This window comes from Emys orbicularis, chromosome 7 (genome assembly GCF_028017835.1).
Source record: "Emys orbicularis isolate rEmyOrb1 chromosome 7, rEmyOrb1.hap1, whole genome shotgun sequence".
Taxonomy (NCBI): domain Eukaryota; kingdom Metazoa; phylum Chordata; order Testudines; family Emydidae; genus Emys; species Emys orbicularis.
Window position 1 is genome coordinate 3,825,815 of NC_088689.1, and position 258,949 is coordinate 4,084,763.

The 258,949-nt window shown below is 46.4% G+C and overlaps 3 protein-coding genes across 3 annotated transcripts; 2 read left to right on the forward strand and 1 right to left on the reverse strand.

Moving 5' to 3' along the window:
- The first annotated feature begins 42,597 nt into the window (after nucleotides 1-42,597).
- Nucleotides 42,598-69,787, forward strand: MFSD13A (major facilitator superfamily domain containing 13A). Its single transcript, XM_065408021.1, has 9 exons — nucleotides 42,598-42,659; nucleotides 56,331-56,603; nucleotides 57,337-57,416; nucleotides 58,149-58,598; nucleotides 65,053-65,170; nucleotides 66,128-66,224; nucleotides 67,160-67,331; nucleotides 68,220-68,413; nucleotides 69,057-69,787. The coding sequence occupies exons 2-9, from the start codon at nucleotides 56,439-56,441 to the stop codon at nucleotides 69,308-69,310; spliced, it is 1,530 nt and encodes a 509-aa protein (XP_065264093.1). The 5' UTR covers nucleotides 42,598-42,659; nucleotides 56,331-56,438; the 3' UTR covers nucleotides 69,311-69,787.
- Nucleotides 69,788-79,090: 9,303 nt separating this feature from the next.
- Nucleotides 79,091-98,922, reverse strand: ACTR1A (actin related protein 1A). Its single transcript, XM_065407896.1, has 11 exons — nucleotides 98,818-98,922; nucleotides 92,601-92,665; nucleotides 91,794-91,869; nucleotides 90,010-90,135; nucleotides 88,949-89,073; nucleotides 87,218-87,434; nucleotides 84,526-84,618; nucleotides 83,382-83,556; nucleotides 81,637-81,698; nucleotides 81,187-81,227; nucleotides 79,091-80,398 (listed from the first exon to the last, which is right to left on the reverse strand). The coding sequence occupies exons 1-11, from the start codon at nucleotides 98,920-98,922 to the stop codon at nucleotides 80,296-80,298; spliced, it is 1,188 nt and encodes a 395-aa protein (XP_065263968.1). The 3' UTR covers nucleotides 79,091-80,295.
- A 4,300-nt stretch (nucleotides 98,923-103,222) lies between these two features.
- Nucleotides 103,223-213,629, forward strand: SUFU (SUFU negative regulator of hedgehog signaling). The gene is made up of 12 exons (XM_065408109.1): nucleotides 103,223-103,380; nucleotides 108,128-108,262; nucleotides 138,323-138,459; nucleotides 164,522-164,664; nucleotides 167,898-167,983; nucleotides 171,037-171,109; nucleotides 179,296-179,449; nucleotides 181,044-181,155; nucleotides 195,305-195,439; nucleotides 197,334-197,472; nucleotides 209,655-209,723; nucleotides 213,540-213,629. The coding sequence occupies exons 1-12, from the start codon at nucleotides 103,223-103,225 to the stop codon at nucleotides 213,627-213,629; spliced, it is 1,431 nt and encodes a 476-aa protein (XP_065264181.1).
- The last annotated feature ends 45,320 nt before the right edge of the window (nucleotides 213,630-258,949 follow it).

Sequence of the window (258,949 nt, forward strand, 5' to 3'; positions counted from 1 at the left end):
CTTTTTGGGTAATTAGTGGTGGACATTGGAATCTAGGGTTTTGTGCCCTTTTTAATAAACCAGTTCTAACATGTTCAATGCCCGTTCTGATCTCTAGGTTCCATTAACCGTATGCTGTAGCAAAACACCTTAAATATTAGCCAAACCTGTGGGTTTACATTAGTTTTACAACAGTGTAACTCTGACTTCAATGAAGTCACTCCTGATTTACACCATCATAAGTGACAGGAGGATTGGGCCCCACATCTCTAAATCCTGGCTTAGCCCTGTATGTGGGGAAAAGGCGCAGACAGAAAGATAAAGGTGACAACTTCATTTATTACTTTCAGTTGCGTAAGACTTATATGTTCACAATTTATACTGCACCTATCTCAGCTGTAACTGTATACTTCTACCAGGCGTTTCTCTTCAACCTCATTAAATCCTGACTCATTAAGCCAATACAGATAAGTGATTTGTAGTGAGAAAATAACTTACTAAACTCTCTCTTGCTTTTCACAAAGAACTTGTTTTGTGTGTTGCCTATAATACTATGCTAATTTTTTTTTTAAATGAGGGTTTTTTCAGGACAAGTACTATAACTGCTGATGGACATGGCGAAAATATGACCTTTACCAAATTAATGAAAACCCAAATATTTTACCTTGGGGGACATGCTGGTTTAGAACAGTTCTAAGGGTTTGATCAAACTTTTGTTAAAGTCAGTGGAAAGACTCGTTAATTTCAGTGGGATTTGGGTCAGGCCTGAAGGGCGCGGGTGCATAGGTAGTGCATATGTATTTATCTGGGGGGGGGGGGGGGGAGAGAGCCTTCTACAATGGCCATTGTGTGTGGTTGGTTGTAAGTCATCTCTAACCCAGGTTCAAAGATGATTGAAGTCAATGGTCTTTGGATCAGGCCCTAAGACAGTAGAGGGAAGTCAAAAGAAGAAACTTGAAGCCAAAATGCTTAAAAACAAAACAAACATTTTGTATTTACTGTTTTCTTGTGAGGGTGTCTGGCTTTGAATCCCTAGAGCTAAACCTCCCCGTGGGGTTGTTCTTCACCTTGTAGACACAAAGCTGAAAGGGGGATTGTGCGGGGTGTACATCTCTCAGGCCCGTCCCAGCAAGGGAAGATTTAAAAGCCCGGGTGGGGAGCAGCGATGGCAACTTGGCCATCTGAGTGTTGAGGGTTCTCCAGTGAGGGCTTGTGAGGCTCGGTGTGAGAGGCGGCAGAGCCCGGTTAGTCATTCCAGCGAGACTGATGAAACTGCTCCCCAAGTCGCTCTCTGTAGGAGGCTGATTTGTGTACATAGGGTCCAGGAACACAGTAAAATTCACCCCTGTGCAGGGAGCCAGCACAAGGTTGTGGTTCACTTAGCCTGCCTCATGCTGGCCCTCTGCACAGGGGTGCATAGCCACACTGCGTGGATCCTGCACTAGTAGAACCCGAGAAAGCAACTATTCTGTTCCGTGCAAAGTCTCCGTGTTCCTAGTGTCCTGGTAGCTGAGTGCCTGTTACTGCAGCCCTTGGACTCTGCCTTCTTTCTGACAGCACAAGGGAGTTTATAACCCCCGGGCTGTGCTGTGCATGGGGGTAGTGTCACGTTTTATGCCAGGCACCCAAGGGACTGTAAGGGCTCCATCTGCAGATTAAAGCTCTCTAAATATTCATAGAGCTGCTAAGGCCTCAAATGTTGAGTCTCAACCCTATGGGGTGACATTAAGATATGCGAGAATGATGCTAAGATGCTGGGTTTCAGTGACATAAGAATGAAAGCCCCAAGTCAAAGCATCTTTCATATGATCCTCCATTCCTTACCCCTGTGCCTTGTATCTGGAATCCCACTTACCGTTCTGCTGTTGACACACTTCTGTCCGCTAAGAAAATAGCTAAAAAGAATGGGCTGAGAAAGGAACCTTAACTATACAAGTGGTCTCTCGTTAAATTATAGTCACATGACATGTAGTATCTTGTTTGAGTTTTTATACCCACATTGGGGGCAGCAGCGTGGAAATGCATGTAGAGTCACATACAGAAGGGCAAATTTTGCTCTCTGGTATGTGCCCAGTAACTGTGAGAGTCACATGTATCCTAGGCAGGATAATATACACATTGTTCAGTAATGAATCTCAGCTTGGCAATGGGAAATGCAGCCTTCTAGATCCAGGGTCGGCAACCTTTCAGAAGTGGTGTGCCGAATCTTCATTTAGTCACTCTGATTTAAGGTTTCACGTGCCAGTAATACATTTTAACGTTTTTAGAAGGTCTCTTTCTAGAAGTCTATAATATATAACTAAACTATTGTTGTATGTAAAGTAAATAAGGTTTTTAAAATGTTTAAGAAGCTTCATTTAAAATTAAATTAAAATACAGAGCCCCCCAGACTGGTGGCCAGGACCCGGGCAGTGTGAGTGCCACTGAAAATCAGCTCACGTGCCGCCTTTGGCACGCGTGCCATAGGTTGCCTACCCCTGGGCTAGATTGTCAGCTCTTTGGAGTAGGGTCTGCCACTTACTACTGACTTTTATTTAGCACTTTGAGAAGTACTGATGGAAAAACACAAGGTGAGAGCTAGGAACGGTGTGTGCAGCAGTCAGTGCCTGACCTCTAGACACTACAGTGATATAAACGTTTAATAATAAAACTGTCACTGGCCTGGGGCTAAGAATGCAAGTTCTGCTCCAAAGATCAGTGAGGTTTTGGAGTGTCCCGATGCTCCTACGCATGGGAAGAAAGGGAAACACTCCTGAGGCAGCTTTGCTTGGCTCTTTGCTTGAGTCGTCAAGGCTCTTCAGAGGCTGTCTGGAATCCCAGCTGAGGCTAGGGAGCAGAGTGCAGATGAAGGGCCAAACGAATGCAGTTTGTGTGGTGTGGGGAACTACAACATGGCTCCTGCCACCCCATGCTTCTGTTTTCCTTCTGTGAAAAAGGGCGGAGGAGGCAGAGTTCATGTTTTAATATGGGGCAGGTTTAGGGTAAGCTTTGAAATTGAATCAAGCCTCAGGTTTGATTATTACATATGTTAGGAGAGACCTCAGGGGACTTGTTCAACATGTGCCAATCATTTTGCTTGTCTGTTGTATCGCTTTCCTCTGTTTGCCTCTGTCTTTTGCAGCTTCAGATGGTAAGCTCTTTGGGTTCAGGAACTGTCTTTCTCAGTCTAATATCTCACCTATTTTTTGGCCTCTTCTGTAGCATAAACAGTTTGTTGGAAATCTCTCTCTGAAGGCCTTGGGCCAGATCTGAACAGGAATCTTTCCAGTTTCGAATCCGAAGCCGTCGGCTGAATCCTTCTCTTTCCCTTCTTGTGAATCTCAGACCACCTCTCTAGCTCCTCCTCTTGTTGGCTTCTTGCTCAGTAGGGAATCTGTGTGTCTTGTCACTTACAGCACAGGATCTTCACAGCTGGATCGGGTAGACTGATTCTTCTTCTGCCTGCCTGCCCCTACCCCCATGAGCAAATGGATCATCTAGAAAGTGAATCTGGGAAACGCGTATGGCACACATGGGCTGAACTGAAAGGAGTGAAGCAAAGAGTATAACTGAGTTCAAAATGTTAACATCCCTGGCCACGCTGGGAGAAAAACTGTATGGGCAACACTATGTATAAAGGTTTCGGAGTGGCAGCCGTGTTAGTCTGTATCAGCAAAAAGGACGCGGAGTACTTGTGGCACCTTAGAGACTAACACATTTATTTAAGCATAAGCTTTTGTGGGCTAAAACCCACTTAATCGGCTGCATGCAGTGGAAAATACAGTAGGAAGATATATATGTACAGAGGACATGAAAAAATGGGTGTTTCCTGCTGATTATAGCCCACCTTAACTGATTACTCTCGTTATAGTCAGTATGGCAATACCCATTTTTTCATGTCCTCTGTGCATATATAACTTCCTACTGTATTTTCCACGGCATGCAGCCAATGAAGTGGGTTTTAGCCCACGAAAGCTAATGCGCAAATAAATTTGTTAGTCTCTAAGGTGCCACAAGTACTCCTCATCCTTTTTACTATGTATAAACAGAGTTTTGGCTTGTGAAGGGAACTAATGCTATAATCTTGCAAAAGTGTGTGTGTGTGTGTGGCTTGATTCTCAGAAGAGGTGGGACTTGTCCCCTTTGATCAGACTGAGATATCTGATATTTGAATTTGGTATCTGAATACCAAATACGGCAAATGTATGTTTGATCACACTGTGCACAAAACCCCAAACTGATGTCTGGGGACGAAATCTGGGATTGAGGGCTCGGTTGGGGAATTCAGGGAAACTGAACTAAATAAAGGGGATGACCTACTGAGCTAGCTGACCTCTTCCCTGATCCTACCATTTCTGTCCCAATCCAGGCTGTGTGGACGGTCTAGTAAAACCTGCCCAGGAACTGAATCAAATCTAAACCGTGTGACTTCTAGTCTGATGAGCTCGAACCTATATTGTGGTGCAGTCTGAATGCCTAGCCCCCACTTATGGGAGGAAGGGAAGGGATGGAGTCTGTATGCAGCCAGCTGTCTTTCTCCCTCACCTTGGGGTTCTGGGGGGCAAGCACCCCAGTGCGATGGCATCTGCATTGCAAATCTGCAGAAGAAATTGTCTCATTTGAAAAGCAGTGTTTGATGTCACTAAAGACTATAATAAAAAGTAAAACCACAAAAGGGCAGAGTTAAGGTTACATCGTCAACAGTAACTGTCCCTTCCTGACTTATCAGCGCTGGGCAGCATTTACATCTTTGTGTGTGTGCATACGGTCTGTATGCTCATCAAAAATACTCCCTGTGACCGTATTCTGCACATACTAAGCTTCACCGCGCCCCCAGGGGGCAGATCTCTGTTATCCCAATGGCACAGAGGAGGAAGAGAGGCCTGGGGTGTCCCTATGACACCAAAAAGCATGGAGATGACCCTGGGGAAGAACCTGGCCTCTTCATCCCTTCTCCAAAGCCTTGGAAGGCTGCGCTGCAGGTCCAGCGCCCACGCTGGGGGGGCAGAGACTGAACTGGGGAGGGTGAAAGGGACACATGATCTTCCCTCCATTCTCATGGAGATTCCCTGAGGAAGACAGGGCAGTTGCCACCAGGGATTCGCTTCTGGCTGTATGGTTCCGTTGCCAAGAATGGGGGTGGGGACCAGACACTCAACACAGATGACCCTGGCTTCCTGTGGATGGATTCCTCATGTGGTAGCAGCCCTGTGGCCTTTTTCCTAGGGGGAGAGGAGGCAAACAAACCTCCTAAGGGGATAATGTGGTTGGAAATCTTTGCAAGGATTCCTTTGCAGAGATCCCGTCTCAGAGCCCCTTCCTGGGACTTCTACCTTGGACAGAGATGATCAGCCCGAAAGGAAACTTGTCTAGAATTACAACCTGGATTTCCTGATTCCCAGGCCTGGGTGATAGGCAAGGATGGCCTGGTGGCTCAGTCATGGCCTATCCAGCAGCCTGCTCCGCTCTCCTGCCTGGAGTAGCGTGACCAAAACCAGACACCAGGCCTTTGGAAAGCCATAGCAGGCATGGGTAATGGGCCAGGGAAGAACAGAGCTGTGACTTTCCATAGCTAGAAATGACTAAAATCCAGATTGTTGTTTTAGGAAGGAGGCGCTAGCAGCATGATGGACAGAAAGAAAACTGAGCCGTCTGTCGATTCTTATGCTGCCCCTAGCATAAGAACAAGGGGACAGAAGGTGAAAATGGGGGGCTGTAACTTAGAACAAATAGAAGGACAGACGCTGCTCTGCCCAGCCGTGGCTTTCAAGGCCTGTTCTAGGGTCTGAAGTGGCAGCTGAATAATGTCATGTATGCTCGGTGGCAGTGCGTGTAGCTACTTTGGAAAGACAGGCGCCTTGTGAATATATTTGTCACCCTACAGGCGTCAGCCAAAAGAGAATGGACTTAAAATAAAGGCGGGTGTAACATCCTTGCCTCCTTCTCTCTGTTTAGAGCAGAAGCTGTGTAGGGCAAGGGTCTCTGCATGATTTCAAAGCATGGGGCACACCTCCCTGCTTCAGGGCACCAGCTGACTGCCTGCAGACATGAGGAAGAACCTTTTTCCTTCCATGTGCAGAGTTGCACAACTGGCCAGTACCACCACCTGTTCTTTTTACTGTCCTCTACAGCATTAGCTACTGGCACGTGGGGGGGATAACTAAGATACTAGCTGGACTAAATAGTCTGATTTTTGCATGGCAAATCCTGTATTCCCCTGCCTGGCTTTTACTGGACTAAGCCAGCATCCAGGACACCTAGAAGAGAGAGAGAGAGAGAGAGAGAGAGAGAGAGAGTGTGTGTGTGTACACGTGTACAACATGTATGAAGTAGGGGTAGCTGACTGCACTGATTTTGTGGCAATTGTCTCTTCCTAGACAGAGCTGGGTCAGCAACGCCTATTCTGCTAACAAAGCTGTTATGGTTCCTCATTTCACTTACTAGAAACGAATAACTTGTAGCCAGCACAGGAACCAACCTCTCTTCGACTGATGGCGGGCGTTCCCCGCTAAGTTCATGTGCCCGTCACCCAGGTCCCCTTCAATGCTGCTGGGTCGGAAAGCATGGCGGTAGAATCTAGGCACCAGGATCCATGAGCAAATAGTCCACGCCTCCAGCACAGGCTTCTACACCAAGATGTAAAAGAGCCCTAAGCTAAAAGCTTCATAATGGTCCCTGTGAAATAGTTGAGTAATGTTATTCCCACTTTAAAGACAGTGAAATTGACACAGGCTGTGACGTCTCAGTTCGTGTTGTGGTGCCGGTGCTTGAGTCAAGACTAGAATGCAGGAGTGCTGCCTCCATGACCCATTCAAATGTGCTCCCCCACCCAATATGACTCTTTGCGCATCATCCCTGTCCACCTGCCCCTCCTCCCTCAACTCTGTGATACTCGAACATTAAACTTTGACGGGGATGAGTTTTTAATAGGCAGAGCATCATGAGCCTTGCAAACAGCTAAGCTGAAGAGCAGGGCCAAAGCACAAAACCAGCCACACTCTGTGCTTCTTGATTTGCTGTTCAAAGGTATTCTGTTTAAATGCCCTCTGGACTGGGAGTTGTCCTGTTTGGTTTCATGGGTGCGAATGACATCTACATCGGCACTAGACTTACAGTAAGGGGAAGTATTTATAGAAAGTGGAGCTGGGGGCGGTGGTGATTCAGGCTGGTGGTGGTGGTGATTCAAGCGAACTGTAACTCTAGCCTTAAGTCAATGAATAGTTTGAATTGTTAACATCAGTTCTGCATGTCGGCATCGCCAAGCCTCCGTTATTACTGTGAAAGTTAATTTGTGCATTAGGCCGACTGCGGCTTCTTGACCTTTTTCAGCTGGGTGTGTTGATGCAGAGCATGTGCTAACAGGACGTGTGTTCGAAAATTTTAGCAAAAAAAAAATATAGTTAACCTAGATTTGGACAAAACTGCCTCTAAAGGAAAAGGCAGCAGCCTGGGTGCAAAGATGGCTGAGTTCTACATTATGCCTGATTCTGCCACTGACTTTCTGGGTGGCCTTTAGCAAGTCACGTCACCTCTGTGAATCAGTTTCCCCATCTGTATTTTTTTTTTTTTTTTTTTAACGGAGAGAGAAAGAAGAATTGAAGGGGAAGCCAACTTGAAATTTCTCACTTTCAAAAAATGAGTTGAAAGTAGTTTCAGATCTTATCTTTTCCCCCAAGTCGCCCTGTTAATTTTTGTGGTTTTACAACCACATTTTCCTATTTTTAAAATGTTTCTCTTCCTCGTTGTTTGTGTAGGTCTCTCCTACAACAGCAAAGGGGAATGGACTCTATGCAAAGCATAGTCAAATGCACAAAGTTTAAACTGCTGCCTTCCCCCCCACCCCTTCTAATCGCTTTCAATTCTCGTAACCATAATTGTTACATGGAACGACGGAGGGTAAAGGCAGAGACCGGGGGGGGGTTAAACTGACAGTGACCCTATTGCCTTTTTTGTAAAGTGCTTTGAGATCCTTGTATGAAAAGTGCTTCTTCCTCACTCGGGTCACTGCTTTAGGCTGGGGGGAGTCTCCTCAGAGCATTCAAACCAAGCCCATTTTCTGCCCTGCAGCCCAAACCTTTGCTGGAAGGAGAGTTTCATCTCCAGGGCCCAGAGGAGGCAGCGCTTCTCCGGGGGTGCCTCAAGGAAGGAGAGCCCGCCTCAAGAACAGCCCGCGCATTCTACTTGCTCTTAGCCTGCCCCCTTCATTTACATCCACGGGGGCTGCGCGTACACGCACACGCGCGCGCGCACACACACACACACACTTTCAAAAGTGCTTCATCCCCTTTGCAAAACTGACTTGGCCCTGTGGGCTCTCACACCCATGGACTGAGACACCGAAGTCGCTCTTGAAAACAGGACTTCACTGCTTTCAAAACGTCTACCCACCCCTCCCTCTGTCCTCCAAGGCAGGACCTAACGCGGCTCCCATTGTCGCGGAGGGTGTAGACTGAACCCTGTACTATAAACTCCTTTTCCCAAGGTATCCAGCTAAAGGTCACAGGGCACATCTTTGCTAGCCGCTGGATCGGCGGGTAGCAATCGATCTATTGGGGATCGACTTATCGCATCTAGTGAAGACACGATAAAAATCGATCCCTGATCGCTCTGCCGTCGACTCTGGAAATCCACCGCACAAGAGGCGGAAGCGGAGTCGATGGCGGCGCGGCAGCTGTCGACTCGCCGCCGTCCTCACAGCCAGGTAAGTCGACCTAAAATACGCAACTTCAGCTATGCTATTCACGTAGCTGAAGGTGCGTATCTTAGGTCGATCCCCCCCGTAGTGTAGACCTAGCCTCAGTAATCAGCAGAAAGGCAAAATGCCAAGTGCAGCGACACCCTACCAGCAGGAATAAACAGTAGCGCTGGACAAGTTAGTGCTCCCAGAGCGATCTTAATCAGGCACCAAGAGACGTGATCTCCACCGGCCTAGTGAGTAACAACAAAACAGACTTTTCTTTTACAAACACCTACTTTATACTTTCCCACCTATTTTACTGAAAATCAGAGCACCAAGTATAAATCTCATTGGGCTGAAAGACAGTAAGAAAGAGAGAAGATGGATTCGCTTTAGTCAGCATGTGCCCCCTGCATCTTTTATTACTAGGAGCTTGGATCCCTCTATCACTATAGTATCTGATCAGTTCCTTGCCATTGTTCCAGAGTGGAAAGGCGGCAGGGGGTTTCCCACCCTGCACAACTGGCTTACGAATGTCATCTCAGAAATGACCAGTTGTAGGGGCTGCCCCCATGAGAGATGGCTGTATCACTTCCCCCATGTAGTACGATGTTTGCACAGAGCAAACATGGCTGCCAGTTGGACTCCACATGGTCTCACGGCATCTCTCCCCCAGGCCCTGCTACTGCATAACAATAGCAGAGAAAATGCAACACAAATGCCAAGTAGCAGCAACGTACATTTCTCTTCGGGGCACAGACTATCTGTGTTTGTGCAGTGACTAGGGCCATGAGGCTAAGGCCGAAAGATGCTACCACAATTCTACTAATAATCCCCCCCCCCCCCCCCCCGCTTGTTCTACTAGGGGAAAAAAAAAAAAAAAAACTCGCTGTCTCTCTCTCTCTCTCTCCTGCTAGTACTTAGCCTCCAGTCTGGCATACATAAACAAACTCAATTATATTAAAGCAGACATCTTCACTCAGAGAAGTGGTAGGTAAGGTCCCATGGAAAGAAAATCTAAGGGGAAAAGGAGTTCAGGAAAGCAGGCAGTTCCTCAAGGAGACCATATTAAAGGCACCATTGCAAACTCTTCCAATGCAAAGGAAAGACAGGAAGACTCATAGAGCCATATTGGCCTCCTATCAGCAACTCTTTAATGACCTGAAAATCCAAAAGGAATTCCACACACGTGGAAACGTGGTGAGACTTGACAAGGAGACGTACAAAAGATGTAGGGACAAAATCAGAAAGGCTAAGGTACAAAAGGAGGTACAGCTGGCAAGGGCCATAAAAAGCAATAAGAAGAGGTCCTTTAATTACAGTAGGAGCAAGAGAAAGATCTAGGGCTTGTCTACACTGGCAATTAACAGCACTGCAACTTTCTTGCTCAGGGGTGTGAAAAAAACACACCCCTGAGCGCAGCAAGTTGCAGCACTGTCAAGTGCCAGTGTAAACAGGCTGGCCAGGGAGGTCATGAAGTCCCCGTCATTGGAAACTTTTAAAAACAAGTTAGACAAACACCCATCAGGGATGGTCTAGGTTTGCTTGGTCCTGCCACAGCACAGGGGGCTGGATGTGATGCCGTCTTGAGGTCCCTTCCTGACATTTCTATGATTCTGCATTAAGCCTGTGATGCTAACCATACCTTGCCAAATGGCCACTTCTCAGATGGCATGCAATAAATCTGATTTTTTTGTTGCTTTAAACAAAAAAGTCTATTTATTGGGCAGCTGCTGTCGCCTCTCTGAAGGGGAGAGAAGAGAATGAAAACTTAGTTCCTCTAAATTCTTGTACTGGGCGGATAGAAGCTTTAGTGAGTAAAACTGTGCCCCTGTGGCGTGCTAGCAGAGTTCTTCCTTGCAACTTCATACACAAGTTAAATCTAGACACTGAAAGGACAGGCTCATGGCTAGAAGCAGCAGTGCCCTGGAGTGTTAGACGGTGCAAACTCCAAGTGTTTGGAAATAAAGATCAAAAAGATTTTTTTAAAGTGGAATTATGGACAGCGGATCTGTTGAAAAGTCTCTTGAACCAACTGGCTGAAGGGTTAATTTTCACTGTGTGTGAAAACGTGCCCATGTGTCCTTGGCAGGGCTCAGAGGTCGTCCTGGAGCTGCCATTTTTGCACTGTGAGAAAGCGGAATGAACAGTATGTTGTAGAAAAGCTTTTGAGATGAATCTTCCTTCCCAGAACTGTACTTGCAATCACTTAAGGAAGGTTTCACGCTGAAATCCTATATTCTTTAGTGAATGGCCTTGAACTGAAGATCAAACCAATTTTACTGGAAACCTTGGGGGGGATACCAAGAAGCTTTAGGGTATAAAGAACACTCATACTGGGACTTCTGTGAGAGCTTGGGCCAGTTATCTTGCGTGAGCAGGGTCAGCATCAGACTCTTCAGAAGAGGGCACAATTATGGAACAGCCTGGCCACAGGGGAATTTTCTTCCCCGTCGTTAGTTGATGATAGGAGGGGAATACATTTTTACCCTCAAGTATCAAATTGTTAATCCTACTAAGCTTGTGGGCTCCCTGATACCTTTAAAGTAGTTAGCCAGTGCTTTGTGTGTGGAACTATGTAAAAATATTTCCCTTCATTCATTTTAAATGTGTTGCCTTTCAGTTTCACTGACATTTTCTATATCATTTCCATCTTCATTTGGCTTCTGGACTAGTGGACCCGATGCAGTATAAGCCGTCATTGTGCCATAAAGGAAAAAGAGTTGCTTCAAGCCATCGTAGAACATGTTGCCTGCATCTAAAGGTGACGGCTCAAGATGTAAATACAGGAATTTGCTTAATTCCAACACTTGGTGCACAATTATTCCTATTTAAAAGTGTTTACAGATCAAAGATGGATGAGTTAGACTGCGGAACTCATTTCCGCAAGCTATCACGGAGGCAAAAATCTCAGCAGGATTTTGAAGAAGAGTTCATGTTGATGGGGATAACAAGCATAGCTGAAGTTATAGAAAAGAAATTCTCAAGCTAGGCTGATCCAGTGTGGCAACTCCTGTATTCCTAATAATGGAACAGAGAACCCAAGAGCACCGAATAGGAAACTCACTGATTAAAGTTACTAAATTAGGAGACATGGCTGCTGCGTCCTACCTCTAGGATAGAAAGATGCCCAAGTACTGTTCTCTATCCATTGCAAAATCAGTGTCAATTCAATATTGTCTGTGCTGCTTACTAATAAAAAGCTTATTCTACTTTTCCTTACAGATGGAAACTAACCTGCCATGGCCCAGGGACCCGGAATTGGAACCTAGCTGCTTGGCTTTGAGAACTGAATTCCATAGGCTTTAAAAATAATGAAAACGGCCTGTGGCTTCAGTTCTGTAGCTGGGTAGCAAATAACCTGCAGATTCTCTAGAGTGGCTGGTTGACAAACAAACGTACTGGAGCCTCTTTATTGGACTACTGCTGCCTGGATCACCCATGTTAAGAACTAATAATTATTTGCCAATTGGCAAAAGGAGGAATGGGGAACTAAAGTTAAAAGTAGGGGAGGTTGCAGCCTATACTAGGAAATCTGTGTTTAACCTAGAAAGTTGCTAGAGAATAGACTTGAACTGCATCTTCCTCTTTTGCATACAGGGCGGGTGACGCAGAGGAGGCGGAGAGAGGAAACTTACAACACAATGTTTCTTGTCTGGAAACTGACAGGCACTTTTAAGAAAACAAACTTGTTTGTGTGCTGATTTATTGTATACAACTGTATCCCTGTGCTAAAAATACAAATAGTTAGAATAGCAACAAGCTGGGTGGGACCCGCCGAGTCTCCCCTGCACAGCCTAGATGGGAAACTCGAACAAAAAGTACAAGTGGAACAGGCCTAGAGAGGTCCCGGTTCTTTCTGTGCTTGAAGTGGACACGTACCACTAGAATAGCCAAGAGAGATTCCCCTGGGAACCACAGCCCAGGAGAAATAGCCAGTGGAAAGAGAGGCCAAGTCTAAGGCTAGAATAGCCCAGCAGTAGATGTTGCGGGAACAGGTCTGTGTGACTATATGAACAATTACTAATTGTTGTTACCAGTTTTTCTGCTGTCTATTTAAACCCCATACCTCCCAGAGCCATCTGCTTGTAGCCCTTGGATTCAACAACATCCTCTCTCAGCACAGGACAATAGGCCAGTAGATTATTATGCACAAATGTGTAATCCGGGTCAAATTCAGTGCTGGCTCTATTACTGTTTGTATTGCATGAATAAACGTGACCAGATGAATCGCACTCTCCTCTCTCACCCCTCTGCAAGGGGAATTCTGCCTTATCGCCATCCCACTTATGCACAAGTAACAGCATCTCAGATTGTGACCTTCCACTTCCCACCCCTTCGTAAGGAAGTAGGACTGAGTGCTGCAACATGTGCCCATTCAGGGGCAACGTGCCTCCACTCACAGCAGTACGGACTAGAAAACACCATCTCTGAACGATCACCCTCTGGTGATAGCAATTCCCCATGCTGGGATAGATCTAGTGTGCAGAACAAACTCCTCCTCGAGCAGAGGTGCTTACTTCTCTACACCCAATTGGATTAAAAAACTCCATTTTATTTTGTGCAGTGTTTAACCACTACTCTGCCAAACAGGCTTGTAGCAGAGTAGAAAGAGGTGGGAGAAGGAAATGTGCACTGGACAGTCTCCTCTGTACGATAAGGGCAGGTAATAGAATTTTTACATGGGTAGCAGGGATAAGAGGCCAAACTAAAAAAGTTTGGCCCTGCAGTGGGCAAATGCTGAATGCGGGTCGCCTCCCTTTGGAGGCATGCTAGCCTGCCACCTTTGTGCCCTGGGAGCAGGAGCATCTGACACTCCCTGGAAGGGGGGGGCAGTGCTCAGACTGTGGCCCCAAGGTCCCACCTGTGCTCCCCTTTGCCACCCAAGGCCCCACCCCTGCTCAGCCTCTTCCCCTGAGGCCCCCTCTCACTCAACCTCTGCCTGCCCCCCTTCTCCTCCCAGGGCCCCTGGCCCCACTCTGCCTCTTCCCCCAAGGCCCCATCACTTTTTTCCTGCCAGAAGCAGGAAGCCTACCAAGCAATCATTAGGACCACTGGGACAATTGAGGTGCTAAACAAGCACTGGGTAGCTAAGGCCCTTGCAGAGAAGCTAAATGAGTTCTTGGCATCCATCTTCACTGTAGGGTGAAGAGAGATTCTCAAACCTGGGCCCTTTTGAGGGGGCAAATCTGAGGAACTGTCTCAAACTGAGGTGTCAATAGAGGTGCTTTTGGAACTAATTGATAAATTAAACAGTAATAAGTAAACAGGACCAGATGATAGTCACTCAAGTTCTGAAGGAACTCAACTATGAAATGGCAGAACAAACTGTGGTTAATAACCTATTGCTTCAATCAGCCTCTGTAGCAGATGACTAGAGAATAGCTCGTGTGACACCAACTTTAAAAAGGTGCAGAGCTGACCCTGGCAATTATAGGCTGGTGAATTTACAATTTGCCTGAAACTGAATTTTTGAGATAGAGTAAAGAACAGACTCATTAGAGACACAGATGAGCACAACATTTTAGGGGAAGATTCAGTACAGCTTTTGTAAAGGGAAATCATGCCTCACCAAACTATTAGAATTCTTTGAGGGGGTTAAACAAACACGGACCTGGATGATCAAGTAAATTATATTGACTGAAACTTTCAGAAAGCCTTTGACAAGGTCCCGCAGTAAAGACTCTTAAGCAAAGTAGGGAGTTGTGGATAAGAGGGAAGGTCCTCTTCTAGATCAGTTAAAAGACTAAACAAAGGGTAGGAATAAATGGTCAGTTTTTACAGTGGAGAAAGGTAAATAGCAGGGCTTCCCCAATAATCTGTACTGGGACTAGTGCAGTTTAACCATTTTTCCAGATCATTTATGAATGTTAAACAGTAAGGTGGCAAAGTTTGCAGATGATACAAAATTATTTAAGTCCAAAGCAGACTGCAAAGAGTTACAAAGGGATCTGACAAAACATGGTGAGTTGGCAAGAAAAATGTTAGATGAAATTCAATGTTGACAAATGCAGAGTAATACATACTGGAAAATGTTATCCCAACTATATATACACACAAAGTGATAGGTGATAAATTAGCTGTTCTCAAGAAAGGTCTTTGAGTCATTGTGGATAGTTCTCTGAAAACAACTGGTCCATATGCAGCAACAGTCAAAAAAGCCTACAGTGTTATCTATCCTTTTCCTAATGGCTAGTAAGACAAATTATAATGCCCCTATAAAAATCCATGTTATGCCCACATCCTGAATACTGCATGCAGATCTGATCACCCCATCTCAAATATATATATTAGAATTGGGGAAAAGTACAGAGAAGGGCAACAAAAATGATCAGGGAGATGTAACAACTTCTATATGGGGAGAGATTAAAAAGACGGACTGTTCAGCTTGCAAAAAAGACAACTGAGGGGGGATATGATTGAGATCTAGAAAATCATGACTGGTGTGGAGAATACAAATATAAGAAAGTGTTATTTACCCCTTCACAGGGCACACAAACCAGGAGTCACCCAACAAAATTAATAGGCAGCAGATTTAAAAAGAAACAAGTACATACATCACACAATGCACAGTCAACCTGTGAAACTTCTTGTCAGGGGATGTTGAGAAGGCCAAATGTAAACTGGCTTCAAAAAATAATTCTGAATGTTCATGAAGGATAGTCCACCAATGGCTATTAACCAAGATGGTCAGGGATCCCATCCTATGCTCTGGTGTCCCTAAGCCTCTGATTGCTTGAAGTTGGGACTGGATGACAGGGGATGGAACACTTGACAAACTGCCTTGTTCTCTTAGCTCCTGGCACCAGCATGCAGCACCAGCCACTGTCAGAAGACAGGATACTCGGCTAGATAACCATTAGTCTCACCCAGGATGGCAGTTCTTAGGACTCCAAGGTTTTCTGGAGTGGTAACAGCTCATTTAGACCCCCCCATCATTTTGTATGGGTAGTTGGGATGGTTTTCCAATGTGCATTACTTTGCACTTATCAACATTGAATTTCACTGGGTTAGGGGAGGGAGTGTCTGGCAGGGGGCAGCTTCCTGCTCCCCTCTTGACCCTTCAGCATAGCCCCATTTGCTTCACCTGCACAGGGAGCGAGACGGGTCCCAGCTGCTGAGGTTGCCCAGCCATTGCAGGGAGTGGAAAGCTTCCCCCGCCCCCCCCCACCAGTGGGTACAGTGTGGGTGGCAGCCCCACCCCCAATAAAATCCTCATTCTGCACCAACAATTTCCCCCTTTTTAAAGCAAAGGGAACGGACCCACAAAAAGCTACACTAGAAACATTAAGGTTGCAAAGTCAAGCCCTCAAAAGTTGACACACCTGAATTAAGGCTGCCCATGCAACCTTAATTCGCCCCCCTCATGCCTATGCATTTGGATGCAGTCTTCAATTACATGATCACATGTTATTTTCCTCCCACAGGACTCCTGCCTCATTCAGTGCACAGGATGGTGGGTGCTCTCTTAATGCACAGCTATACAAGAGCGTGTTTTAGCCTCATTGTTCAGGGGGTGGTCTCGTGCCTCATTTACTGCACACTTGTCTTCACAGCAGAGTTTGGGTAATTTAATAATTTCCTCATGGCATTTAGCAGTATAGTATTTAAGAGCTGGCCTACAGAGCTTCAGTTTTCTGCACCAGAGGGGGGTCTAAGTTTTAGTCTATTCGCATGTTGTGCACTAACCTTCAAGCTCAATCTCTCCATGGGCCAGTATCTATTAATTTTGGGTACCCAATTTGAGACCTAGGACCTGACTGACCCCTCCCCCCCCCCAATCCCAGAGAACTTATTATTCAGCACTTCTTCGCATTCAAAGCCACAGCTCCCATTGACTTCACTTGCAATGTGAGCGCTCCGCACTTCTGCAAATCAGACCCTAGTGTCTGGGAAGATTGCTTTAAGTGACTTGCTCAGAATTGCACAGCGATTCTGGCAGAGCCAGGAATAGGATCAAGTTTTTCAGGGCACAATTCAGCTGCCTTTACCATGAGACCCTCCTTTCTCTTTCATTATGCAGCTTCCAACTTCCACAACAAACCAAGCAAGGGTTCTACAGACAACAGCCTCCTTTGCTGCACAGCCTTGCTCCACCCCCCAATAGCAGATTCATCCTGCACACTGAATGAGGCAGGGGCCGGGGGGTGGGAGTGTATGCCATCATGTACCTGTAATTAAAAAGACTGCCTCATCATGCATACCTCACAAAGAGGGCAAATTAAGGATGCCTCTGCAACCCGAATTCAGCCATTACCTAACTCGAGTGCTTAATTTTGCACGCACACACACACACACACACACACACACACACACACACACACACACACCAATTTTAGTCACTGGCAATGAAGACACAAGCACATATAGGGGTTCACATTTTACTTTTTTATTATTTAAAAGCTACATAACTTTGCAGGCAACTTAGGGACTGCCCTCGGGCCTGCGGTACGTTTCTAGTGCAGCCTGTCCTTCAAGCAGCAGATCCCCTCTTCAGACCTGGCAAAGGGAAAAGGCTAGTGCTGTGGAACATACAACAGCTGTGACATTTGAAGTATGTCAATGGCGCTCGTAAACTGGCATCCACAGTTGTGTCTTTTCTAGGGCCCACCTGGCAACAGCTGCGCTCACTCGGATCTGAGTTAGGTTCTTTGGCGAAGGAAGATACAGTAGGTTCTTGTCCTCAGAATGAGGACATGCAGTCAGAAAGAGGGATCACCAGACCCATCAGTGAGTACAAGGGGGATCTCTTTACATCACCTTCTTCCAGCCCATAGTGAAGAGTCGACACAAAAATTCCATAGTGAATAACCACAACAATCATCTGTATGAAGCAGTAATTACAGGGTGTACAAAAAGACAGTTGCATGGTTATAGTGTTCAAACAAGACACTTTCACCACACAGTCCTCAGAAGTGGGGCAAGTTGGCAGAGATAGAGGGAGTCCAGTCTTCCTGGCTATTCACCCTGCAGAGGACTGCCAACAAGAGGCCAAATTAGTGACTTGTGGGATGGGGCTCTTTCCCCTAGTTTAAAAAAAAGAAAAAGAAAAGACTCACCAACTTCTTCTAAAAGGGCACAAGCTAGCAAGCAGATTGGCTGACCAAATATAGTCACAAATGGAAGCCTATACAATCTCATTCAAAGCCAACATCTGAGAGACCAATGGATATGGAGGTGCACATGGGGGGGGGGGGAGAAATGTGTAGTACGTGTCAGTCAGCTGGAGTATAAGCTATGTCAGCGTGTTTATGGAGCGTGGGGAAAGTAAGCAGAAGAATTAAATAAATTACATTTTTGGCAGTAGTTCAAAACTTGCCAAGGGGAGTGGACAGCGTTGTATGCCCGTGCTAGTTCCCAGTATTCTTCCCAAGCGCCAGAATTCAGCTGCTAACTCTTTGGCCATGACGACAAGGAGCACCAGTCTTGTGGGGAGCTGGCTACATCAACGTCTAGATTTCTTTTTCTTCTTCCGGTTTCGTTCCTCGCTGTCGTCGTCCGCTTCGCTAGCTGTTGGTGTGGGATCCCTTCGGATGACTCTCTTTTCAACTGTGTAGTCCTGTTCTCCCACTCTGGGGTCTCCTTTCACCAGGAATTCCCTGTTCTGGAAGGTTATGGAAACATCAGTCCTTGGGTAGGTGCCATAAACCCTACGGAGATCCTCCTTCACAAACTCCGGAAGTTCCCGTCTAGGTCCAAAGACCCTCTCGAGTTTCCCCCAATGAAGCTCTCCTCTCATGGTGAAGCCCTGAGGCCATATGTCCTGACCCTGGCTTGGCCTCTGGTATGCTGCATACGGATTATAGTTTGCATAGGGGTTGTACAGAGACATGGGGGTCACCTGAGAGAAGTGCCAGAAGGGGTGAGGATGGAAGTATGGATTGCTGCCGTAGAAATGATGATACTCTAGTTGGTTTCCTGCATAGTCGTGGTGGCCGTTCCAGTCCATGATGGTGGTGACAGGCCGGCTATAGAAGTTGTGCATCTGGATAGGAGGGAACATTGTGGTGTTTGGAGACTCAGCCAATCTGCCAGGCCCAAGAGGAAGGTAGGTGTATGGGGAGGGCTGGTTCATGCTTGGATAATGCTCTTGAGGCACAAAACCATAATGGTACATGGTCCAGATCCTTGTGTTAAACAGGGGTCATTGCTTCAAAGCAACTTGTGTCCTGAGCTGTGGAAATAAACAGAAGATACTGAGGACAGGAGAAAGAGGAGTTTATACTATATATATTCGGTCCCAGCATTGTTCAAGCAGCATGCTGGATAACAAATGATTTTCATATAACCAAAGTGCACTGAGCAATTAAGTAGCCTAGAGGAACAAACACCACAGCAGTTCCAATAGGGTTACCATATTTCCACAAAAAAAAAAAAAGAGGACACGGGGGGGGGGGGGGGGAGAGAGAAGAGAAGAAGATGAGCCCCACCCTAGCCCCGCCCCCATCCACTCCCTCCCACTTCCCACCCCCTGACTGCCCCCCTCAGAACCTCCAACCCCCCCTGCTTCTTGTCCCCTGACTGCCCCCTGCTGAGAACCCCCCACCCTAACTGCCCCCCTAGGACCCTACCTGTCCCCTGACTGCCCCGACCCTTATCCACTCACATGGGTGGCAGGGTTGTAGAAATTTTGGTGGTGCCCAGAACCCGTCCCCCCCACCTGCCTAAGGCTCTGGGAGGGGGGTTGGAGGTCTGGGGTGCAGGTCCTGGGCTGGGGATTAGGGTGCAGGAGGGGTGCAGGCTCTGGGATAGAGTTTGGGTGCAGGCTCTGGGCTGGGGCAGGGGGTGGGTGTGCAGGAGGGGGTGAGGGGTGCAGACTCTGGGATGGAGTTTGGGGGTGGTGCAAAGGGAGGTGGTGCAGGCTTTGGGAGGGAGTTTGAGGGCTGTGGGGCTGAGGATGAGGGGTTCATGATGCAGGAGGGGGCTCAGGGCTGGGGCAGAGGATTAGGGTGTGGAGGGATGAGGGCTGGGGATGAGGTGTTTGGGGCGTTGGAGAGGCACAGGGCTAAGGTGGAAGGGCAGGGTAAGGGCAGCCTGTCTTGCCATTAGTGGATGGGGGGCACTAGGTCCCGGGGGCAGTAGACAGCAGTTGCTGCTGGCTCTGGCAGTACAAGGGAGAGACAGGCAGGGGGGACCCATGGGGGGGGGAAATGTGTGGAGGGGGGGTGGCAGGTGGAGGCCAGGGACCCATCCAACCCGGCCCCTGCTCCCTGACTGCCCCTGGGACTCCCCTTACCATGCCCATGTCCATGTGTAGGCAAAACATGCTGCAGGCAGCAGGGGGGAGCAGGGGAAGGCTCTGGCTGCTGGAGGCCAATGGCAACGGCTCAATCAGGCCCAACCGCCCAATCAGCAGCTGCACTCTGCATGGAAGGGAGGGAGAAAATCCCAAACCTTTTAACCTTGTTACCAATTCCTCCCAGACGGCTATTTAGAGACGCAAAAGCCGGACATGTCCGGGGAAATACGGACAGATGGTAACCCTAGTTCCAATGTACGGTCAGATGCCGCCCATTCGCATGCAACATTTACCCAGATCTCTTGGAGCTGCAGGATTAGGAGTAAGTGTTGCAAAATAAATAAATAAACAAACAAACAAACAAACCCACCACAAACCATCAGCCATCTTGTAATTGGTTTTTCACATGACTCACCAATCAGCTATTCTGACACACCTGCTTCTGGAAGAAGCCAAGAATTGAAGAGTTAACCTACCTTAACCTGTAGAAGTTAGGTTTAAAGGGTTTGGGTTTTTCTAAAATCTCATTCACCTTTCTCTAGTTACTGGTTAGGTCTGAACATGCCTGTCTAGGTTAGGACATCACCAGTGAAATGCCGTTCCAATTCCTCAACCAGCCTCATCACCAGTACCAGCAGTGTATTAAGTAACATGATTAACATCTGTTACATGTTATTCATTCTCTCATCCTCTCCCCTGGGGGAAAGGAATGTGCCATGTATACACTGTTGTATGTTTATATTAGTGAAGGCAGGACAGAGAAGGGCCCAGGGGGGCTGGAACAATTTGTATAGTGAGGTGCTGAGAGCCATTGAACCAAACTGTAAACCCTGCATTTGATGGAAACCACTTGAAGCCAGGAGTGTGGTAGCACCCATAGTTCCAGCATATATGGAAGTGCAACTTGCACTTGGAGCAGAAGGTGGTGAGGCGTCTCATGTTTGTGGGGCCTGGTGAGGATCGTTCCCTAGTGTGAGAAAAGCTCCCATCTCCTGCACAGACATGCTTTGCCCAGGTGACAGATGACAATTCTGCTTCTCAAGCAGAATGGGGCTAAGCATGGCCCTCAGCCCAGAGCTTTAGGTATCCTGCGTCAAGGGCATTGTCCTTTTCTTCAAGGCACTCAGACTCTCTTGAGCTGGGCTGTGTTCCTTGGGAAGCTAGCATGGAGAGCAGAGGAAAGGGTTGGTGCGCGTACCACAGCCCAGGTCACTGGGGAGATAATGCAGTATACCAGCACAAATTGCTCCTGTAGTTTACTGGAATAAGTTGCACAACCATTTTACACTGGTGCAGGGTTTCTGCACAAGGGATTTGTGCTGTAAATACACTAGTACTGATATCCCCAGTTTAGACAGGACCTACCCCATTGCCTGCCTTCCAACAATGCAGTTACTGAAGTGATAGGCGGAGTATAAACCTAGGCAGATGATTATAGCAGCTCCCGAGATCAAACATCAAAAAGCATCCCATCCAGACTTAAGGCGACTGACTGGTGGTTTATTTGGTACCATAAGTACACACTAGTAACTGATCTAAGGCCATCAACTCGAAGGACCAAGCAACCTATTTCTAATGCACCCATCAAAGAATGTAAAAAGAACCAGGAGAGGAACGGTAACTTGAAAATTGATTAACCACAACAGGTGTGATGAAGTAGAGGGTCACAGACTCACTTCCTAGAGAGTGATCTGGTTGCATCATTCTGACCCCCTTGGACGCTAACCGGGCTTTGTTCATGCTGCGATATATCGATTCCCATTTAGGAACAGACGTAGTGCATATAGACCCCAACACTATCACATCCCTGGACACTAGCTGCAATGCTGAGCGAGCTGAACAGGTTAGCCACACCACATTCATTCAACAATTGTCACCTCCACCACAAGCTACCCCCCATGCCTATGATCAGCATTTTAGTTCAAGTTCTACACGTTTCCTTGTCTTTAGATGGAGTATGCAGAATTAAAGCTGTATTGGTCAGCCTGGAATGGATCTTTCCAATCCCTTGTTGGTTGGGTCCTACTCTAAGAGTATTGTTTCCTCTAAGAAAAAGAGGTAGTTAGGTAGGTGTGTGTACACACTGTTGGCATAATCTCAACCAGGAGGCTGGTACTCTAAGAGCAGGGAGGGGGGCAGAGAGAAACCAGGCCTGTGCAGTGAGCACAATAAATCAGTGAGAGTTAGACACAATGAAGGGAGATTTTGTATTCCCTCCTCCCAAGTGGATCTGAAGTGACTTGGGAGCTGGTGAAGGTGTCCGACAATAGCTTGTGACATGGTCGTGCCAGAATCTGGAATGGCCAGAGAAGCAAGTTATAGAACTGTCAGACTAGTGAGCTGAAGGGCTAGATAAGCATCTCAACAGGGATGGAGTTGAGGAAATATGCTTGGATCAGGATTGAGTGTTGCATGCTGGGACCTCTACTAGCAGAGACTAGCTTGACTGCACTCTCCTGTTTTATGCAAGGGTTGTGCCCCCCTTGGGTTCCTAGCAAGTGGCCATCACAGCCTTTGTTTAGGTAACCCTGGCTGTGAAGCACTAGATGGAAAGTTGCCAAGATGGCTGGTAAAATTAGACTAAATTGCTTTTCCTTAGATGCAACACCAGAGTGAGGACCTCCTTGTTCTACAGCCAGACAGAATAACTTCAGCTTGTTAGCGTTCAGAACTGGCTCAAGCCTGCTGTTATGCAAGTTGGAGACTCCCAAGGAGTCAAGAGGGATGCACAGCAGCAGATCACGTGCCAGACCACAGAAAGTTCAGGCACCATTTCCCACTGAGACAGATCACTCAGCAATAGGGCGTTACCCACAGTGCTGTAGTGTATTGTGCTGTTTGGAAGCCTGTTAGGGCCAGCCCGTGTTTGCCAGCTGGAATAATAATGTACACTTGTTTTGCTTTCACAAGCCCACATGCTGCCCTGCTCCTTCACCTCCTCAAGTAGGGCTCTTCCCTGAGACAGAAGAAATCTCTTAAGGTAGCCATAGCAGAGACTTGCTTTTTACACACTGATATCTGGAGGTCTTAGTCCCAGTGGGGGTGTCTGTGTCTGTGTCTGGTGTTCTGCCCCAGTTGGCTCTTCGTTCATGTGGTAGAGGCTCATGCACTAAGCTCCAAAGGTCCCCGGTTCGATCCTGCCCGCTGGCGACCGGGCTCTGTCCGTGTTACACGTGCAGTATCTATCTAATAGTGCTATTGCAATACAAGCAACACCTAGAGGATGCCCCCAATGAGAATCAAGACCCTGTGCTAGCTGGTCTACAGACAGTAAGACTGCTCCTGACCCAAAAGAGCTTAAATCATGGACAATCCACACACGCTTTTGGCCCATCTCTGCATTGCTGGGCACAGGATAAATTGATGTAGACCCTCCTGTTTCTTCCACATTCCTTTTTTGGGGGGTTGCAGAAGAGGGGGTCTGAAGTGGTAGCTAGTGCAATGCACTGAGAAACACTGCTTCCACGAGGCTATATTTCTCAGAGGCTTCAACACCCATCCCAGCTGTCTGAGTCTGTATTAATAGCAGTCGCGGCCTTAGGCCTGTTGGCATAATTGGACCTACAAATTTACCTTAATTGTAAGCTCAGCTGTAAGAAGTAGCTGGAAATTCATAAAACGTCATAACAGATCGCAACAAATGATAATGGGAAAGAGATGGACTCAATTAGTCCAAACAAAGGCCTCTTGCTATAACTCAACAACTGTGTTAAGGTCATGCCTGGTACACACAAACAATGCGAGACTGGGGGGCGGGGGAGGGGGGTAGTAAGCCAAAATTCATGTTAGAAATTAGGGCTAATTGGGGAACAAAATGGGCAGAAAAGTCCATCTCCCCCCCCCCCCCCATTGCTCCCTTTTGGGGATCTTTAAAAAGACAACTTTTGGGAAAAAAATTAATAGAAGCAGCAGTCTACAAACCACCACTGCAACCAGCTTTGCCCTCATGGCAGTCATGCCCCGGAGACCAAAGCTAGCAAGGATAGGAAATGCATTTCTCTCTCTCCCCTTTTGTCCGTGTTTGTCTTCTTAGGAAATGGGAACCAACTTACAACAAGGTCCAGCCCATCTCAACTAACATCTCCCCCCCCCCCCCCCCAACCTCCAAAACCAAACAAATAAAAACAGTTTTTACCATCTTAGATACCAGCAAAAAGACGGTCAGACAAGGGTGTTTTCATCCCTTTTAAAACAGCTCTCCAGCTAAAGGGAAAAGCAAGGAGAGATGTTGTTCAAATAAGAGCCTTATTTAATGCTCCGTATTTCAAAGGCTCCATTTTTCTTTTCTGTATCTTTAGTGAAAGGATTTTTAAGGGAGTGTTTGCCATGGTACTAAGCAGGCAGAGGCCTCCGAATACCAAGCCCTGAACCTTGTTTAACAATGTTGAGCAGCGATAGGGTCTTGTTGACACCTCTGAACTCTTTGGGCCCATTTATTCCATCTAAATGATTAGATCAGGCCTTTGCAACCTGTTTGCCCACATAGGACCCTGCTGTACATGCAGGAGAGAGAGCTGTCTACAGTCACATCCAGAATCTCTTTCACTGCACTCAGTGGCTCCCTGCTTGGAAAGTGGGGCTTTGACTCCAACCCATGGTCCATGTCAGTGTGGTCATGTGAAGCAGCAGAGTATGGCAGACCTGCCAGGGATCAGCCCACCACCACCACCTCAGCAGCTTCCTGCCTGCACCCCTAACTCCCAGGGGTGCAGGCAGGAAGTTGCTGAGGTGGTGGTGGGCTACCCTGAGGGAGGAAGGGAGGGGGGGGGGAAAATGACACAATGTAAGTGGGGACAAAGCCTAGAGCTGGCTATGGCCAGCGGCTGCTTTGCTGGATAACAGCAAGCAAGTGGTGCAAACGCACAAGGCACCAGCGTGGATACAGCCGCTTTCGTTCCTAATGCCCAGTAGGTCCAAGTCACTGCTGAAATGCAGCCACCTCTGGGCTGGAAGGTGGCAGTCTAAACAGTGCACAGCATGTTACCAGGCACTCAGCACAGAATCACACCTTGACCTCCTGTATCTTAGGGAGCAGTGGGAAGAAGGAACCCCGGGGCCCTCAGGTCAGAGTCACTATAAACAAGAGTGCAAAACAGACACTTTAGGACATGGCCATTTCTAGACAGCAAGCACACCCAGCCAGAAAAGGGTGGTGGTGAGCTAGCACCTCAAGCAGCTAGGAAAGAGGCCATTACCTGTCTCTGTAGGCAGCAGCATGTGTTTGGTTTCCTTAGCAAAGATTTCAAGCTCTGCTGTGCTTCCCTCTTTGGAAATCAGGCACACCCAGAGTGGAGTCAACCAGGTTGTTCACTTAATGAAGAGAGACACTGGAGCATAATCCTTGAAGTTAGAGACTCATGCCAAGCTCCACTCCTTGCCTCTCTGATTCTTTAATTTTAAAGGCTCTGGTTATCTCCAGAGGAATTCTCAGACTAGCTAACCTGCAATGTTTAGTAACCACTCCAAGCTCCTCCCAAGCCTGGGCACATTCCAGGCAGCTATGGTTACTAGACAACCAGTAACAAGTACTAACCTGGCAAAAAGGGACATGTTGAGAGAGGTTAGTCTGTTTCCCCCTCCTAATTGTTGTTCTTCCCAACTTTGTGAGTGTGCCCTTCCCAATGCCCCCCACCCCAATTAGGAGGGTGTCCACCCCAACCCAGCTAGTGTTGCAGTCAAGGCCACCCACAAAATGGAGAGACTGCCTTAAAAAACAAACAAACAAAAAAAACACACATTACTAGTCGACACATGACCTTCACCATCTCTGCTTGGAAGAGATTAGGACAGTTCACATGCTCCATTATCTTGCCCAAGTCCACCTCATGGATTGTGTCTGCTCCTCTCCCTCTGCATCCATTCATCTTGCATAGGCCTCCTCTAAACCTTTCACAACATCTGGCTACTGCTGATGGAATCAAGTCAGAGTCTCAAATATGGGTCTGGAAGGGCCCTTGAGGGGTCATTAAGTCCAGCCCCCAGCACTGAAACAGGACAAAGTAATCGGTCAGAGATGGTCTAGGCCAGGGGTCAGCAACCTTTCAGAAGTGTTGTGCTGAGTCTTAATTTAGTCACTCTGATTTAAGGTTTCGGGTGCCAGTCATATATTTTAACGTTTCTAGAAGGTCTCTGTCTAGAATGTAACACTAAACTATTGTTGTATGTAAAGTAAATAAGGTTTTTTAAATGTTTAAGACGCTTCATTTAAAATTAAATTAAAATGCAGAGCCCTCCCGGACTGGTGGCCAGGACCCAGGCAGTGTGAGTGCCACTGGAAAAATCAGCTCATGTGCCACCTTCCGCACACATGCCATAGGTTGCCTACCCCTGGTCTAGGCTGTTTGTCCAACTTGTTCTTAACTGCCAGCGATGGGGATTCCCACAGCCTCCCTTGGAAGCTTATTCCAGAGCTTAACTACGCTCATCGTTCGAAAGCTTCCCCCAATAGCTAACTTAAATCTCCCTTGCTGCAGATTAAGCCCGTTACACTCCTTGTACAACCTGCAGTGGACATGGAGAACAATTAATCACGGTCCTCTTTATAAACAGACCTTACCATATTTGAAGACTTATCAGATTTCTCCCCCCACACCTCAGTCTTCTTCTTTCAAGACTAAACACACCCAGTATTTTAAAAATCTTTCCTCATAGGTCAGGTTTTCTAAACTCTATCATTGCTGCTCTTTTCTAGACTCCTCCTGATTTGTCTAGATCTTGCCTAAAGTGGAGCACCCAGAATCAGACAATACCAGGGCAGGCTCTAGGGACCAGCAAAGCAAGCAGGTGCTTGGGGCAGCAAATTTGCAGGGGCGCAAGAATCCAGCATGGGAGCTGAGAACCAACAGGGGGCCCTGAGAGCTGTAGTTCCTTGGTTAGCTCCCTGCCTATAGAGCCAGCCCTGGAGCAGGGAAAGAACTACATTTCCCAGCATTCCCTTGGCTGCAATTAACAGGAAAGGGAGCGGGAAGGAGTGTAGAACTGAAACCTCATGCTGCAGCTTGCTGTGAATGGTAGGGACAGAGCCAGCTCTAGTTTTTTTGCCGCCCCCGCACCCCGAGCCCTGGGCTCTCCCTCCACCCGCACCCCCTGCTGCCCAGCTCTGGCTCCCACCTGCACCTCCTGCCACCCCAGCCCTGGGCTCTCCCCCCAAAGAAAGAATTGGGTGGACTAAATGGACATAGATATAGATATAGATATAGATATATATGCAATCTACCTCCCTCCTAGCAAGGCAGATACGTGGATCCTACTAGAATTTAAAATGAAAAGTAAGGGAGGGGAGGCTCTACTAGACTGGGCAGCTTTAGATACAGTACCAGGCACGTAGGAGGATTTGCACTTCTGAGCCATGGAAGCAGAAATTGACTTTTCTTTTCCAGATTTAGCTAATATTCCGAAAGGGAATCCAGCACCTGCCTTCCAGATTTGAACACCCTCAAAATTCAGGAGTGCTCAAGCTCAATTTGGGCAGCTGTTACTTCATTTCTCCCAAATCAAATATACTGATCCACTGTAACTTGCTGTAGGAAAAAGTAGAATAAATTGAGCAAGAAATGCTTCCCAGTGGTTATTAGGACTGGAATTGCTATTTTCAACAGCCATTGTTTTTTTTATTAATTATTATTATTTTTGAGTTTTAGTTTTATTTGTTTAAAAGGAAGACAGTGATATTGCATTGGCAAATTCCCCATAGAAACACAGAATGGAACAAAAGAAAAATAAAAGCACCTCAACTTGTCCTCATTTATGTAGGACAGTCTTATAATATGCATCCAGATAGCCTTCAATCACACAAGCTGAAAATTGTTCCACTTTACTGCAGTTCTGTAACCATATGGGAACCAATCCTGTCTGTGTTCTGTGCACATCCAAAATTCCTGCTGAATGACCTGCCCTGGGAGCGAGTTACCAGTGACCCAGGGCTGGGGCAGCAGGAGGGTGCAGTGAGGGGGGGGGGGGGGGGGCAGCCAAAATTATTTTTGCTTGGGGCAGCAAAAAACCTAGAGCCAGCCCTGGACAATACCCCCGCTGACGCCTCCCCAGTGCAGGTAGAGCAGGACCATTAGCTCCAGTGCTGTACATATGACACTCCTGTTAATATGCCCTAGACTGATATTATCCTGTTCCATAACTGCACCACATTGTTGAATCATTCAATCTGAGATTGACTAAACCCCCAGATCCTTTTCAGCAGTACTGCCACCTAGCCAGTTATTCCCCATTTTGTAGTTGGGCATTTGATTTTTCCTTGCTTAGTGGAGTACTTTGCACTTATCTTTACTGAATGTCATCTTGTTGATTTCAGGCCAATGCTTCAATTCATCAAGGTCATTTTGAATTCTAATCCTGCCCTCCAAAGTGCTTGCAACCCCTCCCAGCTGGGTGTCACCTGCAAGTTTCATAAGCACATTCTCCATTCCATCAGCAAGTCAGTGAAAACATTGTATAGTACAAGACCCAGAACTGACCCTGTGGGACCCCACCAGATACATCCTGCCAGTTTGAGAGAGAACCACTGGTAGTTATTTGGCGTACAGTCTTTCAACCAGTTGTACACCCACCTTATAGGAATTTAATTCAGACGACACTTCCCTAGGGTGCTTATGATGTGGTCATGTGAGACTATCAAAAGCCACATACACACACACCCCTCACATCTTCTGCTTTCCCCCCCCTCTCTACTAGGCCAGTAACCCTGTCAAAGAAGGAAATCAGGTTGGTTTGGCATTTGTTCCTGACAAATCCAGGTTGGCTATTCCTTTTAACCCTATTATCCCCTAAGTGCTTACAAATTGAAGAGCCTTTTCCACTGCAGCTCTGAGAAAGAACTAGTTATATGCATGTTTCAGAGTAGCAGCCGTGTTAGTCTGTATTCCCAAAAAGAACAAGAGGACTTGTGGTACCTTACAGACTAACAAATTTATTTGAGCATAAGCTTTCGTGGGCTACAGCCCGCTTCATCAGATGCATAGAATGGAACATATAGTAAGGAGATATATATACATACAGAACATGAAAAGGTGGAAATAGCCTCTTAGAGTTGATATGGCTAATTAATTAAGATGAGCTATAATCAGGAGGGGGGGGAATAAAAAAAACAAAACACTTTTGTAGTGATAATCAAGATGGCCCATTTCAGACAGTTGACAAGGTGTGAGGATACTTGTCAACTGTCTGAAATGGGCCATCTTGATTGTCACTACAAAAGTGTTTTTTTCTCCTGCTGATTATCGCTCATATTAATTAGCCTCTTATAAAAGGTGGAAGTAGCCCTATCAACTCTATCTACCTACTTACTATATGTTCCATTCTATGCATCCGAAGAAGTGGGCTGTAGCCCATGAAAGCTTATGCTCAAATAAATTTGTTAGTCTAAGGTGCCACAAGGACTCCTTGTTCTTTTTAGATATATGCAGAGGAGCATGCTTCAGTGCTAACTTGTGCCATATAGAATTACTATGGGTCAGTCAGTCAAGTGAAAACCAAAAACATTTGCAACATACAACCAGAGTGTTCGTTCAAAGGTGCAGAATATTTACTTTAGCTACCCTAATCCAATTCAGGCACTCAAAAGACCCTTCTTCAGGGTGCCTTTTGAAATAGCAGGGACTTCATCCCCAAATGATCACATTGCCAGTTCACTCTCTATTTAACGCCAGCAATTTTCACAAGGGAGAGATTTTGCTGATCAAGTCATCCAGCAGCAAAGCAGCTCTGATGACTAGTCCAGGACCAAACCCCCCCTGATATAATCAGATTTAGTGTGGAGAAGCAGCCAGATATTTTATCACGTCATCAGGTCTGGGCTGGATGGATTCAGAACCCAAAGGTTTCTGCTCTAGAGTTTCACCCAGCAGAGTACTCATGAATGCAAAAAAAAAAAAAAAGGTGTGGGGGCAAGACGGGGAGAGATAACAAGCGTCCAATAATAAAGTGACCCAAGAATGTTCACCATACTGCCTGAGCATCTTCCAGGGTTTAATATCAAGTTATTAAATACTTGCCTCGCCATTCCCCCACCCTACCTTCCTGGAGAGTACGTGCATGACTTATTGGTTCTACAAGACGTAAATAAACGTTTTCCTTCGATAGCCTCATGCTGCTTGTCAAAATCTTGTGGAAAAGGGAAATCTGAGACAGCCAGGACTCACATCTAACTGGAAATTCTACAAAAGAGACTCAAAAGGTCAGAGTTTGGTTCTTAATGGTCTTCCTCTTCCACCCATCCCAGGGCCATAGGTCTTTTGGAGATCCCAAGAAAAGCAGGATCGGAGCGCACTTCAAAAGTTGCATACCCCTCTGTCCCATAGGATGAGGAAATCTTGCACTGTTTCAATTAAGCTACACCATTTCAAGGAGGTTCACCACATGGCAGGACCTTTGTTAGAGTAGAGAAAATAAAGAAAAAAAAATATATTGAGATATACCTATCTCAGAGCTGGAAGGGATCTCAAAAGGTCATTGAGTCCAGCCCCCTGCCTTCACTAGCAGGACCAAGTACTGATTTTTGCCCCAGATCCCTAAGTGGCCCCCTTAAGGATTGAACTCACAACCTGGGTTTAGCAGACCTATGCTCAAAACCACTGAGCTATCCCTCCCCCAAGGGGAAGGCCTTACTTAAGAGAGTTTTCAAATAAATCTTTAATTTTCTGACCAGTGCACTAAGACGGGAGGTTTCCAAAACACTGTTGCTTAGAAGCATAAGTCCCACTGACTTACAGAGTCACTTAAGCACAAGTGGAGAACCAAACAAACAATCATGGTAGAGTGGGAGTTTCCAGATTTGTTCTCCCTCAGCGATGCTTTTGCTCAAGTGCATTGTATTAACAAGTTAAGACAGGATTTTCCCCACCAACTGTTGCTGGTGTCAAGATGTCAAGCAGAGTCCTTTATACCTCATTACCAAGCACAACAAGACATAGCATCAGAGAAATCAGAGATGGAGTGGGGAAGCTTTCTTAGCTTGTCTTTTCTACCCACTCTTTTCACTTCCTCTGACCAATGCAAGATTGAAGGGGGGGGAAAAAAAAGCCCTTGAATGTTCTATAGAACAGTCTAGTTTCAGCAATACTCCGGAATCTTGACCTTCTTAGAGTTTAGCCAACATGTTTGTTGGGGAAGCGGGAAAGAGCAGCATTGTTTTGTTCTTCCACAGCTAGCATCAGTTCGCTAAGCAGAGGTGACTGGCTTTCTCTTTCTATAAAGAGATGCTCTAGCTCAGCCAGGAAGCTATGGGCTCAGGGTAGGAACTGAATGGGCGAAAAATTCCATGTCTTATGATGTTATGCAGGAAGTCAGAGTAGATCATAATGGTTCCTTCCTTCTGGCCTGAAAAAGTCTATGACAAAGAGAGACGAGGTGGGTGAGGTAATCGCTTTTATTGGACCAACTCCTGTTATCAAGCTATTACCTCACCCACCTTGTATCTGCGATATCCTGGGACTGTCGGGGCTACAACGACACAGCATATGGCAAAGAGAGCAGATGCAGGCAGTAACAAGCATCAGTACTTGGTCACGTCAACAGTCACAGTTTCTACCTCCTGTACCCCACCAGGATTTGACAACGTAGGGCTAAATGATTTGCTATATAGCCTTGGTCTACGCTTAAAAGTTTATCAGCATAGCTAATGTCAGTTGGGGCGTGAAGAGAAAAAAGCCACCAACACCACTGACTGATGAGCTGGAATGGATATGCAAACTAGATACAATCAACTCAGGATTGAATAAGGACTGGGAATGGCTGAGTCATTACAAACATTGAATCTATCTCCCCTTGTAAGTATTCTCACACTTACTATCAAACTGTCTGTACTGAGCTATCTTGATTATCACTTCAAAAGTTTTTTTCTCTTACTTAATTGGCCTCTCAAAGTTGGTAAGACAACTCCCACCTGTTCATGCTCTCTGTATGTGTGTATATATCTCCTCAATATATGTTCCACTCTATATGCATCCGAAGAAGTGGGCTGTTGCCCACGAAAGCTTATGCTCTAATAAATTTGTTAGTCTCTAAGGTGCCACAAGTACTCCTGTTCTTTTTGCAGATACAGACTAACACGGCTGCTACTCTGAAACCTGACTGATGTAGCTATAGCAACATAACTCCAGCGTAGATGCAGCTATACGGACGGAAGAGGGCTTCCATTGACGTAGCCAATGTCATTTGGGAAGGTGACATTCCTACACCAACAGAAAAACAATTTTCTGTCAGCGTAGGCTGGGTCTACACAATGGGACTGTGGTGGCATAACTACGCCAGTCTAGTCTCCGTAGTGTAGATGTACTCATTGTCTTTGATCCAACAACAAGCTTGTGCTCTTCGACTAAGCACTTCAATGATCAACTAATCTAGGAGGAAGATATAAATACATTCTCCTGCAAGAAAACTGCTAAGTCACTGTTCGTGTACCATTGGTATCTTAACGTAGAGCCCTCTGGAGAATCACATTTTCAAGTTTCCTCATCAGTTCCAGAAGAGAATGTTCCATAAAGGGAAGAGACCCCAGTCTCTGTTCACCAGCAACCTCCTGGAGAAGCGCCCTGGGCATGGTCTGTCAGGGAATAGCCCCGCACTGACTGAGGTGAAGGCCAATGGCTTAGACTACATGAGTGAGTAGTTCCCTTCCACCCCCATATATGAGGGTGGGTTTACACTTCAAACACTACAACAGAAGTGCAGTGCAGCTACTCATGATGGTGACAGGAGGGGTTCTCATCGCTGTACTTAATCCACCTCTGCAAGAGGCAGTAGCTAGGTCAACTGGAGAAATCTTCTGGGCCAACAGAAGAAATCTTTTGTTCACCTAGCACTGTCTAGACCCAGCATTGGGTCAGCTAGGTCTCAGGGTGTAAAAAAATCCACACCCCGAGATACATAGCCATTTCAGCGCAAGTTTTCAGCATACACCAGTCCAAAGATTTATAAACTCTTTCTGGGGGCTTGTCTTCACGGCAGCATTAACTCATGTTATAAAATATAAATAAATTAATGGAGATATCCTATCTCCTAGAACTGGAAGGGACCTTGAAAGGTCATTGAGTCCAGCCCCCTGCCTTCACTAGCAGGACCAAGTGCTGATTTTGCCCCAGCTCCCAAAGTGGCCCCCTCAAGGATTGAACTCACAACCCTGGGTTCAGCAGGCCCATGCCCCTACCCGCCCTAGAAGTGGTAGGATAAAGGAGAACCAAGAGAAGGGTCTCTAAGGAGCCACAAGGACTCCTCGTTCTTTTTGCTGATACAGACTAACATGGCTACCACTCTAAAATTGCGGCCACACTAACCCTAATTCGAAATGGCAATGTTGATTTCGGCGCTACTCCCCTCGTCGGGGAGGAGTACAGAAATCGATTTTAAGAGCCCTTTATGTCGAAGTAAATAGCTTCGTTGTGTGGACGAGTGCAGGGTTAATTCGATTTAACGCTGCTAAATTTCAACCTAAACTCATAGTGTAGACCAGGCCTAAGAGAAGGGAAGGTTTCTAAACTAGAGTATCCATGGGTATTTTAATTCCCACCCTGAACCAGATCTTGCACACTATCCTTTCCCACTCCCACCATTCCACAAAGTACGCTCCAAAATATTCACAAGACACTGCTGGCAGGACATTCTCATCCTTGGAACTCAAGCCCCAAACTTTTGTCCAACATGGGCAAAAACCATCATCCTTCAGTGCAGTCTCATCAAAGTTCGGGGGGGGCAGAGAGGAAATGTGTATATAAGCACAACCCATTACATTTTTTAAATGGTTTGTTAGTTATTTCTGATTCCTGGGGAGGTTTGGCTGCTGGATTTCTCTTACTGGAGGACTTATATTTTTAAGGTCTTAAGGATTCCAAGAGCCTAGGATATGTTTTTGCTTTTACAAAGCTAAATCTAGCAGGGCCGGCCTTAGCGAGAGCGGGGCCCGATTCCTGGGGGCGGGGCTTGCCGGTGGCAAGCCCCGCCCCCAGGAATTGGGCCCCGCTCCGGCTGGGGTCGCGGGGTTTGGGTCCGGGCCGGAGCCGGGCCGCAGTCGCTCGGCTGGGGACGCGGCCAGCGCCCCGGGGCCTGAGCCACAGCCGCCGGAGGGGCTCGGGCCGGGGCCGCTCGGGCCGGAGCCGTGGGGCCCGAGCCGGGCCGGGGATGCTCGGCCAGGGCCGGAGCCGTGGGGCCCGAGCCGGGCCGGGGATGCTCGGCCAGGGCCGGAGCCGTGGGGCCCGAGCCGGGCCGGGGATGCTCGGCCAGGGCCGGAGCCGTGGGGCCCGAGCCGGGCCGGGGATGCTCGGCCAGGGCCGGAGCCGTGGGGCCCGAGCCGGGCCGGGGATGCTCGGCCGGCTCCGCTCGGCCGGGGCCGGCGCCCCGGGGCCTGAGCCAGAGTCGCCGGGGCCTGAGGTGTTCGGGCCGGGCCGGCGCCCCGGGGCCCGAGCCGGGCTGGAGCCAGAGCCGCTCGGCCGGGGCCGGGCTGGCGCCCCGGGGCCCGAGCCGGGCTGGAGCCAGAGCCGCTCGGCTGGGGGTGCTCGGCCAGGGCTGGACTGGGCCGCGCCGCGCCTCCCCTCCCTGGAGCCCTCCTCGCTCCCCTCCCCCCAGCTTACCTGTTGCTGCCTCCGCCTGCCCCTGCTTCTTTTCAGGCTTCCCACGAACATCTGATTCGCGGGAAGCAGGGGAGGGGGAGGAACAGGGGGCGGAGCGTTCAGGGGAGGGGAGGAGGGGGAAGTGAGCTGGGAGCGGGGTGGACAGCTGCGGGGCCCTCTTAGGCGCGGGGCCCAATTCAGCCGAATCGGCCTAAAGCCGGCCCTGAAATCTAGAGATGGGAGAGGAGAGAAGGCAGTGTCCTTTATAAAGTAGTAGGTGCAGTGTGTTCCACTTATTACTGCAGTAAAATATCTTAACATTTTGATTTGACTGTTAAAAATTTGTCAATTTAACATTGCAGTGATTTCCCCCCCTCTCATTTAGTATAGCATGAAGTTTGATTTTAGGTACATTGCCTTTTATATACAATCTTAACCAAAATGCTTTCAAGTGCATTAGATACTGGGAGTGAGGTGATGGTTTACAAATACAGCAACTGTTTTATGCTCAAAGGCTTGTACACAATGTTTTTCATTAGACAGGTTTCGATTGAAAGTTTGTGTTGGCCTGGAGAATGCTTATTCTTTACTTTTCAGAAAAGTTGCAAGGATATTTGATATACTCCCTTGTAGCCTCAAGGGATTAAGATCTGAAAAAGAAAACGGTCTCTGACAGCATGATAGCAGCATACAAGAGAATATGACTTAGCATACAAATGAGCAAATACTCGAAATACAGGCTATACAGCTGAATAGTTTCCAGTAATGGGTTTTAAACACCAAACAGATTATGTACATTGACATGCTTGTCCAGATATCCTAGGCCCTGTGCTGCTATTTTGACTAGCTTCTGGGTAGTTTGGTTCAGCCCATTTGGGTTAGAAAGGTGCTGTCAATCACAGAGAAATGTACATTTCTCCCGGCAGGCTTTGTCCTTTACCATTTCAGCACAGCCTTGAAGCTCTACTGTGCAGATCTGCTGGAGTTTGGTTGATAGGCCGCAGCTACAAGTCAAAGGAGTCTCATCAACAGACCACCACCTCAGCGCCATTGCACCAGAAAGAGGAGCAGGAACAAGGAACAAAGGGTGGAATCCACAAAGAATCTTAGGTGTTGCAATGCTCAGCATCACAGCACCTGGGGGGAAGAGGGGAGAAATCACAGGAACACCACTGTGATCTAGGCTCCCTATACAGTGAATGGGGAGAGAGGGGTGTCTAAGAATGAGAGTGTCAAAAGCCAGCATGCCAGTCAGGGAGCTCACTAACCTAGCTAAGCGAATGGGAGATGTGGATAACAGTTTATCCTAAGCCCTGTCACACTCATGGAAGGTATCGAAGTCCAGGCTGCAGGAAGGCATCTTCCTTTGCTTTGCAATCCATGACTCAGAATTCCCCCCCCACCCGGAGAGGCTGCTTAGGCCCCCAGGTGTTTCCCACAGGAATTAGGCAGCTGGCTCTCATCACATCCCAATTAGTCAAGCAAAATCCTACCCCTTTGCAAGCCTTTGACCTGGTAGTGGACTAGCCAATGCATCTTCACTGCCTTCTCATCAAAGGAATCGGGTCTGCTCAGCTGTGGTCATGGGCCTTGCACAGCTAACAATTTCTTGAACTCAGGTAATGGCCTGCAGGATGATCTGAGTCCTACTCCCTGTGGACTTCAGGGTGCACTTAAGTGGGTGCAGATGTCATAGAATATCAGGGTTGAAAGGGACCTCAGGAGGTCATCTAGGTCCAACTCCCTCCTCAAAGCAGGACTAATCCCCAGACAGATTTTTGCCCCAGATCCCTAAATGGCCCCCTCAGGGATTGAACTCACAACCCTGGGTTTACTAGGCCAATGCTCAAGTCACTGAGCTATCCCTCCCTGCAGTAGAATTAGTGGTTAAGACTTGTTACAGTAGATCATGCTTTAGACATGTTTGGGTTTTTTAAAACTAAGACAGCAGGTTTATTTCACAGACACAGACTGGGATTTTCAAAGGGGCTTAGTGAAGTTAGTGCCCAATTCCCATTGAAATCCAATGAGAGTTCAGTACTTACTTCCCTTAAGTGTCTTTGAAAATTCCAGCCCCAATGCCTAGCAGAGATTTCCAGGAAAGACCACTTATTAGCAAAAAGAACAGGAGTACTTGTGGCACCTTAGAGGCTAACAAATTTATTTGAGCATCTCTAAGGTGCCACAAGTACTCCTGTTCTTTTTGCGGATAGACTAACACAGCTGCTACTCTGAAACCACTTATTAGCAGCGACTTTCTGCTGTGCCTACTGTAGCCCTGATGATAAATGTAATTCTCTATGTGCCACTTTTCACCTATGAATAGCTGGTGGCAAGTTTCATCTTTACAGAGGATATTTTATAATGAGAAGCAGTTGGCATGTTTACGGTTACTGCAATTGTGTGCGCCAAGTTATAAAATATGCTATATAAAATATGCTATATAAAATAAGATTAATTTAAGATAGGGTCCCTTTAACATTTAAAGAAAAATTGTATTACCTATTGCACTAACATTTTCAATTATTTAAGTCTAAATAATTTTAAAATGCATTCTATACATTTGAATGCTTCTTGCAGAATCTTAGTTAATTAGAACAGTAAAACTGACTAGCCAATTTCAGGTGACTTGTACTGTCTCATGAACTAACATAACCTGTATGTTACAAACACTGCTGAGACATGATTACTTGATTATTTTTAAATAATCCCACTTCTTTCTACTGGAGCATTCTGATCTGAATGGCGATCGGTCTTGGATGGTTTAGCCACAACAAATCTTGCCTCTTGGCAGGGGGTTAGACTAGATGACCCTTGTGATCCTTTCTAATTCTGTGGTCCTGTAAACACGTCTACACGTGAATCACCTGATTGACAAAAACAATCCCATGGATTTTAATGGGACTAATGTAAATGTTCACAGGATTGAGGCCATAGGAGGGTTTCTCTAGGTCAGCGGTTCTCAAATGTCATTGCACCACAACCCCCTTCTGACAACAAAAACTACTACAGAACCCCAGGATAAGGAAGTAAAGTCTGAACCTACCCGAGCTCTGTTGCCGGGGTGGGGGAGGGGGGTCAAAGCCAAAGCCCCAGGGCTTCTGCCCCAGACAAGGGGCCTATAATCTGAGCCCCACTGCCCAGGGCTAACGTCCTCAGGCTTTGGCTCTGGGCAGTGGGGCTTGGGCCCTGTGCTCCAGTAAGTCTAAGCCAGCCCTGACAACCCTATTAAAATGGGGTTGCAACCCACTTTGGGGTCCTGACAGACAGTTTGAAAACTGCTGCTCTAGATCTTACATTTTACAAAATTCTGCATCAGAGGCCAATGCGACAATGACCATGGCATTTTAAATAGAAGATTAGCACATTTTATATTCAGGTGATCGTCAGAATTAGGGACTGTTCACACAGGAAAGTTGTACTGGTACAAGTGAAAGTGTGAATTTTGACTAGTGTCATTATACTGATATAACTCACCATGTGGACACACTTATTTTGGAATAAGAATAGTTAGTGTTGTCTTGGATGGAGTTTAACTAAACTGAAAAAGCCACTCTTATTGTGGGATAAGAGTTACAAGAGCTATTGGTTAGTATTTGCCAATTTTTACTCAAGCTTTGGGTCACTTATGTATATGAAAATACTGATTATGCTAAGCAAATCCAATACATATCTACCTAAAAATGTATAAGTTCACATAAGTGTAAATGGGAGGCTGTCTGTTAAAATAAGGTAATACAATTGAAGCTGCACACATGTATTGTTAATGTACAGTTCATTAAATAAGCCACAGCATTAAACTGCTTTTAACTTTCAACAGTCTTACTTTTTTCTATCTATTGCTTTTTTCTGTCCTCCCTCAAGTGGAAGGAGATATTTATTTAGTACTATAGCTACTTTCAGACTGAAAAAGTGGGTTAAATACTCTATCAAAAGTAGATAACAGCTGGACAGATTCTGGTTTCAGATCAGAATCTCCCCCCCCACACACCCTTAAATTGCTTACTGATTTAAAATACCATTAGATGAACTAAAAATCCTACAATTAATCTATACTTAGACATTCTTTACCTGCAAGTAGAGCTTCAAAACAAAAAAATTAAACATCTAAAAGAGACTTTTTAAAGTTACATACAGCATTTAAGTGATAAAATACAACCAAAGCTAGCTGTCTGTTAGTAGTATAACTTAACTGTTCAAGCAAAAAAAAAAAACAAAAAAAAACAGCACTCTTTGTCCTTTAAGATAGTCACAGTACATGAAAATAAAAGTTAATAATGAAGTCAGGTGGGAGGAAGAGGAGAAAGGAGGCTACTTACCTCTATATACATTCAAACTCTCTTAAAAATAAGAACTTATGAAAGTACATCTTAAAACTTCATACCCCTTCCCAAGGCAGCAAACAGTTAACATCCTTCCTCAGAAGATCATAACTTTGAACAGCATCAAGAGCAAACGTTTAAAAAAATTTACCATTTACTGCTTTGAAGAACAAGCCTACTCCCCAGCTTATCAGTCAGAATCAGTGAACACTGAAGCACAGCTTCTATTTGTAATCACTGTGATAATTCCAGTTGTTACAATTGGAATGACCCATATCAGCTACTATTGTAGGCACCTGTAGTATTATGTTGCAATCCCAGTTGTCCATAAATAAATCTTACAACAAACTGGATATTAGTATTAGTTTAAAATGTATAAATTGAGCTATAAAGTTAAAACCCAAAAGGTGATGGTTCCATTACCAGGTCTGACTGATATTATAGAAACAACTTTCCAATGATAGCTTGTGTCCTGCTATGAGTCAAAATTGCTTTTTTAGTTCTAATTGAATAATTTATGTTATATATGGCAAATTACCAAACATGGTAGTGATAGAGGCTTTTTACATAAAATTACGCTCTATAATATTACAGGTGATCTCAGTGTCTGATGAGGTATGCCTGTGAATCACTCTTCAATTACACAATCTGGAATTATGTTGTTGAGTGCAAATACGTGAACTTCTGTGGTTAGTGACTTTATAAAAAGAACTTATTTGTGAAGATGCTGGTAATCCTATTTCATAGTATGTCAGAAGATAATAAAATGAGAAAATGCTTTGAGAATGACTAGGAAATATAAAACAAACAATTATGATACTTTAAAGCTCGCAAAGCCCTTTACAAACACTAATTAAAGCTTCCTGTATCACCTCCCTAGGTGAATACCATTAACAGTTAAATGAATTGCTGTAGGGAGAAGATAAAGGTGACTTGCATGGGGACAAAATGGGTCCCCATTTTTAGTTGTCTCTTTGTGAGAAGTAAAGGAGGCCTGAAGGGGTTTTTTAAATAGTATTAATACACAAGTACAGTAATATCTTAGTATTTGGGAAAAAGAATGAGGAGTACTTGTGGTATCTTAGAGACTAACAAATCTATTTAGGCATAAGCTTTTGTGGGCTATTTGGGGTAGCTAATGAGAAAAATAGGTCAGACTAGCTATCTCTAGAGCAAAGGGTGAATAGATGATATATATTAGACACTGGTGTATTTTATGGATCTAGTTTAGGAGGAAAGGTAAATTTCCATGTGTGGTGTGACAGCGATGGTTGTTTGAAGCTGGTGATGTTGACGAATACCTTAGCAGTCCATTTCCAGACTTTCTGACATTTGCTTTATAATTTTGAAACTCTGCAGAGTGTTTCTGTGAAGGTTTTAAAAACGTAGTTCATAGAATTAAAGGCCAGAAAAGACCATTATGATCATCTAGTTTGACCTCCTGTATAATACAGGCCCATTAAACTTCATCCAGTTATCCCTGTATTGAGAGTAATAACTTACATTTGACTAATGCATAATTCCTATGTGGTTCAAGCATCTCTTTCAGAAAGGTGTCCAGTCTTGATTCATCTCAAGACTGTAATCCCATGAGTCTCCCCTGATAGTGCATGGGAAAATAAGTGATGTCCGTAAGAATGGTAATGTATTTCGCTGTCTTTAATGCACTACGTATTTTGACCTCTCAGAAAAACTAGTCATGGCATCAGTGTTTGCTCTTCATTTCAACCTGTCTCCTATCTATTCTGTTTTTCTCAGCTAGACACAAGGAGCTGGACTCAGCACAATGTGACCAGCCAGATCTATGCTGACCACTGGCATATGCTCCATAGACCAGCAATGGCCTGCAGTCCACAGCTGGGCTATCTGTCTGCTGATTTTGTTCTGGAGATATAAATCCAAAAAGCATTAGGAAAATCTTTGAAAAGAGAAGGCAGGGGCTGTGGGTCCTGCACAGAGTCTCATGGGTACTTGGGCCATAATTGGGTTCCCTGGGGATGGAAGGGGTGGGGGCTAGGGATCACACAGTCTTAAGGGGACATGGCCCCAGGGGTGGAAGGGATAGGCATTGGGATCGAGGGATCTCACATAGAGTCTCAGGGGAACAAGGTCCCCAGCAGGGCTCCCCACTGTAGAAGATGTGATGCTGGCAGACCAGGTGCCAGCTTATGCCAAGGACCCCAGGCCTTTGTGGAACAGTGACAAATACATAGCTGGAACCACTCTGACCAGTGTGTCGGTATTGTTACAATAAGTATTAGAATTATAAAAATGTGCTTAGTGTTTAGATTTTATTGAATGCTTATAAATTGCTGCACACATTAATCTCACTTATAACATCTGTATCCCACATTGTAAGGTAATGTTTAAGCATTTGTGTAACAAGCCTCTGTGACTGTGTAAACCACCAGACAGGAAAGAGACATTAATTAGTGTAAAGTGCTGATCTCCAACCAAAGGTGTTATGTCCTGCTCCCCGCTCCCTTGACACCAGATGTGGAAGACTTTGCTGATTGCTCTTCCCTCCCCTCCCCAAATGGAGAGGAGTCTGCAAATGGATTCCTTCCATCTGCTGAGTTTGCAGGGGTGGGGGAGAAGGGAATGAAAGGCCCTACCAAGGAGGAACTGTATCTTTATGCTGCTTGAATTGCTGTGGCAAGAATTATTAATCATAAGCAAAAGATCCCCAGGGTTGAGCCTGGGTTAGCTCTAAAGGACATATAGAGTTTGCTTATTAGAGAAACTTCTATTACTGTGTGAAAGTGAAGCTAGAAGCCCCTTGGGAGGTGTGTGTGTGTATAGGTTTACGGTACCTGCTTTAGCCTTGTAAATAACTCCCATTTCTTTTCTCTCTATAATAACTCTTGAGATAAGGAGACTGTGTGGGTGAGGTAATATCTCTTATTGGCCCAGCTTCTGTGAGCGAGAGAGACACGCTTTCACCGAGCTCTTCTCCAGGGCTGGGAAAGTGTCACTGCTAAATACTAGGTTTGGGGTGGGGATCACACACAATCCTGCCGCCCTAGGCAACCGCCTAGGGTCGCCCAGTGGAAGCACCTGCCCTGGGTAGAAGGCTGGGGATCTCACAGTCTCAGGGTCATAGGCCCAGAGGGCCCCACAAGGGCAGGGCCAGGCCTGACAGTTTGAGGGCTATGGGGGGTGGGAGGGGAGATGTCCTGCAGGGGCAGGGCCAGGCCTCACAGGCTGAGGGCTGTGATGGGGGGGGGGCAGGGCCAGGCCTCACAGGCTGAGGGCTATGGGGCAGGGCCAGGCCTCACAGGCTGAGGGCTGTGATGGGGGGGCAGGGCCAGGCCTCACAGGCTGAGGGCTATGGGGGAGGGGCAGGGCCAGACCTCACAGGCTGAGGGCTGTGATGGGGGGGGGGGGGCAGGGCCAGGCCTCACAGGCTGAGGGCTGTGGGGGAAGGGCCGCAGGTCACACGCGAGGGCGGGACGGGACGGGCCAGCTGTCACACTCTCGAGGCCTTGGCCCAGTGGCAGCAGGGCCAGGTCAGGCGCACGGGCCATAGAGAGGGAGAGCGGCCCGGCTAGAAGGGCCCCTGTCGAGACCCCTCCCCATTCCGAATCCGGGTCTCTGCGGTTTGCGGCGTTAGGGGCGTGACTATGTAAATTAGGTATGCTGCTTTCTGACTGGCTCGTCGCTATGTCACTCAGCTGAGAGACCCCCCCCTTCAAAAACAGCGCTCGCCCAAGATGGCCGGAAGGGTGGGGCTGGCTGGCTTCGTCTGCCCGGAGTGAAGATGGCCTCCGCGGGCTCCGCCTCAGGTCCGGTGGGCCTCCCCGCCCCCTTCTGGCAGCGTGGGCGGGGCCGAGCGCCCGGGGTGGCGGCAGTTCAGTGCGCACGCGCGCCTGGTGCTGAGGGGGAAGAACCAGGGATGGGATTCGATGCAGGTAGGAGGCGCCGCGCGCTCTCGGGGGGCGCACGGGGCGGGGCTTGCGCGCTCCCCCCTCCCCCAGGGGAAGTGTGGGGGATGGGTGCCCGGTTCTAACGCTCGCTCCCGGGGAGAGCCCTGTGGGGGGCGGGAGCTGCCCCCCCCGTGCCCCTTCGCTGTGTCTCTGCCGTGCCCAGCCAGGGGGTGCCCCCGCCCAGGGCTCCGTGTCAGGGCCGGGGGATGTCTCCCCCCGTCATTGGGGTCTGTCCTGGGTAAAGTGCTGTGGGGGTGGGGTTCTATCCCCTCCCCCGTCATAGGGGTCTGTCCTGTGGAGGGGGGAGTAGGGGTTTCTATCCCCATTCCTCTCTACAGAGTCTGACCTGGGTGGAGGTGGGGGGGGGTCTCTGCCCCCCATCATAGGGGTCTGTCCTGTGGGGGGGGGAGTGGGGTTTCTATCCCCATTCCTCTATAGGGGTCTGACCTGGGTAGAGGTGGGGAGGTCTCTGCCCCCCATCATAGGGGTCTGTCCTGTGGGTGGGGGGGGGGGTTTCTATCCCCATTCCTCTATAGGGGTCTGACCTGGGTAGAGGTGGGGAGGTCTCTGCCCCCCATCATAGGGGTCTGTCCTGTGGGTGGGGGGGGGGGTTTCTATCCCCATTCCTCTATAGGGGTCTGACCTGGGTAGAGGTGGGGAGGTCTCTGCCCCCCATCATAGGGGTCTGTACTGTGTGTGTGTGGGGGGGAGTGGGGTTTCTATCCCCATTCCTCTATAGGGGTCTGACCTGGGTAGAGGTGGGGAGGTCTCTGCCCCCCATCATAGGGGTCTGTACTGTGTGTGGGGGGGGAGTGGGGTTTCTATCCCCATTCCTCTATAGGGGTCTGACCTGGGTAGAGGTGGGGAGGTCTCTGCCCCCCATCATAGGGGTCCATCCCGGGTAGAGCGCTGTGGGGGGGCCTCTGTCCCCTCCCCCCACATCGGCATCCATCCCATGCAGAGCGCTGTCGGATGTCTCCCCTCACCCCCATTCAGGGCCGGTGCCTGCAGGGTGGGGAGTACCTGTAGCAGGGCTCCCTGACCTCCATAGCTGGTTCTGTGTCTCAGTCCCCATCCCTTGCTGGGACGTTATGTAAACAGATGAGCCCGGAGTCGTGGTGCCCCATCCCTCGTATTCCTATCTGGGTTATTATCTGAGAGATGAGGTGGGGGAGATAATATCTGTTGTTGGACCAACTTCTGCTAGAGTGTTTGAGCTTCACAGAGCTCCTCTTCACGTCTGGAGAAGGAAACCAAAGTGGTCAAGCTAGATTGAAGGTGGGACAGATTGTTAAGCATAAGAGGCTCATTGTAAGAGACCACTTAAAATGAAGTGGGCAACTTTTTGTTTTGTTTTATTATATATTTATTATTCCATGACCACCCAGGAAATCTTAAAAATCTAGCGAACTAGTGAAGGATTCCTCTCTCCCTCCCCTGCATGGAAGCTAGAGTCTGGTAGCAGTTTCCATTGTAATTTGCACTTCTCTAGTGACTTTTATCTGAACACCTCAAAGCATTTCACAAACACAAATTACATCTCCTATCCCTGGGGAGGTGTAGGTGTGTGTTATGCTCATTTCACAGATCAGGAAATGGAGGCATGGAGTAGGGAAGTGACTTGACAAAGATCACACAAGAAGTCAGTGGTGGAGCTTGCGACTAGAACCCAGGAATCCTGCTTCTCCATCCCCTACTCTAGTCACTAATCTCTTCTCAAAATTCAGTTTCAAAGGTGTCTAAATGACCAGGTGAAAACTTGATCTGAACTAGGACTTCAAGTGGAGATAATGCTGTCACCACTTCTTGAACCATCCCCCTTTGCGACAAAGCAAACAATTCCTGTATCCAGATGCTGCACAAATAGTGTGAGTGGGTAAAAGAGAACTTGCATTGTTCAGTATTTTGAAGTTCTTTCTTGCATGGGGAAATGCTCATAACAGTGTAGGTAAATCTGCTTAAACTGGTCCAGTGGTATCTTTCAGGATTTAAACATTACAAAGGTTCCTGACTGCCTCAGTTTTGGGCCCTGTGACAGGCTTCAATAAGCCTTTCAGGAAACACCTTATGATCTGGTGATTGAAACCCCAGGGTGAGAGAGAGGGAATAACTGCAGTTTTCAAAAGATTGTAAGCAAAAACCCCTCACTGACCAGTCCATACTGAAATGAGTTCTGTGGGGAAATCCTGCTCCGATACCATGATGATGAGTGGAGAAGAAATACTTAGACAGAGGTGTTCTCTTTAACAGCATGAAAAGTGGCACCAATGCTTCTCAGCTTGCTGTACGCTTCCTACTAATGCTAATGAGAATAATGGGCAGGTACTGAAGTGCTATACCTCCAGAGTTTCAGCACAGGAGTAGTTGGTGTATTTTTTAAACTTGAACACAAAAAACAAAATTAAAGTAATGTTAAATAGCTGGCTTGTGAGTGAACCTGTCAACTTGATGTTTTATTCAGGTTCTTATACCACCCATATCACTTGTATCTGAGCCAGGAGACTAACATCTGTCAGGTGTGGTTCATTCTCTTTCTCGTCCTCTCTGTAAGGAAGAATTTTGTGTGCAGTTATGTCTCCGTAGGGGATTGTTTTAATATATTTTTAACATGTACACATTGCTGTGTGTTTGCTAGAGAAGGCAGTTGGAAGACAAGCACCTTGCATTTGGAGCAGAAGGTGGTGCTTGTGATGGTCATTAGTTCCTGGGGGGGTTGTCCTGCTGTCTGGGATAGGCCCCCAAGAAATCTCAGACTTTTTCACAGATGAGCTTTACCCTTCTGGTAAAAAGTTCCATTCTGCCTGAGGAGCAAAGCATTATAGAAGGATCTTCATGAGGCAGTTTTTTAGATATGCTGGGCCCAGGCCACTGAGTGATTTGAAGATAGACTGAGATATGTGACTCTGTGCCATAAACTCATCTTTAAAGGCACGCCGTCAATGTCAGTCTTTTGATACCAATTACTCTTTTAAAATGTTTTTTTTCCCCTGTTCTCTCACTGACCAGTTGCAATCAGTTTCTCCTTTGCTAATTGATTACACAGGGAAACAGTGAAACTGACTATGCACCAACTGCTGTTAAATGCACACAGTAAACAAACTGGATCCCAGGAGGCTCTTGCTGCTTTATTTTAGAAAGTCTAGTTGTTGTAATAACAGGAGGTACAAAAGTCAAACAGAAATGGCTTTCAAGATGACTGTGTCCCTTTAACCTTCCCAGTATTACAGTACCTCATGTGTTCCTCAAATAGTGAGTTAATTTTGTATTACATAGGCACACCTGGATGTGTTAAAGACATTCTCAAACCCTTGGTTGTGGCTGTCAAAATAAGCTTCATTGTTTGCAGTGTTGTAGCTGTGTTGGTCTCAGGATACAAGAGAGACAAGGTGGGTGAGGTAACATCTTTTAGTGGACCAACTTCTGCTGGTGAAAGAAACAAGCCTTTGAACTCCACAGAGCTCTTCTTTGGGTCTGAATGTCTGTCAGCTTCTTCAGGCCTAAAGAAGAGCTCTGGGGATCTCAAAATCTTGTCCCTTTCACCACAGAAGTTGGTCCAGTAAAAGATATTACCTCACCTGCTCTGTCTCTGATAGAAGATTCATACATTTACAGAATTCAGAGCCAGAAGGGACGGTTAGATTATCCAGTCTGACCTGTATATCACAGGTCATTAAAGGATAACTGAGTGAAATGTATTGAGGCCAATAATTTGTTTGGCTAAAGCGAATCTTCCAGAAAGACTCCATCTTGATATGAAGATATCAAGAGATGAGAATTCACCACTTCCCTTGGTAGTTTGTTCCAAAGCTTAATCACTTTCACTGTTTAAAAACTTGTGCCTTGTTTCTAATTTGAAAATTTCTGGTGCCAGCTTCCAGCCACTTGTTCTTGTTATGCCTTTCTTTGCCAGATTTCTCTGCATTAGCAGCACCTGTTTTTTTTCTCCCCATGACGCTACCGATATACTATAATCAAGGCAGTGCTCAATCTTACTCAATCTTTTTGATAACCTAAGCAGATCAGGATCTTTAAATTGCTCACTGCAAGACATTTTCTCCAGCCGTTGAATCATTTTTGACTCGTCTGCATCCTGTCCAGTTTTTCAACATCCTTTTAAAAACATGGCCAAGTACTGATTCTCGGGGAACATCACTAGAAACCCACCCGTTCAGTGGGGATTCTATATTGACATCTACTTTTTGAGATCTGTCACTTAGCCAGTTCTTAATCCATTTAACATGTGCTTTTTGTCATGTAGTACTAATTTTAATCAAGCTGTCGTGTGTTGCGAAGTCAAATGCCTTACAAAAATCTAAGTATTTTGTATCTATGCAGTTACCTTTATCAACCAAACTTGTGATCTCTTCAAATAATGAAATGGGTTTGTTTGACAAGCCCTCTTTTCCATAAAACCATGTTAATGCAGAGCATCAACTAATACAAATCGTGTGAATTATATAATCTGTGTAGCACAAAGTTTTATATTTGCGTATATGCACCAATGAACGTCATTAAGGGTGTGAACCAGTTTGACAGAAGCACAATTGCATAGTTATAAAAGGGAGGAGATGTTCAATTTCCTCCAATATCTGGGTGTCATATGGCTGGCTAAATAAACCAGCTGGGTGCCTCCCTGTTGTGCTTAACAATTAAAGTGCATGTGATATGTTTCCTTATTTGTGGTGTTCCTTGTCTGAGCCAGTTGGTATCACATTATTGCACACACATTCCATTGCTTTATAAAAATATAATTACAGTACGAATCCATTTTCTGAGAGTTTTAGTATTGTCAATTGGTATCCCATCAGTACTTTTCTGTAAAATCTACCTGCGTTAGCAATGACTGCCCAATGGACTCTTGAAGAAACATAGAGGAGTTAAGATTTCTCAGATGACTTGCAACTGAATCCACAGTCATAAGAACATAAGAACATAAGAAAGGCCGTACTGGGTCAGACCAAAGGTCCATCTAGCCCAGTATCTGTCTACCGACAGTGGCCAATGCCAGGTGCCCCAGAGGGAGTGAACCTAACAGGCAATGATCAAGTGATCTCTCTCCTGCCATCCATCTCCATCCTCTGACGAACAGAGGCTAGGGACACCATTCTTACCCATCCTGGCTAATAGCCATTTATGGACTTAGCCACCATGAATTTATCCAGTCCCCTTTTAAACATTGTTATAGTCCTAGCCTTCACAACCTCCTCAGGTAAGGAGTTCCACAAGTTGACTGTGCGCTGCGTGAAGAAGAACTTCCTTTTATTTGTTTTAAACCTGCTGCCTATTAATTTATTTTGGTGACCCCTAGTTCTTGTATTATGGGAATAAGTAAATAACTTTTCCTTATCCACTTTCTCAACATCACTCATGATTTTATATACCTCTATCATGTCCCCCCTTAGTCTTCTCTTTTCCAAACTGAAGAGTCCTAGCCTCTTTAATCTTTCCTCATATGGGACCCTCTCTAAACCCTTAATCATTTTAGTTGCTCTTTTCTGAACCTTTTCTAGTGCTAGAATATCTTTTTTGAGGTGAGGAGACCACATCTGTACACAGTATTCGAGATGTGGGCGAACCATGGATTTATATAAGGGCAATAATATATTCTCAGTCTTATTCTCTATCCCCTTTTTAATGATTCCTAACATCCTGTTTGCTTTTTTGACCGCCTCTGCACACTGCGTGGACATCTTTAGAGAACTATCCACGATGACGCCAAGATCTTTTTCCTGACTCGTTGTAGCTAAATTAGCCCCCATCATGTTGTATGTATAGTTGGGGTTATTTTTTCCAATGTGCATTACTTTACATTTATCCACATTAAATTTCATTTGCCATTTTGTTGCCCAATCACTTAGTTTTGTGAGATCTTTTTGAAGTTCTTCACAATCTGCTTTGGTCTTAACTATCTTGAGTAGTTTAGTATCATCTGCAAACTTTGCCACCTCACTGTTTACCCCTTTCTCCAGATCATTTATGAATAAATTGAATAGGATAGGTCCTAGGACTGACCCTTGGGGAACACCACTAGTTACCCCTCTCCATTCTGAGAATTTACCATTAATTCCTACCCTTTGTTCCCTGTCCTTTAACCAGTTCTCAATCCATGAAAGGACCTTCCCTTTTATCCCATGACAGCTTAATTTACGTAAGAGCCTTTGGTGAGGGACCTTGTCAAAGGCTTTCTGGAAATCTAAGTACACTATGTCCACCGGATCCCCCTTGTCCACATGTTTGTTGACCCCTTCAAAGAACTCTAATAGATTAGTAAGACACGATTTCCCTTTACAGAAACCATGTTGACTATTGCTCAAGAGTTTATGTTTTTCTATGTGTCTGACAATTTTGTTCTTTACTATTGTTTCAACTAATTTGCCCGGTACCGACGTTAGACTTACCGGTCTGTAATTGCCGGGATCACCCCTAGAGCCCTTTTTAAATATTGGCGTTACATTAGCTAACTTCCAGTCATTGGGTACCGAAGCCGATTTAAAGGACAGGTTACAAACCTTAGTTAATAGTTCCGCAACTTCACATTTGAGTTCTTTCAGAACTCTTGGGTGAATGCCATCTGGTCCCGGTGACTTGTTAATGTTGAGTTTATCAATTAATTCCAAAACCTCCTCTAGTGATACTTCAATCTGTGACAGTTCCTCAGATTTGTCACCTACAAAAGCCAGCTCAGGTTTGGGAATCTCCCTAACATCCTCAGCCGTGAAGACTGAAGCAAAGAATCCATTTAGTTTCTCCGCAATGACTTTATCATCTTTAAGCGCTCCTTTTGTATTTTCATCGTCAAGGGGCCCCACTGGTTGTTTAGCAGGCTTCCTGCTTCTGATGTACTTAAAAAACATTTTGTTATTACCTTTGGAGTTTTTGGCTAGCCGTTCTTCAAACTCCTCTTTGGCTTTTCTTATTACACTCTTGCACTTAAGTTGGCAGTGTTTGTGCTCCTTTCTATTTGCCTCACTAGGATTTGACTTCCACTTTTTAAAGGAAGTCTTTTTATCTCTCACTGCTTCTTTTACATGGTTGTTAAGCCACGGTGGCTTTTTTAGTTCTTTTACTGTTTTTCTTAATTTGGGGTATACATTGAAGTTGAGCCTCTATTATGGTGTCTTTAAAAAGGGCCCACGCAACTTGCAGGGATTTCACTTTAGTCACTGAACCTTTTAACTTTTGTCTAACTAACCCCCTCATTTTTGTATAGTTCCCCCTTTTGAAATTAAAGGCCACAGTGTTGGGCAGTTGAGGTGTTCTTCCCACCACAGGGATGTTGAATGCTATTGTATTATGGTCACTATTTCCAAGCGGTCCCGCTATAGTTACTAGCACTTGACCCCTAGTGCCCCCTTGAGAACAATTAGAAACTCTGCAACAGCTTTATCCATCCATCCCACGGGCTCTTGAAGATTAAGAATAAGGTATTGGGTTTTGTGGAAGATGGACCAGACTGTCTTGGAGTTTCGTTTTGCTCTGGGGGTGGTGCTTGAGGGAAAGAGCTAAGGTTGTTTGGGTGAAGTTAACTATTAAATGTGGTGGGTTTTTTGTAAAGGAGGAACTTTGCTGTGGACTTCTCGGGGGATTTTAACCTTGTATCTTTCTCACAAGAAGGGAGAACCAATTCAAGGCTTTTTTGACTGATGTGATTGATTCTTTCAACCTTAATGCAGAATTTAAAGGTTTGGGGTTTTTTGCCTAGAAATCTCCATAGATTTTAGAAAAAGTGTAAACTGCTGCTCAGTGACGAACAAGTCATTTAATACCATAAAGGTAAATGTATAGTAAAAGGTGAAAATTGCCCTTTATGGAGAGCTTGTATGAAGCCTTCCATGCTCTGGAGAGTCCCAAGGTAACAATGTGTGGGGTAGGAAGGGGGTGTATGGAATGGTTGTTACCTGTTAGCGCTCCAGCTGTGACCGGCTAGAAAACTAGGCCAGATGTTGCAGGAATCCTAAAATGCAATGTCAGCTACAATCTGCTAACATCCTTTGTAACAAAGGCAGTGCCTTCCAGGTGTCTTATGTATGAACATCGCCTTCTTAGAGAGTAGACTGTAACTGGCAGGAGTGAAGCATATGTACTAAATGCAAACTTTGCAAAAGCTAAAGTTTCTGAAACTGAAACTGCTGTGTATATTGCTTTTTAACTTAAAATTCCAGCTCGGTAGTTGTGCTTATGAGATTCAGAATAACTAACTGACAGATATACCTCTCTTGAAACTCTTGTGGCCCTTATTTCTTGATGCTGAATATTGAAAAGTTCTGAAATATGTCACACGTAACTTTACCCAACTTTAAAAATAGCAGTGTGGCAAATTTAAACAGTGCTCTTACGGCTCTCGGAGCACAATTAAGTTCTTTACATGCAAGTTCTTTATAATTTTATTCCTTTCATCCACACGTTTACAAATGGAAAAAATGAATGACCTCACGACTACCCGAACAAACTTTAATTGCTTACAGATGTCAATGCTTTAACCTTCTGTGAGAGATTATACATCTGTGATGGAGTCACAGGGAAAAAGAGTAAAAGCTTTGCTTACTTAAATCAACAGTATGGTATGTAAATGGCAAAATGGAATGTCTGTGGGAGCTCCAGTAGCTCTGTGGCCTTTACAAATTCAGGGCAATGTACAGTGTTAGATTGACTGTCTGATACAGGCTTTGAGTCAGGGCTTCACTTCTCAAGATAGGCAGTTCTGTTAATGCTTGTGAAAGATGCTGACAGCACTGGAGATTTTAAGTCCCCTGTTTTCTCACTAAATGTTTATGATTTAGTACTGCCTTATATTGAGTCAAAGTAGTAGGGAGATTTTCTAGTCTGAGTACTTGGGAGTAAAACTTAGAATGGTGGACAGCATCTTTTTGGGCTCAGTGGGGATATCCTGCATAGCCGGAGAAAATAGCTCTGATGCTATGCTTGCACTGGTAAATCAGGAATAACTAGGGTGACTTCAGTGGAATTGCCCCAGTATAAAACTGATGTGAATGAGATCAGAAACAAGCACAGTGTGTTTGTTTTGTTTTTTTTACTCTGCACACCGTAGCAGCACGTTTTCCCTCCAGATTCTCTCCTCTTACATTTGACAAACTGTTTCTCTTTCATTACTCCTGAGGGAATTCTGCGCCAAAAATTTAAAAATTCTGCACACAATATTTTAAAATTCTGCAGATTTTGTCAATAAATATATGTGGAGGCTCCAGCATGGCAGTGGGAAGCACAGGCCACTGTCTGCACAGAGGTGGAGATCACCCTGCAGCCCCCACTCCGTGACAGACTCAGCAGTGAGGCTGCACACACCACAAAGGCCAGGCCTGCCTGGTCCATGCCAGGCACACTAGATGTAGACAGGCAGGCTCAGCCCATCAGGATCCAAGTGTGGAGGGGCTTGTTGTGGGGTAATAGGGTTTGTGTGGGGCAATCTGGTTGCAGGCAGCTTTGTGTGGGGGGTGGGGGTGGGGGGTGTCCAGGTGGGATCTGGATGAACAAGGGCTCATTGGTAGGGGGTTCTGGGTGCAGAGGCAATGGGACTCTGCAGGGGGGTCCAAGTGAAGGTGATTGGGGCTCAGCAAGGGGGTCTGGGTGTGGAGAGCTCAGTGGGGTGAGGGCTCGGGTGATGGCTAAATGGGGTGCTGGCTTGGTGGGGTTCAGTGGGGTGGGGGGGTCTGGGTGCAGAGGGCTAGTCAGGGTGGTCCAGGTGCAGATGGGGTAGGGCTTGTTGGGGTGGGAGTTCAAGTGCTGTGGGGTGGTCTGGATGCGGGGGGGGGGGGGTGGGTCCAGATGCAGGGGTGTGTGGGTGCAGAGGGCTCCAGATTCAGACGGTGAGGCTTGTTGTGGTGTGGCTTTGGGTTCAGGGGGCTCAGTGGGAGGGTTCTGAGTGCCTGGAGTGAGGCTTGGCGGGGCAATCTGGGTATGAAGTGGATCCAGATGCACAGGGGTTGGGCAGACGGGGGAGCAGCTCCCTGTACAGTGACCCCTTCCCCCCCCCCATGGCTGAGTAGCAATGGAGACAGGAAGGAGGGTGGTGCGAAGCTTCCTGCAGCTGAAGAGGTTTCGACTGGGGGGGGGGGGGGGGGGGAGGGATCTGATCCAGCCCTGGCCGCTCCTTGCAGGGGAAGAGGAAGTCCCATCTTCCCCAGCCCTGCTGTGACTAGCAGCTGAGCCTGGCACAGTAGGAGCCACTGGCTGGGGTGTCCCCAGGGCCCCCCCCCCCCGTGATTTACCGCTTCGCTTGCTGCTCCGGATGCCCGAAACAACGCACCCACGCTGCTGGGGAGCGGCACATGACCGCTTTTGTGGCTTCCCTTTGTTTCCCTATCACAGAGTCATTTTTCTGTGGGGAAGCAAAGAAATCTGCGGGGGATATGAATTCTGCGCAGAATTCGCCCAGGAGTACTTTCATGAGAGAGTTGTAACTTACATGGCTGTCTTCTGCTTGCTTCTGTTGTGCAGCAGCAGACAGGTTGATATTACAGATCTTTAACTGCTGCAGAGCCAGCAGGGATCCTGGATGACTTCCTCTTTGATTTCTTAGCAAAGCTGCAGTAACTTGATTAATTGTAATCAAGAATATTCAGGATGCTCTCAGTGAAGGACACAGGAATTACCAGACTAATGGTCCAGTAAGTCCAGTACCAGGGGTGAAAACTTGGCCCCATTGACTCTCATGGGCCAGCGTTTCACTCTAAATGTCTCAGCAGAAGGTGCAAAAGAAACCCCTGCAGTAGGGGGAATAATGGAATAACCCATCCACAGAGAGAGTGTCTTCCAAACCGCTGTTAGAAAGAGGGACTGATGGGATAGAAAGATGTCCCGCTTTAGTTCATCTAATGTAACTGCAGAAGTTCTCCCTCTATGTATAACCGTGAAATCCTACTGTGCTTGTGGCCTCTACTTTCTTGAGTTCCGCAGGTTAATAGGTTCCATGTGTGTAGCTTGGGGGGCGGGAGGGAGGGGAAGAAAAGGTTTTTTTGCTTAGTTTGAATGGTCTTGTTTTTTCAATCTCTTTGCATGTTTTTGTGTTGACGATAAAATGAAACATCCAATTTTATCTTCTCTGTTCTGTTCCTTATTTGATATATGTTAACCATGCCCCTGTTAATCATCTCTCCTCTAGACTAAACAGTCCTGATCTCTAGTCCATTCTCAGAAGTCACTCCAGATCTTCAGTCGCTTTTGTCACCATTCACTGGACCCCTTCTGTTTCTGCTAATCTCTTTTGACGTAGGGTGACCAGAAGTGAATCCATATTTCAGATGACAGGCAAACCTTTGACTTTGGCATTATACATATTCAGTGTTTTCTGTGCTATTCTGTAAGCATCCTAAAGTAAAGGTATGCCAATCAAAGGACAGCTAAATTATAGCTTTTAACCCTGTCATTTTAAAAACCACTTCCTTGATTACACAGGTAAAGCACATTGTGCTTTTAGGATATCAACGTATCCTCTTCTTTCAGATTACGTTTTTGGGAAAAACAGTGCTAGATTAAATGAGGCAATGCATGTTTTATCTGGATATAATTTGAGATGTCATACAATCTTCGATCCCTTGTTAACCCCCCCCCCCCAAATTAAAAAAATCCCCACTTGAGGCTTGTCAGCATGTCTGTCTATAAATAAATGCTTATTATCTAGTGGAATTCCCTTCCAATATCTGTTTTCCTCTCTGGAGGTACATTGGCTTTTTTTTTTATATCAATATTGTATATATCAATATATTGGTTTTTGGTATCAATACAGAATTACAGCTGTAACTCCTAACACATGATATGGACTATGTTGAAGTTAGATCTAATTGCAAAACTGAGTCTTTGACTCCAAGTAGGATATTAAACCTCTATGTAACAATGTAACTGGAATCAATGCTGTTTAGGATGAATGCGTTAGAAGGAAGTGACTGAGCATTCCTTGGGCTGGGCAGATAGCTATTCTCACATTTGCAATAAAGTACTTGCACTCCTGACTTCTGTTAAATGTTGAATGGGTCTGGAATTTTGCCATCAAGTTTCATCCTGGCCCTTGACCTTTTTTTTTTTTTTTTTTTTTTTCCCCCTTCCTCCCTTGATCTAGGTAGGCTTGATGCAACTCCTAGTGAAGTCAACAGGAAGATACCAGACTCCAGTGGGAGCTGGCCTGGCCTTTAAATGCAGGGCCGCCCAGAGGATTCAGGGGGCCTGGGGCAAAGCGGGGGAGCTGCGGCGCTTGTACTCACCTGGCGGCAGTCTGGGTCTTCGGCGGCACTGAAGGATCCCCCACCGCCGAAAAATGCCGAAGACCCGGACCGCCGCCGAGCCAGGGCTCGCGGGGCCCCTGCGGGGCCTGGGGCAAATTGCCCCACTTGCCCCCCCCCGGGCGGCCCTGTTTAAATGAGTTACTTTCACTGTTTATTAGGGGACTTCTTATGCTGCTAATATTACAGAATTGACAGTGCCTGTGTTCATCTGCAAGTTAGCTTAATCAAATGTGAGTTCTTTCTATAAGTGCCATCAGGCAATCTTTGGGACTCAGCTTTTTGTGCTGAAGATGCAGTTCTCTTAACTGTCAATATGTTTAACTTCCTTTTGGAAGGGAATGAGGACGTGCCAGTGGGTTTAGTTGTATCGCAGTAGTGACTAGAGGCCCTAATCAAGATTCAAGGCCCCATTGTGTGAGAAACAGAAACCTCTGTTTCCTACTTCTGGGGATCTGGATTCCAAAGTGGTTTGTCATGTAACATCGTGGTGTCTACTAGGTATTACAATGGTCTGGTATTGACTTTCCACATCACAAAACTACAATATAATTCAAAATTAAGTAACTTCTGTCTGAGAGAGACCAGCTGCAGCAAGTCATGACTGAGGTGCTTTGTGAAAGAAGTAAAAAGCAACAGAGGGTCCTGTGGCACCTTTAAGACTAACAGAAGTATTGGAGCATAAGCTTTCGTGGGTGAATACCCACTTCATCAGACGCAAGTCATGAAGTGGGCATTCACCCACGAAAGCTTATGCTCCAATACTTCTGTTAGTCTTAAAGGTGCCACAGGACCCTCTGTTGCTTTTTACAGATTCAGACTAACACGGCTACCCCTCTGATACTGTGAAAGAAGTGTGCATGTGTCAGGCTGTATCACACCTGCTTGAACTAGGGCTTATTCCTGCCGGTTTCCTGACATTTGTTTTTGAGTCCAGAGTTCACCCTGGTAACTCTTCTCCTTCAGTTTGACTATCTAAAAATATCTGCGATTATTTCTGTCTTCTGAAGACTGTTTCTGTATGCAACCATAAATCATGTTTCCTCTTGTGTTCTTGCCTTAGAGTATGGAAATAGCTAATCTACTCTATGCCAGACAACAAAGAGCATTAAAGTACAGTATATAAAACCTGTCAGTATTCCTACTAGTAAACAGCTGAACCGCGGATAGCCCTTGATCTAGTCCAGTAGTTTGGGCCAAATGATAACTCAGCTTAAGGGAATGGCTTTACCACAGCAGATGGCCTTTAGCCTTTTTAAATCCCATTAAATCCACTTTTGAACAACTGAGCAAAGCAATCTAATTCTGACTTGATTTGTATTGGCTGGTAAAACTTACATTCCTGTGGGTGGGTGGGTTTTGTGGTTTGTTTGGTTTTTTAAAGAAATTGATTGACTTAATTCTATAATCTTTTTTTCAACAGGAGGAACAATGGACTGGCTCCCAACAAAGAGTCAACAGCTGCTGGGGGAAGGTGTCCCACCTGAAATGGAGATGATCTGGAAAGCTGAAGCACTCTGAATGAACCAACATGGGTTTGCGACTGTTGGGTTGTCTCTTTAATTTACCCACTGCTGTGATCTATGGGTCCCTGTCGCTCTTTGTTTCCATTTTGCACAATGTATTCCTCCTATATTACGTGGACACCTTTGTTTCTGTTTACAAGATTGATAAACTGTCCTTTTGGATTGGGGAGGTAAGTTTCTGAGACTTCTTTTTTCCTACCGTTCTCAAGGTATGCAGTAGGATCTGAAACCAAAGCATCATGTTAGAATATGGGAGAACATTTTGGTAGCTCAATTTCTTTTTTGGCAGGAAGTGATAAAGGAGCTAGTAGTAGTGCGGCTAAATTGGGTGACCTATCTCTTCTCACTCATGCAAATATACAAAGATAGTGAGTCGGGGGTCTAAACACCAGCAACTTACGTTTTAAAGAGTGCCTTTCCTCTTGGAGAATCCCAACGCATTTCAAACTACACACAGCAGCAATGAAGCACAGCATTGAATGAGTCTGAAAATCAGACTTCTTGAGTGCCTGTGGCTAGATTTAGGCACCCGGGTTTGAAAATGGCCTCTGTGCATTATTCCATCACCTCCCAAAGCATGAGTTCAAATGTGACTTTGAGTCATGTATGAAAATGGGTGGTGTAACCCTATTTGCCAGTAGATATTTTTTTATACAACATAAAGCCATTAAACAGTATGACTCTCAGCCTGGAAAGGCACAGTATGGGCACAGAAAGGGGGTTTGCAGTATAGTGCCAAGGCATATGTGTTAGTGGTACATTATCACTATCCAGTACCAATTGGTTATTATCCCAAGGAATTGTAATGGGTCCCCATCTGGATGTTGGTTACCTCAGTAACAAGACTCGACTGCTGAAGTGATTCATTGTGGCTTGTCTCACTATTGTATCTCTCTTTTCTAGACAGTGTTTCTAATTTGGAACAGCCTCAATGACCCTCTCTTCGGCTGGTTGAGTGACCGGGTATTTCTTAGCACACAACAGTAAGTTTGTGCCATTCGTATCCTCCGTTAAATGCTGAAAAGTTAATATCTTCAAAGTAGGCTGGAAAAGATTGTGAAAATGTCACCTTGAAAAGACTGATTGTTAGAAGAGGACTATTACCTAGGTATGAAAATCTTAAACTCCCCTGCTCATGGTATCCTGAAAAGTTGGATGTTGCTGTTGTGGCTTCAGGGTTGGGTGCTGCTTGTCCATCATTTCAGTCTCTGGAATGTATGGAGGAGGAGGTCATCCACAGGTGTAGTTATACTAATGCCCCCAGGCAAGTCACCTTGCGGGACTGAGTCTGGAACTCTGGATCTAAAAGCACAAGCCTCTGCTGCTTAAGTCCCATTAAACTTGGAGTCAATAGCTGATGTACTAACCTCTCTACATGGTCCGTCCACTAGAGAGAGACAGAGCTACACTGTTATAACCAGTTCAACAATCTGCATTGCCGCAGATTTACCGTGGGATTGTGAAGTAGACAGTGCTGGCCTGCCAAGACGGGCTCTGTTCACTCCTGTGTGTTTGCTCATGTTCCTGGTGTTGGGGCCTGTTATCTCCTCACATTAGCAGAGTGAGACAGGAGCCGAACAAAGACACTTACTACCCTGACAAATGCAGTGTTGAGATCACTTCCATTGCCCTCTTAGCCTTTCCTATAAGGGAATAGAGGGTGTGGCAGGACACTACCCAGGGATTGTGATCAAAGTTTTTCTCTTCTCTTGCAGGTCAGGGGTGGAGATCTCCTCACCAGAAGTCATTCTTAAGAGACTTAAGGCACTGAGCCGCAATGGGCCCCTTTTTGCCATCTCTTTCTTGGCTTTCTGGGTTTCATGGGCCCATCCAGGTCTACAGTTCCTCCTATGCCTCTGCCTCTATGACAGCTTTCTTACCGTGGTGGATCTCAACCACAATGCCTTGCTCGCAGACCTTGCTGTTTCTGCAAAGGACAGGACTAGCCTAAATTTCTACTGCTCGCTTTTTAGTGCCATCGGTTCCCTCTCTGTCTTCATGTCCTATGCAGTGTGGAACAAAGAAGACTTCTTTTCTTTCCGGATATTTTGTGTGGTGCTGGTTCTCTGCTCTGTTGCTGGATTTACTCTGGCAACGTGGCTGCTAAGACAACGATTTGAGACTGAAGTGAAAGTGAAATGGGACCAAGAGTCAACTTTAAAAGAGTAAGTGGCACCAAACTCCATACATCTGATGCTGTGGGTCTGGCTCTCGGATGGGTTCGTACGTAGGGTGGCTAGTCCCTGTTGCGCTGTGGCTACACTCTGTTTTTAGCGTGCTAGCTCAGTCAGCTGGGACTCGTACGTGCCGCTCCAAGTGTAGCTAGTCCCTTAGTCTCCTACATCACTTTTGAAAATGGGAACCTAAGAAGCCCAAGTCACGGAGGCACTTTTGAAAATTTTACCTGACAGCTGTAGCTTCCTCCCTTCAAAATTCAGAGTAGCCAAAAACAAACAAACAACCTAAAGCAACTGAGTCCTGAGGAAAGACTCAGAAAACTGGCCCACACTAACTAGTCCCTTAAAGTCAGACGTGCCATTGCACGTGCCAGAAAGCGCATTTAATCTGAGTGCAGTTATTCTGAGTGCATGTGGTGTTGGGAGTATCCTGCTTACAAGTGCCTGAGAGCCCATCTACACAGAGCTTCAGTAGTTGCATGTGTAGTTCTGCACACAGTTGTGACTGGCTCACTAAAAAATGGGCTCTTTATGTCTAGCTTGGCTAGCTGACAACTAGTAGGTGGTTTTCATGTCTCCTTACACGTATCTATGTGTAAATACCAGTGAGGAAAAGGGGAATTACTTGAAGTGTGTATGGAGCAATAATTGGGAATTATGGGATGAATTTAAGAAAAGGAAGATTTAGGCTGAGGACCAAGAAAGGTATCCTAATGCTGAGATCTCCTGGGCCGTGAATAGGCAACCCCCATCTCATGGGACATCTGAAACTAGACTGGGGCATAGCACTAGAGAATATATTGCTGACAGTAATCCTGTTCTTGGTGGCTGATGGACAAAAAGTTACCTGTAGCGTCCATCCTTTAATTTCTAGAGTATACACTAAGGGTATGTCTACACTACGAGAGTAGTTCGATTTTACTTAAATCGAATATGTGGAATCGATATTACAAAATCGAACGTGTGTGTCCACACTAAAGACAGTAATTCGACTTTGTGAGTCCACACTAACGGGGAAAGCGTCGACATTGGAAGCGGTGCACTGTGGGCAGCTATCCCACAGTTCCCGCAGTCCCCGCTGCCCATTGGAATTCTGGGTCGAGCCGCCAATGCCTTCTGGGTAAAAAAATGTGTCAAGGGTGCTTTTGGGTAACTGTCGTCATCCGTCCGTCACTACCGCCCTCCCTCCCTGAAAGCGCCGGCGGGAAATCAGTTCGCGCACTTTTCTGGTCAGTAACAGCGCGGATGCCACAGCACTGCGAGCATGGAGCCCACTGCGACCATCGCTGCAGTTATGGCCGTTGTCAACACCTCGCAGCTTATCATCCACCTTTCCCAGAGGCGGATGCAGAGAAATCAGGCGAGGAGGCTACGGCAGCGCGGTGAGGGCCTGAAGTCTGAGAGTGCACAGACCTGTCACAAAGCACGGGACCCCGCGCCGAGGACATCACGGTGGCAATGGGTCATGTTGATGTTGTGGAACGGCGATTCTGGGCCCGGGAAACAAGCACGGACTGGTGGGACCGCATAGTGCTGCAGGTCTGGGATGAATCACAGTGGCTGCGAAACTTTCGCATGCGGAAGGGGACTTTCATGGAACTTTGTGAGTTGCTGTCCCCTGCCCTGAAGCGCAATGACACCCGGATGCGAGCAGCCCTGACTGTCCAGAAGCAAGTAGCCATAGCCCTCTGGAAGCTTGCAACGCCAGACAGCTACCGGTCAGTCGCGAACCACTTTGGCCTGGGCAAATCTACCGTGGGGGTTGTTGTGATGCAAGTAGCCAACGCAATCGTTGAGGTACTGCTCTCAAAGGTAGTGACCCTGGGAAACGCGCAGGTCATCATAGATGGCTTCGCCGCGATGGGATTCCCAAACTGCGGTGGGGCTATAGATGGAACTCACATCCCTATCCTGGGACCGGACCACCAGGCCAGCCAGTACATCAACCGAAAGGGCTACTTTTCAATGGTGCTGCAAGCACTGGTGGACCATAGGGGACGTTTTACAAACATCAACATCGGATGGCCAGGCAAGGTTCATTACGCTCGTGTTTTCAGGAACTCAGGTCTGTTTAGACGGCTGCAGGAAGGTATTTACTTCCCGGACCACAAAGTAACTCTTGGGGATGTGGAGATGCTTATAGTCATCCTCGGGGACCCAGCCTACCCGCTAATGCCCTGGCTCATGAAGCCCTATACTGGCGCCCTGGACACTGAAAAAGAACTCTTCAACTACTGGCTGAGCAAGTGCAGAATGGTGGTGGAGTGTGCTTTTGGCCGTCTCAAGGGGAGATGGAGAAGCTTACTGACTCGCTGTGATCTCAGCGAAACCAATATCCCCATTGTTATTGCAGCTTGCTGTGTGCTCCACAATCTCTGTGAGAGCAAGGGGGAGACCTTTATGGCGGGGTGGGAGGTTGAGGCAAATAGCCTGGCTGCTGATTACGCCCAGCCAGACAGCCGGGCGATTAGAAGAGCCCAGCGGGACGCGCTGTGCATCCGGGAGGCTTTGAAAGCTAGGTTCCTGAGTGAGCAGGGTAACCAGTGACTTTTAAGTTTCTGTACAGAGAAGCTGAATCTGCCCCCGTTTCTTTACCCACTAAATGTTCAGTATCCTCTCCAGTTACATACCCCGTTCCCCCCCTTCCAACACACGTTTAAAAATAAAATCACTTGAATTTTGTTAATGAACACCGTTTTCTTTATTACTGTTTTCGCGGGAAAGTGTTGAACCTGGGACGCAGACTGTGGTGGGGAGCGGGTGTAGTGTAGTGATGCAAATGACGCTTCTAAACTCCAGGAATGACAGGCTCCGCAGTGGTGGACTGGTTGTTTCAATGGAGCCTGCCACCCCTCCTGTTCGGGACTCTGTGTGTGTGGGGGCTATGTGACTTTGTGGCAGGGGGAGGACGGTTACAGATCCCCTGCTGCGTGGCTCTGTGATCCAGGATAAGGACCGCTGCATAAGATCTCTAACTGCCCTCCCCCGCCACAAAGTCACAGAGCAACCCCCCCCCTCCCCCCCCCACACACACACAGAACATGAAAACCACCTCCCAGACTGATCAGGGTAACTAGTGACTGCACTGTGTGTGTGCCCTGCTGCTGAACCTGCCCCCGCCTCTGTACCCTGGTAAAGGTGACTGTCCTGTCCAATTACCAACCCCCTTCCCCCCCTTCAGACAGACTCTCCTCTAAAAGAACATGATGGAAACAATAATTAACAGAAACGTATTTTTTATTAGCAACTACACATGAAACTGGGGGGTGAAACTTGGACGGGGGCTTGGGTGAGGCGGGAAGGAAAGGACTTGTCAAATTTTGGGGAATGAGAGCCTTCTAGTACTAGAGCAGTCTGCAGGGGTGGAGTGAGAGTTTTCACGGACTCTGGCGCCCCTCCTTCTTTGGACTTTGGGTGAGGGGGGTATGGGACTTGGTGGCGGGGGAGGGCAGTTACAGATAGACTGCAGCGGGGCTCTGTCCTCCTGCCTCCGGTCCTGCAGAACATCCACAAGGCGCCGGAGCGTGTCCGTTTGCTCCCTCATTAGTCCAAGCAGCGTTTGAGTCGCCTGCTGGTCTTCCTGCCGCCACCTCTCCTCCCGTTCCATGTGTGATTGGTGCATTTGGGACAAGTTATCCCTCCACTGGGTCTGCTGGGCTGCCTGGGCTCGGGAGCAGCCCATAAGTTCCGTGAACATGTCCTCCCGTGTCCTCTTCTTCCTACGCCTAATCTGCGCTAGCCTCTGGGAGTGTGATGCCAGGCTAGGTCGGGAGACAGTCGCAGCTGTGGGAATGGGAAAAAGGGAGTGAATTCCTCAGAAAGATAAATTTAGTTGTGAACAAAGAACATAGTCTTTCTCTGTGAACAAGACCATGCACAGCACCTATCACATGCGCACTCAGGGCAAGGTCGAATTTTTGGCCTTCGCATTCAGTGCCTGGGGTCTTGCAGTGCAGATCAGAGAAGCGGGGCAGGACACCGGAGTTTGTGTAGCAGGCCGACATGGTAAGCCGTAGACTTGTGGCTGCTTAAAACTTTAATAGTAGCAGTGGCCTCCTTTCACATTGAAAGCAATGCCAGTCCCTGCTGCCAGCAATCCGGCAAGCATGAACTCTGCCCCGTCCCACCCCCTCGCGGCTGTCCCAGGGAAAGATCCCTGTATGCTGCCCCTCTCCCGCCTCCACCGCGTGGCTGTAAACCGCCGGTTACAGTTCTGTAAAGGAACAGGCAAGCAGTCCCAATACTAACATTCCCCTACCTAATTCAAAGCAGGTCACCATGAGCGACATCACTCTGATGAGGATTTCAGAGACGGAAAAAGAAAGGATGCTTCGGGAAAGCCTGCAAAGACCAGGGCCGTATGCCGCCATGCTCTGCAGGGCAATGATCCCCGAGTACTTGCTTGTCTCCTGGCGCGGAAATGTTTGCTACTACGGAGGACCCAATAAGGCCGCTCTCCCCAGGAACCTGATGCAAAGGCTTTCCAATTACCTCCAGGAGAGCTTCGTGGAGATGTCCATGGAGGATTTCAGCTCTATCCCCGGACATATAGACCGGATTTTACTGTAGCTGCACTGGCAGGGACTAAACAGTAGAGCGGCTTGGGCAGAACAATCATGCTAAACCGGACATTGTTAGATTTTTTTCAGTAGTTGCACTGCCAGGGACTGAAAAGTTAAGCGCCTAGGGCAAAGTAATCATGCAAAACCCATTGTTAATATTGTTAATATTCCTGTTCTGTTAAAAATAAATGTTTAGATGTTTTAAACACTTACTGAGTGATCCTTCCCCTGATTCTGTGTCCGGGTTAACGGCTGGGGACGGTTGGTAGGGGATCTCTGTAAGGGTGATGAAGAGATCCTGGCTGTCGGGGAAATCAGCGTTGTAAGCGCTGTCGACTGCCTCGTCGTCCTCATCTCCTTCCTCATCTTCCCCGTCCACTAACATGTCCGAGGAAGCGGCCGTCGACAATATCCCATCCTCGGAGTCCACGGTCAGTGGTGGGGTAGTGGTGGCGGCCGCACCTAGGATGGAATGCAGTGCCTCGTAGAAACGGGATGTCTGGGGCTGGGATCCGGAGCGTCCGTTTGCCTCTTTGGTCTTCTGGTAGCCTTGTCTCAGCTCCTTGATTTTCACGCGGCACTGCGTTGCATCCCGGCTGTATCCTCTCTCTGCCATGGCTTTAGAGATCTTCTCATAGATCTTTGCATTCCGTCTTTTGGAGCGCAGCTCGGAAAGCACGGACTCATCGCCCCACACAGTGATCAGATCCAAGACTTCCCGATCAGTCCATGCTGGGGCCCTCTTTCTATTCTGAGATTGCACGGCCATCTCTGCTGGAGAGCTCTGCATCGTTGCCAGTGCTGCTGAGCTCGCCACGATGTCCAAACAGGAAATGAGATTCAAACTGCCCAGACAGGAAAAGGAATTCAAATTTTCCCGGGGCTTTTCCTGTGTGGCTGGTCAGAGCATCCGAGCTCGGACTGCTGTCCAGAGCGTCAACAGAGTGGTGCACTGTGGGATAGCTCCCGGAGCTATTAGCGTCGATTTCCATCCACACCTAGCCTAATTCGACATGGCCATGTCGAATTTAGCGCTACTCCCCTCGTTGGGGAGGAGTACAGAAGTTGAATTTAAGAGACCTCTATGTCGAACTAAATAGCTTCGTGGTGTGGACGGGTGCAGGGTTAATTCGATGTAACGGCGCTAAATTCGACATAAACTCCTAGTGTAGACCAGGCCTAATAGTAAAAGGCCTGTACCTGTTAAAATGTCAACACAGCATTGTCATAGAAATGTACTTGCTCTCCCTTTACCATGAGGATGGAAAAAGTAAATGCATCTTTCTTGTCTGTCTTACTGCCTGACACTGGCTAAGCAGGTGGCGTCTGTGCGCACTGCTCATTCCAGTGTTCATAACTCACTGTGCCCTCGTGCTGCCCCCTCTGTTGTATCCACTTGTCTCGTCTCTCAAACTTAGATTGTAAGTGCTCTTTGGGGCAGGGACTGTCTTTGTTTGTGCAGTGCCTCGCATCCTGTAGGTGTTCCCACAATAAAACTAACAATAAAGATTGGGACTAGAGTAGTAGGAATCGGCATTGGACTGTAACAGCTGCCCGGGGGAGGGATGCTCTTCCTGGTGCAGATTTGAGTTGCTGACTCACTAGGCAAATATTTCAAGTTTTTGAGGACCCTGGTTCTGGTGGTTGCTTCCATCAAGGAACAACTATCATGCCAGCTTCTGACTTGCTCCATGAACAGAGAAGATGAATAATAGGAACTGGTAGGATGAGGAAAGTAGCCAGCATTGCATCAGTGCTTGCACTTCTGAGCAAAGCAGGGAGCACGGAGTTTACAAGCCCCTTGGGAGTGCAGAGGAAGGGGGATAACAGAAATTCTCACATGTGCAGAAACAATTAGAGTGGTTTCATTGTCCCTGTAGATTGTACATTGAGCAACCATCTGCCCCGCTGGAGAAGAGGATTACACTGGGAGAATACCTCAAACAGCTGTCCCGGCACCGCAACTTCCTCTGGTTCGTCTGTATGAACCTAGTACAGGTAGGTCTAGCACGGGCGCTCTAACCCAGTGACTCAGATGGTGAGCTGTTAGCCAAGCCAGTCTGAAACTGGTTCAACAGGATATTGATTCCTTATGAGGAAAGTACGGCATTACTCAGACACCACTAACTCCTCTTGGTGCTTTCTGCACATGCTTGCGTGGCTTTGCATCAGCCAGCTGTTCTGTTACGCAAGGACTCCCTGCGGAGTCTGGGGGTCTCGCTCGTCCATCTACAGCCAGGAGGGGGGATTAAGTGTAGGCTCAGCTCCTGCTTCACTAAGGAGTGCAAACTCTCAGCCCTTCAGAGACCATCATGTGCAGTTTAACAAGGATGCTGCCGTTTAATGCCTTATCATGGCTGTTGGGGAGAATTACTAGTGCAAAAGCAACAGCCAGAGAAATCCTACTTCCTGTCATCGAATGCCTTTGAGAACAGCTGGAAACGTGGTTTTTTTCCAGCCTTCCTGTGAGAGCATTGAATCCTCCCCTTCCCCCCACATTCCCGAGGTTCATGTCGCAGCCACTGGGCTCTACTCAGAGCTAGTGCTTGGTTCCTCAGCTAGGTGCCCACAGAGATGACTGCCAAACAACACCACACTCTCCACAGCATCGCTGCGGCACTTGCAGCCTCAGTTGCCTCTGAGTGTTTGGTTCTCCCACATAGTAACGCACAGACAAGCGGCTGGGCTGGGCTGACTACGGGCCTCTCATGGGGTACAAGGGTGTAACTGATGGCTCTCAGAGGTGAGTGCAGATTGCATCAGAGCATTTGTACAAACAAAGCACACTGTCTGCAGAACCAGCTTCTCTGCTTTACAGATCCTACCTGTAAGAACTGCATGTTACCCTGGCACTGGACTCCTAGTGGAGCGGAGCCGTGCACGCTATTGGCTTAGCCTTCCTCCTCTTGCTCGGAGTATTGCTGGTCAGTTAATCTTCGTGCTGTTTTGTCACAGGTTTTTCACTGCCACTTTAACAGCAACTTCTTCCCTCTCTTCTTGGAACACTTGCTGTCAGATCGGATCTCTCTCTCTACAGGATCCTTCCTACTAGGTGAGCCTGCATGGGGAACTGGAGTAAGCAGCACCCCACAGCTGCTGGTTGGTACTCGGCTCAGGCCTGAGTTCGTTCTTCACAAACACTGAAAGCACTGAGACTCGGGAGAAAGGTGCACTCTTTTCTCAGGCCTCCAGGAGTGGCACTTGGCCCACCTGTCCCCAGATGGGACCATTGCTGCAACCATCTTGGATCTTAGACTTTCCCCTCCCTTCCCAGACACACACGAAATAATCTTTAACACTTTTCAGGGGCCAGAGGGGGAGAGGCAGGCATTGGCTTTCTAACCTGGGTTTCACAGATGTAAGGGAGTGTGTGTGAGAGACAGACCTAGATCTGGTCAGCTCTGCAAACCTGGGTTCAACTCCAGACGTGGGGGATGAGACCATGAGCTCAGTCACTTTCTCTTAGTTGCTGTTGGAACATGCCCAAGCTGCCATCCAGATCTGCCTGATTGGCAGTGCAAGGTTCAGTGGAGACTCAGCTCTGGAATACGAGGGTTGTCTCTGGGTCAGGGCTGAGATGCATTGGCACTGCCATGTCGTCTGACTTCCATCAACTCAAGCAGCTTCTGGGTGGAATCTAGTCGGGTAAGCACAGAATTGGGAGTTCGCAGCTTCAATCCTGGTTCTAATGCTAACTGCCTGTGTGTCACTGGACAAGTCACTTCCCTCCCAACGCTCCCATCTGTGAAATGGGGATACCACTTGCCTCCTTCACGGGAGAGTTGTGAAGATCTTTGTGCAGTGCGTGGACATAGAAAGGGCCGTGTAAGGGCTGAGGATTTCACTCAGTTTAAATGTGTAGAGCTGTTCTGTGGTTTTCTTCCGAATGCCCTGCTGGATGAATTGAGCCTTGTCTTGTCTCTACTCGGTCTCTAGGCACTGTCAGATGCTGAAACTCCCTTGAACTGTCTGTGCCTCTCTCCACAGGTATTTCCTACATCGCCCCTCATCTCAACAACCTCTATTTTCTGTCTCTCTGTCAAAGATGGGGGGTTTACGCGGTGGTGCGAGGGCTCTTTTTCCTGAAGCTGGCTCTCAGCATCATCATGCTTCTAGCTGGACCCGACCAGGTGCATCTTCTCTGCATCTTCATAGCCAGGTACGTTGCTTATCTAGGGTTTCATTGACCTCTGTGCCTGTGGGTGAGCTGGTGGGAGCTGTCCTGGTGGTTAGCCACCCCAGGGAGGCCATGAGGCATCTCCATTTTACAGCTGGTGAATGTCAGGCGTACAGGTGAGGCATGGTCATGCAACAAGTCACTGTCAGAGCTGAGAGTGGAACCCAGAAGACCTGACTCTTGACCAAGTGCTCCAACCACTAGTTCATGTTGTCCCTTCTAGTGAAGAACTCCCTCACCTCCAATGGACTGAGCAAGATGAACTGAACAATCCGTGATTACACCACACTTCATGCAAACCTTGTTTAAGAACAAATGAGGAAATAACATGCTCTTCACAAAAATCAGGCTATGTCTGCAAATGCAGGCTTGGCTCTGGCGTGTGGGACTCTCCTCACATAAGCAGGGATGACATACTGTCATCTGGTGTGTGAACTCAACTGGTAGGCTTTGCCACGTGACCTGTTCCTGGCAGGTGAACCTCCTTAAGGCAGCAAGCTGTACAATGGACTCGTGTTCAAGACGAGGCAGATGATTGTTCTCTGGATCAACTGCATTTTGGTAGTTCTGGGTTGGTGGAAGGAAGGCTGGGCTTGTGGCTAAGGCACTAGCCTGATACTCGGGAACTGAAACCAGTGCTCCCAGCTCTGTGATGATGTGACTTGGGCAAGTCACTTCCCCTTTGGGTGCCTGTTTCCCCATCTGTAAAATGGGGCTCAGAGGGGTGTTTGATGTTAAACTTCATGTAAAGTGGCTGGCAGGTGCTAGGGAGAGGCAAAGCAGCATTGTTCTGTATTAGCCCTCTCTGTATTGAAGGGCTCCCTGTTTCCACGTGCTGCTGTGTAATGCCCTCTCTGCTATGCTCCACAGTAACCGGGTGTTCACGGAAGGAACATGCAAGCTGCTGAACCTGGTTGTCACGGACCTGGTGGATGAGGATTTTGTCTTGAACCGCAGGAAGCAGGCTGCCTCAGCACTGTTGTTTGGGATGGTTGCCTTGGTAACCAAGCCTGGCCAGACCTTTGCCCCCCTGATTGGCACCTGGCTGCTCTGTACTTATACTGGTACGTGACGTGGGGAAAGCAGCAGGGTGGGGCTGAGATGAGTGCCTCTGCTGGCTTTTGTGATGTGAGATACTTGGACAAGGTCCACTGGCAACATAGTTTGCAAGACGTTTTATTACCTAAGTTAACGCTCCATGTACTTTTGCACCCATGCCACCTGGGGCGGTGCCTGTCAGAGCGAATAACCTGAACAGGGGAAGGCCTGGGCAGTATTTGTGTGGGAGACCAGCTGGTGGGAAGTGGTTGTGGTGATGCAGTGGGCATTCGTACTGTCCCATGTCCCAGTGCGGCTCAACGTGCTGCATTTCAGCGAAGGATTAGCTTGACACCACCGCCCACCTCTCATGTTGAGAGACATCTGATTTGAACCCAGGCCTGTGGGATCGAGATCTGATGCTAATCCATCTCCCCACTCCTGTGCTGAACTCCTCCCTAGCGAGATCTGTGCATTGTTATCCCAGGGACACTGTATCAGAATTGCACTGAGCGTTGCTTGGGCTACAGGACCTTGTGTTCGGTGGCTGTGAAGCCTGTGCACAGACCCCTGAGGGAGGTGTGGTGAGCTCCATGTTACAATGGTGGTTGAGGGTGCATGGAATTTTTACAATTTCTAGCTGAGTCTTACACACTGTTTTGGTCTCAGGTTATGACATTTTCCAGCGGGCCCCTCTGAGCAATGTGGTGAGCGCCCAACCGAAGCTGGCGTCCAACGGAGCCTGGGAACCAACTCTGCGCCAGGGCTGCTTTTACCTCCTCGTCTTCATCCCCATCACATGTGCATTACTGCAGCTCCTCAGCTGGTCGCAGTTCAGCCTGCATGGAAGGCGCCTCCAGACGGTCAAGTCCCAGCGCCAGAGCCTGACTCAGAGTCGATCACAAGAGATCAAAATGATCTAGATGTGCCTGAGCCCTTCGGCTCTCACTGACTCTGTGCTGTGGGTGTGGTTCCGCCTCTCCACAGTCCGGGGGATGCAGACTGAGGCGAAGGGGCTTGCTGGCTAAGAACTGAAAGTGTTTACAATTCAACTGTGAAATGCTCACAATGCAGACGTTTCCTCGCTCCAGGGGGCAGTCGGTTTGGAAGGCAGGTACATCAGAGACAGGGGTGACTGGTGTGTGCTCAGAGTGGGGGCGTTTGCTCAGGCAATCAGATGGAGTCTTAGCTCTTGCACTTTTTGCACCCAGGGCCCACTGAGGTGCTGCTGATCTCAAGGGAGGGTGGGTGACAGTGGCCTAGAGCAGTGGTCTCCAAACTTTTTTGATCGCACACCCCTATCAGTAAAAATTTTTTGAGCACGCACCCCCTGCCGTGCCCAAGCGCCAAAAAAAAAAAAAGCGCTCCTCCTGCTGCACACCCCCAAGGATCCTCTTGCGCACCCCACTTTGGAGACCACTGGCCTAGAGTTAAGGAGACAGACATTCTAACACAGTCTCTAGTGCAATATCTCACCTCATGGGGCATCGGTGGGAAAGCAGATGCTGTTGGGCCAGCCCAGTGGTGGTTTTGTGCAGTGTTATCCAGGAAACCTGGGCTCAGGGCAGCTCTGCGCTAGACACTTTACCAGTGTGCTAGTTAAGGGGGTGACTTGTTTTATTTTTTACTGGCAAAAGTCCGTCCCAGTGTAGATGCAGTGATACCAGCAAAATAAAGCTTTTGTGGATAAAGCTTATTCAGTTCAGGGAACTGGCATAAGCCACACAGGCTAAAGCACTCTTGTGTGGCTATAAGCTGCATCTCCACCTAGCCTTACCTGCAGTCCTTTCTAGTGTGGACTAGGCCTTTGTCTCCTGCCCTGCTCTCGCTCCCTAGCTCAGCAGGAGCAGGTAGGGTTGCAGAGGCATTGTGGTCATCTCCTTCAGGGAATGGATGCTGTTCCTCACCAGGCCCTGCAGCCAGTTAGGGGGCAGGCTTGACATTCTCCAGCTGGAAGAAGTGGTGACTCTGAGGCAGGGCTCTGGAGTTAGAAGGGGGTTTACAGGATGAAAAATTGGGATGGGGGAATCTTCTAGGTGTTTGGGATTGGGATTTGAGACTCTTCAGTGTAGCTACTCCCTACTGACATAATGCCTTACACCTAATTCACTGCAGAGAAGTGACACAGTTCTTAGATCGAGCCCATTCTGTCGGGTTAGTCCCAATGCTAATCGCTTTCACGCAACCTGCAGAGGCCTGTGTGAACGTGATGCCGGACTCCCTGCAGTGAACGGGCAGGGTGGGGGAGAGCCCACGTTCCCCGTGTTACTGCCTTTCATCTGGGGGTTGCTTATCTGCTTCTTTCTCTGCAAAATGGCTCATGGTTCTTGAAGCCCGTTTTTAAACTGAGTTTAGGACCGCCTGATGTGGGGAGGGGGCTCTAGAGCCACCCCCACCCCAAAGGGAATTGATACAGCAACACCAGCTTTGTTGGGGACCTGTCCACCGGCGAGACCCATGCCCGGTGAGATTGCTGAGCACTGTAACCCCTCCTCTTTGCAAGACGGCCCAGGGCCTTACCACCCAAGCCCTGTGCGCTCTCTCACACATTCATCCCTGCACCACAAGTAATCCCCCGGAAATCAACCGAACTGCCTCAGCCTGGAGCTGTCGGATTGAGCTCCATGCAACCAACCTGTACCTGGTAAGGGGAATAGTTGTCTACCCCGGTCTGGGGGCAGCGGAGCCTCTCTTTTAAATCATCCTGACAAACCTGATTGAGCCTAAGACTGAGCCCATCCCTCTCCGCTGCTGGGGAGGGGAAGCCCAACCCTGCCCTGCTACCAGGTTCTTCTTCTACTCCTAGTTCTTCTCTTCTACCATTCGTGAAATTCAGGCCCCACTGAAGTTTATGGTAAACCGCCCACTGACTGCAGTGGGGGCAGGATTTCACCCCATCTCTGTGAATAGACGTTAGTTTTGTGTCATCAGAGAGTATACGTGCTGAGAATGTAGAGCAGGGTCTAAACCAGTGAGAATGGCAGCTCTGATGATAAACTGCTTGTCTTGTTTTAAACCATGTCCTAGTGGTTGACTGACTAACTCAGCAGCCAAACAGAAGTTCTGGAGCAAGATAGCAAGAGGGGTTGAAATCTACAGAAGACCTTGACCACGCTGGGGTCAGAACAAGCACACATTTGTAGCTAGCACAGTTCTGATCCAGGTTGCATGCAGGAGATGTTGATCTGTGAAATCCCCTAACTGGTTTGTCTCGGAATTTTTTATGCTGAGTCTATTTCTGCTTGAGTCGGCAAAACTGGATCATGACCAAGATGCATCGTGCCAAAGCACTTTGGGATTTAGTCTCAGTTTTGGCTGGAGGTGGACAAGCACCCACCTACTCTCACAGCTGCAGGAGAACAAGGAAAGCATCAGGAGCATGTGAAGGCCAAACTCCCCCATCATGTATGTGCTGTGTATTCAGTTAGACACCAGCTAGGTGCCCCGTTGGCGCTTCCTCTGTTCTGCTGTTAAAGGTGGAGCCAGCCAAACTACTGCCGTTTCACCTCAGGACACAGCCGCCTTGGGTCTCAGACCAAGATATAACAAAGCTGTAATAGTTACCGCCTGGAGGCATCTGTATCTTTTGACGGTTAACTCATAACTTATTTATGTAATTTTTAACAAACTTTGACAGATTCTTCATTTCCTAATGAGCTGATTAAAAATTACCTTTTCTGTATTGCTGTTCTGCGGTTCAGTTTGGGGTGGGTGTGTTAATAATGTCAGTTTCTGGAGTGCTTTACAAACCAGAGAATCGCTTTTTAAATTGCTAAGCTTGGTCGGAAGAGTTCTGGACTAGATTGCTCCTCTTGGATCTCCAGCTCCCAGCATGAGCCAAGTGGGATCTGTAGTTCCTGAGGTTTTGGCCCTTTGCATTACCAGTAGCTGTTGCACACAAACCAAATACCAGTGTCCTCCCAAATGCTCCCCTCAAGTTCGTTTGACTGCAGCCCGGGCAGGCGCTCCCTATCCGAACTGCAGCCCTTGTGGCAGACCGTGCCAATTTTGGTTTTGCTTGTGACTGGGTTTTTGTATCGTTGGTATCTGACCTGTTCCAGGTTCTGCCGGGCTCAGAGCACCAGTCTCTTTCCAAGCCCATTTCCTTGGCCAACATCACCCCACAGGTGCTGCTGTGAACTGTAAACCGCACACTTTTCAGGCTTGGACATAGGCATGGCAGCCATATGGTCCCCGCTCCAAATGCCTACGGTACTGTTGCTTCAGTTTAGCCCACTTGGTTCTCTGGCCTGAAGAACCTGTTGCTGGACTAGGGGACCTAGGCTTTCCCTCCTTAGGGTTCCGTTACTGGAGTTCAAGCTCTGTTGATGTGGTCTGGAGGAATGAAATCCGGCTGGTTGGGTTTGGGCCTGTGTGTGAACTTGCAGGTGCCAGTGTTAATGATTTGGGGCATTGCTTGAGCTACTTGCTGCCCTGTAGTGAGGGGATCTTCAAAGACGCGATAATGAACTGCCTGTAATTCTCCTGCTTCTCAAGAGACCGTTAGCCACGCTACCCCTGCCAGCGCTCAAAAGGAATAGTTTTGAGGTGAGGCATTATTGGTATTCTAATAACTCAGGATTTGGGCGGCAGTGGGAAGCATGTGCTGAGCAGGGAGGGGGTTGTGCACTGTTGGAGGATCAATATGTTCTCATCAGTGGTGTAGGGGTAGGTCTCACTTTCGGGGCCAGAGGTCCCATGCCCAAATCCTGGGGAAGCCCTGCTGGCAGAAGTGAAAATTATGGGTCCTTAATTTTGTCCCAAACACCATTAGGGCAAACAAACAAGTTCCTTTGTTTTCATGCTGCAGGGTTTGTGCTGATTGCTAGCTATTAGACCAGGAGGAGACCTAATGTGAAGAGCAAATATCCTATACCTGCTAAGTGGGGTTCTTACACCTGCCTCTAACTCTCTGTTTCTGGCCTCTGTTGGAGACAGGATACTGGGCTAGATGGACCTGGAGTCAGTCTGGCAATTCCTCCGTTCCAAGGTACTGCACAGGAACTTCAGCTGCTGGGAGTTGGCCTCCATTTCCAGAGAAACCGGATTGTGTGAATAGCACTCTCTGCAGACATTGGCCCATGGAAAATTCTTGCCTTGGTTTGTATCTGTTTGAGGTTCACAGTCCCCCTTCCCTAATATTTTGCTCTGCATCCCTCTGGTTGTTCTTCCGTTCTTTGCAGTGGCTATCAATTTTATGTGGGAGGAGGGCCACGGGGGAAGGGAGGGAATTCAGTGGTGTTGGATCCGGTGTCTGGCTCCCTCATGTTCCATTTGTCTGTTGGCTCTGAGTGTGAGTGAACTCACAGCCCCATCTGTGCACAAGCCTCCTTCCCGCAAATACAATTAGAGGGAACGTTCCGCTGACTGCTCCTTCCCCATCAATGGTAATATGGCTCTTCCATCTGCTCTGATTCCCCTTAGCTAATAAACACGTAGTGGCTGGAGCCAGTGCGCCCCCTTCCAGCGTGGTTCTGCTACCAGCCAGCTCTCCTGGTTGCCTTTCTGCTCTACTGCACACCTGGAAGTGAGGGAGCAGCCACTCCCCTGGACCAGTTCTCTTCTCCGGTTGGAAAGTAGCTGAATCCATTGAGCATGTGTACTTCTGCCCGCGGAGAGGGAGCACAGTACTGTCAGTGTGACACGGGAGGGGTGTGTGCGCAAGGACTAGGACCTACTCTGATATTTTACCACTTCCCCTTCCTGCTGGACTTCCCTCCCTTGCCCCCTCAGTGGTCTGTTCTTCCAAAAAAAAGCTCAGACATTGGTCTTCAGCTGGCACTGAATGAGTCACAGCCACCTTCAACTCCATTGCTGCAGCACTCTAGTCTCTGGGAACGCTGTAGCGCCTGGACACCATCTTAAAGCTGCAGGCACAAGTGCTTTCAGGGCAGCATTGGCTGACCTATTAGAGCAAAATTGGTGTGAACACTAGTGGGCCCCCTGTGGCAAAGGGTAACCCCTAAGCCTAGCCATTGTACCATCAGCTAGGTAATCTCCCTCGGCTATAGCTTTCCTGTGTAGCACCCTACTGCCTCTGTGCCACACAGACAGGAACTGCCTTCCCTTCCTCTCAAAGCCACCTTGTGACAGGGTAGGAAGGGGGCAGCCCCCTAAGGAACAACTGTAGCTGAGAAGTGACTGTTTCTAAATAAGTCAGTGCATGAGCAGCGGAGATAAAACTAGCCACAGGTGCCTGAGTAACCCTGGATAGTGATTCACACCCAGTTCCAAGGCAGGAAGCTGACTGAATTAAATACAGTTCAGGGCTGGCACTTTCCGTGCATGCTCCACCTGCGACTGCCCCAACCACTGATGCTTCAGACAAAACAGGAAATGAAAATGCAGAGCAAGGGCTGGGATCCTCTGAAGTAACTTCTGGTCTGGCTCGTGTGTTCTGCTCTAGAACCATTGGCCTTCAGGGCTTGTCTTCACTACCCGCCGATTGACTTACCGCGTCTAGTGAAGACGCGATAAAATCGATCCCTGATGGCTCTACCGTCGACTCCGGAAATCCACCGCGGCAAGAGGCGGTAGCGGAGTCAACGGTGGCGCGGCAGCGGTCGACTTGCCGCCGTCCTCACAGCCAGGTAAGTCGACCTAAAATACGCCACTTCAGCTACGCTATTCACGTAGCTGAAGTTGCGTATCTTAGGTCGACCCCCCGCTGTAGTGTAGACCTAGCCACATGTCTCAAGCTAACACCCTGGGGCCTTGTCTTGAGCAGTCTTCTGCTCCACGGAATAGAAGCAAGTTTCCACCTGGCACCAAGTTTGGTTTTGTAAAACACTGTCTTGTACTTGTTCTGGCCTGTCGTCCAGCTGTGATTACTGGGACTTCACCTTTATTACTTTCAAACCATCGGTCACATCTTTCCTGTCAGCAGGGGTCTGCGAGGTTGTTCGATAATCCTTGCTGTCGTGCTGTGAAACGAAGGCTTAAATTTCCAACTGCAGCCCCATTTGTTTGCTGAGAGTCTGCCCCCTTCCTTTCAGCCTATTGCTACCTGTAGAGTAGCCTGTTGTGAACTGTTCCACCAGGCTGTTACCTTCTCTGGAGTTGGATTCCTCCTAAGTGCCCCACTTCTACCATGCTGGCTACAATAACTTACCCCGCTGCCTGGGGCCAGGGCAGAGGGAGATTTTTTTTTTTTTTAAATACGTCTGTCAGTTACCCTCTTCCCCCTCAACTTGTCTGTTTGGTCCCTTTGTCCTACCCACTTTGAATGCTATGGAGTGTAAGTAAGTGTACAGCCCACAACAGTAACTTCTGTAATGACCACCAGCATTCCAGGGGAAGAAAGTGTCTCCCGAGCAATTGCTGTAAGAGCCCATCCAGCCCTCCCCCCCTGCAGACAGAGAGAGGCAGGTTTGTATCTGAACAACTTTATTTAGGTACGTTGGGCGCCAGCAGGCACCATCGTGGGGAGAGGTGTGCGAGGAACAGCGTCAGGCTGATAGAACAAATGCTAGATTGCAGACAGTGCCTTTGGCTGGTCAATGGGGCTCACAAACAGAACACTGCCCAGAGCTGCTGCTCCTGCTAGCTCCAAGTCAGGATGAGGAATATGAGGTCAGGCAAGAGAAGAGGCAGCAGTCTTGTGAGCTGCCCTTAACACAGAATCATTCCCTTTTTCCATGCATCACCCGCTATCAGATACTGTCCAACAATGGGAATACAGTACCGCTTATTTTCCAATGGAACAGGCTCGTCGTGTTAGCAGCTATTCCTCAACAATGGGCGTTTACAGGTTCTCTTACTTAAAACTTGTTCTTAGAACTGGGATTAGTAGGAAGCTAAATAGCAGCCCAGTTTCCCACTGTTTGTTTGCAGGGGAAATGAATTGGGTAGTGGGGAGGGGAGGGAAAACGGTGGAGCCTTTGCAACACCAGCCGTAGTGGCTAAGCCTTTCTAATCCATGTTACTGCTTGAGAAGTGCTCTGAGTACCGAAAGTGCACTGCTAACGGGATAGCTGACCTCCCTGCCTTGTCCAGGTGGGAAGCTGGCACTATGCAGAAGATATGGCACTGAATGGAAGTATGTTCCCAAGCTGCCCTCTCCCAAAGTGGACGGTTGCATCCCATTGCTTTGTACAATCACATCTGGCAGCTTTTGCCAAGGCCAGAGGGCCCCTTCTGGTGCTTTGCAGCTTGAGTAAGTTAGTTCTGGGCCAGGGTGCAGCCCGCATGGCTGAACCTGCTCCCACTGTAGAAAGCGAATGTGCTGCCAGTCATGCAAGCAAATGGATGGGGGCCAAGTAGAATTTGCCTACATGCAAATTAAAGTCTGGTGTCTAAATCCTCTCATTTCCCTTTTCTCCACACCAGCAACTGCCAACCCCTGAAGCTGTAATCGATGTGTAGCATTTGCTAGAGGTGGTGATCAAAACATGAAGCGCTAAGACCTCTGGGAATTATATAAGCCTATTTCTTCCTTGTGTGTCTGGAAAAGAGACAGTAATTTCTTAGGCTCATGTTCGATGATATAGCAAAGATTTTAAACTCAAGTTTAGCTCTCTGGGGAGGCAGTAGATTGGCAAGGGGGGCGGGCTCCATGGGTGGCACTAGCTGCTTTCAGCTGAGGGGGACCCTCCTCCAGCTCCTTGGCCTATTCCAAAGCAACTATTTACATCAGATTTAGGGAGTGCATAGACCTTCAAGAGCCAAGGGCCTCAGCGCAGGAGACTTAGCCCAAGTTGCAAGGGAAGGAGACTGGTACAGCTCAGAGGTGAATTAGGAACAAATTGATTTCCACCTGGTGCAGGCAGGCTTGAGTGTGGAGTGTACAGATGGGATACAGAAAGGGAATCAATAAGCAACTGACTTACAAGGCTGTGAAAAGATAATCATACTAACCCCCGTGCTACAATTATAACCTAGGTCACTTTTACGTTGGTGGAGGCGGGAAACGGGAAGGACTTTATCAGCTGACTAGGAGACTAGGCCCTCATTGCAGAGCTCTCTCTTTTGGGCTGTCTGCTTTAGGCTATGGTGCTTTTATAACAAACCACAGCGTAGCTGCAGCCTACACAGCTGCTGCTAACATTGTATAGACTACTGCCCACTGTCCCCCTGCTACTGCTACTGCTAAATCACCTGACCTCGGCGTGAGACCTTCCATAGAAAATTCTCTGTAGTCCATCTGCTGCTAGCCTATAAATCGTAATGCCACCAAAAGTCTCACTCCAAAATGAAATTGCATCTTGCCCCCGCACTGAGGTGTTTCTAGCAGGAGATTTTTGCTAAGGCCAGGGGCCTGAACATCTCACCCCTGGACAGTAAGTGCTAATTGGTGTTAATGAGGCATAGTGGCAGGCTGTCTATTAAGGCATTATCAGTTTACACCAGTGAGGACCACGTGTTGAGATAGGATGCCCCTGATCTTACTTGATTCAACACCCCAGCTGCATTAAGGTCTGGCTCAGGCTTCTTGGGCCGCTGTGCATTTTGAACAGGTGGTACCTGCCGCTATATACTAATGGCACTAGCTGCACTATGGTTTTGGTGCACTAGATCAAATTAAATCAGTGGAGCAGGAGCTACTGCCAGGGAAAGGTCCTATCTTGCACCTCTCCCTTTCTAGCTTCATTGTTCTTAAATGGGTGTCAAATCTGCTGCTGTTTTGCCCTGTGTGGCACTGCCAGCCTTGCTCTTTTGAGTGGGGGTGGAAGGTGAGACTGACTCCCACTCACATTCTTGCTGGTGTAAACAGCCAAGGCCCTGCCACAAGCAGTAGGATTGAGCTGAGAGCAGCCTCCTCCTGGAATGTATTCCTCGGCAAGCTAAGAAGAAAATTCTCTCTCTCCAACCCCCCAGGATCACTCCATTGCAGAGCTGCGGGGACCGGCTTCTGTTCTGCACAGGCAGTACCAGCCCGAAGTCGCCCTGGAGCTTGTCAGTACCACAGCTGCAGGCATGATGCCGCACCGGGGTATTAACAGGGCAAGGGAAGCTGGTGAAGCAAAGGCTGCAATAGCACATGTGGGAATTACTGGTGTTTACAGCTTCCTTTTCAAGACCCAAAGCAGGGATTTACCACAGGCATGTTACTAAAAAAAAAAAAAAAAAAAAAAACCACTATCCAGACTGTCTTCGAAATGAGCAGGCTTTAACCCTTTTTCCCCTTTAATGATAAGCACAACGTCTGCATTTGCATCACTGCAGGTCTCATGGAGGCAGCTGGCTTTTATAATAGAAATAAAGCGAACTGCATATTCTAAATCCAGGGATTGAATCTCCAACTATCCATGTAGTATCTAAAATAAAAACAGGTGGTTTAAAAAAAAAAAAGGTTTGGAAGGCTCCACACCCCATCCATGCCCCTAGAGGTGCAAATCCATTAGGAGGCAGGAAAAGCTCTGGGTTTCCCTAGGCTGTTTTCCTCCTACTCCAATCTTGTTCTTTTCAAAGACCCAGACTTGGCTCTATATAGAGATAAGGCTACTACCCTGACTCCACAACTCTGTTGAGTTCTCCTCTAATACTTAAGTGGCTAAACCAGGCAAAATATTTGGTTCTCAGCAGCAACCTCATTTAAAAAACAAAACACTGAGACGTAAAAAGCACCAGCTGCTCCCTCGCAACAGAACACACCCACCCAGAGCAGGAACGTGGCCTTACAGCCGCGATAGCAGTGTCATTCCAGAAGGGTTAGCCTAGCATAACACTACAGTGGAATGAAGAACTAGTGCTCAGGACCCTGATGATAATGCCAGCGTACTAAGAGTTTATTGTCCTCTCATTTGGTGCATTCCTAGAGAACGTTGACTCGCTAACAGTAACCAAGGAGCGTTGCGGGGTTGGCTAGCTGGCTACTATGCGAAGCATGTGTGCTGTAAACATTAGTGTTCGCATTAAACAATGGAAAATTCAGTACAAGGGTGTTGGAAGGAGAGGGGCAGCCGCTGCCCCTGGAACCAGCAGCTCTGTTAGTAACTTAGATATTAAACATTTCAATAAATAAAATAATTCAAAAGTTACAATGTGCTTTTTCGCCCAAGGACGGATCAAATGGAAGAGGTTTTGTCCGGCTGAAAATGGATGGTTCCTTGACCCTGCTGTGGGAGAAAGGGGGAAATGCAGCTTCCTCTCTTACAGAGTGAGACACGGCCCTGTAAACCTCTCAAAGCAAACACCCCAGTGCTTTTGTACCCACCCTGGGCACCTGCTTCACAAGGAGAAAGAACGTCAGCGAACAAGAGCCTAAGATCATAACCGTCTAGTACAATCAGAGCGGCGGAGGGGTGGTTGTGACCTACACCATGCAATACAAACTAAGTCCTGTCAGCAGTTGCGCCAGCTGTGCAGTCGTGGTCCATAGCCACGGAGCAGGCTAAGAGTTTACACACACACACACACACACACACACACACACACACACCAAAAACAAAACAAAAAAGGGGGGGGGGGGAGGAGTTGTAACTGCTCCCAATGTGTTTTTTCTGTATAAAAATATGAGAGAAAAAAAAGAAAAAAAAAAAAAAAAGATGAAGTGGCCAGCGAGAGACACTCACTGCTGGGCACCCACGAAGGGCAAAGCAGCCAGTGCTGTGGAGTGCCGGAGGGGAAGGACACGCCAGGGTTTGGAGTCTTAGGCTACGTAACTACAGTGGTCAGATCCCTTCTGTCCAGCTGTTCCATTTCTAAGCCATTCCCTTTCTCTAGAGTGACAGACGTGGCCGCAAGAGGAGTGAAGGTAAAAGGAATGGGTCCAACCGGAGAAATGGGGCCTGGTTATTTTTCCTCCTACAGTTTAAAATTAAAAAAAAAAAAAAAAGAAGTAGTGATCTAATCCTTCTCCTCCTCTTTGCTCCATGACATTCTGGGGCCATGCTCGGCACGCACACACACACACAGCTCCTCACAGACACTCGGACTCAGAAAAGCGAGTGTAGGACGGGTCCCAGGGCTAGAAGGTTTTTCGGTGGATGGCACGGGCTCCATCTTCTTCGTATTCCTTCTTTGAAACCCACATTTTCTTAAAGGTGTCCAACGAGGCCAGAATAGAGCCACTGGGGGGAACAAGTGAGTGTGTTAGCAGAGCGGGACAAGCCAATGGCTCTCAGTGTGGGTCTTGTTCCCTCATGTGTTATCTGGCCTGCGGCAGCACCTCCAGGCTGCTGTCAGGGGCCAAAACCCCAGGGTGCTAACCCCTGTGCAAACACACAGAGAGAGTTCCTGCCCCAAAGACCTTACAAACCAAATCCCCATTAGCTTCAGGCCCATGCTGAGCTTTCAGCCGCCATCGTCCATGCCTTGTCCAGGGGGGAGCTGAAACTGCACCAACAGCCAGCAAGTTGCAAAACACAGGCGTTGCCAGCAAAGTGGATTTTCTTATTTCAACACCTTAAATAGGCACAGTCAGATAGGAGCCTCTGGTCCTGATTCCCCTCTCACTTACTGGTCTAAATCAGCAGTAACTCCATTGAAGTAACGGTATCAATGAGGGGAATCCAGCCCCAAACTCTACCATCCAAGGGCCTGCTCCCACTGACTGGGATGGTGCAGGATGAGATGAGAATGGCAGGACTAGAGGAGACCACTGGGTACAGCACCAGGATAACATGGTGAACAGGGTTTCCTTGGCAGAGGCTGCACTTACAACTGTGCAGAGTCTAGCATGGCTTTATGATGAAACAGACCATGCCGAGGATTAGGGACAAGACCAGAACCCTGCTCACAACAAACATGACCCAATATGGCCGGGGCTACTCTGGCTCTAACTGTAGTGGGGGCAGGGCCCAGGTTTGAGCTACACAGTTAAAGCCAGTGCTTTACGGCGTTGCTGTGCAGTACGTACCCGATCCACGTGGAATATAATCTCTCCTGAGGAGCAGATATCTGAAAGGAGAAGTAGGGAACTCGGATTAATATTGTCCCCAGGATACAAGCTGCTCCCCAGTTACACCCTCCTCCCCCAAGTCACTCCCACCCATCAGACACATGCATTGGGACTGCTTCGGCCTTCAAGCTGCGCTGCCAGGGGACGACCATGGTCATGGTCAGAGATCCTGGAGGCGGGCTGCATTGCCAGCAGGAAGCCTCTCTCCAGAACCCAAATGGGTTTCAGTTCTAAGAGCAGCCACCACAGGGGTGCCTGGGCTGTTCCGATAAAGCTGGAATTGGTTTGAAGGGCAGGGCAGCGGCCACCTCAGCCTGGTGTCGCCAAGGGACTCAAGGCTGCTGAACCTCGCCAGTCCACCGCAGGGGAAAGGCAAGCCAGGAAGCCTCGAGAGGAGAGCGCCCCTACCCTTATTTTGACGTCCTTGGGTGCTAGTTTCTTCACTTCGCTCAAGAGCCTGTCTCCAAAGCCTGCACAGAAAAGGAAACTTGCCTTTAGTTTGGGCCCCTGAGCATGGCCCCCGACCAGTTATTGCAGATGCAGCGACGCTCCACGCAAAATACTGCGGGGTGACGGCCCTGCCTGCCCATTGAGCCAATGCCTGTAAAGTCCCTTCCCAGAGTCCTCGGCAGGCTCGGGGAGCCCACAGAGCATAACCGGAAAGAAGATCCTGATACGGCGGATGTAGGGGCTTCATATAATTTACAGAGCTGTCCCACTCTGTATTTTTACAGCATCTAGCACACTGGGCCCAGATCTTGGTTGGTCCCTACGCACTAACCAAGATTCGTGCTAATAATAACTGGATTCACCCTCCTAGCCAACCTACTCCCTCCAAAGATAACCATTCCTGGCCGGGATCAGCGGAATGGCTTTATCTGGACAAGTGAGAAGACAAGCTGTCCCTGGGGAGAAAGGAGAAGTCTCAGAAGAGCTAGGTAGGCTTGGCCTCCTGTTTCTATCTGGTTGAGTCTCCCAACTCCAAAGCTCAGAGAAGCTTCTCCCCTCAACTCCTGTGCCTCCAGTGCTACCAGATGGGGGTGGAAGACCAGGAAGCGGGTCCAGGAGAGTTTCATCCTCTTACCAGAGGGGTGGACTCACGCCATGGTGCAGAGCAGCCCTGAGTCCCCATGAGCCTGCCTGAGTCCCAGTGAGAGCAGAGAGTGGGGGAAAGGCAAGCCTGGCTGTCACTCATTTCACTGCAAAGCATGCTGGGAAGTGGGAGGAGTCTGTGGCCTTTATAACACAGGCTCTGCTTCTGAGGGACTTGCAGGGAGGCTTGCACTGAGGAAGTGGTTGTGGGTGACCCCTGGGAAGCACAGATCAGGAGGGCCCAGGAGAGACTCATCTACACGAGTAGTGCTTGTACCTTGACTCCTGCTGGAGTGTCAGAGTTCTTGGGATTTCTATTACAACTAGAAGCTGGTTGTTCCATTAGCATTGTCTCAGAGTGTCACACACACCTTGGCTTTAAGAACAACCTCTCCCTCTACATCCTTCTCTTATCGCCCCCATTCTGAGGTGGGCAGGGACATCCAGATGGGGATGTAGCTACAATCCCTGCACATGCTCAGCTCACGCCTGGGGGGATTTCAACAGCCCTGCCACCAAAGCAGAGATCTAAGGGAACTTCAGGACGTGCATCAGCCTTCTACGGATTTAATAAAGAAACTGTCCTAAAACGGTGCAACGGAAGAGCAGAAAGAGCCTGGCTGTCCAGGCTTTCTTAGGCAAAACAATGATGGGAGAAGGGGAAGGACAGGATAGCAAGGGGAGAGCATCAATGACATATGTGGGAGCCGGAGAAGTCTCTACTTCAGTCTACAGAAGCTTGAGGGGCGATTCCAAGCAGGGGAGGGATTATCTAGGGGGACACAGGGGGATGACTAGGAGTAACGGGATGACATTGGATGTCGGTAGAGTTCTGGAGAAAAGAATAAAGTCTCAGGCTGTGGCATCGTCTTCCCAGGGAAGTGGTGGAGTCCCCGTTGCTAAGCTGGACAAAGCCTCACTCCTGCCCTGACCGTTTGAGGGCAGCTGGAGGATCTAACGGGGCTTTCCTAGGATTCCATGACCTCACCCCTCACCCTTCCCCCAGTAGTGTGCAGGGGAATTGGCTCAGGGCATCGTGCCCAGGCGGAAGGCAAAGAGACCTTTGAAGAGCGTGGAGCCCCCGGACAGCACAATGTTGGAGAAGAGCGTTCGCCTCAGGTCCATGTCCGATTTCTGAACCGCGAACACCAACACCTCGTGCAGCCCCTCGCACTCTTCTCCAATCAGGTCAGGCCGGAACAGTAACTCGGGGGCTCGGAAACGGGCAGGGCCGATCTGCGAACAACACGAGGGAACAGGTTAGCTTCCAGTGCGGCACAAGCAGCAGCGTGGCCTATGCCTGTATAGCAGAGACGCTTAACCCTTCAATGACCGAAACATCACTGAGTTATAAAGAGTCTCTCTGGCCTACCAGAGACTTGTATGACATCATTAACATCCTGATGAGGAACAGAAGGCTGATGGGCTGCTCCCTTTAACACACAATAACCCATGTAGCTTCATAGAGCCGAAGATTTCAAAGACCTCATGAACATGAAGCAAGCCTCAACATGCCACTAAAGTACTAAGTCAATTATTACCCCCCCTTTATGGATGGGGGAAGAGGGGGAACTGAGGAAGCAACTTGCTCCTAGCCCCACAGCAAATGAGCAACAGAGCTTGGAGCAGAACCCAGACCTCCTAATTCCAAGTCTGGTGCCCTAGGGCAAAACAACCCCCATACTCTCTCCCCTTCAGCCCTCATCTGGAAGGTTTCACCTTTAGGTTTCTTTCTAAGTCATTCTTCAAAGGGATTGTTTCTGTGCTGCTAGAGAAGATAAACCCCATCTACAGGTTGCTGCTGGATTTGCAGTAAGCTGAGACCCATTCATCCTGTCCCTGATCCCGCATCAGAACCTGCAAGTGCAGACCCCTGGACTTGAGGTCTCCGTGTCACAGGAATAGCACATGTTTCTGGATCACTTGGATTTCAATGAGTTACGGGTCGGGTACGCAGGGATCCTCAGAGGGAAGCTATATTTATCAGAAACCGTTTATCAATTGGTTCAATCACTGTAGGTCTTTAGAAAGAAATAGATAAGGAACTATTCTAACCTTTTACAAGAGAAATCCTGTCCCCACTGCAGCTACATTTTAGCAAGAGATTCTACCAAAACGTCCCAGCCCCCAGCAGTGAGAGGGCCAGGACATTCTACTAACACTGAGCTTCTTATGAAGAATAACGTAATATTTGTCCTTACGCACCTCAATAGTGCTTCCATCTGGCAGGTAGTACTGGGCTTTCTCGGTCTCTAACGTCTCGTCCTTCTGGGGGTTTATTGACAGGTAACAGGCACGCTGCAAAGGGAATGCAGGCAGATGAGCAGGGCTCTGAACAAAACATTTTTCTTTGGGAAGAGAGCAATTTTCAGCAGAACCTTCTGTCGGGACAAACAAATATTTCAGATCAATCTGAACTGAAACGTTTGTTAGTCTACTCTGAGCCACTGAGGTGTCTCATTCTGGTCCCCACTCGCTAGCTGGACTACATCTCCCATGATGCACCTAAGTCTCCTGGCAGCTTAGCCACTATAGGGCTTCATGGGGAAACAAAAACATTCAGACTTTTTCAAATAGAAATTTTGTGAACTTTTTGTTCTGCAAGAAGCTTTGCTATTTTGACTGGGTCCCTGTTTGGGACACACGTATCAGAGATGGAAATGCTTTCCAGGCAGCTCCACAAGCTACTTAAAAAAGAAACAGTGTGAAAGTCACAATGCAAAGAATAAAATATGAAAGGGTTAAGCCCAGAAATCCATTGCTACTGTCCCTGCTGACCTGGCTGAAGCAAGTTAAAAATCTTTTTTAAAATGATTCCCTCTGAAATCCTCAGTACCGCCAAGCCCGGTCCTTCAAAAATCATGTCAGGCACCGAAAAACTCATTATTGGTTTAAATATCACGTGACAAATAATAAATGACTGTTTCTTTTTTATTTTTCTTCCTGGTTTTAAGCCTTTAGGTCACACTCCGGGTGCATTTTCAAGCTTTTCTCCACAACCAGGAGGGGAGCAAACTTTCATTAAAAAAAAAAAAAAAAAAAGTAAGCAGAGATTCTCATATTTATCCCTTGTCTCCACAACCTGGGTCTTTAAGGAACTCAAACAGTAATGCTCGTGATAAAATTGTGAGCTGGCAGCACTGCCTGCTGCCTTGGTGAAAACAAATAGCAGAAATCTCCCTGCAACCCCTGGTATTTGTCAGAGAATGATGAATTCTGGCATCTCTTCAGTGAACCAGGAAATACTGGAGGGGGGGGGGGGAAAGAGGAGGCAGTGTGGGGAGGGAAAGCTCTTGTATGAGCTAACGCTGCACTCCCCCAGCCCCACTAGTGAGGAGGTTCAGCATGCAAGTCTGGGCTCGTCTCCATTTTTGTTCTGAAGCTCAGCTTTTGTAAGGGTACGGTTCGGAAAGTCACCACTTTCCTGGGAGATGGTGAGCCTGACCGCTAGAGCAGAGATTCCAATACAGGCGGTTTCGCGGTTTCATTTTCTAAGCGCACCAAGGACTCTGGCCATTTGTACGAGCGTTTCCAAGGTGCAATATACCACCGATTTGGATGCATGCATGTTTCTCGCTTTTCCCCATCCTACCAAGCCCGGCATCTTGCAAGGCACGGAAACTACAGGATGTTTTCTATCAGCTTTTGAAGAGCTGAAGAGAATCTTCTATATTTCTCTCTAGCCACTGAAATGCCAGCCCTTCCTCCCTTGGAATCAGCACTTACAAACCAACCACACCTCCAGAGCTTTGTGCATTCTGCTGAAGCCACTAAGCTGCTGCAGTGACCAAGTGCGGGTGCCTCTCACTTAGCATGCTAAGCAGCTGCACTTGAATTTGACTCCCAAGCCACTAGCACCTTTTCTATCTCCTCACACTCTCTCTTGCTGGCAGGAGATCACAGACTGTGAAAAAACTCACTGAGACCAGGCACATGCATCTGTCTTAAACCAACTGTGCAGGCAGCAATTATCTGAAGGGATTATGCAGTATGGGAGTTATCCACCAGATGTCACTACACAGCAACCACAGTCAGAAATTCCAGGGCTCTGGGCTCTAATCACTACAGGACTGATCCTACAGTCTGAATGCCTGTATGTATTTATGAGCATTTCTATGCTAGTCACTGCAACAGCTCAGCACCTAGAGAGGCAAAACCTCCATTGAAATCCATCAGTGGGAGTCCTGCATGTGTAAGAAACTGCTGGGCGAGGTCCAAAGAGATAAGCAAAGCTACTGCTAAGAATCAGTCACTCTTGTAGTTAAAATATTTATCTCCCATCCCCCAGGTTTGTCCTCCTCTTTGGCCGAGATGAGCTGCCTTCCTCCACGTTTCTAACAGAACAGTCGCCAAGATGGCTCTGGGTTGCTTACTGCCCTGAGTGTGCATATTTGTGAGAGACTTTGCCGCTAATGATCACAAAATACTGGGCTCCTAAGAAGAGGGTCTCTAATCTGGGCGCTGCATTTTAAATGTTATCATTGTGGATAGTGGAATAATGCCATATGGAATATTTCACACTTCCCATTCTGATCCGGCATGGATGTAACTAGTCTTTTTTCCTCAGCAGATTACTTTAGTGCTAATGGAGGGTGCCACCCTGCCAGCCCTAGGGACTGGAGTTCTGCATCTATCTGCACAACCGGTACAGCACAGGCATTGGCAATGCAAGCGTTCCCCAGGCTGACCGGCCTACGTGCCTCAGCCCTGACATGAAGAGATCCTCTGTGGGAATCAGAGGGGAGTTCTGGCTCAATGGCCTATTCAGTTTTTAGGGGGCCCGCTGCCAAGACTGCCATCAAGGAGCTGGCCACGAAGGCTCTGCACCCCATTTCATAGACTCCTTGGCTCATCACTGCAGAAATCACCCCTACACCAATCACAGACAGCGGGGCACCTCTTTGATGGTTTTGACGATCTCGAACTCTGATGATGTGTGAAAGTCGTAGCCTTCTTTCCGGAGATAGAGGCGAAGGAAGCGGGATACATCGCGGCCAGCGATATCGATCCGCATAATGGAGTGAGGCATAGCAAACCCTTCGTAAATAGGAACCGCATGGGTAACGCCATCCCCGGAGTCCAGCACCACCCCTGTGGTTCTCCCTGTAGCGTAACTGCAACAAAGGAGGGAAAGATCATATCTGAGTGACAGGCAGCACATTTCACAAGTGTTACCTGGACTTTTACCTGGCCCAACTGACGCCATGTTTACACTCCAGACAAATAATAAAGCAATGAGAGAGAAACAAGTAACTGCAGAATAATTCAGCTTACTTCTGAAATGGGCATTTCTACTTTTTTTTTTAAAAGTAAAGTTTTTTCAGTTCTGAGGAACTCTGTTTAATTTTGGCCTTGATGCAGGATTTGGGGTGGTTGTTTTGAAATAAGATTTTACAAAATGCAATATGGATCGAAATAAGTAGTTATAATTAATATATGTCAATGTTGGTAAAATTAGATCAGTCCAATTTCATAAGTGAAATGCAGAAAGTAAATGACCGGAATGAAGAATACGATGTTAGAGTTAAAAAATGCATTTAACAATCTAGTGGGTTACTCATAAAAAAGGGAAGGATTTGAAAAGAAATAGGATTAATCCCAGTGTCACTAGCTGATCCATTTGAAACTGAACCGTGCACAAAATACAACCATTTTATAAAGCCTCCGTTGGTTTAATATGGCTTGGTAAAGACCAGGATGGAAATCCTTGCAGATGAACTCTGCAAATCTTTTTTTAAGCCAGCCAGTCACACACAGTTCCCTGCTCACCCCTTCCCCCAAAATGCCACACTCTAAGGCAGCTGGAGGGGCAGGAATCGTTACGTCGGCCAGCTCTGGGGCCTCCCATTGCCTAGAGAGAACTTCTGGTAGGAAGCATGAGCCCGGAGCTTTCCACAGCGGGCACAAGATGGCTGCAATGCCAAGCCGTGGGGCGAGAGGTACTGCTTTGGATACACTAGCCTTTGCCCCAAGCATTGCCAACAACAACCGTGGGGCCCTAGTTCAGTCAAGGCACCAGCAGCCAGCAGCATTTTAACCACCGCGGCCCCCTCCTGCAGGCAGACCTAGAGGACATGGTGGTAAAATTACAAATGTCGGCGAGATCCTTGCCCTTGTTTACACCAGCACGCCCACAAGTGGAGCTGAACTGACACCTACTCAGTGTGGCGCTCTGCCCCCTCTAGCCATGGCTGGACCAAACAGAGGTTGAGCCTGCTGCAGCCTTGGTTAACAGAGCTGGGTCTTCTAGCTCAGGCAGTAGAGGCTCCCGCTTTAAGATCCCCAGGTTCAAGCCCCGCTGCTGATCTAGGGTGCAAAGTTGCAGACTGTGGCCTGTACAGGGTGGACCTTGTTACACTAGCAATGACTGGAGATTTTTCCAAAAAAAAAGCCTAATAGCCTGTATATTTCTACTTCCTTCCAGGAGGTTAAGGTCAGAATTAGACATGGGACAAAGCTGCAAACATCAGAGCAGGACCCAAACGCCCCCGTGGTTTTGGGATGGGCAGATCCGTCTCCATTTAAATAGTCATTCTCCAAAGGAATGGCTGGTTTTCAGGACAACCTCACTTGAGTTTTATTTCTGCCCTTCTGCTCAGGCTGTGCAGAGAAAGGGGAAGATACTTACAGGCTGAGCACCGCTTGCATGGAGATAAAAAGCGCTGGCACGTTGAAGGTCTCAAAGAAAACCTCAGCGGCTCGCTCTCGGTTCTTCCGTGGGTTCAGGGGAGCCTCCGTCAGGAGCACAGGATGCTGGTTTAATCGAGACAAAACAGAACTCAGCAGAGGGGTTCGTTCTGCGGCTCTGACCCGCTGCAGCTGGGAATGCTCGATCACAGCTAGACGTAGGAGTGGGGCTCTGTCCCCACCACAGGCTGCGAGTGTCCATACGGACTGGGGGTGGGGGGCGTGATTGGGAACGTGTTCCAGAATAACTCTGTTTACTCGTACACTTTAGGAACCGCGGGGATATAAATAGCAACGTGGGATGAAGTTAAGGAATGAGGGAACACTGCCAACCAGAGAGATCTCAGAGGCTGGGGAATAATCTCCCACTGGAAGGGCTCGAGAATCCTCAGGACTTGGGCCATTTCAAGCTAAATTCGACAGAGCGCTGGGGGACAGACTATAGGGGACTATCCTGCTGTGACCGAATGGATCTTTTTCCATCTGTCCACTCAGAAGTCACATCATTAAGTTTCCAGCAGGGCTGCCTTTAAAACACAGGCCCTGACTAGGGGCTGCAGGCTTCAGTTCATCACCATGGTGCAGAAATGCTGCTAAGCCACTTCCAGAGCCATTTCACAGAACATCTCGCAGACGTTGCCCTATTTTATTTCTCTCTCTCTCCAGGTTGAGTGCACAGGGTTTACGCCTCCTTCCTTTCAAACAATCTCATTAGTAAACATTTGGTGAGCGGATAAAGCAGGACAGGAACGATTAGAGGCACCCGGCCCACCTCAGAAATAAGGGGATGTGCACGGGGGCTGAATGCTGGATCAGCAGTAAAGCTACAGTATCAGATTAGCACCAGGTCATTCTGCTTGCGTACTTCTTGGCGGAGGGCTAAAGCGAAGCAATAATTTTTGATTAATGAACAGGTACATTTAGAGCTTCTGCAGGGAAAAGCAAAGGAAAGATGCCAGATCTACCCCAGAGCTTACACACGGGGCCTGCGTGGAATCTCACCTCTTCTGAGAAAGTCTGAAGCTGGTCTTTCGAATACACATAGTGCCAGATGCGCTCCATGTCATTCCAGTCCTTCACTATGCCATGTTCCATGGGGTATCTGATCGAGAGCAGACCTCGGTGCTCCTAGCCACACAGAAAAGACAACGCAGCACGCCTTTCAGCGAGATTTCCAAACATACTCCTCACTGCCCATTACTAGTGACACTGCTCCTCTTACAGAGGCATCTGCTTGCTGTAAGTTCCAAGGAATAACACCGACTGTCTGTATTTAATTATAAAGGCTAGGATATCATAAACTGATATACAAATATCCATAAACGGGTATGTTTGTTTCTCTAGTTTATGCACGATGGGAAGCTCTAATGGGGTGTGCACTGACCTTTTAGGAGAGTCTAATGGCCAAGTTCAGCCCCAGACAAGGTCGTTAAGGGGGCTGTAGTCTGGAGCGATTCATGGGACCGTGTGCTGTGCAAGACAGGACTACATATGGCAATCTTCTTGCTCAGGCTATGGAAACCAGAAGTGAAGGAAGATCTGGTATTTAAGGTTCTCGACCAGGAGAGATGGGGATGCAGCATGAGAAGGAACTGTGAGTTGGCTAGAGAAAAGCCAAAAATAGGAGGACCCAGGGAGGAGTGAAGTGAGTGATGGAGGAGGCTATGGGCTAGCTTCCTGTTTCTGGGCCTGCAACAGGGGTGTCCAGGTAGGGTAGAAAGAAATCCACCTCCACCCTGTGCATAAACAGGGGCAGATGCTGGAGGAAAGGACTACTATTGGTACTGATCAGCCCTGCATCAATAGGGGGTGAAGTTGGATGTGTGAAGGATGGAAGCGTTTAGCCCAAGGAAGACTCTCTTGTTTTGGCCAGAGGGTCAAAAAAACTTTAAAAAAAAAAAATCAACTGGCCTACGACAAGAGATCAGCGCGGGAGGCTGAAACACAGAGCTGGAGTGGAAACTGAGGCACAACAACTATACCCAGTGACAGAGAGCTAGAAACCTGCTACCAAATCCCATCACTCCCCACTGAAATGCAGCCACTTCTGGGGAGGAGGACAGCAGATGTTTAACACCCCACAGCACCACCACACAGCAGTCAATGAACGTTGTATCCAAATCAAAACGGCAGGGGAGATTAGGGAGGGAGGAGGTAATTGTCCTATTGGAATCAAGCCAGGACACTGGGGGGTGGAAATCCCACTCTAGGAAAGGGCTATGGACTCCAGATATGATTGTTATTAGAATCAAAGAATCATAGAATACGAGGGTTGGAAGGGACCTCAAGAGGTCATCTAGTCCAACCCCCTGCTCAAAGCAGGACCAATCCCCAGACAGATTTTTGCCGCAGATCCCTAAATGGCCCCCTCAAGGATTGAACTCACAACCCTGGGTTTAGCAGGCCAATGCTCAAACCACTGAGCTATCCCTCCCCCCAGGGCATTAGTTTTATGTCCCTTTTGACAGGGATATAATCTAAAAGAAACACTATCCTTCTAGAGACCAGGGAGAGCAGAGAAAGGCTCCGTAGTTTCTGAGCGAATATAAAACGTGTTTAGCTGAAACAACTAACGCTACCACCCAGGGGCAGGGCACAAACCTCAGCTTGCTGCAGGCAGCACCCTGGACTGGAAGGTCTAGACTACTCCCCTTCGCAGCTCTTCCACTTCCAGTGGTAACATTGCCCTCCACTACTGCTGCAACTCTTCTCAGCTGGGAACCATGACACCCCCGTGGAGCCTACACCCAGACACATGGGGATCCATGATAAAGAGGCGCTCTTACCTCTGCTTTTGGCCCAATGAAAATGTCCCCTTCTAAAGCACCAGCCATGACACGAACGTGCTTTGGTCTGCCCACACTACAATGGAGGTTACAAGTATTAGAGAGTCTCATGCAAGACAGTATACGTACCTGAGCACTAACTAGTCAGTGCTTCTCTATTCCCTGAGAAGCTATTGCTAGCAATGGTGGGAAGGACTACTTCACCTGGGTGAGCACACATACACCCCTGGGAAAGAGCGAGTCTGGTGAGCTAACAGCTGTCAGTGGTGCCCAGGCATCCGGATCCCGGAGTCCTTTCTCAGCTAGAGCTCCCATTGACTTCCACAGCCATTTTACATGAGTAAAGATGGTAGAACTGGGCTCAGAATAAATATATAAAGGTATTTTTTACCCATCCTGTTTTTGTTTTCTCAGTTTTCCAGAGGACCTCAGTTGTCTAATAGCAGGATGACCAATGTTTGTACTGGGGTTAAATTAATTCCACCTTTGGTCTCTCTATAGTTCTGCAACTACAACCAGTTACTGGGAGCCCACAGGACTTGACTCAAAGCCATACATAATTATCCTTTGCACATTTTTTAGCAACTTCAGGCAATCTCAAAGCATTTAACATCCCTGAACTCAGATCCAGGACCCCTCTGGAAGGAGAGTATTATCTCAGTGGCAGAGCCAGAGATAAAACCTACTTCTTCAGATTCCCAACACCTGCTTAAACCACAAGACCGTTCCTCCCCCTATGTAGACTGCACATGGTCTGGGATACTCAGAGCAACTAAACCCCCCCACCAGAGTTACTAGGGTACTTACTAGTTTGGAAAACAGTACTTCGGTATCTGGTCACCTGCAAAACCTGCCTTGATTACACCAGAGCCCTGTGGGAGGAACAGAGAAGTGTGTGACAAATATTGAATAATTCTGTATGTCAGTCACATGGCACTTGTGCTCAAAACAATTTAAAAAACAAGCAGCATGTTAAATGAAGCACAAACAGCCCTCCCCTGTATCACTTCGACCCAGCATAAAAAAAGCCCCCCGCCCGGACGATCCAAATCCAGACAAGTTCTTCCTCCAGAAGATGTGCTTTGCAGTGTGCTAAGGTGATCCTCAGAGGGAGTAATTTCCACCCTCCACTGACAACACCTTGCTGGGCAGGCCTGGAGCGTGAAAGCTGAGGAACCGCAGCAAAAAGTATCCGCTCCTCTCAGCATCACACTGGTGCACAACACAGAGTCTGCTTCATACAGCAGATTAGTTTAGATCCAAACATGGTCACCTGTTTAGCATCAGAAGTATGCTACGGGCTGAACAGACACAGAAAAAGAGGCCTCAGCCCCAACAGGCAGCCGGTCTAATCTAAACAATAGACAGATGGCAGAGAGGGCAACACAAAGCAAATAATTAAAGGGCAGAGTTTAGCAAAACCCGTGCCAGTTTAATTTCTTAGAAGCAGGGCAGGCTCCAGGGTTTTGGCCGCCCCACGCAGCCAAACAAAAAACAAACAAAAAAAAGCTGCGATCGCGATCTGCGGCAGCAATTCGGCGGGAGGTCCTTCGCGCCGAGCAGGAGTGAGGGACCGTCCGCCGAATTGCCACCGAACAGCTGGACGTGTCGCCGCTCTCCAAAGTGGCTGTCCCAAGCACCTGCTTGGTAAGCTGGTGCCTGGAGCCGGCCCTGCTTAGAAGGGAAGGCGGAGGGTTCACAGGCCTTTCAGAAGAAGCATGCCTTAGGATGGGATTTGGAGGAAAGGATGGAGGCGTGGCTGACTGAGCCAGGGAGGAGTTTTAAGGGGAGAACAACCCCGTGGAAAACAGACTGGAGTTGAGGCTGAGAGAAGAAGCTAAGGGGGTGCGCTCTTTGGGGCAGGGACAGACTTGTAGTTCTGTGTCAATACAGCATTTAGTACGGTGGGGTCCTGGGTCATGACTGGGGCTAATAATAATCGGTGCGCAGCCTCGGCAGAGCTATGGGAACAAGTAGGGAGCAAAAGGAAACAAGAGCAGAGAGGAACGTGGGAGCTAAGTTGCACAGGGCTTTGGATGCAACAAGGAATTTGGATCAGATTCAAGAGGAAGCCAATGAGAAGAGGCTGGGTACAGCAAGGACGGTAGATTTTTTTTTTTTTGCAAAGAGGCACTATTCAAAGCAGCAAAACCCCACAGGAGCATGTAGAGTAGTTAAAAATTCAGCACTTTGATTCTTTGGTAACAGTTGTGCCAGGCGGCTGACCTCCTGGAGCTGCGGAAATCTCTCAGACCAAACAGCAAAGTGCACTTCTCCTCATGGATATTTTCAGGGTACATCCTGGGAACGTGGCTGCCTACCACAATCACTGGAGATCCTCTCCCCTCCTCCGCTTCCTCTTCCCCTTTCTGTAGGAGCGCCAGCTTGAAACAAAGAGTGATCTCAGGGAAACTCCCAGGTTTTTAGTCTAAAGAGCAGACTCACACACACTCTCTCTGTGTCAGATAATCAAGGTTTGCTCACTCAGGACCCTGAAAACGAGCGCCTTCGTGGAAAGGCATGCAATTAAAAGATGAGAGTGGAGTGAGGCATGTGACACATGCTGAAGCCAAGTGATTCTAATAATGGGGTTCGCTATTCACCTTCAGTGACTCCACAGAGTGATTTCTTGGTTTACAGGTCAAGAGGATTGTTCTATCGGCCACACAGGATCCCAGACAACCAATGGTGCTCTTAGGATGACCAGACAGCAAATGTGAAAAATCAGGACAGGGGGTGGGGGAATATTAGGAGCCTATATAAGAAAAAGACCCCAAAATCAGGACTGTCCCTATAAAATTGGGACATCCGGTCACCCTAGGTGCTCTTCACCCACAGATCTCAAAGCACCCCCAAAAGGCAGGTTAGTATCTCCGTCATCACCTTACAGACAGGAAGGCCGACAAATTGATTCGCCCAAAACCACTCAGCGAATCAGTGGCAGAGTAGGATTAATACTCGGGTCCTGCCTCCTAGGCCAGTGCCCTACCCCCTGAATCATGCTGGAGCACTGAGAGTCATCCCCATCCTGCCAACAGAGCCCAGTTAAGACGTCCTGTGTGACCCAGAGTAGACTCCTGCTTGGTGGCCCACAATTTTGTCGGATCGCTGCACCAACCTACTCACACATGGAAATGAGCGGTGAAATAAGAGATGGGGTCAGCATGACGTGGACTCTTTTCTGACCACCATTTTAGAGCAAAGCCATTATTCTAGGCTACAATACACAGTGTTGAGTTTCCTAAGCAATAGCTTTAACACATACTTGGCAATTCACAATTTCACCGTAGCAAATAGCAGGATAAATAAATACAGTAAGGCAACCTCCTCCAAAGCCAGTTCTTATTGAATATTTGAGTCTAGATAATAACTCAAGACACTGCCAGCATGCTTGGCTCCAGAGAAACAGTAGCAGGAGAACAATGATGCTCCTACTGAACACTGAGAGGTTCCCAGCAAGGGATGCATTTTTAACTTACTTATTAAAAGTTCAAAATCAGTTGAGATTATTGATCCCTCAAAAACATACATTGGACTTCAGTGGAACACACAAGCCTGTAGGACTGGACCCAAATGCAGTAGTACCAGGCACTAATCCAATCGCAATTGTTAGCCAGCTCTCTATTATGAGAGTTGACAATGCTTTCCAGTCTATTTAGCTTCCCTGTAAAATGCTTTAATCTTTCTAAACAAAGCTACACTTGTGTGCACTAGGTAGTGGATCATTTAATCTTTGCTCACTGTCCCGGTAGATGCACACAGAAAAGAATTTAAGTGGTTAAAAGGACACTGCCAGGTTAAGCATCATGGTTTTAAAATGAATATTTTGGTGGGTTTTGTTGCCCTGGAGTGAAGTTCATTTCAAGGAATGTGGTGGAAGCAATTTTAAGTACAGCAAAAACATGTGACCTCCTCTCTGGCTACCACAACACTGCACACCAAAAGCATATTACATTTATTAAGACTCATAGATTTTTATATCTATCTTCCTTTATCAGTTATCCAGATTGGTTTTGCATTTTAAATATGAAAAAACCCACTAGAGATTGTTTTGAAGTTAGTGATAATATATTTCGTTTACAATACCTAAACTTTGGGAGCATGCTACCTAAGCACACCCCTTTCACCAGCTTTGTAGTGGACTGCAAAACTGATTCACTAATCTTGAAGGGGTTTATGATCTGAATAAACATGGAATTCACTGACAGATTAAATCTACTCTGGTCTCACTCTTTATGGAAATAACACATTCCATCCTCTTTCACTTCCATTTTGATATTCTTTTGCTAACATCAAGAGCATAAAAAAACCACTCACTCAAAGAAACAATATCCAGTAGTGCTGTATCAGCTGTGGAAAACAACAACATTAAGATCACAAAGACACACCGATTCTCCTCTCTCAGGCCAGGCCTCATGTAAGTAGGGACGACTACAGGGAGGTCAGTGGAGTCAGTGCTGAATCTGGCCCTTCACCTCGATTGGTTTCATTTATGTTCACCAAGGCCACCCATCCATTGATTTCAGCGACGCTCCATGGGGGTGCAGCGATCTGCCCACACTCAAGTCATTTACAATTTACTTATGGGAAAAAGAGGGGGTGTTAAGCCAGTATTGTGCAGCAACCCCGACCTCCAGCTTTGTACAACAAAAGCCTGGTGCTGGAAACATTATAATTGGCAATAAATAACAGTAATAGGTAAGAGTAGGTATTACTAGTGGTAACAGCAGGACTGGAATCGGGACTCTCTGGGTCTGTTCTCGAGTCTCACTGCCTCATTTTACATGCCTAAAACAGGGATAATACCCAACTCTGTAAGGCCTTCGAGACTCTCTGATGAAAGGCACTACAAAGAAGTGCAGAACAGTAGTATATTGTCTGCACTATTTCCACTTTCTCTCTCTCTCTCCTAGCACTTTCCTCTATCACTCATGGACAGCCCCAAAATTGCAATGTCACTGTAAGATCCTGATCTGGGAGCCTTGCCTGTGAAAAATGCTGATCTCACAACATAAATCGCTCAATTATTTCTCTCACATATACCGCGAAAAATCTCAATTTAACTAGTCAGGGACAAAGTGAAACCAGATATGCTAATATGCCTCTTTATACCTTGCTCGACCCCTAGCAGTGTCTGCATATTATTAACACTAAGTTCTAATAATATTTCCTTTGCATTTCTCCCATGTCTTTCATCCTAGGAGCTCAAAAGCCTTTTGCCAAGGTGGGTAAGTACCACTATTCCCATTTTATTGATGGAAAAACAAAAGCACTGAGAGGTTAAGCAGCCTGCCCAAGGTCACACAGAGTTAATGGGAGAATAGGGAATGAGGAGACCAAACTGTCTGGGTCAGGTTTCAAAGTCTGAAGGGTTAAGATATGGTATTCCAGTTCAGGAAAATCTCTCTACAAGGAAAAGAAGCCAGGCCCACCAAGTCAAACCCTTGGTCTAACTTCTAGACAGCATTTCTCCTCGATCCTAAAGGGAAACATCAACTGTGGGGGTAAAAGCCAGCAATACAAACTATGGCAGGAGCCTCAGGAAATTTGAGATGCTTCCCTCAGAGTGAAACAAGAGTCATGCCTTCCATTCTGACACATACAAGTCACAACACTGAAATATATTTGGAATTAGTTACTGGGAAAGACATGTTGGTAAAGAGGTATGAAAGAGTTCAAGAGATGGGTGGATTTCCAGATGGCAATTGGGATGGACAGTAAAAATGCAATAAGAGGGAATTAGGAATCAGCCAATATAAGGGCAGACATGCTAGGATGTCTAGAGTGAGCCTAAAAGGTCTAAAATTGCAAGGTACAAGAAAACAGGGAGTGTGTCAGAGCTGCAAGGCAAGCAAGCCCATTTATTATTCCTGAATCCTTTTGTCAAAGGCGATGGAGAACGATGAGAGCACAGGCAGGATCCCCCCATTTGACACGTGAACAGTAAAATTTGTTTGGCATATTGGCATCAAGGGGCTGAAGGGAGGAGACCGAGAGCGTGTGACCCATTGTAACAAATCAGGTTGTCTCTAAATCATCCCCCTCCTTCTCTCGCCCTTTACTGGATAGTCCTTGTTGTTGGGAGGCCCCGTGGATCAGAGCTAACGAAACTGCTGTCTGCATGGGACTCTGAAGTACATCACTAAGGCATGGAGCCAACCTCCTCTATAATCCTGAGATGTCCCCCATAGAGATTACAGTTCTGGCTTGAATCGATGAGAAGGGCCATGGGCTAGAACCTATCATCTCTGCAGGCCATGCCCCGACTGTTAAATTCAAGGCAGTGCAGTGTATTCTGGGAGCAGTCATCCCCATGAGCCTCACTTCTCACTGGTCTGGAGATGGAGCAGTGCATGCTGGGAGCTGTCCCCACTGGGGTCCACCTCCTACTGGACACAGAGTGCATGCTGGGAGCGGTTATCCCCATGAAGATGGCATACTTCTCTGCTCTCAACATGGAGCAGTGCATGCTGGGTGCCTGGTCAGGGCAGAGCCTCTCCAAGCCCTTCACCCCAAACCTGCCCAGTCTGGTCAGATGTCCTGGCAGGGCAATGGACCATAGAACTTGAGGGGTCCCAGCCTATACCTATGATAGACAGCCATGGTAGCCAATCACTGCATGTACATTACTCAGGAGCGGGACTCGTCAGGTTTCGCCAAGGGACAGGGCATCCCATGCGAGTGACAGCCGAGAGAGCCAATCAGGCCATCAAAACACTCCCGTGGCCGGGCACCTCCGCGGAGGTAAAACCGGTCGAACCAGCAGGTTCGGGTGATCCCTCCTCCGGTGATTGACAGGCGCGGGAGCCAATGAAAAAGCGGGAAGGAGAGTGTTCATTGAGTTCGGTTGACACGTCGCTGTGTCTGGGCGGGCCCGAAATTAGGACGGGGCGGGGCTGAGGGGTCTCGCCCGGGGAAGGGGAGCAGCAGGGCGGGGCCCCGGTGACAAAGGGATCGTGCTGGCCTTGTCTTTCCCGCCTCCCCGTCCCTGGTGCCGGCCTGAGGGGTCCGGGCCCGGACTCACGTTATCTATCACCACGGGCTGGTTCGCGATCACATCGTAGGACTCCATGGCGGGACTCGCCGCAGCCGCCAGCCAGGGAGCGACAGCCCGGGCTGCGGGGCGCATGCGCGGAGAGGGAGCGCAGAGCAGCTTGGGCGCTGTGCGCTTTATGAGCGCTGCATGCTGGGAACTGTAGTCTGTACGTGAGGGGAGGCCCAGGGCATCTTGGGAATTGTAGTCTGTGGGTGGGTTCTGGTGCGTGGGGGCGGGGTCTGTTTTGCCCTGACATAGGCTGTAGTGTAGACATAGCCTTATCTGCACACAGATAAGTGACCAGGGAGACTTAGGCCACGTCTACACTCAGGGCCGGTGCAACCCATTAGGCGACCTAGGCGGTTGCCTAGGGCGCTACAATTTGGGGGGCAGCGACCGCGGTGGTATTTCGGCGGCGGGACCTTCCGCCGCCTCTGTGGGGGGCGGCATTTCGGGGCTGGACCTTCCGCCGCCTAAGGCGGCAGAAAAGCTGGCGGCGCTCCTGTCTACACTACCACTTATGTAGGCAAAACTAAGAGCTTCTCCCACCGACACAGTGCTGTCCACATCGGTGTTTTTGTTGATGAAACTTTTGCCAGTCAGGTGTGGTTTTTTCACACCCTGATGACAAAAGTTTTGCCAACAAAAGTGCTAGTGTAGACATAGCCTTAGTCAGTCCTTCATAGTATCGTCGTCTAATCTCTTAGCAACTGTTTTTATTTGCTAATAATTAGAATTGTCAATTAATCGCAGTTAACTCACATGATTAACTCAAAAAAATTCACTGGAGAGCGGCAGCTGCTGGCAAGGAGCCCAGTTCTGAAAGCAGAGCCACCTCCAGCAGCAGCACAGAAGTGAGGATGGCCTGGTATGGTATTGCCACCCTTACTTCTGCACTGCTGCCTGCAGAGCTGGGCCCTCAGTCAGCAGCTGCCACTCTCCGGCCGCCCAGCTCTGAAGGTAGCAGTGCAGAAGTAAGGGTGACATAGTATGGTATTGCCACCCCTTCTTCTGCATTGCTGCTGGCAGGGTGCTGCCTTCAGAGCTGGGCGGCTGAAGAGCGACAGCTGTTGGCCGGGTGCCCAGTCCTGAAGGCAGCGCAGAAGTAAGGATGGCAATACTGCAACTCCCCCTAAAATAACCTGGTGACCGCCCGCCCCAACTCCCTTTTGGGTCAGGACCCCAGTTTTGGAAACCCTGGTCTCCCCTGTGAAATCTGTATAGTATAGGGTAAAAGCACACAAAAGACCAGATTTCATGGTCTATGACGCGTTTTTCATGGCTGTGAATTTGGTAGGGCCCTACTTATGGGACTATTCACAGTGTATAATCTTAAGCACATGCACAAGACTTTGCAGGATAGGGGCCCTGGCTCCAATTTCTAGTGTAGACTGGTACTTCAGTGTGTGTTGTATGCAGGCAAAAGCCTTGGTTAGTCAGTTGATAAATCATGTTTTTTAAAGTGTCTGATTTAATTTTGCCAAGGAAAAATAGGAGCAATGTAATTAAAGGTGGGAAATTCTAAAACAAAAACAAAAACGTTAAGGTTGCTAAGTGACAATAAGGTTCCTGTGTTCTGTTCCCCAATCTTGAATACCTACAACCTGTTTGTATTTGCTCGGCATAAGAGTGAGACATGAGAGAAGTTGGGTGTGCAGGCAGGGGCTTAAGAAAAAATCCTCTGCTGCCGAGGCTGCTGATGTTCTAATACTATCCACCCTGACTCAGCTGTCTTACAATCATACAATCATAGAATATCAGGGGTGGAAGAGACCTCAGGAGGTATCTAGTCCAACCCCCTGCTCAAAGCAGGGCCAACACCAACTAAAGCATCCCAGTCAAGGCTTTGTCAAGCCGGGTCTTAAAAACCCCTCTAAGGATGGAGATTCCACCACCTCCCTAGGGAACCCATTCCAGTGCTTCACCACCCTCCTAATGAAATAGTGTTTCCTAATATCCAACCTAGACCTCCCCCCTGCAACTTGAGACCATTGCTCCTTGTTCTGTCATCTGCCATCACTGAGAACAGCCTAGCTCCATCCGCTTTGGAACCCCACTTCAAGTAGTTGAAGGCTACTATCAAATCCCCCCTCATTCTTCTCTTCTGCAGTCTAAATAACCTCAGTTCCCTCAGCCTTTCCTCGTAAGTCATGTGCCCCAGCCCCCTAATCATTTGCATTGCCCTCCGCTGGACTCTCTCCAATTTGTCCACATCCCTTCTGTAATGGGGGGGACCAAAACTGGACACAATACTCCAGATGTGGCCTCACCAGTGCCGAATAGAGGGGAATAATCACTTCCCTCAATCTGCTGGCAATCCTACTAATACAGCCCAATTTACCGTTGGCCTTCTTGGCAACAAGGGCACACTGCTGACTCATATCCAGCTTCTTGTCCACTGTAATCCCCAGGTCCTTTTCTGCAGAAATGCTGCTTAGCCAGTCGGTCCCCAGTCTGTAGCAGTGTATGGGATTCTTCCTTCCTAAGCGCAGGACTCTGCACTTGTCCTTGTTGAACCTCATCAGATTTCTTTTGGGCCCAATCCTTCAACTTGTCTAGGTCACTCTGGACCCTATCCCTACCCTCCATTGTATCTACCTCTCCCCCCAGCTTACTGTCATCTGCGAACTTGCTGAGAGTGCAATTCATCCCATCATCCAGATCATTAGTAAAGATGTTGAACAAAACCGGCCTCAGGACCGACCCCTGGGGCACTCCGCTTGATACCGGCTGCCAACTAGACATCAAGTCGTTGAGCCTGACAATCTAGCCAGCTTTCTATCCACTTTCGTCTGGGACCTCCCCCAGTCGCCACGAATTTTCAAAGATAATGGCCAATGGCTCTGCAATCACATCAGCCAACTCCCTCAGCACCCTTGGATGCATTAGATCTGGACCCGTGGACTTGTGCATGTCCAACTTTTCTAAATAGTCTTTAGCCTGTTCTTTCACCACTGAGGGATGCTCACCTCCTCCCCAAACTGTGCTGCACAGTGCAGCAGTCTGGGAGTCTACAACTTCTCTGAGGGGAAATAATCTCTATAGGTGTGTCAATTAGCAAGTGAGTTCTGACAGCAGGGAGGGAGGTTCTCAGAGAGACCCTGCCTCAGGTCATCTATGGCAAGAGTTACCAACTTGTTACACACTGGGCAGTGTTCCAGGTGCAGTTTGTAATTGCCCTCAACTTTAATACAGAGATGCAGCCTCTGATCTCAGCATGCAATGGGGCCCTAAGAGGGGAGGAGGGGAGTTATCTGGGCCCTCTGGGGAAAGAATGGGGTTCTATGAGGGAGAATGGGGAGGAGGATGTGTAGGATGCCATGTAGCTTCACTTAGGACCCCTGGGCTATGGGTAGCAGAGATGAAGTCTTTGCCTATGCTACTCTGTAGCAGACACCCAAATTAACACCTGATCAGGGATCATTGGGTATCTTCCTCCCACTCTGAATGTCCACGTCAAAAGAACAGGGTGTGTATCACAAATTGCCCAGCTGCTGCTAGTGTAGGCCACCATGTGGGATTAGGGGAAAGAATGGGCCACCACAGAAAACTATGAGTTGGTCTCCCATAGCCTTAATACAGTCTTTTAGTTGTGCTCTTGGAGTCTAGTAGGTAGCCACTCCAATTCCTCTTCCCAAATGGTCCCTATAGCTTCCCCACCCACTCCTCTACTCGCACCCTATAGGGCCCCACTCTTCCAGCATGTGGCCCCTATAATTCCCACTCCTGCCCTGTTCTTCCCTATAGGGTGCATTCTTCCCCTCCCTCCTAATCACCCCCCATAGGGCCCCCACACCTCTCCTCCTCCTCTATGGGGGCCCCAGTGTCCCCCCATAGGGTCCCCATAGCTCCCTTCCTGCCCTATTCTGCCCTATAGGGCCCCCAATTCTTCTCCCCCCATAGGACCCTCATAACTTCTCTCCTCCCCTATTTGTCTCCATAGGGCCCCCATCACTCCCCTCCTCTGCCATAGGGCCCCTATAGCTCCCTCCTCCCCACAGGGCCCCATAGCGCCCCATCTCCCCTAGCTTCCCGCATAGCCCCCCGCCCCTAGAGGGCCTCACTCTCCCCCTCCCGCTGCTGCAGCTGCAGCCGCAGGCCACCGCCGCTAGGGGTCGCGCACGCGCCTTCCCCCGCCTCAGCAGGGGGTGGGTCCGGGCTGGGCGAGGAGGCCTGGCCTCCTGCGCTGCGATTGGCGGAGCCGCCCGCCAGTCAAAGTGCGGACAACTAGGCCCGCCCGGCGCCGCCTCCTCGGGAGCCGCCGGTGGACGGAGCCGCCTGGGCCGGGTGTGTGGCGAGCCGGGGCCCGGAGCAGCCGCCTGGGCCGGTTCCCCCCGTATCCCAGAGCTCGGCGCAGGGACCCCCAGCCCGTCCCGCTCGGAGCGGCGGCCCCATGGAGGGCGCGCGGCCTGGCGGGGCCCCCCCCGGGGCCGGGCCCGGCTCCTTCCCCGCGCTCTTCCCCCCGGGGCTGCACGGCATCTACGGCGAGTGCCGCCGCCTCTACCCCGAGCAGCCCAACCCGCTGCAGGTCACCGCCATCCTCAAGTACTGGTGAGAGCCGGGGGGCTCCCTGAGCGTGGGGGGGGGCATCCTGTGTGGGGGGTGCCTCTGGGTGAGTGGGGGGCTCGGCCATGCTAGGGGGCCCTGAGTGGGAGGGGGCGATCCTGCGTGGGGGGCCCTGTTTTGGGAGTTGGGATGGAGGGTGTCCTGAGTGGTGGCCGGGCTCCCTGAGAGGGGGTCCTGGTTGGGGGGGGGGGTCCTCGTTGGGAGGGTTGGGCTCCCTGAGGGGGGATCCTGGTTGGGGGGCTGGGTGAGTGGGGGGCTGGGCCAGGCTAGGGGGCCTTGAATGGGGGGCTCCCTCAGTGGGAAAGGGAAATGTTTGCCTGGGCCTCCAGGCTCCCCGCGCGGGGAGAGTTGGTTGGGTCTGTGAGAGAGGATGGGGGGGGGGGGGGGGTCGTGAGGTGGTGCATTGTTCTCAGGGGAGTTAATTTTGCAATCTACTCTTGCTCTTCATTTTAATCTGCCCTCACTTGGCACCAGAGAGAGCCAGGCCTAGGCACACTGTCCCCTCTCTGTGGACAGCTGGGGGTCCACAGACCCCAGTTTGGAAATCGGTAGTGGGTCTTCCGGGTCGGTGCAGGATTAGGATTTTTCCCTACAGAACTTTTTCTGGTGCTTTGAAAAAGTTTAGTTAAGGCTCTCCGCATTCTGGCATTTTTCCCTTTAATTTCATCAGGTCTGCCTCTGGCTAGGTAGAAATAGAAAAGTGGTTCTTTCTGTACCCATCTCTGACAGAACCAGGCAGTGACTGGTATCCTTGCAAAGATCCACTGCTCTTGTGAGAATCGACCAGTGCTTTTTGGAGAAGAGAGTCTGATTCTTGTAGGTTCATTGGCTGCTAATCCAAATCTGGGATGTAGATCTAAAATTGTTGAATATCTGAGGAAGCTTGGAATAAAAATGTGTTTTTTTGTTGTTGTTTTTTTTTCCCCTCTCTTCGTGTGAGTGCAGGCTAACATTTTCCAAGTTCGGTACCTAACGTAAGTGGGCAGATCAGGTCACTACAGTTACAGCAATATAGATTTAGATGCCTTCCTTTAAGCGTTCAAGTGCGACAAGAATTTCCAGTCACTTCTGTTTAGGAGTCAGCATTTCTCTTGTCATCAGTTTATGCCAATGTCAACTGGAATGGCACAAGATTTGTGTGAGACGAAGGTAGATTTGGATCTGTGATGATGATGAAGCCCTCTTTGGTTTTTAGGAATAAATAAATCCCAAGGTGCTGATTGATTGAGATCTGTGTGCACTAACCTCCTAGATCCTGGGAAAGGAGCTAGTGGCAGGGATGATACTGTTGCTTTTCTGTGCTCAAATCTGAGGCGGGCTCTAATGTTTATCACCATTGTTACCACCCGTGCAGTTTAAATGGTGGTCAGTGGTGCAATGTATACACCACAGCTGCCTCCCAGAGGAGATTTTAGCACAAGGGCTAGTGCAGACATAGTGTAATGAAGGGGAGATGACCTATTTATGGGAGTCTTTAAACATTTGTGAAAACTTTGCTGAATTCACTGCTGTTGTTCACTCGTGCCTATGTTGTTGTCTTCTGCCCTCATCCCTCTGGGCCGTAAGCTAGATCAGTGATAGTCAGATTGAGGCTCGTGAGCTGCAAGTGGCTCTTTACATCACACAGTGTTTTAATATCATGTGCACATTAATTATTAACCAGCCTAAGTTATTAATAAATCAGGATGCTTTTACTATGTTATTAACCACCTGTAGTTTATAAAATATTATTTGGTCAGTTTTGCTGTGAGAATAATTTTAATTTAATATATAAAAATAAAATTTAATAGTAAATGGAACAATGAATTCACAGCACTGTGGTTCTTTTTGGTAATGTTGATCTGTAACTTAGCTCCTGAACCATTGAGGTCTGAGTCTCACTGGTTTAGATTAAAAGAAGAAATAGCTCAGTGCCTCAGGAATAATATTGCAAACCTAATCAGTTTTTAATTATACATAATCAGTCTCTTTTTAAATAAAAAAAATCACAACTTTTTTTTTAAGAGTATTGCAGTGTTTATGGGTTTTCTGGCTTGCAAAGCAAGGCAAGTATCTATGTAAACATGCAGCAAAACCAAGTGACATGCATACCTCTGGGGGGGGGGGAACTTATGGATGAAAAATACTTCATGCAACAGGTGTGTCCTTTTAACATGTTTCATTTAATTATTTTTGGAAAATAATTCAGATAGCTATCAGAGTTTTTGGAAGCACTCCTGTACCTATGTGAGTGGACATTTCTTCTTTGTAATCTTCAGATGATTGCTCTTAAGAGAAGTGGTTAAATATTTCTGAAGGAACATTCCTTTAGCACATAAAATTGCAAGCAATAGAGCAGCATTGTTAGTTGTATTCCTTGCTTTAGTAGAAAAGTGTTCAAAGTTTGTAGAATTGAGGGTGACTGTTTCAGCTTCACTCTTTTTCACCAGTCTGTTTCCTGACATTTTATAGTTTCAAGGCATTTTTCTAGTAGTGCTATATTAGTTCCTTTTCTAATGAATGTATCATGTTACCTCCTTTCACTAATCATCCCTTAGGAGGCTCTAGCTCCCTGGTTCTCAACTTGCAGCACAGAGCTGCGGCCTATGTGACATCCTCAGGGCCATACAGGTAGTATTGGATGCAGCCCACATAACATGTTGGGGCCTATAGTGGTAAATAGGTTGAGAACCACTGCTCTAGCTGAATACTTCGTCAGGTCTTTCTCCATGACAGAAGCTCAGGAAGTTTAACATTGGTCAACAGGGAATTCTTCATGCAAGTACAGTTTCTCCCTGAGGCTAACCTTATTGCTCACATCCCCTATCCAACTGAATGTGGTGTAACACGTTTGTTTCCTGTGCTAACGCTGTAACTTTATGCAATTCTAATTTTCCAAAAAAGTTCTAAACACTTCCATTTATCATAACTTTGTGTCGGAACCTTTATACAGAGAAATGAAGATTACAGTACAATTGCAAAGTGTGCATTATAGCAAACTCCTGCCGAGGACATTATTTGAAGAGGTATTTGGAAGGCTGAAAGTAATGACGATTCAGATATTTATGCAAGATCTGGATTGTTCTGGTGAATTATTTGTATAGTATGAAGAGTGTACTTACAGACAAGCCTCTGCCCTGATGAAATTACAATCTAGGGCCCTGATACGCCTCTGAGCAACACATTACAGGATTGGGGCCTGACCAGACAACATACAAAGGGTTGGGGGCTAGGGTATAATAAAGAGGTATGATTGTATGCGGCCATTTTAGTTCCTTGTCTTTTTTTTGTTTGGATCTTTTTACATTTGTTTTGGATAACAGAGAATTTTTGTTTTGACCAGAAAGCAGGTCAGCAGGGCCGGCTTTATGACCCGCAGGGCCCGATTCCAATACCCAGCGGCACTTCGCGGCGGGGGGGTCCGCTCCAGGTCTTCCGCAGCACCGAAGGACCCCCCCGCCGCCAAAATGCCACCAAAGACCCCCGAAGCGGACCCACCACCGCCGAAGACCCCCAGAGCGGGGCCCTCTTAGGCGCAGGCGCGGGGCCCGATTCCATGGAATCGGGTGAATCGGCTTAAAGCCGGCCCTGCAGGTCAGACAGGAAACAGTTAAACAGCTACTTCCTCCGTTCCATAAACGTGGCTGATATCTTGTCTCTTCTTGTCTTCATCTGTCCTTTCTGTTTTATGATAGTACAAATACCAAGGAAAACCGTTCGGCACGTCTTCTTATATTGACGGGGGAGTTACCTTTTCTCTCTGCACAGCCAGATGTGACTACAAATTGCTAATGAGGCCACTAACCTTGTTAGTGTCAACCAAATTTCGTTCTTGTCTTACAGCAGTAAAATATTCTGCAAATTCCATTTTTATATAAAATGGATTATTCCATTAAGTAGTCTGCTAGTTCCTATATTCTGACTGTAAGTAGTGTTCCACTATGCAACCAATTCTAATATTTAACTTGATGCTGTGGGATATGTTTTTAAGTCATTCTAAATTGACGTTCTTAGTGTACCAAGAAGGCATTAATAACATAACTTTGCAGAGAGAATGACTCTTGTCTCCAGTATTCATATTTTGTTTGCTTTCAAACATAGGCAATATTCTCTTAAAACTCAATCTTTTCTAATTCTACTTTAAGAAATAGAATGACTTAGTAAAAGTGGGAGTATACATTTCTGAATTGAGATACAGGTTTGCAGTGTGAGTATTGCTATCACCATTTTTCTATTCTTTTTCAATCATCTTTGGGTGTTTTGTGGAAACTTTTAGTAATGGTCCTCCAGACAGTTTCATGCTTTAACTTTAAAAACACTCAACATATGAGACACATGCACCCTGTCTTCCTATGCTTAAAACTCTAGATTTAACTTGGCCTTATTCTTTACTTTCTCTAGACGGAATTCAGATATGCTAATTTCATTTTTGTCACTTGCAGTGATTTGAAGCAGGCCTTTGTCTAAAAGGCCCATACCAGCATCTGTGCAGACTTCATATTCATTTAGCATAAGACAGTCTTTCAAGACTCCCATGAAAATAAAAAGCACAGCTGAAAGCGTCATAACAAGACAGTTGTGATAATACATGGAAAAATTCACCTTTGTCTGCATAGCTTTCTTTAATAATAAATAAAAAAAAACACGGGACTAATGATACTGAGATTATTCCCTTTATCTCAGCATGTAAAACAGTTAAAATTCTTTCTCCAATATTATACTGGAACTTCCTTTTGTTTTGTTTTTTTTACAGGTTGGGGGGACCAGATCCTCTGGACTACGTTAGCATGTACAGGAACTTGGGAAACCCAGCATTGAATGTTCCTGAGCACTGGCATTATGTCAGCTTTGGGTTAAGTGACTTGTATGGAGACAACAGAGTTCACGAGTGAGTGCCTTATGGATTCTATTGCTGCATGTTGTGCTTTGTCTATGTTGTGGATGAGGTGGCATAAGGGACAGTAAAACAGCATCTTGTTTGTGGGTCAAACATACATATTTTTTGCACTGTAGAGTAAGACCAAAGGGAGCTGCAACTCATGGGTGCAGGAATCTACCATGCAGTTCTCCTTGCAAGACCAGGGCCTACTTTAGAATGTGATTGGTGAACTTATTTGTTTAATTATTTTAACTTCTGATAAAATTCTTATTTTTTCTTCTGCTTGATACTTTATTGATATTTAAACTGTTCCACTGTGGTCCTCTTAAACCCTCACCAATCACCTGTTAAGAACCTCCTTCTTAAAATGCTGTTGGAGCACCTTTCCTTGAGCTGGGAAGGCAATGTTAATATCTGTGTGTGAGCATAGGAGGCATTTGTAGATGCTGGGACCCCATCCCACTCAATATAAAGGTGCCAAGATACAGAAATAGAAGCATAAGAAAATAATCATTTGGTCTCTGTTCTCACTCCCCTAATGTTGGGCTGCTCACACATGGAGATGGTTCCTCTCTTCCTGCTACTTTCTTCCTTCTCCCTCCTCTTTTTTAGCTTCTGATATGGTGGATAGGCTTCTGTCAGGTATGTTGCATCAGGCTAAGAAAAGTCAGGCTAGTTCTCATTCTGGTCTTTCCCTACTGGTCTTGACCATTAATTATAGGTAGAGCAAGCAACAGTAGCTGATAAACATGTGGGCTGTGGTTGCTAAGTCTTCTCAGAGTAGTGTATCTAGTCTTCTAACTAGCCCCAGGGGTGGAGAAACCTTCCTGTTGTTACCTGGCTTTTATGGAGCAGGGACAGTTGATCTAGTGAATCTTTGAATTGTAGTGTTTTGCAGTTGAAGGGCAAATACCTTTGATTGTTGGTATAGTTGTGGGGGGTCTAAACTAGCTCATCTAAACTTACCTCCTCTTTCTTGCCTGGGTTAAGCTTCAGCCAGATGTTTTTCCACTCAGGTGCTTTGTCTCGCAAAAGCAGGCACACAGCCAGCTCCTTTAACTTCCCCCCCCATCCACAAGGCAGCAGGCAAAGTGAGGCGGTATCCACAGCCAGACACTTTAAGGTCTTGCTGAGGAATGCAAAGTTGCTTGTCAGCTAAGCTAGTATCTTTCACAAGCTGAATTTAGACAAAACATCTGCATCTCTGAGAGCTGGCAGGAAACCTTGACTAGCCTGGTACTGACCCAATTGACCCTACTCTACTAGCTACTCCATAACAATGTAGGCCAAGAAGAAAGCAAGGGCAAATCGGGAGAAAGGGAGGGTGAGATAGAGACTCATTTCTCTCAGGGGCAGAAGAGACCCTATCCTAGACACACAAACCTTAACATGTTATATACAGAGAGGTGTCTTGCTGCTGCTTGTTGTCTTGTCAGAGCCCAGGTCTGACCTTCAGAGGTCAGTGTGATGCTTATCAGTTTGCTCAAACTCCTGCCTGAAAGGAATGCTAGTGAGTAGGGTATGGAGTTGGCGTCCCTCCTAAAGATATCTAATGTATTGGATAAATGCATTTATCCATCAAAAAGTACATTACGTAAAGACACTACTCTCTTCAGCCTTAAACCTGACTTTAACACATACCCTATCTTCACCTAAACCAAGTTGATGTACCTGAAACATCAAATGTCATTCTTAGGACAAGCTATCTACTGTGGGCTAAACTTTCCAGAAGCAACCTAGTAAATAGTGTTCCGAATCTGAAGTAGAAGTTTCCAAAAGTGAAACCTTCTAACTTTTTATCTGGTCAAATGACTTGGCCTAGAAATTCCAAATTGGCTGATCTCAGTGGAGAGATGTATTTTGCTGATTGCAGTTCAGGGGGATTATTGAGAGATTCAGCTCTTGTGGCTCAAATGAAGGGTGATAGAGAACCATGTTTGGTGAGGTCTGTGGTGTGCAGTGGGGGAGCAGTCTTTCTCTCCTTATGGAGCGTGCACACTCCACTAAGGCTTCCGAGCAATTTCCTGCCCCCCCCCCACTCCTCTCAAATTGATTTGAGAGCTAGCTTTTCTTTTTTGGTGAAAAATCCTTAATATTATGTGCCCTTTGGGGACCAACCCCCTCAATCTCTAACTTCAGATTTTTAAGGTTCAATTTAAACCCAACCTTCCAAACACTACAAAGCGAGGAAATGCACAGTCAAGGACCCTCAAGCAACCCTACCTGGCAAGTCACTTCACCTTTGTACCTTAGTTTACCTGTCTGTAAAATGGGGATAATGATACTTGTTGTCCTCTGTAAAGCCCTTCAAAATCCATAGGTGAAAGACTTAATGATCCTAATATTAGCAATTCAGCGTCTATCACTAAGAACAGCCAGAAACTGACAATCTTCTCCCCAAAGAACATGGGGTAATCACCAACTCCAAAAATCAACAGTTTACTAGTCTCCCTTACACTTAATCAGACACTACAATACCATTTAAACCAAACTCCACCTTTGTGTTAATTCCCATGGATGCACAGAGGCCATGACTGGTACACCTCTCCAAACATACATTTTGTTAGAAATACAGTAACTGTATCAAAGATACAAATCTCCTAAACACAGAATTTTAAATTGAGATTGACATGGTAAGAGCACAGTGGAGTTAAGTGCAAAAGACCACATATGTAGCCAGATTTTAAAAAGAGATCAGCACCAAGTAGCTTTCAGTGGCTGCTGCTGGGTGTTGAAACACTCTTTTAGTGTCTCGACAAACATATAAACCTGGTGTGCTGTAGTTCACTCTGTGTGCAATCTGAACAAATATAGTGGCTTCCCTGCCTTAAAGAGCCTCTCATTCTTTGGGAGTGAACTTATTAAAGTCCTTATGAAAATATCTTCAACAGAATTCTGTTCAGAGTCCTTCAAGAGGGTAAAATGGTCACATGGAAGAGGTGGTCAGTGGTATAAAGTAGAACTAAAGTTTGGATGACTTTCACTGTTGCTACACAACCGTAGACTTTTTTTAAGGTGGAGCCTGCGGTAGTACACTATAGATCAAATCCAAAGCCCACTGAAATCAAATGGAATTTTTCCATAGGCTGCAGAGAGTACTGGACCTGACCAGATCACAGCAGTCTGTAAGGTTTTTAAGAAGTGTGCATTTTCATAACTTCTCCCTGCTTAACCTGTTATAAAATACACTGTCTTCTTCCTAAACAAAATCTGCCCCAATCCAAAAGCTGTGCAAGCCTTTAAATCTCTCTGCTTGTGACCTAGTGTAGCGCACTCAGACTTTTTTTGGTAATACGTCTGTTATTCTGTACAATTTAGACCAATTATAATGCAATATAGCTGAAAGGTTTTTTAGGAGTGAACCCAGCCTGAATTGGGGGGCCCCCTGTATGTGTATTAATAATGAAATAGCAAGCAGATGTTGCAAATGAAGTGAACATGTTGACTTTAATTTATATTTTTTAATAAGAACCTGAAAAGTCTGAAGCGTAGCTCTCCCTGTGACTCCTTGCTGACAGATTTATTTTCAGTTAAAATAGCACTATTTCCTGCACTGTTTAAATACTGGTTATGCTCTGCTTAGAAAACAGGTCTGTTTTTAGGAGCCACAAAATAACATGGAAGAAATTTAAGAATTTCAAGTGGGAGAACATTTTTTTCATTTAAAAAGCAATCAGTGTTTCATAGTATAATGGCAACCATGACACCAGCTGTGGTGGCTTGATTGCCCTCACCATCCGAAATCATTACATCATGACAGTGTTCTGGAGCCAGAGATCTTTGATTGGGACTTCACACACACCTATATTTATGGAAATAGGGATTTCTAAATAGCTGTGTGGCACTACCTGAGTGGCAGCAGAGATCCCCCTTCCTAAGCTTTTGAAAAGGTTTCTCCCCTTTCTTTAACTTCTCAGCCTTTAAAATTCAGACTGGTTTGTAGCGTGTTTCAGGGGAGGACACCACTGCTGTAGAAAGCAGCGAATCCATCGAGTGTTGGAGAGTCCAATCCTTTTGGATGTGTAACTTTGTGAAGTCTATATATGGCACAGTGAACTGTATTTATGAATGCATAAGATTCAACCTGTCAAAGGTATCTGAAACCCTCTTAAAGTTAGCCTGGTAGGATTAGCCTTGTATTGGTAAATGCTGGTAAATGTTTTTTCATTGGTTTGTGTGTGTATGGTGCAGTGGACATTTCCTCATCAATAATAATTGAAATTTACAAAGGCAAAGTAAGAAAAATGCTGCTGGAGGACTTATGAGATTTTGGTTTAAGGATATTTTGTATATTGATATAATGCTGAAACTTGTGTTTTAACAGTTATAAAGCTTTAACTTTTTGAATCTCAGTATCTGCTGTCACCTAAATTGCCTCACTGTAACCTAAATTGCCTCACTGTCACCCGTTGTCTGATTCCCTCCATAATTTCCTGCAGCTGTGAAAATGTAAAATAAAAATTAAATGCATAAATAGACCTTGGTATTATCTGTTTATTTATTATTTAAATCGCATTCTAAGTCTACTGCAAGGTCACACAAATCTACATCCTGCTCAAAGAGGAATGACCTCTATTCCAATAATTCATCTTTCCACATGGATTATTTTTGTTTTTTTAATAGTAGCATCTAAAGACCTAGCTGAGTTTAGGGCCCTGTATAGACACAGTAAGAGAGAGGTCCTGCCCCCAAAGAGTTCATAATCGAAATGGACAAAACAAAGGGTGGAAAAAAGAGAAGATGATCACCATTTCCCAAAGGGGGAGGTGACTTGCCCAAGGTCACACGGAGTCTGTTGCGGAGCCATATCTCCCATTTCCCAGGCCTGCAGTTCAGCACAAGATTCCCCTTACCCTCTTTTCAAGTGCTTGTTAAACTACTGGGGATATGTTGCTATCCCCTCCAGAGACCTGCGTTCTGTAAAAACCCTGAAGGGGTTGAATAACTTCAGTGGTATGAAATCTGCAAAGAAATAGTATCGAGTCACAGCAGAAAACAAAACTTATATCAGGACTGGGTGGGTGTGTGGGTTTTTTTTTTTTTTTTTAATTTAACGTTTGCTGTCTCCAGAGGAGAAAACTCCAATACTGCTCTCATATTCAGGTGTTTTTAATACAAGTTCCTAAACTATGAAGTTTGTGTCCTGATCTACACACAGATGGGGGACTGTTCTGGCAGCTTGGCAGAAGCCTAATTGCTGCAGAAAATTTGCATAGACCGGAGATGAAGGCAGCTGCAATCAGCTCTAATACAGATGCACAGCACCACCTGCTGAGACCACAGGTACCAGTTTGCAATGCTCCTTTTGATTTGAGCTGTTCTCCACTCTTATCAAGAAGGAGCATTGCATGCTGGGACAACATGTTGTCTCTGTGCATGGCACCTCCCTACTTAAAGGTAACGGTATGTGCAAGCTTCTAAGAACTCCATGGCATGCACTAGGTGCTCATACAGACCAGGTGAATTGATAGGGTAGTTACACTCTCCTGTCAGAGAGAACTGCCTTCCCCTTGTGAGTTTGCCTGAATGTACATTATGATAGTGCTGACAGGTGTCTCTTTAGTGGGCCTCTTAGTTCTGGAACCCCTCATATAACTCCTCTGACCTCAATTTGGCAGCCCAGAGTCTGAAATTTAGGCCCTAAAGAGTCCCCAAGTGCTTTACAAACTACATAAAGCACCACTGAAATATAACAAACGATGAGGTGAGACTGTGCAGTGGTGTAGTCTTAAACTGCAGTGTCAGACCACCAGCCTGGCACTCCACCCTCACCCCCATACTTCAGGGGGTGGGGCATAGTGGTGTAGTGGAACCAGAATACTGTTCCATTGTGTTCTGGCTAAACGGTGCCATTCAGAATCTGACAGCTAGGACACCTAAAGGTAGTGAGATAGGCTTAACCCATGAAAAGTGGTGTTGGGAAAATGTCCATTTAGAGCAGATGAGACACTAGAATTTTTTTGTTTGACATTTGAAAGATCTGCCCACAAACTTCATGAAATTCATTGTACAGTATTTGCCTTGAAATCATGAAAAATGAAGTTAGTCTGGTTTGGATTCAAGCCTGTGATTCCAGGAAAATGTATATAAACAGTGAATTTCTAGCTTCCATGGCTGTGAAGATGTGCAAATGTGTGAACTGAGCTTAACCAATGCAGACACATCTGCCTCAGTTTGCCTTAAAACAATAGTCCAGAGAGGCAACCTTCCTTCTGCCTTCAACTCATTTCACTAGGGTGTTAGCTCTCAAGTCAAATGACACTTTAGCATTAACTCTTTGGTAACCATTTTAGTGGATTGAATAGGGACGGTGATTTGAGTGAAGAGCCAGGTGTTGCTAGGGGAGGAAATAAAGGTTGTCAGACAGAGGAGTGACTTGGGGAAGGGGGGGGGGGGGCGAGAGAGGAGGATTGGGAGGGGGGAGCAGGGGGAGAGAGAGAATAGAAATGTTGCTGGTTCTAAAGTTGGGCACACTTCCCTTGCCGAATGCAACAATAAAGTGTGACAGATATGGCAATTACCAGCAATATCTTTGGGACCTTAATTAAGTATCTTTAGAGTCCATTGTATTAAGTGAATGGTTTATGTATTTTTGTGGGCTGGTCTTGTATGTAAGCTTTTGAGGGGGAAGATATGACACATGTGAGACCTCAAGGTTCCAAGGACTATATTGAACAATGTGCCAGCTAAGAATGGACTTTGAGTGTTTAGTGGTTTTCCTAGAGAATATCTACGGGCAGGTGAAGGCAAATGTGCCATCTCTGGTTATGTAAAACCCCAGCCTTTTGAAGCCATCCCCTGAGGCATGGACCATTGTCTGCTGATCACCTGCTGCATGAGGCCAAGATCAAAGGCCCAAGACTGAATTATTCTCAGTTGTTCCGGTTCTGAATCAGAGACCGTTATGAACTTGAAACCAGGGGGAAAACCCAGTGGCGGGTTTTATAGATGTCAAGGTCCGAAGGGACCATCATGATCCTCTAGTCTGACCTGCACATTGTAGGCCACAGAACCTCACCCACCCGCTCCTGTGATAGATCCCCGTAACCTCTGGCTGAGTTACTGATGTCCTCTAATCATGATTTAAAGACTTCAAGTTAGAGAATCCATCATTTACAATAGTGTAAACTAGGGCTGTCGATTAATCACAGTTAACTCACGTGATTAACTCAAATTAATTGCAATTAATTTGAGTTAATCATGATTAATGGCAGTTTTAATTGCACTGTTAAACAATAGAATACCAATTGAAATGTATTAAATATTTTTGGATGTTTTTCTACATTTTTCAAATATATTTATTTCAGTTACAACACAGAATACAAAGTGTACAGTACTCACTTTATATTTATGATTACAAATATTTGCACTGTAAAAATGATAAAAATAAATAGTATTTTTCAGTTCACCTCATACAAGTACTGTAGTGCAATTTTTATCATAAAAGTGCAACTTACAAATGTAGATTTTTTTTTTGTTACATAACTGCACTCAAAAACAAAGCAATGCAAAACTTTAGAGCCTAGAAGTCCACTCAGTCTTTTTGTTCAGCCAGTTGCGAAGAGAAACAAGTTTGTTTACATTTATGAGAGAGATTGCTGTCTGCCTCTTATTTACAATGTCACCTGAAAGTGAGAACAGGCGTTCGCATGGCACTTTTGTAGCCGGCATTTTGCATGCCAGATATGCTAAACGTTCATATGCCTCTTCATGCTTTGGCCACATTCCATAGGACATGCAAGCTGACGATGCTCGTTTTAAAAAAAAAAAAAAAAAAAAAAAAAAAAAAAAGCATTAATTAAATTTGACTGAACTCCTTGGGGGAGAATTGTATGTTTCCTGCAGTTTTACCTGCATTCTGCCATATATTTCATGTTATAGCAGTCTCAGATGATGACCCAGCACATGTTGTTGATTTTAAGAACACTTTCACTGCAGATTAGAAATTTCACATTAATTATCCTGTTTATAACTTCTGGAGAGAAAGCAAAGCACAGATACTGGCTGGTCTTTTAGGCAGTCTGGCTTGCTGGGGATATCACAGTGTAGGTGGGGAGCTGTGCAGTAGGTCTCTACCCAAGGGAGGTGATGGCTGAGGAGCTGGGAGCCTAGAATGGATGCCCTGGAGGGACTATGGTGGGGAATATAAGTGCAGTTGCCCAGAACTGTAACGTATAAAGTACTGGCCAAATAAATTGTAGTTACTAAACGAAGTCCATGCCATATTCTATCCTTGGTCTTTGTGCAAACGTGCTGTTGACATCAGTGGGAAATCTGTTGGGGATTTAAGGTGGCATGGAGTCCTGAACTTATGTTCCACCTCACCCATTAATTGGAGAGTGCAGAATTTAAGGTTTTCGTTATGGGATTTGACACTCCTGATCTATGGCTTCATAATGTGCTCACTGCTGGAATTTCTGAGCACTCATTAAAAGAATAGCACCTTTCGTATCCATTGTGGAACCAAATTCTCTGATCCTTCCCATTGATAGCAGGGATAGAATAGTAATAATAATAATTAAAAAAAATATAGGCCGGTTGGTGGCCTCCATTATTATAGCAAGGCCTTGGAGAAAGATGAGTCATTCATTCTGCTTAAGTTGTCAAGATTCCATTTTACCCTGTGATGATCACAGCCAGGCCAAGGTAGACCACTCTGCAGTAGTCAGCCTTGAGATGACTAGAGCATGATGCGTCATGACTGGGTCCGTATCTGAGGAAGCTGCAGTTGTTTGGCTGCCAAAAAATGGAAGATGTTTCTGACCAGTATGTTGAGATATGCGTGTTAAAGAGAAGCAGTAAGTCCAGTAAAATTCTGGAGGCTCAGTATTGCTCTGACAGATTTCTGCCCGTTCTCAAATGCTTCCCACTTTCTACCACCATCGCTTTGTCTTGTCATGAATTGAGCTTTAGCCAGTACATCCAATAATGTATTTCTTCTGGGTATCCTCACCTGAGACAGCATCTGCTACAGAGTAGGGGGAAATGTAGAGATGAGTATTAAGGTCAACTGAGGGGGAGGAGCTTGAGTCAATTGTCCTACATCCAAGTTAATGGGACTGAAGGCAAGGAGTCTGAGTTTATGGAGGAGGGCATTTTACTCTGGAACTCCCCCTTCCTCCCCTGCCTATCTATCGGATATTGACCTTCAAGGTAATGCTCTTCTTTTCATTCAGGCTTTTGCCTGAGGGTTGGGGCAAGGGAGGGCGGAATCTATATACCTAATGAATTGTCGTTTTTATTCTTTGTACGTTTGCTTAGTTAAGCAAATCTGATACATCTGAAAAAATCATTTAAACCAAGCATCACACCTACCATCGCGCACACTCCGTAAATAACTTTTTCAGATACCTCACTGAGGTAATGCGCTAGGGCTGTTTTAAGACTTCTGATTCTGTGTTGGAGGTAGACCTTCCTTGAAGCTATGGTCACCATGTGGAAACATCCCCCTTCCCCCCCCAAGCGTATTTGGTTTCAAAACCTCATTTGTTTGAGGTAGCTAGGTCCATTAATAATGCAGACGTCTTGGGCCACCTACAGAGAAATCTGTCTTGTGCTGTTGTAAGTGTGCGTGCAGAGGCTGGAACCAAAGCACATTCTTATTGTGTTGGATTTGGAAATTAGACTTTTTTTGAAGTGTGGAGGGAAATTATAACATTTACAGCCCAGTCATTGAATTTATAAGGTGGTCTGTTTTCAATCAAATTAATGTAACTAGGTTTATAGCTGTGCATTGCTGGAGGCAAAGCCAGCTTCCCAATCAGCAGCATGTGCATTCTGGTAGGATAAGCATCTTCTCTACAATGCAAAAACATTTTCCTGACACACAATGAAGGGGGCTGAAGAAAGACCGCACGTTGCTACATCGGTTTTTTCTCTCCTTAAAATTCGACTTGAATGTTTGTCAGCAGATCCTCTGCCTGTGTGTGTTCATCCAAAATGCTTTCCCTCTGAGAGAGGCAGGGTTTCCTTCAGCACCTCTCTGATGGGTCACTGGTGCAGAGAGGCAGAGCTGTCCCATCTCATTCAACATGCTCCATCTGTCAGCCCAGGGGAAGAGATTGGGAATCCAACTTCTTCAAATGATCGCTTGGAGCTTTAGGACCCAGGTCCATGTCAACTAGAAAAAGTCTAGTGGATTTGGTGCATGTTAGAGAAAAGAATACTTAGGGGATGGCTCGATTTCCATGAAAAGATGTGAAGGGAAATTTTTTGGCGGGGAGGAGTGGAGATGGAGGGAGAACTCGGTATACAAATAGCACTAATAGGTGGAACACACTGAGTAATCTCTAAGGATGAGACCCAGTCATACCCATGACTTGTAAAGCTGGATACTCTTGGATGTTGATGGAGGAACAAGAATAGCAATAACTGAATAAGAAGGTTTATAGGCGCTTAAAAGGTAGAGTGGACCTAACAAGATGCTCAGCTTCCATTGCTGGACAGTGGCTCATATTAAACTCTCCAGTTGTGTGGATGGGCTTGATTTGACACACACACACACACACACGCACACACGTATATCAGACAGGAAGGAAAGTCTCCTTACTTATAGAGGAGGAAGTAAGACATTTTCATTAAAGTGCAAAGGAAAAATCAACTGCCTTAACCTCAAATCTCTTCTAAATGCCTCTGTCTGCTTTGTGGCAATAACTTGCATAAACTTCTGAGGTTATTGCTGTTGCTTAGTTTTTCTTTGTAGTTCACATTTTAAAAACAGAGGTCTTGTGAAAATGTCCACCATTGCTCATAAGGAAAGGGCATTTGTTGTAGGTGGGAATAGTTTTCTCTTCTAGCTCCCCAAAGTATGACTTCATTCTTGTCAACGGTTTCACTATTCAAATGCTTTCTTTGTAATCCCAACCTAAAGAAGTCTGGGATGGCTTGGTGGCTTGAAAATTTGCTGCTCCCAACAGTATACTTGCTGGACATTACCATAAGAATTACAGAACCCCCGTCATAGAATCATAGAATATCAGGGTTGGAAGGGACCTCAGGAGGTCATCTAGTCCAACCCCCTGCTCAAAGCAGGACCAATTCCCAACTAAATCATCCCAGCCAGGGCTTTGTCAAGCCTGACCTTAAAAACCTCTAAGGAAGGAGATTCCACCGCCTCCCTAGGTAACCCATTCCAGTGCTTCACCACCCTCCTAGTGAAAAAGTTTTTCCTAACATCCAACCTAAACCTCCCCAACTGCAACATGAGACCATTACTCCTTGTTCTGTCATCTGGTACCACTGAGAACAGTCTAGATCCATCCTCTTTGGAACCCCCTTTCAGGTAGTTGAAAGCAGCTATCAAATCCCCCCTCATTCTTCTCTTCTGTAGACTAAACAATCCCAGTTCCCTCAGCCTCTCCTCATAACTCATGTGCTCCAGCCCCCTAATCATTTTTGTTGCCCTCCGCTGGACTCTTTCCAATTTTTCCACATCCTTCTTGTAGTGTGGGGCCCAAAACTGGACACAGTACTCCAGATGAGGCCTCACCAATGTCGAATAGAAGGTAACGATCATGTCCCTCGATCTGCTGGCAATGCCCCTACTTATACAGCCCAAAATGCCGTTAGCCTTCTTGGCAACAAGGGCGCACTATTGACTCGTATCCAGCTTCTCGTCTACTGTAACCCCTAGGTCCTTTTCTGCAGAACTGCTTCCTAGCCATTCGGTCCCTAGTCTGTAACAGTGCATGGGATTCTTCCATCCTAAGTGCAGGACTCTGCACTTGTCCTTGTTGAACCTCATCAGGTTTCTTTTGGCCCAATCCTCTAATTTGTCTAGGTCCCTCTGTATACTATCCCTACCCTCCAGTGTATCTACCACTCCTCCCAGTTTAGTGTCATCTGCAAACTTGCTGAGAGTGCAGTCCACGCCATCCTCCAGATCATTAATGAAGATTATTGAACAAAACCGGCCCCAGGACCGACCCCTGGGGCACTCCACTTGAAACCGGCTGCCAACTAGACATGGAGCCGTTGATCACTACCCGTTGAGCCCAACGATCTAGCCAGCTTTCATCCACCTTATAGTCCATTCATCTAGCTCATACTTCTTTAACTTGCTGGCAAGAATACTGTGGGAGATTGTATCAAAAGCTTTGCTAAAGTCAAGGAATAACACATCCACTGCTTTCCCCTCATCCACAGAGTCAGTTATCTCCTCATAGAAAGGAATTAGGTTAGTCAGGCATGACTTGCCCTTGGTGAATCCATGCTGACTGTTCCTGATCACTTTCCTCTCCTCTAAGTGCTTCAGAATTGATTCCTTGAGGACCTGCTCCATGATTTTTCCAGGGACTGAGGTGAGGCTGACTGGCCTGTAGTTCCCTGGATACTCCTCCTTCCCTTTTTTAAAGATGGGCACTACATTAGCCTTTTTTCAGTCATCCGGGACCTCCCCCGATCGCCATGAGTTTTCAAAGATAATGGCCAATGGCTCTACAATCACATCCGCCAACTCCTTTAGCACCCTCGGATGCAGCGCATCCGGCCCCATGGATTTGTGCTCGTCCAGTTTTTCTAAATAGTCCCGAACCACTTCTTTCTCCACAGAGGGCTGGTCACCTTCTCCCCATACTGTGCTGCCCAGTGCAGCAGTCTGGGAGCTGACCATCATCAAATTTTGCATTTACTCTGGTGCAGGTAGATCACACTCTTAGACATTGAAGGCCTGATTTTCTGTTGCCCTTCGCCTTAAGTTATTTATACCCGTGTAAAGTGAATGCACAGTCTACCATATCTGATTAGTTGTGTTACGCTCACTTTGCTCTGGTGAAAATGACCCTAAACTTTGTGTAGTAACAGAGAATCAGCCTCGGGATGTGTCTGATCACAGGCACTCTAGGAAACCTCTCAAAAGGATAAATTGTGGTGAATAGAATGCAGGCACTGTCCATGTGATGCATTTTAGGCGATGTCTACACTAGAGGGCTTACAGCGGTGCACCTGCACAGATGAAGGTGGGCCTCTGTAAGCTCTCATCTAGCTGCTCTGAGCTGATGGGAGAGACCTCTCCTGTTGGTGTAATTAAACCACTCCCAGATCTTGCTGTTACTTCAGCTTTTCTTGTTGTGTGGACACTCCTGCTCCAATATATTCCCACTTTGATATTTCTTTATCTATTTCGCGCCTAAATAATGATGCTAACAAAGTAAATAATGCAAGATATGCATGTCTTGAGTCACACCTGTGTTGTTTTTCCTGACACAGTGGTATGGTAAACACAATTTTTCATCTAGATCCCATGCCATGATAGATATTCTATTACTGCTTATTCTGTGGCATAAACCTGGTTTATAACTTGCTTTGAAAGAGGTCTGTATTGAACTTCAGTTTAACTTTCCAGTTAATCTTCATTTTTTTGCAGTGACTAAAGGCTTGTCTATACAGGAAAACTTACCAGCACTACTGTACCAGTATAACTATCCTTCCATAGCTATCTTGATGTTACTCACTGTGTAGCTACTCTTATGTGGAATCACAGTGGACTTTCTTCGGTTTAGCTTATTTTGACGTAATGATACTAATGCCAGTAAATTGCCTCATGTGAATAACCCCTAAATTGATGTTTCCTATGTTACTTACATCTGTATGTTTGGCTGTGCTTCACTTCTCTATCTAAAATCTTTTTTTATGGGTAATGGAGAATTTACTGTTGAAAGATGGATGTGGAGTTCTGTTTAGCAAAATGGGTGTGAAGAGCTGCATGCTAGGTTTCCATATTTTGCAGTATAGTTTATGCCTCCCTGAGGTAAACACACTCTGGATTAGTGCAGTTATGATTATAATATTATGATGAAGGTGATACTGAAATGTGCTATAAATATACATATCTGTTTGATGTGCATCTCCATGAAACGTCTCTATTTCTCTTTCAGCAAGAAACTGACTCTCTCCAAAACTAATACTGCTTGGCAAAGAGACCAGGCTATTTGGTCTTGACTAAAATCTTTGGAGGAAATCCCGACTCCATTGGAAATTTTTCTATTGACTTTGAGGGGCCAGGATTTTACCCTTTGTGTAAAAACTGTCTCTTAAGGTTGTGGCACAAATAATGTACTAAGGACAGCTTTTCGAAAGCAGTAAGTACACTGCAGAATCCATGCCCCTGAAAGCTTAAGAGTTACAAGAAGGATAAACTTTCAGGAGAGGCTTAAAATTTAAGGATAAAATGTAGCTCAGCTATCTGAATTTCCCTTCTGGTATTCTACTGTCACTATTGGTCTAATTCTTTCCCTTTCCCTGCTCTAATGAGATCAAGGCTAAGCCTGGGGTTTCTTTCCTTGTTTAATGTATAGACTCTGCTCTGGTGCTCATTGCTACATTTTCTGAACAAAGCTTGCCATCATCCTGGGCGGTAAAGGAGTATTATCCCAACCTTTACAGATGGGGAAACAGCTCACAAATTAAGTGACTTGACCATAATCACTCAGGATTCAGGAAGTATATGGTGTGGCTGGGACTAAAGCCTAAATCTGAGTTCCAGTCAGTGCCTTAACAAGACTCTCTTTCCTTGCTTTGAAGTAATTTTTCTTCGTGATAATTAAGGATTTAGGTTGAATCCAAGTGGTACACTAAAGATGCTTCCTATATGATTGATTTTACCTACATAATGTAGCTGATGGGAAAATTAATAGCAGACACCAATGTTTGTACAGTACATGGTGTGATAGAGCCCTGATCACTGGCTGAGACCTCTAGGCGTTACCGTAATAAACTAATTAGTTATTAGATCAGCTCTTCATTTTGGATTATTTGTCCATCCTCCCTCCTACACAATCCTCCAGTATTTACAAAGCCACAATAAGAACGGAATCAGCATGGAACATGATGATTGCTTGGAGGACAGATTGCTGGGGGACAGACCGAGAACCAATTCAAGGTTGTTGAAGGCATTCACAGATCAGCAGCACATGGTGGGCCACCACTTCTAGGCCTGAGAAACGAGCACTGACTGGGATTGCATCGTAATGTAGGTTTGTGATGATGAACGGCGGCCGCAGAACTTTTGGATGTGGGAGGCCACGTTCCTGGATCTGTGTCCCAAGTTCGCTTCAGCCCTCCAGCACAGGGACATCGGAACGAGAGCTGTACTGACAGTGGAGAAGCAAGGGGCAATCGTACTGTGGAAACTTGCAACGTTGGATTGCTACCGGTCAGTGGGAATCATTTTGGAGTTGGAAAATCCACTATGGGGGCCATTGTCATGCAAGCACATGGGCCCATTAATCACCACCTGTTATGCCAGACTGAGAGTCTCAGCAACGTGTGGGACATAGTGGATGGATTTGCAGCAATGGGGTTCCTGAACTGCTGTGGAGCAATAGATGGCATTCACATGCCTATTTTAGAACTAGTCCACCTTGCACAGAGTATGTCAACAGAAAGGGCGACTTTTCCATGGTTGTGTAGGCGCTGGTGGATCACCAGGGACGCTTCACTGACATGAACATTGGCTGGTCAGGGAGGGTGCATGACGCTCTCATCTTTAAGAACACAGGACAGTTCAGAATGCTACAAGCAGAGACCTTCTGTCCTGACCGGCGGATTACCATTGGCGATATTGAACTGCCAATAATGGTCCTGGGGGACCCAGTCAATCCCTTTCTCCCCTGGCTCATGGAACCGCATACTGGCCACCTCAACAGCATCAAGGAAAGATTCAGCTACCAGCTCAGCAGGTGCAGAATGACAGCTGAATGTGCTTTTGGTAGGTTGAAGGGATGCTGGCGTTGTATACGCACAAGATTGGATCTCAGTGAAAAAAACCTCCCAATGGTTATAGCTGCTTGCTGTGACCTGCATAATGTCTGTGAAGCAAAGGGGGAAAACTTGCCCCTGGGGTGTAGGGAAGGGGCAGAGTGGCTATCGGCTGAGTTAGAATAGTCAGACGTAAGGGCTATTAGAAGAGCTCAACACTGAGTGATACAGTTCAGGGAGGGTTTCAAGAGCACTTTAACAGTGAGCCACAGTAATGCATTGTGATGGACTCTGCTCTTCCTGGCCCTGCTGTTTTGGGGCCTGTTAAGAATTGTGTGGTGCTTGGTGTACATGTATGAATATAACACTGTCAATGCATTGCATAATTTTGTTGTACTTGCTGTACATTCATGATTATTAATGTCACTAATACTCTAGTTGTCACACTGCACAGTAACCAGTACTGAAGTGGGTGCTTTCATTGCTCTTTGCGGCATACGTTGGGAATAAATAAAGAAGAATTATTTTCCAAACAATAGAATTTTGGGTAACAAAACCGGGGCATAGAAAAATCTGTGCAATTTACAAGCAAAGTTAACAAGGGGAAAGAACACTCACGTCCATTTAGCCTACACTTACACTGACCTGTGACAGCCATAGTTGCTGTATGTGAAGCTGTGTCTGTCTGCGCTTTCTCTTAGTGTGGGTTGGTAGGGGTAGGCTTGTAGGCCCTGAGGCCATATGGAATGCTGCGGGGGGGGGGGGGGTGTAGGGACTGCAATGGGAGTCGAGCCCAGGATTGTTGAATCTGGAGGTCCCAAGAGTCTGCAGCATCTGCGTTTGCTGGTGGAGAAGCCCCATTGTGTCCTGGTCCTTGTCCTGCTGGGACTCCTGGGCCATTCTTCTGTCCACTAATTCCTTCCCCAGGCTGTCTGCAATATTCACCCTCCTGCCCTTTGTTCGTGGTCTGATGCAGCACCGGCTTGTAGGATCTCACTTAACGTGTCTCCTCAAGTCCTCTTCTTTCTTCTCCTTGTCTGGCTCAGGTGTTCCATGGGTGTGGAGAGGGAACCACTCAAGGCTGCAATGGTAGCAGCTATAGATAAAACACCCAGAGATACCATTATCACTATAGTCACAAGGGAAAGCGAAAGTTAGGGTTCAGAACTGCTTTCTCTTGCTCCTCTAACGTTCTAAACAAGACCTGCTTATTGACGCTTCTGCTTCGGAGGGATTGTGCACGGCACCACTCGCGGTACTGGCCACGGTGAGTATGGTCCACCAGAGGCGAGGGGAATGAGGGGGGAATTGCTCGGTTGCAAGACGTGAAGAGTGTCGGGCAATGGCACTGGATACTGGCCCTGTTTTCCACAGGTGATGGTGATTTTAGCCGATATATCACTCAAGGGGAACGAGGGCACAGAGAGCACCGCTGCTGCTGGCAACCTGAAGCTGTCCAGGCCCATATGCCGTTAACTTGTTTACTGCAATGGTGCCTGCTAAAGTTATCACTGATTGGCATGAGAAAGTGTCCTACCGTGGAGGAAGAAATAAAGCTGCCATCCCTAGAAACCTTTGGGAGAGGATTGCAGAGAACCTCCCTGAAAGTTTTTTTTTATCAAGATCTCTCAGGAGGACTAAAAGGACATCCCTGTGTATATAAACAAACTGCTGCCCCGCCCCCGCTTAACTGTCTAGGGGAACGAAAAGCGGATAACTCTACCTCTTTTTGTTGTACCACTGCCTGTTGTAGTGCGACTAAATTAATGTGATGGGAAATACATTTACACACTTACCCAAGGTTCCTTCCCCTTATCGGGCTCACCCCTGCTCGCTGCCAAGACTGACTGGATTGTGGAGGAGTCTCAAAGAGGTGCTGGCTCGTGGCATAGCTGGATCCCCTGGGCTCATGTCACCTATTTTCGTCCTCACTGTTCATGCCAGGGGTCTGTGACTCATGCTCCTTGGAGGTATCCCCGGCGCTCTGCGGGATGTGATGGGGTCTCCACCAAGTATGGCACGCAGCTCTTCGTAAAAGCGGCAGGTCTGTGGCTCTGCTGTAGATCGAGTATTGGCCTCCCTGGCCTTATATGCCTGCTGCAGTTCCTAGGCTTTCACGTGGCTCTCACTGGTTCCTGTGATACCCCTTCTCCAGCATCCCCCATGCAATCTGCTCATAGATAAGGCTACGATTTTTCTCACGGAGGTCGCAGAAGTCATGGAATCTGTGACTTCCCGAGACTTCCATGACTTCAGCCCACAGTGGCTGGGAACTGCAGGGTCTTCCCGCCACCCACGGTGACTGGGAGCCGCAGGTGGCAGGGGAACCCCCCAGCTCCCGGCCACTGCAGGCGGTGGGGGAACCCCACAAGTGAGCTCCCTATTTTGTCAGGGATCTCTTTAGTAAAAGTCAGGGGCAAGTCATGGGCTTCCATGAATTTTTCTTTATTGCCCTTGACCTGTCCCTGACTTTTACTAAAAAGATCTGTGACAAAATGCTCAGGGGGGCAGAGTCAAGGTTACATGGGCTGTACCTTAACTCTGTATTTCCTGGTTTTCTGAAATTTGAATTTTGTTGAACTTGACATCTTGGAATGACATGAGTTGTTACTGGGAAACCTTAACTCAGCACTAAAGAAGGTTTTTGCCATTTAATTACTTAATATGGTAAGGACAACCCTTACAAATTTAGGTGCCCAATTTAGGCACCTAAAAAGTGGCCAGCCTCTCAAAGATTCTAAACACCCAGCACTTCCATTGATCCTTTTAAAAAATCCAATATGCTTCTCATGCCTATGGTTGTAGGGGAAAAAATGATATATTATGACTGTGTAAATACATTATATCAAAATGCATGCCACAGAAGGTTGTGCATGCAACTGTAACTTCATGACTTCATCATAGAATATCAGGGCTGGAAGGGACCTCAGGAGGTCATCTAGTCCAACCCCCTGCTCAAAGCAGGCCCAATCCCCAGACAGATTTTTGCCCCAGATTCCTAAATGGCCCCCTCAAGGATTGAACTCACAACCCTAAGTTTAGCAAGCCAATGCTCAAACCACTGAGCTATCCCTCCCCCTATTTGAATGTGCAGCCTGAACGCTTTTTAAAAAGCAAGTTGCTTTATCCATTGTATCAACATTTAGTATCCTGTTTTCCGAGTGTTAGTAGAAAACGTATCGGGGGTAGCTGTGTTTGTCCGTATCTACAAAAACAACGAGGAGTCCGGTGGCAGTTTAAAGACTAAGCCATTTATTTGGGTGTAAGAATCTACAACCTTCTGTGCAAGATTGCTACCAGATGAGTTTTGGCAGAAAATTCAGCCGTGAAATGTGTGTAATCAATAAATGTATACAACAGAGTGGAACTTGCACTGAAGTCTTTTTTCCATAGAATAACTTCACTCCCTAAATGGTAGTTCGCTGTAACCAGAAATACCCTTTGCACATTGCTTTGAATTGAAACAATTTATTATTCTTGTTTTAGTGCTGTCTGAATGGGGGGCGAGGGGGGGGGAAGAGATGGGGAGCTGGCTGTCAATTCGTTAAGTAGGTTCTTCATATATATATATATATATATATATATATATATATATATATATATATATTTTAAAGCTTTTTGGATGCTTCTGCATGTTTAGCTTTAGCTGTTGGAATAATTTTATGAAAACTATTTAACTTGCAGCAAAGCTGTTTACAAAAGACTTCCCTGACATTTGATTGCAAATGTATAATATTCAAGAGTGTTTTTAGTGACTTCAAGGGAGTGTGGCCTTTCCCTTTGAAGACGTTTCTTAGGCACAGACTAGTGTAGCAGGAAAAGTTTAAATGTGAGGCAGTGTTTGTCATCTGATCTTTGCAACAGTATGATTTATGTTAAACCAAATCCTTATGAGTGGATTTTAGCACTCTTATTTTCTCTCTGCTTGGCTATGAAGTTCCTGCTGCTATTAGGGTAGTAACAAGTCCAGTAAAAATTCATAGATTCTTGGTTGTATGACTTTGGGGAATTTCCTATTGAAGGTTATGGAAAGATTTCCTTGTAATGTCCAGATAAATTTCATATTCCAGTGCAGCCAGTTGTACATTCAGAAAATAAATGCTAACTTCTATGTTTTAAAAAAATACTGATGCATTTAGGGGCAGTCTGAGAATTGTGTTGTGCAAATAAGTTGTTTGGCCATGTTAGTGATTTTTTTCTGGATGCTTAAGTCTTTGGGGTAGGGGTTGTGGCGTGTGTTAAGAAATCTATTCGCAAGGGGAGGGCTGTGCGTCTTAGAATCTTGACAAGTTTCTCAAATCAGTTTTCTGCACAGTTCCACAGCTGCATTTTTAAAACAAAATTTCACTTCCTGATTTAAGCAAGATGGGGTAGCTTTTTACCTTTGGAATGTGTATTCATTTTAGTGTATATCACTTCCTGTGGAAAAGCATATAGAGTGCCTCTGTGGCTTTATTTTAGGAGGGTGACCCTCTGAATCTGAGCCGTTGTGTTAGCAAATAAGCTCTTGCCCAATATTTTGCTGAGAACGAAGACTGTAGGACGGTCTTTTAACTGAGATACTGGTACATGGCCTACAGGGGTCCCTTAAATATTTTTTTAAATAGCCTTTTTATTATTACTATTAACTTGGCAGAAATGGTGAAATGTAAATGAGATCTCTAAAACGTTGGACTTCACGCAGTTTGGGACTGTGAATCAAGACAGGTTAGTGTTCCTTTCTGATTCCCGTGCACTAGCACAACACTTTGGGGTTTTTTTTGTAGTGTTTTAACAAAACTAAGACCTACACTGGCACATCAGAAAAATCTCCATTTAATGTCATGTTTATCTTTTTGTAAGACTTATTCACATAACCAGAATTTGGAGTTTAAAATACTTTGGCCCAGTTCTGCTTTTATTGACTTAAGTGGGAGGTGAACTGAACTCCCTGTCAATGGCCTTGTACCATAGCTATCTTCTTCAATGAATAACTAAAATCCTTTGAAAATGACAGACTAATAGTAATTAATACTTACAAAGGCAAAAGGGTAGATAGGCGATTACAGTTCACTTGTGGGGCAGAGTTTGGAACACTTTTGTCTCTGCACAGGAAGGAACAGTAGCTGCTGCTGGTGTCAGACTCATGGGAGCTCTGTCTAGGTAATTTATATAGTCCTCAATGCCATAGTATCCAAGTGCTTCACAATTAATAGTAAGATTTAATCCTTGCAACATCCATGTGAGGTAGGGAAGTGCTATCACCATTTTACAGAGGCACAGAATAGCTGAAATGACTTGCCCGAGGTCAGACAGGAAGTACGTGGCCAAGCTGAAAATTGAACCCAGGGTTTCTGAGTCAATGGTCAGTGCCCTGTCTGCTAGCCCAGCTTTCTTGTGAAAGACGGATCATATTATTGGGGCCAGAAACGGTGGTTTAGAACTGTTCTGTAATTTACAAAAGTGAAGCTATCATTAAACATTATTCTGAAGTGCTTCTCATTTGCTAGCTGGTGTGGCTATAGCTAAGGGTCAGTGTTTCCAGTTGTAAACTCCCGTTTTCAGGGTTTCATATACCTGATATGTTTATACACTCACTCTCAAAAGTAAACGCCCAGTACACTCCGCTACTTGTCCAGGAATGTGTGTCTTTCTCACATAGCTTTTAAAAGCAGACTGAAATACTGCCATCTTTGCACTGGAATGAAAAGAAGCTTTTCTTGTTTCTTGCTACAGTGAGAACATACGCACTTTGGCAAGCAGCTTTGCTTTAAACTAAAAGGCTCCAGTTTTAGAGCTGATTTAATGCAGAGTGCTAGTTTGGCTTTTGATCCTCTTACAGCTGGGTTATTTGATGTGAAAAACACCCTGGATATTCTGCTGAGGAGGGGAGCAGCTTTTCAGTTCTCTGTGTGTGGCTTCTGGAGAAGTCCTGGCAGACCACTGAGTGGCAGGGGACTCAGGGAAGCTGGCTATGCTGATCTATAAATAAAGGGGCCTCTATTTCTTTGGATTCCTTTGCTGGAACTAAATGTCATGATCAGTGAAACTCTTACCTCATTAAAAGAGCACGCCAGACTTCTGCAGCGTATGTGCAAAATGTGGTCTGTTCCGTTGGTCTGATTTGCTGAACAGATAAAGGGATTTCTTAACCAAAGAATGGCATGTAGTATATGATTCTGGCTTTCAAAAGGTTTATTTCTATTCATATGACAAAATAAGGTTTTACTATTAAATATGGGGTTGGATTTGACTTGGCAGATATAAGAGCCTTCCATTACTGCTGTAGTTAAAATATGAAACTGCCTGATGTGTGTCACTGGTGCTAGCCAATGGACATGTAGCAAGCCAAGAATTCCCCCATCAATGTCTGTTTTTGTGAAAATATGGCTAGCTGAATGCTTAAGAATCAGGATAGTTGTAACTGTAATAAGCTTCCTTTATTGGAAGAGGCAAAAATAATGGGATGTACCTAGAGGGGTTTTTTCCTATCTAGTATCTCTGGAATTTGGGACAAGTATGAATATTCCTTCTTCCTAGCATTTTTATTTTCTGGTAAAATGTCTTTCACTCAGTAGTGCATAGTTCAGCAGTAACAAGGCATAAACCAAACTATGTGAGGTATTGAGGTCTGTTAGTATAGAAACTTAATGCTGTATTGGAGCTCTCAGTTTATGTACCTGGGGTCTGTGGATAGATACAAAATGTTAGTTCTGTGTTCCCACCCTATTTCCTCCCTCCCCCTTCCCCTATCTGCAGTATTTAATTTCTAAATGTTGGTCAGACTGGAACTTTAATGTTACTGTAAATCTGAAACACACCTTCCAACTAATGTACAGCGATTCCCCTACTGATGGAGTATAAAGAAATTAATAGAACTACAGTGTTGGTAGAGTGAGGTGAGTTTCAAATCTTCCGTAGTGAAGGAATAATGTCCTGTCAATTTCACCTTGCTCTCACACACATGAACTTTGTCTTGAGGGGCAAAAATGGTGTATTCTTCAAACCGTGTTAGCTCAGGCAAATTAGCTTAATGTTCTTGAAAAGCCCTGGAAAGACTCAGACTGACATGTTTGAAGTTTATTGTAGCTGGTTGTATTGTAACCTAAGGGTACTTTTATGTTAATCTATATCAGTTGAGAAAATGTGTTTGCCTGTCAAGACATACCCATGGAGAGAAATTGGGGGGAGGAATAGGATATGAAAATGATTGAGGAGTTGGAGAAAATAAACCAGTAGAAAACAAATGAGAGACTGCTGAACTCCTGGTCTTCTGTTGTCTCCGATTCTCACTGACTTAAGGATTTATCTGGTTACTTTCTGATTGAATTGGACTCTTATTAGACATGGCAATGGTACGGTCATCGGTTGAGGAGAAAATTCACTCCTTAAATAGTGTAGCTGGATCTCCGTGTCTACAGGATTTAAGTGCTTTTGCTTATTATGGACTTTTATAGCAACTACTGTGACTATACAAGATTTATTTAGAATTCTATTTGGGAATGTTGTTCATGGGAGAGTAGAAGCAGCAACTTTGACTTTATTCAAGATTGTTAGCCATTTTATCAAAGTGGTTTTCAATTCAAAATACCTGGTTATTTTTCCTAATTTATGTTTTGGCAGTTAAACAAGAGTTGCTTATTTTTGAAAATTAACGTGAGATTTCACTTATACAAAATTCTTAATAGGTCTTCAGTAAATATGTATGGATTTTTTATCGCAATCATAGATTGGCTTCTGAAATTACACATTGATCAGGATTAATTTTTTAACAAATTACAAAGCTAAAAGTAAAAAGCTTCAGATTAAAGATTTACACTTCATAAATTGTTATTGCCACTGGATGTTAATAGAACACAGGTGAATCACATACTTTCCATTTCAGTACAATGTGTCTTTTCAGTGGCCACTTGTCAAGTACGTATATAACCATTTGAATCAGGCCTTCAAATACAAGCTCTGTTATCACTGTCTCAGTTTATATAGTGGAATAAAGACCTATGCAAATAGTCATCCTTCTTAGTAATTGCATGCTTTATTTAAAGAATTGAATGCTGAGTTAAGAAATGAGAACTTGAGAACCATCCATGTTAAGTATTATGAGCTGTCACATTTTTGCAAAAAGAGAGCATGTTTCCTAAAGTAGATAACTCATAACTGGTCAGTGTAGATGAAACTTCAGTTATACAAAGTTTTAACTTTTAAAAAAAACCTAAAATGTGTAATCTACAGCGCAGAATAAAAACTTGGGGAGAAAGGAGGGTTTGCTATCCTGGCCAAGTGAATGGTGTTGATTCTTTCTTCATGTTTCCTAGTAACTAGCCTCAAATAACTTTTGGTAGGATTGATAATTATCCTGTAAAATTACCTGGTAGTAAAATTGATTGCCAGTAATATACCATTGGAAGGTAACAGTTGGGTTGCTAGCCTACACTGGTGATCTAAACAGTCCCCAGACTTCATAGCCACACATGTGAACACTTTCATTACTGACAGGTTTCAGAGTAGCAGCCGTGTTAGCCTGTATCCGCAAAAAGAACAGGAGTACTTGTGGCACCTTAGAGACTAACAAATTTATTAGAGCATAAGCTTTCGTGGGCTACCTCCGAAGAAGTGGGCTGTAGCCCACGAAAGCTTATGCTCTAATAAATTTGTTAGTCTCTAAGGTTCCACAAGTACTCCTGTTCTTTTTACTTTCATTACTGCATAACTTGTTCACAGATTAATTTATGGCGTGTGTGGACTTTTGATAAACAATTATTTGTAGCTAGAATCATGCACTTCGCTTTATAGCAGCTTTTTCAAGCTGAGCAACTGAATAACACACTTCAGAGTATGTATTTGGAATTCACGTCTTGGGGACATAATGCTGCAACGATCGGTCTTGCTTTACAAGAATTTTGACTGTAAGTTCAGTTTGAAATTTCAATGTCAACTTGATTTTTTTTTTAATTGATTTTTTTTTTTAAAGCAAACTCCAGTTGCTGATACAGCACCTTTTAAAAGTAATATATCCTGGAATTTAAAAAAATCCTTAAATTGTAGTAATTTTTCTACTCTTCCCTATTATAAGGGTTTCTTCTGTAAATTTCCCCTTTGCTAACTGATACATGGAAGCATTTAATTTTTTTATACAAAAGTGTTTTTCAAATGTGCAAAGTAAACTGGTTTACAAAAATGAGAATTTCTATAACTTTGGGTGCTACAACTAATCATAGAAGGAACCAAATTTTCAGGCAAAAATGAGACTTTCTAATTAATTCTCTTCAGAACTTTGCACTACTCCCATTTCATGCTTAAACATGCAAAACCATCTCCTTGCTTGCCAGAGAGATTCCTTTAATACTCAGGTAATAAACTTTCATCATGCTAAAATATGGAAGAACATCTTTGTTTGTGCTTGTTTCAGTAGAGTTCATAGTTGTATTTTAAGATTCCCGTTGTTTACATTAGAACTAGATATCTACAGAGTGAGAACAAACTAGTGAAGAACCCAGTTGTGCAAACCTTACACATGTTGGTGAGCACTCACACGAATAGTCCCAGTGCCTTCAGTGGAACTGCTTGTGTAAGCGCTCACCAGTTTGAGAGAGGGTTGTGCATCTTGCCCTAAAACAATAAATATGTTAATTCAGATGATCACATTATATGGTAGCTTTAAGTGATTGAACATGACAGTTGATGTAAGGCTTGGAAGTGGCCTTGAAGAGAATATTCTTCATAGCTAGTTGCAAGACACCTCACTACCCCCTGCCCTTAGGGTGAGGAAGTTTTGTCTGTGTCTGCCCTGCATCAGCACCTGCCCTAGCCATGGGCAACACAAGTCGGTGCCCCACTGACACTCTACAGCACACCCGAGCCCTGCGAGCATCTCCCTGGAGTGTCGAACCTCTGGCCTGGTCCACTGGGCTCTCACAGAATTCACACATTTACTGCTCCCAAATGGTGCCTCATCCTCAAAGGATACCTGCACAACACTTTCAAAGGGCGAGCCTGGGAGCTTAAATTCATTACTCTGCTAGACACCAAAAATCATAGACTGAACAGGGAAACTAGGTTTATGGTTTATTACAACAGTCTGTAATCCACTAACCCCCTCTTTTTGTCCTATGACTGCAGAGGTGTTAATGGGCCACTCCACTTTGAATGGTCTCTTACAGTATGCGTTAACTACTTATGCTAAGCAATCTGTTCCACCTTGCATTTTGCTGTAACCGGTGAGTTCCTTTTCCAGACCTAAAGAAGAGCTTTCTTTGGCTCCAAAGTTTCTCTATCTCATCAACAAAAATTGGTCTAATAAAAGATATTACCTCGCCCACCTTCCCTCCCTAAAGCAGCCTTTTTGGTTGGTCCTCATAAGTGCTCACTTAAGACAGGCTCCACTAATCAAAATTCAATTCCATACCCAATCTGTCTGGGTAACCAATAAGCACTTTCATGGTTTATGCACAGTCTGTAATGCATTTATTGTGGCTTGTTACTGCAAGCTACATTAGCTTCTTGGAATTATGTATTTGCACCCCTTGACTAGCCATTCTTGAATACCAGGTCTGTCTTGTTTGCAGCAGATTCATAGATTCTAGGACTGGAAGGGACCTCGAGAGGTCATCGAGTCCAGTCCCCTGCCCTCATGGCAGGACCAAATACTGTCTAGACCATCCCTGATAGACATTTATCTAACCTACTCTTAAATCTCTCCAGAGATGGAGATTCCACAATCTCCCTAGGCAGTTTATTCCAGTGTTTAACCACCCTGACAGTTAGGAACTTTTTCCTAATGTCCAACCTAAACCTCCCTTGCTGCAGTTTAAGCCCATTGCTTCTTGTTCTATCCTTAGAGGCTAAGGTGAACAAGTTTTCTCCCTCCTCCTTATGACACCCTTTTAGATACCTGAAAACTGCTATCATGTCCCCTCTCAGTCTTCTCTTTTCCAAACTAAACAAACCCAATTCTTTCAGCCTTCCTTCATAGGTCATGTTCTCAAGACCTTTAATCATTCTTGTTGCTCTTCTCTGGACCCTCTCCAATTTCTCCACATCTTTCTTGAAATGCGGTGCCCAGAACTGGACACAATACTCCAGCTGAGGCCTAACCAGCGCAGAGTAGAGCGGAAGAATGACTTCTCGTGTCTTGCTCACAACACACCTGTTAATGCATCCCAGAATCATGTTTGCTTTTTTTGCAACAGCATCACACTGTTGACTCATATTTAGCTTGTGGTCCACTATAACCCCTAGATCCCTTTCTGCCGTACTCCTTCCTAGACAGTCTCTTCCCATTCAATACAGATACGCTTTTTCTCTATGCCAGTGATGGAGTGTATTAGGTAGTCAAGATGAAAACGAACATGCTTGAGTGTGTAGGGTAGAGCTGGTTAGTTAGATATTTAATTTTTCTTTTCTGTTTCTTTTCTCCCCTGTGCTTAGTCTTTCAGTAACTTCTCTCATTGCCTGCAATTACAGCTGCTCTAATCTCTTCAGGTTATTTCATAGCTTGGTCCTGTCCTTGGGTATATTTGCTGCCTCTCCAGTTTCATCATCTGCAAATTGGATCAAACTTGCATCAAAGAAACCCCAACAAAGATAGTTATGATTAGGCTTGGCATGATTTGACTTTTATCTGTAAATGTCAGTAAATGTCGATTTCACTGTACAACAAACCCATGAAAAATATTTCCATCAATAATCAAAATTTACAGATAGGCAAAGAAAGAAACTTAAGGCTGCTTAAGAACTTAGAGTGTGATTTAAGGATATTTATGTTGTATATTTTGATGTGATGTTGACAGTTTGTGTTTTTAATGTTTAGATTCAAAAGTTAAAGGTTTATAACCATCTACTGTCATTAAATAGTTGTCTGATACTCTACTGTTTGACTCCCCTGTAATTTCCTACAACTGTAAATTTAAATTTATAAAAATAAAAAAAGTGTTTAGTAGTAATAAATCAATATTATCTGTTGCAATTACAAAAAAAAATAAAAAATAGAATTCTGTCAAGCCTAATGATGATACAGGTCAGGAGAGTACACTGTAGTACTTGGGTTTTGGGTTTTTTTGTTTAGTCTCAAAATCCTGAGAGCCGTTGTCTATCCCAGAATTTCTGGGAAGTATCTCTATGTGAAGAGACACATTCTTTGCCATTATGGCACCTGGAAGTGCTCTGAGCACCCGGGTGGTCCCTGCAGCAGAACTGGGAAATACTCTAGTGAGCTTTTTGACTGCCCTGTTTGGGTGTTTTTAGTATAAATATAATGCAGAAGGTGTTAACCTTCTATCTTTCATAGATGTCAGCAAGGGACCTGGATCCAAGAAATTCACTTTTTCCGTGAACTTTGCCAGTTACATAAAGTTTCTTGCAAATTTATGCAACTTACAGAATGGCACTGGCTTATGAAGGCTTGTTTCTGTGTGATGCCTGCTTTGAACTTCGTGGCACAGCCATAACAAGCAAGTAAGGGATGTGATGGCACTAGTATGAAGGAGGCTAGCGTCACTAACTGGTCTCAAATTTTGTGGACTTAAATATTTGTACATGTGGCTTAGAAATTTCACAGCAAGTCTGATGTTTTGTCAGTCTTCGGCATCTGTGAGAGCAGACATTTTCCTTTCTGTGTGAGTGTAAAATGTAGAACTCAGAGTGAAGGACTAATGATATTAAAGCCAGAAATCATAGGACTGGAAGGGACCTGGAGAGGTATCCTAGTCCAGTCCCCTGCACTCAAGGCAGAACTAAGTATTATCTAGACCATCCCTGACAGGTTTTTTTATAACCGCTCTTAAAAACCTCCAACGATGGAGATTCCACAGCCTAAACTGCACTTGCTGCAATTTAAGCCCATTGCTTGATGCTCAGAGGTTAAGGAGAACAATTTTTTCCCCTCCTCCTTATAACAACTTTGTATGTACTTGAAAACCGTTATTTCCCCCCTCAGTCTTCTCGTCTCCAGACTAACAAACCCAGTTTTTTCAGTCTTCTCTTATAGGTCATGATTTTTAGACCTTTAATCATCTTTGTTGCTCTCGTTTGGACTCTCTCCAGTTTGTCCACATCTTTCCTGAAATGTGGTGCCCAGAACTGGACACAATACTCAAGTTGAGGCCTAGTCAGCGTAGAGTAGAGCAGAAGAATTACTTCTTGTCTTGCTTACTGCACCCCTACTAATATATTGCAGAATGTTTGCTCTTTTTTTTTTTTTTTTTTTTTTTGGCCAACAGTGTTACTGACTCATATTTAGCTTGTGATCCACTGACCCCCACAATCCTTTCCACAGTACTCCTTCCTAGGCAGTCATTTCCCATTTTATATGGGTGCAACGGATTGTTCCTTCCTAAGTGGAGTACTTTGCATTTGTCCTTTATTGAATTTCATCCTGTTACGTCAAAATGTTTCTCCAGTTTGTCCAGATCGTTCTGAATTTTAATCCTATCCTCCGAAGCACTTGCAACATCCTCCAGCTTGGTATCGTCCACAAACTTTAAGTGTTCTCTATGCCATTATCTAAACAATTGATGAAGATATTGAACAGAACCGGACCCAGAACTGATCCATGCGGTACCCCACTCAATATGCCCTTCCAGCTTGACTGTGAACCACTGATAACTACTCTCATGGAACAGTTTTCCAACCAGTTATGCACCCACCTCATAGTAGCTCCATCTAGGTTGTATTTCCCTAGTTTGTTTCTGAGAAGGTCATGTGAGACAATATCAAAAGCCTTACTACTTTTCCACTGGACAGTCTTGCCTACATTTCAGACTTGATCTCCCCACTTCTGCCAATGTGGCCTTACTCTCCTGAGTAGAGCTTGCAAAATACAATCCAATAAACCTGCCACCTAACTCCTACAAAAGTAATTAGCCAAGCATTCACCCTGTTTCTTCTGTAGTCAGTTTCCTGTTTAACATTTACAGGGCTGCCTACCTTATCTAGATCCTCTGGACAAAATGCACCTCTAGTGCTAGTTCCAGTGGACTGCTGACATCCACAACACGCACACTGAAGTAGCTGAAGGGATTAAATCAGTGCTTATAGTAAGACTTTTTCACCTTTTTCCACTTTTTTCCGTTGACCTGTCTCCAGTATAGAATATTCCATGCCATATCCCAGAATACTGTGTTGAGAAAAATTATTTTTAAATTTCTGAATTACTGTATTAGTTTTATGCAGAAACTAGCTGGCTAACCTAATGATTCTGTGCCATTTGGATGCATGTAGATTTAAACACAACTAGAGAAGCCCTGAACTCCTTATTCGTCCTAGGAAGAAAAGACAAGGCATAACCTCTTGAAAACCAGTGCCAAGCATATCTGCTGCTGCTCACATCTACGTAATCCTTAGGTCCACCCTTGTTAAGGTGAAATATGTGACCTTTTTGCTTTTCCTTCCCTCCAGATTTACAGGAACGGATGGGCCAAGTGGTTTTGGATTCGAGTTGACGTTTCGACTAAAGAGAGAAACAGGGGAGTCAGCGCCACCTACATGGCCGGCAGAGTTAATGCAAGGCTTAGCCAGATACGTCTTCCAGTCAGGTACTGTAACATTAAACAATTGCTGCCTTGTTTTCTATCACTCTAACTGTGATGGGTTACGTGAATGTCAAAGTGCTGGATTTGAATCTTGTATTTATTCAATGAAATCTCTGCCATTTTAGTCTTGAGATCGGTCTTGTGTGAAAATGCTGTTTGGTCAAAATAAATGTGTTGCTTTCACCAGCCTATTGGTAGATCTCTGTGCTACTGTACAGGTGATCTAGGTTCCCCTTACCATAAGCTGCTTGAAGGTACAGAATGGTTAGGCCTTGATAGGAAAGGGAGTCTTTGGGATTACCTGTTAGTTACTCCTCTAGACAAATGAGGAGCTGCTCAGTGGTGGAAGAAGATGGCTGTGATATGAGGTCTTACAGAGGCAGGGGTTAAAGCTGAGACAAATGGAAATCCTCAGGGCTGTGTCAGTGATATAGAAGATCTCCTAGGAAATGTCAACTTTCCCATGTTGTACAATATAACTGAACTTAACGTAAAAGGTGGTTACAAGGAGGAGGGAGAAAAATTGTTCTCCTTAACCTCTGAGGATAGGACAAGAAGCAATGGGCTTAAATTGCAGCAAGGGCGGTTTAGGTTGACATTAGGAAAAACTTCCCAACTGTCGGAGTGGTTAAGCACTGGAATAAATTGCCTCGGGAGGTTGTAGAATCTCCATCATTGGAGATTTTTAAGAGTAGGTTAGACAAACACCTGTCAGGGATGGTCTAGATTAGCGGCTCTCAAACGGGGGGTCCATGGCCCCTGTGGAGCTGCAAGCAGGTTTCAGGAGGTCCGCCAAAATAAACTAGAAAGCAGGGCTGGCATCAGACTTACTGGTGCCCTGGGCAGAAAGCCAAAGCCCAACCAACTTAGCTTTGTGGGGACCCCTGTGGCATGGGGCCCCCCAGCAATTCCCTGTTTGCTGCCCCCTAATGCCGGCCCTGTCTTTTAATCTACTGGATATGAGAAAAACAGTTGTTGTGGCACAGGTGGGCCGTGGAGTTTTTATAGCACGTTGGGGAGGGGGTGTCGGGGGGGAGGCTCAGAAAAAAAGAAAAAGGTTGAGAACCCCTGATCTAGATAACTTAGTCCTGCTATGAGTGCAGGGGGCTGGACTAGATGACCTCTCGGGGTCCCTTCCAGTTCTACGAATGGCCTGTTGGGTAGACTATTAATTCACACTGTGTTTATACATGTGATTCTGAGGAGCGATTGTGCATATAGTGATTGCCTTTTTGATCCAGTTTGAGGGTTCTTCACTGTTAAAGTAGCTTCCTAAATCTGTGATTACAAAGCAGCTAAGCACGCACAGATTTGTAACTGTTTCTCTGCCAGTTAATAAATTGCTCAGTAACTTCTCTGATTCTGTGCTGTTTTTTCAGTCAGATGAGTGACTTTTAAATTGGAGGAGTCCAGAAAAAATATGATCACTGTCAACTCCATTGCTGCTGATCATGAGTGCAACACCCCTGCACTCAGTGGCAGTACTCACATGGTCGCTTTCTTTCAAATGCTGACTCAACAGAACAATCTACCCACAAATCACTTGTCATGATCTTAAGAATGTTGCTTGATGCCGGGTGGAATGAAGACATCTTCTCTAAATTTGGCTATTGAAGAGGTGTGCAGGCCCATTTTCACTGTTGTGCCATTGAAATTCCGGTCCAGTTGTTCTTATTTGAGATTTTTTGCCTTGGTTCCTCACAACTCCTAAAGCAGTTTTATTCCATGTGATTCCCATCAGCTGTCCCAGTTTCAGAGTCTGGGTCAGAGTACAAGATTCCCCACCTAAATCTGATATACGCAACTCTAAAGCATTTGCTGTCAGGGGATGCATTAATAAGACTAGCTTTTTTTTTCATGCATTTCTGAGATGTTTGCCTCTGACTTTGCAATTGCCTCTAATGTCTCACTTATCGACGCTAATATTATTTGGTCCAAGATTTAAGGCCATTTTTGCAGCATTTCAAATCCCTAAAACACTATAAGTTCTCATACCATGCTTATCAGTGTAGTGTCTGAGCGCTTCCACTTGTGCGTTAAGTCATGTGACTCATAGCCATCACTTGTTTGCTCTCATTCTCTCCTGAGGAGGAGTGTGCACAGTAGTGTTTTGACAGGATTTAAAAAAAATACTTAGTGGCCATGTAAACCATATTAATCAAAGAGACAAACTTCTGAATCTCTTCATGTTGCATTTCTTGGAGCAATCCGGTAATAGGAATTTCGTGTGGACAAAGTGACATTTTCTGTTTCTGTGCATTTCGCGTGAGCAGCAGACAGCTTGTGTACGTGTAATTGGTGGTAAGCCATTTAGAATAGATTCCCTACAAGAGGACTTTTCATGCTTTCTGCAAAATACATAACTCCATCTTTCAGACCTGAAACCATAAAACCAGCTTTCAGTATTCTCTGGAAAGAGCATTTATGTCTTCATAAATTTCTGTTTTTCATCTTTGCCATGTACTTCACATTTAATTGGTCCATGACATTCAGTATTATCCTGTGTTGATTCAGATTGATGCTGTCTTTATAGCCCTCATGACTTGTGTTCCAGACATGCTTCAAATGTTTTTAATAGACTGTGGGTCTTACTTTTTTTAATTGTCTATGTAAATCAAGGATTAACTTGCAAAGTAAACGGTCCCTCGTGGTAGCAGCTAAACTTGCAATTGTGAGGCTATAACTAAGCATTAGAGAGGCCATCCCTTTCCCAAAATAGAAGGAAGTTGTGTGTTGCTCAATGAGTAATCAAACTAGAGTTTATTTTGCTACAAAGCTTGTTCTGCAAAGTCTATCGCTTGCTTTTCTGGCGTAAATAACGGTCTCTGAATTACCTTACTGTAGCTGAAAAGCTCAGACCCATCTCTCTCAATCCTAGACATCAGGTCAGAGCGCTGTCAGACGCTTTGAAATGGATTTGGCATAGGGCATGTCAGTGGTAGATTTCTTCTTCTTCTTCCCACCAGTCTCCCCAGGCATTTCTTGTGTATCTAAATGCACCCACCCCTTCCCCTCTCAGCTCAGTCTCTTGCCCCTACACCTGATACAACTCCGTACTTTGCTCCACTCCCACTTGGTCCCACCAGCCACCTCCTCTGTGGGACTCCGAGGCGATATGATAATACAAATAATGATGACTGGCAGCTCAGAGCAGCTGTATCTTGTGTCGTTTAGCCTACCTCTAGCCTCCTCTGTGGTGCTTGGGGGGGAGCAGGAAACTGACACTAATGGTCCTTTTTTTTTTTTTCTGGGTAATGAGAATATTTTCAGCTTGTCTTGATCACTTTGCAAAGCTGAAATGGATAATTCTGCTTTGTCCTGCTTTTCTCCCTTCCTTGGTCTTGGGCAAAACTTTAATGCCATACACTGAATATTAAAACACTCATTTCAGAGTAGGTTTTTTCTCCTTGAAACACAATCTGCCCAAGGCACGTTATGGCACTAACAGCATTTTCTTTTATGCTCAAATGTTTCCTACTCAGAACTCTTTGCCCACCCAGTTGCATGGTGTGGCTGTCAAATGCCACTGCGATCAGCATGGGTAAGGACCTGGATATCAAATCAATAGTACTTTGTAAACCTATGGAGGTTTTAAATTTACAAATGACCTTTAAAGCATTTGCTGAACCAAAACAACTTGATTAATGCTCCGCCCTTCACTCTCTGAATAAGTAGAAAAGATAAAACTGGCCCAGGGTATGGATGGTGGTCTCAAAGCCACATCTGATAATGGGCTCCAAAGCTATTGGGCCAGTTAATGAATTAGGGCTCGTCTGCACTAGAGGGATGTAAATTTTAGTGCACACTAACTGGCCCTTGTGCATGCAGTCATGTTTCAGACCCACACTAGGGAACTTTGTGGACCCCAATAGGGTCCCCACGGGCCTGTTAGTGCACAACACGCTAGATCATACCTGTGAATAAAAGTCAGTTTTTTGTTGTTTTAGGTGTACTTTACCACATCCTATAGGGTGTGGGGGCATGGGATGATGTTATACCCTCACTGTTACTGAGTAGTTTCATATGAAGGAGAGAGGGGGCAAAATTCAACCAACTACTGTTTAAAATAGCATTACCACATTACCCATGATTCTAGAACGCCTATCACAGGTGGCACCTGTGCTCTCACCCGAGTCGCATTAGATTTTGTGATGAACACTTTTAAGCACACAAGTGTCGCACTTCTGTTTCTTTTACTTTTTCTGCATTGCTGCTTTACTTTAGACAATCTGTCTTCTGCACTGAATTTTAGAATTCTTCAAGCTTTGGCTTTTCTGTTCACTGTAACAAACACTTGATGCTTTGTGCTTTTGATTAAATAGCACTGGCTCCCCTGCTTCAACAAAACCAAGTCTGCAAATCTTAGTTCTATTTGTGGCTTTATCTGTTCTTGATTTTATCACTGTTTGACCATGACCACAAATTCCAACTCTGTTATTTTTAGTTTCAAAGTTTCTAGGATTTTTTGTTTTTGTTTTTTAAATGAAACTGTTCACCATTCAGTGACCTTAACTCATCATGGTTCATGGCTACATTGGGAATATCTCATGGTAGAACAGATTTATGCCTCAGTCCAAACTGAGGGGGAGTAGAGGAGGGAACACTGCTCCAATGGAAAATCTGTTCAAGGCCTTTTAGGTTTGTGGTTAACTTTATGCTGCAGTTATAAAATAGTTTACCAGTTTTGAAAGTGATTTTGTTTTTTAAATGAAACTATGCAATACCTTCATTCTCAAGTCAAGTCTAATTGTTTTCAATAATCTACCTAATTGCCACATGAAAGTAGTACTATATTCATGTAGCACAAAGATTAACCTATTGGGTATCTGAGAACTTGTACAGTTTCCATGTTTTTTGGCCTGAGAAAACCATTGATAGTCCTACAGCACGCAAGCAGTTGGATTTTGGAAAGATTTGCCAGTAAATGGTACATCCATAAACACAACATAAAAACAGCAAGGGAGAGCATGCATTATACTAGTTGTCTGTGAAGTTTATAACAATGAATGTTTGTCAGTTTCTTAAATCAAACGGACTTCAAAAATATTAGCAGCAAATCAGGTTTTTAAAAGGGAGACCTCTATGGATTAAGCACACTTAAACTTTCCCTGTGGTTTTCCTACTTGCAAATTGTTTGAAAGTTGATATCTGTAAATGACAGTTTTAAAATAATTATTTTAAATATTGAACACTAGTATTTAAGACTTATGATGTATCTAGTCATTCATATGATGGACAAAGTATGCCTCTTTGTACAAGCTCTTTGTTGCAATAAACACTAGGTTGTAAGCTGCTTGGGACAGGGACTGTCTTTTCTGTGTTTGTACAACGGCTAGCACTTTGCAGTCCTGGCCCATGCATGGGGCTCCTAGGCTGAAATAAGTGATGATAAAAAGGAGGACTTTGATTAAGTAGGGCAGCCTGTGCTCCTGTGCTAAAACTTAATGTGGATTTTGGTTGTTACTTTACCTCATGGAGGGAAGTTGCTTTTATAAGTAGAGCTCAAGTCTCTTAAGACTTAGATTATTGTTGTCACTGAATTATTCTTTGATATGTATTAAACTGTTACATTTCTTAAAATTTACTACATAGAATTGATTCTACCAATACCAATCACACATGTCAATAACAGTGTCATCCGGACTACCACAAAAATTAATACAAAGGAATTCAGATTCAGAAAACCCTATCCTATTGACATGTCTTGGCCCTTGTTTCTAGTGATCAATGAGAATTTCATCTTTTTTTAGTGTTTTGTTTTTTGTTTTTTTTAAAGATTAAGAAATAATTTATTAGATTCTACTTTTCCAAAGTTACTGTAGGAAAGAATTTCACAGCTTTGAGTGGCTAAGAGCTGCCAGTAACAAATGTTGCGATGTGAGGAACTGACGGTTAGAGCTTCCATGGCACTTACCTGCCTGGCAGAACATGCTTCCTACTAGCAAGGTGGAGAATTTTGCTTCTGTGCATGTAACTGATTTAAGAAGTTATCACTGTTGTTTGGATCTGAATAGAGTGACTATTTAGGCATAATGTAAGGTGCTCTTTTTCCCCCAGAGGTGCAGAACTCCTACAACTGTGTTAAAGTCAATGGGAGCTGTCTCAGCATCTCTTTAAAAACAACAAATACAACTAAAATGAGGATTGCCCAAATTCATCTTCATCCCAATTCCAATGAGTAGTAACATCACTTGACTATCTCAACCTGCTTTATGGTGGGCATGTTAATTTTTACTGTTGAAAGAGACTCATTTAGATTAAGTAATTTGATTAAGGTCATACAACCTAAAGCAGTCAGACTTCATAAGATCTTGGCTCCTAGATCCTGCTCTAATCACGAGACACTTTCCCTCATAGTCACTAGTATCTACAAGTCTATGCTCTGTCCGAATGACTGGGTCCTTACATGCATGTTTTTAAATGCTCTTTTATGCAGGCACGTTCTTCTGTAAAATGGTGCTTCCCTGAATACAAATGAGTTTTGTCTAGCTTTTATAAAATGTTGCTTATTTCCTCCCAGTAGGATGAATAAAGCCAAAGAGTTGCCTAATTATTCATATTATTTTTCTGACTCTTTTTTTTTTTTTTTTTTTTTTTTTTTTTTTAAGGCATATATAAACCCCAGACTCATTTATCATTTTTTACTGGTTGCTATGGTTCTGAAACATATATTCAGTTTCCAGTGTAGAACTGGCCCTGGCTTCCCTGCAGTATTTCAGAATTTTAGATTAGAAATGGAGGGGATTAGCTGTGTTTCAACTCCACAAAAGAATAAATCTACTTATAAATTTTGTTTTAACAAACCAGTTATGCAGTTAACTTTGCTGCACATAAACATTGGAATTTCTACACAGTGAAGTTCTTATAAAATATACTGTGGGCCAGTTGTTTGCCTTAGGTGAGTAGCGTTCAGCCGTGTAAGTAGACTGCACGGTTCAGTTCTGTGAAGGGGTGTGGAAACATAAGTTAAAGTCCCTGTTTCCAATTTAGCCCAAGTTGGTCATGGCCAAAACCGATCAAGGAGCGTGTGCAGGAGTTTAAATTTGACTGCTTTTGGAGGGGCATGGTAAACAAACACACACACACACACTATACACATTAAACCATATCAACACTCGCACATACATCACATCATATGCATAGAAGCAAACAGCAGTACACTCACCATTTCAACGAAAAGCCATGGGCCGTGGAGCCACCTCAACAAATGTATCCACAAGGACTTGGCTGCGTCGGGGAGAGCGAGAGAGCTAGTTCTGTGCCCCTGCTGACTATTGGGTGGGGAGTGGGGGCTTGAGCCCCTGCACAGGCTGCCCTACTGATAGCTATGTAGTGGTCCATGTGAAATCATTTGGGTCAAAGCCCAGTTCCTGTTAGAGGGATCATTTTACATCTCTCCTCTCTCCCCCCCCCCCCCAAAAAACAAAAAAAAAACCCTGTATTGACATCGTTGTTGAGACTCTCAGAAGAGATGGCCAAACACTGATTGTATGCAGATAGAACTACCCTGTCGCTCCCTGCATATATGAGACTAGGCTTGTGTGGTAGTATAGGGGGAAGCTTGTGCTAATGTTGCCAGTGATCTAGAATAGAGCATTTCTGCCTCCAGAGTTGTCAAGCAGACAGACAGCGTTAAAAAGACTAAAGAAAAATTATTTGGCTATATGTAGAATGATTCTGAGTCTAAATTTTGTAGGGATGGATATGTGCACTCTCTTGAAATAAACGATTCCAAGAGTTACATACACAATACAGTTACGCTATGTCTGTGCTAAGCTTTTTCTCTTAATTTCCCACTGGTTCAACTACCCATGAAGCTCCAGGGATGAAAAGACTGCCTGTTGGCATTTTAACTAATCATCTAACCCTGCTCGAAGTAGTCTAGATGAGATGGTGATCAAAACACCACAGGCTTAGCTATGTTAATATCCCCACCAGCGGAGCTGGCCCTGCCGTAGTAATGGTGGGGAAACTAAGAACGTTGAGAGTAGGTAAAGCCTTAGGGTGTCTATTTGGGTCCCAGGATTCAGTTCTGCATATTTTTATTTATTTATTTATTTATTTATTTTTTACAGAGATCCGAGTTGGGGAGGGGGCTAAACACCTATCTGCTTCCCTGATATAATTACTGTAGGACTCTCATGAAGCCTTATTACTGTTGCGTTTAGACTTTGATATCAAACATTTTTCTCTAATGTTTTGACATTGTGAATTTTCTGGGAAGAGCGCACCGAAGGGGGCTTTAATACAGCTCTGCTTTTTTTATTTATTTATTTATTTTCCCCTCCCCTCTCCCCATGCAATTGTAGTCTTCTAGCCTTTTTTGGTCTCACTGTCCATGAAGAGGAGGCAGATAAGAAGGTGCAATGGCAGTGACAACTGTCAGATTTCCTTCCTAGTTTGTGAACTCTTCAAGGTAAGGACTGTTTCTTTGTGCGGCCAGCACATAGCACATTCTGGGCACTACCATAATACAGGTAATCGTAACAGTCATGCATGGAACAGCAAATACATTATCAGGGACTGCTTCTGAGTTATCTCTAGATATGATATATGAAACAATTCACTCTCTGAAGACCTCGCAATCTGTAATTATCATCTGACCACCCCGGGCGGTAAAGAAACGCCGCTCCCCTATTTTGCAGATGGGGTACTGAGGCAAAGAGACACTGAGACCCCTTTGACAAATTGCTTAGACTGTGGTGGAGCTGAGACTTAGAACCCAGGCCCCACAAGTCCTAGGTTAGCGCCCTAGCCGCTGGGCCATCCTTCTTGTTTCATTTAGCATGACTAGTTTGCAGCAGCATATTGATTTTGATGATACATCTCAAAGACTTTAGTCAGAAGCTAATCAGGAAATCACAAACAAGTATAGATTTAAACACTGTATAAGATTACACAGAGAATGTTGCTTCACAGAATTTTGCAGTTCATGCCACTTTTGCTATTCCTGAGAACATAAATGCAATTAAACCAGTGGTCCCCGAACTTTTCAGGCTCATGTGCCTCCTTACCCCTGTCCACACCGTGCCGGGAGTGGGGCCATGGCTCGTGGGGTGTGGGGGGACAGGACACGGACAGGAGTAAGGGGGACGAGGCTGGGGCCACAGCTGGGGGTGGGCCTGGGCCGGGAACAGAGCCATGGCCTAGGCTGGAGGTGGGGCTGGGACCAGGCCAGGGAAAGGTGCGGAGCTGTGGCTGGGCCACGATCTGGGGCTGAGGCTGGGGACTGAGTTGGGGGCAGGGCCAGAGCAGAGCTGGGAGCGGAGCGCCCGGGCCCTGCTGTGCCCCGTGCCCCCCCCCCCGCCCAAACACTCCTCTGTGCCCCCCTAGGGGGGGTATGCCCCACAGTTTAGGGACCTCTGAATTAAACTATCAAGGATTTTGGATTGTTAAGTTCATTTTCTGCTGCACAGCTTCCCTCATTCATAGTAAGTGGGTAATGCCTGTCACCCGGGGGGCACCAGTCTTGTTGCTTGAAGCTCCAGGACTCTAAACCCACCCGTCAGCTCAGAAAACCAGAAGTTCTACCTCCATTGGTAGAACAAGTTGGCAGTTCAACTTCTCTCGGCCACTTGGTTTTATAGTTTTAACTTTTATTTGTTTTTGTGCAGTAGCAAGGTCCTTTCAACTTCTGGCTCTGCTCCTCCCGTTCTCAGCTGAGGAATCAGCTGAGCATTGAAGCTCTGACCCTCTGGGTCCTCCACTATCGCACCTCTCTAGGGGGTTCCCTCTGCCTCAGCAGTAGAGAAGCCCTGCAGGCATAAAGCCAAGTCCAAGAGGCAGAAGGAGCAGCTTTTCAGGGGCATTATTGAGTGAGTTGTGCATTGTTGCCACAAGCTACCGACCTTCGTTCTGCCAATACCTGGGGCTTTGAGTTGAACTGGTGTGTTGAGGCTTTGCCAGCCACTCAAATCCAGGGGAAGGATTGAGTAGGAGTATAAGGGTTCCCAAGCAGATGAGAACTGCTCACAGCCTGCTTGGGGTAAATGTAGCAAACTCCAAAAGCCACAGGTCCAAAAAAAAGCAAGTACTTCCTACCCTTCTTAAGGGTGTAGAATAGATCGTATGGTTAATGAGTGAGCTGTGTAAAAACAGGGTTTAAACTAGGGCTGTCAAGTGATTATTGTTTAATCGCGCGATTAATTTTTCTAATAGACTATTTATTTAAATATTTTTGGGTGTTTTCTACATTTTCAGATATATTGATTTCAGTTACAACACAGAATAGGGGGAGGGATAGCTCAGTGGTTTGAGCATTGGCCTGCTAAACCTAGGGTTGTGAGTTCAATCCTTGAGGGGGCCACTTAGGGATCTGGGGCAAAATCAGTACTTGGTCTTGCTAGTGAAGGCAGGGGGCTGGACTGCGAAGTTGGGGGTGCAGGGCCCTCTGGCTTCCCCAGGAGCCCTGCCTGTGCGGACTTGCTGTGGGAAGCGCACGGTGTGAGAAGGGGTGACTGCTCTGAGGTCAGGCCCAGGAAGGTTGAAGCTGTGTAAGCTTCTTGCCCTGGAGACAGTATGCTCACAGAGAGGAGGCATGCTTCCCCCAGAGTCCTGACTGGTTTCGTATGGAGTAGTTCCAGAGCATTGGCCGGTGACTCCGTGACACCAGGAAACTGAGGGACTGAGCAAATGGTGGCAGCAGCAGCTCTGAAAAACTGCTCGTCTGCATTGACACCCTTCATCCATCCTCATGCAGCTGATGAAGTGGGCTGTAGCCCACGAAAGCGTATGCTCAAATAAATTTGTTAGTCTCTAAGGTGCCACAAGTACTCCTCGTTCTTTTTGCTCATCCAGAGAGAAACTGCAGTAGTTTGTGTTCTGAGGTTGTAACCACAGAGTTAATGAAAACTGGACTTTTCTGCTTTCTTTTGTAATAGGGGCTTGTGGACATAATTTTAGGACACTTGGGACAGACTCTCAAAGGATATTTTGTGGTCAGGTTAATCATTTTTACATATCAACCAGATTAACAGGAAAAAATTAGATCTCACTGACACATCTACTAACTTCTTGCATTTCCTCTTACGCTTGCACCTTTGTTTATAGTTTCTCGTTCCTGGTAACTTCAGGTTCTTATGCACAAGCCTAATGGCAGAACATTGCTGCACAGAATTGTTTAAATCTGTTTTCATTTAACCTTTATAATTGCATGGAAACATCTTTATTGAGTTTAACAACGAGCAAAATCCTAAATCTGCTTGATTACTCTTCAAGGGAGGCTCCAGAATTATTTCTTTCGATTTCTACAGTGATGAACCTTCACCGTGTGCCATTTTAAAAACATTGCTGACCAAAAGTTAGAAAATTTTATAATCCCAAATATGTAGACATTTTTATGAAAGAATTTGGTGTGAAGACCGCTACACTCTGGTTTGATAGTAGAGCTGGTTAAAAAATGTTTGTTTTTTCCCTTGGAAGATTTCAATTTTTCTGTGGAAACTTGAAATCACAAACATTTTGGCCAAAACCAGAAATATTTATTTTTTTGGAAAGGCTGCTGTGATGCCTTGTAAGAGTTGTAATTTGTGTGTGTCAGGCTCATGTTCCCCTGCAGCCCCTGGTTGCACTATAGCTCCCATGATGCACCATGGTTTCCCCTCTTAGAAAGGGGAGTCGGTATATAGTGGGAGTGTCTTGCCATGGTGCATCATGGAAGATGTTCTCGATCTGGGAAGCCTGACACACGGTGGAGAGTAGGGACATTTGGTAACCAAACTACAGCTCCCATGATGTGCCAGGGAAGCATTTCCAAACCAAAATTCTTTGGATTTTGGATCAAAATATTTTATTTTAATTGAAAACCTAATTTTGTTAACCAGCCCTAGTTGAGTCACTTACACTTCCTGTCTCATGCTCAGTTTGTGTGTGTTCTTCCCTGGATCTGTAACAGCAAAGCTGAAACTGAAGAGGCAGGAGTGTGCAAAGGGAACAGAAGTGGGCTGAACATGTTTGGCGCTGCTCCTGGGGGCTCTCAGGCGTTTCTTAATGTTAATAAGGGAGCAGAACGACATGAACATAAGAACGGCCATACTGGGTCAGACCAAAGGTCCATCCAGCCCAGTATCCTGTCTTCCGACAGTGACCAATGCCAGGTGCCCCAGAGGGAGTGAACCTAACAGGTAATGATCAAGTGATCTCTGTCCTTCGCCACCCTCTGACAAACAGAGGCTAGGGACACCATTCCTTACCCATCCTGGCTAATGGCCATTAATGGACTTAACCTCCATGAATTTTATCCAGTTCTCTTTTAAACCCTGTTAGTCCTAGCCTTCACAACCTCCTCAGGCAAGGAGTTCCACAAATTGACTGTGCCCTGTGTGAAGAAGAACTTCCTTTTATTTGTTTTAAACCTGCTGCCCATTAATTTATTTTGGTGGCCCCTAGTTCTTATATTATGGGAACAAGTAAATAACTTTTCCTTATTCACTTTCTCCACATCACTCATGATTTTATATACCTCTATAATATCCCCCCTTAGTCTCCTCTTTTCCAAGCTGAAAAGTCCTAGCCTCTTTAATCTCTCCTCATATGGGACCCATTCCAAATCCCGAATCATTTTAGTTGCCCTTCTCTGAACCTTTTCTAATGCCGATATATCTTTTTTGAGATGAGGAGACCACATCTGTACGCAGTATTCGAGATGTGGGCATACCATGGATTTATATAAGGGTAATAAGATATTCTCCGTCTTATGCACTATCACCTTTTAAATTAATCCCTACATCCTGTTTGCTTTTTTGACTGCCGCTGCACACTGCATGGACGTCTTCAGAGAACTATCCACAATGACTCCAAGGTCTTTTTCCTGATTAGTTGTAGCTAAATTAGCCCCCATCATATTGTATGTATAGTTGGGGTTATTTTTCCCAATGTGCATTACTTTACATTTATCCACATTAAATTTCATTTGCCATTTTGTTGCCCAATCACTTAGTTTTGTGAGATCTTTTTGAAGTTCTTCACAGTCTGCTTTGGTCTTAACTATCTTGAGCAGTTTAGTATCATCTGCAAACTTTGCCACCTCACTTTTTACCCCTTTCTCCAGATCATTTATGAATACGTTGAATAGGATGGGTCCTAGGACTGACCCTTGGGGAACACCACTAGTTACCCCTCTCCATTCTGAAAATTTACCATTTATTCCTATCCTTTGTTCCCTGTCTTTTAACCAGTTCTCAATCCATGAAAGGATCTTCCCTCTTATCCCATGACCACTTAATTTAAGTAAGAGCCTTTGGTGAGGAATCTTATTAAAGGCTTTCTGGAAATCTAAGTACACTATGTCCACTGGATCCCCCTTGTCCACATGTTTGTTGACCCCTTCAAAGAACTCTAATAGATTAGTAAGACATGATTTCCCTTTACAGAAACCATGTTGACTTTTGCCCAACAAGCTATGTTCTTCTATGTGTCTGTCAATTTTATTCTTTGATTGTTTCAACTAATTTGCCCGGTACTGACGTTAGATTTACCGGTCTGTAATTGCTGGGATCACCTCTAGAGCCCTTTTTAAATATTGGCGTTACATTCGCTATCTTCCAGTCATTGGGTACAGAAGCTGATTTAAAGGACGGGTTACAAACCATAGTTAGTAGTTCCGCAATTTCACATTTGAGTTCTTTCAGAACTCTTGGGTGAATGCCATCTGGTCCCGGTGACTTGTTACTGTTTAGTTTATCAATTAATTCTAAAACCTCCTCTAGTGACACTTCAATCTCTGACAATTCCTCAGCTTTGTCACCTACAAAGGCTGGCTCAGGTTTGGGAATCTCCCTAACATCCTCAGCCATGAAGACTGAAGCCAAGAATTCAGTTTCTCCGCAATGACTTTATCGTCTTTAAGTGCTCCTTTTGTATCTCGATCGTCCAGGGGTCCCACTGGTTGTTTAGCAGGCTTCCTGCTTCTGATTTTACTGATGTATTTTGTTATTACCTTTTGAGTTTTTGGCTAGCTGTTTTTCAAACTCCTTTTTGGCTTTTCTTATTACATTTTTACACTTAATTTGGCAGTGTTTATGCTCCTTTCTATTTACCTCACTAGGATTTGACTTCCACTTTTTAAAAGATGCCTTTTTATCTCCCACTGCTTCTTTTACATGGCTGTTAAGCCACAGTGGCTCTTTTTTAGTTCTTTTACTGCGTTTTTTAATTGGGGGTATACATTTAAATTGGGCCTCTATTATGGTGTCTTTGAAAAGTGTCCATGCAGCTTACTTTATAACTCGCTTTATAATTTTCAGCATTGGATATCCTAGATCAGAAAAAAGGTGAATGTTCCTTCAGACCTAAGTTGCAGACATAAGAGAGACTGATCCATGTGATCCAAAGAATCTATTTAAAAAAATTAGAAAAAAAATGTAAACTTGAACAGTCATTGTCTTTTTTTTTTTTAAAGGGGATTCATGTGGGATTACCCTTTTTTCTCCCACCCCAGCTGAGGCGGTTTAGTCATTGCGTCTTAATTAGTACATTAAAATACTGTCCTTTTAGGGGTAACTTTAAAACATGTTCCATTCTTTCTCCAAATAGTGCAGATGCAAAATGCCTGCAGCTCCACAGCTGGTCAGTGGGTGCGAGGTCCAGTGTTAGGTAAAGTGGTACATAAAAAGTGACAGCATTACCACAGTATATTGCCTTGTTAACTGTACAATGCACAGCTGTTTTCTGTAGGCTCACCTGTGGGAAATCCTATGGATCTGCTGTAGTGCTGGTGCACTGCAGGACACCTAGCCAAATAGGCATGACTAGCACTGCCTGAGAGTGGGGAGCCAAGTGCTGTCTGAGTCTGAGCCTTAGTAGGGCTCCTATTAACTGCTGCCATGCCAGATGCCTCGCTTTCTGTCCATGGAAAGGAGAGGGGATGGTGTCCTGCCAACCCCTTTCACCTGGTTATTTTAGGGAGCGGTGTGTGATGAGAGAATATCCCCAAGCCCAGATGGTAGGAAGCAAAGGACACTTGAGCAGATAAACTCAGAGGCGCCTGTAGGAGTAAGGCTGAGTGGCTTTTGAGGCTGGGGGTAGAAGACAGAGCATGGAGGTGGTGGTTGGGAACAGGGCAGGAGGTGAAGGAAGGTTAGTGGGCCGATGCTGTTGAGTTCATATAAAGTGCTCTTGCAGTCGTCTCAGCTGAGACTTGAGGGTTTCAGTCAGGGCCGGCTCCAGGCACCAGCAGAGGAAGCACGTGCCTAGGGCAGCACATGCTAAGGGGCGGCATTCCGTCCATTCTTGGGGCGGCACGGTCTGGGCAGCTTGTTGTTTTTTTGCTTGGGGCGGCAAAAATGGTAGAGCCGGCCCCGGTTTCAGTGTCTCACTGGGTTTGCAGCCCCAAGCTGTCACAATAATAGCCAACATGTATGTGAGTGAGTGAAGTCCACAGCTTCCACTGTGTCAATCCAACTTTGATGGCACGCTAAATTCAGTGGCTCTGGTAGGGACGTTGCAGTGTTCCAATCAGCAGACGTTTGGTATTCCTGTAATAGTCGTTGAGTTTCTGGTTTCTAGCCTAGCCACGGGTTCTGTTCCTGGCTCTGTCACACTTGCTCTGAGATCTCAGGCAAGCCATTACCCTTCTCAGTGCCTCAGTTTCCTCATCTGTAAAACGGGGTAATGCTTTCTTCCCTCACATGGGTGTTGTGAGAATAAATCCAGAAATGAGAGATGCTCAGATGCTACAGCGATGTAGGATTGTAAAAGCACCTAGATAGACCATGCATGGAAAGGAGGAAGAAAACACAAGCCAGGGAAAGAGGAACAGGGTTGGAGGAAGAAGGAAAAATGAACAAACCAGCAAAGAGACCAAGGTGCCTAACAAAGAAATAAATGATCTGACAGGCAGGAGAAGGGGTAAAGGAGGCACAGAGGCAAAGACAATTACTTTTAATATATTTAGGAAATGATTACAATTCTACAGTAGAATAGATGTGAATGCTAGAATATATTAGCTGCACTCTTATCACTGCTATTCCAGGAATGTGTAAGTTGTCGTATTATCTAGAGCTTACTCTGCACTAGAAAAACTAGTATCTTTAATTGTCTACCCATGGAAGCTATAATATAAATCAGCCTCGGTCGCTTTCCCGTGTTGCCTCATCCTACTCTGAGTAGAATTGAATGACAGTTTTTAATGCTGAGGGAAAGCCTGAATCCTCCTTCTGCTGGTAGAGTATTACAGGCCCCACCCCTTATCTTGAGCCTGCTGTCAGGGCGAACTGGATGATCAGCGAGGTCTTTATAATCTTTAACTTGTATGAATTGGTTGGACTCTATTGAAAGGCTCATTAAACATAGTTTGGATGTAAAAACAGACTGGACTTTTGAAGTCATTAAGCTTGAGCTGTGCAATAAAGAACTTTTTTTTTTTTTTTTTTTTAGTTGACCAGCAGGTTGAAAATACAAGATCAGTCACTGTTCTGTCCTTAGGAACTCAGTTTTCAAACCACAAAGGCCCAGCAGTACTTATGGTACTGCTGATCTGTTTTTTTCACACATTTTTCTTAGAGAACCTTCTGTCTAGGCCCCCTTCTTTCTAAGAGCCCAATTTGAATCCCTGCAGCGGAGGCATTGTTTAATTGTGCTCCTGGGATTTAATTCTTCCTAAGGCATCTTGTCTACGGTGCATGTCTTTGGCGGGCAGCACAATGTGACGTATTCTGCAGTTTTGTACCACTTTATATTCCCTAAGCTATGGCAGTTCCCTACTGTTTCCATTTTCCAGACAGAAGGTAAGTGAGTGCAAAACCAAACTGCAGAAGAGAAACACTGGAGGGAGAGCTCTCATTATTTTTTACGTAATGCACATACATCATGTTTTTTAAATTCTATTAATTCGTTGTGGGAGCTGTTCCCAAAATACATTCAACTCAAGCTGAAAATGGAATTATAGACCAATGCTGCCAACAAACACTGCAGATGACATCATTGTTGCTTTCCCTCTTACCAGTCCATCTGTTAAATGCTAGACAGCCTCGTATACATTGTACCATCATTAGGGTTAATTTCATCATCCCTAAATTATTTTAAATTAGTGTGGCCATCAGATGGACTTGAAAGAGATTTTATTCTTTATACTACAGTTTTATTTACCTTTGAGTAACAATTTGCTATGACTGTGTTTGCTGAACTGTTTTAGAGTTAATTTTAGGTGTCTAGTTCATATATCAGGTGTGGTCATAAGTTTATCCTTAATCTATTAGTGAGCATACTTGGAAATACAGTGCGGGTTTTGTTTTGTTTTTAAATTATAGCTAACATATTACAGAGTTGCGCCTTTCATCTGTACTTAATGTTTCCCAAATGGTGCTAGCTGTTCAAAACGGCAAATCGCTTCTGAAAATCTACAATAAATCTAATTTATAGATGAAGAACTGCCACATTTAAAAAACAAACCAAAACTGAATATTAAAACCATGCTCAAGAAAAGCCACTTATGTGGAGATAAATTACACATACTGGGTGGTAGTGGTGGTGAGATCAATGTGAAAAATTCCTTTATTTCTGCAACTATATGATAAACTGCATTTAATTTAAAGTTTTGGCTGCGTCACCTGCATTCTGCTCTCATGCATCGGGGATCCATTTAACATTCCACAATGTCTTAGCCTCAGACTACTTAAAATCTTGCCACAATACTTCCTCCTCCACACTCCCTAAAGATGGACTTTCTCCCAAAGTGACATTGGCTTCAGGTGCCTGACTAGTCCCCACTGAAATGTCCCAACTCAGAACTAGAAACATGTTTTGTTTTGTTTCTCCCCCCCCCCCCCCCACTTTGGAGAGATGATTCCAGACTTTCCTGAGATACAGACAGTGTTTATCTGGCCCCTGGGAGGAATGTGGTAATCTTGTAACCATCGCTACCACACCCCATCACATATATTTATTATAAATGTCTTGTACCCAGACTAAGACAACAAAGAAATGGAGGATGCTAAACTCTAACTAAGTAATATTAGATCTAGAGATCAAAATATAAAAGACAAATTTATCATTGGCCTGTGTTGCTGAAAATTCAAAGATTTTCAGGACCTGACGAGCAATCATGTTCTGTGCAACTCAACAGCAGTCTCTATGAGACTCTAAGTGCAGTTTGATTATTTTCAAAAAAGTCCATCCATCACAACTATGACCAAGACCCTAAACAGAGTTTGAAAATGGAAAGTAGAAGGAGAATAGATGATCCTTAACCCTGTTAAGTACATGGAGAAACGACTCACTGCCTGTAGAAAAGGGGTGGGAATGTTTTTGCCCTTCAACCAACTTCCATCAATTTTGAATAAAAGCAAAGAGTGACTAATTGAGCAACACCTATTCACCAGAACTGTGCATAGGACTTTCTAGACTAATGAAAGATACACTGTCCTGCAGAATTTAGTCTAAATTTAGAATAAGCATGATGAGAGAGACCAGCGGAAGGGGGAAAGGAGGCTAAAGGGCAGTGTAAGATTGTGCAGTTGGGTGACTGGATGGCACCTTGATGTCTCTGGTTTTTATACACTTTGTTTGTAGTTTTAAAGTTAAATTAACTTGAACTTTCTCCATTCCTCTCATGTCTTTGTGAAACATGCCCATGGTGAATGAAGGATATGAGCGCAGGAGACTAGTAGAGATTAGGCAGTAGTGATACTGAGGGGCATGCAGGTGTGGGGGTGTAACAGGGCATATCAGACCCACATTGGTGCAGCAGGGGTTAACCCTTCTCTCTTGGCCAAGGAGGCCACGCCCCCTCGGCTCTGCTGGGCATGCTCCAGCTGGAGACTGGATATAAAAGGCAGCAGAGCAGCTCCGTCTGGGCTGACCACTGGTGAGGAAGGAGGTGCGCTGCTGACTCCTTGGGGAGGAACATCTGCACTCCAGGACGCGGAGGCCAGCCAGCCAGAGACAGACCCTGACTACAGGCTCGGGACACCGTAGAGAGGGGAGAGACTGTGGAGACCCAGAGGTGGCAAACTGCAAAGAATCGGGTAGAAAGCAACCCAGGGAAACTGTGAGGAAGCGGTTGTAGAACCGGAGACAGGCTCTGCGAGTTTCGGTAGGATTCCCTGCAAGCTGGTGGTGCGCAATCCCGCCACCGACAGGGCCATGGGTTGGGACCCGGTGGAGAGGGTAGGTCCGGGTCCCCCTATTCTGGTCACTGCCCATCCCGGGGTGGTGGCCCAGCTCCCTTACACTATTGACTTTGGCCACTGGGCCGCACTGCTCTGAGTGCAAGGGCCAGGCGACGAACTAAGGCCAAAGGGCCATGCAGCCTGAGACCGGGGGCAGCCCTACAGCCTGAACTCTGGGCTATAATGCACCTCTCCCCCACCCCCAGAGAGTGACGGGGTGTATCAGCCCCGCAACAAGGGGCTGTCGTTGAGGAACAATAAAATGCAGAATGTGACATTTCTGTTTTGTATCTGATAAGCAGTAGCTTTGACCATAAAAGTTATTGCAGTGAGAAATGTTCAGGTAGCGGACAAACATTTGACTTGCTTCAAAGCACCAGCTTCTTAAAAGAACTACGTTATAAACTATCCCAGCAGCTTTTCCAAGATCTAACTGCCAATTACACTTGTGTAAAGGGAACTTTTCAGTCTCCTTGAAATAGTATCACCTGATGACAAGCAGTACTACAAGGCTGGCATTATTAAATTGACTTGGCAGGAGGGAGTTACTGATTTGAATGCAATTGACAGCTCAACTAATTGCAATGAGAGATTTTGTATATCCTTAGTGCCTAGCTGCTAATCATGTTGCAGCTCTCAATCTAAAACTCCCAAGAGGAGGTGGCTGAGAAAAGATTGAGACGAAGGGCAGGGTAGAAATCTATTTCCCTGGATTGAAACTTTCTCTGTGTAAAGCACCACACTTCTTTGTTCTAAAGCTTTTTGTTAGATTAGACTGACAAGTTTTCTATTCACTTGTTTTGCACCAGCTGAGTTTGCTCTCCTTTTGTACTTACTTTATGTGAATATTCTAGTGAAAAAGGTTTACTAGCCGGAGTGTTTGTGGAAATGGCAGTTTTTTTAAGCAGATCCTGAAGAATGGGTGTGGAAAAGCAAACTTGAAATGACGCGACCTGTTTCTTATTTAGAGCTGACACCTGTTAAATGTTGAATATGTTCAACAGACTGTTGACAAAATATCGCCAAGCCACAGTTGTGACTTTGAATTGTTTCTGCTGGCATTAATATTGCCTGTAAAATTGTGGCTAATTTCAAATAACCTATATTGGAGAAAAATCACAATTTTCTTCAAGGACAATTAATGACCAAGGGCAAAAAACAAAGGTGTGGAACAATTCACTGTGAATTATGTTCCCAGCTCTAGTTGTGGAGCTGTTGCATGGTGTCAATATGACAGACCAAACCCCTGAATTATGACCACTGTTCCAAAAAGGGGGTTCAATTGCTTAATGTGGGCTGTAAAACCAAGTTTGGTACAGATAATTTAAAGCTGCTGATATAGAGAAAGGTGGGGTAGATCTGGCATTACTGTCTTAGACATTGCAAAACATCAACACTGAGCTGGTCAAAAAAGGGAATTCCCATCCCACAGGAAATAGAGATTTCAAACATTTTGTTTTGTCCCAATTGGGATGAAAAGTAGAACTATCTGAATTTTTTGTGAAATGAAATATTTTGTTTCTACCGTATTGAAATGTTTCTAGCTTGTCAATATTGATGATACAAAAATTGAAACATTCAAACTATTATGAAATCAAAATGGTTTGATTTTTATATTCTATTATAAAGTTGAATGAAATGTTTTGACCTTATTGAAATAAAATGTTTTGATAATTTCCCATCAAAAATTTTGGAATTGATAGAAAGTGTTCTGATTTCATAGAATCGATGTTTTCTGTCAGAATAAACATTGCACCGAACACTTTCAACCAGCTCTAGTCAATACAAATACCTAATAGAAATTGAGCACATTCCAGCCTGGTATAAAAATTATTCTGTTAAATGGTTTCTCAGGAATTTCCAAGATCCCCAAAACACTAACATTAAATGTTGGTTTCCAGTTTTAAACAAATGTTTTCTTTCCAGTCCCCATTCATTATTCAAATCCACCTGCCAGTGCAAAGTATTTTGGGTCTTCGCCACAGCTTTCCGTTTAACTAACTCCCAGCACCCTTCCTGTGCTTTGTTCTACGTGCGCAGCTTTGAGACATCCTTAAAGAGACTTTTCTAACTTTTTCTGGTTACTTAGTTTTATTTTATTTTTTTAAAGTTAAATACATTTCTTTTGTAAATTAGCTGTTTTTGATGTGTCAGTGGAGTTGTATAACATGCTTAAAACATACAGTGCTGGCAGAGAACAGAGCATTTGGAACACTCCTCCATCCCCATCCTTCTTTATTTGTACCCAAGGTAAATCTCCGGTGTGTTGCATGTACAATTTGAATTACTGAGAGCAAAAGCCGTCTTGCTTTAAAGCTTGGTCTGTTTTGAGTCCCATCCCCCTGCCCTCCTTCCCATCTGTGTCTCATAGCTCATTGAGCCCCCATCCCACACAATTGGCACACCTCACACTGTCGCGCCAACCAATGATGCTTTCCTCCATTTAAATCCCCCCCCCCCCCCAAAAAGAAGCCTCCAGAAAGTCTCCTGGGGCATGAACATTCCAACTGGCTTCTTCCCAACTGACAGGACAATCTTTAAGTAAAATATTCTTACTGCAAGTGCAGACCAAATTCCTCACCTGCTATATAAAATTATTTCCTCTGGCCACAACGGGGCTCCTGTTAGCTTCCTGTAGGGAGAGAGTTAAAGTGGAAGGTGAAAGAAGAAACGACAATCCCACCATGATTCTAGCTTTCAGTGCTAGTATGACTGTCCTGTGATTTGATGGCTTCCTCTCTTGTGGTGGTAGTCAAGGAGGTGTTTGCTTTGTGGTAACTAATGGCTTTTCCCCACTTTTATTATAAACCCCGCCATCTATCGTTTAGGTTCCAGCCCCAAATAAATATTTCTTACATTTTGCCTTGTTAGGAAGCATGTGTAAACAAAACTGCAAGATGCAAGAAAGAACCCCTTAGGGTATGTTGTAGTCAGCAGTTGCAAAAAAAATTTGAAACCACCCAAATAGGAAAAAGTATATCTAAATAATGCTAATCTGCATAGCCTGTCAATGGTTAAGAGGGAGCCATGACAGAGCACGTTAGAGGGGCTAGATATCATGCCAATGGGTGCAGTATAATGACTATTTCAACCATATGGAAGTTTCCAGAAAAGCTACAAGGACATGGCAACCCCTGCCTAAGAGGTATCAATGATTTACCAAACAACTCACTTATTTCTGAAAATTTGCCTGCTGTAGCTTATAACACCTATGAAAATCTTTCTCTTGCAGTATTATTCTATGCATTTGCCAGCACTTCCTATATAGCTGGTGTCTGGTATAGTAAGTCTGTCACACACTAGTATGGAGAGAAACATGTAAAGAATAGGAAGTGGTGGCTGCAAAATCACAAAAATTGGCGGAGGGAGGGAGTCTAGTGAGAGCCAGCTTGAGAAAACATTCTTAGAGATGTAGTTGAGTACAAACCAAAGATCATAAAAATGACTTTGAGATGATGAATTGCTGCATCTTTACGTTGATTCCTGTAGTATGGGAACAATGGAAGTGCACTGTAGCAGAAAGATGCTGTTTGGTCCAAAGGAGCAGGTATCAGGTCAGCTCCCTTACTCTTCTACTTGGTCCTGCCTCAGTGTGGGAGGCTGGAGTAGATGACCTTTCCAAGGTCCCTTCCTGAAGGTTTCTGATTCTGTGAGGCAGACCCCTCGAGCATGCAACACTTCACATATGGGCAGGAAAGGTATTTCTCCCACTGCACCTCATGTGTTTCCCATTTACCTGGTGTAGTGCCCGTGGCCTGTTCCCGCTTGGGTTTGCGTGAGTATGCGCCCTTCATGAAGCTGGCGTATGTATCACATTTTTGGCATGCCTTTGGAGAGGGGAGAGAAGGCTTATGAAGTGTTGGAGTGTCTCATCAATGGTATTATAGGCCATTTGAAGGGGGGCAAACGATGCAGGGGACTTTTTCCTTTAACTGCTTATTTCCATGCTTTTAAGGTTTTGGGTGGTAGGGAGCGTTCTGATGCAACCATGACTGTGCCAAAACTTAGTTTGTTGAATCAAATTTAACTTTTGATTGGAGAATCAAGCTTTGGGGTTTCTAGGTGTGGTGTAGGGCTTTTTGTTTGTTTTGTTTTTTTAAATCTTGTCCATCTTAAACTCACACAAATAAAGACTTTCCTTGTTCTTGCACTTTTTCATAATGTGGTAAGTTTGAAGGGGGCCAGGGGAGAAGGTCGGTAGCATCAGCTGTTACCTCCACACAAGGAAGTGGACCTAGATGGTGTATCTGGCCCTCTTTTGTTCCTATAATTTCTTGGCTCACACTGTTGAAACTTCTCTAATTCAAACTTGCCTAGGTATAGCGATGGTTTCTGTACAAGAGCTCATCTCGCATGGGCTACAATTACAGTGAATTAAGAGCCGAGTTTCAAGGCTAAACTCTGAATTTCCTGGCTCTTGTGGGTTTAAATTGGGGATCATGTTATTTGCACATTAGGTTTTTTGTGGTTTAATTGAGCAGTCAATGTGAATTTTGTGGGGGGGGGCGGGGGTGAGAGAGAGAGAGAGAAACATTTTCTAAGTGTTCAGAGTTCGAATAGACATAAACAGGTGGGTTTCCAGCAGAGACATTTGCATTTGAAAACCTGCTCTAAATGGACTGGGATTTCCCAGGAGAAGCAGTACCAGCAGTGAAACTTAGCGATCGATCAGCATAGAATTGAGTGAGCATTTGATGTGCAAAATCTTGTGGCATAAAGACAGGGCCCAAGAATGAGCTCTTTTGTGGCTTTGTTTAATGCCTGAAAACTGTGACCAAAAGGCTTTTATCATTAAAAAAATCGTTAATCGGCCAGATCTCAGTTAATAGGCTGGCTCACTGGAAAATATTGGAAGGATCTTTCATGAAATTGTAAACACTATTTATTTCAAGTTATAGTTAAAAATAAACGTATTGAATTTTGATACTTGGAAATCTTACTTAATTTTTATTTTGCAATCGTCTTGTTGTCTCAGTAACCCTAAAAGAAAGGGATGTGAGAGCCATGCACTAAAATGTGTATCCCTCATTCCCTTCAGTTGAAGAGCTCAGGGCGTTTAATTTATTGTGTACAGTGTTAAGCTGTTTTTAAGCAGCTCTTATCTGATGCATTTTTTCCTTCTCTAGTTTTAACGTGTGAAATCTTTCCCCATACTTATTACAACACTTCTGTTCCACACCCAACCTGTCTGGCCAAGTTGCCCTTGGTACTTGGAGTTTATTTTGATTTTTTTTTTAAATCAAATCAGTAAATGCAGTTGTAAAAGATGACTTCTAAACTTTCGAATAAACAGTGGGGACATCTGGTGGAGAAACTAAGAATTGCCACAGTAAATTAGTCCAGAGCTCTTCAATCCATCATTGTCTAATGTTAGTTGATGACACAATTACAGGCAAACATCCTTTACTCAAGAGGATTAATTCATACCCACCCAAAGAGTGCCATAGAAGTCAGCAGGACTGCTCAGTGAATAAGAGCTGAGAGGTCAGCCACATAGATATTTATTTCAAAGGAAATGTTCAGAATGGTGGTCATGCAGCTGGAGGGTGCGGTAGGGAGTGGATACCACTAATGGTACAAAAAGGTATGTGTGTGTTAATAGTGGGGGGTGAGAGAACTTCAGAGCAGACAACACCCCTCTTCTGAACGGGATCACGCTCTGATCCCATAGGCAGTATCCCAGATGGAACACTACTTTACATTAACCATTCACGTTTTCCTTTCTGCAGGATTAGTGTTCTGTGTGATTTTTAATTAGAAAGGGAAACACTTCCTCTCACCTCTGGTACAACTATGTCATTAGAACATTCCATTATGAGGACAGCAGGCTCCCCACTTTTTGAGAGACAGCTGGCTTTATAAAACATTCCTCAAGAAAGGGAAGGCTGTGTGATAGACTGTGATTTCAGAGGCGTGCACACAGTGCCCATATCCACTGACTAGATTGGAAACCCCATATTTGCGTTAAAGGACAGAACTTGGTCTCTGGAATGTTAATTAGTACCTACTGTCAAAGTACCGAGAACAACAAGCATGGGATGAGGACGAGAACCAAACATAGGGTCCTCAGTTTACAAAAGGTACAGAATTACCTCTGGTGGCATTCACAGGGGAACCTGCTTCTATTGAAGTGAAAAATGTCTGAGTTGTGTCATTGCATTTCAGGGTACTTCACTCTGGTTTTCGCAAGCGTGTCACCTTTACCGTGAAGTTTTCTCCTATATAAACAGGTTCCATTGTGCCACTCCCCTGGAATACCTTGCCTAACAGCCACCAGATACAGTGCATGGAGCTAATCTTCTCTCTTCCTCCTCTTTTTGTCTGAGCAAGAGAGGAGAGAAATTGTCACACACTCATAGCAGGGAAGGGTAAGGAGGAATTTCTGGATCCTAATCTGTTTCAGTTATCCCAGCATACAGTGACGGTTATAGCCATCTAGAGGCTTTTCCACCATTGTGGAGTGAGGTCAGAGGGCACTCTGCTATTCAAATTGCAGCACCAGAGTAGTTAAAACATATAGTTGCGGGAGAAGATGATTTTAGCTTTCCTGCCAGACTTGTAACAGCCTAGCTATGACCTTCTGCAGATGATAAACTTCATCTGCCATTTTGCATCTTTTCTTCATTATGGCCATGATTTGCCATTCAGTAATCATACAATATAGCTAGATGTCTTCGTGTATTATATTCTCATTAGTATGTCCTTCCAAGAGAAATTAAATGGGTTATATAATAATAGATGGAAGCAAGACACATGCTCTTAGCCTGTCTTCCTGTGGTGGTGGTGGTCAGTCCAGAGCACTGTGCTTGCAGCAGGTCTGTGATCAGAAACAGATCAATTTTAAGTGTAAATTCAAATGCCAGCTAGATACCCTTCCTTCTCTAAGGATGAGTTGGATGGGTGGATACTGGCCGCAGTTTTATTACTAAATATCTTTGTTTTTTTCCCCCCCTCCTCAGAAAATACCTTCTGTAGTGGCGACCATGTATCATGGCACAGTCCTTTGGACAACAGTGAATCCAGAATCCAGCATATGTTGCTGACTGAAGATCCTCAAATGCAACCAGTACAGACCCCTTTTGGGGTTGTTAATTTCCTACAGGTATGTGACGATGCGGTTCTGGCGAGACCCAACTGAGAGTGCCAATTCAGGACAAATTGCTAAAACAGGGCAGTTACAGCCCAAGGCTGGGGTTTCTCCACCTCCTAAGGCAAACCAAACCAGCCAGACAAAGAGGACTTTGGTTTCACCCCACTGGCTAACCACAAGTCATACAAACAATTCCCTTAGACACTCCAGTTTCCCAGTATCACAACCAGTGACACTCGTTATGGGGACAAATGGTTATGAAAACCAATATCCCAATATACACAAAAAAGGTTCTCTCGATCCCAAAGGACCAAGCCCCAGACCCAGGTCAATATACAACTCAGATCTTTCCCACAAATCACGCTGTTGCCAATCCTTTAGAATCTAAAATCTAAAGGTTTATTCATAAAAGGAAAAAGACAGAGATGAGAGTTAGAATTGGTTAAATGGAATCAATTACATAAGTAATGGCAAAGTTCTTGGTTCAGGCTTGCAGCAGCGATAGAATAAACTGCAGGTTCAAATCAAGTCTCTGGAATACATCCCCAGCTGGGATGGGTCATCAGTCCTTTGTTCAGAGCTTCAGTTTGTAGCAAAGTCCCTCCAGAGGTAAGAAGCAGGATTGAAGACAAGATGGAGATGAGGCATCAGCCTTATATAGTCTTTTCCAGGTGTAAGAACACCTCCTCGTCCTTACTGTGGAAAATTACAGCAAAATGGAGTCTGGAGTCACATGGGCCATACCCTGCATACTGTGCTGAGTCTCAAGGCATATTTGCCTTCTCTCAATGGGTCCATTGTATAGCTGATGGTCCTTAATGGGCAATCAAGCAGGCTAGGCAGAGCTAACACCAGCTTGTCTGGGATGTCACCCAGAAGCATAGCATAAGTTTGAAATACAGACAGTATAGGGCCAATATTCATAACTTCAACTACAAAATTGATACACGCATATAGACAGCATAATCATAACCAGTAAACCATAACCTTGTCTAAGACACCCCATTTGACCCCCTTTATACAAGATTTGGGTGCCACTACAGGACCTTGGTTGCAACAATGATCTATATGGTCCCAGATTATATCAATAACATCACACTGAAGATCCTCAAATGCAACCAGTACAGACCCCTTTTGGGGTTGTTAATTTCCTACAGGTATAGAAAAGTAATGGCTGTTCTGGTCATCGTTTTCTGGGAACTAATACTTACCGTACAGAGCTGACATCACATTCTTCCCTGATGATAAATAACACCATTCTCCAGCATCTTCTGCTTAATGATTATTTGTCTGATTTCCACCTTTCTTCCTGCAGCTTTGATGATCGAGGGGTTTTGTCACTGAGGAGTCACAGCAGGTTTTTAGATGGGGATTTACCTGGGTTTTCACTCTTCTTTTGCTTATAACCAGGAGCTATCATCCCCTGCACTCTAGTTCTCAGATCAGGAGTGGAGCTGTCCCCTTTCTGGGGCTGATAGAAAAGTAATTTGACCCACTGAAATGCAGCCAGGTGTTGAACGAACTATAATATGTATTTGGTCCAATAAAACTTGGAAAATCAATGGGAAAATAAAACACAGTGAGCAAAAATACTTCCACAAAGTATGCTTTGCTTACACTGGTGACCTAAATTATATCTAAAATATTATGGGAGCGTCAGTAGGTGGCAGCGTAGTTAAGGTTGCATTGAGATTTGCACTTAAAGCAGGTTTCAGAGTAGCAGCCGTGTTAGTCTGTATCCGCAAAAAGAACAGGAGTACTTGTGGCACCTTAGAGACTAACAAATTTATTAGAGCATAAGCTTTCGTGGGCTACAGCCCACTTCTTCGGATGCATATAGAGTGAAACATATTGAGGAGATATATATATACACACATACAGAGAGCATGAACAGGTGGGAATTGTCTTACCAACTCTCCTCAATATGTTTCACTCTATATGCATCCGAAGAAGTGGGCTGTAGCCCACAAAAGCTTATGCTCTAATAAATTTGTTAGTCTCTAAGGTGCCACAAGTACTCCTGTTCTTTTTGCACTTAAAGCAGGAGACACTTATTGGTTGAATTTTAATTGCATACTTAATGGTTGAATTTTAGTCTGCAAACTTGATGCAAAACACTCTTCGGAGGCCAGTGAAATTTTCCATCTAACAAGCTAATGTTTAAGAAAAGTATTGATGTGCAAAAGAAACATTTTTTTTAAAAAAAGACTCCTTGAAACATAGCCCTGAATCTCATTTCTTTGGGTTCTAGCTAATCGACAGTCTTCCCCCTTCACCAAACGTCTCTCTCTCACTCACATCTTAGATCACTTATTAAATGTTTTAAATTGAAACACTTATTCCCCTTATTCAGGAGATCCTAATTGAGCTATGCCAGTAAAACTAGCTGCTGCTCAGATCCACCAGCTGCTTTGATTTTCCCCATGCTACAAGGAGCAGCTTCTCCTGCAGGAAGAGCTCTCTTCCTTCCTGTCCTTATCCCCTACTACTAACGGGGAGGGGGTCCGGGATGAGACCAAGAGAAGCCTAATGTTGAAGCCCATGTAATCAGAGACCCACACCTTGCAACTCTGCTGCAAAGGCACTGGCTCTCTCTGAAGTTCATCAGCAGGGAGTCCCCATGTGATGGGCCTGAGGAAGTCTGTCAGATTAAGACTTGACTTTTGGGCTTTACTGTATAAGAGGAAGACTGGCTGGGGAAGGGATAGTTAATGGGGGGGATCAATAAGAAGGTCATGGGTGAGATGGGGGCAGGGGAGCAAGGCTAAGCAATAGAGCTCCTAGCTAACTCCCTGCTCTTCACTGCTCTGCAGCCCCTATCCCTTCTGTCGTACACAGCCCACCTCCCCACGTTCATGGATCCTAGCCCTCCAACCCTATTCCCAATGAGAACATTTATTTTTTCCCCTTCATTTGTATGATGGTTTATTGTTGTGGTTTTATTTTGATCCATAAGAAAAAATTATCATGAAAATGAAGAGATTAATGAGATACTTTTCTATTTTAAAGCTTGATTGTCGTAGGGCATGTAGGAGGGGCATGTTGAAACAGAGGGGCGGGGACCATGAGGACTCATGTGGGCAACAGCTTAAAGGGCTGCATAGTAGTTCTTCTGCACAAGCCCAGGCTTGTTTTATAGCTCCAACTAGCTTAAAGGACCAGCCTCGCACTCCCTATCTTACCAGCCAACACTCGCTCCATTTGCACCTGTTGCATTGTGTTTAGTCCATTTGTTCTTGCTCTAGATCGTTGGGGTTTGCACTGAGGAGCTGCATGCAGCACAACAGTGGAACGGACAGGGGATCTTGGAGTTGCTTCGGACTGTGCCCGTGTAAGTACAGCACCCCCACCTGACTTCTGAAGCAAGTGCTCATAAATGCTTATCACTCCAAGCAGCCTGGCAGAAATGGTGCCCAATAGGAGGCAACGTTGTCACTTGTTTTTTATTTGTAACATGTAGATTGTTTATTTAAACATGCTTTGTGGGAGGTGGGCGCTCAGTGCAACTCTTTCCTTACCTGCAGAGACTGAGATGGCTATTAACACATGTGAGAATCCACTTGTTCAGAATAGAGTACAGTAACTCCTCACTTAACGTTGTAGTTATGTTCCTGAAAAATGCGACTTTAAGTGAAACAATGTTAAGCGAATCCAATTTCCCATAAGAATGAATGTAAATGGGGGGGTTAGGTTCCAGGGAAATTTAATTTTTTTTTTTTTTTTTTTTTTTTTTGCCATACAGTACAGTACTCTAGTTGGGAGGTGCCCCCGCCTTACCCCACACAGGCACAGTCCACTGGCACTGGAGACAGTGAGGCAGGCAAGGAGACTGAAGGTGCTGTAGGCTAGGAGAAGCATGTTGCACAGCAGCAGCAGCAGCTTCACCTACTCTGCAAGCACCGGGGCGGGGGACTCAACCCTCGGCCCGCCCACGCCACCCCTTCCCCCAAGCTCCCACCCTTAACCCGCCTCTTCTTCCCCTCCTCCTCCTCCACCTTTACTCCGCACGCCGTGTCCTCGCTCCTCCTCCCTCCCTCCCCTGCCTCCTGAACACCGCAAGCCGGCTGATTGCCAGGGGCAGGAGGCAGGGGAGGGAGAGGGGAGGTGCCTCAAGTCCTCACTCCTCCCCCCTGCCTCCTGCCCGCGACAATCAGCTGGTTTGCGGCGTTTGGGAGGCAGGGGAGGGAGTGGGAGCCTGTGCGCCAAGTCCTCGCTTCTTCCCCCTCCCTCCCAAACGCCGCAAGCCAGCTGATTGCCGCGGGGAGAGGAGGGAGAAGGCGCAGGTCTGCGGGCGGGGGGGGGGCATAGGGGAGCTGTCAACTGTGGACAAAGCAGGCAGCCAAACGACGTTATAGCAAAGCACTGCACAACTTTAAATGGAGCATGTTCTGTAATTGAGCAGGGGCGTCAGATCGAAATAACGTTAAGCGAGAGGACGCTGAGTGGGGAGTTACTGTAGAATGAGAGATTCGACTTTTAATTTCCTTCCTCTTATGTCTGTGGCATTTTCTCATTAGTTCTTCCTAAAAGAACCAGATGCTAAGCCAGAATAATTTACTGAGGTGACCTTTCAATACAGCTCAAAATAAGAGGGAAGGAGCCTAGTTTGCTAGAGTACTAGCAAAGTTTGGACCGCATCTCTATAAATGAACTATTTGAGTCCGATCAGGTGGGCTAATTCACACGAGGAATGGTACTTATTTTCCTAGTAAGACTGGTTTTGTGTAATTTCCCTCTTGCAAAAAACAAAGTCAGTATTGGGCAAAGAAAGATGTGGTTTTAAAGATATAAGAATTAGCAGCAGATCACTGTTACAGTATTTGCTTGCTAGGATACACGTCACCAGACGTTTTAGTCAAACACGTTTCTCGTATCTTTAAAGGTGAGGAAGGTGTTGCGGTATAGTAATAGATCAAAAGGTTTTATATTAAATGTTTTTGCATGCACATGCCAGGGCTCCATTAAAGTTCTCAGGCTTTTCTAGCCCCAGCCAAGTGCTTTATTTTCAAAAGTCCAGCTTAGATATCTGGGACAGTCCAGAATTAGGCTGATATCTCTGTTTCACTCTGAACCCTTCCTCTCAGCACAGGTGCAGACAGTCCCTGAGGATGCCCCAGGGAGGAAAACTTTAGCATGGATGCAAGCCTTTTTCCTATGACCCCAAGACATTGAAACAGTGTCTGACTCCTGACTGCTCAAAGGCTGTGTGGAGCTGTTTCATTCTCCTTGTTAAATACTCAAAAAGACAAAACAAAGAGTGCAATTCTTTGACCAGCTCTACTAGATTGGGCATTTCTTTCAAATATATCTCCAAGGATAGGGCAAAAACCAAGAAATACCCGTGTTTTGAAGCCAAAAGCTGCCTTGATTTTAGGTAATCAGAAATTGCATCTGTAGTATCACAGTTTTCAGGGATTGCAGTGAATAGCATCTTTGTAGTTAACAATTGCCAATCCCAAAGTGATATGATAAACCAGTGATCACCAGTACATATCAGAAAATATGAAATACTAATTTTTACCATTTTAACATCTAGTGTATAAGGAAAGTGTAAGGTGAACATTTAAGGCAAGAAGAGATGTTTGGTTGCAATAACATATTCGATGAGCAATTCTAGTAAATCAGTTCAAAAATACAGCTCTAAACTGACGTAGTCCATCTATGCTGCTTGTGACCCAAAGTGAAAATTCAGGATGCCTCTTTTTGCAATAAACTGTCTCCCATCACCTCTGCTAGGAGAGGTGTTGAGCCTTTCAACCCTCATTGCTAACAAAAGCTAAGGCTGCTCGGAACCATTTATGTGCACCATGGATACTAACCAGGCAAAATGTAGGAACGTTAGCCACGGTAGGAAGCTAGTTATGATACTGAATGTGACTCTGCTGATCTAGGATGGATTGACAAAGGTATTTAGTCACCTAAGGCTGCAAATAGGCACCTAAATATTTTTGTCAATTTGGGCCCTGATCTTGTTAAATTTAGCCTATGTGTAAACACTGAAATTTTACTTGGTTACAACTCAGTGCCTAGCAAGGCTAAAACTTAATTCAGTCTTGCAATGTAAATGGGATCAAACCATATTAACTGTCTTCCTGAGCTGGGCAGCAGCTCTGAACTTTGGAACACTTCAGCAGGATTCAAGAATAGGAGAGAGTCTCCAATGCAAGGCTGAGCAGTGTTGAGCACAGCCATGCAGTAACATGCAGTGTAATAAACTTTCATGATGTAATCGTGGATTTAAAGGGTGACTGGGCACACTGGATCTTACAAGCAGTCCGTCCATTACCTGTTTCGTCCAGGCACCTGTTCTGATTAAGCACCATAATGGTGGGAGCTCCTGGTCGTGGTGAGTAACTTTGGTTCACTGCCTTTCTTTCTTTGTAGTGCTGGAGGCCTGTGGCTGATAACAGATATGCGAAGAGGAGAGACCATATTTGAGATTGATCCGCATCTGCAAGTATGTCTTTAGTTAGTAAATATAGTCCGCCCTTTTGTTGGTAGCCCCTCCCATTTTCTATGAAGTTGAACTACTCGTTCAAGTGGATCTTCCCACAGCACTTCTTAGTTAGGGATAATTCCTGTGTCCTCATTAACATTCTCTCTCAGGAAAAGTAGTTCTCATGATCAACTGTTGCCAGGCACAAAATTGAATATATCTGTTTAGTGTTGCTGTGCAGTGTTGAACTGCTGCATTCCACCCTAGAGATGGCTGCATTTCAGCCATGAATGAATTGATTCCTTTAAGTGTGGCTGTAAAATGCTCTAGGACAGTGTTTCTCAACCTTTTTGATACCAGGGACCGGCTTGCTACCTTCCTAAACTGTATCAGGGAGATCTCAGGGACCAGCGCTGGTCCACAGGCTGGTTGTTGAGAAACACTGCTCTAGGATCCTTCAAGATAAAAGGTGCTACAGTTGTTGATGAAGGGCCAAATCCTGAAGTCCTTACTCAGTTTGTCCAAGTACTGTCTTGGTAAAAAATTCTCCCACCTTACAGGATTCTAAATTAAGTTGCCAGCTCAGGAAAGGGTGTCGTTGTAGACAGCTCATTGAAGTCCTCTACTCAATGTACAGCTTTTTTGGGAGGGAGGGAGAAGCAAACAAGATGTTAGAGTACCTAAGGAAAAGAGTGGAAAATATTACAATGCCTTGATGCGAATCAATGGTGTGGACGTGTCTGGAATAGTGTGGACAGTACTGTCATCCCATCTCAGAAAGGGTAGTGCAGAACTAGAAAAGGGTTCAAAGAAAGGTAATAAGAGTGATCCAGGGCGTGGAGAAACTCGTAAGTGAAGAAATTGAAAAATTTGGGATTTTTATCTTAGTAAGGGGATGAATAAGAGGGGATATAAGCATATGATCCACATGGTATAGAGAACATGGATCGGGAACTTCTTATCTCTCTGTTTTGTAACACAAGGACAAGGGGACAGTCAATTACGTTTCAGTGTAAGACATTCAAAACCAATAAAAGAAATTCTCACACATGTGATTGGTTGTGGAACTCATTGCTGCAGGAAGTCATTGAGGCCAAGAATTTAGAAAGATTCAAAACAAAATTGGATATGGATTTCAAGCGTTCTTAAAACTACAATACCCACCTGGGGAAGTGAGGAAACAGATTGACAGAGTCAGACGGGTACCCAGAAATCGCCTTCTACGGGACAGGCCCAACGAGGACAATAACAGAACACCACTGGCCATCATGTACAGCCCCCAACTAAAACCTCTCCAGCGCATCATCAATGATCTATAATCTATCCTGAAAAACAATCCCTCACTCTCACAGACCTCGGGAGGCAGGCCAGTCCTCGCTTACAGACAGCCCCCCAACCTGAAGCAAATACTCACCAGCAACTACACACCACACCACAGAAACACCAACCCAGGAACCAATCCCTGTAACAAACCCTGTTGCCTTCTCTGTCCCCATATCTACTCTAGCGACACCATCATAGGACCCAACCACACCAGCCACACCATCAGGGGCTCATTCACCTGCACATCTACTAATGTGATGTATGCCATCATGTGCCAGCAATGCCCCTCTGCCATGTACATTGGCCAAACCGGACAGTCTCTACCTAAAAAGATAAATGGACACAAATCAGACATTAGGAATGGTAACATACAAAAGCCAGTAGGAGAACACTTTAATCTCCCTGGACATTCAATGGCTACTTTTAAATCTGTTATTCTTCAACAAAAAAAATTTCAAAAACAGACTTCACAGAGAAACTGCAGAGTTACAATTCATTTACAATTCATTTGCAAACTTAACACCATTAATTTGGGCTTGAATTAGGGACTGGGAGTGGCTGACTCACTACAAAAGCAATTTTCCCTCTCTTGGTATTGACACCTCCTCATCAATTATTGGGAGTGGACCACATCCACCCTGATCGAATTGGCCTTCAACACTGTTTCTCCACTTGTAAGGTAACTCCCGTCTCCATGTGCCAATATATATTTATGCCTGTATCTGCAATTTTCACTCCATGCATCTGAAGAAGTGGGTTTTTTACCCACGAAAGCTTATGACCAAATAAATCTGTTGGTCTTTTAAGGTGCCACCGGACTTCTCATTGTTTTTGTGGATAACAGACTAACACGGCTACCCCTCTGATACATGGATTTCAAAACTATCAAGGAAGTTGTTATAAAACAAAATTTGGAAGGATATTAAACCTCAGGCTTCAGGGTTTAAGCCAATCCAACTACTAGAGATCAGGAAAAGACCCTGATGCACCTTCCTCTGGAGCATCTGGTACTGGCCATTGTCAGACACATGATACTGGACTAGCTGCGCCATAGATACGATTCAGTATAACAATTCTGTGCTTCTCTGACATCAGTAAGAATTTTGCCTTAGTAAAGAATTCAAGATTTGGCCCAATATAACCGGTTTTACGTTGGCTATTCCATTTGTCTTATGGTCCATACATCTGTGTCTAATTGTTCTACGTAACTATTCAATATCTTTAATGTGAAAGCTTGTATATTAAAACCAAATTATATTCATTTTTTCCCCAGGGGCATGTACATTTAAAACCCTAATCAAAATCTGGCAGAAACATAGTTCCACAAATCCAACAAACTCGTGTGGTTTTTTGTGTGCTCAGATTTGACAGTGGTAGGCACTAATACAAAACCTTGAAAGATACATAATCTCCTACCATGGAAATGCATGGCTGAAACATAGATGTTTAACAGTGAAAGCAACACTACACAGAAGCTTAGGGCAGATTGTAAAGAATCCTTTTTCATTAGAATCTATAGAGAATAGAGGCAGGATGAAATGAACCAAACAGGAATTGGGCCAAGACAAAGATTAACACCCCTACTCATACGGGAAATGCCATGGGATGTTGAATGAGCCCAAGTGAACTTCAGTTTTGCATTTTATATATTCCACAGCACTACCAGCAGCTCATCACGGTTAACCCCAAGCTGGAGTGTTGGTTCAGTATTAACTTGGTAGGGTGAGGGGTAGAATGCCACTTTACTGAGTCACAAACTCAACTTCTTCCAGCACCCTTTTATCCTGGCCTCCCATGAAGTGCTGATCAGGGCTGACAAGATCTGAAAAGGTCACAGCCTGAGGTATGGGAGTATAGTTCTACCTCCGTATTGGTTTTGTTCTTCCACTCCAGCTAGCAAGATTTGATTACTACTTTTAAAAGCTTGTCTGTAATATTTAGTTTCTACCTCTCTGTGCTTTCCATGCCGAGACAGTGCTAGACTATTCTTTGCACAATAGTGCCCCCTAGTGCCCACATGTTTGTTCATAGAGGTTCTAAGTAAAAGAGTGTGTTTGGGGGTGGGAACCAAACTTCCTGACATGCAAGTCAGCCATGATAAGCTGAGGTGTAGAAGTACTATTTTTTTTCCATCAGGCTCTGACTGTGCTTTCCCTGATCTATTTGGGTCATTGATCTATTTGGGTATAAACAGTCTACGTCGTCGACATCTCCTGCCCCTGTCCTATCCAGGTGCATACATTCATCTGCTTCTGTATGTTTCCTGCTGTGCTGCAGAACAGAGGCTTGGCAGAGGGCTGCACAGGCATAAGCGGCTGCTGCTGTGTTGAGTACCGTGTCAGGCCCATGTTTAAGGTGTGGCAAGTTAAAGAAGTATGGGCTGGATGAATGGACTATAAGGTGGATAGAAAGCTGGCTAGATCGTCGGGCTCAACGGGTAGTGATCAATGGCTCCATGTCTAGTTGGCAGCCGGTATCAAGCGGGGTGCCCCAAGGGTCGGTCCTGGGGTTGGTTTTGTTCAATATCTTCATTAATGATCTGGAGGATGGCATGGACTGCACCCTCAGCAAGTTTGCAGATGACACTAAACTGGGAGGAGTGGTAGGATATGCTGGAGAGTAGGAATAGGATACAGAGAACCTAGACAAATTAGAGGATTGGGCCAAAAGAAATCTGATGAGGTTCAACAAGGACAAGTGCAGAGTCCTGCACTTAGGAAGGAAAAATCCCATGCACTGCTACAGACTAGGGACCGAATGGCTAGGCAGCAGTTCTGCAGAAAAGGACCTTGGGGTTAGAGTGGACGAGAAGCTGGATATGAGTCAACAGTGTGCCCTTGTTGCCAAGAAGGCTAGCGGCATTTTGGGCTGTATAAGTAGGGGCATTGCTAGCAGATGGAGGGACGTGATCATTCCCCTCTATTCAACATTTGGTGAGGCCTCATCTGGAGTACTGTGTCCAGTTTTGGGCCCCACACTACAAGAAGGATGTGGAAAAATTAGAGTGTGTCCAGCGGAGGGCAACAAAAATGATTAGGGGGCTGGAGCACATGACTTATGAGGAAAGGCTGAGGGAACTGGGATTGTTTAGTCTCCAGAAGAGAAGAATGAGGGAGGATTTGAAAGCTGCTTTCAACTACTTGAAAGGGGGTTTCAAAGAAGATGGATCTAGACTGTTCTCAGTGGTACCAGATGACAGAACAAGGAGTAATGGTCTCAAGATGCAGTGGGGGAGGTTTAGATTGGATATTAGGAAACACTATTTCACTAGGAGGGTGGTGAAGCACTGGAATGGGTTACCTAGGGAAGTGGTGGAATCTCCTTCCTTAGAGGCTTTTAAGGTCAGGCTTGACAAAACCCTGGCTGGGATGATTTAGTTGGAGACTCGTCCTGCTTTGAGCAGGGGGTTGGACTAGATGACCTCCTGAGGTCCCTTCCAACCCTGATATTCTATGACACACACAGCAGGTGGTGGGCCTCAGTGAGCTACATACTCGGAATGGGGGTGTGGAGGCTGAAGTTGCATTGGGTGGTGACAGTGATTGGAAATGTTTCTCGGGAGAAAACCTCCCCACTTTCCTGAGAGCTGGTAATGCCCAGCTGCCCAGTAACTAATGAGGGGTCTAGCTTGTGTTTAGATTGCATTGTCTTGTGTGGGAGGGGAGGTTTGTCTTTAGCACAGTGGTTCCCAACCTCTTCCAGACAACTATGTGTTAGCCAGGCTTGGGACCAAATGCAGCCCTGGCATAAGCAGACATGCTTCCTGTTTGAAGTCAATGAGAATTGTGCCCAGTTAAGCCAGGGCTGAACTTGGTCCTAAGAGGATAGCTATATACTCAGCAGTGTTGGTTGCCTCCGGCTGAGTTGTGTGGATCTTGGACTGCTCTGAATCCATCTCACAATCACAAGAACAGTCCACACTGCTTTGTAGGTTACAGCATATGCAGTTGAGTGTGGGTGACAGAGGTACATCAGGGATTAGCAGAGATGCTTCTTGTTATGGGACTAATCTTGCAAAATGCTAAGTGCTTCCAAGTCTCCCACGGAAGTCAATGGGAGTTGAGTACGCCAAGCACCTAGCAGGATTAGATTAGATTAGGATTAGAGCAGAGCTCTAAAATAGAGATAAGGAGTCGTCATTGCTGATACTGGAGTGTGTATGTACCACTTGAAGAACCATTTTTTCACTGAATGCCTGAAGTTGCTGCTTCACAGTTTGCTAGGCTTCTCGCTCCTATTGAGATGTCCTTGAGGTATGCATTGAAGCAGAGGCGTTGGTAGCACCACTGAAGGATGCTAGCAAGGGAAGGGTGAACCTGACTTTACACAGTGCTGAGAAATTTGCACTGGTTTAGTGGAACTCTTAGAGATGGCGTCAGTTTTGCCTATAAATAGAATGACCTTCCCCCTACTGAGCTGACTCGTAGCCCTGATCCTTATGTCACCAGTCCAGAGCATGCAGGGACCTCGCAACATAAGCAGGAATTTGGTAATTGCAGACATTAAACTCGAGGTACCTCTGAAGGTGAGGATGGTGTACGTAAGTAATGCAATGTAAAACTGGATAGAAACGCTGGTGGTTGATGTTTACTTTAGCTTGGAGTCAACCTTTTCATAGAATCATAGAATATCAGGGTTGGAAGAGACCTCAGGAGGTCATCTAGTCCAACCCCCTGCTCAAAGCAGGACCAACACCAACTAAATCATCCCAGCCAGGGCTTTGTCAAGCCGGGCCTTAAAAACCCCTTTAAGGATAGAGATTCCACCACCTCCCTAGGTAACCCATTCCAGTGCTTCACCACCCTCCTAGTGAAAAAGTTTTTCTTAATATCCAACCTAAACCTCCCCCACTGCAACTTGAGACCTTTACTCCTTGTTCTGTCATCTGCCATCACTGAGAACAGCCTAGCTCCATCCTCTTTGGAACCCCCCTTCAGGTAGTTGAAGGCTGCTATCAAATCCCACCTCACTCTTCTCTTCTGCAGACTAAATAACCTCTCAGTTCCCTCAGCCTCTCCTTGTAAGTCACGTGCCCCAGCCCCCCTAATCATTTTTGTTGCCCTCCCCTGGACTCTCTCCAATTTGTCCACATCCCTTCTGTAGTGGGGGGACCAAAACTGGATGCAATACTCCAGGTGTGGCCTCACCAGTGCCGAATAGAGGGGAATAATCAATTCCCTCAATCTGCTGGCAGTGCTCCTACTAATATAGCCCAATATGCCGTTGGCCTTCTTGGCAACAAGGGCACACTGCTGACTCATATCCAGCTTCTCGTCCACTGTAATCCCCAGGTCCTTTTCTGCAGAACTGCTGCTTAGCCAGTCAGTCCCCAGCCTGTAGCGATGCATGGGATTCTTCCTTCCTAAGTGCAGGACTCTGCACTTGTCCTTGTTGAACCTCATCAGATTTCTTTTGGCCCAATCCTCCAATTTGTCTAGGTCACTTTGGACCCTGTCACTACCTTCCAGCATATCTACCTCTCCCCACATCTTAGTGTCATCTGCGAACTTGCTGAGGGTGCAATCCATCCCATCATCCAGATCATTAATAAAGTTGTTGAACAAGACAGGCTCCATTAATAAAGATGTTGAACAAACCACCCCTTTTAAACCACTGCAACGGCAAAGAGGCTTGCACTGACAATCTGGAAACTCTGAGGATACAAATACCGCATGTAAGTTTCCATTAAAATGTGATGACTGAAAAACAAAGTTCAGAGCATCTAACATCCAAACATGCTTGAGTCAGTACACTGAAGCAAAAACTCCTCTATTTAAAACGTGGGTGGAGCAGACAAAACTGTCACTTTTACTGTGTACAAATTGAAACCAGGAAGAAAGCTCCACATTTGCATTCAAATGCGTACAATGAATAGAAGCGGAGTTCATCTCTGTATTTCAACCTTAAAGTGAAAGCAACGAGGAGTCCTTGTGGCACCTTAGAGACTAACACATTTATTTGGGCATAAGCTTTCGTGGGCTAAAGCCCACTTCATCAGATGCCTGGAGTGAAAAATACAGTAAGCTGTGTGTGTGTGTGTGTGTGTGTGTGTATACACACACACACACACAGCACACAAAAAGATGGGAGTTGCCTTACCAAGTGAGAGGTCAGTGCTAACGAGGCCAATTCAATAAATTTGTTAGTCTCTAAGGTGCCACAAGGACTCCTCGTTGTTTTTGCTGATACAGACTAACACGGCTACCACTCTGAAACCTCAAAGTGGTTTAGCTTAACAGCATCCCCTAGTGGTGAAAGCTGGAAATCTAGACTAAAAATAGTTCCTTCACTAGGTAGGCCTACACTTAAATTTTTGGCTGCGGCTCAAAGTTTGAAGATTGCTAGCAACAAATGTGTGTGTCCTGGAAAACTTGTGGTGTCTAAGAACAAACAGTAGTGTTAGTCAGCACTTATTATCTGATGTCCAAAAAGTCAGGTGTGGACATACCCATTGTGTAAACCTCACCAGAGTAGTCTCTTGTGTGCTGGGAAATTCTGACCCCAGAGGTGCAGGGCATTCATGTGTTTGTAATTAAAGGGAGAGTTATGCAAAACCTCAGAGAACATTGCACAAAAAGTGATTGCTCATTGCTACATTCATTGAGTTTATCTGTGGTTTGTAACATTGATACAAGGTTAAGAATTGAATGAAGAGCGGAAGTAATCTGGTCATTTTGCAGAGATAGTATATCCATGCTGCTTGTGCTTTGGGTCTTTTAGAAGCGTGTCAGAGATCGTAGCTTTAGTCACCCAGGAGCTGATTTGGAAAGGAGCTGTTTTGCACTCAGCTGGTAACAGGTGGACTGCAAGACTGTGCTTCTGACAGCTGCTTAGATCCAAACCACACCCAAAAAAGTCATGGCTCTTGGGATCTTTTCAAGCAGGAGAGAGTCGATAAAGGAATTGAGACAGATGGCTCGAACCTGAGTGGAGTGAGCGCCAAATGTGCCTGGGATGATCTGAGCCGGCCCCCAGAGGATGACGAAGATAGTAGAAGCATTTGCATTGGAACGCAGCCACGACGGCTGTCTGGGAAAGGTAAGAGGGACTTGACTGAGTCAGTCCCCTTCTCCCCCTCTCCCCCCAAGACATTCCCTATGTACTTGAAGCATTTGGTTTGCATAGCCTTAGGACTATTCTATAGAGCTTGAAAGTTCACATTAAAGTTGTGCCCAATCTTGGGGTTCATTGCAAACCCCAACCCTGCTCAACTTCACCCTCTTCAGGGAAGGAGGGAATTTATTCTTTCAGGTGACTGTCTGAGTTTAGCTTTGTTTTGGGGTTAATTCCAATCTGAAAGTCCAGAGTAAAACTCAGGAAGCAAGCCCATGTCACATGAAACCAAAAAGGCTCATCAGACACCTGTGCACAATAGTTGTTTCCCCCACCTGGCTCTAATTCTAATATAATATTTCCAAGTATTGGCTGTCAACTTGGACTGACATTGCTTGTCGCAACAATAACTCAAATGGTACCTGTAAATAAGGGGCTCTGGAGAACGGGCTGAGAACATTGGAGACCTTATAGTGAGGTGGCATTTTGGGTTACACATGGGGTAGATGTGGTGCACACATGAGTGTGTGTAATTTAAGTCCTGTTTAAATGAGATCTTTCAAATCCATATAGATTTATTACAATAAAATGTGTGGAAGTCTGATTTATAGGAGTTGACATTAAAAGCAAGTAATGATGGTTTCTGTAGACATAGTTAATATTTTTCTTGTCTTCCATTTTTTTTAACTGAAAAATGCAGTCTTGGGGGTATGTAAGTCACAGTACATAAGACACCAATTCCCCCCTCCTCCCTGGTCCCCCAAATGAAAAATCTGGGGGATCTATACAAAGTCATATTTATGTTATGCCCTTCAGATGATTCTGAAATGTTTTATATAGAATATTTCACTCCAACCTTTCACAAAAGTAGGGGGAGCTTCTTAGGAAAGCTTGCATGCAAATTTCCCTGTAATATATTTGTCTATCAGACATTATTGAAAAAATGTAAAGGTTAAGGACTGCATTTAATGTGTATATGAAGCTAAATGTGAAAATTAAGTTTCAGGATGAACTTTTGCCCTGTGTAAAATTCAGTTCAGTTCCTTTCTTTCTTGGAGCCCACTCACATGAGTGTGTTTAAATTAACTGACAGGCTTGCAAAGCCAAATGTAGAAGTTATGGGAGTCGTCTTTAATTAATCTGATAAAGGGATAAACTTCCATTGTGTCACCTGGTTGGGAAAATTCTCAGCATCAAAGAGATAGATGTGTCTTGAATTCAGGCGGTTCTGGGAGAACTTTTTCCCTATGAAAAGGGGTGGATGAGATACCTAATTGCTTAACATTCCCCCTCTGGATGACTTCTTACCAAAGGCTCCATCCTTCCTTGCTGGAAGGTTGGATATACATTGGGGGCACCAAAATGGAAGAACGGAAATGGACTGCAGAGAAATGACTTCATAAGCCTGAGGGGTCATGGAGAGCACCTCTTTCTGCACCCAGGCAAAGGGGGTGAGCTCAGTTGAATACCTGTTATAGAAACAGACACCAAAAGAAGCTGACTCCCTCAGGTTCTCATTAGCAGATGTTTTGGGGGGGGGGTGCGTACTAAACCATGTTCAAACAAACTCTCTTTGCAGATACAGAGCAAATCAGGGAGACTTTGCGGAGAGGGCTTGAGATTAACAGCAAACCTGTTCTACCTCCAATAAACGCACAAAGACAGAATGGGTTGAACTATGATCGAGCACCGTAAGTAGGATCCCATGCTCTTCAGATTTGGGGAAAGGGGAGAGTAGAAGAGTTGAGAGTGAAAACAAGATTATGGCTTGGTGGGACCATTGCATGGGGAGTAGGGGAAAGGGTAACAGTGGGTACTTGCCGCCTAGAAACGCAGAGGGAGATGAATTTTTCAGGGTGGTTTAATGGCATAGTAAATAAAGAGAGATCTTGTACTGTGCGATAGTGTTCCAAAAGAAGCCCCTTCGCTTAAGTTGTTTGAAGTGGGACTGGAAAAAGCACCGGAGAATGTATTGTAGGGAACAAAGCTGCAGTATCATCCAGAGAGTTAGCTGGACTAGATAACACTGTAGATCTTTTTCCTACATAACTTCTGAGTTGGTGAGTGCATGGCAAATGGCCTACTTGCTCAGACATGTGCAGCATGTGCATTTTTGCCTTTTGAGGACTTCCCACCCACTGAAGGTGAGACCTCGTTTTCAGTTACCATTGGTACTGTTTGCCCTGAGAGAGAGCAGTGGAAGAAGACAGTTTAGCAATGCTGTCAAGCTAGTAGCACCACAGTTTACCTACCTTGAATGGTTGTATCTGGAGGGTCTCACTTTCTGGACTCAGTGCATGTTTTCTCTTAGGGGGAGGGGGCAGGGCATGGCTGGTGGGGGTGGATTTCTAAAGCAGCTATTAAAAGCAATAAATAATGGGAGGGGATTGTCATCTACATTTAAGGTTTACTGCACAGTTCTCATCTTTTTGTTACCTTTTTTTTTCCTTCTCCCACTTCAGACTTGATGCTTTTGTCCAAAGAGTAGAGGTCAGCGTGAAATCTTCCTTTTTCCATAGTGTCAGAAATGCTCACTGTCCTTCAAACTGCTCCTTTCCCTTCACCTCCCACTGTTCGCTGCCATTCCTGTGCTAGTTCATTCTTAACTGATGCGTCATAGCCAATGTAATATCATTCTTAATACTTTGTTATAGTCCTCTCGTCCTTTCTCCTGTTTCTTCCTCTCTGTTCCCTGTTCGGCTGATCAAATCTTTTTGGATCACAGGGTCTCTCTCTTAATTCATGATGCTATATAAATATCAAGTAACATGAAATAGACGTGGTGTGGCTGTTTTTTAAAAAGGCACTTGAGATTTTTTCATCATTTTAGAAATCATTCTTAGATTCAGTATAATAATACTATGGGGCCAGATTCTGACATCTTTATTGATATTGAGTAACATCTTGCTCCATGAAGAGTGGTCCCACGGAAATTTAATTTTTTTTTAAACTACTTGTGGGATAAGATACTATTTGGCTATCACATCTGCTCCTTGGAAGGTTGAAATTTACCAAAAATCTTCCCCCATCATGCATGTATGCTGATCTGTTATAGGATTGCTCCTGAGTACTGTGCTACTGGTGTGGAATTAAATAGGCAGTACATCTCCTATGTTCACAACTTTTCAGGGACAGCAAAATATTTGGGGTCATTGTCAGTTTGAGAAAGTGTCTGACATACAAGCACTAATACGGGACGGCAGCTATAATTCAGACAGGACAGGCATTCAGGGATCAGATAAACAGGGCTCTACGGAAGACAAAGCACTGAAGCATTGGAGGGGGACTTTACCAAGGGTGAGAGGTGGAACACCTGCATAAATATTGACATGTTTTTTTTAAACAGCTCAAGGCAAGGAGGACGGTGAATCAAATATGGAACCTCCTGACCTTGACAGTGCCCATTGTAATGAATATATCTCATTTCCTTATCTTATCAGTAATTCCCCAAAGCGAAAAAGATAGGGAATGACTGCTTCCCAGTATTTGCTTGCTGAAAGATCAATAAGTTGCTTTGCTCAGACTATAGTTACCACTTTGGAAACAGATAGCGACCCTATTTTTCCAGAATAGCGGATCTCATTAGGCTTCTAGAATGCTGTATCTTTTTCCTGGAGTCACTTTGATGATAGCTAGCACCCTCAGTGCTAAAAGAGCTCTCCACCCCCCACATCAAACAGCCATATGCTCCCCCCACGTCTTGCGTTCTTGCTGCCACCTTAGACGTTGGTTTATAAAGAGGAGCTTTTCACTTCATGCTGCTACTGCTTTTTTCCCCGAATCACCTAGGTTCGTGGAAGAACCTGCAGTGAAATCTCAACTAGGTCTTCTCTGTCCTGGGAAAATGACTCACGTTGGAAAATGTTAACTAATACATTTTAACTAACACAATGGTAAATCTCATTTAAGACATGGGGCAGTTGTGTTTATTGTTGTGCTAGTTAAAACGTATTAGTTAACACATTTTCCCAGTATAGACAAGGCTAAAGAAATCAACCTGATTGAGCAACTTCCTGCCCTAAGAGACCATCACAAAGTATCCTTGGACTCTGAGCAGTGTTAGATCAAATGGTGGGAAGAGCTTCAGCACCATTGATATAAAACTGCTACAACTGGTGGCGGTTCCATTTTTTTGCATGTGTAGATGAAATCAAATATCCAGTCTTTATGCAAGTATCTTAAGTGACAAACAGCAAGGTTGAAAGACAGGGTGCATGGTTCTCTGCAGACTTCCTGTGTGACTTTGGGCACCAGTTGCCTTGGGCTTGTGGGGCTCAGGCTCCGGGACTGTTTCATTGCTATGTAGACTTCCGGGCTCGGGCTGGAGCATGGGCTCTAGGACCCAGCAGGGTGGGAGAGCCTCTGCTCAGAAGTCTACACAGCAATGAAACAGCCCCAGAGCCCCGTGAGCCTGTGAGGGTCCTCAGAAACTACACTGATGGGACTAGTGTGTGATCATACACTGCACTGTTTACCCAGACCGTAAAATATCAAATTGTGGCTTTTTTGAAAGCCGTGTGAATAAATGCTTTAGGCTCTTCAGGAACGTGACAGAAGTATTCTCTCAGCCAGGGTAAAGTGTATCTCATCCACTTTGCATGTTGAAGTCCACAGAATTTAAGGTCATAACATTTGGCCCAAACCACACAAAACAAGAGAGGAGAGGCGTCTTCACGCCCTGGACATCTAGAGAGCCTTGGCTTTTTACTTAGAACATACCAAGCCTTTCCGTAAATCAGTTCAGCTCTTCATCGCTACAGCAGATAGGATGAAGGCTCACCCGGTGTCCTCACAGAGGATTTCCAATTGGATCACCTCGTGCATAAGGACCTGTTACGACCTGGCGGGGGTTCCGCAGCTGCCAATTGTCAAAGCCCACTTGACGAGAGCGCAGGTGTCTTCAGCAGCCTTCCTGGCGCACATCCCTATCCAGGACATCTGTAGAGCCGCAACGTGGTCCTCTGTCCACACATTTACTGCTCATTATGCCATCACTCAGCAGCCCAGGGTTGACACTGGGTTCGGCAGAGCTGTGTTGCAATCTACACGTCCGTGAACTCCTATCCGCCTCCAGGGGTACTGCTTTGGAGTCCCCTAATATGGAATGGACATGAGCAAGCACTCGAAGAAGAAAAGACAAGTTACCTTTTCTGTAACTGGTGTTCTCTGAGATGTGTTGCTCATGTCCAATCCACGACCCGCCCTCCTTCCCCACTGCTGGAGTTTCTGGCAAGAAGGAACTGAGGGTGGGGGGAGCCAGCGGCGTCCCTTATACCGCACCATGCGTGTGTTACTCTAGGGGGCGCCAGAGCCAGCCCCTACAGATACTGTTGAGGGAAAAACTTCCAGCACCGGTGCATGTGGCGAGCGCACACACCTATTATGGAATGGACATGAGCAGCACATCTTGAAGAACACCAGTTACAGAAAAGGTAACTCTCTTTTTTTCGGTTGCTGAGAGAGCTTGATCCTGCAGTGTGCTCAGCACTCCGGCCCCAATCCAGCACAGCACGTGCTTAATTGTAAGTATGTGAGTAATTCCACTGATTTTAATACCAGTTCAGTTTGTCCCAAAGTCCTAAGAAAAACTTCCTCAGGGAAAAATTGGTTTCGGTCTAAACTCTTCAGAGCAGCTGTAGCACGAGTCACAAGACTGCACCCGTCTACAGTAATAACTACAAAAACTTCTTTTGTAGTTATTACTGTAGACGGTGCAGTTCCTCTTCTAAAGATATGACTGAAAACACTCCTGAGGTTTAAAAGTGCACTGAACAATTGTTTCTCAAAATGACTGTTCGTTCCGTTCATAAACACCTATTAATCAGTTCATAGAAATTAAATAAAAACGTGTCTAGTAAGCTTCGGAAATGTTTTGTCATTTGGACCATGATAACATAATACTCTGCTGTGCTGCTTGGGGAAAATGGGGCTTATATGCATAAATATATTCATTAGTGTGCATTATTTGCTGGTTAGGACCTGCAGCATGGTAAGTGCTTTCCAGACAGACAAGAAGGGATGGTCCCCGCTCCATGATGCTCGCAATCTAAGCTGCAAGGAATCCGTGCAGGAGCCAGATACTGCTCAGACTCCTGATCTAAAAGATCAGTGGCACTCGTAGAGTCAAGCTTTGTTTTCTATTTAATTTCCTAACATAATAGATCCTGGGCAGAGACCTTAACAGCACTGGCAATTAATCCTCACAACACCGCTGGGAGGTAGATACGTGTTCTCTCCACTTTACAGAGGAGGAAATAGAGGATAACTAACTTGCCCAAGGCCAGAAGTCCTAAGCAGAGCCAAAATTGGAATCTGGGAGTTGTTAATTCCTAGCCCCCTTCCTGAACCCTCTAGATCACTCTCCCTATGTGAGGGTGTAACAGGGTCAGCTACTCACTGCTTGGCGGCACCTTCTTGTGGCTCATCTGGGGAATTCGCTCGCCGCTGTCTGTGCTCTGTCCAGTGATCACTCAGCCCCTGGCCTCAGTCACTCGTTCTGCGGCCCCTCTCTCACTCCTCTCCTAAGCCACAATCATCTTCCCCTTCTGGGGAAGTCGTCAACTAAGGGATAGAATATAAATCTACAGCTAGTGAAATGTACACGCTAAGGTTAAAAATACTGCTGGCTACAACTCACTGTGCCAGTGCTCCGATACCTTTCACCCAATTCCCCAGTGATCTGACCCATTTCTCAACAAAGGTTTAAGCAACTGAGTGAGGCCTCCTGTTACTGAGACTGAATTATTGACTGACTATACTACTCCTTAGTATTGGGTTTAGCTCTCTTCATCCAGAGACCTTAAATAGCATAAAGAATTAGAGCAGCAGTACTCACTGCAGCAGGAAGAGTACTCTGTTCATGTACCTTTGACTTTGAAAAGCTGTTTGTATATTCACTTACTCATCATTACATTACTTACTCATCTGGTCCAGACAGATCTGGTTCATGGAATGACTAACAATGTCTGCCCACCCACCAATCAGGATCTGTCCATTTCTGGATCTCCTAACCCAGGACGGAGGTAAAATCAAACATCCCAGCCTGGGCTCACTCCACCTCGGGACCTGGTGTTTGGATGGGCATCAGAACTAGAAGGCTCACGTTCTGCCCCCATTCAGGAAACCTTAACCAAATTAGAAAGGATTCTACTAGAATCTGCTACCCAACCAAATGGAGATGACTTTTGGCCTGGGCACGACTCCTCCAACATTCTGCAGGCATTCTGGTTGTCTTAGACTATCTCCTGTCCCTGAGGGCTTCAGGTCTCACTCTTAGTTCACTATGGGTACACCTAGCAGTGATTAATGCCTTCCTTCCTCTGGTGGAAAGACATTCCATCTTTATCCACCTAACTACTGTATGGTTTATGAAAGGCTTGATCGGGACCTTCCCGCCAGTCCTTATCCCTATGCCTCAATGAGACCTTACCCTCATTCTGTCAACACCCATAGGTCCACCTTTCGAACATATGGTGACATGGCCCACCTGTCTGTGAAGGTTGCATTCTTAGTGGCCGTCATTTCGTCCAGGAGGGTTTAGTGAGCTAGGAGCCCTCATGGCGGACCAACTGTACAGTGTTCCACAAAGAGAGAGTTTTCTCTTCATTTACACCCCCAGTTTCTCCCCAGGATGGTTTGAGTTCCACATCAATCAAATTATACTTAACTGTGTTTTTCTTGAAACCCCACGCTTCCTCCAAAGACAAGAGGGTTCACTCCCTTGCCGTCCGGCGCCCTGGCATTCTACCTGAACAGAACCAATCCCAGTAGGAAATCGGAGACTTTGTGTTGCCATAGCAGAAAGGTCAGGTGGGCAAGCCATATCCTCCCAGAGATTTCTAAATGGGTTTCGGGATGCCTCCTAGGTACGTCTACACTACCCGCCGGATCGGCGGGCAGCGATTGATCTAGCGGGGGTCGATTTATCGCGTCTCTAGTCTAAACGCGATAAATCGACCCCCGAGCGCTCTCCCGTTGACTCCTGTACTCCACTGCCACGAGAGGCGCAGGCGGAGTCGACGGGGGAGCGGCAGCAGTCGACTCACCACAGTGAAGACACCACAGTAAGTCGATCTAAGTACGTCGATTTCAGTGACATTATTCACGTAGCTGAAGTTGCGTAACTTAGATCGATCCCCCCACCTTAGTGTAGACCAGGCCCCGGAGAGCTAGAAAATAGCAAGAATCCCTCCCCCTGCAGGTATCACAGCTTACGCCACATGAGCACAAGCTGCCTCCATGGTATCCCTATCTGACATCCCACCGCAGGACATTTTCAGGGCAGCAAGTTGGAGTTCTGTCCACACGTTTGCGACATTGGCTGTGGAGACATTGGCTGTGGATGCAGCAGTAGGAATGGCAGTATTGCAAGTATCTTTTATTGCCATCTTCCTCACACCCTCTTCCAGTCTGAACATTGCTTGCCAATCCCATCACCCATGTATGGAATACACCTAGGGGCCAGCACTCGAAGAAGTGGAGGTTTTTCAAGATGTGTCATCCCTATCTGTATTCCACTACCTGTCCTCCATCCCCTGTACTTCAGATCCTGTTGGATTTGCGGTGATAGAAGGAACTGGAGAGGTGTTGACCCACACTGTCTCTTATAGCCTTGGTCGGGAGCATGAGGGGAGCTACTGTGCATGTGCGGGTCAATGGACACTGCTTTGAAGAATTTCTGGACTTGGGCGTACGGCATGCATGCATACCCATGTGTGGAATACAGATAGGGACCCAACAGCTCTAAGATCCTCCAGTTACAGCAGGTAACCTGCACTTTTTTTTAACCAGCATGACCTTTTTCCTTGATTGAGGCTTTTGGGGCTTCTAGTAAAGTGTTCTTAAACAATACCCAATTACCATTCACATTTTTCTGATTAAATTGTCCCTCCAGCTGATTGTTTTCAACTTTTTTTTTTTTTTAACAGCACCGTGTGTGTGTGTGTGTGTGTGTGTGTGTGTGGTCTGGACTCCGTTCTGTTTGCACATTATAAATGTGATCAAGTCATAATCGCTTGTACCTAAGCTACCATTAATGTTTTAGTGCTGTGATCAGTTCCTCTTTGGTTGTCAAGAGGAGATCTAATACAGGATTCCCCCATGTTGGCTGGAACACTTTTTGAGTTAGGAAACTGTCATCTCTAATATTTAGTATCAGAGGGGTAGCCGTGTTAGTCTGAATCTTTAAAAAGCAACAGAGGGTCCTGTGGCACCTTTAAGACTAACAGAAGTATTGGGAGCATAAGCTTTCGTGGGTAAGAACCTCACTTCTTCAGATGCAAGTAATGGAGATTTCCATTACTTGCATCTGAAGAAGTGAGGTTCTTACCCACGAAAGCTTATGCTCCCAAAACTTCTGTTAGCCTTAAAGGTGCCACAGGACCCTCTGTTGCTTTTCTCTAATATTTAGGCACTCCAAGGATGTTTTAGTACTGGCAGCGTGAGTCCTCTAGCATGTCACTCAGATTGAAGTCCTCCATGATCTCACAGCTTATTTTCTCAATCTACTACTCTTATTTAAGCCAACACCCATCAATTTCAGTGGGAGTCTTGCCTGAGTAACGAATGCAGCGCAGACCAGAAGCAGGTGCATTTTGGGGTGTTAATACATTTCAGGGATATCATCAGGCTTAGGCCCGAAGATGGAGTGACTAGTTAGCAACATAGTGTAGTGAACACCTGGAAATGCACTGCCTGTTGTACTATATTGCTGTCACCGATATAATAGCTTGTTCTTCTATAGCTTGTTCCATCTGAGAATCAAAAAGTGCTTGACAAGCATTAAATGGTTAATCCTTATGACATTCTTGTGTGGGAAGCACTGTCTCAATTTTACAGATGGGGAAACTGAGGCATAGAGAAGTTGTGTGATTTGCTCAGGATCCCTCAGGGAGTCAATGGCAGAGCCAGGAATACAACTTGGATCTCCTGATTCCAGTCTAGTTTTAGCTACAGGGAGAATCAGTAACCCTCAGTTTAACAACAGAGTTATCATACAACTTTCAAAATGGATTTGGGGGTTGGGGTGGCTTGTTGCTGCTTGTACTGCATTCGGTTGATATCCTCAGGGCCCCACTATGCTAGGAACTATGCAAAGCCATACTAAGGCAGTCCCTGCCCTGGAGCTTAGTCTAAATAGACAAGACATACAAAGGGTTGGAGGGGCACTGGAAGCCCAGAGCTGAGGGGACATGCCCATGGTCATAGTGTAGGTCAGTGACAGAGCCACGAATGAATCCTGAGTCCCAGGTCAGCACCCTATCCACTAGGCATTGCTGTTCCACAGAGAAAGTCCCCTTACCCCAACCAAACCTATAAAATAGCTATTGGGACAGCTTGAGAAGAGGTTGCTATAAACATGACTTGTCCCATAAAGAAGGGACATCCAAACTTGTGCAACCAATGATTGTACTGGCAATTTTCTGGGAGCCCGAAGGGTGGTTGCTAATTGGCATAAATTGAAGCAGATTGCAGTCACCCTCCCCTTTTTAATTTGGACCGAGGACCTGGGGCAAGCAACTACAGGTCCCAGCTCATGGCCACTCAGATCAAGATGGAGCCTCGCATGCTGGAACCTGTAGTCTCCCCCAGGCCTCTTCTCCCTGCTTGAAGCAGGATGAGGCTGCAATCTGTGTTTGGCCACTCGTGCTACAGAAGCCCAGCTTTAGAAATCTGACGTGGCTTTGGCTAACTATTGCTGTTAATCTTCATTCACAAGCTTTAAAAAGAAAAAAACAGATTCAGGCTGTTGGTAGAAACTGAAGCTGGGGGGAAAAATAGTTAAAAGTCAGCTAAAGTCACCTTGGTAACTGCTGCAATACGCTCGCCCAGAACAAGGAGACATCAAACCCAGCTACAAACAGCTTTAAAGAAACAAAAAGAATTTAATCATCTAAAGAATTAATCTGACAACTGCCCACACTTACACCTCCCACAAGTCTTCAATCACTTGGAAATGTGCTTTAATCTCCTCCAACTCCCCTCCAATTTCATAAAATGCTAGATGTGCAGTCCTCAAACTGGGGCATTTCCGGTATACTGCTTACATTTAAATGTGCTGCCTTTCCAAACACTGCAGCCCTGGCTTTTGCCGACTTGTTTTTTCTGGACATAGAGAAACAAGAATTATTTATGTGGGTTGGATGAAGTATTAAATCTGGAATAGACAAAGTTTGCAACAATGTACGTAGTAGTCAGCTTGATCTAAATCATAACACTAAAAATTACACCAGCCTTTGCTCCTGATTTATTTGGTGATGGGTGGAGAAGTGAAAGGTTATGGGTAAACAACAATTGGAGATATTGGTGCTAGAAACCAAAGTGTTTCTAAACTCTCCTTTAAAATTTGAAACTACAAGCTAGGCATGGCAGGGAAAGCCACGCCATGAACTTCTTTTTAATAACGTCCAAGCAATTCCATCAACCCCTCATCTGGACCGTCACCCTTTCTATGGGCCAGAACAAAGATTTCCATTCCTGCTGAAAGAATGTTAATGTCTCTTGCAGAGTTGTGTGTCCATTGCACACTCGATAATCTGAAAGTCAGATTTAATTCTTGGCTTTTCTGTAGCGCCTTCCATCTGAGCATCTCAAAGCACTTTACAAACACCACTCTGTTAATTATTGCAATTGACGGAGGTAGCTCCACTTCTCAGATGGGAAAACCGAGACAGAATTTAAAAAGAAATCCAAGGCTTTGTTTTCTCTGCAAAAAAGGTGAGGCGTTTTGTTGTTGTTTTGTACCTTGAGTTAGCTATGTCGAGGTAAAACCCTAGCAGAGATGAGACATGGATAGTTTTTTACCTCTACTAGCTACATCAAGGTAAAAACTACTTGTGCATCCACTAGGTTTTTACACTGAGAGAACTGCGGGCAGGTCTACATTAGAAGCACTACATCGGTGCAGCTGCATCGTTGCTAGAAATGCATATGGACTTCCTAGTGTGTTGTAAACAGGCCGGGACTTTCATCTGACCCAGTTACAACAAACCGTGGTTGAGTTGTGTCTTCAGTGTAGCTGTCTTGTCACCCAGCCCCCACAATGTCTGCACCCATCATGCTGCCTACCTGTGTTCGTATCGGTGCATTTTGGGAATATCTGGGCAACTGTCCCCGCTAGTGCCCTGGGGATGCGTGCACAGAGCAACAGCAGTATCCACATTGGGAACAATGCATTTGGGGGTGCCTTATTGTGCAAGGAGGGGGATAGGCCAGCTCTGCTACACATTCATAGTTGTGGGTTTACATCTATACAGCAAAAGGCATGTTACAACCTGATTCTAGGAATAGAGTGATGTAGGCCACATAGCTACTGTGGCTAGTGACTTGTATTAACTACATCATGTGTGGACACACATGTCTTGAACGACCTATGTCACAAAGTGTTCAGAAAGTTTCAGTGTAGACAGAGCCTACACCTCGATTCAGCTACCCCAGCTTTACTCTTTTAACATAAACAGATCCCTCCCCAGACCACAATCAGAGGAACAACCCACGTTTCAAAGAAACAACAAACACGGCGGGTAACTATTTGGGAAAGGCTTTTAGCTGAAGAGATTGCTAATTATTTGATGTTACTTAAGTGTTAACTGCCATATTGCTTCACACGTTCACCTTTTTAACAGAATGGCTGGTTACTGATTAATGTAAAGTCTTAACTATTTAGGGTCTGAAAAAACCTGTTAGTTGTATTTCCAAGTTATACATTAGTTAGTGTCATCTGGTGAGCACGTAAGGCACAAACAGCATTCGCCATTTAAAAACAAGAGTTTTCGATATGACCTACAAAGCCCAGCCCTTGCCTTCGCAGTGTTGTGGTGGTGTTATATTGGAGCCTGTGGGGGCTGATCAGGAATCAGAGTCCCATTGTGCTAGGCATTGTACAGACTAGTGAATTAAAAACAAAACAAAAAACCAGCCCCAACCCCAGACAGCTTGCATGCTCTAGGTTTGTGGCAAACTCTATGGAATTCTATTCTGTAAAAAACATTAACCAGTCTGGGTAGAAAAGGGCCAATACCCAGTCTCTCATCTTTACTAACTAAATTGCTGAATAACTCTGGATATGCCCACACGTACACAAATTCTGCAATTGCACGTATGAGTTGATAAACTTAAAGTCTAAAATCTCTCATGTTTCTGGTGGCTGACATCCTGTTGGGGGGCTTGGTAACGAATAATTGGAAACTCTAGATGACAGGCTAAGGCTTTGTCTACACTACACCCGTGTCGCTAAAAGTCGGGCAGTGTAAACAAAAATACTTCCACACGCACCCCGGGGTTCACGTTGTGGACAGGAGAGCGCTCCTGCCGACAACGAGCCATTTACACTGCCACTTGCTGCGGCAAAACTTTTGTCTTAAGCACCTGCGAAAGACAAAAGTTTTGTCATTCAATTGGCAATGTAGACAAAGCCTAACTTTCCCACAGCGTAATGTGTATACAAGATCTGATAAGGAAGTTCAGGTAAACCTTAGGTTAAGGTCAATTGATCATTAATCAACCATGCACTTCTTGGGTAATCAAACTGTAAAATGTTTTCTTCAGTGTCTGGCCCATTCCACTGCTTTAAGGCCCCACCTATATGGAGCTGTAAAATGTGTTTGCTGAACCAGTTTAAACTCTCAGGTTTAGATGCCAGGTAGACTACAAAGGGATGTGTCTTCACTGCAGAGTTAATCTGGTGACTGGCATTCAGGTGATCAGCACCTGGGTTAGCAAAGCCCAGTTACTGTGTCCTCACCAGTGCTGCACTCGCCCATGTGTGTCACTAGGGCTGCAGGTAGGGTGACCAGACAGCAAGTGTGAAAAATCGGGACAGGGAGTGGGGGGTAATAGGAGGCTATATAAGAAAAAGACCCAAAAATCGGGACTGTCCCTATAAAATCGGGACATCTGGTCACCCTAGCTGCAGGGGACACATACCATGGTCTTTTGTGCTGCTCTGCTGCTTTCCCAATAAACTGGGAGAACATGTCTGCCCTTCTGGGCACAAGAGCGCGGTGGACGGGTTGGAATTTTGGAAAGGCATTGGAAGACTGTCAGCACTCAAGTGGTTTAGCCTGTTTCCTCACTGCAGAGTGGGAGTAGGTTACCAGCCCTCGTGAAAGCCTCACTTAGGTTTTAGCTGATAGCCCTAGTTGAGCCAGCTAGCCCGGGTTTAAAGTATCATCAAACTCAGGTGAGAGGGATGTGGATGGGGAGGGGAGTGAGAGCCCTGGGTAACTCTGTAGCGAAGACACACCCCAAATCAACATCATTGGTGGACAAGCTGTTACATCATGATTCTCACATTCTGCATCTGAGACAAGGCTCCATCTTGCAGCGTAGAAAGGGTCAAGCCATATTTTAATGATGTTCCTGAACTGTGCTGTGACATGGTAACATTGTTTGGTCTGCCCTGCAGGATGAAATTAGAAGCACGTTTTAACTGTCAGGGGCAGGTGCTTGGAGTGTTGTCAGCCAGTCTCCTTCCTCTCTCCTCTCCTCTCCCCAACCAAATACAATGATTCTGTAGTATAGTGGTTTGAGCATTGGCCAGCTAAACCCAGGGTTGTGAGTTCAATCCTTGAGGGGGCCACTTAGGGATCTGGGGCAAAAATCAGTACTTGGTCCTGCTAGTGAAGGCAGGGGGCTGGACTTGATGACCTTTCAGGGTCCCTTCCAGTTCTATGAGATAGGTATATCTCCATATATTATAAACCAAGATTGACAGATAAGAGAAATGTAAACCCTGTTTTTTTCTGACATCATGTAAGTTGATGGCACTCTATATGTGCCTCCCTTTCCAGCCAGTTGGCCTCTTCGCTGTCTCCACCCGTTCCTGTCCTTGATCCCAGTCCTTCTGCTCACTCAGTGCTTTTTGTTTGATGTGTTTTGGGGGGAGGGGTTTTCCTATTGCATGCAAGATCGTTGGATCAGGCACCATCTTTTCCTGTGTTCTCTACAAACACACAAGGAATTATAATGCTACTCTTTAAACTTATAAAGTATTTTAGTTTATGATCCGGTATTTTGAGATATCTACCTGATTATACTGAAGATTCTGTCTTGTGAAGTTCGTAATTGCAGAATGTAACCTCTAAGTTAAACAACATTACCGTGTGTAATGTCCTGCCCTTGTAAAATATAGTATAAAGACTGCATTGTTTTAAAGCAGCTCTACTTCAAAGGGAAAACAGTCTACAAATATTCTGTGAATTGTGTGTGGCTTTTGTACTTTGAATATTGTACTTAATGCTAGCAGAAGTTAGAGTGTTTAAGAACTGGTTATGCAACATCTAAAGCCTTTGGTTGGTCTGATGAAGGAAAAGGGTTGGGTTGATTCAGATTGTCTCTTTACTATAGGTCTCTAACGCTAAGCTTCTATAGCAGTGAGTCAGGACAGCACAGAGCTTTCCGGACAGCCCCGTTTCTTAAAGAATACTAGAAATGGGGCGTGGGGGGACCTGCTAGGTCCCGCAGGCCTTGCCTCTGCCCATGCAGCATTGTACCTTACAGAACATTTTGTCATGCTTCTGGCTTCACGGTATAATTTTACTCCCATTCTTTATTAAACTTTATTTCCAGAACTTTTAATTTCCAGATCATCACTAGATCAAGATGAAGCATTGCGTGCTAGGATCAGTAGTCTGTGGGCCACACTTGTAAAATGGAGACACGGGTGGCTTGCAAATTAGCTATGTCCTTCTGGCAAGCTGTTGTTGTGTCCTTCCGTTAGACAGCTTTCACGGAACTGCTCTAAATAATCACTGAATTTTTCTGCTGTCTTTTCACAAGGCTGACTATAGTTGGAATGTGGGTCTCAGGTTCTAAATAGGTGTACACTGTTTTTTCTCTTAGAAGCCGTAAGGATAGTTTAGAGAGTGAGAGCTCAGCAGCTATCATTCCTCACGAGCTAATCCGCACAAGACAGCTTGAGAGCGTGCACCTGAAATTCAACCAGGAGTCTGGAGCACTGATTCCACTTTGTCTAAGGTGAGAGGAGCTGGTTTCTTTCTGAGCTCTGCTTTAATGGCTGCAATTCTGCCTTGTGGCCTTCTTTCTTCATACAGATGATCCTATATAGATTTTAAAAAGACCAGAGCTGAGACACTTCGCCAAAAACATTAGAAACAGATGACACTATCCACAGACCTGAGGAAGAGCTCTGTGTAGCTCAAAAGCTTCTCTTTCACCAATAGAAGTTGGTCCAATGAAAAATATTACTTCATCCACCTTGTCTTTCTATTGTGCACATAAGTTCATCATGCCAAAATTGTTTCCCATGTTTTATGTTGGGGGTTGAAACAGCAGAGTTTTTTGATCAGACTAATGCTGCTAAGTATCTTATCAAATTAAGGGATGGCTCCTACGGTCCTGTCACATAAATCCCTTAAGACATTAACTTTAACTTGTGCAGTTATAGGCAAACATTTGCCATCAGTTGTGCACACAGTTTTGTATATGCAAATTCTGTCATTGGTATCCCTAAATGCACATGTTGCACTGCACGTATACTGTAAAGGCTGTATCTTGAGAAGTTGCACCTAAGGAGGGGATCAGGGTTTTGACCAGTCAGTGACCTGTCTAAATCTCCAGAAAATTCAGCTAGTGACTTTTTTGTTTACAATTTCTGTCAAAAGCATTTAAGAGTGTTCTGGTCTTTGAGTTTCAGAGTAAACTGAAGGCCACTAATTCTTATTGAGTTAACAATAATAATTTTTGTTGACTACTTTTAAAATTAAAAATGCAATAAAGGATGCAGTAACTTGCCTCTAAACTCTTTTCTCTCAGATGTACTGGTCAGCCTGACATCACTAGATATTTATGATTTGAATTGTGCAACATCATAAATTAAGGACTTGTCTACATGGGTACATCCAGGAAGGTTAATCCAAATGACAAAAAGTGTGAATTTGCAGAGGATTAGTTAAACCGCATTAAACACCTGTGTGAACACCCTCATTCAGAATTAAGGTCACTTTAATTCTAATTAATAGCATCCACGCAGGGATTTAATACGATTTAACTAATCCACTTCAAATTCATGCCTATTGTTAATTCAGATTATTTTTCCTGGATGTCCACGAAAGATAGACTTGTGGCTAATGCACAGGGCTGGGAATAGGATCTGGATTCTATCCCTAGTTGTTTACACCAGGTCACATGGGAAGTCACTTAACTTCTCTGTGCCTTAATTAGCTCCAGCTGTAAAATGGGGATAACATATTCACATCTCCCTGAGGCTCTGAACTTCAATGCCTTTGGTGTGACTTTAGATTACCACATGGAATTATTAGCACCGTCACAATGAATTATTATTTATTATAGATGAACAAACATGCATCTCTTCTCCTAAACGTTTTATTTAACATGAGTCCACTGGCACAGACTAAATTTAATAAGTTACAAGGTAATGGGTTAATATATAACATGAGCTATTAATTTGTAGAAGTTATTATCCTAGTGGGATTGCTTTGCGCCACCACAGAAGAGATGTGGATTCTGGACTCGGTCCTGCTGGTGTTCTCTGAGCTGATGGAGTTGGGAGTACTGTGCCTTATGCATCAGTGGCAGGGACTGGTGCAAATGGGATGCTAATAAAGTCCCAATCAGTCTTCCTCGGCTAGAAGCATTGTAATGTGGAAGTGGGGCCTTGGGATTGAGGGTGTGAGAGCACATGTGCACTTCCAGAGTTCCAGAAGAGACTTGTGACCCGCACTAAGGGACAAGGCTGTGAAAGTCCTTCGTACATTCACTGAGAATTAGTGGTTACTGGGGTGTGATGTATTCCTAAGGGTGATCACAGATGCTCCAGTGTATATTTTGTGGTGGGTCTGTACTGACCTGCTTATGACCTCCGTTTATGTATGTGTATTCTATTCTCCAGGGGCAGGCTGTTACATGGACGGCACTTTACATATAAAAGTATTACAGGGGATACAGCAATCACATTTGTATCGACAGGAGTAGAAGGAGCCTTTGCTACAGAGGAGCATCCTTATGCAGCACATGGGCCTTGGTTACAAGTAAGAGCCTCTTTTTTTCTTCTTCCTCTTTTACCTCCTTCCTTTTCAGTTCCTTCAAAAAACAATCCCTGTGTACAGGTTTCTCTGGCCTACAAATCTTACAACAAAGCTATACATCCTGCTGCAGCTTTTCTGACGATCAACACCTGATTATTATATGATACTCTCAGTAGCTCCAGAAATGATTAAAAATGTAGAACTATTCCTTGTTAGGTGACTGGAATTTGAAATTTAAAACATTGGTTGGCAATTTCTAATTTCTTAAATGAATACAGCAATTTTCATCTCTCAGAGGCCCGGATCACTTTACAAATTCTACATATTTCGGTTCCTGCCACTACAGTGCAAATACCTTAGGGGTGAAACCTAATAGGGGAATTCAGGGAGGCAGAATGGAGTTACCTAAACTAATAGTTAGCCAGGGCCATCAGGGTGAACAGCTTAATCTTTGGGAAAAGTTATGGGCTCTTTAGTGATTGGAAGTGTTCCAGAACCCTGTCTTACATTGTCCCCAAAACAGGGCACTAACGGCTGCACATCATCCTATAGCACCCTCACCACCTCAAATCCCCACACAACTTCTTGCACCAGCACCCTGGATTTCCCTTGGAGTTTCCCCATCCACATGTTAACAAGGGTCAACCCTGGTTAGCTTAAGACCACCAGTGGTGGGATGTCATAGATATTTCCTAGTTGTGTTTATGGCCAAGCAAAAATAAAATAGCTTTGGGAGGAAAGCTCCATTTCTAAAGAATTAGACGCTTGGTGCACGCTCTCTCTCTCTGTTTATTGTACACTGTTCCTCCAAGGTGCACTTCTGTTTGAACACTATTTAGGATCCTACTGTTCCAGTATCACAATTAAGCTGGCTATGGCTAGTATTCAAGGCATCACAATGTATATGTTCACAAATGTGCAGGAAACCATGCATGCAAATCTGTAACTCCTAAAGGAGCTGATTGGGTAGCACAGCACTCTTACAATGATTAACAGGGAATGGTCGGTTTAAGAGGTGGGTCATTCACTGTTTGCTTGTGCTCACCAACACATGACACACAAGATCTTGTGACTGTGTTAACCCCAAACATAACAGTATTTGTTTGAGTTTACACCACTTGCTGAAATGTATTAATGTGTAGAGCTGCCAGGTAGCCTCTAAAGGGTGGAGAACGGCAATAATTATGCCATCATTCAGGCATATAACTAATATTAATCCTTCTGGAACGAGCTAATTCGCAAACGTCTGTTACTAGGACCTGCAGATTTACTGGGGTCACATGGGGTTGCTGGGAAGGAAGGAAGGTTTCTGGTGGCTGGGAGGTAGGGTGGGGCCCTTTGCAGGAGCAAGTCCCCACCTTGCTTCCTACACTGGGGAACTGCTTTGGTCTTCACTTCTGCTGGGACCTGCTCACCTTGCTGCTGGCCACTGCCCTGTCCCTTAGTTTAGCGTCAGCAGAGGTAAGGTGGTCAGACTGCAGATAGGCAGGGAACACTGGCAGGCCCGCCAACATTGTGTAGAGCTGGTGGGGTGCCTGAGACTCTTGCCTTAATGTAAGGAAGGAAGGATCACTTTTTGAATGAGCAGCAGCTGAGGGGTTGGGAGTGAAGATGCGAGGTCCTAAAGACAAGTCCATTGGCTTCAGCCTAAAGGGCAAGAGACGTAGTGGCAGGTCCCAAATTGGAGTTCTCCTCTTAGCTTTTGGAGTAGCAGGGCTTGAGAGCACTGGTGTCATCAAAGTAAATCCTGGAGGGGAATTCTCGCATCACTCTGCCAAGACCTCAGCCACACAAAGGCATTGATGGGCTCCAGAGGGAGTAGGTCCGTGGCTGAAAGCAGATCACTGTGGTGTGACGGCTTGTTGTGAAGGAGTATAAACTGGGGGGTTGTGGAGAGGAAGGGAAGCAGCAAGCCTCTCCTGATGTAGACTTTTTTCCATACCATGGGGAAGGAACCGTTTATATAAGTCATCCTTCCAGCTCAGGTTTAAGGCATAGTAGTGGAGGAGAACATGGGGAAGCTTGCCCTGCTGCTGTCCACGCTCTGGGGATGATTAGGTTATTTCATTCTCCCGGAGCTGTCAAACTGGAACCTTTCCCAAATACTTGGCATATTTTTCCTGAAAGTAACTTCTTAATTATTTATAAAAGCTAAATTCTCATAAAGGTCTATCATGTCAGGCTGGGTTATTTCTTAGCTTCTTCCACTCTCTTGTAGTATTGAATACAAAAATTACTTTGATTCACAAAGGTACAGACGTATTCCTGAAGTCCTACTTGTTAACACTAGAGATTTTGGCTATGTGTTAGCTACTGTGCCAGTCTCTAACATTGCGCGTGACCAAAGACTTCCACAAGGCTTTTTGGCCCTTCCCCTTTCCCCTTGGCTGTCCCAAGGCAACAGCAACAACAGCCTGACCATAATGCTGAGCAAAACCTCTCTTTCCCCCTCTGGGGAGAGTAAATGCTCCAGGTGAGCAAAAAAAAGATAAGGAAGAGGTGCCTATCCTGACTGCCAGGGTTAGAGATTTAAGGCTGGTAATTCCCAACGGCTTCTACACAATTAATATGGGATGGGGTTAATATATATTAAAGGTTCTTGGGACAAATTGTCTGGATGTGCTGAACCTCTCATTGGAAATCTCGCTTGTCTATCTTTAAACCTGCTCAAGGTGAGTGAGAGTGACATATGCTCCCCCCCTCTTTACTTGAGTACACCTCTACCTTGATATAACGCTGTCCTCGGGAGCCAAAAAAATCTTACCGCGTTATAGGTGAAACTGCATTATATTGAGCTTGCTTTGATCCACTGGAGTGCGCAGAGTGTTGTCGTTGTCCGTCGTGTGTCCCCCCCCCCCCCCCCCCCGAGCACTGCTTTACCGCATTATATCCGAATTCGTGTTATATCGGGTCGCGTTCTATTGAGGTAGCGGTGTATGTTTAGACAGTATGTGCGGAGATTCACTGTTGAAATTAATCTGTCCCAATAAAGTTTGCCCGAACCTTTAATACATATTAATGTTATCCTAGGATAGCTTGTGTCAAAGCTAGTCAATGTGCATGCATCGGCCGTTGGGAATTACCATCCTTAGCTCTCAAACGCTGGGAGTCAGGACTTGCTTATGCAAAACGTTTCAGCTTTAACGTGGCATTCCCTACCTGCCCAGCACAAGGCACACTCCTCCTGACCCCTGTCTTGCTTACTTGGAGCACTTACTCTCTCCAGAGAGATGGTGAGTGATGGTGATAATTTCTGCTCCTGCTGCTCTGGGCAGTCGTTCTAGGAAGCCTTTGATCATGCACATTGTAAATGTTACCCATCAGCGTTTGCTGCAGTACCTGTTAAACATACAAGCCAATCTACATAGTACATTTAAAAAAACACTATGGTAAAAATGTCCATTAGGTTGCACAGTCAAGCACCCCGAAGTTAGGAATTGCCTGAAGGAAGACTGCCTGTACAACTTTAATTTGGCTCCCTTATGCATGTACATTATGATACAATCTCTAATTACATGATCAGGTTTTCTCCACTGGGCCCCGTCTCACTCACTGCACCGTGTGGACCAGGCTCTGGGAATGAAGTAAGGCTGTGTAGTGAATGCAGCTGTTTTCTGTAGGACCTGTGCAGCATTTGTTTCCGCAAGTCGGAAGGCGTGTAGTGAATGAAGCAGGGGATTGCAGGCGGGGAGAGAGGATGGTCTCATGGTGAAGGCAGATGAGCACTGCCCTGGAGAACTGGATTCTATCCCTGCCTCTGCCAAAGACTTCCTGTGTGGTGCTGGGCGAGTCACTTAAACTAAAACCTTCACATGTGGTCACTAATTGTATGTTCCTAATTTTCTGGCTACCCATCTTGGGATCTGATTTGCAAAAGCACTCAGCATCCCAACCTGCACCTGAGGTCCATGGGAGCTGTCCTCTGAATATTCAAAGTGCTATATAATGCTAAGTTCTTTGGAAAATCCGGTCCTAAGAGAGTCTCAAGTTGGGCACCCAAAATTAGTGGACACTTCTGACAATTTTGGCCTTAGTACCTCTGTGCTTCAGTTTCCCATCTGTAAAAGGGGGAATAACAACACTGCCCTACTTCATAGGATCAATGCATCAGATGGTGAGGTGCTCCAATACTTTGGTGCTAGGGGCTATCTGTGTATCTAAGAGAGAGATTCAGTGCAGGGTTTAGATGGTGTGCAATAAAAAATAAAGGGCCAGGCAACACACCAAACCAAAATGTTATGGTGGTTCTTTCTTTCAAAAGTTTACAACTGAGCCTTGATTTAATACAGCTTTGAAACTTTACTGTGCAGAAGAAAAATGTTGCTTTTAATGATCTTAATTTAAATGGAACAAGCACAGAAACATTTTCCTTACCTTGCCACATCTTTCTTTAAACTTTCCCCTTGTTTTGTTATTTTGTTTACATTAAACACAGTACTGTACTGTATTTGCTTTTGTGTGTGTCTCTCTCTGTTGCTGCCTGATTGCGTCCTCCTGGTTCCAAATGAAGTGTATGGTTGACCGGTGAGTTCATAACTCTGAGGTTCTGCTGTAATTGAAGACCGTATCCTAATGTGTACACAAAAGAGATCCGAATTAATATTGTGTGGGCAATTCTGGTGCCACCGTGGCCCCCACAGCAGGGAGGTATAATGGCAAGAAAAGTACTGCCCAGCCCCGGTATCCTTGGGCTGAAGCATGCTCTGTGGGGCTGGAACATGCTCAGTGAAGATGGAATCTTCAGAGAATTTTGTTACTAGCGACTGATAAACTTCTTTGAAACATACAAATGGCGATTTTCAGAGGCTTATAACTCCACCAAATTTGGGTGGATCTTCACGGGGTCAGCAAAGCACATCCTTGAACCCAGTGGGACCTCCTGCTAAATTTCTAGTGCTTCCTCCAAAGCATGGAGTCAGTAGGGCTTCTCAACAGAACGAGGGTAAGAATTTTTTAACCTTGTCAAAAAGTATTTTTCCTAAACTTTGTTCTCTGAAATGACAGCATCATTCTTGCTGGAACCTTTCCAGTGAGGCACAGATACTGGCATGGGAAATTTCAGTCTGAATGCTTAGAGTGGCCAAGTTATAAACAGGTGAAAACAGGGTCTTTATAAGTATTAGGAAACCTTAACTCTCGGCATGGCTACCAGCTGTATCTGTAATATAACGTGTATAGTACTGTGTCTAGAGCATCCATCACGCTAGGACTATAGAAGTGATAAAATTGTACAAGCAAACCATGAAGCACATTGTATTATAACCTCCCATTGTTTAATGAGACCGTATTAAGATCATACATTAAAGATGGAAGAAGCTATTAGGTCATCTAGATCAGGGGTTCTCAAACTGGGGGTCGGGACCCCTCAGGGGGTCGCGAGGTTATTACACGTGGGGGTCGCGAGCTGTCAGCCTCCACCCCAAACCCCGCTTTGCATCCAGCATTTATAATGGTGTTAAATATATAAAAATGTGTTTTTAATTTATAAGGGGGTGTCACACTCAGAGGCTTGCTATTTGAAAGGGGTCACCAGTACAAAAGTTTGAGAACCACTGATTTAGATCCTCCCCTAGAGGCCAATGGAGGATTGTTCCTGCGGTACATTTTCTAGTGCTTCATCCAGTCTCATTTTGGATGACTCAAATGCTTCTACCGCTTCCTAGAGAAACTGACTATCCCTCAGCCTAATGCATCTTACTGTCGGGAAGCTTTTCCTGCTAATCAGTCTAAATTATCCATTAATGTCAGCTCTTTACTCCCTAGCTTTTCTCCCGGCCACTGGTAGCACCCTAGAGAAGTCCTCTCCCTCCTTAAAACTTGCCCCCTTAAAATGCATGGACTGTTAGCTTGTCTCCCTTCAGACCCTTGTCACCGCTGAGCCAAGCTGTACATAGTCACACAGCAGTGATCCTATCCAGAAGATCGGTAAAACAATGTTGACAGGCTCCAAAAAGTGCCCTTCCCCAGGGCCAGTCCAGGTGGAGTTTTAAAGCTGATGAAACAGAGTTGGGGAGTCCTAGCAGCTCCTTAGTGCGCATAGAGACCCTCCTGGGAGATAGCATTTCGAATCCTCATGTACTACTTCCAGCAGAATTGTAAGATCCCTGAATGCAGCAATATGGTGCCCGGGGCAGGTGTAATTATCTTTTCCTTTACAGGGAAGGCCTGGTAGTTTCCTTGGAGTATAGCAATGGGATTCCACCCCCCAGAGAAATCCCCCTTGTTTGTTCACAGTACTTACATGTGTGACACTCTCTGGTGAAAACTATCATGAAAATCTTACAGCAGGGTGTTAGAACTCATGTCCTTTTTCATATCGTGCCATTGCATCGCAGAAAATAAGGAGACAAGGCTTCTGTCCTGAGCTGCTTGCAATCTAAATGAGAGAGAGCACAATGAAAGGGGGAGGGTAGATGAGAGAGCAGGGGGGTCTGCTCCTGGCACAGAGCACTATTTACAAGGAGTTTGATTAGGTGCATTTTGAATTAAAGGAATTCCTTCTTCTGCTGTACAGTATTAACGGCAGGAATTCAGCAGGAACACGTTCAGTGCTGTCTGCTCCCAAGAGTTGCAGGAAATTAGCCATGTTGTTGATGAAAGGAAGTAGGCCACAAACTTTGGATCTGCTGGCTCATCCAGTCTAGAAGCAGCAGCTTTATGGATGGAGGATTTCTTAAGGGCTTGTTCTATAACTAACTTTGGGGGATATTACACCATTTTACAAGCCAGGCATTCTGAAGATGAAAGGTGCTGTGGTCTGCTTGCCAGCTGAATTTGGGGGGCTCTTTCCTGATCAGAGATTTACCAACTGTGGCAGACTATAAACAGCTGTGTGAAATGTACTATTGTAGCCTGGGGTCAGAGCCAGCCTGTTTCAAGTTAAGAATTTCAAGCCCTTGCAATAGATTTGAACCCCAGAAGTGAGAGATGGTGCATTAGTCATGCAGTTGCACCTGTAGACTTAAAATCATAGCCTTAGATTAGTCTTACGTGGTTTTTGGGTGCCAGTCATCGTCGTATGTAGGTTGAAGTACAACTTGACAGATGTGGTTAATAGACTGAATCTTGATATTGGGCACCAAGTAACACGCGCGATATACAGTTCATGCATACCATCACTGGTTAAGTACAAAAAAATCATGCTAACAGTGTAGGTGTCTCAGTCATCAGTGGGGAATCAAACCTTGGGCATTCACTATAGAAAGTACAAACCTCCTCCCACCTGAGCTAGGAGAGTAATTCCATTAATTAAGTAAGTAGCAGACTGTTATAGTTGCTGAGGCTAACCTCTAGAGCATAGGTTCTCAGACTGTGGTCTGTGGACTACCAGTGGTCCGCAAGCTCCATTCAGGTGGTCCACGGATAGTTCCCTCTAAGGTGCGTGCCTGGATGGCCGCACACGAGAGAATGAAGGGCCACTCACCTAATTAGTGGAACTGCGCAGGCATGGCTCCACTAATTAGGTGCCTGGACCCTGGAGAAGATGCACATGTAAGGTGAAGTGGTGGCCTTGGGGGGAATTGGGGGTAGGTGGGAGGAGGCAGTGGCATGAGAAGAGGGGGCGGGGGGAATTTGGGATGTGCAGGGCTGCGGCAGCCAGAGAAAGGCGACTTTCTCCACGGCAGCCGCAGCCCTGGAGCTGGGGAGACGGCCCTCCTTCCCAGCCTCAGCTCTGTGGCTGCTGTGGGGGGGGGCGAGACCCCCCTCCTTCCCCGCCTCAGCTCGGGGGCTGCCACGACAGGGGAGAGAGGGCACATCCATCACTTTACAATAGTTAGCTAACGGTACAAACAACATTTGGAAAGCTCATTAAGTGGTTCGCTGAGACCCTCAGCAATTTTCAAGTGGTCCGTGGGGAAAAAAAAGTTTGAGAACCACTGCTCTAGAGGGAGACATCACACACAAAGCCAGTGCATTACATAACCATAGCGATGTTAATCCTTACATAATGTAGCATTTTTAACATGGCTGGGCACACACAAGTTTCAATAGGGGTTGCCAAACTTTGGACCTGCAGTTGCACTTTTGACACTCCTAGTTTAGTGATAAAATTGTGGATTTTCTCTTCTATGGTTTTGCAAGCACTATGTGTAACCATGTAGCAAGGGATTTGCAGAGCCGCAGCACATGTATAAAATGGAGCCTGATCCTCATAGCTGCAAGTTGTGGGCGGGAATCTGACCCAGAAAGCACCTGGCATGTCCGTGGTTGTGCGGTGTTGAAGGAAATGTTTTGCAAACCCCGGCTGGACTCTTTAGCTCTTGCTTGTGACTATTGCAAACAGCCATTACAAAGGCAGAACTACACTCCAGTGTGTGAAACTGGTTGCAGCAGGTCCATAGGGTGGAATGTTTGCACACAGTTGCTGAACTATGAAAATACTAGGTTATGAATCTATGGGGCTTCTTTGACATCAGAGTGAACACGAACAGGTCCCCCAGAGCTTGTTTTCTTCCCCAGTCATGGCCAAAAGATTTCACCGTAGGAAAGGTCTGCTCTGAGGAGAGACACATCCAGCTTTGAATATGCAGAAAACCATTTAATTTGGCCTCCAGATTACACAGACTTTCCCATAGCTGCATCACAGCAGAGAGTCTGTGTTATTCTTTGGAGAGCGAATAAGCTGCTCCATCATTTATGATCTCCCTGCAGTATCCTGTTGATAAGATCTGCTAACGTTCTCAAAGGAAAACTCTGGGTTCAGGTCTGAAATACACAAAGAACAGGGCCTATTTGTTCAGTGTGAGCTTCTAAGGTTTACATCCCAAAGGAAATTAAATTAGATGCCTAGAGCTACGACGGTCTGTCCTGTTTATTTGCTGGAATGTCACCTTTAATACCATGCACATCTAATGTGTGTGTGTTAATGCGGTGGTGTAATCTGCAGGCACGGGCATGCTAAGAGGACTAAAAACCTAGGAAGTATTGTGTGTGAGAGGGCAGTTGGTACTGATTTTAATTTATTTTCAGGCTCTTTGTAAGTATCAGAATAAAAAGAGCTCTCTTCTGTATGAAGATCTACTTGCTGATCACAAGGATTGGATCCGCGTGGTCTGTGCATTCCTGCTTTGATGCCTTTATTACATTTTGGTTGGGCTAATTCTGTTGGGAGGAACCTGGTTTCAGCCTGTATGCAGTGTAGTTGTATCTTTAGCCTCTAAATCTTTTCAGCAGTTAGATGTGCCCAAATGCTACGGTAATGGGTACCTATCCCCAGCACCCTCCAGAGTGTATGATGGTGAAGATTTTCCCCAGCTACCTGGTCTAGCAAACCATTTTTTAAAAGATGGCTTACAAGCATTCCTGAGACACAAGGGCACACTACACGTTTGGCTGCTCCGGGCTTCCAAAGCTTCTTTCACAGGAAAGGAGGCGCTGTTCACCCAGGACCAGAACTGTGCTGGCTAAGAGGCTTTATGCGCTTGTTTCAACTGGAGTTAGTTGACTGCTGGCTAACTGAAGTTAACGAACACAATTGCAAATGCTAGTCTAGATACTCCACATACGTTTGTTCCAGGATCCAAACCGTGGTGGTTTACCCTAGGGGCTGCACCTTCTGCCCTTTTATTCTGTAAATATCCTCCCCTGCTCACCCCCATTGAATTTTTTCATTCCCCACCTTGTTCTTCTCTGGCCTACAATGAGATTGGTTCATTTGTGCATATATTTCTCCTTCCTCTCTCTCCTCTGACACCCTAGAAATGTCCCTTGGGCTCCTTCCCTATTAACCCTGGATTTTATTCCTACTGCTACATCTGATTTTTATCATTCTTGCCATCTCCACTGCCCTATAGCCACCCCCCACCCTTTTTTTTTCTCTCTCATTTTTGCTCATCTGTGTCACTGCTGAATATGTATTTCCTCCTTGCCCACTCATCTGATTGCTTTGGGTGCTGGTTTCTTCCTCTTATTTACTGCTGTGTAGTTTGCTACGTCTGCCGTATCCTCTGTCTTCCACTCTCCACCCACTGCCCTGTCACTCACTGCCAGGCTACACCTGAACAGAAGCTGATCTGCTCCATACAGAGCCTTCCCCAGACAACCCTTGCCAGCTGCACCATCTTCTGGGTTAACCATGCAGGTGACTGTTCTGTTTCTGAGCATGGATGGCTTTGGTTGTATTTCTGAGTAAGCAACCCTTTAGGTTCTTCAAACCTTTCATTGAGACACAGGTATTTCCAGTTCAACGTGCGCCCGGGGTACCATCTCCGCCAAAGAACTTGCCCACTGTAGTATAAACCGGCCCTGCTATAGTGCTCATAGATGTTTGGGTTTAGTGTGCCAGCCAAAGAGATGATCGTCTAAGGCCCAACATAGACAATAATAGACAGGGAATCATCTGATTGTAGCCAAAAAGCCTCATGGAGCATGTGGGTCTGTGATGGGATACCGCTGACTCCATTGCCACAGCTTCCGCTGGGCTTCAGGAGTGGCTCCATGCCACACCACAAACTGGGTACTGAATCTAAACTCTACGTTAGATTGAAAGCTCATCGGGGCAGAGACAGGGTCTTCCTTTTTGCACAGTGCCACTGCCATGTATGATAGTAGCTTGAATGGCCAGTGCCTTTTCTGTCCATCTAGCGGATTCAGGGGTTCTCAGACTGTGGGCCATGGGTTCCTAGTATACAGATCAGAACTTACGAGGGAATCTGCAGCATCAGCGCTGTTATGCGCTTCCCCCAGCGAGCTCCGTGCTGCAACAAGCAGCACTGAGATGAGCTCCAGTTTGGAGCTGGAGGGGAGTCGAAAAGGGGTGGAACTGGGGGTTGGCCTTGCTCCCTTTCAGCACTGGACGCTGGGGAGAGTTGCCTGAGCTCTTGGAGAGGGAGTGCAGAGCTGAGGGGCCAGAGGGGAGGAAGTGGGGGAACCATGAGTGGATTTGGAGAGGATGAGTAAGGAGTGAGCAGAGGAGGAGGGAGAATGCAATGCAATGCAGGCAGAGCAGAGAAGCGGGAATGCCGGTCACTATAGGATGGAGAGGTGCTGGAGACAGACGACTGTAAAAGGAAAGGGTGGAGTGAAGGGAGGAAAAAGGAACACCAGGAGAAGCACAGAAAGAACAGAGCTGTGAGCTGCAATTTGCAAAATGAATAGCCTGCTGTATACCCAAACCCTGCAACACCACACCCAGCACCCCTCACCGGACCCATGTGTGGCAGTGATTTCCTTGTCCTTGACTGCTACCCCACCTCAGCAGGGCTTGCGTTTATCTCTGGCCCTCTAAAAGCTGTGTGCGCGGGCACCTTCTGCTACGGCATGTTTCTTTTTAAGAAAAGGGCGAGGGAGGATCCTGGTTCCGCACTTAATACTCGGGACCAGCTGATGTCAATGGGCATATCTGACTTCAGTGGAGTATGTTGACTGGGGATCTGGCCCGCTCTTTTTGGGGGGCGTGTAGTCAGAAGTTATTGTCCAAGGAACTTCACGTTTGCTAGTCCTCTCCTGGAAAAAGCCTGAGCCTTCCCCCTTCTACCACACCCCTAAACTCTCATGCGGACTAGCAAGGCTGGGGGGAGGGAAGGAGGAGCGATTCTGACTGGGAACGGGGGGAGTTGCACATTTGGGAAGGACCAAGGACTGGTTTTCTGAGCCGAGTCCGAGAGCCATGCTGCATATCCCACACCCTCCCGTTCCTGGCTTGGGCACCTCTCTGAATGTCTCCCCTGCTGAATCTGTGGTTTTTCTAAATGATACACCATTTAACAAGCCAGGTGTCCAGATCAGAGCCCTCGAGGTGCCCAAAATGCAGACTCTGTGCAGGTTCCAGGCTGTCCCACCCTGTCCCCCTCCACCAGCTGTAGCCCAATTATACTAGAGACTTAACTCCACTGTGCCAGATGAAAGTGTCTCTGTTTCCCACTGCCTTCCTTTGCAATTGTTCGCTTGACCCCTTTTTGCCCTCCCCTGCCTCCCTCCCCCCTTCCTCTCTGAAGCTGAGCCTCTAATTTTAAACGTAGGAAGATAATTGATGGTAGCAAAAGATTGCCTTGTAATCTTAGCATTTTTTGCAGTGGTTGGGGTTGTGTGGGGGAGTAAAGCCAGGAGCTAGAGACCTCAAACCTTTGTGTCGCCAAAGAAAAGTATGTACAGTCTCCCCTCTGTGCAGAAGAAAGGGGTCCGCTGCTTGGCAATTACATAAAGCTTGGAGTGTAAAAGAGTAAACTAGTGTCTCCCCCTTGCAGATCCTGTTGACTGAAGAGTTCGTAGAAAGAATGCTGGAAGACTTAGAAGATCTGACTTCTCCAGAGGAAGTAAGGCTGCGTTGCTCCCATATCTGGCATCTACTGGCCGAGAGAAAAGCTGCACAGTTGGCTTGTTTTGTTAGTTTTGGAGTTTGGCAGCTTCCAGCCCTTCCCACAGCTTCAGGGCTCAGCCACCCTTTGAGCCTGCTGGCATAAACCAGGCCACCTGGAAGAGAAGGGACTGCAGAGGCAATCTGGGACCTGCAGCTAATCCAACACCGCCCCAAGAGTGGGGGGTGTTGGCTAGCGAGGAGGCCGTGGCCACTGGTGCTGCGGAATGCACTGATTCGGCACGCTTCCCCAGGTAGCCTCCACTGGCGGGGGTCCCGACAGCAATGGGAATGCTGCCATCCCCCGGCCAAAGCCCCAGCGGAGCGGAGCTGTGCGGCAGCCCTGGCCACTGCACTGGGGTGCAGCTTGTGCCCCCTGCAGCAGCATGGCTGAAGGGCCCCTTTGGCCTGCAGAGCAATGCGGAACACCCAGCATATTTGCTGCCACTTCATATTGCACTTCAGAACCTCTTTTGGGTGGGGAAGGAGGGGCTATTTCATACCTGCTGCTTGTCCCTCGTTAGTTCCCTTCCCTCCCAACCTCTGTTAAGTTCGAGTGTGGTGCATAGACACACACAGCCAGCCTGGCAGTGCTGAGCCCAGCAGCAGGGGACGCACCACGGTGCTGGACTTTCCCCATCGTGTGACCCAGTCGCATTTAACACCAGCTCTCCCCTGCACTCCACATAAATATCCTGCCTCACTTCAAAGAGCAGTGGCAGCCATGACATGTAATATTTTTATCCCATTTTTTACAGCTCCCTGCGGACTCTAAAGAAACTTTCCTAGGCTTGTAAAGTAGCCCTCCTGTCCCTCTGTCCCTCCCTGCTTCGCCTCCCAGAAAAACCTCAGTGCTCTAATTGTTTAACCCTGAGCTGACGTAATGCCAGGGTTATATATGCCCTGTGAAGGAGCGCAGCAGGGGATCAAGCACCTCGCTAGCAGTGTAGTGAATTCTCAGGCCAGCTCTTAGCCATTTCAACCTAAGCCAAAGATCATTTGTGCTAGCACAGAAGTGACCATTTTGGAGTCCCTTTTCCCAGGGATGGTGTTCCCTAGCTTTATTGGGAAGCAAATGCTGTACGTAGGGTGATTCTGTAGTGCCAGACAAAGGATGAGACACTGGCTTCCACATTGCTTTGACATTACTCATTTTAAAATGTTTTCTGACGTATTCTTCTCTGACGTGACCATTTTGGAACCTTCCCAGCTTAAAAGAAAAGGGGCAGGGGATACTTTAGATGGTTATGGTCTTTCATCACCCAAAATCCTGCAGGACTTAGTAAGTCACACGATCCTAGTTTGTAAAGCGTTTTGGGTCAACTTTATACGTTCCCCAGAGACTTCCTTTGGCTGTTGCCAGTATCCAACTAGGTAGAATGAAAATCCAATTTTGGGTTCTAGGAAAAGAACCCCTCCTTCATGGTGTAATGAGCCAGGTGAAGGTGAAATGAATACCAACTGCAACACCACACACGTCTGGCTGAGCACCTCAAAAACTCAAGCTGTGTCTTTGTGTCTCTTCATTAATGTTAGAATGGTTGTCTGTTAAGTGCATAAGACCTTAGAGATGGAAGGGGGGCCCATAGGCTAAATCAGATAGTGACCGAAAATAAGGGTGCAGGTTATTCAGAGGTTTATAAAACGGTTGGCAAAGTAGTGTAACTTGCACCAGTTTTTATTCACTAGAGGAGTAAAATTGAGTGTCCGCTTAGGAACTGAGGGGGCAGATGTAGCCCCCAAAATACAATTACTGGAATGGTGGAAGGGTAATTTAGGGGTCCTTTACTGCTTATGCCCACTCTCCAACACACTTGTACCAAACATAGGCAAGTCTACGCTGTGGTGGGGGGGGGGGGGTGAATGGCAGCTCGTGTTTTCATAGACAAGCAATTGCTTGTGCAGCTGATGCTGAAGCCCACTCCGCGGCGTCCTTGCGTCTAGTTTTAGCGGGCTAGTTGGAGTACAGCTACTGTGGGTAAGTCTGTGGGAGCCGCCACTCACACGCCTGGCTGCAGTGTAGACATAGCCATAGTTTACATGGGCACATGTGTCACCACTGAATTTGGCCCAAGAACTTTCATGGGAAAGGAACTCATTGCACTAGTTCTGAATTGAACATCTCTGGTTTAGACGACCCTCCCTAGTCAAGGCAGAACCCCGGGTAGATGCTGCTGTTCAAATCCTTCCGTCCGCTGGTACTAGTCTGTGCGTGCAGCAACCTTTTAAAAACAAAGCAATTCATTTCCCAGAAGTTCCCGTGCTTTGTCTGCACAGGCCGGGGGTGACTGGGACAATCCTATTCCCTGGAACAACTTTCAAGATCAGTTCCTTGCGTGTTTATGAATGGGGCAAATGTGTAGTCCGGACAAGCCCTAAAACACGAGAGGCAGCTTTAAATAAATAGGCTGCCATTGTACACATCGAGGCATTTGCAGTGTTAATCAGCCCTGCATCCTCCCCCCTCCCCCCCCCCCCCCCACTTTCTGTTCTTGATATCCTTTTTCCACTCTGACTTTCCTCTGCAAAACCAGCAGTGGGGAGCAAAAATGAAATGGAGTTGGGGTCTTTTTCCTCCTCTGAGACGCTTATCCTGTAACTCCATGATAGCCCCAAACCCCGCTGCCCCCCAGCTTACCCTTAGTGCAGACACCCTTCCATTTGCTTCCTGCTCAAACGAACTGAGGCAGGGACACTGACTCTGAGCGGGCCAGTCATTTTGTTTCTCCTTGCAACAGTTCAGTACTTCCCACAGCAAAACTGTTTTTGACAGAGCTATTCTGGCACGGGCATGTTAAAGTCACGGTCAGCCCAGTACATTCTAAGGACGCCTCAGACAGTTGTCCAAGAGTGCCCAACGCTGGTTCTGGGAGCAGGAGTTTTGGGGTTACTTTCCAACAGGAGGGTCTGTGTGGTGGGGTGGAGCTAGGACTGGATGAACCAGAGCAGCTGTAATATTCGTGGCTTCCCCTCCACATGAAGAAGTAGCTATTGGAAGCAGTGGTGTGTAAAATCAGACTTGAGCTCAAGTTCCTATGCTGGGTATTGCAACCAACACTTTCTTAATAGTCAGGGCAGCTGTGTGTGTGGACATGAGCCAGGGAACAGTCACTGCAAAGTCAAGGGGTTTGTTCCAGAGAGGTTTTTTTGTTTGTTTTTTTCGGTTTTTTTGCCATAAATAAAGTGGCCCAAGGACGGTATTCAGAAACACTGGCTCTCCTCCACCAGGACAGCATGACTAGCTGCTGGCCATATGAATCATTGTGCCATTTCTGCCTACTACATACAGAACCATACAGCTTCACGTATATCACATGACACAGAGAATCTTAAAGCCGCTGTCTGATTCTTGCTTTAAAGCAAACAAAGGGGGCTCGTGGGGCCTGGGGACAGTGGGAGAAAACACAGTGAAGTGGAAAGGGAGATACTGTTGCAAATTGCAGACTTTCACTGAGATGCGGGAGGGGAGGGAAAATGGTGGTGGGAACAGTAACCCTGGCAGAATTCACCGAATGAAATGAACAACGCTTGGGCTGGAATCTCGTAACTTTACTTTGGCAGCAGAGACACAAACCGCATTATCTAATGTCCACTGCTGTCCAAAACATACTGATGGGGGAGGGGGAAACGCTTTCTTAGTGGCCCTTTGCTTTAAAATAAAAATAAAAAAACTTAGCTCTTAAATGGAGGGCTGCCTACTTTCAGAATAGCTTTGGGTTAATGTGGGCTAGGCTGCAGGGAAATACATTAACTGACTCCCTTTATTGCCTCGTAGTTTAAACTTCCAAAAGAGTACAGCTGGCCTGAAAAGAAACTGAAAGTCTCCATCTTACCAGATGCTGTGTTTGACAACCCTCTGCATTAGAGCTGAATTCCACCCTTCTGACATCTGGGAGAGCCAAGTGACTGCACATTGCTCAGTGACTCACAGGATAATTAAGGCAGTAAGAACTCTGCCTTCAAATAAAGTAGATTGCTGCACAACCACTGCAAACAGAAGAGGAGTTACACAACACCAACCCAGACAGAACTGGACAGTGCTGGGCCATTTCTTCCCCATCCTTTCCTGGGCTGAACTCTCCGGGAACAGCCTGCGTATGTTTGAGTGCAAGTGAGAAATATTTAACTATGAAAAGTAGTGGTAAGAATTTTTTCCCTGTTCTAGCTGGCTACAAATATCCCTGCAGTTTTCGCCCAGGGTGTAGATACCTTGTACGCCTATATTTACATACGCACTCTGCCAGGTGCAAGCCCATGGATTAAATGTTCTCTACGTGACTTTGGAATCCTTTTGGTTAGCCAAACTTTTACCGACTGCAGAACTATTCCTCCAGGGGCTGTTTTGTCTTTTCAGAAATGGAATGGTGTTAACGAGGCCAGAAGCTCGCCTGCTTCATTTAAAGATGAACTCTCAAGTTTAGTCAAAAAACAAACCCAAACCCTCCCTGCTGCTAGAATTCGGAAAGGTCTGAGCATTGAGCTCGGTCTGATTAGCTCTGGTATCGCTGCAAACAGAGGCAACTTTCTTCTTGCACATCCTGTCCTAGCGTATGAATGTATGCATGAGCCCCGGAGAAGGTTGTGACCTCTGCTTTTGCACAAGCAGGAGGAAGAGAGACTACCGGGGCAGAGGAGGAGATCTCCTGTTTACAGAATGTTTATCTTTCAAGGGATGCTGTCAAGTACTTTTTCCTTGCTATTGTACAGAATCCCTTTGAATCCTAGAAGTGGGAAAGGATCTGTATGTTCAGAGGGGCCACGCTCCAGGAACCAGAGGGCTGCTCTAAATTGTTTTATATGGAGATCAGATCCACCCTCCCCATCAACAGAGAGTAGCCACCAGCAGAGGCCTGGAAGAAAGCCCTACCTGCACTACAAAACAAACCCTGCTGGGGACCCGCTTACAGCACAGTTGTCCTTAGCACAGTTCCATCTTACCAGACTCTGTGTTCGACAACCTGCGTGCACATGGGACCGTAGCCATGTGCTAAGGATTTGAACCTTGCTTTAATGATTGGGGGATGAGCAGGCTGTAACTGGGGCCCCCAAGTTGTATTGTAGTATAAGCTTCAGGCTCTGCTTCCAACAAGCAACTCCCTCTTGGTCCCAGCGGCCTCCCTTAGACCAAGATGGAGCACGTGTGCTGAGAGCTTTTGTCTCTGCAGGTTGTATCCTGGTACCGAAGAGCAGGCCGTTGGTGGGTGCATTACAGATGGGCTGCAGGCTACCCCATGCTTGAGTCCTTCCCCTGCCAATCCTGGATTGTTCTCTAAAGTAGATTCACCAGTGCTTTCTCAGACAGATTCACACTGGAATACAGTCACTTCTAATTATGTGGGTGCAGATTTCTCCCCCCACCCTTTTCCACTCACAAGCTAACACGGCTGTTTCTTCGTCTCTGGTTGTACACAATACAGTGGTCTTAACATGGCTGTGGCAACAACTTTTAACAACTGACTGCCTTTGATCAAACCGCAATGGCTAAAACTGGCCCATACCTCACAGAAGCTGGTGGTTGTTGTTGTTGTTGTCTTAATTTCTTCCCAACAAAGTGGGATTTTGTCAAGATTTTTAAAATATAATTTGGAGCTGGTTGCTGTTGGATGTATAGTCCTGTGGTTGAGGCATGTATCTAGGAGCCGAGAGGTCTGACTCTGCTCTGGATTTCCTGTGTGAGTGTAGGCAAATCACTTCACTTCCTCCTCTGCAAATGAGGATAATATTCCTGGGGGGGTTGGGATGCCTAGACCATTAGCATCTGTGAAGTGGACCAAGATTCTCAGAGGGAGGTACAAGTACCATTATTTTTATTATTATTTAAGGAAAGCCAAATCCAGATCCTACATTGCTTAACAGCTTCCTTTTTACAAAGCTATGAAAGCAATTTCGATGTAAATGAGACTGTAATTTTGTCTGAACTCAAACGATCATCTTGAAATGATATTTTTAAAGAGCAGAGTTTCCAATCTCAGGGCCAGCCAGAGTGATTTTTGTGTTGTGGCAGTCTGCATTTATCCAGGAGAATCTTTGGCTGGCTTGCAGCGTCCCATTTAGTATGAAATGTGTATGCAGTGCCGGTCTGTTCTGTTCCTTAATGTTGGTGGGAGTTGTAGATGCATTTCCAGGGGCCAGTGGACTAGAGAGAGACTGAAAATTGGCATGCAAAGCTACCAACCCAGGCACAAAATAGACTCCCCTCCCCACCTCACTGTGAAGAAATAGTGGCATCATGCCAATCAGAAAAGGAGGAAAGCGGACAATGAAGACTTTGCCCTAAATCCACAGATTTCAAAGAGCGGCCCATGAACCAAACACTTGCCAGTGGTGTTTGGAGAACTGGCTGATTGCCACAGTGCTGGCTCCTCTTCCTTCTTTCCAGCTGCGAAGTCTCATTAAGAGAAGCTGAAAGCACAGGACTTTCCTAGGGTGATTTGTCCATGTCAGCAATTGCTGCTGTTCCCACAGAAGTCACAAAGGGGCAGAGACCAGGAGGCCATCTGAGTTCTGTCTCTCTGCCCTAACTCGAACTGAGACTCTTGAAACCTTCCCACGAGACACATGAGTGAGTGCCGGACTGTAGGTAAAATACCTTCTCTCTGCAGGATTTTTCTCCAAATCTGCCTCTCCCACGATTGTTCTTCCGTTCTGCATTCACTCCTGTTTGACGCTGTGGGTTGGATGTTCGTTGGTTTCAGAGGGGGATGTGAAGGGACCACACTGAGGCTTGGCCTATGCTACACGGTTAGGTCGATGTAAGCTGCCTTGTGTCGACCTAGCTGTGGAAGTGTCTTCACTCCAGTTTGGCTCCTGACGATGTAAGTGGCTGTCTACACCGATTTACTAACATCACCTTCCCAAGCGGGGTAAAGTCACAGTCAATGTCATTAGGTTGACCCAATGTCAGTGTAGACAGTGTGTCGCTTATGTCGACTGTTATTGGCTTTCAGGAGCCGTCCCGCAATGCCCCACACGGACAATACAATCTATACAGGCGCTCCTGGGGGAGATGCGTGCTGCCAACACAAATGCACACGCACGAGCGATTTAATAACTCCGGTGGCTGTCTGCCGTAATAAATTCAGTTGACATAATTTTGTAGTATAGACATGACCTGAGTGCTTGGGAAATCCCAGCTATACCCATGTGTTTTTGTTTATATGTCATGTATTTATATCTAGTCATCAGTATTTGAGTTATGACCAGTTGGCAAGATAGGTACCTTTGATTTGTAAGACACTTTCTCACAAACCCTATTCTTAAAGCCTCGCTGGCTGCCAAATTACATTTTGTTTCAAGGGAAGGAAGTCGGGTCTTCCTAATTAGTTTAGCAAATAAAAAAATAAAAAACAATTAAACAAATCACTGCTACAATAGCAATCTACGGCCTATTGCCAGCCTCTCTGCAAGAGATTCACTGGTGAAAGGAAACCTTTTGACTCTGTCCCACTCCTGTCTCCATTCTTTTAGAACAAGAAAGTTGCACATTAATCAATATTTAGAGAACTCGTCACCCATAACATTTTCCCCTGTGTGCAGTTGAAGTTTGCAGTCGTGCCAAAGACTATTCAGTTGGCAGCTAAACGAGATCTTGAGTTTTGATACTTTTCTAGTTTTTGTCTTGGGCAGGGGGAGGAGGGGTGACATGGAAAAAAGAGAACTTTTGAATATATATATTTTTAAATGAGTAAATGGCTTGAAAAGGGAAATGCATAAGTGTTAATTCCAAGGTGGTTTTCCAGGCCAGTGTTGCTGCGAATGGCAGTTCCACTCACGCTGCTTTTAGATTTGTTCAGGCTGGCGGAGATTTGAACAGGGATTATACAAAAACCAAAGCCATGCAATTTGTGTTGGCTGGAAGCAGCGATCTGGATGTAAATTGCATTTTAAAATAAGTGTGTAGAGGTTTCTCTTCTCCCTACCCCCCAAAAAAGAGAGAAATCTTCCAATGCAGATAGATAGGAATACTTCCTTATGGCAGACCTGTGAGGCCTTGAAGTCTATCTTGGGGACCGCCACCTTCAAACAAGGGAAATCCCAAGAGCTGTAAACACACTTCCCCTCACACGCTTGGTTTAAAAAAAAAAAAAAACAGTTACAGTATTAAAGAAACTAGGCTCTCAGCAAACCAGAGAGACCTTAAGTGTTGCAACTGGCGTGACCTGGTGTAATATTTTCTGTGGCCTAGATCTAGAATATCTGCTATGTGTAATGGCTTTGAGGACAGCGGTAGGTTGGTTTGATTGGACACAGATTTGCCAGGAATGATTTGAGACGGCATGCTAAAGCCCTACATTTTAAATAATCTGTAGCTCTTGAATGGTCACAGGGCACAAGGTTGTCTTTGAGGAAATAAACATTTGTTTACAAAACTTGAGACCAGTAGAAGTACTTAGAGGATGGAATTTAAACAACATAATGAATTGATGCATAGTTTGTTAGACATTGACCTGCAGTGTCTGTGACCCAAGTGTTGCAAATTGCGCTATTGCAAGCAAACCTGGCAGTGAAATTAACTAAAACGAAAGTGAATCTGACTTGGGGCCCAATTCTGCAACGGGATCCATGTGAGCAAATCCTTGTTCCAATGGTCAGTCCTACTGACATGAGTCAGGCACACGGGCCTGTTCGCATGGAGACTGGCCCTCGGGCTGTGTTGATTGTCAACGCAAGGCGTAACCACTTGACGTAAAAAGCAAATTAAGAATTTTTTAAATCTACAATAGTGTCATTTATAATATACAGAGCAAATAGTCATATTTGTTTTCTCTGACATTGTCCACAAATGGCTGTCTTGTTAGCAAATGGAAGGTGAAATTATGACGTGGCTGCTTCTTAGTCTGTTTTAATCATTAACAGTTTACAGAAGTTACTGCTGCTTCTCTCTCGATCCCCTTGTGTGACTCTGCAGGCTCTTTAATTGAATGAGCTTCGTTCTCATTACTCATGTACTGTGCATTTACCACATCAAGCTAGTCAGCAGTGCCTCCCAAGGAAAACTCTTTCAGACACTCCATTTAGAAACATGGCTGTTGCTCACGTTTTTCTCCGGTGGTGGGCAGAAGCGATGTCTTCTCTTACTTTTCTCTGGCCTTTTTATTACTACGAAAGGCCTGTATGGAAAAGGGATCTTTGTTGCTTAACAGCTCGTCTTGCACCTGCTGTTTATTGCACCTGCTGTTTATTCCTGCCTCACATGTTCACATCCAAAGTCATAACCCCCGTTTTGTTGCCTTGTAACTAGCTGCTAGCAAGGATTGCTCTCCCAACTGGGGTGGGGACTGTAACTTCAGGGGGCGGGAAATAGATTAATAGACTTTTAAAATGAGTACGGACTATTAGATCATCTGTTCCAGGGGTGGCCAACCTGAGCCTGAGAAGGAGCCAGAATTTACCAATGTACATTGCCAAAGAGCCACAGTAATACGTCAGCAGCCTCCCCCATCCACTCCCTGCCCCAGCTCCCAGCGCCTCCCACCCACCAGCAGCCCCACCAATCAGCACCTCTCCCTCCCTCCCTGCGCCTCCCGTGGCATGCAGGAGGCTGGGGGGGAGTGGGAGGAGCGAGGGCACAGCAGGCCCAGGGGAGGGGGCAGGAAGGTGTGGAGAGGGGGCAGGGCCTGTGGCAGAGCCAGGGGTTGAGCAGTGAGCTCCCCCCAGCACATTGGAAAGTTGGCACCTGTAGCTTCAGCCCCGGAGTCGGTGCCTGTACGAGGAGCCGCATATTAACTTCTGAAGAGCCGCATGTGGCTCCGGAGCCCCAGGTTGGCCACCCGTGCTCTAGTCTGCCTTCATGTATAACCCAGGCCACAGAATTTCACCCAGTCACCCATGCACTGAGCCCAATAGCCTGAATTTGTCTAAAGCATCTTTTAGCCGGATGACATTAGATGGAAAATCCACTAGTTCCCTTGGTAGATTTTTCCAATAGCTAATCACCCTCACTTATATATAAAATGCACCTTATTTCTAGTTTCAGTTAAACGACAGGAGCAGATGAATTGTTAAGCAGCAAAGATCTCCTCCCTGCTTAATAAAAGCAAGGGAAGTGGGGGATGAATGGGGAGCAAATGTTTCAACAGGAATCTATCCGGATTGAACGTTTTTCTTCCGAGTCATCACGTCCTAACATTTTAAGCCTAATTTAGGTCTCCGATACTATTGCAATTTCCAGCGAGATCTGTAGCAGCTTCTCATTTTTGTGACACTTCCGTAGCATAATGGTATATGCTCGTTCTTTCCTTTTTTGTAAAGCTTTCGTTCAGTGCGAGTCCAAAATTTCAAACCGAGAATAAGCCTGTGGCGGGCGGTGTGTTTTAAACTGAGCCCGCATACTGACCTGTATCTCTCAGGCAATTAACCTGTCGTGTAATACACGTCACCACTTATTCATTTCTAGTACCAGTCTATTTCTCCTAAAATTGCTCACCGACCATAAAATCATAAAAAGTGGCATATTAGCTTAGAAATGTCATTTCAAGTCTGCCATAAAGGTGCCTATTTCCTTCCCTCCATGAGATAATGGGAGGTGGTAAAAGTGTTAAATAATCTTGTGTGCCTCATTATTCACGGTTGAAATTTTAGGTCCCTGATAACAGTGTTACATAAATATAGAAATCACTGTGTGGTAAATGTTAAAAGGACACTGTCAAATGCTTTTTTATTTTTTAAATGACTTACAAATATTTTTTCTCCTTTTTTTTTTTTTTTTCAACACCCTCTTAAAAGCGGGAGTAAAATTTCCTTTGTCGCTGATTGTTCTATTTTGCAAACACTGATTTTTTTTTTCCTTGTCTGCACTTCTCTGCTAGGGAGGCTGTTAAAGCAAAATGGTTTTTGTTCCCTTCCCCAAGGCCCAACTACAGCATTGTAAGCGCAGCTCTGTAAATACTCTTCTGCTGCAGAGCCGGTGGAGGGAGCAACACGTTGCCTTGATGTAGGTCCTACATAAACAGTTGTGGCTGTTGTTTCTTGACAGTGGAGTGGTTTAGAATCCAGGGGCTATTCCACAGTATAATAGTCTCCTGATACCAGTAGGTCCAGATTAGGCCCAAGATGCCTTTGCCAGTTTCCTCTGTAACAACATACAGAATTTCAAGATCCCACCTGCCTTACAGAATGTCAAGCCCATTGGGGACAGAAGAAAGGGGAAGTGAGTTTAAACGACTGTGTCCTTCAAGCAGTGACTGATCACAGAATCTGAGGATTTTGCCCTTTTATTTTTGTCCTTTTGCCTTTCCTTGAAGCAGCAATTTACAGCTCAATGGCACCAGACTGTTTCCTGTGCTCAGGAACCTGCCGTTCCAAATGCAGGATTCTTAACTGGCCCAAATCCATTCAAATCCAGCTCCCACCCTCCAATAAAGTCCCAGTGGGCTTGGGTTCAGCTGTAGTCAGAAGCAGAGAAGGAGATGTTTAAAGGAATGATTAGCCATATTCACAACGAAGGGATTGACTTGCTTTTTCAAAACTCTCTTTTGTATCCCTAGGGCCCGGGTTGGGTACCAAGTCCTTTTCCTTACCTATAAATATTTTTGTAAAGGGATAGAGGTTTTGTTTCTGTTGTGGTTGACGACACGAACTGTTGGAAGGCTGGTGAGCTGGATAACCTAGGAGAAAACGAGCATTTATCTGTGGGTTACATAAAACGGACAGAGCCCTGACTGCTGTGGTTGTTTTTGCAGCCATCAGCTGAGGTGAACATTTTTGTAGTTCATCTGTTTCTTTTTTGCGTGCGTGTGTGTGTATTTTTCTTATTAGAATTCTAAGGACACTGCAGAATCGAACTGCAAGGAGCCTGTGTTCCTGCAGTCAGTCTGTCAGTACTTTGTAGTTGGACTTTTTTTTTTTTACCAAAAAAAAATTAAAAATGGAAAGCTAAACTAGCAGAGGTTTTAAAATATTTTATATTAGTTCCTAATGTAAATTCTTACTTTGTTATTGGAGTGCCGGTGCAGTCCACCTGCACATGACTTTTGTAATATTTTTGTGAATCACTAAACATTTTTTCTCACGTGTATTCTAAGTGCATTAAACATATTTGCATAATTGGTTGTGTCCTTTTCTCGGTGTGGTTGCAAAAGAAAGAAAACGGGATGGATTGATTCACGTTGGTTATCAGAGCTACAGTTAGCTCCTTGCTTATCAACCAGTCTCTCCTTAGTCTTAGGGTACGTCTATACTTACCTCCGGGTCCGGCGGTAAGCAATTGATCTTCTGGGATCGATTTATCGCGTCTTGTCTAAACGCGATAAATCGATCCCGGAAGTGCTCGCCGTCAACGCCGGTACTCCTGCTCCACGAGAGGAGTACGCGGAGTCGACGGGGGAGCCTGCCTGCCGCGTGTGGACCCGCGGTAAGTTCGAACTAAGATAGTTCGACTTCAGCTACGTGAATAACGTAGCTGAAGTTGCGTATCTTAGTTCGAAGTGGGGGGGTTAGTGTGGACCAGCCCTTAGAATTAGCTAGACTATAGGTCTTATCTATGGGGGGTAACTCCTGTTCTAAATCGTTAGGGCAGCCCATAAGTTAGAAAGGAGAAGAGAACTTAAGTACTTCAGGGCCAATTTCTGTCCTCAGGTACATCAGCCCCTTGGCTTCAGTGGGAATTTGCAGGTATGTTTGCAGGGAACAAGTAAATCGGGGGGGACGGGAGAGACGGCACAGAGAACACTTATGAAAAACATATTACTGAGCTAATGTCGCAATGATTTCCCAGTAATGCAGAATGATTGTGCAGTCATCTTTTTACACTCTTCAGTAATAAATTCTTTTAAGGTCAGAGAGAGGGAGGGTGGAATATCTGAGCTGGGAGAGGGGAAATGACAGCCTACAAAAGAAGGGAGAAAGATGGATGAGGAGAAGAAATCCACTTTCGGTCTAGATTCTCTCTCTCCTTGAAGAGATACTGTTGGGTCACATCATCTCCCCCCCCCCCCCCACCACCACCACCACCCTTTAATTTCAATGGAAACAAGTATCCTGTTGTCAGCAGAAATGGTTCCATGAGGTTATTTTTGAAGTCTGAGCGTGGAAACCATTCATTTCTACAGGAATAACCTTTGTCCTATAAACAGTGCAGCATCTTGCTACTGGGAGAAAAACCAGCCAGTGAAACAGACCGTGGCAAAAAACTGAAATTGACTACCCTGTTTCCACTGCTCATCCTGAATGGTATTAGGATTTTTGGGTTAAATCCGATCGGGGTTTCAGATGCCCCAGTGGTTAATGTCCGGGAGCTGGGGAACGAGGTAGCGCTGAGCACCGCAAAGCACTCAGCTTTCATGGAGCTGGGCTAATCTGGGAGGGAGCAAGAGGATGGGGTGCTGACCAGAATCCAGGGCAGGTGGCTCTGAAGACATGCAACTTGTCTTGCTCCGATCAGGTTGGCTGGATTTCAGGCTGAGACGCTGCAGGAGGGGATGTGCCCGGAGGTGTGGCTGGGTTTTGTTTCTGTTGAAGAGCCCTGCCAATAAACTGGGACCCCCAGGGAAGTTACCGGTATTGGGGGGCACCTAGAGGCCCGAAGCAGCATTCAGGGCTCCCTTGTGGTCGTTCCAGTGTGGGTGTAGGCACATGACAAGATGTGCCCTGCCTCAAAGCGTTTTACAGGGTAACAGCATTGATGGGTTGGTAGCGTGGTGGTGACGCTATGATCTACCCTTCCACAGCAGCGAGTGGGGAAGGTGCAAACACTGGAGGAAAGCGGCAGGTCCGAAAGGAAAAGTCTGCCTGTGTCACCAAAAGCCTGCCTTTGGATGGGGGGAGGTGGGGTAGGGGAGGCCATCCATGTGCTGCTTTGGTTACAGCCTTAGATCAAGCCCGAAAAACCCCAAGCCTCTGACTTGGCTTCTTAGGGGGGCGGGGAGGAATTGTCAAGATCATCTCCACACCCACTTGTGTTCTAGCTTTTGGGAGGGCCTTTGAGCCAGGCAGCGGCAGCAGCTGCTTTCTTCCCTTTCAGCTGCTCGCTGAACTCTGCCTACACAAGTTTTGTTTGAGTGTGGACTTAACCAGATTAGTCAGTAACACTTCCTGGAACCCATGAGCAGCGCTGCTGGGCCCCCACACATTCTTTGGTTTCCTGCTTAGGCTCGTTTTAAACCCAGTAGGAGTTTACATGTTGATTAACTACAACCAAGCTGCTGGGCTCGCCTTCCTCCACGGGGCGGTGTTTCTGTCTCCCAAGACATAGGGAGCCGGAGTCTTTTTGCCCCTTTTGGGTCTATTTTATACAAGCTGATGCCCTTCAAGAGCCACTGTCTGTGGAGCTCTCTTGGGGGGTACGGTTAAAGACTCTGGATGTGCTGCTGTTAGCATCCTAGAGCTGATGAGTAAGTTACTGGTTCGATGGCCCTTTACCCACTGCTGCCTTGTTAGCAAAGCCCAGCCAGGGCCATAGACTAACTAATTACATATAAACTGTTCTGGGCAGCACAAAGAGTTTGGCCTGGTCTCCTTCCGATGAGGTTAGCATCTGGCATGACGTTCGGCTCCTCGGGGCGGGGGGGGGAGAGGGCCCTCGTTGCCTTGCTGCGGATTGGATGTTTTAAGGGAGAAACCTCTCTGTGCTGCTTCTGGGCGGCCTCCAGTGAAGACGAGCCAGAAGCAACAGATCTCCTGCTTCCTATTAACCCCTCAGTGAGGCCCAGACATGGCATGTTAGATAGATAATGGATAGATAAGACAGAAAATATCATATTGCCTCTACATAAATCCATGATACGCCCACAGCTTGAATACTGTGTGCAGATGTGGTCGGTCCATCTCAGAAACGATACATTGGATTTGGAAAAGGTTCAGAAAAGGGCAACAAAAATGATTAGGGGTATGGAACGGCGGCCGTATGAGGAGAGATTAATAAGACTGGGACTTTTCAGCTTGGAAAAGAGAGGACTAAGGGAGGAAATGATTGAGGTCTAGAAAATCATGACTGGTGTGGAGAAAGTAAATAAGGAAGTGTTACTTACTCCTTTTCATAACACAAGAACTAGGGGCTACCAAATGAAATTAATAGGCAGCAGGTTTAAAACAAACAAAAGGAAGTATTTATTCACACAACGCACAGGCAACCTGTGGAACTCCTTGCCAGGGGGTGTTGTGAAGGCCAAGACTATAACAAGTTAAAAAAAGAACTAGATAAATTCATGGAGGACAGGTCCATTGATGGCTATTAGCCAGGATGGGCAGGGATGGTGTCCCTAGCCTCTGTTTGCCAGAAGCTGGAAATGGGTGACGGGATGAATCACCTGATGATTCCCTGTTCTGTTCATTCCCTCTGGGGCACCTGGCATTGGCCACTGTCAGAAGACAGGATACTGGGCTAGATGGACCTTTGGTCTGACCCAGTATGGCCATTCTTATGTTCCTCAGGTGGTAACAAGGGGTTCAAAAGATGGAAGGGGACACACTGATTCCTTGATTAATCCCCTTCACCCCTCCCTTCCTGCTCTACTACGGCTTGGCACTGACAATCCGACCTTCTGCCTATAGACCTCAAAGCACAACACAAAGATGGGTTGAACATCACCATCCCATTACTTCGGGGGGGGGGGGGGCGGTTAAACTATTGTCCAAGGCTGTAGTAAATCAGTGACAGATTTGGGAAGATAACTTGGGTCTCCTGACTTCCATCCAGCCCTGTGCTCAGTCTGGTAGAACCTAGCTGCCTTTAAAGAGGGGCTAAAAAAACTCCTTGTGACTCATCCTAATAAGAATCTTTATGCTTGATGCTGCCCTCTGGTTGGTCATTCTGATCACTTTACACCCCACTCTGAGCTGGCTTCCTTTACATTTAATAATGAGAATTCTTAGCCCTCTGTGACCCCACACTGGCTTACCTAGGATTGACCACACACCGTCGGCTGAAGAGACCACACCCCCTCGCCCCTGCTGGGCATGCTCCAACTCAGTGGTTGTCAACCTTTCCGTACTACTGTACCCCTTTCAGGAGTCTGATTTGTCTTGCGTACCCCCAAGTTTCACCTCGCTTAAAAACGACCTTGCTTACAAAATCAGACCTAAAAATACAAAAATGTCCCAGCACACAATTACTGAAAAATTGCTGACTTTCTCATTTCTACCATATAATTATAAAATAAATGAATTGGAATATAAATAGTGTACTTACTTTTCAGTCTGTAGTATAGAGAGCAGTATAGACAAGTCAGTGTCTGCATGACATTTTAGTTTGTACAGCTTTCGCTACTGCTTTTTCTGTAGCCTGTTGTAAAACTCGGCAAATACCTAGATGAACTGATGTCCCCCCAGTGGTACGCGTACTCCTGGTTGAGAACCGCTGCTCTAACTGGAAGCAGGATAGAAAAGGGAGCAGCCCAGCTCAGTCTGGACTGACTGAGGAGGACAGTGGATGTACGCTGCAGGCTCCTACCAGAGAGCTGCTGGAGATCCAGACTGCTGAGGCTGAAGGAATCTAAACCGGAACTCCCCTCGCCGCGGAGGACGAGAGCGACAGGAGCTACCCGCAAGAGAACTGACAGAGCAGGAATCGAGGATAGGAAGCGGCCCAGGGAACATGAAGATTGAAATGGGAAACCGAGCCCGAACCCAGAACTACTGGTTGAACAGGGCCCTGGGTCGGGACCCAGTGGAATAGGGTGGGCCCGGGCCCCCTGGCCCCCTCTGCACCTACCGCTAGGTGCAGGCATTGCCCGTACGGTGGACACAACTGCCCACGGGCAGCTCTAAGGACTCTGGTCTCTAGGCTGAACCACCCCAAGGGCAAGGTCCGGGGCTGCTTGAGCTGTAGCTACCCCTTTGTCTGCCTCAACCCGCCATCCCACAATGGAGTGTTTCTACCCCGCGACACCATCTTATGAAGGGCTTTTCCTCTGGAATAGGGAGTCCCTGTATTTGACTCCAGCGGTCAGTGTCCTCCACTTCCTGGCTGGTCCAGCAGTCAAAAGGTCCCCTCTGCTACAAAAGCTTGTGTCCACTGCCCCAAGCTTATTTTGTCCATCTGACCGACCCAGGCTTTGTGTTTTTCAAAGGGCTGCCCCCACATCTCATCTCTTTGTTGATGGTGCTGTTGCGTTTGGAGCCATCTTCAAAGCAGTCTGTGCATCCATACTGCGCAGGCACCATCTGATCTACACACTGGGCCTTGATGGTGAACGTGCTGAACTGCTCAACCAGTCTGAATCCTCTGGTGATCCAGACATTGCTGATCACCTAATCAAGTCACTAGATGCTGCTAGATGGGCACAATGGGAAGAGATGGCGTGGAATCGAGACGTCACTCACTCAAGTAGGAAATGCTGGAATTTGATTCGTCATCTCGGCACAGCTCAGCAACCACCAGCCCTAAGCCGACCACCTGTCATGCCAAGCCAAGCGGCCAGCTGTCTGCTGAATGTGTCAAAGGCCCCAAATGAGAAACATGTCAGACGACAAGTCCATGAGCAATGCGTCGGTTCCATCGGAGAAACGCCACTCAGAGAGCTGTTCACAGCCACAGCGTTAGGCAAAATTCTGAGTGATGATAGGAGCGGCGCTGCTGCTGGCTATGACAACATATCGCCAGAGCTCTTGAAGCGCCTTGGAACTTGTGCTCATCAGTGGCTGGCACGGTTCTTCACGCGAGTAGTCAATGAAGAGTGACTTCCGAAGACATGGCGAATGTCAAAACTCCTTGTTCTCCTGAAACTGGAGAAAGACTCCTATAATGTTGCAAACTATCCACCGATTTCCCTGTGGTCTGTGCTCTTTAAGGTGCTGGAGAGGCATTCTTCAGTGCATCTCCTCAGAAGTGGAGTCAATACTCAGCGTTGAGCAAGCAGGCTTTCAGAGAGCTCAGAGCACCTGCAATCAATGCTAGATTTGACAGCATTCATCGAAAAAAGGTTTTCAGACACACCTGGAGATGGGAGCCGTATTCTGGTCCTGGCAGCAGGATATCACATGGACTGGCGCACGGGGCTCTTAGTTAAATTGTCAGGAGCACTCCCAGCCTGGGTGGTCAACGTGATTGACCATCTCCTCTGCAACAGACCTTTCCGAGCGTACGTGGGAGACCGTGCATGGAAAAGACAAGCCACCAATCTATCCCAAGGCTCTGTGCGGGCGATTCTCAACCTGTACACAAATGACCTTCCAGTCCTGCAAATTCACGCAGGGGACATTTGGTGAGGGATCCAAGCATGGGCATGCCCAGAACTTGAAGATGCCCTAAACCAGGGGTGGCCAACCTGTGGCTCCGGAGCCACATGTGGCTCTTTAGAAGTTAATATGCGGCTCCTTGTATAGGCACCGACTCCGGGGCTGGAGCTACAGGTGCCAACTTTCCAGTGGGCCGGGGGGTGCTCACTGCTCAACCCCTGGCTCTGCCACAGGCCCTGCCCCCACTACACCCCTTCCCACCCCCTCCCCTGAGCCTGCAGTGCCCTCGCTCCTCCCCCAGAGCCTCCTGCATGCCACGAAACAGCTGATCGGGATGTGCGCGGAGAGAGGGGGAGGTACTGATGGGCAGGGCTTCTGGTGGGTGGGAGGCCCTGGGAGTGGGGGGTGGGGGAGCTGATGGGGGGCTGCTGACGTATTACTGTGGCTCTTTGCCAATGTACGTTGGTAAATTCTGGCTCTTTCTCAGGCTCAGGTTGGACACCCCGGTCTAGATAATACTTAGTCCTGCCATGGGGCTGGACTAGATGACCTCTCGAGGTCCCTTCCAGTCCTATGATTTGAAAGGCATCCGGTCTTGATCTGAAGACATCATGAGATGAAGAATCCACCACTTCCCTGGGTAGTTTATTGCAATGGTTATCCACCCACATTTTTGTGCCTTATTTTTAATTTAATATAATTAAATTTTTAATTTAAATTCCGGCTCCTTCTCAGGCTCAGGTTGGCCACCCCTGTCCTATGGCCGAATCCTATAGTCAGTGGTATATAAAACCAAATGTGACCAAGACGTTTTTGAGTATCTGACCGTGCCAGAGCAGCCCACGAACTGAACATCTTTCTCAATAGACATCGCTTGAAACACAGATCCCACCCAGCCCACCTTGGAGTAACCCTAGAACAGTGGCTTTCAACCTGTGGTTCGTGGACCCCTGGCGGTCTGCGGACTCAGATTTCCAAAGGGACCCACACCTGCATTTGAAATTTTTTAGGGGTCTGCAAATGGAAAAAAAAAAAGTTGAAAACCACTGCCTTAGATAGATCATTCATACATCTTAACCGCCCCCTGATAGCAGCTCAGGTGCGGTTGTGTCACAACCTTCTACGCAAATTGCCTGGGACTTCACGGGGAGCAAACACTCAAAGTCGCCAACCAGCTGATTTAGCCCTCTGGTACTCTGCAGCAGATCACTGTGCTCCGGTCTGGCTCCGTTCATCTCCCATCAAATTGGTTGGCACACAACGACACTCAACCATGTGGCTCATGACTGGGATGATTCTACCCACACCAGTACCCTCGAGAGACACGCAGGCACCATTCCCTGTCTCCTTAGCACAAGGAGAATGAGGCAAGAAGACAGGACAGACTCATAAGGGCTTAAACCTACAGAGAGCTCATAATAAACAGAATTAATCAATTGTATGTAGACAGAGTTCCCAAATTATGGCAGAATATGCCATTATACTTAGCAGCTATAGACCACCTTACACCCAAAGATCCTAAGGGAGCGTTATGTAGCAACTGGCTTGCTACGTCATGTCGTCAGAAGGTGGGGAACGCAATCCCACTTCCATCCGGAGGCAGCATTCTTGATCTGGGTTTGCCAGGGATGGGCCAGATGAATGAGCTAGTCCAGTGATTCTTGGCCTTGGTACAACAGATGTTTTGAGATCCCTTCCCTCCCATCTAGTCATAAAGATAAAGAGGGAGGTGGCAAGCTGATGGAACCTGCTTGCAACCCCCCGTTGAGAAGCCAGAAACTGATCATTCAGTCATTTCAGTGAATGGAAATGCCTGGTGATGCTGAAAAGCAAGAGCATTGCTTTCTCGAATAGCTTGCCGTGGTTAGTTAGTTATGGGTAGAAAGCCTGTTTTAGTAAGATCCCTAAAGAGGAAACAAACTGTCAACAGGGACACCAATTCCAGCTCCAACCCCTGCCAAGAGAGAAGAGATTCAAGCCATAATCCAAGATCCACTGAGAGAGAGGAAGGAACTATTGATGGTGATGCCCTGTGCCTGGGAAGACATGTGGATCATTGGACAAGGCATCTCAAAAATGTAGCAGAAGAAATCCTCGCAGAGGTTGCTTGCCTTGGTATTCAGATTGGAGGCTGTACTGCGAGGCTCAGTTTGGACTTTGATGGTTTCTGTTAGTAAAATTGGGGAGGAAAAACCAGCTCCCTTAATTGCCCAGGTCGAACAAATGAGGTGTCACTTCTTTCAGGTTAGTCCTGTCTGCTCTCCAAACACAACATGTCAGTGGGCTAATTAACAGTATCAGCACAGACGCCCGGCCCAATGGACCTGTGACGCTTCCTTGAGCTGCAGGCCCTGGGGACGCTGAGTCCTAATGTCATGAATCCTGCAGCTCTCTGCCTTCTCCTTGTGTATGTAAATATCCGCAGAGAGTGTTTAATAGGACGCTCCCAGCCACATGCTTCATGGATGGTGGGTTCTTCATCAGCCTGGCGTGGGTACGTTTAACTGCACTGGGCACCACTGGCTGCTGTATCCTGCTGGAAATTTAATTGGATGCATATTTTCCCCCTTGTTTACCTTTTTGTTGTCATCTTTACCCAGCCGTTGTGCCTCTCCACTGAGTTGGGGGGTCTCATATCACCCCCTTGAATTTCAGTCCCAAGTGTTTCCTCTGCTTGGAAGTGACCAGCAGAGCAACAGAGCAAACTGGAGAACAAGAGAACCTCCCATTTCCCACCCCGGGATATCTGGATCCCCTATTGCTTCTGCAAAATATACAGTTAAAACCCAGTTCTGCACAGCCAGACAACCATGCGAAGGCTACAGAGACTTGGTCGGGGGGAAGCAGCCACACTACTTTGGCCAGTGAGCTTGTCTGATGACTTCAGCTAAGAAAGGTAATGGTCAGGCTGGTACCTGGACGGGGAGGTGCCTAAGGAGCAGCTCCAGCGTTCTGTGGGGACTGCTCTTACCTTTGAATCAGTGAATGGCCTTGTAACGTACAGCTGTTCTCCGAGAGGTGCATGCGCTGACTCTGCACTGATCTAATCCAGTTGTGCACCATACATAGGTGGTTAGCTGCCTAACGTACATGAGCGAGCAAGGCGGGGGAGGTGATACCTTTTATTGGCCCAACTTCTGTTGGTGAAAGAGACAAGCTTTCACGTGATCGCTCCCATATCCTGGGACCAGCACGGATACACCACCACTGCAAATAACATGTACATTTACAAGTACCTACCTTGCTCTCTCACGCTGGATTTTGTTCGCTAAGTTTAGGTGAGTACAGATGCCTGACACCTAACGTGCCTCAACCTTGAGTGTGTCAACAGGACTTAGACTAAGCCCAGCCCCTGCTCATTTGAAAAGACAACTGAGAGTAGCTGTAGAGTCGTGCTCTTGTCTCTACCATCAGACTATTCTCCCCAGATAGGTACTTGCCGACTGGGATCAAGTCACCGCTTAACCTTCTCTTTGTTAAACTAAATAGATTGAGTTTCTTTAGTCTCTCACGTCTTCCTGTGCTTGCATCATTTTTGTAGCGCTCTTCTGAACTCTTTCCAATGTGTCAACCTCCTTTTAGAAGCATGGACACCAGAACCGGCCGCAGTCTTTTAGTTATGATCTCACTAACGCTGTACGCAGTGGTAATCACACTTCCCAATGCGTAGGAACATAAGAATGGCCAGACTGGGTCAGACCAATGGTCCATCTAGCCTGGTATCCTGTTTTCCACCAGTGGCCAGTGCCAGATGCTTCAGAGGGAATGAACAGAACAGGGCAAATTATTGAGTGATCCATCCCCTGTCATCCAGTCCTAGCTTCTGGGAAGTTCAGGGACAGCCGGAGCATAGGGTTGGATCCCTGACCGTCCTGGCTAATAGCTATTGATGGACCTATCCTCCATGAACTCAACTAATTTTTTTTAACCTAGTCATACTTTTGGCCTTCACAACATCCCCTGGCAAGGAGTTCCACAGGGTGACTGTGTATGGTGTGAGGAAGTAATTCCTTATGTTTATTTTTTTAAACCTGCTACCTACTAATGTCACTGGTTGACCCTTGGTTCTTGTTTTTATGTGAAGGGATAAATAACACTTCCTTATTCACTTTCTCCACACCAGTCATGATTCTATAGACCTCTGTCATATTCCCCCCAAGTTGTCACTTTTCTAAGCTGAACAGATTCAGTCTTTTTAATCTCTCCTAATAAAGAAGCTGTTCCATACCCCTAATCATTTTTGTTGCCCTCTTCTGTACTTTTTCCAATTCTAATATATCTTTTTTGAGGTGGGGCAACCAGAACTGCACACAGTATTCAAGTATATTATGTCAACACAGTTATCTTTTGTCAACCAAACTTGTGATCTCATCTGAATACTTTATCAAGTTTATTTGAGAAGAACTTTCTTCCATGAAACCACATTGACTGGAATTATTTATGCTCCATCCTTTAATTCTTCACTCATTGAATCCTGTGGTAGCCTTCCAGTGATTTTGTCTGAGATTGATGTCAGGCAACTGGGCCAGGGTTACCCAGGTTATCCTGTTAACTTTTTAAAAATACTGGCACATTAGCTCTCCTCCTCAAACTTACTGGCCTTAGATTTTTTTCATTAATAAATTTAGCTTCCCTTATCAATTGTCTGCATTTTATGACTGCTAATTTAGCCATTTTTATAAATTTCCTCATTTTTTCATTGATTTAAATGTTTTTTATTGCTGCTTTCACTTCCCATCTTAACCAGGGTGTGTTTTTTAACCGACTAAAGCCTTTTTCCCCCTTGATTGAGGAACTGTGGGGCTTGGGGCCATCTAATAATCTTTCTTACACAACTCCTAGTTATTAGTTTTATCTGCCCTATACCTTGCTACTGCATCCCTTGCCACCAGAGTTTATTTCCAAAATCTTGGCCGCAGTATGTGGCTTAAAAGCACAAACACTCAATGCTTATTGGAAACATCTTTTATTATGGGCTTCCCCTCACACAGCCCCACAGTGGAGATATGGGAAGGGAGCAAGGAATTTTGTTAACAGTAGTGACTAAGAGGCGGGGAAATGAAGATTTCTGCAATCCCTGGCTATTTAATCCCCTTTTCTCTTTACCTTGTCTAGGGAAAGAAATGAACATATTATTGATAATGATCATTAGACCCTTCACAACTAATGCGATTAGTTTAACCCATAGAGTTCTCAAGCCTTGGCATCCCATGTCCCCAGGGTTGGGACCACCCTCCCTTGCTTTCTGGCTAGCTCAGAGGTCATGTCCTACCTCTTTGGGAGGGGAATAATGGGGCCCTTTCCTGTCGTAACATGGGGTCATGGCCCGGCAATTGGCCCAAACCATTCCCAGCCCCATGGCAGGAAGCCTGGCTGAGCTGACTCCATCCTGCACTAGCCCTGGGGGACCTACTGAGCGTCTCCAGTCCTGCAGTGGCCACAATCCTCATCCATGCTCAAGCGTCTGTCCATGCTAGGAAGCGGCCCTAGCAGATGGCTGCCTCTGCTCCACCCCCTCACTGCCCTAGTCCAGAATATTTCCTGCGCCACCCTACAAAGCATGTGTGCGATCCTGGATGGGGAGGGGAGGGCCCATTGATGACAACCATTGTCCTAGCGTAGATGGGGGTCTGGCCCGTTCGTAGGCGTCCCGTGGAAGGCCGAGCCGCAGCCTCGTAGATCCCTCCGCATTAGCACGTGTTCCCTGATGGGCCGCTTAAGTGCTGGCCTTCGACACCGGCAGGTTCGCAGCTGGCACTGCCTCGGCGGGAGGTCCGATGCTGAGGGAGGAATCCCACCCCAACACCTGGGTGAATTTGAGGGCTTCCCCTCCCCTCCCTGGGTGGAGAGTTCCCTTTCTCGGAGTCAGTCTAAGCTGCCTGCTGCCTCCCTGACGGGCTCCTCTGGCCGGAGACAGCCACCTCAGGGCGGCGAATTTAATTAAGGTTTCTAACAAAGGACTCTGAGATTCCCCTCCTGGCTCTGATCTTCATTAGGAGCCGTTCGTTGCTAACGGACGCCCTTCTAATTAATAATGGCTCAGAGCAGCTGCCAAGCTGGGTCCTTCTCCTCCTCCCCAGCCCCCCGCCATGTGGCTCGTTTTTTTTAAATCAGCAAAATAAATATTCCTATCTGTGGAATGTAAATAACAAGGGGCTGGGATAAGCCACCTATGGGGCGGAATTAAGAGTCAGCTCCCTGGGGGCTGTGTACTTTATTAGGGGTGGGGGGGGGCACTTCCCCCATTTCCATGGCAGGAAACCCTCCACCAGCTGCTCTGGCGCTGGGTGTTAGAGGCCTGCTCTGAACTGCCCCTCGGGCTCTGGGGCTGCCCCACTGAAGCGTGGGAGACAGCAGGGAGCGGAGGAGGAGGAGAAGAGGGAACTTGATTGAGTGGCAAACTGACCAGCCGGCCCTTTATTCCCTGCCCCATAGGCCACGCTGAGGCCTGAATGACAAGGGCTGTGTGCTGGGAGGGAGCTCAGTGGGGCAGGCATCCCCCATGCTGCTCCTGTGTTCCCCCCTGCCCCACTTATCCTCCTGGCATGGGGATAGGGAATGGCCAGCAGATCTACGCCAGCCTCCCGGCCCTGCGCACGGGGATTCCCGGGCCTCTCTTCAGGGGTGGGGGGGCAGAATCCTGCCGCACAACCGCCCCAGCGCCACCGCAGTCAGGCTGCCCCAGCTCACAGCCAGGCCAAGCCCCGCCCGGGTCAGTGACTGGGAGCTGGGCAGTCCTGCCTCTTGGCGGGAGCAGGAGTCAGGAGCCGGAAATCTGAGCCCAGCGTCAGAGGCCGGAGTCAGAAATCCGCCCCGCGGGGCAGAACCTGGAGTGAGGCAGGGCTGGGAACAAGCAGGTCCAGGCGCTGTCAAATGCGGCTGTGGGCGACCGCTCTCGGCTGCTGACCTGCAACCAGGCAGCCAGCTGTTCCTTTGGCTGCCCAGAGCCTGGCTCTGCTGCAGGCCCTGCATGGAAGGACGTGTCCGCGGAGGAACTGCTGCAAACGTGTTTGGCTGGGGTGATCTCTACTGCCCTTTGGGCCCTCTCTGAGGAGCACTGGGGCTGATTACGCAGCACGGCGGATGGACTGGCCGCAGCATCCTCATTACCTTACTTCTCCGGGTGTCAGATACTTGGGGTCTGCCTTCCGCCCGACCCGGGACAACGGTCTGACCAGATGAGCTGGACAACAGCCCCGTTTCCACGGCTGGGTGCGGAGCTGTTCCTGCCAGTGTGTCGTTCCTAGTCAGTGCCGCTTTGTGTGTGGACTCCTTAAAGTGAATATGTTGTTCGGGGCTGGGACCACCGTGGTGTGGTTTGTACAGCGCCTAGCGCAATCAGGTCCTGGTCTGTGACTGGGGCTCCTGGATGCTGCTGCCAGACAGATAACGAATCAATTTAAACCTGATCTAACCGGCTCTTCCTGCAGGTGCTTGCACTGGCTTAACTTAGGGTGACCAGATGTCCCGATTTTATAGGGACAGTCCCGATTTTTGGGTCTTTTTCTTATATAGGCTCCTATTACCCCCCACCCCCGTCCCGATTTTTCACATTTGCTGTCTGGTCACCCTAGCTTAACTAAACCAGTTTAACCCAGCACAGGTTAGTGTGTAGAAGAGAAGAGTCCCGCTTCCCTGGCCACAACAGGACCTGCCCCTGCAACGCTTTGCTCGACTGGAAACAATTCCTGAGCTCCAGAAAATGGTTTGTCTCCTGCAGGACAGGGGAAAACCAAAGCAATGTACCAGAGCCTGAGAGGGATAGAGCGAGGGCCAGAAGTGGCTTGTGAGGTCGTGCCAGGCTTGGGAGCGTCTAGCAGCGGAACTGCAAACCTCGCAGAGGGAAGCTGCATTTCCCCCTCTCTTGCTTTCCTTTCCTCTCCCTCCTGGTGCATTTGTCTTTGCTCTGATCTATGCGACGAACGTCTGTCCGTCTAACACGTCACTCAGGGGGGTGGCAAATCCAAATCCACCCCCCCGAGTGACGCAGGTATCCCGACAACCCCCGGCGTAGAGAGCCCTATGCTGGCAGGAGAGCGTCTCCTGTTGATGTAGTTACCAGCTCTCAGGGCTGGTCCCGACTCCGACCGCGAGAAGCCCTCCCCATGCAGCACGGGAAGTGTAGACAAGCCCTGAGACAGAATCAGACTTTAACAGCAGAACCTGAGAGCCGCTTCCTCAACAAGAACAAGGGCTGCCTTTGAAAAGACTCCCAGGCCAGGGCCTTTTCCCCATTTCGGGACGGGACAAGGGAGCCGGTTAACATGATTTCTAACCATTTTGACTATTTCCCTTGGTATCAGGACCCCAGCTGGGCCCACGTCACTGCTAATGATGTGGAAGGGGAAAAGGTAACTTTAAAATGATCCCCCGTGAGATCCTGTCTGTCTAAGGCAGTGGTTCTCAAACTCTGGGTCGGGACCCCAAAGTGGGTCGCGACCCTGTTTCAATGGGGTCCGCAGGGCTGGTTTAGATTGCTGGGGCCCGGGGCTGAAGTCCAGTCTGAGGGCTTCGGCTATGGGTGGCAGGGCTCTGGTTACAGGCCCTCCTGCCTAAGGCGGCGAGGCTGGGGCTTTAGCCCCTGCCCCTGGGGCGGGGGGGCTGGGGCAGGCTCAGGCTTTGGTTCCCCCTTCCTGGGGACGTGTAGTAATTTTTACTGTCAGAAGGGGGTTGTGGTGCAATGAACTTTGAGAACCCTGGTCTAAGGTTTGTAGAGTCTGTGCACCTTCCATATCAAATCAACAGCAATAGCAAAGACCCTGGCACATTAGGACGGACGTCCAAAGTCTGTGATGTGGCTGACAAAATCCAAGAAGCCTGACTTGGCTGGTCTGGACACGTGCAGAGGGTGAATAAAGGGGACCTGGTGAAGACAGCATGGCAGGAGACTGGTGTTAAGGAAGAGACCCTGTGGAAAGCAGAGGAAGTGATGGATGGATTGCACCAAAAAGGATGGCAAACAGGTGGGCCTTATTGCCACCTCAGACAAAGCTAGTGGACGCTTGCATGAGGACCCCACCCCAGATGATGGGATAAGAAGACTAGCCAAGTCCCTAGTGGACTTAGTGCTGTCTCTGGGTCTTCTCCTGTTGGGGTAGGGTGGGGATGGTTGGTGGATTTGTTTGTTTCAGTTTTGGGGAGGAGGGGGCCAGTGTTGAGTGTCATTCTTGCTACGGTGGGAAGGCAATACTTCCTAATTAGGGTCAGGCTCTGAATAGGCCTGATCTCCTCTGGAAGATTGTCCCATAGCTGGAGCCCCTCGACGGAAAATGCTTTGTCCCCCGCTCTCACCCGTTTCATCCTGAGCTTTGAGATCTGCACTGTCCCTGAGGAGCCCAGCTGTTGTCCTGGGTCAGAGATCGAAATTCAGTCTTGGACGTAACTGGGGCTTAATCCATTAACTGCTTTGACGTTTAGGACTAAGGCCTTGAACCTGCATCAGAAACTGGCTGGGAGGGACTTGGGCACAAGGCTGGTGTGCTCACAGCAGCCTAGATCACGGCAGAGGCGGGCGGCGCCTTCTGTACCACCTGGAGCCTGGGGTACTTGGCTTCAGAGACAGTGAGTGACGGCAATCCAGCCTGACGAATGCCTGGGTCGCTGCAGCCAGGTCCTCGGCCGGGGGATGGGATGATGATGCCTAGCCAGACGGAGGTGCCAGAAGGGATTTTTAGACACCTGCTCGTTCCAGCTTAATGAAGAGCCCAACAGGATCCCAAGACTTCACCCTACGCCGATGGGTGGGAGCTGGGCGTCTTCAGTGGAAGATGGGGACAGAGTCTTCTTGGCTGTTCGTCACAGCATGTCCTCCCACGAGCACAGCCTTCGACTTGCCTGGGTCAGCTGATCCCTGTGGGCATGCTGACATCTTAGCAGTAGCAGCGGATGCATCCGCGGTCAATGAGAGATACAGCTGAGCGTCATCAGCGTGTTGTTCACAGCTAAGGCCATGGATTTCACTCTCTCTCTCTCCTAGAGACATTGAAGAGATGTGATCATCTAGTCCGACCTCCCCTATAATGCGTAGGACTTCCCTGAATTCATCCCTGTTTCCATTAAAGCAGATCTCTTAGAAAGACATCCAAGCGTGATTTAAAAACTGTCCGTGGTGGAGACTCCACCACAACCCTTAGTAAATTGCTCCAATGGTCAGAGGCACTGACTTTGTGATTTCCCGGGAGGTGCTCGACTCCTGCTCTGCCCCAGGGCAATAAATGTAGGCCTGATACCGGGATTGGGGAAGGTACTGAACGGCGTTACTGTGCACTGTGGACAGGACCAGTCCCCACCCCGTGCCTCAGTTTCCCCCTGTAAAACAGGGATGTTGCATGGCTTAATCCCCTGATGTCCATCAAGTGCTCTGAGATGCTGGGATGGAAGGCGCCAGAGAAGGGCAGAAGAGGTACTCGGACTGGCTCGGTGGCGTCGTGGGGCCACGCGTCAGCCCTCGGCACAGGACAGGTGACGTGCTGCTCAGGCCGGGTTGCTGAGGCCTTGCTGGGTCTGCTGCGCAGTTTGTGTGCTGTGCTTTTTATGACCGTGTTTCTGGAGGGGCCTGCGTCAGGGTCTGCCGCGGCGGCGGCTCAGCTCTCAGGAATGCCTCCCCGCCCGTGCAGGAGCTGACACATTAACACCCTGAACTCCTGCGGGGCTCTGAGTCACGCCACCGCCACCGTAACAGGAGATGCAGAGTCACCCAGCTGGGAACAGGGCAGCGCTCCTTCCCCACCCTGGCGCTGGTGCCAAAGGAGGGGCCCTTCCAGTTTCTCAGCGGCTCTCCCAGCCCACAGGGCGGAGGGATGGCAGTGAGCCACCTCCCTTCTCTGACTGGCCCCAGGCTATGGGATTTTCTGCTGCCTCTCCCCTTCCCCCCCCCCCCCCATTGCCTTGGAAAGAACAGAAGGGGGTGGGGCATCGGGCTGGCCATGGGACAGGGAGCGTTTCCCCTGCAGGCTGCCAGCCCACAGCCAGAGTGTGATGGTGGTTCGGTGTCTGAGGAGCTTTCGCTAACCAGCCCCTTTGCTGGCAGCTTCAGCATGGATTTGAATAGGCCACGGAGACCGACTTCTCCCAGGTCCGATCCGTGGCCCCTCCGGCCCAGGGCTGCGGCACGGGGTGGCGGGAATGGCTTGTCCTGCCGTTGTTCCTCCTCTAAGGATATTCCAGAGTTCCTGAGGTCTCCAGGGCGCCCTTCACCAGAGATGAACTTCTAACACTAACGAACAAGCTGGGCTGGTTTCCTGGTCATCCTGAAGTGATCCAAGTGTCGGTTTCAAGATCGCCGGCCTCAGGAGACAACTAGCTCTTTGCTCCTGGAGACGCTCATTTGGTGTAGGCCCTATGTAAACATCAGCGTTTGTTTGTTAAATGTTCATGACAGGATTGTGGAGCAACTTAGGAGGTCGAGCTCTGGGCTTAGTTTGACTTCGTTATTCGTTTCCGGCAGTGCCCGCAATGTGCCAGGTGCTGCACAAACCAAAGGAAGGTGCAGTTCCCCGCCCCGACGAGCTTACCGTCTGACGTGTGCTTCGGAGTTCCCTGGGAAGAGCCTCTTTCAAGCCCCTCTGCCCAGCTCTGATTCACTGATGCCACAGGGCTCGCCGATTGTACCTCCGAACCTTGGGACTTGGTGGGGGAAGGGAGTGCTCTGTCCCGTCACTCAGCGTGATCCCTTAGCTGGCTGGCTAGCGGAACAACCTTGGCTCCAAACGCGGATACCCATCCCGTCCATGGCAAGATGGTAACAGTCATGGGAGACCTGGGGGGTGGGGTTGGGGGGAGAATTGGGGAAGGAGGAGGTGGCTGGAGGAGGGAGAAATGGCTGCTATTTCCAGCCAACATGGTATTTCCCGACCAGGCTGTGACAGGTGCAAAGCGGGTTATGTTTGGGGCAGGGAGAGCAGGCCGTGGGGAGGAGATCTCTGGCCATGGGGCGGATAAAGGCAGGACTGGCAGTGCCAGGTGGCTGCTCGCTCTCCAGGGAGGTGGGATTTGCCTTGGTTTGCCTTAAGGAAGAACATGATGATTGGGACCTTGGAACCCAGAAATGACCCGACTTGGGTTTGCTCTGAACTGTCAGTCCCAGGCGGTGCTGGAAGCTGCAGGATCCTGCACAGGTGATGGGTAAATCACAAGCCAGCCTGCGGAAGGTTGCAAAACCCTGTGTGTGAGAGGGAGACGATACCGTCTGCATTGCGTGTGTTACCCGCTGGGGCACGTGTGTTGGGGGCCCCTCTGTGATTGACCCACCGAAGAGATGAGCCTGGTCCAGCCTCAGCTAAGCAGCCTGGCGTTTTTAGCTCAAGCTGCAGCAGCTCCTGCTTTTAGTTTGGCAGGTCCTTGGTGCGTCATCCAACATGGCTGCCGTCACATGCCCGGGCCTCTTTGGGGCGGGATCTCGGCGTGCGAGGCCTTGCTTTGGTCACTGATGCACATTCTTGTGTGCACCGCTATGTGTGTGTGTGTGTTTGCACCGGGCTGCCTTCACACCTGCTTGTGTGCACATGGCTATGGCCCTGGGTGTACACACGGGCTCCCATGTGCTGCCCGTACGCACGTGAGCGCCTGCGGGCTCCTGTTTGAACGCGTGCAGAAGTAGCGGCGTGACCCAGGCTGGTGCAGAGGATTCCAGGCGTCCTGTCGCTGTCCCTGAGCGCAGAGAGTTCTCCACGTCCATGTGGCCAGGCAGCTCCTGGGGAACCAGCCCCGAAATCCTGGTTACTCACCCCCGGCAGCTCTAGTCCTTGCTGGGTTTGCTCAGGACAAGTGCACCCATTCCCTGGCCATGGTGTCCACCTTGCCCCAGTTGCTTACACCGAATTCCTTTCCCTGTCAGGTGACCTCTGTGGGATGCCCGTTCTCACTCATTTGTTCTGCTTTCACCCCGGCCTCTGCCCTGGCCCCCTTTTCCGCTCACTTGTTTTGCAGGTGACATTATGGTCTCTGGGCAGAAGGGACAGGAAACCCCCCAGGGTCTCTCTGCAGGCAAAGGAGGCATGTACTTCCGCAGGGCCTTAAAACTGCCATGCAGATCCCAGGATCTCTCTGCCTGCTTTCGGCACTCCAAAACCGCCTCCCTTGAGACCTCCCCCCCTCCCCACGCTCAGCTTTCACCTCACGGCCTCCCCCTCTGCTGCTCCTCACTCATGGACCAAGCTCTCATCCCTATGTCTGGGACACATGCACTGGGCAGTGCTTCCTAGCTTGCCCTTGTTCTGTGTCTAAAGGCAGCGTGGTCACGGTGTAGTGGCCAAAGCACAAGGCTGGAAGCCCAGGGCCTCCTGAGATTTAAACCTGACCCGTCCTCTGGCTCGGTGCGTGGCCTGGGGCACATCCCCCCCGCCCGTCTACTCTGCTCGGTGGGGCTTATGCTCCCTGCCGGGGCGGGGGGGGGGGGGAGCTACGGTTTGTGCAGAGCTTTGCAAAGTGCTTATTACATTTTTTTTCGCCCCGTGTTCTAAAAATGCTCCCACGGCTTGCCGTGGGTGCTAGGGTAACCAGGTAGCAAGTGTGAAAAATTGGGATGGGGGGAATAGGGGCCTATATAATACAAACCCCCTAATATCAGGACAGCTGGTCGCTAGTGGGTACACATGGGCCCAAACTGCCCCACACCAATCGGATCAAATAAACCCAGAGCTCCTCCCCGTTACACAGAGCTCACCCCTCCCTTTACGGCCCTTTCACCTCTTCTCTGCGGGGAACCCAAAAGGGAAGCGGGCTCAGGCAGGAGGTGCTAGAGAAGGCCTCGGTGTTACTGTTAAGGAGCTGGGCATTAATTCTCTTAGGAAAATCCCAGTGCAAATCCCCATCCCTTTGGCCCATCTTCCGTCCCGGGGGTAAATCAGCAGGGGTCTGAAGTAGCAGCCACGTCTTCTTTGCAAGGGAATCTTTATCTCTCAGCCTGGCCGCGTTTTAATGTGGGGTCTGTTTCGTGGGCACCCCGTCGCATCACGTCCCCGCGCCAGCCACAGGAACTGCTTGCACGGCAGCCGTTTGTTGGGACAGGCGAGGAGGAGGAGGAGCCAACTGCCTGTGGGATCACCAGCCAGGGTTGTGCAGACCACACTCTGAGAGCCCCCGGCGTGTCCAGGTAGCCCCAGCAGGGTGTTAGGCGCAGTACGGACATGAAGAAGAAGTCCAAGTCCCTGCTCAGTAAATATTACAATCTTGGGATCCAATCCTGCTTGCAGGGCCCCTCCTATTGGTTACTAAGTCCATAGGAATAGAGGCGCTCGGCGTCCTCAACTCCTATGGACTCGGTCACCAACGGGGGGTGTCCTGCACCTTGCAGGATTAGACCCACCGAGGGAAGGGGATCAAGGTGGTTGAGGGGTGGGGAGATCGGCACAATATCGTTAGGGCCGTGCTTCTTGCACTCAGCCCCTTTGCCCTATTCTCTCGCTTGTGACCATCGGCGCCCGACTCTCTGGGTGCTCCGGGGCTCAAGCACCCACAGGGCCGGATTCAACTTTTGTGTGCCCCGGCGCCTGGACGGTGGCCCCGCCCCCTGCTCCGCCCGCACCCTGCCCTGCCCATGCTCGGCCTTTTCCCCCCCAAGGCCCCGCCTGTGCTCTGCCCTGAGGCCCCACCCCCACGTGGCTGCTTCCCCCCGAGGCCACACCCACTGCTCACATGGTGTGGGGAGCAGAGAGGAGCACCCACCTCCCGGCAGCTGAGTCCGGGATCCCTCTCCTTCCTTTCTGCAGGGTCAATCGCCTCTGAAAGGGAGTGACCGGGGGGGGGGGGGCACCTGGAACCCAGACCGAGCCCTGGCCTGCCCGCTGGCTTTGCATATGAAACAACCATACAAAGCCGCCCTCCTGAACCGAGTGCTTGGTGCCCTTCCCCCCCGCTATGCTGCCGAGGCTCTGAAACCTTTCGCGGAGACGCCGATAGGCCCAAAAGCTGGAGCAATGACGAATTCTCCGAATATCTTTCATAACAACGGCTCCATCTGTCCAGCAAAGTTTGTGTTGGATAAAAAATGTCTCTGTCTTGCCACAACACCTCATCACTCACTCTAACAGCGCGAGAGACAGGCGAAGGCTGAGCCACTGGGGTCAGCTCCAATGCTTTCTTTGTTTCCTGTTATTTACCTCCTGGCCCCAGCCCGCTTCCGTTCACCTGCCTCATCCCAAGGACAATACTTCGGAAAGCAGGAGCGGGCTGCCACACTTCGGGATTTGCACAAAATCAGCTGGGGGGCGGGGCGAGGCGAGGGGTGATTTTAGCTCAGTTCAGAAGCCGCTTGGATAGGCTTGATGGCGCATGTGTCACATGGGAGAGATTCCCCCCTCCTTGATTTCAGGTTCTCTGGTCCATTCAATCCCTGGCCTGGAAGTAAGGGGAATTCCCACCTTGCTCTGAACAGAATAGACACACATCGACCAGGATGTTTGGTTGGGCTCGACACCCATGCTCGGCGCCTGCCTTTCGAGAGCGCCAGAGTACACGGTTAGATTTGCAGAATAGCTCTGCACAGTGGATGCCAAGTTCTCTTGAAAATCCAGCCAGGACCATCAGCAGACCTTGCAGTCTGAACTTGGCACTTTAGCGGATGATGGTTTGTGTTAAAGGAGTGCGTAGAAATCCAAAAAGAGCTCCGGGGACCCATTGGGCTAGGTGCAGTACACAGAGCAGGAGAGAGGGTCTTTGCCCCAAAGAACTTCCAAGCAAAATCAACCAGACAGACAAAAGTTGGCAGGGAAACTGAGGCACAGAAGCAGATGTGTCTTGCTCAAGGGCGCACAGCTGGAACTACACCCCCAGGTCTTCTGAGGCCTAATTCAGCAGTGACACTGGTCCTTGATGTGGTCTTTCAGGGGGTCTCTATTGCCCCCTGACTGGCTTTCTCTGGAAAGCCCCTGGTCAGGACAGTTCTTGGCCCAGGCCCCTAATTAGGCCTAGTGGTGTGTGTCAGTCCCCTTGGGCTGTTTCTGGAGGCAGCCTGCTGCTGGAGTGTTACCCCTTCGCTCTCCCAGGCCTTTCTGCCTCTCTTCTGGCTTTGAGCCCTCTCCTTTTATAGCAGGCCTTGTTTTCCCCTGCAGCTGTGAGTGCCTGCCTCCATGATTGGCAGCTGCATGGGGGTGTGGCCAGGCTGCTTGCCTGTAGGCAGGAGAGGCTCCCCTCCTGCTTCTGCCTCTGCTCAGTATGGGGTTTCTAGACTGCACTGCACGCAGCCTGGCCACTAGGCCGCACTGCTTGCCCCGGGCCTGCTGGCATTCTTTTCTTACTGCATGCTGGTTTCCCCCCCCTGCAGTGCATCTTCTCTAATGACCGCCGTGACCTGCTAGCCCTGGGGTGCAGTGCTGGATAGCGTCAAACGCCGGCTGTGCCAGAACCACGCTCCAACCGGCTGGCCATGCCCAGGCGGCAGGGCAGGAAACCAAGGAGAGACGAGACGAGAGAGCACCAGAGAGATTTGAGTGAAGGCCAGGCCCCTGGTGCAGCTCGTGGATCAGAGCAGGGGTCCCTCTAGTTCAGTGTCCTGTCCCCAGTAGCGCTATGGAACCAGAGGAAGTGTGCAAGCACCCCAATGGAGGGTTATGCAGTCTGGGAGAACACCTGTCTTCCTTACCCCTGCCAGCCAGGGCTTATTTTGTGCCCTGAAGCATGAGGTTTGTATTGATTTTATGTTTTTATTCCAGCTAGTGTAACCGCAGCTATTCTTGGTATCCCTGTATATCGACTGTGAGGCCAGAAGCGACCATTGTGATTATCCACTCTCTCACCTCTGGTGTAATGAAGGCCAGAGATTTTCACCCAGTGATTCCTGCACATCTCAGCAGTCTTAATCCAGTACTACATTATTGCCGTCTTGTGGTAGTGAGTTCCACAGGCTCGCGGTGCGCTGTCTTTTACATGCGTTACCTTTTAATGTAACTGGCTGCCTCCTTGTTTCTAACCTGACGCGGGACTGAACAGGAGCCTTCTCTCTCTCCCATTCATTATTTTGTTTACATGTCCTCTATTTGTCTCACTAACCTAATCTTTCCACTTTCTGCTCTGATGGAAACATTTCTGAGCCCCTTAGTCATTTTCATAGCCCTTTGCTTTCTGCTCTATTCTTTTTGAGGTGAGGCAGCCAGAACTGAAGGTGGCATCCCAGCTGAGGTTTATACAATAGCAATCAGCATTATTCGCCCTTAATACTCTCGAGCGTTGCACTGGATAATTTGGGAGATCTCACTTTATACCAGACTGAAATGTGGCATGTTCCAGCATGGCCCCAACCCCTGGGAGCTCTCTAGTCCAATCGCACGTGCCCTTTGAGTATCCACTGCGTGATACGGAGCCAGAAATGCTGCTGATAGTAATGAACAAAATGATTATATTAATTCTATTTCTGACAGCACCAAATCCCAGAGCTTTGCACGCCTCATGAAACAGGAGCCCATCTCCTTAACCACGCCTCCCTACCCATCCCAGCATACAGCCTGCCGCTGAGCACATGCAAACACAGCTGGGGTATCCTCCCTGATTCCCACAGGTAAACCTGACACTGGCCCAGCCCCAGCTAGCAGATGATTAAAGATTTAACTTGGCGTGTAATTGATCAGCTCCTGAAAGGTCCCAGCTTGGGTGAGGACAGTAGTTTGAATTGATTAGACTGTTATGAAAACAGGGTCAGGCACCCGCTGACCTCGCCCACATAGCCTAAAGACGAGGGAAACGGAAAGCAGGCAGCAGCAACTGCTGGCTTTTGGGCTGGAGGCAGATCAGGGTAAGTTTCACCAAGTGTTGATTGAAATATACTGGATGCTGCCTCTTTAGCTGCATAAGTCTTGATGAATCCTGCAGCTTGACTGGTCATGGGAGCATGGGTTACATTTAGAGAGCTCCTGCCGCACAGTGTTGGCTGAGGTTGCAGGAGTGAGTGGCAGCAGTGGGATTAGAACCCAGGCCTTCCTGCCCCTTGCACAGCCCATGAGGCCATGCTGCCCCTCGAGTGAATTGCATGATTTTCTTCTCTTGATATGCTTATTTTTCCACAATGAAAAAATAAACAATTTAGTGGCTATAGTCCGAGTTCTGGAAACGATGCGATTCTCAGTGTGTGTTCAAAACTTCTGACCAATAGTAGCTTTTGGGGGTTGATAGTATCACGGCTCAGCTGTCATATGCTATGAAGGGATATGGCCCTGAACTAGCCCTTAGTTAGTGTATTGCTGTTCAGAATTTGTCTAAAAGATACCATACGAAAAATGTCATATTTCACTGCAAACCTACCTTGGGGTTAGTTCACACAGACGCACTCCTCCCTCACCCTCCGCATGTGTTGCATACACATAGCTAGGCTTGGATTTTTCTTGGTAAACGTCGATTTCACCGCGCACACACAAATTGATGAAAAATATTTCCATCAATAATAATCGAAATATAGAGAGAGGCAAAGTAAGAGAACTGCTGCTTGAGAACTTAGTGGAGTTTGATTTAAGGATATTTACTTGGTATATTTTGACACGTGATGGTGACGATTTGTGCTGTAACGGTTCTGAAGCTTTCCCTTTTTGAAATCAGTTTCTGCTGTCATGGAATAATTATTGTCTGATCCGCCCTGGTGTCTGACTCCCCCATAATTGCCCACAACCGTGAACATTTAAATCGATAAAAATTGAAAAAGTGCTTCAAACTAACCATCAATATTATTGGTCTAAATGATTAAAAACATTAATTCTGCCAAGCCTACACATGGTCCATATGTAGAAATGGACCCAAACTGCCATGTTGATAGCCAGATGCCAAATTCACCATGCTTCCAGGTTAGTCTAAGTGGGGAGATTAATGTTTCAGCAAACTTTTGAGGCTCTTTGGATCCAGGATTTTGATTCAGGCCTTCAAGCAGCATTAAACCTAGAGGCAGCAGATAAGACACTGAACTGGGAAACAAGAGACCTGGGTTTTACCACTGACTTGCTCTGTGACTTAGAGCAGGTCCCTTTGTTTTTCTGTATCCTTTGTTTCCCTTTCTTCTTTACCCGCTTTAAAGCTCTTTGAGCTTTCCAGATAGAAGATCCTATATAAGAGCTAAGTATTGTTCCTCTCTCAAATTCATCCAGCACTAGTGACTGGAGAATGTATTCTTCACTCAGTGTCCTAACCTGTGGTGGCCATGTGCTTTGAAACAGCTGCAATTGTCCACCCTAGAGCTGGCTGCATTTCAGAGGTAGGTGAGGCCATTCTTGTGTGTCTTTGTTGTAAAACACTTTGTGAGCCTTTGATGCTACAGAAATGCCAAATAGCGTTAGCTTTGTTTCCTAGCTGACATTTCCTTTCATGAGTTACTGCAGCTGATTTAACAAACTCACTGGTAGTAGGTGAATCTGTGAATCTATTTTACCCAGTTAATGAGCAAAACAAATACAATTGCTTCCTATGTATAGGTGATTTACCATTGCAGGGGTGGATTTTCCTTCAGATCAGACTGGATGCCTTTCCCAAATATATGCTTGAGTCAAACCCAAGTTATTGGGCTCAAGTCAGGGGTGACTCAGTGAAATTTTTGGGCCTGTGTTATGCAGGAGGTCAGGGGTAGTTAATTATTTTTTGTCAAGGTCCAGATTTCTTGGTCAAGGTATAGTCAAGGTCCAGACTCTGGAGAAAAGAATAATTAAAAAAGAACAATCATGATGATAATAAGTAAATAAAAAGATTTCGGGATCCGTTCAAAAGTGTCTGGTGGTCTGGACTGCCCACAGTCTGCCTATTGACTATCCCTGGACCAGATGATCTAATGATCCCGTCTGGCCTTAAAATCTATCAGCTTATGAATTATCTTTGGTCTTTCCAGACTAAATTTGTAGTTTTAATTGTGCAGCCATGGCATTCCATTAATACAGTATTTTGCATCTGATTTCTTAGCTTTAAAAACAAAAGAGAAAATACATTTGCAGATCTTACTATCTGAAATGTAGGGGCCTTTGATCAGGGGAGTTTGTAACGCCACAATCTAAGCAGCATGCATGCAGCGAGGTGAGAAGGCGTGTGCCCGCCGTCCATTGTTAAGGGCCTCGTTGTAAATTTCATGGAACTTTTTTACTTTGCAAAAGTAAAGTAAAAAGTGATTCACAAACACTCAGAGCCTTTATGAAATCAAAACCAGTTTTTTTCCAACCAAACTGAGACACTCGGCCTCAAAGGCCCTGTTGACACGAGATAAACTTGGAAGCGTATTTGTGCTCCAGGGCAGCGCCCGGTGCTACCAAAGGTAGACGCTATAATATAAAGAAGGGGGAAAGCGGTTTTGTTTATATTATGAATGTGTTCGGCAGTAGCTCTTAGAGGCCCTGTTGTGCTAGGACTGTACATTTGTCATGAGTGACAGTCTCTGCCCTGAAGCAATTCCAAGCTAGGCAGAGGCATGGAGAGGGAAATGACACACCCAAGGTACAGAAATAGAACCCAGGTTTCCAGAGTCCCAGCTCAGTGCACTATCTGTTAGCCCGTGCTGCTTCCTCTCTTACTATTCTTTGAACGGGAGCTCTCAAACTTTTTTTGCTGGGACCCCCTTTGAAAATATTTCCGGCTGTGAGGCCCGCCCCCAAAAAGTGACGATCCCCCCCATACCAGGCCACCCTTACTTCTGCGCTGCTGCTGGGGGCGGCGCTGCCTTCAGAGCTGACCACTGCCCATCTCTGAAGAGCTCCGGCCGGCTGTCAGCCCCACGCATACGCAGGAGTTGACCGCTTGCAACCCTCCCATAACAACCTCATGTCCCCCAGTGTGAGAATCCCTGGCTTAGAAGAAGACGCTTGCGTCTGTTTATGCTACAGTTTCCACCAATGGTAACTCAAATGGGGCTGGTCCAGTAGAAGGCAACACGTCCTCCTTGTCCCATTCCAGCTGTGCCCGAGGCCAACGCTGACTGCCTCAGATTTCAAACTGCAGCTGTCTGTGCTGCAACCGTTTTCCAAAAGAGGTGGATCGTCTTTTCGCCGTGTGGGAACAGTATTTGTAATTCGCTTTCCCGTAACTCTCGTTTTCTCAAACTTACCACACCCTAACCACAAATCATTCACCTTGGGGCAGACGCCGAGGCCAAAAGGTGAGTGGGTTAGAGCAGGTGTACGCGGGGGAGTGCCGTAGAAACGGCTCTGCCAATACAGTCTGAACATCCAGGCCGAGAATTGGTCCAAAGCCGGCTCAAAGGGAACAAGAGGAACAAAATGGAAAATGAAGGGTGACGCTTAGGGATAATTCCTAGCAGTGAGATCTCTTAGGCTGCTGAACAGCTGCCTAAAGCAAGCGGTTTGAGTCATTGAAACGTAGACTGATCAAAGCACTGGAAAAGAGACTGTGTGATTATTTGTACTGCTAGAGGCCTGCTCTGCGCAAGACAAGGAAAGGAGCGGCAGAAGAAAGGTTGAAGGTCAAAGTTCACACAGCCCGGCAAAGCCAGGCATAGCACCTTGTTCTCCAGAGTCTCCGTCTAGTGGAGACGACACTGCCTCTGAACCAGAGGGAACAATCATGACCCAACTGAGAGAGGGTGCAGATGGTGAACTGGTAGATTTTTGTTTTTCTCTCTCAAATTTCTCTGAACTTATCTACCTTGTCCGCCTCACCGTCAGGAAGAAGAAAACCCCACTCCACAGCCTGCGCCGTGTAGCGTACAGAGTTCACCGTGCTGTACTAATAGATCTGATATCATCCAGAGGCATTGCATGCCATATCCCGGTGCACTTCAATTGCCACCATTTTATCTATTTTTAGAGCAGTCGTGAGCCCCATTAGCATGATTACTGCTCCGAAAACTTTACAACTCACGGCTTAATATGCTGCTGAGACCCAAGTGTATTTCATACTTTAGAGAGAAACTAATAGCTGCAAACATCTCCTGTTGGTCCCTACTCAGAAGGCGGCGGGGGGGGGGGGGATCTATGTTTATTTCAGTAGACTAAATCAGAGTATTTTGTGGGAAGGTGGCTGGTCCTTCCTCAGTCCAGATCCTAGTGAGCAGCTGTCCTCATCACCCTCTCCTGCTTGTTCCAGCCTTGTCACTTTCAAGCAGATCTGCCAAGCAGACAACTCTTTTCTCCTCCTTGGAGCTGCTCCCTTCGGGTCAGGGCTGAGGTATGTTGTTCCATGAAGATGGAGCTACTCGGGGCCTTAATGGGGCTTTTGGGCCAATGCGTCACTGCTGCTAAGCACAACCCGCAATGCAAATAAACGTCTAAAGGCGAAATCTCATTGCCCTGGTGGGAGCTGCACGGCAAACCAAAGAGGATTCGTGGGAGCGGTTGTTAAATTCAGCAGTTCCACTAGGCATGGCGGGGGACAAGGGATTCTTCTTATGAAAACCCCTTGCCCAGATCTCAGACCCAGTCTAAGGGGAAGAGCAGCATGCTGTGATATATCACCGAGTGCTAATGTTCTTCCCATAACCTCTCCGCATCCAGAACACCTGATAAAAGCTTTTGTTCTCTGCTGGCACGTGCTCCCTCCTTTGCCCAACTCGCTCCTGTAGATTTAGCCTACAACCAGTTTATAAAGGGGAATTGTCCTAACAATAGTTAAGAGAACATGGTAATGCACTTGCATGTGTGGTATAGCTTGCTGTTGGGTACGAGTGGAATTACTCTGCTGTGTCTCATAAGCTCCGTACTGGTAGACATTCATGGAGATTCTCCTATGGCTCAAGTAAGCAGTAGCTTGGGATTTTGGAACAAGACGATCGGCGTTCCAGCCCCCTTCCTGCAATGACGTTCCAAGCGAACAGCGTGCGTGTTTGTTACACTCCTCGGCATTCATGTAGTGCCTGACATTTTTTTCAAACAAACGGCAGCTAATTAAGCCTCACCCCACCCCCTCTACTCCCACACACAAACTCTGAAACCCAAAGGCCGTTCCAATTGCTCCTGCTTTATCTCTGCGTGCCTTCTGGACGACGGCTTGGAAGGGCAGCTCGGAGTCAAGACACCTCGTGATGGAGGAAAACGCTAATCAACACATGGACAAAAAAATTCTGCAAATACAAATTGGAGGAGAAGTGCCAGGGTTCACAAAAAGACACCTTTGGGGTGAGCTATTTCTGAGTTAAATGGTAATGTGCTTCATATTTATTCTTAGATTAGTTTGCAAATTTCATGTAGCTGGTGGTTTTTAGAAAACTAAAACCATTTTTTTTCTCCCATACCCCAGGGCCAGCAGCCCAGTACGCAGGAGTGACCCACCGATAACACCCTGGAGTATGCAGGCCTAGGCCACATGAAACACCCTCCAGTGACACACTGCGTGCTCCACTGTGCGTTTGTGAGCCACTGTACAACAACAAACTGTTGTGTAAAACCCAGTGCTCGTGAGAGACTCTACAATAACAATCCAAAGCATGTCATTCAGTCCTCATGGGCAGCCCTAGCAAATGAGTATGGGGAAACCTTACAGCTGACCTGTGGAACTCATTGCCACTGGATGCTGAAGTCAAGAGCTTGCTAGGGTTCAAAAGAGAATAATCTCTTTAGCTGGAGAATGAGATTATCCAGACTGGATTAAAATGAATAAAAGGGATATTGAACCCTCCTGCAGCAGAGCCTAAACCAGTCACTAATTGTTTGGGATTTGGATGAACCTTCTCCTGTGAGCGGCTTCTTCCATAATTGTGTGCCTCAGGAATCCTTTCACCTTCCTGTGAAACATTGCTGACTCCAGCCAGAGCCAGGCCACTGGACTACATGGACTCTGGGGCTGATCCAGTCTGGCATTTCCCATGGAATGAGCTGGGAGAAGACCTGTTTTAATATGAAGAATACTTTGAGAGTCCTTTAAAGAACAAAAGAAAAATAATCAAAACCAGAACGAATTTGTAGACGCCTGGCAAATAGCTCCGGCCTAGGCCTCTGAGCCAGCCAACGAGTCGCTGATCGGTCTTCTCTGATGCATGGGAGGCTGCCTTGATGAGCGGAACAAGAGGCATTGGGAACGTGATCAGTAATGGGAATTCCAGTCATTGCCTTCAAAGGAGCCAGCGGGGTGCTTTGATTGGAAATTGGGTTGCAAATAACAAGATGAAACTCGACAAGAGGGCTTTAGGGAGGCACCCGACTGACTTCAAAACAGCTGCAGAGGGTGTTTTCAGAGATTCATAGCATTTAAGGCCGGAAGGGACCATTGTGATCATCTAGTCTGACCTTCTGTATAGCACAGACCAGAGAATTTCACCCAGTCACACCTGTATCTCAGCCCAATAAATGGTGTTTGACTCAAGCATATGGCCCAGAAAGTCTTTAGCAGAAGACTTCAGGAGGTGATAAATCCAGCACTTCCCTTAGTCGTTTGTTCCAGTGGTTAAAAACATGTGTTTGATTTCTGTTTGGAGTTGTCTGGCTTTCCTTGGCCTAGGAAGGCCTATTCCAGCTGGTGCAATGACTTCTCCCTTTGAGGGACCCGACATGAGGAGACTGCAGGTGGTTAACATAGGCAGGGATGATTACCTTTCCTGATGAGAGAGAGAGAGAGACAGAGACTTCCATAGGGAAAACTCCGAACTGCCCATCCGCCCAGGCTCTCTCTAAACCTTGACCCGTATATTTTTATCACATTCGCTATTAAGGTTCCATTCATAAATGGCTTGTAAAGAGTTAATACACAACCCACAGACGTGATAGGCGTGTCACCCCCATGCCCAGGATGTGTCATGGAGGATTAGAAGCGTATTGGTGGAGGGTTATATGCCCTGGCAATAAGACACCTGTTGTCTTGTCTGGACTCTATTTGATCAACCATCTATGAAAACATCTAATGTTAACCCTTTATAAACTATCATTGGAACTTAATCTAAAGTGAGACTTTTTTAAACTAAAGCCACAAGAATTTTCCTTCTTTCTGCATTTTTGCTTTCAGAAGAGGAAGTCTGGGTCAATGGTTGGGGTGCTAACCTAGGACTCAGGTGACCAGACTTTGGTTCCTGGCCCCACCCCTGACTTCTTGTGTGATTGGGGGCAAGTGACTTAGGCTCAGCTCCACAAATGTATTTAGGCTTCTAACTTCCATTAAGCAGGAACTGCGAGACCTTTGAGAATTTGAGCCTTAGTCTGGTTGCGTCTTGGTTCTCCATCTGTCCAACGCAGATGAGGGCACAGCCCTCCCTCACTGCGGTGTCGTGAGGCTAAATACACTAAAGAAGGTGAGATGCACCAATATGAGAGTCATGGGGACAAGATAAGTACCCGTGAGCGCAAATCTGAAATGATGCCTTTGGCCCTATGCATCTCAGACCACAACTACAAGCCTGCCTGTCCATCAGTGTGTCACACGCGTATCACCCCGTGTTTTTCTATGCTGCCCTTTATACACAGAGCACTGTCCCAGACATCAGCTGTAAGTCGCCTTCAAACCCTATCTCAAGACCCATCCACCATAGGCCCTGAGTTTTACTTTTCCCGGGGAGTGCTCCACCCCTGCACTGCCCCGAAGCCCTGCCCCCACTCCACCCCACCCCAAGGCCCCGCCCTTGCCCCGCCTCTTCCTGCCCCCGCTCCACCCTCTCTCCAAGGCCCTTGAACACCAGCCGCTCGCTTCTCTCTGCCTTCCCCCAAGCTGTGGCTGGGGGGTGCTGAGCACCCACTATTTTTTTTCTGTAGGTGCTTCAGCCCCAGAGCATCCATAGAGTCGGTCCCTAGGACCACCTCTTCCTAGGACACCAGCCCATTAATAATGGCTCCATTGCGGGGAGATGGGGATAAGTGGCACACCCTACAAAGAAAATTACACACATGCGGCCCATCTTGTATCACCATCTTACCGCCCTTCATATGTCACTTGTGTGCTTTGTGTCGCTGCATGTGTTTGTACAGCACCCTGCACAAGAGGGGTCCTGCTCCTGATTGGGAGCTACTATAAAACAAGAGATGTTTGCTCCTGGAGATAACCCCGACCCACGACTCGCAGCGTGTTTGGATCCAGGTTTTGAGGTGGCCTGTGATGGTGAATGGGGCCGGCTGCACAAGATGGACCCAGATTCAAATTCCACAAGGTTCCAGTGTTCAAGTTTGGGCCCCTTTGTCACTTTTCTGGTCCGTTAGCTGGGTGTTTGGTATTTAATGGCTGGGTTAACCTGTGGATGATTTTTAAAAGGCAGCTGAGAACAATGGGACCATTTTGTGGCTTCCGCCAGTCATGTGTTTTCCCCTTAGTAACTCACGCCCCAGCAAAATAGCCAGCATGTCACACGCCCTGCTGCGATATGCGGATTTGGTATCTGACGTGCCTGACTCAGAGCCCCCAGGGCCTGGCCTGGATGAAGTGATCACAGGAGGAAAGCTATTTTATTCGGTTGCTAGGGGACCAAACCTGCACCCATGCAAGGAAATTCTGCGTCAGAATTCCGGTCACTTATTGCGTTCAGTCTCCATTCAGTCCTTGGCCATTCTGCTGAAGCAGCCAACGAGGGAGTCTACAAGAGCCACTTGCAAAGCCAGCTGTTTAGAAATCAGCTTCTCTTTGGTTTTCCTGCCACTGTTCAGGATTCTGTTCTCTGGAGAGCACCAGTGGGCCAGCACTAAATGATCTGCGAGACGTGACCCACAAAGGGCCCCAAAATCAGCCTTGGTGCAAGCTGGAGCCACAGACCCCAGTCTGTCTGGCTTTTGTTTGTCAGTAGAAGCGTTGAAGGAATCTTTCCTTGCTCTGTTAGGATCCGCACGTACTTTGACCATCAGCTGTTGGCTTCAGGTTGGAGGGAGGATACAGTAGTGTGTCTCCCGAAGACCTGATGAAGCCTGTCCCGTACAGTCAAGCACAGGGGAGTCTGCCTGGCTCCGCAGAAGTTAATTCCACATGGTCTCTCTCCGAGAGGAGGTTGCTTTTAGGCTGAGCTCTAACCCAGCCTTTTGTGTGGATTTTTGCTCTTATACAAAATGGTGGCAGGCTTCCCTCAGCGGAGATGGCTACCATTTCTCCTCAGGCCTGTGGACGCAAACTGCTCCTAGTCAAGATGGCTGCCATCTCCCATTATTTCCCAGTGGGACTGAAGCCAGGCTGCCCTCTGGGTTCAGTGGTTAGAAAACTGGCCAGGGAAATGCGAGGGAGACTGGGAGCAGCCTTGTGGGAGGGTTGGAAAGGATTTGGGGAGGGCAGGGTAGACTGAGAGGATGTGTGGGAAATCTGGGGCCCGGAGGGGCAGACTGCGAGGGGATGCAGGAGGTAAAGGGAGGAGCAGAGAAATGTGGGTGCGGGGCAGATGGGGGCCAGGAAAATGGGTAGGGAGAGAGAATGTAAGTGATAGGATACTGAAGGGAAATGGAGGGAAATGGGGGCAGGTGGCTGAGGGGAAGTCTGGTGGGAGGCTGGGTGGGGCTCAGAGGTGTTAGTGGCGGCAGGGGGCCCAACTGGGGAATGTTGATTTGGCCACCCTGACTATAGCTAATGAATAAATGCTTGTGCTCCAGGTATAAGATACCAAGGTCATGGGCACCTTAGAAACACTTGATCCAAGGGTAGATTTCGGTCTGATCCCTCATATAGGAAGAGAGCGCATTAATCAGATTAATACAGTGGACTTTATAGAATGGTGACGCCCAACCTCCGGAGCCGATTTTGTGACCCCCAGGGGTGGGTGACTGTATTAGGAAAAAGTGTGTTGGATTATGAATAGAAAATGTGTCCCTAAGGCAGACCCCGCAATGTTAAAGCTGTGAGCCAAGAACGCTGTAAGCAGAAGCCAACGATTGCCCTGCGGCAACTGCTCTGCAGCGCCCCCACTGGCTGCCCGCTGTGTTGCAGGAGAAGGAAGTGCATAGGTTCTGGCTGTGGGACCCATCCAGGGAGAGTGGAATAGTGGCTCAGCTGCCAAGGGGTGGAGTCAGGAAAGCATCCCTATTCAGAAAAGGTGCTTACATATGTGCATAAATCACCTGGCACCTGCTTCAACGCTTGCCTGAATCTCCTAGCAAGCTGAAGGCGGTAAGAGACATTGCTTGACCCTGTTGCAAGCCGCTTGAGCCCTCTGTCAGTAGACCATCCTCTTTCTTTGATCTGAAGGAGTCACCCTGAAAGGACAGTATTTTTTTTTTTTGGTCATGTCCTTTCCAAATATACACAGGCCTAGATCCATAATTGCTCCTGGTACACAACCAGCACTGACATTTGACTAGCAGGCATTCCTGGCCTATTTTACATCGATAGCTTTGTGCTTTTAAAGGGCTTTTCACATTGCTCTTGGGCAAACAAAACGTTTGGTCTTTGGCGAGAAGAGTTGGTTTTGTGGTTAGGGCACTGGACTGGCAATCAGGAGGTCTGGATTCTATTCCCAGCTCTACTCCTTTGGGCAAGTTACCTCAGCTTTCCATGCCTCAGTTTCCCCATCTGTAAAAGGGCAGGAGGAAGTAGATTCACTTCTCTACCGCACAGGGGTGCTGTGAGGCTAAATGGATGTTTGCAAAGCATGCTGGGATGGTTAGGTGGAAGGCGCTACATAAGTCTGAAGCGTTAATAGTATTTTGTTAGAGCATTCAGTAACTTCCTGGGCGGTGGGTTTATTAACAAGCACGTGATGCTAGTTGTGTGGCTGCAGCGGGGTTTAACTGTGTGACGCACGTAGAAGAGGAAGGAACAGCAGAGAAATAGGTCCTTAAAAAGCATAAATACTGATCGCAAAGGTTACAAAATGGCTCGACCGGGCATAGACTGTCACAGCCTCCAAAAGTCACTCTCATGATAAGGTGACTGAACTGCTGAAGGTTTCAAATGCCAGAGAAACTGACAGCGTCTTTGCTTGGTTTCTTTTCAGTAAATTGGGTGCAGGTGAAGAGGGATGGACTGAAGGCTTCTCTGTGCCCTCGGAACAGGTACGTCGTGGATGACTTCTGCACACACACACACACACACACTCTCCCCGCATCTCCCAGGCTGGAGAGACCTGAGGTGCCATGGCTGAGGGCACATCTACAGTGGAATAAAAGACGGGCCCTGTCGCGGCTGGCCTGGGTTAGCTGACTTGGGCTGTTTGGGCTCGGGCTATGGGCTGTTTAATTGCCGTGTAGATGTTTGGGCTCGGGCTGGAGGCCAGGCTCTGGGACCCTCCCCCGATGCAAGGTCCAGAGCCCAGTCCGAGCCTGAATGTCTATACAGCGATTTTACAGCCCTGCAGCCTGCTGTATATATAGATATACCCTGAGTGGTTAAGACTTGACTACAATCCTGAAGGTTGTGGGTTTGAATCTCACTTGATCTCACGCTGAAAGGCCGCCTCTAGTTCCACCAGCTGCAAAATGGGTACCCGATCCACCCGGTTAGGACACTCGAAGGTAGTCAGTGCTGGCCACTCTCTTGTGTCCCTTTGGTTATGAAACAGACATGTCTTAACAGCATCATCCTGAATCATAGAATCTCAGGGTTGGAAGGGACCTCAGGAGGTCATCTAGTCCAACCCCCTGCTCAAAGCAGGACCAATCCCCAACTAAATCATCAATCCTGATGCACCTTTGGCTTTGGGGGAGCTGTGACTTTGACCCTGGAAAGAGTATTGTCTGCGCTAGCAAATCTCTCCCCACTGCACTAACACTGGTGCATCCCCTGGTGAGAGTGAGCGCACTAGCAGGCTCAGATACAGCTACCATTGTAACAGCTAGACCCGTTTTGACCAAAAGGGGAGTTCATTTTCCATGGTTCATTCAGCTCTCAGCTGAGGCCGCCAGCAAGAAGCCATTACTAACGCATTCTAAACATTTGTGCAGTGTTGCCATGTGCTGTTCAACAGCTGCTGCGTTCTGCCCAGAAGTGGCTGCATTTCACTGGTGGATGAAGTGATCCCTGAGTACGTAGTTTAAGCCCTCTAGAAGTATGAGGAGTTGTTATATATGCAAGGCACCAAATTCATCAGAGGACTATTGTGAGGGTATATTTCTAACTGAACGTGCTGTTCCTCAACAAACCTCCCTACCCAAAAAGTGCTGAGATGTCATAAACAGCTCAGACAAAAAGTTCAGGCTCATCCAGGGGAGTATGGACAGTCCCCGGGAACAGGGTTCAGGAGGGCTGGAATCAGACCATGGCCCTGTAATTACAGCTTCGACCGCTTCATACACTCCCATACACTCTGGACACCCTTGCACTAGGGGGTGCCTGCTGTGCCCCCTGCTGCTGGCAGGATCCCGTGGGGAGTAAAGTAGCGAAGGAGGCCTCTCAGTATTTCCCACGTTCACATCCCCGTGACGTCTAGGCATCTAGGGCCGTGCGCAGATCCAGAATGATGTGGTTCTATCAGCATGAGTGAGTTAGGCAAATCATGCCAAACAGGTGCTGATAAAACCTTTATCCCCTTCCCTTCCCCCAATTCCAACACGCTTTCTAGAAATGCCATATCGAATAGAAAAACTGTTCAAATAAACCCCACTCCCCATCTAACGCGTAAACCCATTTTTAATGCTCTGCTCCACCTGCAGAGCCAGGCCTGGAAGGGCAGGGCCGGCTCCAGGCACCAGCGTAGCAAGCAGGTGCCTGGGGAGGCCAATGAAGAGGAGGGCGGCACGTCCGGCTGTTCGGCGGCAAGTCGGCGGCGGGGCCGTCACTCCCTCTCGGAGCGAAGGACCTGCCGCCGAATTGCTGCCGTAGAATGAAGTGGCAGAGCTGCTGCTGCTTGCGATCGCAGCTTTTTTTTTTTTTTTGCTGCTTGGGGCGGCAAAAACGCTAGAGCCGGCCCTGTGGAAGGGAGAGGAAAGTTGAACTAATGACTCTTGAGGAACTATCCCTCAAATAGCTTATCTCCACTCATCTCAGCTTTCCGAGCTGATAGAGCTGGACCTGCCTGGGCTATAGCAGTAACTGCTGGAAAATCTTCTCTTTGCAACAGTATAAAGAGCCCACTTCTAGCCCTCAAGGGTTGCGAGATATCGGAGCTTTCACACCGTGCCAGAGTGTATTACACAGGCCTTGTCTGCACTAGGGTTTGGAAGGTGTTTGCTAAGCGATTAACATCTATTGGCGTCGATCAGTGGTTCTCAACCTATTTACCATTGTGGGCTACATATGCAGCTCTCTCTGTGTTATGTGGGCTGCGACCACACAATATATATAGTGACAGGTTTCAGAGTGGTAGACTAAGGCCTTGGCTACACTCGGGACTTCACAGCGCTG

Bases quoted from the DNA above. Each gene is read 5' to 3' on its own strand.
- MFSD13A (XM_065408021.1), top strand. From the start codon at position 56,439: ATGGGTTTGCGACTGTTGGGTTGTCTCTTTAATTTACCCACTGCTGTG. The intron at 66,225-67,159 runs GTGAGCCTGCAT...CTCTCTCCACAG, and splicing joins TACAGGATCCTTCCTACTAG to GTATTTCCTACATCGCCCCT. The intron at 68,414-69,056 runs GTACGTGACGTG...TTTTGGTCTCAG, and splicing joins GCTGCTCTGTACTTATACTG to GTTATGACATTTTCCAGCGG.
- SUFU (XM_065408109.1), top strand. From the start codon at position 103,223: ATGGAGGGCGCGCGGCCTGGCGGGGCCCCCCCCGGGGCCGGGCCCGGC. The intron at 167,984-171,036 runs GTAAGTACAGCA...CTTTCTTTGTAG, and splicing joins TTGCTTCGGACTGTGCCCGT to TGCTGGAGGCCTGTGGCTGA. The intron at 197,473-209,654 runs GTAAGAGCCTCT...TCCCCCTTGCAG, and splicing joins CACATGGGCCTTGGTTACAA to ATCCTGTTGACTGAAGAGTT.
- ACTR1A (XM_065407896.1), bottom strand. From the start codon at position 98,922: ATGCGCCCCGCAGCCCGGGCTGTCGCTCCCTGGCTGGCGGCTGCGGCG. The intron at 87,435-88,948 runs GTAAGTATCTTC...CCTTTGTTGCAG, and splicing joins ATGCAAGCGGTGCTCAGCCT to TTACGCTACAGGGAGAACCA. The intron at 81,228-81,636 runs GTAGGGGCGCTC...TTCTCCTTTCAG, and splicing joins CCAAGGACGTCAAAATAAGG to ATATCTGCTCCTCAGGAGAG.